The sequence below is a fragment of the Schistocerca americana genome, chromosome 3 (assembly GCF_021461395.2).
Source record: "Schistocerca americana isolate TAMUIC-IGC-003095 chromosome 3, iqSchAmer2.1, whole genome shotgun sequence".
In the NCBI taxonomy this organism is placed as follows: Eukaryota; Metazoa; Arthropoda; class Insecta; order Orthoptera; family Acrididae; genus Schistocerca; species Schistocerca americana.
Window position 1 is genome coordinate 860,490,339 of NC_060121.1, and position 288,358 is coordinate 860,778,696.

Consider the following 288,358-nt stretch of genomic DNA (forward strand, 5'->3'; position numbering starts at 1 on the left):
TTTAGTTGCCATGTGACATTTATCGTTGACATCATACCTCAGTAACAGAGATTTGCATGGCCTACAGACAGAATCATGTGGGATACTGCACTGCATACTGTGATGTTAGTTGAGCCATGAGTCTTGCTTCTATTTGTAATAGTCAGATTGGTACCACCATCTTCATAGATGTCTGGTGACAGGTCACAAAGCAGCAATTCTTGAGATCCATCTCTCTCGAGCTGCTGACATCATGGTATGGGAAGGTGTTGGATATGTCAACTGAACTAATTTGTTAATTGTCGAAAGAAGGCTGTATGTTTGTCAGCTTGTGGCAAGAATGTTAAACCATGTTAATGGTAAACCATTCATGACCAGGTACCAAATACCACATTCCAGCAGGATAATGCAAGATCCCACACAGCAGTTCACACAGCAAATGCCTCTTGTGTGTCCCCATAGATTGTGGCTGGGATACAATGGTAAGAAGCATTCTTTGATGCTAGCCTCCAGCCAACAATCTTCATGAACTGTAAGAGGGTATTCGTGCCCACAGGTGTCAGACCTCATACTGATGTTGATGGTGGACATCAGTTCTAAATGGAATGAAAGTTTAATCATTTAATACTCATCTCCACTTATTCCATAACAATCCATCTTATTGCTGTAATGTTTTGCGATCACAAGAAACAGCTTAATTAAATTAAACAAGGTGCCTAATGTTCACAACTTTTGATTACTCTGTTCACTGCCTCACAGAGCAAGAGAATACAGCATTTTCATTTGTTAAACTACTTCTAAAACCAAACTGTATGCTTAACAGCAAATTATGTGAAATGAAATGATCAGTTACTGTTATATACCAGTGGCATAGAATTATCCCTTTACCGCTTCCTATAAAGCAGTTTCACTACTGAATATACTGAGCGAGGTGGCGCAGTGGTTAGCACACTGGACTTGCATTCGGGAGGACGACTGTTCAATCCCGTCTCCAGCCATCCTGATTTAGGTTTTCTGTGATTTCCCTAAATCGTTTCAGGCAAATGCCGGGATGGTTCCTTTCAAAGCGCACGGCTGATTTCCTTCCCAATCCTTCCCTAATCCAAGCTTGTGCTCCGTCTCTAATGACCTCGTTGTCGACGGGTTGTTAAACACTAACCACCACCACCACTACTGAGTATTTTAATCTTCCAGGAAACTGGCTGTTCCTAAAGGAAAAATCACAAATGTGGCTAAATATAGGGCTAACATATGCAGCACGGTACTTTAGTATCATGCTAGAAACTCCATCATATCCATGAGAGTCCTTAGCTATGTTTCAAAGAGCCTTGAAAACCCATTTTCTAAGAGACAAACAACAGAAAATCCAGGATAGAATATAACAAGATTGTGAAAGTATGGTCTCAGTTGCCAGAGACTGCAGTCATGTGTGTGAGTTGTGTTTGCGTTTGTGCGTGTGTGTGTGTGTGTGTGATCTAATTTTGACAAAGGCCTTACTGTCCAAAAGCTATATTTGTGACAGTCTTTTTGTTGTGCCTAACTGCGACTCAGCATTTCACAATATTGTTACATTTTCTAAGAGAGTTTTGTGATTCCTTGTAGCAAGTATGTTTGTATTTAACTCACCTGCTATATTCAAAAGGGATTGTTAATTAATGTGCATTTATCTGACTTATGAGTAACAAAAACATTTTTACTATGTATTGACCTTATATCCTTGACCCTGTGCTGTTGGCAAGACACTTACTTCGTGACTGACCACATTGTTTTAATTTTATTTTGAGAATTAACTATTCCTTTGCATACCACATGCTTTTAACCTTTCTAAAGACATTGTAAAGAGCTGACAGTGATGTTTGTAATGGGCTACTGCAGCTCAGTTGTGACTACTCCTGACATTTTGATGTAATGCTCACTTTTTTCTACATATCCTGAGCTCAAACATAATGAGGTATATATGTATGGTGTCTGCTCTTTTGGACATGTCCAAAAGAACAGACACCACGGTGGATCATGACAGCCGTGAAGAATGGAATTTCAATGAAGTACAAACATCAGCTGTGTACGGGACATTTATAACACTGGGGAGAGTTGAAAATGTGTGCCCTACCAGCACTTGAACCCACGATCTCCTGCTTACTGGGCAGGCACTCTAAACCCTAAGTCATTGAGGACACAGAAATTAGCGTGGATGCACGGACTTATCCCAAGCATGCCCCCCCAGCAGACTCACATTCTCAACTTACTCCACACAGTACGAAAGTAGTGCTCCCTGCCCATTAATCTCAATGCTCATGGCAAGGCTTATTCCTGTATGAGTTCGAGCGTATGTATACGTCTGCACAGAAATGATCCATAGCTTGTGGTCACCATAATTATATATGTATGGTGTCTGTTCTTTCGGACATGTCTGAAAGAATTACATGTATATGGTGTGTCTTCCTGCGGACATGTCCGAAAGAACAGACACCATACATATATAATTACAGTGATCACAAGCCAAGGATCATTTCTGTGCGGATGCATACATATGCTTGAACTCATGCGGGAATAGACCTTGCCATGAGCATTGAGATTAATGGACAGGTAACACTACTGCCGTAGTGTGTGGAGTAAGTTGAGAATGTGAGTCTGCTCGGAGGCGTGCTTGGGATAAGTCAGCGTAGCTGCGCCATTTCCTGTGTCCTTGGTGACTCATGGATTAGAGCACCTGCCTAGTAAGCAGGAGATCCCGGGTTCGAATCCCAGTCAGGCACATTTTCAACTCTTCCCCTTGTTATCTATGTCCTGTACACAGCTGATGTTTGTAATGAATTGAAATTTCATAATGAGGTATCTTGAACAGAATGAGCTCCTCCGTGCCAGCCAGCAAACTTGCATTTTTCTCACGTGACATATTGAAAGCTTTGGATCAAGGCAGGCAGGTGGAATAATTATTTCTTGATTTGTGGAAAGCATGTGACTCAATACCACACGCCGGCCGCGGTGGTCTCGCGGTTCTAGGCGCGCAGTCCGGAACCGTGCGACTGCTATGGTCGCAGGTTCGAATCCTGCCTCGGGCATGGATGTGTGTGATGTCCTTAGGTTAGTTAGGTTTAAATAGTTCTAAGTTCTAGGGGACTGATGACCACAGCTGTTAAGTCCCATAGTGCTCAATACCACACCTACACTTATTATTGAAACTATGGTCATATCAGGTACCAAGTGAAATTCGTGACTGGATTCAGGACATTTTGGTGGGGAGGATGTAGCATGTTGTCTTTGATGGAGATTCATTGTCAGGCGTAGAAGCAATTTTGGGTGTACCCCAGCAAAATGTGTTGGGACCCTTGCTGTTCACGTTATATATTATTGATGTTGCAGGCAATATTAATAGTAACAGACTTTTTACAGATGATGCAGTTATCTGTAGTGATATACTGTCTGAAAGAAGCTGCATAAATATTCAGTAAGATACTGATAAGCTTTCAAAGTGGTGCAAAGATTGGAAACTTCCTATAAATTCTCAAAAATGTAAACTTGTGCAGTTCACAAAACGAAAAAACAGTATCCTATGACTGTAATATCAATGAGTCACTGTTGGAATCAGCCACCTCATACAAATACCTGGGTGTAACACTTTGTGGAGATATGAAATGGAATGATCACATACTCTCAGTCATGGGTAAAGCAGGTGGTAGACTTCAGTTTTTGGTTGAATACTGGGGAAGAGCAACCAGTGTACAAAGGAGATTGCTTACCAATCACTTTTGCAATCCATTCTAGAATATTGCTCAGGTTTGTGGGACCCATACCAAATAGGACTAACGGGGGATATTGAACATATACAGAGAAGGGCAGCATGAATAGTCACAAGTTTGTTTGATCCAATGGAGGCTGTCCCAGAGATAGTGAAGATACCAAACTGGCCGACTCTTGAAGGTAGACATAAATTATCCCGAGAAAGTCTACTAACAAAATTTCAAGAATTGACTTTAAATTATGACTCTAGAAATATACTACAACCCCCCACGTATTGCTCACATAGGGATCTTGAGAGAAAGATTAGATTAATTACAGCATGGACAGAGACATTCAGACAATTGTTCTTCCCACACTCCGTAAACCCCCCCCCCCATGAACCATGGACCTTGCCGTTGGTGGGGAGGCTTGGGTGCCTCAGCGATACAGATAGCCGTACCGTAGGTGCAACCACAACGGAGGGGTATCTGTTGAGAGGCCAGACAAACGTGTGGTTCCTGAAGAGGGGCAGCAGCCTTTTCAGTAGTTGCAAGGGCAACAGTCTGGATGATTGACTGATCTGGCCTTGCTGTGCTGGTACTGCGAACGGCTGAAAGCAAGGGGAAACTACAGCCGTAATTTTTCCCGAGGGCATGCAGCTTTACTGTATGATTACATGATGATGGCGTCCTCTTGGGTAAAATATTCCGGAGGTAAAATAGTCCCCCATTCAGATCTCCGGGCGGGGACTACTCAAGAGGATGTCGTTATCAGGAGAAAGAAAACTGGCGTTCTACGGATCGCAGCGTGGAATGTCAGATCCCTTAATCGGGCAGGTAGGTTAGAAAATTTAAAAAAGGAAATGGATAGGTTGAAGTTAGATATAGTGGGAATTAGTGAAGTTCGGTGGCGGGAGGAACAAGACTTCTGGTCAGGTGACTACAGGGTTATAAACACAAAATCAAATAGGGGTAATGCAGGAGTAGGTTTAATAATGAATAGGAAAATAGGAATGCGGGTAAGCTACTACAAACAGCATAGTGAACGCATTATTGTGGCCAAGATAGATACGAAGCCCACACCTACTACAGTAGTACAAGTTTATATGCCAACTAGCTCTGCAGATGACGAAGAAATTGAAGAAATGTATGATGAAATAAAAGAAATTATTCAGATTGTGAAGGGAGACGAAAATTTAATAGTCATGGGTGACTGGAATTCGAGTGTAGGAAAAGGGAGAGAAGGAAACATAGTAGGTGAATATGGATTGGGGGACAGAAATGAAAGAGGAAGCCGCCTGGTAGAATTTTGCACAGAGCACAACATAATCATAACTAACACTTGGTTTAAGAATCATGAAAGAAGGTTGTATACATGGAAAAACCCTGGAGATACTAAAAGGTATCAGATAGATTATATAATGGTAAGACAGAGATTTAGGAACCAGGTTTTAAATTGTAAGACATTTCCAGGGGCAGATGTGCACTCTGACCACAATCTATTGGTTATGACCTGTAGATTAAAACTGAAGAAACTGCAAAAAGGTGGGAATTTAAGGAGATGGGACCTGGATAAACTAAAAGAACCAGAGGTTGTACAGAGATTCAGGGAGAGCATAAGGGAGCAATTGACAGGAATGGGGGAAATAAATACAGTAGAAGAAGAATGGGTAGCTTTGAGGGATGAAGTAGTGAAGGCAGCAGAGGATCAAGTAGGTAAAAAGACGAGGGCTAGTAGAAATCCTTGGGTAACAGAAGAAATATTAAATTTAATTGATGAAAGGAGAAAATATAAAAATGCAGTAAGTGAAACAGGCAAAAAGGAATACAAACGTCTCAAAAATGAGATCGACAGGAAGTGCAAAATGGCTAAGCAGGGATGGCTAGAGGACAAATGTAAGGATGTAGAGGCCTATCTCACTAGGGGTAAGATAGATACCGCCTACAGGAAAATTAAAGAGACCTTTGGAGATAAGAGAACGACTTGTATGAATATCAAGAGTTCAGATGGAAACCCAGTTCTAAGCAAAGAAGGGAAAGCAGAAAGGTGGAAGGAGTATATAGAGGGTCTATACAAGGGCGATGTACTTGAGGACAATATTATGGAAATGGAAGAGGATGTAGATGAAGATGAAATGGGAGATACGATACTGCGTGAAGAGTTTGACAGAGCACTGAAAGACCTGAGTCGAAACAAGGCCCCCGGAGTAGACAATATTCCATTGGAACTACTGACGGCCGTGGGAGAGCCAGTCCTGACAAAACTCTACCATCTGGTGAGCAAGATGTATGAAACAGGCGAAATACCCTCAGACTTCAAGAAGAATATAATAATTCCAATCCCAAAGAAAGCAGGTGTTGACAGATGTGAAAATTACCGAGCTATCAGCTTAATAAGTCACAGCTGCAAAATACTAACACGAATTCTTTACAGACGAATGGAAAAACTAGTAGAAGCCAACCTCGGGGAAGATCAGTTTGGATTCCGTAGAAACACTGGAACACGTGAGGCAATACTTACCTTACGACTTATCTTAGAAGAAAGATTAAGGAAAGGCAAACCTACGTTTCTAGCATTTGTAGACTTAGAGAAAGCTTTTGACAATGTTGACTGGAATACTCTCTTTCAAATTCTGAAGGTGGCAGGGGTAAAATACAGGGAGCGAAAGGCTATTTACAATTTGTACAGAAACCAGATGGCAGTTATAAGAGTCGAGGGACATGAAAGGGAAGCAGTGGTTGGGAAGGGAGTAAGACAGGGTTGTAGCCTCTCCCCGATGTTGTTCAATCTGTATATTGAGCAAGCAGTAAAGGAAACAAAAGAAAAATTCGGGGTAGGTATTAAAATTCATGGAGAAGAAATAAAAACTTTGAGGTTCGCCGATGACATTGTAATTCTGTCAGAGACAGCAAAGGACTTGGAAGAGCAGTTGAATGGAATGGACAGTGTCTTGAAAGGAGGATATAAGATGAACATCAACAAAAGCAAAACAAGGATAATGGAATGTAGTCAAATTAAGTCGGGTGATGTTGAGGGAATTAGATTAGGAAATGAGGCACTTAAAGTAGTAAAGGAGTTTTGCTATTTGGGGAGCAAAATAACTGATGATGGTCGAAGTAGAGAGGATATAAAATGTAGGCTGGCAATGGCAAGGAAAGCGTTTCTGAAGAAGAGAAATTTGTTAACATCCAGTATTGATTTAAGTGTCAGAAAGTCATTTCTGAAAGTATTCGTATGGAGTGTAGCCATGTATGGAAGTGAAACATGGACGATAAATAGTTTGGACAAGAAGAGAATAGAAGCTTTCAAAATGTGGTGCTACAGAAGAATGCTGAAGATTAGATGGGTAGATCACATAACTAATGAGGAAGTATTGAATAGGATTGGGGAGAAGAGAAGTTTGTGGCACAACTTGACCAGAAGAAGGGATCGGTTGGTAGGACATGTTCGGAGGCATCAAGGGATCACCAATTTAGTATTGGAGGGCAGCGTGGAGGGTAAAAATTGTAGAGGGAGACCAAGAGATGAATACGCTAAGCAGATTCAGAAGGATGTAGGTTGCAGTAGGTACTGGGAGATGAAAAAGCTTGCACAGGATAGAGTAGCATGGAGAGCTGCATCAAACCAGTCTCAGGACTGAAGACCACAACAACAAACAACAACACTCCGTACATGAGTGGAACAGGAAGAAACCCAATAACTGGTACAATGGGACATGCCCTCTGCAATCCACTTCACTACGGTGTGCGGAGTATAGATGTAGATGTCATTTTCTTATCCCATTAGTTATTAGCCACCCACGTTGCCTGTTAGTGCTAGTACCATGTTTTAGGCCTTTTAATGGAAAGCTGCTTTCTAAGTGCATGAGAAATGTAATGAGGTAAGCATTAACTTTATCCTCTATGTTATCAGCTCTATAAAAGTCACGACACTCTGGTTCTTTAATGATGTTCAGAAATATCTTTGTTATACTGGAATAACATTTCTAAATAGTTTAATGATATTTAATGGAAACCTCATGTTGTAATATGAACAGTAGAAGGAAAAGGATAATTTCCTACTCACCTTAAAGATGACATGCCGAGTTGCAGACAGGCACAATGAAAAGACTCTTTATGATACAGATTTAGCTTTCAGCCAAAGCCTCCTTGTGAAAAGAAAACATACACACATTCATCCACACAAGCAAGCACACCTCACCTCCAGTCCGTGCTGCCAGAGATGGTGGTCATATGTGCGTGGGGTGTGCTTGCTTCTATGAAGGAATGTGTGTATGTTTTCAAACAGTGGAAACTCCAGGTGTTTTCAAACAATGGAAACTCCAGGTTGAAATATCAATAGTATTAGGAAAAGGATGGATTGCTGCTCACCAACTGAAGCTGCTGGTTGTAACAGTCAGGTGTGCTTGAGATTTGCTTGCTTGTGTGAATTTGTGCATGGTGTCTATGCTAAAGAAGGCTTTGGCCAAAAGCTATATGTGTAACAATCCTTTCACTGCACCTGTCAGCAACTCTACGTGTCTTCTTTAGGATGAGTAGCAATCTATCCTTTTCCTTATACTGTTAATTATATTTAACGTGTGTGTGTGTGTGTGTATGTGAGCGCGCGCGCACACATGTGTGCGTGTGCACGCACTTAAATTTCTTTTAGTGTTAAAATTTGTGCATCATGGTCTGAAAGGCCATGTACCCTTTTACTAACATGATACCTCTTCTGATAGTGAAAAATAAACAGAAATGTCTATAGTTGTGCTACTGATCCCCTGCACTCAGTCTGGAAAATCTGCATCAGATGATATGAACTTAGGTCTTCCAGCACGTTTTTTCTTGTACAATCACTTACACAATTGATATTAAATGTCACCATACCACTAATTTTTGATATTTTCTACAAAGTGATCCAAAAACACTAGCTTGAGCAAAAACGTCCTGAAATCACAGCTAGGAGACTTATAGATAACTATAATTAAAAGTTCAGTTTCAATAACTTTAGCTGCCCCTGCACAACAATCAATGATTTGTTTACTACAGCGCTTTGATACATCAACAGATTCAAATGGAACCGTTTTTCGCATACATGGCCACTCCCACCCTCCAAAAGCAGCTGCATGAAAAATAGCCAGCAAATATGTATTCCAGTATAAGCAGCCTCTGAATAGCCACAGTAAGTGGCGCTCTGGTATGTCAGCTAACAGCTGTATTAAGAAGAGTCTTATCATGATGCTGAAACAGCTGCATTAGGTGAACATTTGTTCCACCAGTTTGAGTAGCTATCTTTTCCAGGTCACCTCATATGTCATACTATGTGGCACTATCAAGACTATTCCCAGCTCCACCCACAATTTCATTAGATAAGTTGAAAACCATCAGAGTCACAAAATGTTTTAAAACCACATACAACAGGCCATGATTTTGATACTATCGCAAAATTGACTTCACTATGATTAAACAGAACAATCATTAAGGTAGTAGTCTCTGTAAATATTGCACTATCCCACTACATCTACAAACTAGTGGTAATTTTCAAGAGGACAATTACAGCAGCAGATATTATATGGATTACACTTATGGTTTGCAGACCGGGATTGTGTAATGATGACACACCAATGACATCAGCTAAGTGATTGTTTATTGAACTTTATAAACGATAGAAGCTTTTCTCTTGTAGACAAGTGACAGAAGGGATTTTTTAATAAACAATTAATTTGGGCTGAAGTTATTTGTACATCTTATTGTTGTTACCTTTTCATGTGACTGAAACACCAATCAATTCTGAATAATACTTTCTCTAATTTTTAAAAGCTTAAAAACAAAACTAATTTCATAGTTCTGTGACCATTTTGTTATAGTAAGCAAGCAAGCACCATCTGGATCACAACTTATTGTTTACTTACAACTGACTTTGGTCTGCACTGCAGCTCATCTTCACGTCTGATGCTGCAAGGTCCAGTTCACACAACATTGACAAACTGCACTTTGTGGTGCCAGACCTAAAGGTGATCTGCTGTGCAAATTGAAACCAGTTGTCAGTAAATAAAAGGTTGTGATCCAGATGGTGTTAATTTATCGAAACTAATTTCTTTTATTAAATGAATTTCCATAACAAATACTACATTTTTTAGTGAATACTTTATCTTTTGACACTGCTTCCATTCCTACAGCATTTACATGCACCTCATATCTGTTTGCTGTAGTACAGAATTTTTTAGTCTGTGTTTTCTTCCTCTTTTGCTACATATAAATATGTGGGGCGTCGATAGGTCATATCAACCACAATTAACACCATCTTTGGACTCTTATTGCTCTACTGAACCTCCATGTTAGTTTCAGGCTGTGTACACATTTATGACTAACTACAAAATATCTCTCTATGTGGAATTTAATGGAGATAGTTACTGCATTCGACCGATAATCATATCTCGTTCCCATACTGGGGCCCCCAACGTTTCTACGTCTTCCGCGACTTCCGAACCAGGTGTTGTAAATCAACAGGTTATGCACACGATGCCATGGCTACCTCACCCAACACTTTGTTCGAAGATTTGGAGGCCCAACTACGACAACCTGGCCACTCCAATCCTTTGCCAACGGCCGACTCTCCACTAATCGACAGTGATTTGCGATCTCCAACAAAGTTACCCTCAAACTTTGTTGTTCTACAATGGTTGAGTGCTACACCGTTAACTCAAATAATGGACTCAGGTTTCGTGTCACCAGACTGTGCTCGCCAACGTGTGAAATGTGATGTGGATAATTTTCAGAACTATGTACCTCCCGACTGATCGTGTAATGTTCAAAGTGATCTACAATCGCACAAGTACTTTGACTCTCAACGGGCTGCAATGTCAGTTACAGTCGTGCCGTATGCAATGCCACCATTTGTGCAAAAGCACACGCTATCAACTGCTATCAACGTATTCCAGTTTTGCCTCACTCACAAACTAAAAATGGGCATTTTCATGCACCATATTCCCCTTGCTCACCCACCAGACCTGTTGCTCAGTTTTTTGACCACTTGGGGTCAAGTACACTGATGTGTCGACAGAAGTGCCGACACAGTGTTATTTTGAGGGGGCCGATAGATAACGCAGACAGGCGTGAATTCTGGAACAGGATAAGTAGTGAATTCTCATAAGAAAAGTATGCAGCTCCTCAAATACTTATCTTTTATTCTTTGATGAATACAGTGTTCTTCTTGAGACATTTATACTATAACTCTCAAAGTAGGTAAGGCTAATGGCGCCTTGCTAGGTCGTAGCCATGGACTTAGCAGAAGGCTATTCTAACTGTCTCTCGGCAAATGAGAGGAAGGCTTCGTCCGTATGGTCGCTAGCAATGTCGTCCGTACAACTGGGGCGAGTGCTCTATCGTACCTCGAGACCTGCCTTGTGGTGGCGCTAGGTCTGCGATCACACAGTGGCGACACGCGGGTCCAACATGTACTAATTGGACCGTGGCCGATTTAAGCTACCACCTAGCAAGCATGGCGTCCGGCGGTGACACCACATTCCTCCCCCGCAAATCGGCGAACGGTCGTGTTATAAGGCTTCCGCCCGCCGTGGGGAGGGCCCCATGTTGATGTATGCGATGAGGTGGGGAGCCGAACAACAGGCGAGGCTGTGCCACCCGCACCCGGCCATTTGGTCCGAGGGGAGCTAGGAAACGCCTGAAAACCTAGTCCAGGGTGCACGTCAACATGCGGTGTATGCGCCCGTAAAGAAACAGGAGGGGCCGAAGGGTCGACCTCCATTGCGTCGGGGTACCCGACGCGCGATGACGTCATGTGGTCCGGAGCGGGCAAGTGTTCCATGGCAGAGGACAGCTGGGCACGGGAAGCGATCGGCGGCGCGTGACCCAGGGAGGCGCTTGGCGGCTGCAGCGAAGCGTCGAATGTGGGCGGCGCCGGCTGCGGCGGCGCGTCGCCATGGGGCAAAATGGAAGGCATCGTCGGTAACACCTGGGGATGAGGCGAGCCAGTAGATGGGTCCCCAGGGCGCTGACCGGACGGCACCGTCGCTGAAAGCATACGGGGAGCGGCAGAACCCGTGCGACGACAGAGGCGCAGCTGATTGAGATGCCGACGCACCTCACCAGAGGCCCCCAAAACCAAATACATCGCGCGGCCGAGGCAGCGAAGAATGCGCCCTGTGAGCCAACGCCGTGAACCTCGATAGTTGCGATAAAATACAACGTCGCCTGGAGCAAAAGCAGGAGTCTGCCGCTGCACAGGAACCTGATGCTGCGGATGCAGCAAAGACATCAAGGTGCGATGAGGATGACCGTGGAGCAACTCAGCCGGCGAGCGACCATCTCGGGGCTGAGAGCGATACGATGACAAAAAGAGCAACAACACGTCCTCCCGAGAATGCGACTCTTTCAACTTCAACATCTGTGACTTGAAAGTCCGGACCAATCGTTCAGCGGCACCGTTTGACTGAGGCGAAAACAGCGCGGATGTCAGATGTTGAATACCATTGGCCTGGCAGAATGACTGAAATTCTGCGGACATGAATTGTGGGCCATTGTCGGAAACAATAGTCTGCGGAAGACCTTCAATGCAAAAGATAGCAGACAACGCTTGGATGGTGGCGGAGGACGTCGTGGAAGACATCCGAACAACAAAAGGAAAATTACTGAAGGCATCGACCAGAACCAACCATCGAGCATTCCAGAATGGACCAGCAAAATCAATGTGCAAGCATTGCCAAGGGGAAGTGGCTTTTGGCCATGCAAAGACTTTCCACGGCGGTGCGGATTGTTGTTCGGCACACGCCATGCAAGAAGAACACATATTCGTAATCGCAGCATCGATTCCGAACCAAGTACAGTGCTGACGAGCAAGTTGTTTCGTTCGCACTATACCCCAATGTCCTTGGTGAAGAAGCCGTAAAACAGAGGACTGTAACGAACGTGGGACCACGACTCTGGACTGATCATTATCAGAACGCAACAACAAAACACCACGTCGAACAAAAAGTCTCTCCTTGTGAGCAAAAAATCGGCGAACCAACGGATCCTCGATCCGAGACTTTGACAAAGGCCATTGCGTAGCAACAAAATGCAAAACGGTAGCAAGGAAAGGGTCAGCAGCTGTGGCTGTAGCTACACGACGAAAATCAATCGGAAACGATTCGACCACTTCATCAGATTCCGAATCAATGAACATGCAAGCAAGTTCGGAAGAATCGAATGCTTGATCCTCAGCAACAGGCAAACGGGACAACGCATCGGCGTTTCCGTGCTTAGCAGTGGACCGATACAAGATATCGTAGCGGTACTGCAAGAGGAAAATAGACCAGCGAATGAATTTCTGCGCAGTACGTGGAGGTACAGGCTTGGTCAGATGAAAAAGCGATGTCAAAGGTTTGTGGTCTGTGATGATGGTGAAGTGACGACCATACAAGAAATCATGGGACTTAGTAACACCAAACACGAGAGCCAAAGCTTCTTTCTCTATCTGGGAATAATTTCTTTGCGCAGACGAGAGCAATTTGGACGCAAAGGCAATAGGGCGATCATGCGATCCAACTTTGTGCGCAAGCACAGCACCGATCCCGAAATCCGATGCATCTACCATCAACAAAAGGGGTTTCCGGGGATCGAAAGGCGTGAGGCAAGTATTAGAAAGCAACGCCGATTTCAACTGGCGAAAGGCGCGTTCGCATTCCGTCGGCCAGACGAACGGAACACCTTTACGGCGTAAGCGATGAAGCGGAGCTGAAAGAGAATAGGCATTGCGCACAGTCACTCACACCTTGTGATGCGAAATCGTTTAAAGTTCTTGCGACCTCATCACGCAATGCGCGGGGAACATTGCGCGCTCTGAAAAATTTCGGTTGCGCGTTGACTTTCAGTTCCAATTGTGCTTCATAGTTCTTAGCGCAACCAAGGCCCGGCGCAAAAATGTCTGCAAATTCTTCACAAACGCTAGAAACACTGTCTGGAGGCACAGTCTGATTTACTAATAGGACCTGATTTACAATAGACATGTTAAACAACTGAAATAAATCTAAACCAAACAAGTTCACTGCAGTAGAAGAACGAAGAACGTAAAATGACACAAGTTTTGTTTGTCCCTTGTATGTTGCAAGAAGAGTGCACTGTCCTAACACAGGGATCGGCTGTCCGGAATAACTATGTAACTTAACATTTGCGGCACGCAACGGAGGTGCGCCCAGTTGTTTGTACGTGTCGTGATTGAGCAATGAAACTGCAGCTCCGGTATCGAGCTGGAATGGTATGACCTTGCCATTAAAGTCCAAATCTACAAAAAGTTTACTGTCCCGCTGACGACAAGAGCGACTGTTTTGTGCAATTTGAACAGACACTGGTACAGAATCACTTGCTAATTGACGTGATTTCCGGCAACGTCGACGCACAGTTTTTGTGAGACGAACACAGTCACTGTTAGAGAAAGTGGCACTGGACGGGGTGGAAGTAACTACATGAATGTCCATGGGCGAAGGTCCACGATCCTGAGTGTCCTTGGTTCTATTCCGGCGTGAAGCAAAGGGCCTGGAATGGTTGTGATTGTCTGATCTGAGCTTTTTCTGGCAAACACTTTGAACATGTCCTTTCCTATTGCAGAAAAAGCAAATAGCTTGGCGTGACGGGCAATGTTCACGCGAATGTCTAGTAGCACACCGCGGGCATGATTTCACTGCATTTGTGTGCTGGCGCGGCACACCTGGTTTAAAGCGCGGCGGCAGTTGCGTCGACGTGCGCGAGGGCAATTTACCAGGCCGCGCAGCTCGCCCGGCGGGCTGGTTAATGTTACACACGGCTGGCGAAGTTTCAAAAGATTCCTGAGCACAGTCAAGTGTGTCTTGTCTATCCAATATGTCTATCACTTGTTGAAGAGAGGGATTAACGAGTTTCAAAATTTGCTCCCGTATGCGAACATCAGAAACGTTCTGTGCAATTGCATCACGCACCATTGTATCTGAATAAGAAAGGCCACAGTCACATTCAAAGGCACAGTCCCTAGTAAGTCCTTGCAATGTTGCTACCCACTCCCTATTAGTTTGACCGGCCGTACGTTTTGTACGAAAAAACGTATACCGTTTGGCAACCACATTAACTGTTTCTTTAAAATAGGCATCTAAAGCAGACAAAATTTCCTCGTAGGACAGAGTTGCTATGTCGCGTCGGGGAAACAATTTCACTATCACACGGTAGGTGGACACCCCGACACAAGAAAGCAAAAACGGCTGCCGCTCATTACCTTGAATTCTGTAGGCGGCTAGGTGAAAGCCGAACTGTCGGGACCATTCTGGCCACGATTCGTGCACCGCATTAAAACTGCGAAACGGCGGTGCAACTGCATGTTGTGGCTGCGGTAGCGATGAAGCGGCGGCTGCCGCATCGGTGTGAATGGCACGTTGACCCTGGACGAGCTGTCCAAGGGTATCCAATAACGCCTGCGTCTGCTGATTCTGCAAGCGATAAAATTCGGACAGTACATCTGGAGATTGTGGCGAAGCCATGACACAAATAAATGTAAGCAATCAGAAAGAACACTTTTTCTTGAAGCCTCGTCGCCAAATGATGTGTCGACAGAAGTGCCGACACAGTGTTATTTTGAGGGGGCCGATAGGCACGCTATCTAACGCAGACGGGCGTGAATTCTGGAACAGGATAAGTAGTGAATTCTCGTAAGAAAAGTATGCAGCTCCTCAAATACTTATCTTTTATTCTTTGATGAATACAGCGTTCTTCTTGAGACATTTATACTATAACTCTCAAAGTAGGTAAGGCTAATGGCGCCTTGCTAGGTCGTAGCCATGGACTTAGCAGAAGGCTATTCTAACTGTCTCTTGGCAAATGAGAGGAAGGCTTCGTCCGTATGGTCGCTAGCAATGTCGTCCGTACAACTGGGGCGAGTGCTCTATCGTACCTCGAGACCTGCCTTGTGATGGCGCTAGGTCTGCGATCACACAGTGGCGACACGCGGGTCCGACATGTACTAATTGGACCGCGGCCGATTTAAGCTACCACCTAGCAAGCGTGGCGTCCGGCGGTGACACGCAACTATGTGATCTTCAACAAGTTTCACCAGTAATTTAAAGTCCGACCACACGGGGTGTGTTCCCAGTGTGCACAGAAAACGCACACTGTTGTCGCACAAAGTACTAACCCGTCCCTCTATCCCCCCCCCCACCCCCCCACCCACCCGCATGGGGGGGCCCCGATTCCGACCGTTCAGCCGCTCGCCTCTCCCACAGTTCCACCTGTGTCTGTTGTGCTGGCCTTCCGTGTCATTTCCGAGGTGGACAGTTTCAAATCTGTAACTCTAACCTCCCCTCCGGGACCGCCACACGTGTTACGCAACTGCTCGTTCCCACAGTACCATCCATGCATGCCGCGGCATGTTTTCATGACACATCAAGGACAATGCAAGCCGCCATTGCTTCGGACGTGCTTGTCAATGGCACATCTATGCCTGTGGTGCCGGGCTGCAATACGGCCCCTCCTACCATGGGCCAGCAGGCCTTTCAAGATACACTGAAGCTGCCTTCATCACCCCCCCCCCCCTCCGTCCCCTGGCCATCTGCTGAAGCTGCCCCCTTTTATATGCTTGTGGAGCATCTGTTCAAGTTACATCATGTGTCCGACGACAACTTTAAATTCCTATGTCTCGTCACGCACCTCTGTGATCACTCGGACTTAATTTGTGATCTACTCCTCTTGCCACCACCTCCACCGAAGTACGAGTTTGCAAAGAAAACAATATTAGACCGACTTGCCTGCTCACCACAAGAATTAATCATCAAGATCTTGTACGAGGAGCACCTTGAGGACCGAACTCCATCACAACTCTGGCACCGCCTTCGATTACTTGTGAGTGAACATACGGTGCCAGATGTTAATCTGTGGGGGGTATGGTCTGCCAACTGACCTACAGAATCACCTGCTACTGTTCTCCTTCAAATCAATCGGCTCTCTTCTTCACATTGCAGACCAGCTGTATGCACTGCTACGACAACACCAACCAGCACACCACTCACCACTGGTTGGCACAACTGCTCCTGCTTACCAGCTGTCTGTGGGCAGAGGCAGAGCTCGCTCCACCTCCGTGCCATCTACACCTCCTTCTCCATGTTTTCCGTGGACTTTCTACATTGCCGACATTGATGAACCAATTCTCGGTATGGATTTTTTTGTCACATTACAAACTCTCTCCTAACATGGTTCAGGGCTCAGTGCTACATCATCCCACTAACACTCAGATACTGTGCTCCCACACTTATGTTCCGCGTTCTGTTTCTCTTGCGACATGTGAGTTAGTACGTGAATGCTCCGCCCTCGCGGGCAATAATGTGACCTGCGTCACTAACCTACTGTCAGAATACAACTTGGTGGCACAACTCTGCCAGGAAAACAATGAGCTGAAACAACGAATAGCACACACTTACAACGAGCTTGTCGCGGCTCGTACCTCGCTGCTGAAACTGCAGTCCACAGTGCCGCCACCTAATTATGTTTCTCCAGCAGACAGCAGCTCAGACACTCAGTAGGTTAGTCCAAAAACATTAATTGCGTGTGACAATTCACGTCCGGTAGACACTGCACCCCTGATGCGCTTGCCACGTTCACTGCCATGTGTTTCAAACAGTGGTTCTAATGACAGTTGCACACGCGATACGACCACACCCACAGCGCAGGTAGCCGCCCCGCGTGTTGATAAACATTCCCTCTCTCGCGCACCAGCCATGTGACTCGGCAGACATCGCTGTTCCCCACGCAATGCCAATGCCTCCTTCGCCCGCGCTGGTTACCCACTGCAAGGCTGACAACAGACAGTTTCTGCACATCCCAACCCACTCCACACTTCGCGCACAGCCGACCTCGCCAAACAAGCGCACCCCGCACTCATGTAATAGACATGTGACTTTTGTGCTGCCTTTTCCCACTCGCACTAACAGTTACACCTCGGTGCGCCCCACTCGTCCAAAAAACTTCACGTCAGGACATTGCGCAGTCTCATGTGCAGTTCTCAGTTTCTTCCGTCACTGACACACACAAGATAGTTACTACTGTCAGCCCTCCTATTAGGCACAAGGTTAGACACCTCAACCCCATTAAGTTGCATGCAGCCCGGCAGCAAATTAACAAACTTTTGGAGGCAGATATCCTGCAACTGTTGGACAGCAACTGGTCTTCACCGATTCACCTCATCACCAAACATGACGGTTCTTTCTGAATGTGTGGTGACTACAGACCCTTAAATGCTCGTACCATCATGGACAATTACCCAGTGCTGAACATGAACGATTTCACTCATGTGTTATCGGGTGCCACAATCATCAGTGGTATTGCCTGTAAACGTGCCTATCACCAGATTCCCGTTGCATCAGAAGACATTCCAAAGACAGCTATTATCACGCCACTCGGTTTGTTCAAATACAACTTCATGCCAATCGGCCTGAAAAACACAGCACAAACATGGCAACATTTCATCGACTGAATCTTACGACAGTTCAAGTTTTGCTTTGCATATCTGGATGACATACTCATTTTCAGCAAATCGGCTGAGGAACACGAAAATCATTTATCCAAGGTCCTCCTGACCATGAGCTCCAGGGGCGTCAAGGTCAACAAGGACAAATTCCAACTGTGCCAGTCTTCTGTCACATTTTTGGGTTACACCATCTCCATAGACGGAATACAGCCTCCCAAATCCTGTGTGCAGGCCATCACGTCACTTCCGCCTCCGGCTACCTAAAAAGAGCTCCGACGTTTCTTGGATACAATAAATTACTACTATCAGCATCTGCCTTCTGCTGCCGCCCTGCAGGCCCCGCTGACAGACTAGGTGTTGGGCAAACAGACTTCAGGCCTTAAACCAGTTCGCTGGACTGAACCTATGCTGGAGGCTTTCAAGGCTCTAAAAACTTCCTTAGCTCACGCTGTGACACTCACCCATCCCAACCCGTTGGCCGAGTTGTTCATCACTACGGATGCCAGCAACATCACAGTGGGGGCAGTACTACAGCAACACAAAGGTGACATGGTTTCTCCTCTTCATTTCTTCTCTAAACAGCTGTCTACAGCTCAGAAGAAATATTCCGCTTTTGATAGGGAACTTCTGGTGGTCTATGAAGCCGCCAAACACTTTCGCCCTGACGTCGAGGGCCATTCTTCCTTCATCCTTACTGATCACAAATCACTAGCGGACGCTTTCTGCAACCCTCCTGAGGACCCACCCCCTCGGCATTTCCGCCACTCTGATTTAGTCTCTCAATTCACAACAGACGTCTACTACATCAAAGGCACAGAAAACATCCCCGCTGATTTTTTCTCTTGGATCAATACTGTCTCACACATCATCAACTTATCCAACCTGGCCACTCTCCAGGCCTCTGACGAGGGATCTCAAGCTCTCCTCGTACATCCTCAAACATCTCTTGTGTTTACCAAAGCTAAGTTCCCCGGCATTTTGGATTATGTGTGGTGTGATTCTTCTACCGGCACCATGTGGCCATTGCACCCGCCCACATTGCGCCAGCAAGCCTTTGACGCCTTGCATAACCTCGCCCACCCTGGCGTCCGTGCCACCACACGGCTCGTATTCGAGCATTTCATTTGGAAAAATATTAAGCGGGACTGTCAGACCTGGCCACGCAGCTGTGTCTACTGTCGACGCAACAAAATCGGCCGCCACACCTCCCCTCCACTAGGCAAGTTCCACATTCCGCAAGGAAGACTTTGTCATGTACATATCGACCTTATCGGACCCCTACCACCATCGGAGGGTCATAGATATATTCTCTCCACAATCGACCACGTGTCTCACTGGGTGGAAGCTGCTCCTTTACCCAACATCACCGCTGAAACCGTGGCCAGGGGTTTTGTCTCCTCATGGATTGCCAGGTTCGGTTGCCCAACCACCATCACCACTGACCAAGGTCGGCAGTTTGAGTCTGCCCTGTTCACCATTTTATGTAACATCTGCAGCATTAAAAAAATTCATACAACAGCCTACCACCCACAAAGTAACGGGTTAGTTGAATGGTGGCACTGCACCCTCAAAACTGCCATCAGGTACCACGATTGCCTCTGGTCTGAGGCGCTTCCATGGGTGTTACTCGGTCTCCGTTCGACCTTTAAACCAGTCTCTGAATTCATTTTCGGAGAGAACCCAGTCCTACCAGGGGAACTTATCCTTCCTCAAGCATCCAGGGATTTTCCCCCCTCCCCAGATTTCATTAGTTGCATGTGCACTCACTTCAAACATGAACAGCTACACCTGCCTATCAGCCATTCCCTGCCAGACACTTGCTCCCACATTATGCTCAGGGATGATTCTATTAGACAACCCCTGTAATCACCCTACCCCAGCCCCTTTAAAGTACTCCAGCAGGGTGACACAACATTCGGCATTATGGTTAAAGATTGTCCTCAAACTGTTTCATTTCACAGGTTCAAACCTGCTTTCGTGGACTCCGACACCCCTCTGCCTTCTCAGTCGGACCCTCCTGATGACTTTTCCGCTGCGGAGACTGAAAATACTTTGTCTCATCTCACGGTGCTGTTTTCTCCAACCCATGATTCGTCGTCACCATTCGCAGGTTTTCCAGGCACGTCGCCATCCACCCCATTTGCGGGTTTCACTGCCACTTACCGACTGCGGGGGCTCGCTCTCCCACATTCAACCTGTGTTGCAATGTGCCACCACACCATGTGGACGATGTGTCGATCGTCACCTTCGATGGCCGTGTGCTCGTGCTCCTAATAGACACAGCGGCCTCGCCCACCAACGGGCAGTTAAATGTCAGTGTAGTGCATAGCCTGTCCCTCCCTCGTGAGTGTGACCCGTCAGAAATTCGCGTGTTCAGCTCCTCGGATTGCTCAATCTGAATTCGGGGTGGGCACTCCTTTACCACACCGCAGGCCGTTGCACACACCTGCTCTCAGGGCAGCCGACGCATCGTACAGCCCTGCTGGTTGACTGATTAAGAGGTGGACCTGCCGCCAATCACTCCGCCTCCGCACTCCGCCTTGACCAAGACGGAAATCCCGGTTCGGCACCTGCTGCCTCGCATGACTACTACCGACACCGACACCCACATGACCTCCACTCAAGCCTCACAGGTGGTACTCCATACTGCGGGTCGGGGGACTGCTGTGTGGTGTTGATAGGTTGTAACGACCAAGATTAACACCATCTTTGGACTCTTATTGCCCTGCCAAGCCTCCATGTTAGTTTTTAGTTCTGTTCTGTGTCTCAAGCTGTGTACACATTTATGACTAACTACGAAATATATCTCTATGTGGAATTTAATGGTGATAGTTATTGCATTTGACAGATAATCATATCTCGTTCCCTTATACGTAATTGCAGTGTTTGTGAAAAGTTACTCCTGCATACTGCATGTTCATCCAATTTGTGTGTTGAAATTTGTGCTATTTATTGCAGTGTGTTAGTGAAGTGCCTATCTTTTATAATGTCCTCCATTAAGTCAGTTGCCTGTTGCCAGTCAAAAAAGATTAGGTGTGTTTTCATTGGTTAAGTATTTAGCTCACTGGAAAACTTTGATTCTGATAGATGCGTGTTAATGGTGTTAGTTTATATATCATTATTCGTCATACTATGGAATTAAAAATCTATTGTGGGGCTTGCATACATGTATGGTGACTATTAGTAACTGATTCATTCTGTGTGGATATAAAATTTTAGTTAATTTACAGAATACTTACAATTTTATGATTTTAGTTACTTAAAAATTTACATGAGAAATTGTGTATTACGTTAAAAACTATCAGCTTTCTTAATCTTTTAATAGGGCACAGTAATTTCTGGTAGGAGTAATATTGGGGGACTTCATGTTCTGTTGCAAGATATATGAACATAAAAGTTTCTTACCAGTTTTTCTAATGAGATGATATTAAAAAAACAGCAGTTAGCTGTTTGTGTTCCAACAAGAAGTTGATGCAGTGTCAGAGTTAATTAAGCAAAAACTAATTGAAACAGTTAACTCTATTGTTTCAAATTGTCTTGCTCACAGTTCTTTGTAGTCAGAAGGTACACTTACTTGCAATGTCTTCATAACACTGAGTTCAGTGAGATGATGCCAGGCCGATACATATCTGCTCTCGTATGTTTCTCCACTAAATTCTCTGGAAGAAAATTTACAATCGGGACAGAGTCAGTAATTTATACTACTACTACTACTACTAATAATAATAGTAATAATAATCTTAAGACAGCCACCAGAACAAGCACAAATAGAACACGAAGTGACACACATGTTAGATATAGAAGAAAAATTTCAACTGACAAATATAGAATACAAAGACACAAATACAGACAGTAGACCATTCTTGCATAGACCCCCAAATAACCCACAAGTCGAAACAACAATAACGACTATCAACACAATCATACACAACAAAATAAATGAAAATACAACTATGGAAGAATTACAACTACTGGTTTATATAGGAGCACTCACTACACTAAATATACACACTAGGCAGAGATCAGAACCAACCAACACACAGAAGAAACCCACAAAACCAGCATGGCAACACAGGCTACAGATCAGAATAGAAAAACCACATTGTCTGACCCCCAGGTGCACTGAATGCCAGTGGGATATTGCGAACCATGTCCATATGGTGGAGTCTCCTCAGAGGCAGGTCCTGTGCTGGGTTGCAAGTAGAATCAGCAAGCGGCTTATGGTCAGTAAAAGTCGTAATTGCGTACCCTTCAACGTCCTCATGCAAGTATCTCATGACTTTATAAACTTTCCACTTACACTGGGAAGCCGTAAATTTTTTGAGAAAACCAGAGTAGTTGGGTTGTATTGCCAACATGCAACTGAAGGACAGTGCCCATCCAAGTGTCACTCATGTCAGCTGTGACAGAGATACATGAGTCTGGGACAGGGTATGCAAGTGTGACAGTGTTCAAAAATGCAGTCTTAAGAGTGTTGAAAGCTTGAATCGTTTTGTCCAACCACTGCACCCTACATTGCCCAGAGGTGTTTATTCCAGCCAAAGCATCTATGAGTGGTCCTTGAATAGAAGAGGCATGGGGTAAATATTTGCAGCAGAAATTTTTCATACTGAGAAAACAGTATAAATTGTGGTAAGTCATGGCTAGTGGAAGATCACAGATGAATTTGACGCAATCAGTAGTCAGGTGGACGCAGTCAGCGGTGACAGTGTGTCCAAGAAAGGTTGCAATTGTGCTGCCCAGTTGTGATTTGTCATAGTTAATTTCTGTGCCATTGTCATGTAGGGCAGCCCGAACCTGGTCCAGGTGGTGTTCACGGTCCTCAACAGCTGAGGAGAAACGAGGATGTTGTTGAGGTAGGTGTAGCAATATGGGAGATTGAACAAGATGAAGGAGAAGTCAATGAATCTATGGCATGTCTGGACCACATTTTTCAGGCTGTAAGGCATAAAGTGGCAAGGCATAGAACAAATGGCATAATGCTTGCTGTTTTAGCAGGTCATCTTTGAACATAGGGACCTGCAGGTACACTCACAGCAATGAAGAATACTAAATACTCATGCCCCTTTAAGCAGTTGGGAAAAGTACGAGATGTGGGAGATAGTGCATTTGTTGATAATGGTGCAAGCATTTCTAATAGCCACCACATAACTGGAATTAACTGTCTTTCTTAGGTACAAGGTGAACAGTTGATGACCACTTCCTGTTTAAGGGATGTACAATACTCGTGTTTAAAAGGTCATTAACAGCCGATTTCTCATGGCGTCATATTTTTTGTTGTAGGTGGTGAGCCTTGTGGCACACAGGAGGGCCTTCTGTCATCATTATCCCAGGGCAGGTGCTATTAGTGATTGCACCTAATTGTACGTCTTGTGCATGAGAATAAGGAACACAGGTGTCCTCGTGTGGGATGGGGGCACAATCAGACACTATACTGGGGACGTGAATGTCACTAACCTTAGGGTGTCGATGCTGAGGCACCAATAGGTGCGTGTCGACTGCAGGAGTTGTGTCAGTAGCGTTTGCTGATCACAAACAGGATAGGTGACAGATTGTGTAGTGAGTGTCCATCAGCTGTTTCAGCTCGACATTGTGAGTGCGTGGGGCATCAGTCTTGAAGCTCTGAATCTTGACCTCAACCAGTGAGGAAGTAAAGTGAGCAGTCAGTGTAGAGCACTCAGAAAGGGCAAGCCGAAGTAGATCACTTTTTTGTGAAGGGATGGGGGTCAAAGCACCAAGTGAACCTTGGATGTGCGTGCCAGTAGCATGGTGCAGTAAGGCTGCCATTTGTAGATTTGGTGGTAGCCTGAAATGCTTGAGAGTACTGGTTCGTCAGTGTCACCTATGTGGAATGTCCAAGTAAACTCCACCCCAGTGTAAGTTGGACCAGAAGTTCGGCTGCACCGTTAACATTGAAGTGGGATCTGTTGGCTATGCATAAGGAGGGTTTTGCCAGAATGGTGGGTGGGAGCATGCAAATGGTGGTGATGATGCTGGCATCTGCCCCTGTGTCACCAAGAAAGTGAAGACTCATGAGATCATAAGATCCAAGGTGTAGAGTCTGGTGGCAGTGTTGCTGACTGCTGCTCACGACAGCACCGTGCACACTCGTCGCGAGCTGTGCTATCTAGACTGGCTAGCATGTAGAGTTTGCATAGTGCAGGCCAGCCAGCAGTTTCTCGTTGTGTCATTAAATGCTACCAGAGCAGGTAGGTAGGGTGGAGAGTGAGGCATTCATCACCCATGCCATCTGTTGTGGAATGCTGTTAAGTTAAGTTGGTTGCATGTTTAGGCGGAGTGTCAGTGTTCAGGAATCCAATGCAAGTAGTGCCCATTGTCAGCAGCTGCCAGGTGGCTGCAGATTGTTCTGATGTATCAAGTCTGTTCTGGTACATCCCCTGCCATCCAAGCATATCAGAGGAGGTGGGGTGGCATGTACAGTATTACCAACCTTGTCTACTGCCAGTGTACTTGCGACTGGAAGTAACCATCTAAGGCAAATAATTCTGTGAGCCTGGTCTGTAAGTCAAGTTTACTTTCCAACAGGCAGCGCATGCTTCCACATAAAAGAACAACTTACCTCACTAAAATCTCAGTGCCTAAATGAATCCAGTTTCTCTTCACCATTTACACTGACTGAATTGTATGAGGCCCTGAAACAAAGTAAACATGGTAAAGCACCTGGTCTGTATAATATACACCTGGAATTTCTGATAAACATGGGTAAGGGTGGAAAAAAGGGCTGGTCTGCTTCTTCTCCAACATCCTACATAATGAGTCACTACCCAATGAGCTAAAGAGAACAAAAATAGTGGCAATTTTGAAACTGGGTAAACCAGCTAACCGCCCTCAAAGTTTCAGACCAGTTTCCTTTTTGAGCTGTTCTTATAAACTTTTGGAGAGACTCATTTATGATAGAATTAGCGGCTTCAATCGAGAACATATCCCTGCTGAGCAAGCTGGTTTCAGGCTACAGAGAAGTTGCTGCGACCAGATACAAGTTTCCAAAACAGTGTGAAGGTATCTGTCATGTTTGCAAACCTAAGCACAGCATATGACACAGTCTGGAGTGAAGAGATGATATACAAATTATTAAAAACAATCCTATGCTGAAACACTGTAACTCTCATCAACACTGCAATAAACAATAGATATTTCTGCATTTACTTGGGAGAAAATGTGAGCAAGAAGAGGAAATTAAGTATTTAGGGGCACCGTCTTAGCTACCCTATTACTCAACCTACATATCTCCGATCTCCCCAATACCAGGTCTACAAAATTCTGCTACAGAGACAATATTGCTCTTGCTTGTAGAATCAAAGATCTTGGACAAGCGGAGACAATTCTCACAGAAGATCTAGCCGTTATGAGCTCCTATCTTATAAAGTGTCGACTCAAACCCAGTATAAGTAAACTGAAGTATGTACATTCCATCTGAACAATAAACAAGCTAACACAGAGCTCAGAGTGAAACTTAATGAAAACACTCTTTGTCATAACAAATACCCTAAATACCTTGGTGTCGCCCTTGACTGCGCCCTTTCATATAAAAAGCAGCTAGAAAATATCACTTCCAAGACAAAAACTCAGAACAATATTATTCAAAAATTGTGTGGAATGACATCGGAAGCTGCAGCAGATACTTTGTGCACATCATCCATTGTCCTGTTCTTCTCAGCAGCCAAGCATTGTGCCCCAGTGTAACTGAACAGTTGCCATACACCAATCTCGTTGACGTCCAGTTGAATCACACTATGTGGTTAATAACTGGGATGACCCAGCAAACACCAATTTATTGACTTCCTCCGCTGAGTAACATCCATCCACCTGCATTCCACAGAAGTGAGGCCTTGCTTAGGGAATACCGCAAGCTACAGGAGTATCTGGAATCATCCATACAAGAAGACATACAAAGTCTATGACAAAACAGACTCAATTCGAGAAACTCACCATAATGGCAAGCAGAACAGCTAGATGCCAGTAATATCGAGGTGAGAGACATACAGAATCAGAACTGTCCACTTATTAAAAATCCTGAAGAGCATGAGTCATTCTGAAAGTATAACTGTGATACTGCTGGCACAGCAATTGACAGGAAGCCCTGGGTCAAATTAAACAGAGCTTGCACTGGGCATGGTCGATGCATAGACGCACTTTACAAATGGGGTGCCACAGAGTCTCCAGTTTGTGACTGTGGGGCTCCAAACCAGACACTCAAGCACATTAGAGAGGAATGCCCCTTGCGTTCCTGGCAGGGGTGTTGGAGCAACCTCATGAAAGCTGATGACACAGCTCTTATATGGATTAGGAACTAAGATATAGATATTTAGTCAGTTTTTATATGTAGTTTTGTCTTGCAGTATTCTTGTTATATACATAAACTAATGTTATATACCTATATTTTTACAGTACATGAATAACTAAATAATCTTTCCAACAGGTCTGATGACTGCAAGAGAGGCTAGAGTTGTAGTTCATGCAGAAGTTTCACTAACCACAGTGCCCAGAAAAGTTACATCAGGCATGACCTCTGGATCCACTGGTGCACATTGGTGGCACCAAAGCTGCAAGGACGATCTTGAACCGAGATGCTCTTGTGAATAATATGATGAATTGCTTCAAATGGCAGATGCAACAGTCACTAATGAGGCCTGTGGAATTGTGGATATGGCATATGCATCAGATGTTGTCAACGAGAATGCCGTGTATGTCAAGTAGATTGTCCAACAGCACAAACCACATTTTGGGGCTGTCCTTCTGTAGCTGAGGTAGCTTTGGGAACCTGCACATTCGGACGTGTTGTATCATTGGAGTTTGGGTCAACACGTGGAGAGACGTGGTCAGCAATGTAGAAGTATGCAGTGATTTATCCACAATGGCAGAAGCAAAATTTGGGTTGAGTGTGCAATGTGGAGAAAGAGTCTGATCTGCTGTGTCACCCGAGGTCGACTTGGGGAGGGAGAGGGAGTAAGCAATGGCCACAGGTGATGCATGACGCGGCAGGCACAGGTGCAAAGTCATCTGATGCGGGTGAGGTGACTGGTCATCAGGCAGTGAGTCAATAGATATGCAAAAAACGAATTTGATAGCATAACTGAGCACTGTGACCCATTCAGAGAATAATTTCCTGCCATCTGCTGAGGGAAAATATCTGACATTGCAGTTAGGCAGTGCGAGGTAATATCTGGTTTTGGAGAGAGTAAACCAGTCTGATGCAACCGGTGAAACTGCTGTTTATCTGAAAGACGCTTGTTCAATGTTCCGATTACGAACATAGCTGAACTGAAGGCACACATCGTGCAACGCATTCTGAATGTGACCCTTGTGGCACTCCAATCTGTTGTGGAACATGCTGTTTCTCGATTTCATCTTGTGAAAGGAAATGGTGAGCAGTATTTTGAACCTGTCTTGTGCTAGTCTCACTACAATGAAAAAACCGATTTCATTGTTGCTTTTTATGTAGTTTTTGGCTTCGGGATGGTTAAAAGCCGATTTTATTGTTGTTATTACGCCGTTAATGCCCTCAGAACAATTGAAAACAGATTTCATTGTTACTTTTTATTCGGTTTTTGCTCAGGACAATTGAAACCCCGATGTCTTTTACGCGGTTTTTGCCTCAGCACAATTAAAAACCGATTTTTCCCATTCGATGTGCTGTAACATTGCCGTGGTGGGTGGTTTTACAAACGTAACAGTGCCACGACTTCTAAATGCTAAACCTGTGCGGTCATGTACACATTACGGTAGGTTCAATATGCAACTCACATCATAACCGTCGTATAGCGATTCATCCGTCATTTTTAGCTGAATCCTTTTACGTTATGACACTTACAGCAGAATTTAGTAGGAAAATTTTGGTGAAAATTATTTTGTTTCCGTAACGGTCCTCCCTTCTTCGGTAATATACCGTTGAAATTTGACATCATTCTGAGTAGCGGTTCTTTTTATGTAGCGTTTTGGAACGGAACATTAATCAATCACCATGTGTTGTAAAGTGGTTTAGGCCTAGTATGTTAGGTTATTATTAAGCACAGTTTTTCAATAGGACAGACTTGTATTTTGAAAGCAACTGTGCTTCGTTTCCTTCAACCATCCGCTTTTCAAGAAACTACTACGAGTTGCCTCCCTCTTCAGATCCAGAGTACGCTCTTGTTGACGCCTTCTGTAGATCGTTATGTAACTTGTGCCCATCTACACTTACAGCTATACTCGGCAAACCACTGCTTAGTGCACGACATAGGGTACCTCCCATTGTACGAATTGTTGGGGCGTTTTCCCGTTCAATTCACGTATGGAGAGTGGGAAGAATTACTGTTTCGCATCTCTGGGCGCTGTAATCAATTTAATCTTATCACGATACTTACGGGAGTGATATCGGTACGTACGGGGCTGTAGTATACCACATTTCTAGGGTCATCATTGAAAGCTGACTCCGAAACTTCGTAAATAGTCTTTCCCGGGATAGTTTACGTGTATTTTCAAGAGCCTGCCAGTTCAGTTCTTACGACATCTCCGCAACACTCTCCCACTGGTCAGGCGAACCTGTGACCTCACGTGCAGCCCTTGGAACATAAAACGTTTTGCTTGTAGTAGCCTAATAGGCCTTTGATACTGGTACTTCGTGAATTATATTCTGTTGTGTTATTTACGTAAATGAGGTAGATAAAAATGACCGTTTGTGCCAAAACGCAAAACGTTTGACGAACTTTGATGAGGTTAATAGATTCTTTCGTAGAAAGGAAAGCTCGCCGTGTAAAGCTGTAGCAAAGTTAGAGAGAAAAAAATGCTGGGACATAATGACTGAAAAAATGTGTACTGTCTTACTTGTCTCTTGTCTTTACTGCTTTTATAATCCCTGTATTTAATTAGCTAATAGGTAATAAAGAGTGCGAATTTTCTTGAGAGTTCCTTTTCTCCCGGTCACAATTAATCCCACGCAATATTAATTGGGAGTTTTTTTCTTTAAAAAAAAAAAGGGGGGGGGGTGAGGGGTGGGGTTGAAATGGCTCTGAGGCCTATGGGACTTAACATTGGAGGTCATCAGTCCCCTAGAACTTAGAACTACTTAAACCTAACTAACCTAAGGACATCACACACATCCATGTCCGAGGCAGGATTCGAACCTGCGACCGTAACAGTCGCGCGGTTCCGGACTGAGGCGCCTAGAGCCGCTCGGCCGCCACGGCCCGCAAAAAAAAGGGGGAAGGGGTTGTCAAACCGGCCGACTGGGGACAGGAGAGGCAGCACAGGACATATTAATTTCCACTGTCCTGAACATAGGTTTGATGGTTTTCATTACAAAATATACACTTTTGGATTCCACAGAGCGAAATACAATGAGGTGCGATAGTATGAAGAGCCGTGGCACTGCACTTTGACGCACGCTAAGACCAAATAACATGTCTTACATTTCCTCGAACATATATGTTTTATATATCAAACTCTTCTTGAAAGATGTGCGCTACAAAATTAACATATTTTTGAAAAACCTTTTTTTTCATTTTTGGCGTCCTACATCAAATTCTCTTGTGGAAGGGGGGGGGGGGGGTGGGGAGGGGGGATTGTCAAGTTTTTGCCCCTGTTCAATTCGGAATATCGCAGATCCATGAGTGACTGTATATGTTGCGAAGTGCTGCCATAGATTTGAGTCCTAATCTATAATTTACGAAAATCTGCACTGTCATCAATGTTTACACCTTAGCAATAACTTATTCTTTTGCTTGCTGCTGCTTAAAAAAGAATGATACACATTTATTCAGTCAGATTCAAAATGCTGGGGAAAGACATTATTACAACACATCACACTCTACAGTTAACGCAAGAGCGACATAGGATACTTGTTATAACAGCAAGAATTCCGCGCTTTTCGTATTGACGAATTAGATAGCGTGTTGTTCCACTCGTTTCTGTTGCTATAGTTACCCAATGGAAACAATCCATGAGCTGAAACGCATGAATCTGCTGTACTACGATTGTCGCTGTTCCGTCCGTGCAAACTGTAACGTACCGGTATCCTGAGAGAATTCGCTTTAGTGAGAAGAATAACACGAAGTTTAACGTGTTAAAAAATGTAACGGTTCGCTTAAGGGGCGTATAAAGAAAAACGGGTCTACCTATGAGACCGGTTTGCTTGAAACAGAAAAACAATGTACGAAAAAGATACTGAAGTTATGCTTGTAACGTCAGCTTCCTTAATTTACGGGAACTTGAAAGTGCATTATTCAATAGAGGACGAAACACTACGAACATTTGCCGTTATTCATGGCGGATACATTAATATCCTGATAGCTCATGGACCGAACGTAAGGCCAAAATATTTGCCATGTATAGAAATGGGCACAAAACCAAAGCATATCACCGCTTATGTAACAGAAGTAAGTACGGACAATCATTACAGTGTACACCAGTTATTGCTATAGAATTTCTTATTGTCTTACGTGAATGAATAACTACTCTTTGGCGTTTTTTAATAATATATAAAAACTGATGATGAAATAGCAAACAATTTACCCTTACTTGTGGACTTAACTAAGGCACAAAAGTATAGCACTTTTGCGTTACGTATTTTTGTTTGGATTCTGGTTAGCAGTCACACGTTACAGGAAAATTACATGATTCCCTCATATGGACTGCAGTTAGGTTTCTTCCATTAAAAAGAACGGTAAATGCCGCGTAATACAACAATAGCAGTATGTTGGGGCCTATACTTCTCCATGTTGAACAATACTGTCACACGTTAAGTCAAACGTATCCAGTAACACAACGGATATAATCAGACACAAAATATTGCTGATGACATAATTTCTTTCCTTTACCCGTACCCTATGTATTAAAACTACAATGGCACTGGCCCTGTTTGATGGTCTTGCATATGAATATAATTCATTAGCATACAATTGGGAATTGGAATTGTGCGTAAATATGTGTGTGTGTGTGTGTGTGTGTGTGTAAAAATAAGTATATATGGCAGTATTTGTGTAACAGGTGAAATGGGCATTCTTTGGCAACCGGTACCATCTGTTGGTAACATCGAACTTAGGAATCAACGTTTATGACCAAGAAGGTCAGATCTTCAAATTTACTCATCCATGCTGTGATGGCCCGAGGTCTCCAGGAACTTTTGCAAGGGGCATTGCATTGATAGGTGACCAGTTGCTCTGTGTTGGTAAGTACAAGCCCAGAAGATATAAACATTGATTAACTCATGAGTTGTGTCTCTTGAAGTTTGATAGATGTATGCATTGTGAAAGAGTGAATAATTATAGGTACATTACCACTAAGATCTGTCTTCAGATAGTATATTTCAGCCATGCTTTTAAACATGCCATTATAGTTGTATCTAGTTGTGAACCATCATACAGAGTGACAGTATGTAGCCCTATCCTTTTGCATTACAAATGATATTTAGGAGTCTTCATCGATCACTCTTAATTTTGAGTCAAGTTCTAAAAAAAATACTGCAGTCGATAAATAAAAGAGCACATACCGAGCCAAATAGGAGAGGCACTGGTAATTCATATTAAATACTTGTATCATCAGATGAAAGTCCCCACAAATGAGAAATATCTGATGGATCGTAATTTTACATATCGTATGCAGTAATGCATTCTATGAGCTTTTTCTGTAGTATTTATGGCAGGGAGTATATCTAGAGATAATGTTACTAAAAGTATAATTTCACGAAACTGTCGTGCATTCACACTCATTCATCATGTTCCATAGAACCCTTATAGAAAGAGAAGCCTTAGACATGAGGAATGAGTCAAAATATGCATTAACAAAAGACGAATGACATGCAGGAATGTATCTATATACAGTTTTAGCCACAAACTATCACTATAGACCCTACAGCTTACTTAGACTCAGTGGGTAGGTGACACACTACCAACCAAATGTCTGAAAGTTCAGTCCCCAATTAGAGAAGGTCTTGTATGACATCTATGACTTACTTCACCTCTGGCATCTATTTGTTAAAAATTATTTGTGAAAACTGCTGAGTTGCGTTATGGTTTAGAATCCATTTAAACTAGAGCTTTGCACCAGAGTTCATAATCCTACTCTGAGCACTGGACAAGTAAAGAACCACATAAAGAATGGAACACATCCCAGGAATCCCCAGTTTTGTGTTATCCCTGGTAGTATTGCAGGTGGTCAGTAGTAGTATCATAGACCATTTCAAGCCTGAAAAGATATCTATTTAGCTTTGTTTTGATAGGAAAGCCATGTGCATAGGTATTTCTGGCAGCGACAGGTTAACTATTTTATCTCCTACAACCTAAAAGAAAGTGACTATCATTCCATCTGTGTTTGAGAAGCCACGTAATGAATTGCTGTGAGGTCTTCCCTACATGTATTGTGGAGTATTACCCGTATGAAATATGACAATGATTGTTAGCTAGTTTGAGTACTATTAATTAAAATGTCTTTTTCCTTAAGTTGAGATGTCCCATCACCTAAATTAAATTGCATAGACCCCCCCCCCCCCCCAATTTGAGTTTTTACAAAAACAATGAATGGAGAATTTTTTTGGTACAAATTCTTTTTTTTCTCATAATGTTTGCCTTTAAGTTTTATTCAATTTTGCAATTGTTCAAAATAAATTTGCAAGCATTTTTTCCACTCTGATGTCAGTTCCTCAAAAACACGGTTTTGTAAGGATTCAGCAGCTTCTCTCTGTAACACTAATGTGTTGACTGAACCTACTCGTATCAAATCTAGCAGTACTACAGAACGAGTTGCACTAGTTCTGTTTACACAGTACTCTTTATTGAGAATTCTTGAACATATTCGCAGTTAAATATAATAAATTTGCTTGCAATGGAAACACTTCTGTCCACAAATCAGCACAGATTTAGGAAGCATCACTCATGCAAAACTCAGCTTGCTGTTTTCTCATGATATACTGCAAACCGTGGAAGAAGGGTAACAGGCAAATCCCATATTCCTAGATTTCTCAGAAGCATTTAACACAGTGACTAGGTTCCCAGATATGAGAGTATCTTGAAGACTTCTTAAGTAATAGAACCCAGTTCATTGCCCTTCACAGCAAGTGTCCATCAGAGACCAGGGTATTATCAGGTGTGCCCCAGGGAACCATGATCGGACCGCTCTTATTTTCTATATACGTAATTGATATCCCAGACAGAGTGCTGCTGTTGAATGACTGCAGGAGGATAAAAGATGATATGGACAAAATTTCTAGTTGATGTGGTGAATGGCAGCTAGCTTCAAATGTAGAAAAATATAAGTTAATATAGAGGAGTAGTAAAACAATCCAATATTCTTTGAATACAGCTCAGTAGTGTGCTTATTGCACAGTCATGTCAATTGAATATCTAGGCACAATCTTGCAGAATGATGTGAAATGGAATGAACACATAATGACAATAGTACAGTAGTAGGGAAGGCAAATGGTCAACTTTACTTTACGGACGAATTTTAGGGAAGTGTGGGTTGTCTGTAAAGAAGACAGCATGTAGAACACTGGTGCGGCCCATTCTTGAGTACTCTCGAGTGTTTGGAACCTGCATCAGGTCAGATTAAAAGACTACATTGAAGCAGTTCAGAAGACAATGCTTAATTTGTTTCCAGTAGATTGAATGACCCCCTCCCCCCCTCCATGAACCATGGACCTTGCCGTTGGTGGGGAGGCTTGCATGCCTCAGCGATACAGGTAGCCGTACCGTAGGTGCAACCACAATGGAAGGGTATCTATAGAGAGGCCAGACAAACATGTGGTTCCTGAAAAGGGGCAGCAGCCTTTTCAGTAGTTGCAAGGGCAACAGTCTGGATGACTGACTGATCTGGCCTTGTAACACTAACCAAAACGGCCTTGCTGTGCTGGTACTGCAAATGGCTGAAAGCAAGGGGAAACTATGGCCGTAATTTTTCCCAAGGGCATGCAGCTTTACTGTATGGTTAAATGATGATGGCATCCTCTTGGGTAAAATATTCCGGAGGTAAAATATTCCCCTATTCGCATCTCCGGGCGGGGACTACTCAAGAGGATGTCGTTATCAGGAGAAAGAAAACTGGTGTTCTATGGATCGGAGCGTGGAATGTCAGATCCTTTAATCGGGCAGGTAGGTTAGAAAACTTAAAAAAGGAATGGGTAGGTTAAAGTTAGATATAGTGGGAATTAGTGGCAGGAGGAACAAGACTTTTGGTCAGGTGACTACAGGGTTATAAACACAAAATCAAATAGGGGTAATGCAGGAGTAGGTTTAATAATGAATAGGAAAATAGGAGTGCGGGTAAGCTACTGCAAACAGCATAGTGAACGCATTATTGTGGCCAAGATAGATACGAAGCCCACGCCTACTACAGTAGTACAAGTTTATATGCCAACTAGCTCTGCAGATGACGAAGACATTGAAGAAATGTATGATGAAATAAAAGAAATTATTCAGATAGTGAAGGAGACCAAAATTTAATAGTCATGAGTGCCTGGAATTCGAGTGTAGGAAAAGGGAGAGAAGGAAACATAGTAGGTGAATATGAATTGGTGCTAAGAAATGAAAGAGGAAGCCGTCTGGTAGAATTTTGCACAGAGCATAACTTAATCATAGCTAACACTTGGTTCAAGAATCATAAAAGAAGGTTGTATGCATGGAAGAATCCCAGAGATACTAAAAGGTATCAGGTAGATTATATAATGGTAAGACAGAGATTTAGGAACCAGGTTTTAAATTGTAAGACATTTCCAGGGGCAGATGTGGACTCTGACCATAATCTATTGGTTATGACCTGTAGATTAAAACTGAAGAAACTGAAAAATGGCAGGAATTTGAGGAGATGGGACCTGGATAAACTAAAAGAACCAGAGGTTGTACAGAGTTTCAGGGAGAGCATAAGGGAACAATTGACAGGAATGGGGGAAAGAAATACAGTAGAAGAAGAATGGGTAGCTTTGAGGGATGAAGTAGTGAAGGCAGCAGAGGATCAAGTAGGTAAAAAGACAAGGGCTAGTAGAAATCCTTGGGTTACAGAAGAAATATTGAATTTAATTGATGAAAGGAGAAAATATAAAAATGCAGTAAATGAAACAGGCAAAAAGGAATACAAACGTCTCAAAAATGAGATCGACAGGAAGTGCAAAATGGCTAAGCAGGGATGGCTATAGGACATATGTAAGGATGTAGAGGCTTATCTCACTAGGGGTAGGATAGATACTGCCTACAGGAAGATTAAAGAGACCTTTGGAGATAAGAGAATCACTTGCATGAACATCAAGAGCTCAGATGGAAACCCAGTTCTAAGCAAAGAAGGGGAAGCAGAAAGGTGGAAGGAGTATATAGAGGGTCTATACAAGGGTGATGTACTTGAGGACAATATTATGGAAATGTAAGAGAATGTAGATGAAGATGAAATGGGAGATACGATACTGCGTGAAGAGTTTGACAGAGCACTGAAAGACCTTAGTCGAAACAAGGCCCCGGGAGTAGACAACATTCCATTAGAACTACTGACGGCCTTGGGAGAGCCAGTCTTGACAAAACTCTACCATCTGGTGAGCAAGATGTATGAGACAGGCGAAATACCCTCAGACTTCAAGAAGAATATAATAATTCCAATCCCAAAGAAAGCAGGTGTTGACAGATGTGAAAATTACCGAACGATCAGTTTAATAAGTCACAGCTGCAAAATACTGACACGAATTCTTTACAGATGAATGGAAAAACTGGTAGAAGCTGACCTTGGGGAAGGTCAGTTTGGATTCCGTAGAAATGTTGGAACACGAGAGGCAATACTGACCCTACAACTCATCTTAGAAGCTAGATTAAGGAAGGGCAAACCTACGTTTCTAGTATTTGTAGACTTAGAGAAAGCTTTTGACAATGTTGAGTGGAATACTCTCTTTCAAATTCTGAAGGTGGCAGGGGTAAAATACAGGGAGCGAAAGGCTATTTACAATTTGTACAGAAACCAGATGGCAGTTATAAGAATCGAGAGGCATGAAAGGGAAGCAGTGGTTGGGAAGGGAGTGAGACAGGGCTGTAGCCTATCCCCAATGTTATTCAATATGTATATTGAGCAAGCAGTGAAGCAATTCGGAGTAGGTATTAAAATCCATGGAGAAGAAATAAAAACTTTGAGGATCGCTGATGACATTGTAATTCTGTCAGAGATGGCAAAGGACTTGGAAGAGCAGTTGAACGGAATGGATAGTGTCTTGAAAGGAGGATATAAGATGAACACCAACAAAAGCAAAACAAGGGTAATGGAATGTAGTCAAATTAAGTCTGGTGTTGCTGAGGGAATTAGTTTAGGAAATGAGACACTTAAAGTAGTAAAGGAGTTTTGCTATTTGGGGAGCAAAATAACTGATGATGGTCGAAGTAGAGAGGATAAATATGTAGACTGGCAATGGCAAGGAAAGCGTTTCTGAAGAAAAGAAATTTGTTAACATCGAGTATAGATTTAAGTGTCAGGAAGTCATTTCTAAAAGTATTTGTATGGAGTTTAGCCATGTATGGATGTGAAACATGGACAATAAATAGTACGGACAAGAAGAGAATAGAAGCTTTCGAAATGTGGTGCTACAGAAGAATGCTAAAGATTAGATGGGTAGATCACATAACTAATGATGAAGTATTGAATAGAATTGGGGAGAAGAGGAGTTTGTGGCACAACTTGACAAAAAGAAGGGACCGGTTAGTAGGACATGTTCTGAGGCATCAAGGGATCACAAATTTAGCATTGGAGGGCAGCGTGGAGGGTAAAAATCGTAGAGGGAGACCAAGAGATGAATACACTAAGCAGATTCAGAAGGATGTAGGTTGCGGTAGGTACTGGGAGATGAAGAGGCTTGCACAGGATAGAGTAGCATGGAGAGCTGCATCAAACCAGTCTCAGGACTGAAGACCACAACAACAACAGATTGGATGATCACGTGAGTGTTACAGAGATGCTTTGTGAGCTCAAATGAGAATCCCTAGAGAGAAGGCGATGTTCATTTCATGGAACACTACTGAGAAAATTTAGAGAACTAATATTTGAAGCTGGCTGCAGAATGATTCTACTGCCGTCAACGTACTTTTCGCATAAGGACCACAAATATAAGATATGAGAAATTATGACTCTTATACAGACATATAGATAGTTGCTTTTCTCTCACTTTCTTTGAAAGTCGAACAGAAAAGGAAATGACTACCAGTGGTGCAAGGTACCCTCACTGCCGTGCACCCTGTTGTGGGATGTGAAGTGTGTATGTAGATGTAGATCTAGGGATATGAAATCTCGTGGTTGCCCCCCCTCCACAGTCTGCAGGATATCACATGATAAAAGGGCAAGATGAATTTTGCTTGAGTGCTGATTTCTAAATCTGTGCTGATTTATTCATATTAGCTTTTCTGTATCAAGGAAATTTATTACATTAGGGCTTATAATATGCTCAAGAATTCTCCAGCTAGCTATTGTTAAGGATATTTTTAATTTTGCAGGTCTGTTCTTTTAGCCCTCTTATGTACAGGAGTCACCTGCACTTTTGTGTATCATTCAGCATTAACTGTTCTTCACCAGTGTAAAGCAGTGGTTGTGATGTCTCATCTTACAAAAGAAACAAGTAATCATTTTATTGAATGTTATTTTGATTCAGATTCTTTGAATGACCAGACAGTTGATTCCTACTTGGTTACCAGCTCATATAAATATATTCAAGTTTCATTTCCTCGTAAAATGTTGTATAGGGATTTTGCATAACTTTAGTCAAATTTTTTTGAGCATATGCCTAAATGAGTTGACACTTACCTATTTTTAAGCTTTGGTCAAATTTTATGAAATCTATCATGCCTCTCATTTCACGGTAAGTCCCATGATGATTCTCTTCAATCATGTTTCACACGACATCATTGTTGTTTTTGAAATAACAACAAATTCTGACAGGAGACTAACTGTGATGAAATTCTGCAAACCAGTTCTAAACAGTCTTTTCTGAAGTTGATTGATTGCCGTAAGTTGAATTTAGTGATTCAAGGCATTGTTGTCGAGCTAGGCCTTCACCAAAACCGTGGAAAAGCACTCAGTGAAAAACCTAACATGAAATTTCCACTTTTTCATAACACAATTTCCACTTTTTCATAACACATTTGCTTAAACAGTAACTGCAAAGAAGCTACTGGATGCATTCCTGAGCTGCCATTATTTTAAACAATAAAAAGTGACACATTCAAAAACAACAGTAATGTCATATCCCAGTATCACACTCTACATCTACATCTGTATTGTGCAAACCGCCATGAGGTGCATGGCAGAGGGTATATCCCATTGTACCAGTTACAGTTTATAAGTGTTTCTTCCTGTTCCATTCATGTATGGACTGCAGGATGTATGATTTTTTGAATGCCTCTGTGTGTGCTCCTATCTTCACAATCCCTATGTGAGTGATGCATAGGGGGTTATAGTATATTCCTATAGTAAACATTTAGAGCCGGTTTCTAAAACTTTGTTAATAGACTATCTCAGGATAGTGTACCTCTGTCTTAAAGAGCCTTCCAATTCAGTTCCTTCAGTATATCTGTGACACTCTCCCACAAATGAAGCAAGCCAGTGACCATTCGTGCTGCCCTTCTCCATATACATTCAATATCCCCTGTTAGTCCTATTTGGTATGGGTCCTACACACCTGAGATGTATTCTAGAACTGGTCGTACAAGTGATTTGTAAGCAATTGAAGTTGTATATTGATTGCAGTTCCTCAGTATTCTTCCTATAAACCAAAGCCTACCTATGACTGAACCTATGTGATCATTCCATTTCATATCCCTACAAAGTGTTACACCCAGGTATTTGTGTTAGTAGGCCAATTCCAACAGTGACTCATTGATATTATATCCATAGGATACTATGTTTCTTTTCATGAAGTGCAAAATTTTACATTTCTGAGCATTTAGAGCAAGTTGCTAATCTCTGCACCATGTTGAAATCTTATCACGATCTGATTGAATATTTATGCAGCTTCTTTCAGATAGCACTTCATTATAGATAACTATATCATCTGCAAAAAGCCTAATTTACTATTAATATTGTCTGCAAGGCCGTTAATGTACAGTATGTACAACAAGGGTCCCAGCACACTTCCTTGGGGCACACACAAAGTTACTTCTACATCTGATGATGACTCTCCATCCGAGGTAACATGTTGTGTCCTCCCTGTCAGAAAGTCCTCAATCGAGTCAGAAATTTTACTTGATACCCCTTATGATAGTACTTTTGGCAATAGGCATAGGTGTGGTACTGAGTCAGATGCATTTTGGAAATCAAGAAAGACTACAACATGATTGCCTCGATCCAAAGCTTTCAGTATGTCATGAGAAAAGTGCAAGTTGGGTTTCACACAGTTGATATTTTCAAAATCCTTGCTGGTTGCCATTGAGGAGGGTATTCCATTCAAGACATATCACTATGTTTGAGCTCAGAATATGTTCTAAGATTCTACAACAAATCAGTGTCAAGGATATTGATTGGTAATTTTGTGGATTACTTCTACTATTTGTCTTGTAGAGAGGTGTGACCTGCACCTTTTTCCAAGAACTGGGCATGGTTTTTTGTTCGAGAGATCTATGGTCGATTATAGTTAGAAGAGGGGCTAACTCAACCACAAATTCAGTATAGAATCTGACAGGGATTCCACTGGGGGCTGGAGCCTTGTTCAGTTTTTATGATTTCAGCTGTTTCTCAACACCACTGACACTAATACTTATTTCTTTCATCTTTTCAGTGGAATGAGGATTAAATTGGGGCAATTCTCCTGTGTTTTCTTTTGTAAAGGAACATTTGAAAACACAGTTAAGCTTTTCAGCTTTTGCTTTACTACCCTGAATTTCAATTCCTGTTTCATTTGCTAGGGACTAGACACTGTTCATTCAATATCTCTTTCTCATTAGTCCCATACTTTGTTTTGCACCTATTATGCAGAAATCTTTGTTTCTTTAGCAATTTCTTTACAGTGACTGTATACTATGGGGGTTCCCTCCCATTATGAACTGTTCTAGTGAGCACATATCTATCCAGTGCATGGTAAGTTAGTCTTTTAGAGTTGTGCCAGAGTTGCTGTACATGCTCCTGCCCTGTGCTGAAAGCTTCAAGTTCCTGATTGAAATGTGACACTACTGATTTTCTGTCTAGCTTGCTGAACATATAGATCTTTCTGCTTGGTTTAGTTGTACTTTGGTTATCATTGTTGCTGCTACTGCACCTGGTCACTAATACCAGTTTTGATGTGGACATCCTCAAAGAGGTCAAGTCTGTTCGTTGCCATTGGATCTAATATATTTCCATCATGAGTGGGGTTCCTAACTACCTGTTCTAGGTAGTTTTCAGAGAAGGCATTTAGTAAAATTTCACAGGATGTCTTATCATGCCCATTATAATGAAACTGTAATTTTCCCAATTAATTGTTAGATGATTAAAGTCTCCACTGAGGATTACATTATGATTATGATTGGGGAACTTACATACAAGTGAACTGAGGTTTTCTCTGAAGGTTTTGGTTACACCAGGAGATGAGTCTAGGGAGGGGGGGTGGGGGGGTCAATGGCCAATAGAAAGATCCAATGATCCCTGGCATTGAGTCTTGTCCAAACAATCTCACGTGCAGCTTCAATTTCTATCTTGGCGGATCTGAGCTTCTTCTGTACTATGATAAATACACCATCTCCATTTACCATTTGCCTATTCTTTCGATGTACGCTTAAATTTACCCCAAAAATTTCACTGCTATCAATTTCAGTGTTGAACCAGCTTTCTAGTGATCATACCTAAAAACTAAAAACTTAATGGTGACCCTTGCAAAAAGGACAAAGAAGACCTTTCTCTAGTTCTCTCTGTGAATTAATTCAATGTGTTGTAATGAATTTCATCTCAGCCAATTGAAACAAGGAAAAGCAGTATCAGCTCACTAATGAAAGAAGTACCTTTGTGGCACAGAAGTCTTTATATACCACTTGGTGGCAGCCTCCTTGATTCTGACTGGCAGTGGTGGTGATTTTGATGGAATATTTTTGCATCACATAGAGTATGTATCTCATATTCATAAATGCTAACAGTAGTAACAAGGTAGCTTGTACTTTACCTTAAAATCTTCCTTAATATTGTTTTTTATCTGTTTCATATGTTCTTGTTGTAAATAATTTGCTTTATATGTTACATGAAAAATTCTTTTACATAACTTTCTTTATATGTAAAATGATAAATAATGTAATTTTGGTGTTGTTTGTCCAGTCACAACACAGATCTTTTAATATAATCTCACATTAACTTTATAGGCGGCACATAGACACTAGAATAGATGTGGCAATGACAAGTGGATTTAGTTGACCATCTGATCACACATTTGTACTTATCTTTCTTGATGATTCAGCCAGCGCACTTTCATAAGCATCCGTTTCATTGACTTCCTTCTGGCTCTGCTGCGCCTGACTGTTGTAACCAGTTGACAAGTGGCCATTATGCCTGGTGTTCAGAAAACAATTCTTCTCTTAAAATAAGGCTCCAAACAGCTGAGGCCCTGTGGTACTTAGTAGCAAACCCTGTTTGCTTAACATGTACTTTAAAGTCTCCATGAAAGAGAAGATCTATGTCATGAGTTTATTGAGAGGTTTATTGTCAAGGGCTTTGTGTGGTAGTAGGTAAGGGACGTCTTCTTCTTCTTCTTCTTCTTCTTTCACTGGTGCATTGTCCCACCATTTCGAAGGGTCGGCATGGTTAGAATAGGATTTGGCAAGATTACGGTAAGTTTAAGAGGTGGCCAGATGCCCTTCCTGCCACCACCCCGTACCCCCGGGGGTGGAATGAGTGTACCCCAGCTGTCTGCATCTAATGTAATCCATGGAACAGTGCGAACATGTTCAGATGTGTATGAGTCGTGTAACAGAGGTGGAACATGAAGACCTGTCCAGTATTCACCTAGCAAAACGTGGAAAACTGCTTAAAAACCCTCATCCAAGCTGGCCGGCACACCAGACGATGTCGATAATCTGCCGGGTGGATACGATCCAGGGCTGGTGCACCTACCCAAGTCCAGAAAGCATCACATTAGTGCTCTTGGCTAACCTGGAGGGTCAGGCAAGGGACAGTCCACATAAAATCAAAAGAGTGCAAAAACTACAGAATTTCAAACCCTTTTGATCCAGTGATCATTTGTTTTTAAAATTTCAAGAACCAAAACTGCTCATTTTTCTGATAGGGCCATGAAATCAAAATTATTAATGCTAAAAAAGCTGGAACTGATGCTATTGTAAAGTTTTTGGTGTACTTTAGTTTAATATGTAAGTAGATAATGCTGTAACATTTGCTTATTTTTGCGTAAGTATGGCAAAATGTGCTTTGGAAAATGTGAAACACATCCCTTTTGTTTTTTATAAAAAGAAGAAAAAAAATGTTTTGTCATGTGTGTCTTTTCAAACAGTTGTTTCAGTTTCAAGATGGAGAAAGAGTGGTTTATTCAGATATAAAATAAAGAATGTTAAGTTACATAAAAGAACAACGAGGTAGCTGTAGCAAACTATATTCAGTCTTTTCCTTGAAAAACGAAATCGAGGTATTTGTTTTACTAAAATTTGAATTACATATTTATTAATCCTAAGTATAAACCTATAGGATTAATAATACTATAAACTTCCCCTCATGAACCATGGACCTTGCCATTGGTGGAGAGGCTTGTGTGCCTCAGCGACACAGATAGCCGTACAGTAGGTGCAACCATAATGGAGGGGTATCTGTTGAGAGGCCAGACAAACGTGTGGTTCCTGAAGAGCTTCAGCAGCCTTTTCAGCAGTTGTAGGTGCAACAGTCTGGATGTTTGACTGATCTGGCCTTGTAACATTAACCAAAACAGCCTTGCTGTGCTGGTACTGCGAACGGCTGAAAGCAAGGGGAAACTGCAGCCATAATTTTTCCTGATTGCGTGCAGCTTTACTGCATGGTTAAATGATGATGGTGTCCTCTTGGGTAAAATATTCTGAAGGTAAAATAGTCCCCCATTTGGATCTCCAGGCAGGGACTACTCAATAGGATGTCGCTATCAGGAGAAAGAAAACTGGCATTCTACAGATCAGAGCGTGGAATGTCAGATCCCTTAATTGGGCAGGTAGGTAAGAACATTTTAAAAGGGAAATGGAAAGTTTAAAGTTAGATATAGTGGGAATTAGTGGAGTTTGGTGGCAGGACATACAAGATTTCTGGTCAAGTGAATACCTAGTTTTAAATACAAACTCAAATAGGGGTAATGCAGGTGTTGGTGTAATGACAAATAAAAGAAATAAAAAAAAATAGGAGTGCGGATAAGCCACTAGCAATGCATTATTGTAGCCAAGATAGATACAAAGCCCACATCTACCACGGTAGTACAAGTTTTTATGCAAACTAGTTCCACAGATGATGAAAGAGACTGAAGAAATGTATGAGGCGATGAAAGGAAGAAGTCAGATAGTTAAAGGAAACAAAAATTTAATAGTCATGGGGGACTGGAATTCGATAGTAGGAAAAGGAAGAGAAGGAAAAGTAGTAGGTGAATATGGACTGGGAGTAAGGAATGAAACAGGAAGCCGGCTGGTAGAATTTTGCACAGAGCGTAACTTAATCATAGCTAACACTTGGTTAAAGAATCATGAAAGAAGTTTGTATACATGGAAGAGGCTTTGAGACACTGGAAGATTTCAGATAGCTTATATAATGGTAAGACAGAGATTTAGAAACCAGGTTTTAAATTGTGAGACATTTCCAGAGGCAGATGTGGACACTGACCACAACTTATTAGTTATGAACTATAGAATAAAACTGAAGAAACTGTAAAAATGGGAATTTAAGGAAATGGGACCTGCATAACCTGAAAGAACCAGAGATTGTAGAGACTTTCAGAGAGAACATTAGGGAACAATTGTCAAATACAGGGGAAAGAAATACAGTAGAGGAAGAATGGGTAGCTTTGAGAGATGAAATAAAGGCACCAGAGGATTAAGTAGGTAAAAAGATGAGGGCTAGTAGAAATTCTTGAGTAACAGATGAGATATTGAATTTGATTGATCAAAGGAAAAAATATAAAAATGCAATACATGAAACAGGCGAAAAGGAATACAAAAGTCTCAAAAATGAGATCGACAGAAAGTGCAAAATCGCCAAGCAAGGATGGCTGGAGGATAAATGTAAGGATGTAGAGGCATATATCACTAGGGGTGAGGCATCAAGGGATCACAAATTTAGCATTGGAGGGCAGCGTGGAGGGTAAAAATCATAGAGGGAGATCAAGAGATGAATACACTAAGGAGATTCAGAAGGATGTAGGTTGCAGTAAGTACTGGGAGATGAAGAAGCTTGCACAGGATAGGGTAGAATGGAGAGCTGCATCAAACCAGTCTCAGGACTGAAGACCACAACAACAACAACAACAACAACAAGATATATACTGCGTACAGGAAAATCAGAGAGACCTTTGGAGAAAATAGAACCACTGGTATGAATATCAAGAGAAAAGATGAAAAACCAGTCCTCAGCAAAGAAGGGAAAGCAGAAAGTTGAAGGAGTATATAGAAGGTCTATATAAGGACGATGTACTTAAGGTCAATATTATGGAAATGGAAGAGGATGTAATGAAGATGAAATGGGAGATATGATACTGTGTGAAGAATTTGACAGAACACTGAAAGATCAAAGTCGAAACAAGGCCTTGGGAGTAGACTTCATTCCATTAGAACTACTGGGGAGTAGACAACATTCCATTAGAACTACTGGTAGCCTTGGCAGAGCCATCCTTTACAAAACACTACCATCTGATGAGCAAGATGTATGAGACAGGCGAAATACCCCCAGACTCAAGAAGACTATAATAATTCCAATCCCAAAGAAAGCAGGTGATGACACGTGTGAAAATTACTGAACTATCAGTTCAATAACTCATGGCTGCAAAATACTAACACAAATTCTGTATGGACGAATGGAAAAACTGGTAGAAGGTGATCTCAGGGAAAATCAGTTTGGATTCCATAGAAATGTTGGAACAGGCGAGGCAGTATTGACCCTGTGACTTATCTTAGAAGATAGAGTAAGGAAAGGCAAATCTACATTTATAGCACATGTAGACTTAGAGAAGGCTTTTGGCAATGTTGACTGGAAAACTCTCTTTTAAATTCTGAAGGTGGCAGGGGTAAAATACAGGGAGCGAAAGGCTATTTACAGTTTGTACAGAAAACAAATAGTAGTTATAAGAGTAGAGAAACACAAAAGGGAAGCAGTGATTGAAAAGGGAGTGAGACAGGGTTGTAGCCTATCCCTAACGTTATTCAATCTGTATACTGAGCAATGAGTAGAAGAAACAAAAGAAATATTTGGAGTAGGAATTAAAATCCATGGGGAAGAAATAAAAACTTTGTGGTTTGCTGATGACATTGTAGTTCTGTCAGGGACAGCAGAGAACCTGGAAGAGCAGTTGAACAGAATGGACAGTGTCTTGAAAGAAGGATATAAGATGAACATCAACAAAAGCAAAACGAGAATCGTGGAATTTGATCGAATTAAATCAGATCATGCTTAGGGGAATTAGATTAGGAAATGAGAAACTTAAAGTAGTAGATGAGTTTTGCTATTTGGGGAGCAAAATAACTGATGATGGTCAAAGTAGAGAGGATATAAAATGTAGACTAGCTATGGAAAGGAAAGTGTTTCTGAAGAAGAGAAATTTGTTGACATCGAGTGTAGATTTAAGTGTTAGGAAGTCTTTTCTGAAAGAATTTGTATGGAGTGTAGCCATGTATGGAAGTGAAACATGGACAATAAATAATTTAAACAAGAAGAGAATAGAAGCTATTGAAATATGGTGCTACAGAGGAATGCTGGAGATTAGATGGATAGATCACGTAGCTAATGAGGAGGTACTGAAGAGAAATGGGGAGAAGAGAAATTTGTGGCACAACTTGACTAGAAGAAAGGATCGATTGGTAGGACATGTTCTGATGCATCAAGAGATCACCAATTTAGTATTGGAGGGCAGCATGCAGGTTAATAATCATAGCGGGAGGCCAGGAGATGAATACACTAAGCAGATTCAGAAGGATGTAGGTTGCAGTAGGTACTTTGAGATGAAGAAGATTGCATAGCACAGGGTAGTATGGAGAGCTGCATCAAACCAGTCTCTGGACTGAAGACCAAAACAACAGTATAAACCTGATAATATATTTCAGTAATAAAGGTAGCCTGACATAAAAATACTGTAAAGAGCTTCTACTAACACACATATTTTGTACAGTTGTTACATTCCAATATGTTATTGAAAATAACAGTGATAAAAATACTCAGAACTTGATTAAAAGTTTTCATAATAATAATAATAATAATAATAATAACAACAACACACACAACTTTATATAAAATATTTATTGTTTTAATATCCATATAAGGTAAATTTGAATGAACAGTCAGTTTTCAGTAAGACATTCGTCACAGAAAGCATTAGATTATTTTCCATTTCTTTCTTTCTTGCTTGCTTCTTTTCTTTTTTTACATTCCTAATTGTAGTTTGGAGACAAATAGTTACATAATTATCAATAAAATTATAAATATGAAACAACAGTTTTCAGTGCAGGCAATTGCTTTTGAAATCATTAACATTTGTTTTCTGACTTTAGTTCTTACGCGTTGTTGTTTAGACACAAGTAGGTGACACAACTTTGTTACATTTTCCATACAATTTGTTTGTTTTATAGTCATTGCTTGCTGGACTGAACATAGAGTACAAACATTTAGTCTGTTTTATTGTTGTTACTGTTTTTGATGCACTTTGCCACACATTCGGAGTATTGAATGTGCCTTACCATGTTCACCCAGATCTGGCACAGAAACAGCAGGCCTTGTACATATCAATAGTGTGAGGTTTATAACTTTCAAGCTCCAATAGGAGTGGAGATACAGATAAAAATGTTTTTTCCAGCCCCTGGCATATAAGCTGCCTGCCTGACAGGCATGTGGTGTGGGAACAGTATTGACTTGCCAAATCAACCTGTGCTGCAGGGCAGCCTGCATGTCAGGGGAAAGAAATAGTTTTCCAGGCCCCAACACATAGACTTCCCTGCATGATAGGCATGTTGTGTTGGAGTGGGAGTGGCCTGCTTTATCCACTGTTTTGCATGGTGGCTTGTGCATCAGGGGCAAATAAATGATTTTCAACCCCCTGGCGTGGCTCCTGCTCTGCATAACAGGTGTGTTGTTGGAGTAATATTGGTCTGCTTTAATGAGCTGGGGAAAGGTTGAGATGAACAGAGCGGGGGAGGGGCGGACAGAACAAGGGGGACAAGGATATGGACAGAGAGAGAAGAGGAGGGGGAGAAGCATGAGGCAGGCGAAAGGTATAGGGGGATAGTGGGCTAGCGGAAGGTGAAGAGTGGGAGACGGCAATGGAAAGAGAGGAGGAGGAGAATATGGTCAGAAGGAGGGAGGATGAAGATAAGGTGAGAGAGAGAGGGAGGAGGATATGGTCAGAGGGAGGGGGTGGGGTGAAGATATGGTTAGAGAGATGGAGTTAAGGAAAAGGAGAGACAGACAGAGATGGGATGACAAGGTGGACACAAAGGGGGAACAGAGGTGATGTGTTCAGTATATGTGTCGAACACATACACAGAGGAAGCCCTGGGGAAAAAGCTAGTATGCAGTACAAATGGAAACTTCTGGAATATTGTGGAAAACTTTCATGACTCACCTGTTGGTTTTTTATTTGCATATGTTGTGTGCCTGTTAGCTGAGAAAGACTGTATGAAACGCCTTGCATTGAACTATAATCCAAAATCATTTGTGGCCTCTTATCAGCCCTGTCACTGATTTCATCATCATGGTGCAGTATGCTCATTAGTACAATATTATTGTAATAGAAATTATGATAGAAATATAATTGTTCACAGAAGTGACATTTGTGGAGTAAAATGAAGATCTATGAACCTCCTTGTTGATCATATTTTGTGCAATCTCTGGCTTATATTTCCTTATAGTTTCCAAGTTTGTTAATTTCTGTTTCAGAAGTTGTCCCAAACTGTATGAGATAAAAAAAGTTGTCACATATGGTATTCCGACCTTGCAACTCAGAAGTGAGATCAGCAATTACCCTCATTACCTGATTTTTTCCCTAGTGCCATTCTGCTCTCCTTTCCTTTATAAATTTGGTCTTTCAGTACATGTGAAAACTGCTGTCACAGCGTCCATATTTTGAGACCATATTTTGCAAGTTTACTTGAGATATACTGTTTGAATGAACAGCAACCTCTGAATGCTCCTCACTGCTTGTTGATAGTAACATTTTCTTAAAGATTGTAGAATTTATGATGTGCTTCTATCCTCTTCTCCTAAACACTGCAAAATGCAGCAAGTTTATTAGTTTGTACATTTTTCTCACAGTGGATTTCTTAGCAAATCACGGGACACACAATATCTTACAGGACATTTCATTTGACATAATTGCTTGAAATATTTTGTGCCCAGTATCCTTGTCCCACAAAGGTTTTGTAGAGTGCCATGTAATTGATATGCACCCCACAAGGAATGCGAGTCCTAGTACGCAAGAAAAACAGAATAATCAAGTTTTGCAAAACAGAAGCATCAATTTTTGTCCATTGTTGACTATAAACTTCCTGCCCTGGCATCACTAATATATAATTTTGAAACACTGTACAAAATCCTTGTTCCACAAAGGTTTTGTAGAGTGCCATGTAATTGATATGCACCCCACAAGGAATACGAGTCCTAGTACGCAAGAAAAACAGAATAATCAAGTTTTGCAAAACAGAAGCATCAGTTTTTGTCCATTGTTGATTATAAACTTCCTGCCCTGGCATCTCCAATATATAATTTTGAAACACTGTACAAAATTCTACTTCAAATGAACTTTTTACATAATTTATTCTGCTGGCTTCGTACCTGTTAACTCCTGCTATACTCTTGGTGGCATTCAAAGCTGATAGGCAGCCATGTGCTAGTGGGTCTAACTGCCATTCTGTATTCCCATTATTAGAAAGAAAAGACTGTACAGTATTTTGTACAAGTTGTGGACTGCCATCGGAATACTTACTGTCAGTGGCATTACTAACATGATCTTTAAATTTGGAAAGTGATCCTTAAGCTGCTGAGGAATTTATTAATTCTGCCACTCAACATCAGTCAGTGATGTAGTTACCGTACTGTCACAATTCAGATTGATTAGCAACAATAAAGATTCAAATAATTGAGGAGTATTAAACATTCCTTGGGAAGGAGTAAAAAAGTAATCCCATTGTTGTAAACACAGAGGCTTTGTTGATTTGGCTATGAAGTTTTCTCGACACAGTCCTTGTGTAAAGTAAACTGAAAGTTTTTTATGCTTTGTTCATTGTTCAAAGTAAGTTGGAACATTAAAAATCATTATTACCGTAAAGTGGAGATGCTGAGTCACAGTTAGGCACAACAATGATACTGTCACAAAATGAGCTTTCAGCCGATAAGGCCTCCGCTATATGGTAAGTAGCAACTGTCAGTTTGATAATATTGTTTCAGAAAACAAACAAAAACCAACGTTAGAGGAACAGTAATCATATTTATGTTGGGAAATTGTTGCATGTGTCTCCAATAAGGTTTGTGACCAAGCTATTAAAATATTGCCAAGCCTTTTTATATGTGTGTTGTTCATACATTCTCAGACAAAGTAACTGAAAATTTTGTAAAGTTATCTTGGTATTTACATAATGAGAAATGAAATTAATAACCATTTTTGGTCATATATACCTGAATAGAACAGGGTTAATGAACTTTAACTGCATTTTGGTTAGAGGAGTTTTAAGCAGTATTTTTTGTGACATGTAGAATAAAAATAAATAAAATGAAAAAGCTGCACAAGCAGTCACTTAAGCCATGTCACTTGCAGTTCCGTTTGGATGAAGAACTCTAATTTCTAAGATCGAGAGTCCTCTTCAAGAATGCAAGCTTTGAGCCACCAATTTTTGAGAACTGGCTCTACTAGTTAAGACAAATGTAACGAATCCAGCATCAGTAATGCTTAAATCTTCTGTGAAAGAATGCTGTTTAGAATTTACCATCAAGGAGTATGGTTTAATTATAGCCAGAAGTATAAACACTGAAACTCAAGGAGTATGGTATTAGTCTCTTGGCTGATATTTGAATTACTAAACTGGAACAATAACACTCCCCTTGCTAGTATCCTATGTTGTGCATAATTCAAAGTGGAAGCCAAGAATGGTTCCTTGAACAAAATCATACAGTTGCTTGAGTAACATATAATTTTCTAGTGCCTTTTTAAACTGGCTTCAGCAGCAAGCCTTTTGACAGAACTCTCTAATCTATTGCAAGCACTTTCACCCTGTGCCGTGACATAATAGTGCCATTCTGCATCAATATTCTAATTAGTCTTATAAAGGCACGTGTTGAGGAGTTTTTTCCTGTTTTATATTTTGCAGCACAGTTGCCATAAAGGTAGAACATATAAAATATGTTAAGACAGTTTTTGCTTCAGCTCCAACTGAATGTTCCACCCCTATCAAACTACACTGTAAGTATGTAAATGTCTTTATATATGAATTATTTTTGTTGTTCTTAAATGGTAATGCAATGGTATGTCCAGTATCTTTGTAAAAGTGATCTATGGATTACAACTACTACTACTATTACTATTACTGAGATCAAGTTTGACTTCCAGATATTAAACTCAAGTGTATCATTTGTAAGTAATCATAAATGAAATATTACTTCAGATTTTTGAGTTCATTGTTATCCCTCGTAATACAGAACAAGAAGGTACAGTAGTCTTGACTGATGGTCCAGTGGTAGGACTGGATTTCATCTTAAATCACAAATGAGTAACTTTTAGCAAAATTATAGGTTATGAGTACTTCTGCATCTTGTAAGTTATTTTGTATAACCACAAATCTGGTTTGCCTCACTTTGTACACTGAAAATGAACTAACAATGAAAGCTGAGGACTGTTTTTTTTTTTTTTTTTTTTAAAGTCACTTCAGTGATGAGTCAACAAATATCTCCCTCCAGATGTTGTGGTACCCCTGAATGTATTGGCTGCACTCATTGATTGACTCCCTAACCTTTCCTACTTTTGAGAGATTTTAATGCCCTTAACTCCTTGTGAGGTAGCACCATGCTTACTGGCCGTGGCAGAGATGTCGAAAATTTACTGTTCCAACTCGATGTGTGCCTCTTAGATACTGGGGCCACCACGCATTTCAGTGTGGCTCATGGCAGTTACTTGGCCATTGATTTATCAATTTGCCGCCCAGGACTTCTCCCATCATCTATCCACTGGAGAGCACATGACGACCTGTGTGGTAGTGACCACTTCCCCATCTTCGTGTCACTCCCCTGGTGTCATGCCCATGGATGCCTACCCAGATGGGCTTTAAAAAAGGCAGACTTGGTAGCCTTCACCTCTGCTGTCACCTTTGAATCTTGCCCATGTGGTGCCATCGATGTTGTGACTAAGCAGGTCACTACAACGATCATATCTGCAGCGGAAAATGCAATCTCTCTTTCTCTAGGGTGCCCCCAGTCAAAGACAGTCCTTTGGTGGGCACCGGAAGTCACTGAGGCAGTTAAAGAGCGCCGGCGAGCTCTACTGCGACATAAGCGGCACCCTTCCGTAGAACACCTAATAGCCTTTAAGCGGCTATGTGCCCGCATTAACCTGCTTATAAAATGACGGAGACAGGAGTGTTGGGAGAGGTACGTGTCGACCATTGGGTGCCATACGTCACCTTCCCAAGTCTGGACGAAGATCACACATCTTTTTTGGTACCAGACCCCAACAGGTGTCCCTACTGTTAACATCAATGGCGTGCTCTCTACCAATGCAAATGTGTTTGCCGAGCACTTTGCTCGAGCCTCTGCGATGGAGAACTACCCCCCAGCCTTTCACACCCTCAAATGGCAGATGGAAAGGAAAGTCCTCTCGTTCACTACACGCCACAGTGAACCCTATAACGCCCCATTTACAGAGTGGAAGCTCCTCAGCACTCTTGCACATTGCCTCAACACAACTCCTGGGCCTGATCGGAGCCACAGCAGATGATTAAACATCTGTCATCTGACTACAAGTGATATATCCTTGTCATCTTCAACCGGATCTCATGCAATGGCGTCTTTCCATCGTAATGGTGGGAGAGCACCATCATTCAGGTGCTAAATCCCGGTAAAAAGCCGCTTGATGGGGATAGCTATCAGCCCCACCAACGTTCGCTGTAAGCTGCTGGCTTGTATGGTGTGTCGACGGTTGGGTTGGGTCCTGGAGTCACGTGGCCTACTGGGTCCGTGTCAGGGCGGCTTCCGCTGGGATCACTCTACCACTGATAATCTTGTGTCCCTCGAGTCTGCCATCCAAACAGCCTTTTCCGGAAGCCAGCATCTGCGCTCCGTACTTTCCGTGTCCAAGTTGGTGCCTCCCATAGTTCCTCCCGTATTCAGGAGAATGGCATTCTGCAGGGTTCCATATTGAGTGTATCTCTATTTTTAGTGGTCATCAATGGCCTGGCAGCAGCTGTAGTGTCGTCGGTCTCTGCTTCTCTATATGCACATGACTTCTGCATTTCGCACTGCTCCTCCAGTACTGGTGCTGCTGAGTGGCACCTACAGGGAGTCATTCACAAGGCACAGTCAAGTCATGTGTCGTGCACTTCTGTCAGCATTGTACTGTTCACTCCGAACCCAAACTTTATCTTAATTAGGATCCACTCACTGTAGTGGAGTCGTATTGATTCTTAGGACTGGTTTTCGATGTCCGATTGACTTGGCTACCTCACCTACATCAGCTTAAGTGGGATTACTGGCAGCACCTCAATGCTCTCCACTGCCTGAGTAACACCAACTGGAGTGCAGATTGCTCTACACTGCTGCAGCTCTACAGAGCCCTTGTTGAATCCTGCATTGACTATGGGAGTCTGGTTTACAGTTCCGTGGCACCCTCAGTGTTGCATTTACTGAACCAGAGCAGCACTGTGGTGTTCGCCTAGCGACGGGAGCTTTTAGAACAAGTCCAGTGACCAGTGTCCTGGTGGAGGCCGGAGTCCCTTCATTGCAGAAGCGACGTGCACAACTCCTCGCCAGTTATGTTGCACACACTTGTAATTCTCCTGAGCATCCAAATTATCATCTCCTTTTCCCACCCGCAGCAGTTCATCTCCCTCATCGGCGGCCCAGGTCAGGGCTCACAATTGTGATTCACGTGTGATCCCTTCTCTCTGAACTGGAGTCCTTCCCTTTACCACCTCTACTTGAGATCCATTCACGTACATCTCCATGGTGTACACCTCAGCTGAAGCTTTGTCTGGACCTTTCGCGTGGCCCTAAGGACTCCGTTAACCCCACTGCTCTCCACTGTCACTTCCTCTTGATTCTTGACGTGTTCCGGGCCTCTGAAGTTGTTTACACTGATGGCTCAATGGCTGATGGTAATGTTGGCCTCGCCTATGTCCACAGAGGCCATATTGAACAGCATTCCTTGCCCGCTGGCTACAGTGTATTCACTGCAGAGCTTTCGGCTGTATCTTGTGCCCTTCTGTACATCCGTTCATGTTCTGGTGAGTTGTTTCTTCTGTGTTCTGACTCCCTGAGCAGCTTACAAGCCATCGACCAGTATTACCCTCATCATCGTTTGGTAGCGAACATCCAGCAGTCCATCTCTGCCCTAGAACGGTCCAGTTGTTCAGTGGTGTATGTGTGGACCCCAGGACACGTTGGAATCCCAGGCAATGAACTTGCTGACAGACTAGCCAGACAGGCTACACGGAATCTGCTCCTGGAGATGGGCATTTCTGAAACTGACCTGTGTTCTGTCTTATGCCACAAGGTTTTTCGGCTGTGGGAGACACAGTGGCATAACAGTATGCACAACAAACTGTGTGTCATTAAGGAGACTGTGAATGTGTGGAAATCTTCCCTGTGGGCTTCTCGCAGGGAATCTGTTGTCCTTTGTTGCCTCCCCATTGGCCATGCATGGCTCACACATGGTTACCTCCTCCATCGTGAGGACCCACTTCAGTGTCACTGTGGCTCCCAAATGACAGTCGTTCACCTCTTGCTGGACTGCCCACTTTTAGCTGCTCTGTGGTGGACCTAACTTCGGTGTTGGGCAACAACTTTAGTTTTACGTTTTATTCGTGAGGTTGAGTTTTATCATTTGATCTGAGTTTTAGCCCATGTCCTTTGTCCCTCTGTGTCCTCCACCCTAGGGCTTTTAGGGTGGAGGTTTTAATGTGTTGCAGAGTGGCTGGGTTCTCCTTTTATTATTCTCATGGTCAGCCAGCCATGGTAATCTGCTTTCTTGTTTTTAATCTCCTCTCCCTGTTTCTTGTGTGTCTCTGTGGTTTTCTTGTCCTCTTTTGTCCATTGTAGTGTTTGTTGTCCTTCCGTCATTCTTCTGGTTCTTCCTTTCTTCTGTTATTGTGCCGTACATCTTCTTTGTTTTCTTCTTTCCCTTGGGTAATTGTTCTACTGGAAAGAGTCCCTTTCCCCCCATTTTAAACCAACCAACCAACCACAACTGGTCCCACTTTTGCACATCCTTGTCTGATTCAAACCAATGTCCACACGTGTCTTTCTTCAGGTCACCAAAGATGTGAAAACTACACAGTGAAAGATCTGGGGTATATGGAGGCTGCTGCAGTGTTTCCTAACCAAATCAACGAGGCATAGCCCTTGTCATAGTGCTGCACATTGATTCTGATCCCATTGTTGAGGAACTCAATTAGCAGAGTTGCACAACAATGCCTGGCCCCACAATGTCAATCAGCAAATCCATTATCTTGCAACTCTGCTTGTTGAGTTCCTCAAACGTGGAACCACAATGAATGTGCAGGCGCCGTGAGTACACTTTGTAGAAACTGTGATGTGCCATAACGTCGAAATGCCCAAGAATGCTGTCAGATGAAGTCATCATGTTGCACAATAATGCCCGCTCCACCCTGCCAATCAGACAAAAGCTACACTTTAGTGATTTGGTTGGGAAACACTACAACATCCTCCCTACAGCCCAGATATTTCATGATGTGGTTTTCACATCTTTGGTGACTTGAAGAAAGACATGCATGGTGTCAGTTTCAGTTGGACGAGGAAGTGCAAGAGTGAGTAGGGCTGTGGATCCATCAGTACGGACCACATTCTATGAAACAAGAATTGGCCATCTCGTCTCCCAGTGCGATAAATGTCGTAATGATAATTACTTTTGAATGGAACCATTCCATGGTCTCGTTGTGGCACGTGTTCGGTTTTCATTTGACTGCTCCTTACACATGGTTCAGCAATAACATCAGTATCCAGTTGCAAATGACGCACCCCTCCTCCCACCCTCTCAAACTGCCAGTTACCAGTTTGCCATCATACACTGAAATAAAGAACATGCTTCTAGTGATCTATCCCCTCCCCTTCCAAAATAGTATTCCTGTGCACATCTTATCTACACAATATCCTACTATGTCCTTACATTACAACTATCCCCAAGAGTTACCACATAAGTCATATGGAAGATACAGTGTAAGACCTGCCCACTGCACCCACGTGCACATGCTGCTACAGTCCAAGCTTATCTTATCCTGTCAGGGGCTGGACCACATTTGAAAGCAGTCATGTAATATACTAGCTCTACCATGATTTTTGTGAAGCCCCTCCCACTCTCTGTGTCATTGTGCACTGAACATAACTCCCTCCGCCTGAGGCCAGAACAAGCTCACTGTAGACACATTGCTATTGCATGCACCTGCTGCCTCTCCCTCCCAGCTGTCGGTCACCTTTCCGCATCACTATCTCCCACTCCCCACTTTGTTTCTCCCCTCGCCCACTCCACGTGCCACAACCTGTCAGCCCAGTTGAGCTTACATTATTTACGTTCCTCCAAGGACTTTCCATTAGCATAGGTAATATAGACAAAATGTAGATTTCCTTCTAAAATTCATCTTTACTAATGAAAACCATTTTTAAAAATGTAGTCAAGTAAAATACATGGAAATTGCAGTACTTATTTGTGTTCAACACAGGGAACAGTTCGGGCTATATCTACATATTTTGCTATCCAGATGAGGAGAGTTGTCAGGTACTGGAAGTGGTAAGGCTCTTTAAGGCACATGATCAGGCAGTGATCTCATTAGAGAGTGGCAGAAAAACGATGATTTCCACTGATAACTCTGGTGTTATTACAATATGGGCAATTGACGACAGCATGAGCCATCTTGCTACTATTCCCAGCTTCAGGTAGGTTTAATTGTAGCTTGAACCATGTTAAAAATAGGCCAGCAGTAATTTTGCAAAAAATACATAACAAAAACAGTCAAAAATGTATGAATTTTAACACAACACCTGTGTTGTGACAAATTCAATAGCACTCAGGTGCAAATGACATTGATACGGATTGAATTGCAGTCTCTTTACAGCATTTTGTAATCTTCCTCTAGTTTCAAAATAAGGTGCCATATTTTGACCATTTTGGGCAGCAGTCAGTACATGCCACAGTCTATCTGCAATAATATTACATTTAAGTTCTTGTATTGTTGTAATTTGGTAGTTGAAACTGTATGGCACAAGGGGCTCACTAGGGCAGGCTGCTCCAGCTCAAGTGCGCACTCGTGGGCAGTAGGGCACTCTGGTGGGCAGGGGTGGCAAACTGCTGCCATGCAGACAGTCAGGGAGCCTGGCTATGTCCTGTATGACAGCACTGCCATAACTGAGCACCTGTAAGCAGGGGTGTCCAATGACTCGCACATGCACAGAAAGTGTACAGTAGAGCTGCCTGACAGGTAGCCAGTACTAACTGTGCCTGCCTGCATGCCACATGAGGAACAGCCTGTCCTAGATATCAGCTGACTTACAAATTGAATACCTGTATTTATAAAAATGCCTGCATCATTATTGTTCCATGTCCCAGTTTTTACTTCTTTTCCCAGCATTCAAACACTGTTCTGTCAAATTTTATGCCCAAGAAAAGCACAACATTGAAATGGAAATGCTTCAAAAGAAATTTAAAGCAATAACACCTCCTAATAATGGCGAGGAACAACATTGCTTAAAGTGTATCATCTCAAAGTGTGGGTGAGTGGACAACAAAACAGAAATAAATGATAAACTCATGGAGTATTCATGGTGATAAAAAGAGTATGAAGCAGTCAACTTATCCGAGGGCAGAGATATGTGAGGTGACGCAGCATCTGTTGCAACATCTGTTCTGTTTTTGTAAAGTCTTTCAAGATTTGTTGGGGAAAGAGTGTTATACACTAGATCATCTGTTTAGAGATGAATGAAAACTATAAAATGTTACCCACAGTAATATTAGCATTGCAAAATAACATGGGTGATCATGAAATAACTTGCTAAACTGTGAAGAACATTGCAGAACTGAGGACCTCACTGTAGTGAATAACTGCCTTTCAAATTTGGCAAATGCATCCCAACCATGAAGACATTACTAAAAAGTTTTGTTGCTCAGATTCAGGCAGATGGTAGAATTTGTCCTTAACAGTGGTGATCTGGTAGAGATGACTAACAAAGCTGTTAACAGGTGAACACTGCTTGATGACAAGTGTGATGGTAATGTACATAGGTGCTGCACAGGAGCTTCACTCATCAGCACTTGAAACTGCGTTAACATATTTGGAGCAGCAACCTGCAGCCTCTGTAATTACATCTGCATACTTAAAAGAAAGTGGGGACTACACAGCTTTCAAGAGACCTAAGCAGACAAAAAGGAAAAAACTTACAGAGATTTTAAAGTCTCAACAGTTTTGTTTTTTAATTACAGTGTCAAAAGCTTGTTTGTAAGGTTGTGTGTATGTAGGTACCAATTGCTTATTACATTTTTGTAGTTGTTTATTGTTATTATTACATTCATATATACATAATTTTTTCACAGAATTAAGGGTTTTCTGTTACAAATAACTATGTATCTAATATATGTAGTACTAGTTTTGCTTCTTTTTTAATTTTTTTCTTATTATTATTATTATTATTATTTCATTGCAGTTATCTGAGGTTGTTCCGGCCATGACTGTCTTGGAATACTAGGATTCCGTTGTAGTAATATTACAGCATTTTGATTCCTCCGTTCTTACACTCTTTTGCATAATAAGCAAAAAATTAAAAAAGAAACAAAACTGGTACTACATATATTAGGTACATAGTTATTTGCAACAGAAAACCCTTAATTCTGTGAAAAAATTATGTATATATGAATGTAATAATAACAATAAACAACTACAAAAATGTAATAAGCAATTGGTACCTACATACACACAACCTTACAAACAAGCTTTTGACACTGTAATTAAAAAACAAAACTGTTGAGACTTTAAAATCTCTGTAAGTTTTTTCCTTTTTGTCTGCTTAGGGTCTCTTGAAAGCTGTGTAGTCCCCATGCTTTTAAATTGCTGTTCAGCCCCTTACAAATGTATTACACTGAAGTGCCAAAGAAACTGGTATAGGCATGCATTTTGAAATAGAGAGACATGTAAACAGGCAGAATAGGGCACTGGAGTCAGAAAAGTCTATGTAAGACAATAGGTGTCTGGCACAGTTGTTATATCAGTTACTGCTGCTACAATGGCAGGTTGTCAATATTTGAGTGAGGCTGAACGTGGTGTTATAGTCAGTGCACGAATGATGGGACACTGCATCTCCAAGGTAGTGTGGATGTGGGGATTTTCCTGTTATGACCATTTCACAAGTGTACCGTGAATATCAGGAATCCAGTAAAATATAAAATCTCTGACATTGCTGTGGCCAGAAAAGGATCCTGCAAGAACAGGGCCAATGACAAATGAGGAGAAATCCTTCAATGTGACAGAAGTGCAACCCTTCCGCAATTGCAGATTTCAATGCTAGGCCATCAACAAGAGTCAGCATGCGAACTGCTCAATGAAACATCATCGATATGGCCTTTCAGAGCTGAAGGCTCACTTATGTACCCTTGATGACTGCACGACACAAAGCTTTATGCCTCGCTTGGGCCCATCAACATCGACATTGGCCTGTTGATGACTGGAAACATGTTGCCTGGTTGGACAAGTCTCATTTCAAATTGTATAGATCAGATGGCCGTTTCTGGGTATGGAGGCAATCTCATGAATCCATGGATCTGCTTACGCTGGTGGAGGCTTTGTATGTGGTGGGCCATGTGCAGTTGGAGTGATATGGGACCCCTGATAAGTCCAGATATGACTCTGACAGGTGACATGTATGTAAACATCCTGTCTGATCACCTGCATCCATTCTTTTCCATTGTGCATTCAGACAGACTTAGGCAATTCCAGCAGGACAATGCAACACCCTACATATCCAGAATTGCTACAGAGTGACTCCAGGAACACTTTTTTGAGTTTAAACACTTCTGCTGACCACCAAACTCCCTAGACATGAACATTATTGAGCATATTTGGGATGCCTTGAAACATGCTGTTCAGAAGAGATCTTATGGATTTATGGACGGCCCTGCAGAATTTATGGTGGCAGTTCACTCCAGCACTACTTCAGACATTAGTCGAGTCCATGCCACGTCGTGTTGCGGCACTTTTGCATGCTCCCGGGGGAATTACACAATATTAGGCAGGTGTACCAGTTTCTTTGGCTCTTCAGTGTATAATATAGATCTGTTCCTCTTACCTGATGGATCTGGCTGAAAGCTCAGGAAATTCTGTATTCAAATCATCCTTTTTTATGGTCTGATAAATTCATTTTTTTAAAAATTGTTAGCTAGTAACAATCTATCTCTTTTTGAAAGATTATCTATTGCTAACTGTTAAGTACATGCTTTCAGTTCAGTTTGCACGTCTTTGGTGAACTGTGACAGTGTGGTAATTGCGGGGTATCTCTCTGGCCACCTCCGCCTATTTGAGAGCCCATCTGGTCAGCTTCTTTATGATGTGACAGCTCATGCACGTCCTGTCACAGCTCTCGACTTTACACCTGAAGCTGGATTATTGTTATCTGTATCGGAAGATTCTTTTATTAGAATCTGGCAGTTGGAACCTGGTGATAAATTGGTAAGTATTGCAAGTATCAGATTGCTAAAATGTTGCTTAGGTCAGTAAGACTTGTATCTATGGGTACTTCATCAAAAAATCTGTATAGCATTGTCTCATCTTTAATGTGCAGACTCTCCACCCTATGAGATTAAAAAGTAACAACTTCAACAAAATGACATGCTAATGAATAACACATTCATAGTATATACTGGGCTTGTTAAAACCGATGTCTTAAGCATAAGTAATCAAATGTCTGTCCATTTTATAAGGAACTACAAAAGCTTATGGACATGATAAATAAAATTGGCTTTATTTGTAAAAACAGTAATTAAAATGCAATGGTTTGACATAAATCTTTCCATAAGTTGTAGGGACAGAAGGAGAATCTTGCCTTGGCAATATGGGTACCATCTAAGGGCATTTTGTACATTCAGTAAATGCAAAATTATGAGATGAGTTTTTTGGGAAGAAACATATTTATAAATTCACCTAACAAGGGTAGTGACATAGGTTAATAATTGATTCTGTGGTAACTAATGAGGAACTTTGTCCCACAGCTACCAGTACTGAAGTGGGAAAGAAGATGTACCATAATGTTAGGCAATTATTTAATAATCTCAGAGATATTTAAGTTACCTACATAGAAGAAAATGAAAGCAAAGATAGAGCACAAACATCAGAGTGTTACTAAACATATATTTTACAAACTGACAGCAATTTACACCAAAGCAGACTAACAGAAAAATTCTTCAGCAGATAACATAGAACAGGAATGGCTTAACACTGAAAAAGATAGTGAAGTAGTTAGTTCCATAGATTATATTCAGAATAAACTACATTATGTCCTGCCTAATACTACTTAAGTCTCACTACCTGCCTAACAACATCATAAATCCTCGTTTTTCTCCATATCTCTTTGAACCTGATCCTGTTTCTCAGACTCACTCCAAGCATTGCTCTCTCTGTATTGCCATTCGACAGACCCGGAACCAAATTGCACTTGCTTTTTGTAAGTTTCATTGTTTTGAGCCCATATGTTGTTACTGGCAGAATGCATGTGTCAGACTTCCCTTTTTGAATTTATAGGGATAGGCAGTTTACGGATGATATCTGCAAAGCAAAGGTGGATGAAATGTTTTCCATCTATGTTGATACCTTTCTGTCCCCAGGACAGACACTTGAACACATCCTTCAGAGCCATGGTGAATAATTTAGGTGATAAGTGTGTCTGCTTGTCTGACACCTCTCCTCAAAAGAACTTCTACACTGGTCTAGTCTTCCTTTATTTTCACATGTAGAATGGCATTCTCATAAATGTAGCAAATTAAGTGGATATATCTGTAGTCAATGTGAGCTCTGTCCATTGCCCTCAACATTGTGTAGGTCTTGACCATGTACAGAATTCCTCTATGGTGTAGAAGGATTTGTTAACGAGAAACATCTGAAATCTACATGTGAAAACACTTCTGCTATCTATGTCATTTTATTTCCATGTGTCAGGTTTATAACTGCATATTTCACCCATTTCCGTGCCAAAGTTAGATTCATTAAAAGGGCAATGCAGATTATTTTTCCTTCAAGTATTCTATTTGTGAATGTGTCTGTTGCTCTCAAACCCATATAAATTGTTGGTAACAAATTTCTTAAATGGATAAATGTACTGTGTGGTAATGGTTAATATTCCCAGCTTTTTTAAAGAGATGCCTGCAAGATATGTGTGTATGAACTCCACGTGTAATTCTATTTACTTTCTTTTGTGCAGGTCCTAAAAACCACTAACAAGGGGAGGCCGCCAATTGTGAAATTCAGATTTGATTCATACTGCGCATAATAAACGCTCATGGCCAGAGGTGTAATGTGGCAAAGCACCAAGATGCACTTCTCAGCCGTTGTCGAGAAAATAGACAGTTGAAAGAAACCGTTGCCGTGAAATACTCTCTACCATTAATAATTTTCTACAGCGTCGTGGCGCAGCGGTAAGCGCTCGGGTTCGTAATCCGAAGGTCGCCGGATCGAATCTCGCGCCCTGCGACCTTTTATTTATTTGTATTTTGTAATTCAAATGTGTGTGTGTCTATATATATATATATATATATATATATATATATATATATATATATATATATAGTTATAATAGAGGGAAACATTCCACGTAGGAAATATATATCTAAAAACAAAGATGATGTGACTTACCAAATGAAAGTGCTGGCAGGTCGACAGACACACAAACAAACACAAACATACACACAAAATTCAAGCTTTCGCAACAAACTGTTGCCTCATCAGGAAAGAGGGAAGGAGAGGGAAAGACGAAAGGATGTGGGTTTTAAGGGAGAGGGTAAGGAGTCATTCCAATCCCGGGAGCGGAAAGACTTACCTTAGGGGGAAAAAAGGACGGGTATACACTCGCACACACACATATCCATCCACACATATACATACACAAGCAGACATATTTAAAGACCAGAGATGGGAACTTTAAGTGTGAGGCCTTTGGGGGTTATGCCAAATGTCAGACAAGCCTGAGAAAATAAAATATGTGAGCGTAATCTGGCTAGGGTGAAGGCATGTTTGCGGAGGGAATGTAAATAAAACTTAATGGGGTCGTTGTGGGGGTGTTGTGAGGGTGACATGGTATTAGAAGGTGGAAAGTGTAACATGAGGTTGAAATGAAAATGAAAGATAAAAATATATGGGGAGAGATAAGGGTGAACTAGAAAATAACTGGAGATCTGGTATGAAAAAATGCGAAAAAGTGTTGGTTAAGTTGATCCTGTGGTGAACTTGGGTTGGTAGACAGCGATGTGCATGAAGGTTAGGTGGTTGTGTTGCCGCTAAAACACGTTAAAGGACGGAGAAATTCGGGAAAATTTCGAAAAAACGTGTAAATGTATTAAAAGGCGTGGTGTTGTGGTGAAAGATTACGAAAATGGGGCTAACAATTGTAAATAATGACGTTAAAACCGGTGGAGAGCGGCTAAAAATGATCAGTGAAGTACGAAAAACGGAAGTGGAAATAAAGTAAAAGTTATTAGAACTAGCCGAAATGGTTGTTTAATACGTGAAGGCAGCTGTCATTGAACTAGAAACGGTTAGCGGTATTGTTGAAAGCGCAAAATAAAAATTTTTTGGTTATGGTTTGGAAGTGGGTTACGTATTATAGAGTATATATAGGCGGGATAAAATTGTATTACGGTAAAAAGGGAAGGTGAATAGAAAGTGAGACTACTGGTAAACGCAGAAAGAGAAAATAAGACGACAGGAAAGATTTCGAGATGCAACAGCGACAATAACAAACGTAATTGTTGGGTTCAAATAAATGATATGGTTATAACAGAGGGAAACATTCCACGTAGGAAATATATATCTAAAAACAAAGATGATGTGACTTACCAAATGAAAGTGCTGGCAGGTCGACAGACACACAAACAAACACAAACATACACACAAAATTCAAGCTTTCGCAACAAACTGTTGCCTCATCAGGAAAGAGGGAAGGAGAGGGAAAGACGAAAGGATGTGGGTTTTAAGGGAGAGGGTAAGGAGTCATTCCAATCCCGGGAGCGGAAAGACTTACCTTAGGGGGAAAAAAGGACGGGTATACACTCGCACACACACATATCCATCCACACATATACATACACAAGCAGACATATTTAAAGACCAGAGATGGGAACTTTAAGTGTGAGGCCTTTGGGGGTTATGCCAAATGTCAGACAAGCCTGAGAAAATAAAATATGTGAGCGTAATCTGGCTAGGGTGAAGGCATGTTTGCGGAGGGAATGTAAATAAAACTTAATGGGGTCGTTGTGGGGGTGTTGTGAGGGTGACATGGTATTAGAAGGTGGAAAGTGTAACATGAGGTTGAAATGAAAATGAAAGATAAAAATATATGGGGAGAGATAAGGGTGAACTAGAAAATAACTGGAGATCTGGTATGAAAAAATGCGAAAAAGTGTTGGTTAAGTTGATCCTGTGGTGAACTTGGGTTGGTAGACAGCGATGTGCATGAAGGTTAGGTGGTTGTGTTGCCGCTAAAACACGTTAAAGGACGGAGAAATTCGGGAAAATTTCGAAAAAACGTGTAAATGTATTAAAAGGCGTGGTGTTGTGGTGAAAGATTACGAAAATGGGGCTAACAATTGTAAATAATGACGTTAAAACCGGTGGAGAGCGGCTAAAAATGATCAGTGAAGTACGAAAAACGGAAGTGGAAATAAAGTAAAAGTTATTAGAACTAGCCGAAATGGTTGTTTAATACGTGAAGGCAGCTGTCATTGAACTAGAAACGGTTAGCGGTATTGTTGAAAGCGCAAAATAAAAATTTTTTGGTTATGGTTTGGAAGTGGGTTACGTATTATAGAGTATATATAGGCGGGATAAAATTGTATTACGGTAAAAAGGGAAGGTGAATAGAAAGTGAGACTACTGGTAAACGCAGAAAGAGAAAATAAGACGACAGGAAAGATTTCGAGATGCAACAGCGACAATAACAAACGTAATTGTTGGGTTCAAATAAATGATATGGTTATAACAGAGGGAAACATTCCACGTAGGAAATATATATCTAAAAACAAAGATGATGTGACTTACCAAATGAAAGTGCTGGCAGGTCGACAGACACACAAACAAACACAAACATACACACAAAATTCAAGCTTTCGCAACAAACTGTTGCCTCATCAGGAAAGAGGGAAGGAGAGGGAAAGACGAAAGGATGTGGGTTTTAAGGGAGAGGGTAAGGAGTCATTCCAATCCCGGGAGCGGAAAGACTTACCTTAGGGGGAAAAAAGGACGGGTATACACTCGCACACACACATATCCATCCACACATATACATACACAAGCAGACATATTTACCGTAATACAATTTTATCCCGCCTATATATACTCTATAATACGTAACCCACTTCCAAACCATAACCAAAAAATTTTTATTTTGCGCTTTCAACAATACCGCTAACCGTTTCTAGTTCAATGACAGCTGCCTTCACGTATTAAACAACCATTTCGGCTAGTTCTAATAACTTTTACTTTATTTCCACTTCCGTTTTTCGTACATCACTGATCATTTTTAGCCGTTCTCCACCGGTTTTAACGTCATTATTTACAATTGTTAGCCCCATTTTCGTAATCTTTCACCACAACATCACGCCTTTTAATACATTTACACGTTTTTTCGAAATTTTCCCGAATTTCTCCGTCCTTTAACGTGTTTTAGCGGCAACACAACCACCTAACCTTCATGCACATCGCTGTCTACCAACCCAAGTTCACCACAGGATCAACTTAACCAACACTTTTTCGCATTTTTTCATACCAGATCTCCAGTTATTTTCTAGTTCACCCTTATCTCTCCCCATATATTTTTATCTTTCATTTTCATTTCAACCTCATGTTACACTTTCCACCTTCTAATACCATGTCACCCTCACAACACCCCCACAACGACCCCATTAAGTTTTATTTACATTCCCTCCGCAAACATGCCTTCACCCTAGCCAGATTACGCTCACATATTTTATTTTCTCAGGCTTGTCTGACATTTGGCATAACCCCCAAAGGCCTCACACTTAAAGTTCCCATCTCTGGTCTTTAAATATGTCTGCTTGTGTATGTATATGTGTGGATGGATATGTGTGTGTGCGAGTGTATACCCGTCCTTTTTTCCCCCTAAGGTAAGTCTTTCCGCTCCCGGGATTGGAATGACTCCTTACCCTCTCCCTTAAAACCCACATCCTTTCGTCTTTCCCTCTCCTTCCCTCTTTCCTGATGAGGCAACAGTTTGTTGCGAATGCTTGAATTTTGTGTGTATGTTTGTGTTTGTTTGTGTGTCTGTCGACCTGCCAGCACTTTCATTTGGTAAGTCACATCATCTTTGTTTTTAGATATATATATATATATATATATATATATATATATATATGCATGGCGCGAGAGTCGATCCGGCGACCTTCGGATTACGAACCCGAGCGCTTACCGCTGCGCCACGCCGCTGTAGAAAATTATTAATCGTAGAGAGTATTTCACCGCAACGGTTTCTTTTAACTGTCGATTTGCTCGACAACGGCTGAGAAGTGCATCTTGGTGCTTTGCCACATTACACCTCTGGCCATGAGCGTTTATTATGCGCAGTGTGAATCGAATCTGAATTTCACAATTGGCAGCCTCCCCTTGTAAAAGTAAAATAAGTCCTATATTGGAAGATATCACTTTTGAACTTGATATGGAGGCAAACTCTGTTTCTTCCATCTTTTAAACATGTGTTAGGGAGAGAAAACAATGTCAAGAACCTGGCGCAAATAGAGAAGAGTGTTAACACTACAGTGAATACAAATATGAGTTGTAATAATATAAATGCAAGAAAACAGTGTAGACAGATTCTACATAAATCTTCGCACACTGTTCTAGACTGCCATTGGGGAAATTGATTCTTAGTGGTTCTCTGCAGCAGTTGTAGCATTCTTCCATTTTCAGTTTATGGACAGACTGTATCGTCTCAGAGTGACCTGCCAAGTCCTCTTCTGTAAGTAGAAAAAATAACTTCACTGAGTACATGTGTAGATAGTCTAATTATATGCTATTAAGCTGTTTCAAAAACACTGAGAAGTCTCTGGTATGTTGAGATGGTGTCACCTTTGAAGACACCACCACAAGTGAATGGACAAAGTATTGCACAGCTGGCAAAACTGTCAGTTCATGAACACTGATTAGTGATAAACTGGTTAGGCTGGTCTGCTGTTGCAATATAAAACAAGGTAGAAAGTAAAGTGATATGTTAAGGATTTTGCACCATCCTTCTTATTCTTTCCCTTCAATGTTTTTGGCTTTTTAATCATTTTTGCTTCAACTGTGCTATCTTTTGTACTGATCTTTCCAGTTGACATCATTGGTATTCATACACTAACTTCAAGATCTTGTGGTCTTTCATGTATTTTACACGTCATACTGCTTATTCGCATACTCCTCTATACCAACACAGTGCAAAAGTTGATACACTTTCAGCACTAGTACTGGAAGTTCCTCACGGCTGAGCAATGACCGCTATCTGTATTATGATGACTTTGCAGCAGTCCAACAAATAGGGTGCACACATGACACCTCCATTGCCAACAGCAAAACTAGTAGTCACTGAGGCACGCTATTTATATGTGCCCATCCACGTACCAAGGTAGGCATCATCCAGTTGAGCCATTTGGCCTGATCAGCTGTCAACATCCGCTGGGCAACTGTCCTTTGTTCTTCAACTGCCACTCAAACATCAATGCCAGTCGCGTGTCAAGGTCAAGAGTGTGGTGCAGTCCCGATTCCCCACTGCCAACCGAGCTAGGTTAATAATTGGCTCCTTTTACCGACCTCCCAACTCAGCAGCATTAGTGGCAGAACAACTGAGAGAAAATTTGGAATACATTTCACATAAATTTTCTCAGCATGTTATAGTCTTAGGTGGAGATTTCAATTTACCAGATATAGACTGGGACACTCAGATGTTTAGGACGTGTGGTAGGGACAGAGCATTGAGTGACATTATACTGAGTGCACTATCCGAAAATTACCTCGAGCAATTAAACAGAGAACCGACTTGTGGAGATAACATCTTGGACCTACTGATAACAAACAGACCCGAACTTTTCGACTCTTTAAGTGCAGAACAGGGAATCAGTGATCATAAGGCCGTTGCAGCATCCCTGAATATGGAAGTTAATAGGAATATAAAAAAAGGGAGGAAGGTTTATCTGTTTAGCAAGAGTAATAGAAGGCAGATTTCAGACTACCTAACAGATCAAAACGAAAATTTCTGTTCCGACACTGACAATGTTGAGTGTTTATGGAAAAAGTTCAAGGCAATCGTAAAATGCATTTTAGACAGGTACGTGCCGAGTAAAACAGTGAGGGACGGGAAAAACCCACTGTGGTACAACAACAAAGTTAGGAAACTACTGCGAAAGCAAAGAGAGCTTCACTCCAAGTTTAAACACAGCCAAAACCTCTCAGACAAACAGAAGCTAAACGATGTCAAAGTTAGTGTAAGGAGGGCTATGCGTGAAGCGTTCAGTGAATTCGAAAGTAAAATTCTATGTACTGACTTGAAAATCCTAGGAAGTTCTGGTCTTACGTTAAATCAGTAAGTGGCTCGAAACAGCATATCCAGACACTCCGGGATGATGATGGCATTGAAACAGAGGATGACACGCGTAAAGCTGAAATACTAAACACCTTTTTCCAAAGCTGTTTCACGGAGGAAGACCGCACTGCAGTTCCTTCTCTAAATCCTCGCACAAATGAAAAAATGGCTGACATCGAAATAAGTGTCCAAGGAATAGAAAAGCAACTGGAATCACTCAATAGAGGAAAGTCCACTGGACCTGATGGGATACCAATTCGATTCTACACAGAGTACGCGAAAGAACTTGCCCCCCTTCTAACAGCCGTGTACCGCAAGTCTCTAGAGGAACGGAGGGTTCCAAATGATTGGAAAAGAGCACAGGTAGTCCCAGTCTTCAAGAAGGGTCGTCGAGCAGATGCGCAAGACTATAGACCTATATCTCTGACGTCGATCTGTTGTAGAATTTTAGAACATGTTTTTTGCTCGAGTATCATGTCGTTTTTGGAAACCCAGAATCTACTATTTAGGAATCAACATAGATTCCGGAAACAGCGATCGTGTGAGACCCAACTCGCTTTATTTGTTCATGAGACCCAGAAAATACACTCCTGGAAATGGAAAAAAGAACACATTGACACCGGTGTGTCAGACCCACCATACTTGCTCCGGACACTGCGAGAGGGCTGTACAAGCAATGATCACACGCACGGCACAGCGGACACACCAGGAACCGCGGTGTTGGCCGTCGAATGGCGCTAGCTGCGCAGCATTTGTGCACCGCCGCCGTCAGTGTCAGCCAGTTTGCCGTGGCATACGGAGCTCCATCGCAGTCTTTAACACTGGTAGCATGCCGTGACAGCGTGGACGTGAACCGTATGTGCAGTTGACGGACTTTGAGCGAGGGCGTATAGTGGGCATGCGGGAGGCCGGGTGGACGTACCGCCGAATTGCTCAACACGTGGGGCGTGAGGTCTCCACAGTACATCGATGTTGTCGCCAGTGGTCGGCGGAAGGTGCACGTGCCCGTCGACCTGGGACCGGACCGCAGCGACGCACGGATGCACGCCAAGACCGTAGGATCCTACGCAGTGCCGTAGGGGACCGCACCGCCACTTCCCAGCAAATTAGGGACACTGTTGCTCCTGGGGTATCAGCGAGGACCATTCGCAACCGTCTCCATGAAGCTGGGCTACGGTCCCGCACACCGTTAGGCCGTCTTCCGCTCACGCCCCAACATCGTGCAGCCCGCCTCCAGTGGTGTCGCGACAGGCGTGAATGGAGGGACGAATGGAGACGTGTCGTCTTCAGCGATGAGAGTCGCTTCTGCCTTGGTGCCAATGATGGTCATATGCGTGTTTGGCGCCGTGCAGGTGAGCGCCACAATCAGGACTGCATACGACCGAGGCACACAGGGCCAACACCCGGCATCATGGTGTGGGGAGCGATCTCCTACACTGGCCGTACACCACTGGTGATCGTCGAGGGGACACTGAATAGTGCACGGTACATCCAAACCGTCATCGAACCCATCGTTCTACCATTCCTAGACCGGCAAGGGAACTTGCTGTTCCAACAGGACAATGCACGTCCGCATGTATCCCGTGCCACCCAACGTGCTCTAGAAGGTGTAAGTCAACTACCCTGGCCAGCAAGATCTCCGGATCTGTCCCCCATTGAGCATGTTTGGGACTGGATGAAGCGTCGTCTCACGCGGTCTGCACGTCCAGCACGAACGCTGGTCCAACTGAGGCGCCAGGTGGAAATAGCATGGCAAGCTGTTCCACAGGACTACATCCAGCATCTCTACGATCGTCTCCATGGGAGAATAGCAGCCTGCATTGCTGCGAAAGGTGGATATACACTGTACTAGTGCCGACATTGTACATGCTCTGTTGCCTGTGTCTATGTGCCTGTGGTTCTGTCAGTGTGATCATGTGATGTATCTGACCCCAGGAATGTGTCAATAAAGTTTCCCCTTCCTGGGACAATGAATTCACGGTGTTCTTATTTCAATTTCCAGGAGTGTATTAGCTACAGGCTCCCAGGTAGATGCTATTTTTCTTGACTTCCGGAAGGCGTTCGATACAGTTCCGCACTGTCGCCTGATAAACAAAGTAAGAGCCTACGGAATATCAGACCAGCTGTGTGGCTGGATTGAAGAGTTTTTAGCAAACAGAACACAGCATGTTGTTATCAATGGAGAGACGTCTACAGACGTTAAAGTAACCTCTGGCGTGCCACAGGGGAGTGTTATGGGACCATTGCTTTTCACAATATATATAAATGACCTAGTAGATAGTGTCGGAAGTTCCATGCGGCTTTTCGCGGATGATGCTGTAGTATACAGAGAAGTTGCAGCATTAGAAAATTGTAGCGAAATGCAGGAAGATCTGCAGCGGATAGGCACTTGGTGCAGGGAGTGGCAACTGTCCCTTAACATAGACAAATGTAATGTATTGCGAATACATAGAAAGAAGGATCCTTTATTGTATGATTATATTACAGCGGAACAAACACTGGTAGCAATTACTTCTGTAAAATATCTGGGAGTATGCGTGCGGAACGATTTGAAGTGGAATGATCATATAAAATTAATTGTTGGTAAGGCGGGTACCAGGTTGAGATTCATTGGGAGAGTGCTTAGAAAATGTAGTCCATCAACAAAGGAGGTGGCTTACAAAACACTCGTTCTACCTATACTTGAGTATTGCTCATCAGTGTGGGATCCATACCAGATCGGTTTGACGGAGGAGATAGAGAAGATCCAAAGAAGAGCGGCGCGTTTCGTCACAGGGTTATTTGGTAACCGTGATAGCATTATGGAGATGTTTAATAAACTCAAGTGGCAGACTCTGCAAGAGAGGCGCTCTGCATCGCGGTGTAGCTTGCTCGCCAGGTTTCGAGAGGGTGCGTTTCTGGATGAGGTATCGAATATATTGCTTCCCCCTACTTATACCTCCAGAGGAGATCATGAATGTAAAATTAGAGAGATTAGAGCGCGCACGGAGGCTTTCAGACAGTCGTTATCCCGCGAACCATATGCGACTGGAACAGGAAAGGGAGGTAATGACAGTGGCACGTAAAGTGCCCTCCGCCACACACCATTGGGTGGCTTGCGGAGTATAAATGTAGATGTAGATGTAGAAACTCCTCTTCTCCCCAATTCTATTCAATACTTCATCACTAGTTATGTGATCTACCCATCTAATCTTCAGCATTCTTCTGTAGCACCACATTTCGAAAGCTTCTATTCTCTTCTTGTCCGTACTATTTATTGTCCATGTTTCACTTCCATACATGGCTAAACTCCATACAAATACTTTTAGAAATGACTTCCTGACACTTAAATCTATACTCGATGTTAACAAATTTCTCTTCTTCAGAAACGCTTTCCTTGCCATTGGCAGTCTACATTTTATATCTTCTCTATTTTGACCATCATCAGTTATTTTGCTCCCCAAATAGCAAAACTCCTTTACTACTTTAAGTGTCTCATTTCCTAATCTAATTCCCTCAGCATCACCCCACTTAATTCAACTACATTCCATTATCCTCGTTTTGCTTTTGTTGATGTTCATCTTATATCCTCCTTTCAAGACACTGCCCATTCCGTTCAACTGCTCTTCCAAGTCCTTTGCTGTCTCTGATAGAATTACAATGTCATCGACGAACCTCAAAGTTTTTATTTCTTCTCCATGGATTTTAATATCTACTCTGAATTTTTCTTTTGTTTCTTTTACTGCTTGCTCAATATACAGATTGAAGAATAACATCGGGGAGAGGCTACAACCCTGTCTCACTCCCTTCCCAACCACTGCTTCCCTTTCATGCCCCACGACTCTTATAACTGCCATCTGGTTTCTGCACAAATTGTAAATAGCCTTTCGCTCCCTGTATTTTACCCCTGCCACCTTTAGAATTTGAAAGAGAGTATTCCAGTCAAAATTGTCAAAAGCTTTCTCTAAGTCTACAAATGCTAGAAATGTAGGTTTGCCTTTCCTTAATCTTTCTTCTAAGATAAGTCGTAAGGTCAGTATTGCCTCACGTGTTCCAACATTTCTACGGAATCCAAACTGACCTTCCCTGAGGTCAGCTTCTACCAGTTTTTCCATTCATCTGTAAAGAATTCGTGTTAGTATTTTGCAGCTGTGACTTATTAAACTGATAGTTCGGTAATTTTCACATCTGTCAGCACCTGCTTTCTTTGGGATTGGAATTGTTATATTCTTCTTGAAGTCTGAGGATATTTCGCCTGTCTCATACATCTTGCTCACCAGATGGTAGAGTTTTGTCAGGACTGGCTCTCCCAAGGCCGTCAGTAGTTCTAATGGAATGTTGTCTACTCCCGGGGCCTTGTTTCGACTCCGGTCTTTCAGTGCTCTGTCAAATTCTTCACGCAGTATCGTATCTCCCATTTCATCTTCATCTACATTCTCTTCCATTTCCATAATATTGTCCTCAAGTACATCGCCCTTGTATAGACCTTCTATTTACTCCTTCCACCTTTCTGCTTTTCCTTCTTTGCTTAGAACTGGGTTTCCATCTGAGCTCTTGATATTCATACAAGTGGTTCTCTTTTTTCAAAGGTCTCTTTAATTTTCCTGTAGGCAGTATCTGTCTTACCCCTAGTGAGATAAGCCTCTACACCCTTACATTTGTTAGTTGGTTGGTTGTTTTGCGGAAGAAGACCAGACAGCGAGGTCATTGGTCTCATCGGATTAGGGAAGGCCGCGCCCTTTGAAAGGAACCATCCCGGCATTTGCCTGGAGCGATTTAGGGAAATCACGGAAAACTTAAATCAGGATGGCCGGACGCGGGATTGAACCGTCGTCCTCCCGAATGCGAGTCCAGTGTCTAACCACTGCGCCACCTCGCTCGGTTACATTTTTCCTCTAGCCATCCCTGCTTAGCCGTTTTGCACTTCCTGTTTTGAGATGTTTGTATTCCTTTTTGCCTGCTTCATTTACTGCATTTTTATATTTTCTCCTTTCATCAATTAAATTCAATATTTCTTCTGTTACCCAAGGATTTCTACTATCCCTTGTCTTTTTACGTACTTGATCCTCCGCTGCCTTCCATACTTCATCCCTCAGAGCTACCCATTCTTCTTCTACTGTACTTCTTTCCCCCATTCCTGTCAATTGTTCCCTTATGCTCTCCCTGAAACTCTGTACAACCTCTGGTTTAGTCAGTTTATGCAGGTCCCATCTCCTTAAATTCCCACCTTTTTGCAGTTTCTTCAGTTATATTCTACAGTTCATAACCAATAGATTGTGGTCAGAGTCCACATCTGCCCCTGGAACTGTCTTACAGTTTAAAATCTGGTTCCTAAATCTCTGTCTTACCAGTATATAATCTATCTGATACATTCTAGTATCTCCAGGATTCTTCCATGTATACAACCTTCTTTCATGATTCTTGAAACCAAGTGTTAGCTATGATTAAGTTATGCTCTGTGCAAAACTCTACCAGGCGGCTTCCTCTTTCATTTCTTAGCCCCAATCCATATTCAGCTACTTTGTTTCCTTCTCTCCCTTTTCCTACTCTCGAATTCAAGTCACCCATGACTATTAAATTTTCGTCTCCCTTCACTACCTGAATAATTTCTTATATCTCATCATACATTCCATCAATTTCTTCATCATCTGCAGAGCTAGTTGGCATATAAACTTGTACTACTGTAGTAGGCGTGGGCTTCGTGTCTATCTTGGCCACAATAATGCGTTCACTATGCTGTTTGTAGTAGCTTACCCGCACTCTTATTTTTTTATTCATTATTAAACCTACTCCTGCATTATCCCTATTTGATTGTGTATTTATAACCCTGTATTCACCTGACCAAAAGTCTTGTTCCTCCTGCCACCAAACTTTACTAATTCCCACAATATCTAACTTAAACCTATCCATTTCCTTTTTTAAATTTTCTAACCTACCTGCCCAATTAAGGGATCTGACATTCCACGCTCCGATCCATAGAACGCCAGTTTTCTTTTTCCTGATAATGACGACCTCTTGAGTAGTCCCTGCCCGGAGATATGAATGGGGGACTATTTTACCTCCGGAATATTTTACCCAAGAGGACGCCATCATCATTTAACCATACAGTAAAGCTGCATGCCCTCGGGAAAAATTACGGCTGTAGTTTTCCCTTGCTTTCAGCTGTTCGCAGTACCAGTGCCAGCAAGGCCATTTTGGTTAGTGTTACAAGGCCAAATCAGTCAATCATTCAGACTGTTGCCCCTGCAACTACTGAAGAGGCTGCTGCCCCTCTTCAGGAACCACATGTTTGTCTGGCTTCTCAACAGATACCCCTCCGTTGTGGTTGCACCTACGGTACGGCCATCTGTATCGCTGAGGCACGCAAGCCTCCCCACCAACGGCAAGGTCCATGGTTCATGGGGGGATCAGTATCATAACAAGCATTTGTTCCTCAAGAAGGTAGTATACATTAAGTACTCTGTTCATTGCTAGGTATGTACAACTATCAAAATCTTATCATTGGTGGACTTTCAAAATCCTTTATCTGAAATCTGCAGGAATGAATCATTAAGGCAGCAATAGAAATGATTGAAGAATGGTTGGAATCAGTTGCCATAGCTGATTAAAACTGGCACTGTATAAATTCTTTAATATCTGTTGAATAACTACCCTTGATTGAATCTTCTTCACCAGCATATGAACAATAAACTGCCCCCTTAATCAGTGCCAGAATTGAACAGAATAATGGCTGCCATATAGACTGAGATTGACCTCCCAGCTGCTAGTGAAAGAACGGTTTTTTAAAAAAAATCTGTGCCCCACTGTTTAATGATTTTGCACTCAACGAGAAAAAGAAAGAAAGAAGCTTTGAATGACTTGTGCAAGCTCTCTCTGAAGATTATTTCTTATTTACATCTAGCACCAAAAAAATCTAAGTGAGGTTTCAGACTTTATTTGTAATTAAATGTCCCTCATATGTTAAAGTATTTATTAAAATCCTAGTAGTTAACTTTCAAACCATTCACAACAGATTACCAGAGTTTGGAGTGCTCCTAAAAAGCAGTGAAGCTCACATGATACAGAAAGCTGGAAACACCTAAGGATGACAGCAGTGAGGTTTTTTGGGAAAATTTAAGTATATATTGAAAGAATATGCTTACGGGAAACGGAGGTGGTGTATTTGTTGCATTAGACAAGAAAAATAAAATGCATCAGGGTAGAAATGGAAGCATTATTCAAGATGTTTGGGCAGGACTCAGTATCAGTGGGCAGGCATAAAATAGCAACTGGATCCTTCTATCGACCAGCAGACTCACCTCTTCATGTTACTAAAAACTTGTTGGCTTGTACATCAGTTCCCCAGTTATATTTTAATCATTGGAGACTTTAATCACCCAGCAATCAATTGGGAAAATTACAATTTTATTAGTGGTGGGCATGGCAAGACATCTTGTGAAAATTTACTAAATGTCTTCTCAGAAAGCCACCTAGAACAATATTATGAAAAGGATAGTTGCTACTCACTGTGTAGTGGAGATACTGAGTCACAGATAGTAACAACAAGAAGACTATCAGAAAATGAGCTTTCGGCCAACAAGACCTTTGTTGAAAATAGACAAAACACACACACACACACACAAGTGCGCGTGCGCACGTGCAAACACAACTCACACACAAATGACCATAGCCAGAGTCTGTCTTCAGTGGCCGGAGTCTGTGGTCAAGTGTGTGTGAGTTGCATTTGCATGAGTGTTTGTGTGTATGTTGTCTATTTTTAACAAAGGCCTTAGTAGCCGAAAGCTCACTTTCTGACAGCCTTAAAGGTTGTGCCTATCTGCAGCTCAGCAGATCCATTTTTCCATTGTTTAACCATCTACAACAGATAGTTTAGAACCCCACTCATGATGGGAATCTATTAGATCTGATGGCAACAAACAGACCTGAACTTTTTGAGAATGTCCACATTGAAACTGGTATCAATGACCATGAGGTACTTGTAGCAACACTGATTAACACAGACAAAGGACAACTAAAACAAGTAGGAGGATTATGTTCTGTAAACTAGATAAAGAGGCAGTAGTAACATATCTCCATGAGCAACTTGAAACTTTCAGAACAGGGTATGAGAGTGTACAGGAACTATGGCTCACATTTAAAACAATAGTTGACCAGTCTCTGGATAGGGATGTACCCAGTAGAATAGGTCATGATGGGGGAGGCCTCCTTGGTATACAGTCGCCATAAAGAAACTTCTAAAAAAACAGAAACTACTTTATAATGGGTGTAAAACAAAGCATAGGGCTATTTACAGAGAGATGCTGAATGACACACATTTGGCTGTGAAAAGACCAATGCATGAAGCTTTCAGTGATTACTGTAGCAGAATACTGTCGAACAACCTTTACAAAACCCAAAGGAATCCTAATCGTGTGTCAAGGCTGTAAGTGGCACCAAAATTAGTGCCTAATCACTCATATACAAGACAGGTATTAAAACTGGAGACAGCAAAGCAAAAGCAGAAATGCTGAATTCCATTTTCAAATGTTCCTTTACAAAGGAAAACCCAGGAGTATTGCCCTAGTTTAATTCTCTTACCACTGAAAGATAATGAAACAGATGTAAGTGCTAGGAGCTTTGACAAACAGCTGAAATCAGTAAAAATCAAACAAAGCCCCCAAAGATTGATGGAATCCCTAAGTTCTATACCCAATTTCCAGCCAAATTATTGGAAGAAAGCACAGGTCAAAACTGTCTGCAAGAAGGGTAGCAGAAGTGGTTCACAAAACTATCGTCCAATATCCTTGAAATAAATTTTTGGTAGAATCTTAAAACATAGCCTGAGGTCGAACATAATGATGTATATCTAACAGAATGACCTCCTCCAGGCGAACCAGCATGTATTTTGAAAACATCGATCGTGTAAACCCAACTCACATGCCAAACTGAAAGCCGTGGATCAAGGCAGTCCGGGATATGCAGTTTTTCTCAATTTGCAAAAAGCATTTGACTCAATACCACACCTACATTTACTATCAAAAGTACAATTGTATAGACTGTCAAGTGAAATTTGACTGGATTGACAATTTCTCTGTGGGTAGGACACAGAGCATATTGTATTGGATGGAGATTTATTGACAGGTGTAAAAGTAACTCCAGATGTGCCCCAGGGACATGTATTGTGACCTTTGCCATTCATGCTGTATATTAATGACCTTGCGGACAATATTAATAGTAACATCAGACTTTTTTGCAGATTATGCAGTTATCTATAATGAAGTACTGTCTGAAAGCAGCAGCAGAAATAGATATGATAAGATTTCAAAGTGGTGCAATAACGGGTAACTTGCTTTAAATGTTCAGAAATGTGAAACTGTGAACTTCACAAAATGAAAAAAAACATAGCATCCTATGACTATAACATCAGTGAGTCACAATTGGAATTGGCCAACTCACAAATACCTGAGTGTAACACTTTGTAGGGAAACAAATAGGATTGCCCACATAGGCTCAGTCATAGGTAAAGCAGGTAGCAGTCTTCAGTTTATTGCATACAGATCACTTGTGCAATGCATCGTAGAATGCTGCTCAAGTGTGTGGGACTATACAGGGAAGGGTAGAATGAACAGTCATGGTTTGTTTGACAGTGCGAGACTGTCATGAAGATGCTGAAAGAGCTGAATTGGCAGACTTTTGAAGACAATCCTGAGAAAGCCTACTTACAAAACTTCAAGAACTGGCTTGAAGTGAAGCCTCTAGGAATATAATATAACCTTCTACTAACCACTCCTCTGGGGATTCTGAGGACATCATCAGATTAATTACAACACACACAGAGGCATTTACACAGTCATTTTTCCCACACTCCACAGGTGAATGGAAACCACTTCACGGTGGTTTGCAAAATGTAGAAAATTAGCATTTATGGGAATTGATTGTCTTCCCCTCAGGTTTTTATCAACTTGAAATTATAATACTTTTATAACATTATCAGCTAAGTGAATGATGAACATTTCAGAATCAGTCTAACAAAGAATAATGAAACATTTATTTTGTTAGTGTATTTCAAATTTTCTAAGCTTTCAAAAACATAGCATGTTCACTCTGAAATCAATGTGGTACTGCTATTTGAAATTGAAATAACTAGTTCTCTAGACTGTTGATGCTTTCAATTCTGTTAACAATGTATGTGGGCGCCTGCAACAAAGTTGTTAATAAGTAGTCCACCTTCTTCTTCCCTAACAGTGTTTCCATCATAACAATGTGATATGAGGTGTCTGAATGAATTGCGCAGAGATGCCAACTTTCAATAACAGCTACACATTGAAATCATACTCAACTTTCATTGCAAAAGTAATCAAAAAATGTCTTAGATTACTTGTATTGGCACCTTATGTTATGTGAAAACTGATAGTAAGTTCAGCTTTTGTTTCACGATAGCTCGGTGATCATTTAATATGTTATGTCACTCATTTCCTCCATTTCTTTTCAAATTTGTTTAGTAGTGTCCTAAGTCTTATGAATTATATTATTCATAGTAATATATTACTTATATTGATCATTTACAACATTATAGCCATCCATCCATCCATCATTAGAAGGAGCACACATAAGCCATGCGGAGAGTACAGCATGTTACAAAATGGAGAACAATGTTGTAGTGTATTACAGTGTCCCAACAGGGCTGGCCGCGGTGGTCTAGCGGTTCTAGGCGCGCAGTCCGGAACCGCGCGACTGCTACGGTCGCAGGTTCGAATCCTGCCTCGGGCATGGATGTGTGTGATGTCCTTAGGTTAGTTAGGTTTAAGTAGTTCTAAGTTCTAGGGGACTGATGACCACAGTAGTTAAGTCCCATAGTGCTCAGAGCCATTTGAACCATTTGTCCCAACAGGGAAATGTTCTGGCTAAATATTTTCTCCATTAAATAATTAAGACTTGCTTAGTAGCTGACATGTTGACTTCATAATCTTAAAAAAAATTTAAAATTCGGGCATTATAGAGTCACATGTGCATTTCTCCCTTCCAAAAGTAGGAGACATACAGCTCACTAATCTAATTATTGTCAGGTTCAGAGCACATGTACAGTGAGCACAAGCTTTTTATTAGAAGCTACAGAGTTAGCTTATTCTCAGTCCTTTTGTGAAAGAATAATTCGTACTAATATTATATGACATCTGCAAGGAAAAATTATTTATGAATATTGTCAGTGATCTTGCAAGATCTGACAAACATATCAATTTTCCACCAATGAAGTTGGACCAATTGCTACAGGAAAAAAGAAACGCAGAACAGTCGGAAATAATGGATGTTCTACTTTCAGAAGCACAGGAGGAGATGTTCAACAGAATCCAAAAATATGAAATGATCAAAAGATATTTCTCGGAAAAAAAGGCATATAACAGAGGCAACTTTCTTACATTTCCCTCTACACATTTCATCTTTACATAAACTTTACATTTTCCAGTAAACTCTTAGGAGAAGACTATGATTGAAGTAGTTCTGAGTTACTTTTTTTAAAACTACTATTGGCTTTAGTGATTCAAGCTTTGCTTGCTGATGGACATTATTATCAACAATAACATAATCCCAAAGCACACACTATGGTTAGTTACGTTGCTGGAATCATCTTCATTAGTGTTCTGCCCAAAGTTAACTGTCCACATTTTCTTGTCTTCTACCATCCTCTTCAAGTTTATATAATTTGCACTTCCCTTTAAGTCATTTATCATCTTGTATCTCCTCCTTCCTCTCAAGCTCCTCCCACAAACTAATCCCCCCGAAGTGTCAGTTGGCAAGCATTTCCATCTCAACGAATGCCCCATCCAGTTGTTCTTTCTTTCTTATAACTTGCAGCAGTCTTCTCCTCTCACCAGCCTTTTCAAACACACTTTCCATCTAGCCTATCTGCTCCATTCTCCTCCACGTCCACATATCCAAAACTTCTAGCCTTTTTTCACCCTCTCACTTCAGTGTCCAAGTTTCTGCCCCCATAGAGTGCCACACACTAGGCAGACACACATGGAAGCCTTTTCCTCACACCTTTATCAAGTTTGCCACATAATAATTTTCTCTTTCTAATGAATGCCTCCTTCACTATAGCAATGCAAGTTTTCCCCTCCTGATTGCATCTCAAGTCTTGAGTGATGGTACTTCCATGGTACTTTTACTTGGGTATTAATAACTTGTCGTATCTAAATATTTGCCAGTCTCCTTCCTCTGCTGATCACTATACTCTTTGTTTTTGCTTCATTCAGATATTTTAGCATTTTATTTACAGTTTTTTCACTTTCTACCATTAATATCATATTATCGGCAAATTTTATACATTCTTGTTCTCCTCCTGCCCTCTTCTTCCATCTAAGTCTTTCAAAATTGCTAGGATATACTGATGTACTTCTCTTAATTCTTTATTTCATTGCAGCTTTTAAAAAAATGTAATATGTACTAAGTATGTCAAGTATTTTTCCAGTTATTTTTCATGCAAGTGTCTCAACTGGAGGAAAAGTGATTAGTCATGGTAAATTTAATAAATGTGCTTTCTTTCTTCACAGGTTCAGCACAAGTCTACTGTACATGTAAAGGACAGACTCATAGTTGGCTGCCAGTTCTTGAACAGCAAGGGCACAGAGTTTTGCGTTTCATGTTATGATTCAGCAGAAATCCTTTGCTACAAAACATAACAATGATGATGATAATAATAATAATGTCCACACTACAGCTACGAGATTTTTACTTATACAAAGGTCAGCAGGATAACATGAGAAACATCTTGCACCAAGTCTGAGAATAAATCATTCAATGAACATTTAGCCTTTCATCAGGGGAAAAAAGGCTGAGTCAGTAATGAAAATCACAGTTTCAGTATATTCGTTGCAGTGATAATTAAGGTCTTTCAAAGGTATATGTTATTTCATAGAGTTTACAGAACTAAAAAGTTTTATTTCAGCTGCAAAGCAGTGAACAGATTCAATGTTTTTGTATCTGCAAGAAAGGAAGAAACAGGGTTACAAGCTTAATTGGGAAAAGGAATTGGCTATGCCTTTTCAAAGAAACCATCCCTGAATTTGTCATAAGCAATTTTAGAGAAACCTTGGAAAACTTAAGCCCTTGTGTCCTGGATATAAGCTCAATATCTTACCCCTGTGAAGCCTCACTTGGTTTGTGTGTGTGGAAGCTAAGAACATCTTAAGATATTGCCTAACATGTGCTTTTGGGAGACTGAATACTTTATTAATCACCAGATCATATAATTTGTCACTCAAAGGAGTAGGAGGAGACCAAAGAAATACGGAATACTGTACTGTGCTCTCTCCCAAGAATATTGAGCATATAATGAAATCATGAGAGGAAAAGTTAATTTAGTGTGCAACTTACAAGGGAACCTCCCCATTGCACCCCCCCCTCAGATTTAGTTATAAGTTGGCACAGTGGATAGATCTTGAAAAACTGAACACAGATCAATCGAGAAAACAGGAAGAAGTTGTGTGGAGCTATGAAAAAAATAAGCAAAATATACAAACTGAGTAGTCCATTTGGAAGATAGGCAACATCAAGGCTAACGTGAACTTAGGAGCGCCGTGGTTAGTGTGATCAGCTGCGGAATGAGAGGTCCTTGGTTCAAGTCTTCCCTCGAGTGAAAATTTTACTTTTTTTATTTTCACAAAGCTATGATCTGTCCGTTCATTCATTGACGTCTCTGTTCACTGTAATAAGTTTAGTGTCTGTGTTTTGCGACCGCACCGCAAAACCGTGCGATTAGTAGACGAAAGGACATACCTCTCCAATGGTAACCGAATACATCTGATCGCAAGGTCATAGGTCAACCGATTCCTCCATAGGAAAACACGTCTGATGTATTCTATTCGACACTGGTGACGGCATGTGCGTCACATGACATGAATATATCTAAAAACAAAGATGATGTGACTTACCAAATGAAAGTGCTGGCAGGTCGTCAGACACACAAACAAACACAAACATACACACAAAATTCAAGCTTTCGCAACAAACTGTTGCCTCATCAGGAAAGAGGGAAGGAGAGGGAAAGACGAAAGGAAGTGGGTTTTAAGGGAGAGGGTAAGGAGTCATTCCAATCCCGGGAGCGGAAAGACTTACCTTAGGGGGAAAAAAGGACGGGTATACACTCGCACACACACACATATCCATCCACACATATACAGACACAAGTCTTTCCGCTCCCGGGATTGGAATGACTCCTTACCCTCTCCCTTAAAACCCACTTCCTTTCGTCTTTCCCTCTCCTTCCCTCTTTCCTGATGAGGCAACAGTTTGTTGCGAAAGCTTGAATTTTGTGTGTATGTTTGTGTTTGTTTGTGTGTCTGTCGACCTGCCAGCACTTTCATTAGGTAAGTCACATCATCTTTGTTTTTAGATATATATTTCCTACGTGGAGTGTTTCCCTCTATTATAAACATGACATGAATATGTTGTCGACCCACCTAACTTGTACACTTGGCGAATGGGTAGAAAGATTCTTCTACCTTGCCTGATTAGGTTTTCTTGTGGATGTGATAACCACTCCCAAAAAAAGTGATCGCATCGGACGGACAGATAACAATTGTCTGAAAATAAAAAATTAAACTTTTCACTTGAGGGTAGACTTGAACCAAGGACCTCTCGTTCGGCAGCTGCTCACGCTAACCACAGGACCACGGCGCTTCTGACCTCACATTATCCTTGATGTTGCCTGTCCTGTGCATGGACTACTCAGAGTGTATATTTTGCTTTTTTTTCATAGTTCCACACAACTTCTTCCTGTTTTCTCGATTGATCTGTGTTTAGTTTTTCAAGGCCTGTCCACTGTACCAATTTGTAACTAAATCTGAGGGGGGTGCGATGGGGATGCTCCCTTGTTAGTAGCAGAAATGTTCCATCTTTCATGCAAGTTATGAGTGATTGAGACTGCTGTGAGTTTATATTAGTCTGTGCATCATGAATGTTCAGTGGGCACTGACAAACTTGAGCCTTGATTTAAAGTGCCCTTGTTCATCCTGGAACCACTGTATTGTGCAATGCAATTACACAAGGTTAAACTGAATTCCATTGACAAAATTAACTTTGTATCCGTATTGCACTGAATATATCTGCACAACAGTGCAAAAGTCGACAGTATGTATTACGTGCATTGTTTGGAAACAAACATGTTTCGTTCACTTACAGTACTTGCTGTTAATACTAGAAATATCCATTTTTCTGTTTGCTCTCAAGTTTGCATTCAGTACTGCTCGGTTCTATCTCCCTTTGTTTTTTCAGCAGTGTTAGTTGTACATTGACAGTTACACACAACAGTATGGACAGGTTTACTGATGAAGACTTGGCCAATATGCAAATTGTGTAGATGGGTTGAACGAATGCAATGAAGAAACGGTACAGCAGTGTTATTCTGTGCTGTTCCAGCAGCCACTGCAACCATATCACAGTACTGTTCATCTGAGGGCTGCTGCATTACTCTGTATTTTGGATTGTACACTGCATTAAAGGCATCTCTCAAAAACAAAGATAACTGAGGTAACAAATCAACTAAATCATCATCATATCATTATTACTCTGGAAATGGAAACCACAAGTCCTTTACTAAAATATTTAGAAAATATCACTCAGCAATCTACAAAATTTTGTTGGAGAAGTTCAAGTTCAGTTTTACACATTCATATCACCACCAAGTACAAATATGAACAAGAAAGTGTCTTCTTACACCCGACTGATGATTTTATGTGATTCATTTTGCTGGATGAAACTTGTTCTTGGTTGTGTTTTACTTTGTACGTGCAATGCTTTACATAGTTTATACAGTGCTGATATGTGATGAGCAAATATGGTATCAAACAAATGATTTTCACTGTATTAATAGATGCCCTGCAGAGTACAAATGATTCTGGAACAACCAAATCAACTTCATATCACTAACTTAATAGGAACATACGGATTAAATTGAACAGAATTACTTTTAGACAAAAACAATGTGAGTAGTCTCTTCATAAATGGGTTAGGAAGTATGGTCCAGAAGTGGCTGCATAGTACCTAACAAAACTACTAATCATCAGCAACAATTGATTTTGTAATCACAACAACTGATACAATGCATGAAAGCAGAACCATTAGTACTGTGAAGTATTCACACTTTGGATATGTTTTTGTTCTCCCTTCCCCCTAATTATTTTTGATACTTGGGTGTTTAACATACTTCAACCATGTACTGTGCAAGTGTGCCGTAGAAAGATTTTAGTTCAAGATTTGAAAGGCAATAACTAGAGAATATCTGCAAAAATGTGTCTTACTGCTCAAGCGACCAGTGCTTGGATCATAAACACACAGATCAGAAAAATTGTTATGCATTTGGTGCTGTATATTAGTGTGTGTCTGTTGAAATAATAGTGCTTATGGTTATACAGAATTTGTCTATGTTTATGCATAACAACTTGACTGTAAATTTATTTTCATTTGTTTTTGCTTATGTCTGTGTTGTGGCACACATTTGATTCTTAGTGCTTATCTGGGTAAAAACAGTGATTCTTAATTGTGAAAATATTGTCTACTTTGTGTTCCTTTTTGTGCTTTATCTGTAAAACTACGTATTTATTTAAATCGGTATTACAAAGGCATTTCTGTACGGTTGTAAAATATGAGCCAAGAACAAATAAAACTCATACTACTAGTACTTGTAAGACATGTAGCGTGATCTCCGTAATTGTAGCACACCACAGGAAAGCATTTTCATTTATGCTGACAATGTAAGTAGTAACTTCTCTGATTAACAATGGAGGAATGTACATTTCGGAAATAGCACTGTGTACTAGCATCAGTTCTGTTCCGACTGCTCTCTTGGTCTTATACGTTTCCAGTTTAATATTTGAATTTCTCCCTGTAGCGTATCTAGTATAATGTTTGTTGTAGAAAAGGTGCTTTGCTCTTAAACAATTCTTTCGCAGCACATAAATATGAAACTGTGCGAAGAAAACTGTTAATTTAAATTGGAAGTCTAATTGTATCACAGTGCCTCTGTTGTTAATCAACTGATGAGTCCTCAACATCATCATGATGATAAATACTCCAGATCACCTTGGTACGGCACCCTCTGAAAGTGTTACACACTTCTACTAAGAAGTATAATTGGTCAAGTGTAGTTCCCAATGCTGACCAATTTCTTCTTCTAATACACAATAACTGCTTCTTTTTGGCAAAAAAAGGTGCAACGCTGCTGAAATATCCTGTAAGTTTGTGAGACATAATGCAGCACCTGGCATATTCACTTTCATACTCCTGAAAGGAAAGTAGCCCCACAACATTTTGAAGATAGCTGTGTGTAGTGACTGTACACAGATCGTCAGATGGTACCTGTAAGGAACGTATAACCTCACATTAATTGAAGTATGTGTAATTGGCATACATATGTATTAGTGATCACAGACCCTGAGAACATTGTGTGCTGACTTTGCATTGTCCCTTCATAGATGACGATATTGTGCCATTTTGGATCCAGTTTTATGGACACCGAGCTGCAGTTCATCCTCCCATTGCTTCCTTGGTCTTCCACTTGAACAAGTGTCTGGCTTCCTGGCAGTGTGCCCTGCCAGGCTTATTCTCTGCACTCTCATTTTCTGTACAGTGTTTGGTTGTTTCATTAGGTCATGCAGTTCCTGGTTCTATCTACACCTCCTGATGTTTTCTTCGCATATTGGTCAGGAGATCTTTCTCTATGTGGCAAAGATGCAATGGATAAAAAAAATTCAAAATACACTTTCACCATGAGAAACACACAGAGGGCAGTTAATTAAATCAGATTGAGAACCAAATGTGACAAACTTTTCTTCCTGATGGCCCAGAACCTTTTGCCATTATATCATTTAAGGAATTACACTTGTCCCTCTAGACTTAAAATAAGGCTTGGGAGTGTAATATATTGAAAGAAAAATAAAGTAGAAAGGTATGAGAAAAAATTGAATGTAAGGTAGGTTTCAAAAACTGTAATGGTAAATTCGTATTAGAGCAATGGTAGATATAGTCAAGGAATGACAAATATTGCTAATAGCAAAACATCCCTGACATTGTATTTTGGTACTATATAGCCTGTTACTATAATAAACAACTGTCCTTGTATTATTTGAAATTATTTTCTTTATTGATCCTTATAAAAATTGGTGCCAAAGCCCAAAAGTAAATCGAGGAAATTAGAGCAGAAGGACACTAAAGAGTATCAGACATTGATGAAGAACTCTGAAAAACTTAAATCTCACAGTACAACGACACTGAACTTGCATGTGGTAAGCTGTTGCAAAGCTCTGTTTGTAGGTTGCTTATGGAGAAAGTGACACTTTTTTGTTTATTTATTCATAACATGCTCCATTACGAATTTGCAATGTTATATGTATGATGTCTTGTCTGTGTGTGTGCGGAGTGGAGTGGAGTGGAGTGGAGTGTAATGTTATATGATGATGATGATGATGATGATGATGATGATGAGAGGGGGGAGAGGGTGAAACCCCATGCTGGCACATAGCACCAAGGTGGCGCCAAGCTTGACATCCCCGTCTGACAGATGGATTACCATCAACACGTAGGCCCTCACTTCATGAGACACTGCAGGAGCTTTGGTATTTAAACTATGACATTAGCACATGAAACTTTACGCCATCACCTCTCCTCTATTTGCTCGTCAGATACTGACAGTGAATACTTCCTCTACCACCAGGATTCAAACTGGTTTACCCCAAGGTTGAGCACCACCGCACAAGTGTGCATTAGCAACCTTGGCCATGGGGGTGGGTGACAGTGCACAAGAATTAACGGCTTATACATTGCTGGCCATTAAACCTGCAACCTTGAGATGGGCAGAAAATAATGAAAGTTTATTTATTTTGCATATGCAGTATAGTAGGAACAATACATTATTAAATTTAAAGGTGATTTGGGGGTAAACAAAGTGTGAAATTTAGTACGCCAAGTTGCCACCTATGGCAGCAAAAATGGCAATAAACTGGCTATGCACTGAATTGAAATGAACGTGGCTGATATGTTTGGGTACGTCATTGCATGCTGTTACAGCTCAGTGCCTGATCTCATTGCTGTTTGTGGGTAGTGAGTCAGTCTTTCTACAACACATCACCAGATGTTTTTAACAGATGGGAGATCTGGAGAAAGTTGACTGGCTAGAGCAATATTGAACACCCACTGTATAGCCTGGACAGAACAAGGAACATATGATCCTGTGTTACATTTTTGAAAGATAATGTCACAAAGATAGAGCACAGCCACTGGCCGTTACACATCAGAAATATAATGACTGATGGCCAAATTACCAGCTACGTAAACCAGGGATGATTGTGTCCATGTATCCAATGGTACCCAGTAGCATCAAGTTTGGTGCTGGGCTTGTACATGATATTGAATGCAATCTGGCAACATTCATTCTCCTAGAAGCCTCCACAGACAGATACATCCTTGATGATCTGTACATAGAATTGGGACTCATCTGAAAAAATGACATAGTGTCAATCCTGTATTCATTGTTGTCTTTGGGCACAGTTTGCTGTGGGACCATGTCAAGAGAAATATATTTGGTCTCCAAGCTGACAGCCTGTGGTGTTCCAATTGTCTTGCTGCAAACAAGAATTTTCTGACTCTTGTAAATGATGCAGCTGTAAGATTCTGCGTGGTCAAGCAAATAACATGTGTGTCTTCTTGGACACTATTCACTCTGGCAGGTGAGATCCTGGATGACTATGGCCCCATGAATCTATCAGTTGCATACTTGAATAACAGTCATGGGATCCCATTGTGGAACTATACATCAGTCTTGATAAGCCATGATCCTCCTGCTGTTGAATTCTGATGTGTGCCAGTAGATAGTGTATCTGCAAAGTCATTCCACAGAGGTGAGCTCTGCATGTCTTGCCTTGCTGGACGTGTTAAGGTTGGCAGTACATTCATGTCACTATACAGGGTGTTACAAAAAGGTGCAGCCAAACTTTCAGGAAACATTCCTCACACACGAAGAAAGAATATATGTTATGTGGACATGTGTCTGGAAACGCTTACTTTCCATGTTAGAGCTCATTTTATTACTTCTCTTCAAATCACATTAATCATGGAATGGAAACACACAGCAACAGAACGTACCAGTGTGACTTCAAACACTTTGCTACAGGAAATGCTCAAAATGTCCTCCGTTAGTGAGGATACATGCATCCACCCTCCATCACATGGAATCCCTGATGCACTGATGCAGCCCTGGAGAATGGCGTATTGTATCACAGCCGTCCACAGTACGAGCACGAAGAGTCTCTACATTTGGTACCGGGGTTGCGTAGACAAGAGCTTTCAAATGCCCCCATAGTCAAGAGGGTTGAGGTCAGGAGAGCGTGGAGGCCATGGAATTGGTCCGCTTCTATCAATCCGTCGGTCACAGAATCTGTTGTTGAGAAGCGTACGAACACTTCGACTGAAATGTGCAGGAGCTCCATTGTGCATGAACCACATGTTGTGTAGTACTTGAAAAGGCACATGTTCTAGCAGCACAGGTAGAGTATCCCGTATGAAATCATGATAACGTGCTCCATTGAGCGTAGGTGGAAGAACATACTGACGAAACTAAAATGAGCTCCAACATGGAAATTAAGTGTTTCCGGACACATGTCCTCATAACATCTTTTCTTTATTTGTGTGTGAGGAATGTTTCCTGAAAGTTTGGCTGTACCTTTTTGTAACACCCTGTATAAACTAGGGGCCAGGTTTCACTGCTAGTGGCTGCAGTTATGTTGGGAGATGGGAGTGAAAATTATTACAATTAAAGCAATGAAATTAATTATTTTAATGACAAATACTCTGTCTCACCAATATCACAGTAGGTGCTGAATATGTTTTCCTCTTTCTTAAGGCTTAGTTCAGCACGTTACATTTATTTGTGAACACCTTTACCAGTGTTTAACATGCACTTGAATACAGCAGATAATCAGTTATTGCTTTCTTTAGTTCATCTATTTATTGTCTTTGGTTGGTTATGATGCACAAATCTGGTGAGCATGGGGGCCAGAGTTCCTTCATAATTAGTGTGTCTCCAAAGATTCAATCTAAAAGTCATAGGGACTGGTGTGCCATAAGAACAGTAGTGTTGTCTTGTAAAAATGAATGATCTATCTCATTTTTATTCAACAGCATAATAAATGGATAAATTATCTGGGAACACTTTAACATTAGAAGTGACAGTAGTGCTGAAAGAAATTGGCCTTATAATTCACACTCTCAATCTGTATATTGAGCAAGCAGTGAAGGAAACAAAAGAAAAAATTGGAGTAGGTATTAAAATCCATGGAGAAGAAATAAAACTTTGAGGTTCGCCGATGACATTGTAATTCTGTCAGAGACAGCAAAGGACTTGGAAGAGCAGTTGAACGGAATGGATAGTGTCTTGAAAGGAGGATATAAGATGAACATCAACAAAAGCAAAACGAGGATAATGGAATGTAGTTGAATTAAGTCGGGTGATGCTGAGGGAATTAGATTAGGAAATGAGACACTTAAAGTAGTAAAGGAGTTTTGCTATTTGGGGAGCAAGATAAGTGATGATGGTCTAAATAGAGAAGATACAAAATGTAGACTGGCAATGGCAAGGAAAGCGTTTCTGAAGAAGAGAAATTTGTTAACATCGAGTATAGATTTAAGTGTCTGGAAGTCATTTCTGAAAGTATTTGCATGGAGCGTAGCCATGTATGGAAGTGAAACATGGACGATAACTAGTTTGGACAAGAAGAGAATAGAAGCTTTCGAAATGTGGTGCTACAGAAGAATGCTGAAGATTAGATGGGTAGATCATATAACTAATGAGGAGGTATTGAATAGGATTGGGGAGAAGAGAAGTTTGTGGCACAACTTGACTAGAAGAAGGGATCGGTTGGTAGGACATGTTCTGAGGCATCAAGGGATCACCAATATAGTATTGGAGGGAAGTGTGGAGGGTAAAAATCGTAGAGGGAGACCAAGAGATGAATACACTAGACAGATTCAGAAGGATGTAGGTTGCAGTAGGTACTGGGAGATGAAGGAGCTTGCACAGGATAGAGTAGCATGGAGAGCTGCATCAAACCAGTCTCAGGACTGAAGACCACAACAACAACAGTTCGCACTCATGTTATGGCAACCCACATTCCAATTTTCTCTGCATGCAATGATGTTTCCCTTAAGGCATATTGATTTTCTGGTGACCAAATCCGTGAATTTTGGGCGTTGATGTAACCAGATAGGTGAAACCAAGCCTCAAGTGTAAAAGGCTCAATCTAAAATAGCAACTCCATGTAGGTTAACAAATTGCTGAAACCTTTCAAAATACCTGTATGCCATTCATTCTCCATTGTCCATACAATGTAATTATTGTACAGCAGTAATTTTATATGGATACATCCCTAGTTCTATGGTTATGGTCTTATGTGCTGTCATAGAAGAGACTTAGCCTCTTGCGATAATCTCCTCTCTGATTTCGTTGGACCCTGTGATGTCAAAAATGTCAAGCTTCCCCTCTGTTAAAATTGTGGGTCTACCAGTTCGTGGTGCATCATGAACTGAACCTGTTGTCTGAAATCTGTGGATTAAACCATGTACAGTGTCACGATGTGGACACCTCAAAGCAGGAAAACGCAAATGTAAATTGTCGTCTCAAATGCTCTTTAAAGTTTCCTTCTGGACAGGAAACTTCGCCCATTATAAATGCTCTCTCTGCAATAGTAAGCATTCTCGCTGAACTGAGCTTGCAGAAGAACTAGACAAAAGCTGCAATGCACACTCATCACTACTACGCCCACCCTACCACTGCAGGTCCATGGAACATGTACAGTTGAGAGTTGTGTGTGTTGTCACCTTTATGTGGCCCACAAGGTGAGACATTGGAGGGTCTTGCCACTGCGGAGAGACTTTGCAGACACACGGTATTTCTTCTATTTTACATGACATATAACACGATTTTCTCGCAAACAAATAACATTTATACACAATTTCTGAATGAGAAATTCACTACATAATCATTCCTTATTTATAGATGTGTTTGTAAATCACGTTACTCATACTTATTTGTGTAGATGCACAGAAACGTTAATCCTGAGCATATCTAAGAAAGCCAGTTTGGCTTTTTTGCATGCCACTGCAATGGAACTGATGGCCAGCTGTGTAGTTTTGTAATGAACATTAGAGTTCTGTAATTGCTGAACAGTGCAACATATTTCCAATTAGTAATTTCAAACACAGTAAAACTCAATATTCTTGGGTCCAGAATGAATTGTCCTTTTGTGGTTTTAAACTTGTCAGTGTAAGACACACAGAAGTCAGATTTCTGAATTATGAGTATTACCTGAGACAGGAAGGTAAATCTATCATCATCTTTCATTCTCATGGAATACATGCAGAAACAAGCCATTGTTGGTAACTGTGGTAGAGACACATCTCAACTATGGGATACATAGATACTGAAAACATACTGCCAAATAATAATTGTTTTGTATCTTATCAGCTTATCCTTTTTTTTTAGTCAAGTTGTGTCCTGAAGTTCTATTCTCTCCAATTTGATTCAGTGCCCCTTCATTAGACAAGGCAAACTTGTGATGAAGCAAGCTGGGATCTTCTTACTTCCTCTCTTGTTTTGCCATCTGCCTCCTGAAATTCATTTTATTTTCATTTTTCTCTAATTACCACTGACATACCTAAGTATAATCTGCATTTTCTTAAAAGAGAAAGGTTGGCCATCAGTCTTAAGGACCTAAAGACCAGGTCTAATTTTGTGCATGTCATCAATTTCCTAATTTATTTTGACTATTCCTAGTTAACATCTTTTGTTATACGGTGAAATCAGTAATTGTTTAGTGACTTAGATTTTATTGTTGACTAACAAACAAATATAAATTATGTACTAATTATAAACATTTTGGAGAAGAAGTACTATGATTCTTAAAGTATTTATTTGTCTCCATTTGAAAACTTATTAACAAAGCCAGCCATTAATTATTTCCAAAATAATTACCAGGTTTGTCAAAAGTCTTGTTTGTATAACTATAGCTGTTAATTTTATCATTTAAACAAGTAATTTGGCCTAACCCTTGTAGTAGAAGAAACTGTTAAAAAGAAGGAATTTTTCTATATATTCAGTTAATTGAATGAATTATGTTTTAATGGTAATTTCTATAAGTTAAACATTGAACAGTGTATAGTTTCAGTACCTATTATAATGTGGATGTATAAAGGTCCGATTTTTTATCCCGACAGTCAGTCCATGGCCGATTTTCAGACAAGAAATTGTATTGGTTACGTCAACAACAATGCATGAATTTAACCGTGAAATAAGTGTAACACAAATAGGCCATGTGTTAAAATAATGACAATGTGTTCAGTAGTGCCACACGTACCCTATTATTCTGCAAGAACTGTGTGGTTACGTTTTTACTGCTCATAGATGTTCAACGGTAAACTACTGTAGCAGTATGCTGATGTTTGCCTGCAAACTATTAATGAGGCTTATCAAAAGTTAACCAGTAGTGAACTGGCCATATTAACTGTGTAATATTGGGGGGTTGTGAACTGTGAAAGTAAATAACTATGAAACACAACTGTGCAACTGTCGGCTACGTCATTTACAATAGTCAGTGTTGAACTTCCACCCCCATTCCCCATTTTTCAGCCAGTATAAAAATGCAGTATGTTGACACCAAGGACTATCAACAAATAAAGCAGGTAAACGTCACAAACTGAGTAATATTCAGCATTTTTCTGTTTCAAGAACTTCTACATTCTTCTTGTCTGTTCTGTTTATTGTCCATGTTCAACTTGACTGTAAAGCTAAACTCCATACAATTATTTTCAGAGAATATTACATAACACTTACAACTTATATTTGATACTAGCTTCACTTGGTATTTTCCATTTGTTTCCTGAAAAGTGCACCTACCATATCAGTTGCATCCCATCTAACTTATTCAGAGTATACTGTTATAAACTACAATTGGCGTTTTGATTTGGGCTATACAGTATACAGTTGTCTGTATGAGAAATTCTGTTCTTTTAAATTTACTCTGCAACAATGGAATGTTTGCCCTTTTGTTTTATTGGTAGTTGTACACTAATCTTACCAAAAAGTTGAGCCTTTCAAAGTTGAATGTGAAGTTAATTGATATGAGTGAAATTTGTGGTACGAGTATGAACTTGCCGCCTTTTTCTTTTCCAGTTAGTATTTCCACTTAAGAACTTTTTTGGGTGGGTGTATCAGGAACCATGAGCAAATTTTGCATCCTTTTGGAAAGAAACTTCCTGGCACATTGCAATTGTGTGCCGGACTGGTCGCAGTTTGCGCCCCCCCCCCCCCCCCCTCCCCCCCACACACACACCTTATGCACACAAGACTTGTCTCCAGCTGCTCTAGTCTATAACACAAAAAATATCGTTAGGACAATTTTGAATAAAAAGCAGACTCGTGCAGAACTGCCTTGTGTGATCTAAAAATACTGACTTTTCCCCTCCATTTACAAGGTCTGTTCAAAAAATTCTGGAACATGCATAATTTCACACCAATGGTGTATTGCAGCGAAATGCGGTTCACATCCCTGCACACGTCTGTGTTTAATATGTAACTGCTAGAAATTTCATTGTCATATGCCTGTTAGTTATTGTTCAGTGCTGTATTGAATAGAACATTGTGTCACACAGTTTGCAAATTTCGAGATAGCTGTGGTAGAGGAAAACATGTCTACAGTAAATTTTGTGGAAACTCATGGAAACCTTTACAGAGAGATGCCAGACAATGAAGTAAGCCTATGGTAATGACTGCTTCAGCCATACTCAGTGCTGCGAATGGTTTACACAGTTTAAAAATGACCAGATGGGAGCTAAAGATAACCCTCGTTCAGGATGCCCTTGGACATCTGCCAACAAAATTGTGTTTGCCAGTCAAACACTGACTGTCTGAGAGAGTGCAGAAGAATTTAACATCTCTGTTGGATCATGTCATGAAATTCTGCCACAGTATCTTGGAATGCATCAAGTTGATGCCAAGTTGGTCCCACAGCTCATTACTCACGACCAGAAAGTCTGTGAAGAGCTTTTGGATTGTGCAAATGAGAACGAGACATTCCTTATGAGAATCATAACTGGTGATGAGATGTGGGCCTACGGTTATGATGTTGACTAGGTTCAATCTTCACAATGATTTAGGAAAAGTTCTCCAAGACTAAAAAAGAGCTCATCAGGTCAGGTCAAATGTCAAATCTACGCTGATAGTTTTCTTTGACTTCGAAGGATTAGATAATACGAAATTTGTGCCACAGGGGTAAACTGTTAATAGCGAGATGTGTTTGCGACACCTGCGAGAAGGAAACGTCCTATAATGTGGTGAGACAATTCATGGCTCTTGCATCATAACAACACACCTGCACATTCATCCCTGTTGTAACTCTCATTGATTTCATTTTCTGTAGCTACTTGAATTTCTTCCTAGAATCTTCTATCAAATATGATGATATCTGTTTTGAGCTGCTCATCTAATGCACTGAAACCTATATTGCACAAGAAAAATGCTGTGACTATAATAGCTGCCACACAATTTAGTGTCACTCTGAGTACTAAATGTAAACAACTTGGCATTTTGTGCATTAGCAATCAATGAAAGAGGTGAAGGAAGTGGCAAATTGGAAAATAAAAATTCAGAGAACCGACATGGATCGAACCTGAGAGATCCTCTGTACTATGCTTCAGGATGCAACAACTGAGCCACCGCGACAATTTTCTTCACTTGTTCATGAATATCACTTTAATTGATTTAATTATGTTTACTAATATTATGTTTGTCAACATATGTGCATTTGTCACAGCAGCATAAGTACATATTCAGTACTTAAAAATGTAATACAAATTGTGTAGTTACTGTTATTGAGTCATTTCTGTAAGAGGTTTTCATTATTGGTAGCGGAAACAAAAAATGTGTTTTGTAATGTCAATAGGGCATGAATTCACAATTGCAGTTGAACTTGACTTGAGCCATAAATTTTGGCAGTGAAAGATGATCTTAACTTTCGATGATTTAGTCTGAGATTAACATTTATGCAAGACAGATTTCAGAGTTCAGCTTGATTCAAGTTCATTTTCTGTGCTAATCTACAATCAACTGCTTTAAACAGCTAGCCTTTCGTGTGCAGCTTTGTTTATCACACCTTCAACAATGGGAATCAACAATATAAGGAAAAGACAGATTGCTTCTCACCGTAAATATGACACATTGATTTGCAGACAGGCACAGTATAAAAAAACACACATTGTCTTTCGGCCAAAACCTTCTTTGGAAGAGGAAGCACACACACTGACACAGACAGGACAGATACATTCATCCAAAGAAGCAAGCACACCTCAGACACATATGACCCCCATCTCCAGCAGCTCGGGCTGGGATGAAACTGTCACGTAATTCTATGTGAAAGTTGCCTTCCAGTTCAGGTGCATGAGGTGTGCTTGTTTGTGTGAATAAATGTTTGTGTTTCCTTTTCTGAAGAAGGCTTTGGCAGAAAGCTAATGTGAAAGTGTCTTTTTGTTGTGCCTTTCTGCAACTCAGCATTTCAAGTTTATGATGAATAGCAATCTATCTTTTCCTCATGTTGTCTTACATTTTCTTCTATCCCTTTCCCATTTGCAGCGTTAGTAGATACTTATCCTTGTATTACTATTGTGGGTCTTAACTTTGTGTCTTGTCTTGACTATGATAAGCTACTCACTATACTGTCTGTAGTACTTCAATGGCATTCCTAGTTTGTTGTTGATTATTAGTCCTAGTCCTACACTGTCCATATTAATTGCATGTTGATAACCATGTACTCAACAGCTCAAAAATCCTCTTAAGCCTGCCATAGCAATTGACTCCTTCCCACTATATGTAGCTTCAACCTGTCCACTGCCCTTTTAGTTCTCCAACATTCAGGGTGCAGCGGCATTCGTAGTAGGATATTAAAAACAAACCATCAGACAGTAACTGTAATTTATTTATTAGCTCTTATGTCAATTAATAGTTAAAGGTATGCCATTTACTAATGTGTATGTCATTATCCATTGCATGGAATACTTTTTGAATATGACTCCTGTCAAATGATGCCCCCTCTGCACAACGGCAAGTTACAGCCACACCGCTGTCATCCTCAAAGAAGTAAGGGCCGATAATCCCAAAGGAAGCAACTCCACATTACACTGTGACATGAAAACTGTGCAAGGGCTTGATGTGCATTTCATGCAGGTTTACATCGCTCCATAACACATATTCTGTTTATTCACTGAACCACATAACTCGAAATGAGCTTCATCTGACGTCAGGCTGGTGTGCAACATTTGTGGATTTTGGCGAAGGAGATCATGCATGGTTAAGCAGAATGTTTCACGTGAAACCCAATTGCAAGGCCTAATTTCCAGATCTGCATGCAATATTCTTCTGAATGACAGCTCAGACATATTCACAGTTTGTGTATGACAACGAGCAGATCATTTTGGGCTACGCAATAGTGCAGCACGAACATTTTCCATGACTTTTGGTGTCCGCACAGTTCTTTCACTTCTCCCCCGTTTGCCATTGCAAACAGAACCTGTTGTAAGAAAGGCATGTACCCGCCTCACAATGGTCCATCCATCTGGAACTTTCCCATGACGTCCCAGGTTGAAATGTTGCCGAAATAGACACTGGGTTGCAATAACAGAGTCAGTATTCTTTAAATAACTTTCAACAGCAAAGGCACGATGCTGTGCACTCGACCACTCCATATCACTGTCACTCTCGAAATGGCAGCTCAGTAGTACACGAATGCAGCTCGAGCTGGCATGCAGGCCTACAGTACATCATTGTACTACGCAAGTCAAATCATGCTATGAATGCAGCCGCACCCTGTACTTACATGATTAAGGCATCTAACATTTCACACTGAGGCTTATAAAATGTCAGTTTCTTTTCTTTTTTTTCTAATGACATCCTCCTGAGTAGTCCCCACTCAAGACGTCAGAATACCAGGTGTACCTGTATGAAATGAGCGTTTTTTTGTGAAGATGAAACACTAATTTTGAATTGAAAAGTAAAAACATTTTATTCAAAGTACTGGCCATTGCTTTCTATACATTTTGACCACCTTTCTGGCAATTTGTGGACACCACACCAATAGAAATGTTCGTCTTTTGAAGCAAACCAATCAGACACCCAATTTTCGACTTCTTCGTAGGAATGGAAGTGTTCCTCAGCCAATGCGTGTTCCATTGATGAAAACAAATGGTAGTAAGAAGGGGCCAAGTCTTGTGAATACAGCGGGTGGGGTAGCAGCTGCCGGCCAAGTGTTTTGATTGTATCCTGAACCAGTTTTGCTTTGTGTGCAGGTGCATTGTCGTGTAGAAAAATTACTTTGCCATGTCCTCTGGCCTATTATGGTCTTTTTTTTGGTCAATGCATAGTTCAAATTGATCATTTGTTGTCTGTAGCAATTAGTATTCACAGTTTCACCGGGTTTTAGAAGCTCATGATACAACACACATTTCTGATCCCACCAAACACAGAGTATTGTCTTCTTGCCAAATCGATCTGGTTTTGCAGTCGATGTTGATGGTTGTCCCAGATTAACCCATGATTTTTCCCATAGGATTCTTAAAATAAATCCATTATCATCGCTAGTAACAATTCGATGCAAAATTGATTTTCTTTCATGTCTTTGATGCAAAATTTGACAAACGGTTTTTTGGTTTTCCATCTGTTTTTCATGCAATTCATGTGGCACCCATTTTCCACACTTTTGGATCTTCCCATAGCTTTCAAACGGTCAGATAATGTTTGTTGTGCAACATTTAGCATTGATGCCATTTGCTTCTGACTTAAAGTATCATCTTCATCCAATATTGCTTGCAATTCGGCATCTTCGAACTTTTTTGGTGGTCTTCTATGTTCTTCATTTCTTACATCAAAATCATTATTTCTGAACCGTTGAAACCATCTTTTGCATGTTGCTTCTGATAGAGCATGATCACCATATGCCTCGACAGCACTTTTTTTCAAATGAAAACAAAAAATTAATGCTTTCCGTAAATCATCACGTTCTGATACACAATTCAACATTGTTAACATGATGAAAACATATGTTGTTTGTTACATGACTTGATGTATAGTGAATATCTTTGACAGATGTCATACCAACCAAACAAAAAAAAAAAATTAAGGCTCATTCACAACAAATGTTCCCTATTGACACATTTGTATCTTAACGCTCATTTCATATGGTACACCTGGTAGATGACAATTTTACCTTTGGAATATTTTACACAGGAGGATGCTGTCATCATTAGACCATACAGCAGAGCTCCATATACTCAGGAAATACAACATTTATAGTTTTCACTTGCTTTTAACTGCACCACAGCAATATTTATTTACATGGTCATTAACATTGTTCTTAATTCAAAATTGCAAAGAATGAACTCAAAATGAGCAGATATGTGAATGACATACAATAGGAAATTCATGCAAATATCAAGGAAAAGTATCATATTACCTGGATCTGCACCCACTGGAAGTTTCATTTGGCCACAGCATAGTGAAAGAAACTGTATGCCAATGGAGTTTGGGCATAATGATAGGGAAGTATGAGAGTGTCTCTCTCTCTCTCTCTCTCTCTCTCTCTCTCTCTCTCTCTCTCTCTCCACATCCCCCGTATTTCCTGGGATGCAACAAAGTCTCATAATTTTGCATATATTACTGGCATCGAACCCTTGAAGTGTTTTGTCTTGTTTCCAATACAGCAATAACACTTCAAAGCACTCATTGCAGGGAAACGTGAGGGAACCTAATTCACGGACTGGATTTCACTGAGCTACTACAATCACACACTAAGACTTGGGACTTTCTTGAGAGTGGAGGAATCTGTGGAAGCTGGATGACTTCAGACCAATACAGATCATTCCGAAACAATGCAGTGCACTACAGCAGTGTAACAGGCATTGTGTATGCAATATTGGATCCAGTGTGTTGCTTATCCTGTGATGAAGAGGCAGGTCCTGTTTCTCCCTCATCTCTCCTCCTCTGCAGCAGCCCATGAGGTAGGAAACAATCACCTGGTTACACTACCGACATTTCTCATGAAAACTTTTCTTGAGTGTGCTTTATATTTCTGTTGTGATAAAAAAAAATAACAAATATGGACTCAGGATTTAAACTTGCTCATAATTGGTTCTACCCATTCTCTCAAAACTGTCTGTTCTCTGTCTTTTTTCAATGAATGCAGTATTCCAAATGAAAAGTCCTCAAAATGAAAAAGCTTAGTTCTCCCTTCAAAAATAAATTTAAAATTATTAGCTGCACAAGCTACAAAAAATAAATACATCTCAAATTTTAATAAAAAATGAATTCAACATACTTCCATAAACACTATTTCCATCCAAAACAATCTCCACTTAGCAGAGGGTCCCTTTGTTGTTTTGTATGCGGATCAAGTCTCAAATTTAATTGCAAAAGTCCACATACTATTTATACAAACACATACACAAAAAATCATAAGACTATGAACCATGTCCTAGGAACTTTCATATAATGCACAATTTATTTCACACTCAATCACAGTCAAAGTTCATCTTTAGTTCCAGTTTTGATTCCAACTTCAATACTAAGTTGATCAAAAAGCTCAAAAAGACCAGAGAAGTACTGTCCATCTGGCTGTGTCTCTCGTGATGCTAGTTCACTGTACCACACACGGAGTTCATTAATTACTGAAATTAGCCGACTGTTTCCGCGATATTCTTTGTGACATGGTCCTCGTGCCAATGCAAGCACTGCGCCTGCGGCCTTCTCTACAGCATCATGGTGTGTTAAAACAGGCACTCCCTGGGATACTGCAGAACTGAAGTCATCCCGTCGAACCTGCACAGATAATACTGCAGTTGAAAACACTGAAAAAAAAAATTGTGAAAGAAATATACTACGTTGAGTAGGCTTCATTGCGTAAATAATAACTGACTGACTGGGGAGATAAACAGGACCAGCCTCCATTTTTTTTTTTTATCAAATAAGAAAATTACTAGTCTGAATTTCTTTATAAATTACAAAGAAAGCCATATACTTCATCAAGTCCCATTACAGAAATATGTCATCATCTCTAATGAGGAGAGCAACCCATTTCTATTGCAATTGCTAGTGACTGCAAGTGTGGGAGGTTCGCTGTTTAATCATGTTGTCTCCAGGGCTTCTATTACTTACCATTATGGCTGGAAACAAAAAATATCCTATCTACAGTTCTTCTCACTCCTCCCATAGTGTTATTCTACTGCCCACCAAATCTATGAAATATCCTAGTCCACACTCCCATCATACTACCCTCTGGAAGACCAAGGTGCAATTAGTGTTGGGAGCAATCGAAAGAAAATAATCGATTCAGTCGGTTGTCGGAAAACAACTGACTCATTCGGTTGTAGCTTTACGTATCAGTTGAATTATTCATTCGTTCTTTTGAGTGAAACAAGTCCACTGGAGCTACTGAATGAAAACAGTCGACACAATCCTGCGGTGTTTTGCGCACTGACTGAGTTATTCATTCTTTCTTTTCCAGTGAAACCAATCAGTCGTTTTAGTTGTATCTGAGCGTCCTGCACCCTCCACATCAGCATCCTACTGCTGCTGGCACGGGTCCTAGTAGTGCTACGCTTGCACCAGCCACTGCGCTACCAGGTCCTGGCAGCAGCAGGAGGCGGCCATGGCAGCGGCACCATGTGCCAACCCCCCGAAAGACCCCCCCCCCCCTCCCCCCACCACCCTGGGAAATGGTGAGAAAGTATGGGAGTGAATTACTGAAACCCAGAGACTGAGTGAAAACATGTATATAACTGATGTAACTGACAGATACTTATCTCAGTCAGTTGTCTCGCTTTGAATGAAACCACTCAAACCAGGCGCGTGAGTGAAAACATTCATGTAACAGCCACAGCTGATGGAGTCTTGTTTCAGTCGACTGTCTCACATTGAGTGAAACCACTTGACCCAAGTGAGTGAGTGAAAACATTCATATAGCTGACATGGCCACAGAGACTAGTTTCATTTAGTTTTTTTTTTTTTTTTATTTGGGGAAAAAAAAAAAAAAAAAAAAACTGGGTGGAGGAAACGACGATCGACTGACCAGTTGGTTGTTGAAAACAGTTGGTTGTCCCACCACTAGGCACAAAGCCTGTCTGATGCACCCATTCAGCAAATCATATTTCAGTTCATCACAGACCCATCATATTCTATTAAAGGCAGAACAATCTGCAAAAACACTCATATCATATACCAGCTCTGCTGTTAACTTCTGCACAGCGCATTTTATGCTGACAATTACCAATCAGGAATAGACCAAAATGAATTACCATTGCCAAGTTGTGGCCAAGAGTGGAGTTGACCACACAGTCACAGAAACAACTAGCACAATTTCAATGGCTGCTCCACAAGTGTGTAACTCCTCCTGCCTCATTCCTATTCTGTGAGTCTTCTGTGCCTCGCTCCCAGCCATCAGCCACGCTTCCCCAACCTTCCCTCCTAGTTTCTTTGTCCCCTTGCCCACTCTGCTGATACAACACATCACCACAGACCAACTACAGTGCAAGCACAATGTAGTCAGCCAGGACAACATAGTCATGCAGCTGTATGAATATCTGTATGTGCATTCTATTATCTCTGAAGAAGGATTTTCCAGAAAACTTGTAACACTCTTGGTCTTTTTTATGTGCATATTGATCACCCAGTGTTTCATCTATGCAACAATGTTTTACATTTAATCCCATTATTCAAATTATCAATCACAATGGGCAGCAATTGGACCATGTTGTCTTGGTCGAATGTCTGATACTCGACATGCCTCCTCTTTTTCTTGTAGGAGATAAAAAAAAATTAAAAAAAATAAAAATGTTTCAATGGAGAAAAAACAGATTTCCAGTACAACACATTATTAATATCAATGATATTTTTACAAACTGTTATTTACAAGGGTTATTCAATAATCAAACAGACAAATTGGTCTGGAGAAAAAAGCGTTTATTTTTCCAAAACAAAACTTTTTCTACTTTGCAACATAATCCCCTTGAACATTTATACATTTGTTCGAATGGGCTACAAGCTTTTTTATTCCAGCTGCAAAGAACTCTTTATCTTGATGTTTGAACCAATTTCCCACAAACTTTTTCACGTCCTCATCCTGGAACCTCTTCCCACGTAATGCCTCCTTCAGTGCACCAAACAAGTGGAAAACACTAGGTGCTAGATCAGGACATTAAGGGGGATAAGGCAGTACTCCAGAGCCTAGTTTGTCAAAGGGTTCACGGGTTTGTTGAGCAATATGAGGATGTACATTGTCTTATTAGAGAATCACAGCTCTCCTGTGAGATGTACGACGTCTCTCTTACATGGCTGACTTCACCTTGTTTAAAAGCACATCCGGTAGTATTGGCTGTTCAGTGTACGCAGCTCTTTGAGATAACCACAAAAAATTCGACCTTCAGCATCCCAAAACACAGTCGACATGACTCTTCTGCTGATGCTTGGGTCTTGAATTTTTTCTTGACAGGTGAGTTGGTGTGCTTCCACTCCATGCTTTGACTTTTTGATTCTGGCTCATAATAGTGAATCCAAGTTTCATCACAAACTAAAATTTTGTTGAGGAAGTGCTCACCTTCTCTTTCATAATGTTCCTTTAACTCTGTGCACATTCTCAGCCTTGTTTCCCTGTGTAGCCAAGTCAACTCCTTTGGGACCCATATTGCATGTTTTGTGGTACTTCAGCTTCTTACAGATAATGTTATGAACCATACCAGTACTAACTTGAACCTAATCAACTATCATTTCCACAGTCGCATGGAGGTTGGCACAAATAATGTCATCAATTCAACTTTCAAGTGAGGGAGTTGAAACTGCAACTGGTCGGCCAGAACAGTATTCATCAGTCACTGAGCTGTGACCATTTTTGAACTGCTCTACCCACTTGTACCCCCCCCATGAACCATGGACCTTGCCATTGGTGGGGAGTCTTGCGTGCCTCAGTGATACAGATAGCCGTACCATAGGTGCAACCACAACAGAGGGGTATCTGTTGAGAGGCCAGACAAATGTGTGGTTCCTGAAGAGGGGCAGCAGCCTTGTCTTTAGTTGCAGGGGCAACAGTCTGGATGATTGACTGATCTGGCCTTGTAACACTAACCAAAAAAGCATTGCTGTACTGGTACTGCAAACGGCTGAAATCAAGGGGAAACTACAGCCGTAATTTTTCCCGAGGGCATGCAGCTTTTCTGTATGGTTAAATGATGATGGCGTCCTCTTGGGTAAAATATTCCGGAGGTAAAATAGTCCCCCATTCAGATCTCCGGGCGGGGACTATTCAGGAGGACATTGTTATCAGGAGAAAGAAAACTTGCGTTCTACGGATCGGAGCATGGAATGTCAGATCCCTTATTCGGGCAGGTAGGTTAGAAAATTTAAAAAGGGAAATGGATAGGTTAAAGTTCGATATAGTGGGAATTAGTGAAGTTCAGTGGCAGGAGGAACAAGACTTTTAGTCAGGTGAATACAGGGTTATAAATACAAAATCAAATAGGGGTAATGCAGGAGTAGGTTTAATAATGAATAAAAAAAATAGGAGTGCGGGTAAGCTACTACAAACAGCATAGTCAACACATTATTGTGGCCAAGATAGACACGAAGCCCACGCCTACTACAGTAGTACAAGTTTATATGCCAACTAGCTCTGCAGATGACGAAGAAATTGATGAAATGTATGATGAGATAAAAGAAATTATTCAGGTAGTGAAGGGAGACGAAAATTTTATGGTCATGGGTGACTGGAATTCGAGAGTAGGAAAAGGGAGAGAAGGAAACATAGTAGGTGAATATGGATTGGGGCTAAGAAATGAAAGAGGAAGCCGCCTGGTAGAATTATGCACAGAACATAACTTAATCTCAGCTAACATTTGGTTCAAGAATCATGAAAGAAGGTTGTATACATGGAAGAACCCTGGAGATACTAGAAGATATCAGATAGATTATATAAGGGTAAGACAGAGATTTAGGAACCATGATTTAAATTGTAAGACATTCCCAGGGGCAGATGTGGACTCTGACCACAATCTATTGATTATGAACTTTAGATTAAAACTGAAGAAACTGCAAGAAGATGGGAATTTAAGGAGATGGGACCTGGATAAACTGAAAGAACCAGAGGTTGTACAGGGTTTCAGGGAGAGCATAAGGGAACAATTGACAGGAATGGGGGAAAGAAATACAGTAGAAGAAGAATGGGCAGCTTTGAGGGATGAAGTAGCGAAGGCAGCAGAGGATCAAGTAGGTAAAAAGATGAGGGCTAGTAGAAATCCTTGGGTAACAGAAGAAATATTGAATTTAATTGATGAAAGGAGAAAATATAAAAATGCAATAAATGAAGCAGGCAAAAAGCAATACAAACGACTCAAAAATGAGATCGACAGGAAGTGCAAAATGGCTAAGCAGGAATGGCTAGAGGACAAATGTATGGGTGTAGAGGCTTATCTCACTAGGGGTAAGATAGATACTGACTACAGGAAAATTGAAGAGACCTTTGGAGAAAGGAGAACCACTTGCATGAATATCAAGAGCTTTGATGGAAACCCAGTTCTAAGCAAAGAAGGGAAAGCAGAAAGGTGGAAGGAATATATAGAGGGTCTATACAAGGGCGATGTACTTGAAGACAATATTATGGAAATGGAAGAGGATGTAGATGAAGATGAAATGGGATATACGATACTGCGTGAAGAGTTTGACAGAGCACTGAAAGACCTAAGTCGAAACAAGGCCCCAGGAGTAGACGACATTCCATTAGAACTACTGACAGCCTTGGGAGAGCCATTCCTGACAAAACTCTACCATCTGGTGAGCAAAATGTATGAGACAGGCGAAATACCCTCAGACTTCAAGAAAAATATAATAATTCCAATCCCAAAGAAAGCAGGTGTTGACAGATGTGAAAATTACCGAACTATCAGTTTAATAAGTCACAGCTGCAAAATACTAACACGAATTCTTTACAGACGAATGGAAAAACTGGTAGAGGCCGACCTCGGGGAAGATCAGTTTGGATTCCGTAGAAATGTTGGAACACGTGAGGCAATACTACCTTACGACTTATCTTAGAAGAAAGATTAAGGAAAGGCAAACCTACGTTTCTAGCATTTGTAGACTTAGAGAAAGCTTTTGACAATGTTGATTGGAATACTCTCTTTCAAATTCTGAAGGTGGCAGGGGTAAAATACAGGGAGCGAAAGGCTATTTACAATTTGTACAGAAACCAGATGGCAGTTATAAGAGTCGAGGGACATGAAAGGGAAGCAGTGGTTGGGAAGGGAGTGAGACAGGGTTGTAGCCTATCCCCGATGTTATTAAATTTGTATATTGAGCAAGCAGTAAAGGAAACAAAAGAAAAGTTTGGAGTAGGTATTAAAATCCATGGAGAAGAAATAAAAACTTTGAGGTTCGCCAATGACATTAGCAAAGGACTTGGAAGAGCAGCTGAACGGAATGGACAGTATCTTGAAAGGAGGGTATAAGATGAACATCAACAAAAGCAAAACTAGGATAATGGAATGTAGTCGAATTGAGTCGGGTGATGCTGAGGGAATTAGATTAGGAAATGAGACACTTAAAGTAGTAAAGGAGTTTTGCTATTTGGGGAGCAAAATAACTGATGATGGTCGAAGTAGAGAGGATATAAAATGTAGACTGGCAATGGCAAGGAAAGCGTTTCTGAAGAAGAAAAATTTGCTAACATCGAGTATAGATTTAAATGTCAGGAAGTCATTTCTGAAAGTATTTGTATGGAGTGTAGCCAAGTATGGAAGTGAAACGTGAACGATAAATAGTTTAGACAAGAAGAGAATAGAAGCTTTCGAAATGTGGTGCTACAGAAGAATGCTGAAGATTAGATGGGTAGATCGCATAACTAATCAGGAGGTATTGAATAGAATTTGGGAGAAGAGGAGCTTGTGGCACAACTTGACTAGAAGAAGGGATCGGTTGGTAGGACACATTCTGAGACATCTAGGGATCACCAATTTAGTATTGGAGGGCAGTGTGGAGGGTAAAAATCGAAGAGGGAGACCAAGAGATGAATACACTAAGCAGATTCAGAAGGATGTAGGCTGCAGTAGGTACTGGGAGATGAAGAAGCTTGCACAGGATAGAGTAGCATGGAGAGCTGCATCAAACCAGTCTCAGGACTGAAGACCACAACAACCTGTCTTAACATTCCTTGTGATACCTGTGGCCACACCTGCTCTCTCAGCCTTGTGCTAAGGTGTAAGGAGTCAGTAGCCCATTCCCTCTTTCATTTTCTGCTCAGTGGCACACAAACCCATCCTGTCTGTCACTCCCTTCTGAGTGAAGACAGACCAATCAGACACAGTGACAACCAGGTCACCAGGGGATTCCAATGGCATAAAGGTGTTGCAGCCTCATCACTGATGCCCCAATGTCACCACAGCTTTGAGCAGGAACCAGAAGCCTGTCAACGGTGCCCAACACACCATCCAACTGTTTACAGGCAGCAGCCAATTCTCTTCATGAATGCTCACAACAAGCATAGTCCATATCCGTATATAAATACAAAGCAGTCAGGTGTAACAGAGAAAGTACAAACACAGCCCCACGAGGGTGAAAATTATCTGGCTGTGGCACTACTGAGGTGAATGTATACAAAATATAAACAAGGAGGATAAACAGACACTAAAATCTGCTCTGCAGAATTTTCACTATTGCCTAAAGTGAATACTAGTCCACTGAACACAAGTGAACAGCACACAGGCAGACAACAAACTCAGACTACCAACAAAACGAGTTCAGTGTTTTTTAGATGGCATTGAAGGCGATACTAATAATCACTGTTACAAAATGAAATGCACAAACTGCTACATAGATTACTAGCTCACTGATTACAAGTGGACAGCTCACAGGCATACACTCCGCATATGGTTTTAAAAAGGATTTTTAATGTCATTTTATCGAAGTATTGTCAGCACATGGCAGTTTTTACTGATGGTTCAAAGCAACTGGACAATGCAGTGTTCTGTTATCTTCCCAGCTTTAATCATTAAAATCCCCCTACTAACTCACTTCTCAGTGTACTACGCAGAGCTCTGGGTGATCAAGAAGGCACTGGAGCATACGAGACTTCTCACTGTGGAAGGTTTCTTGTCTATGCAGACCTTCTTAGTGCTCTGCAAGCTATTCAGCAAATGTTCCCAGCAGATAGGATAGTTCAGATGGTCAAAGGCATTAGTCACCTGCTACACAGGCAAAATAAAGAGGTGGCCTCCTGCTGAGTGCCTGGGTACACGTGGGTCGAGGGGAATGAGAAAACTGACAGAACAGCAAAAGCAGCCTGCCAGGACAATACAACAATTCCTGTAACATCCCATATGTGCCACGGGTGACAGAGTGTTGGGAGAGTGGGAAAGACAATTGCTGGAAGTGGCCAAGAAAAAACTGCATCAATCAAACCAATTACTCACTCATGGTACACTTCCTTTCGATATCTGAGAAGGGATGAAGTGTTCCTCACTCACCTTCATATTGGACACAGCCCAATGATGCATCCTTACCTCCTGTGCATGGAGATCCACTGGAATGCACTGTTTTTGGCACCCCACTCATGGTGCATTAATGTCCTGTGTTTCGTCTACTAATAGGAAGTGGTGTTTGGTCTACTGAGGAACCTGCTCTCAATTTTAGGTATAAGTAAATCGTTCGCATTTTGCGTGGTGTCGGACTGCAGTGCAATTTAAATGTGGCTTGCTCATCCTATTAGTTTTGTGATCAACCTGCCATCTGCTGTTTTATTAATGTGTGACAACAGTTTGAACAGATACACTGGTGATTGCATGTGAAATTTTTTACTACTGTGGCTGTAGTTATAATACCTTTGCTTTTTATTTTAACTACTACTCATAAACCAGTACCACAATCTTGAGAAAGGGCACTACTGACCATGTTGTTTAGTGTCCAACAGTTTTGAATCAATCCATCAATGCATTCAAGGATAAAGCTCCTGACTAGCTGCTTTGTTAAGCAACAAACAAATAAAAACAACGAGGCAGGCAAAATTGATTTAGTAGAAACTTGTTAACACAGGAACGATGACACTGAAATCAGTAGCCCACCAAGTGTGATTATTTTCTTCTGGTAGTAACTAGCACATTATTAGTATCTGCTGTTACTTTGGCTCTGTCACTGTAATCAGATAGTGCTCAAGTGGTATTTCCTGACTGACAAATGTGCAGTAGTGATTTTTAACCATAAAAACTGGGATAAGCAAATCACTTCTTATAACATGTCAGTTTTAATTTTCTAAGTAAGTGGACTACAACAAACCATTTAATGATTTTTTCACAGTATAATTTGTTAATTTCCTCTCAGTTTGGCTTTCACAAATAATTATCTATACATAAAGCCATATATGATCCACAACTCCTGGCAGAGCTAAAAAAGAAATACTATCGGTATACTCTGTGTCCTTGTTGAGGCCTCTGACTGTGTTCATCACAAAGAAAATTTACTTGGAAAACTTAAAGTGTTATGGCATTTACAGCACCCATGTCATATGGATGGAATATTACCTTCAGCCGGCCGCGGTGGCCTAGCGGTTCTAGGCACTTCAGTCCGGAACCACACGACTACTACGGTCGCAGGTTCGAATCCTGCCTCGGGCATGGATGTGTGTGATGTCCTTAGGTTAGTTAGGTTTAAGTAGTTCTAAGTTCTAGGGGACTGACGACCTGAGATGTTGAGTCCCATAGTGCTCAGAGCCATTTGAACCACTTGTTACCTTCATAACAGGAAGCATAGTGTCACACTGATTACCCTAACCACATTAACAAAACTGAACTCTGAATTAGGGACAGGTTGAATAAGATAGGGAGGCACACAAATATCGGTATTTGGTCTAATGTACATAAATTACCTTAGAATGTCTTTACAGGACTGCTAAACAAAATCTTTTCCTGGTGGCAAAAGCATACCAACCTCAATCAAATTCAGACAAAGCCCAGACGACAACTCAACAAGCTTGTAAATGTTTCACAGCAAACAGTCAAATTTTAATCTCACAAATACTCATTTTGTGCTGCTTTGAAGGAATAAAAGTCACTTCTACCAGTAATAGACATCAATGAGAATTCATGAAATGAAATAGGATGTGTAAAATTCTTCAATGTTCAACTGTATCACAAGCTAAAACAGAGTCAATACTTTGCTGAATTGATGTGGAAAAGTATCTGAGTTACAAAAAACTAGAATTTACACCAGAAGCAAAAAATGTTTGCTGGATTGTGAAAAAAGAATTTTATTTGTGTAAACTGGTAACGAGACAGGCATGCAACGGAAGTCAAGTAATATAAATTAAATGAGTGTATCATGTTAAGAATAAAATATTAAAGGAAAGGAAATAGCATTAACAAGTTCTTGATAACTTACTTGCTCAAAAGTTTTAATCCAAAAATTCCAGTGTGTCCAATAAATCTTCATTTTTAGGTTCACTAATCAAAGTCCTGCTCTCGAGCAACAGAAACAGTTCTGTGCCAATGACAGTGTCCAAGAAATGTCCTCTCATTCAGCTTAATAAATGCAAAGGATAGCTGTACGAAGGTAACATTTTTTTTTTTTTTTTTTTTTTTTTTTTTTAGATTTTCACAGTGGCTGTACTCAGGTGTTGCTTACCTGCCCTTGTCACATCTTTAGAAATTTCAGGTTTCATGGGGACATCACTGAATGACTGTGGCAAAGGTGTCATACTTGCTGCTAATTTCATCTTTGCAGAGCTGCAGTTATCTGCTAACTTCATGGTTTCATATCCAGCTTTATGCATTACTATGTCATCTATCAAGAAATCAGTTTTGTTATTCTGTTGCAAATTAAGCTTTCCCACAGGCAGATTTAGCTACATCAGGGCCTAAGTACTCAAGACTCATGAATCCCCTTTAAAAAATTACGAAGAAAGAAGAAAAATGTGGAGGTTAGCCATTTTTCAAAAAATGAAAACATATTAAGTAGTAGTAGTAGTAGTAGTAGTAGTAGTAGTATTCAATAAAATTTTAAAGTGATATGTGTATACTTGCTTTACTTCTTAGCATCTATCTCACTTCAGCAGGGTCAACTCATTTGCAAATGAGCTTACATCTTGCGCAATATTTGGTATTTTTAATGGTAACTCCCACTGTGGGTTTATCATTCTGTAATTGAAGTTTTCTGTCTTGGCTGTTTTTGTCAAGTATTCACTTTATTGTATCTTGCAGAATTGGCCAATTTCGGCCTTACAGTACATTTTCAAGTGCTGTCGACAAGGAAACAGCTCAAAGATACAACAGGTATAAACTGACAAACTTATACTTGTTATAAACCTCTGATCCATTTCTTTGTAGACTGCACTTGAAAATGATAACTGGTTAGGTTAGTACTATATTTTTTGCTGTATGGCTGAACATATGTAAAGTGTGCCAGTTGAGTACGTGTGCCGAGAGAATTGATCAGTAGCAGGAAACAGTTGTGTATTTCAAACTGCTTCCCTGGGTTGTAAAGTCATCAAAGCATCTATCGTGAGAGTTGCGGTGCCTCCAGAGCTTTTAGCATTGCTTGGGATCCTTGACACAGCAGTGCCTTCTGATAAGCCTGTCTTACATGGTTCCCATTCACCTTAGGGTGAATGATGAACAGTGAAGCGTCATGATTTTCTGGGCATAAGTCAAAAGTGCGTACTGGCCATGTGGCTGACCCCTCATGCCTTAAAAACAGGTTTGATGTAGAGCCCATTGCTGAAAGAACATCTGTCTGTTAGTGCTGTGGCTAATTTCCCTGAATGACCTGGTCAAGTGCAGAGGGTGGGTTCGCTAACTGAGAGCTCTAATGTTAAGTGAGTAATGAAGCTCCTTGGGGAAATAAGCACAGGCAGCTCATGAATGAGGGCCAGTGTCCACACTCCATACGGTATGTCCATCAGAGGGTGAAGGGGTTTCTGCAGGCAACCCTGTATGACCTGGTCAAGTGCAGAGGATGGTTTCACTAGTCGAGAGCTCCACATTAAGTAAGTAAAAGAGAGCTTCTCAGGGAAATCGCAGACAGCTCGAGAATGTGAAGGCCAGTGTCCACACTCCACATGGGATGTCTGTCAAAGGGTGAAGCAGGTTCTGCAGGCAATTAGTGGGTGGAATGAGTATAGCTGGCTGCAAGCTGTGGCTCATATTGGCACAAATGATGCCAGCTGCTTGTGTTTTGAGGCCGCCCTCAGTTCTTACATGCAGCTGGCAGAATTAATGAAGAAAGCTTGTGATATAGTTTTGTTGAATTTTCTGCTCTTTTTGTCAATCCAATCAATTTGCAAGCACTAGATCTGTGTCTAACTACCTACTTCAGTAAAATGTCCTTTGCTCGTCACAAACTTAATTTAGACAGTAAAAGTTGGTTCCGCAGAGTTTTTTTTTTTTTTTTTTTTTTTTTTTTTTTTTTTTTTTTTTTTTTTTTTTTTGGAATTCAGCAATGGTGGTGCTCTTGGGCCTGTGTTTATTTCTGTGTTCTGCAATACATGGCAAGTGGAAATACTCATGTAGGCTTATAACTTATAGATCCAAAGTGAGCAGATGGTTTTTGGATAAAATAGTTACTCACATATAATAGTTCTTCAACATGGAATTGGCAATTATTCTACTTGACGGTTTCTGACATTTCAACTCTTACAGTGTGAGCTAGCTACGAGTGATCCTGTATTATTCTTGATGACAGCCTGTAGAAAGCTTACTGTCTACACAGTTTTGCAGATTGGATGCCTTACATGCTTGGGATCAAATAGCTGTTATCAAATATGCTGAGATATTGTGTCTTGTCCCTCTCATGTGTGATCATCGCTAATGTGGTTAGCAGAACGAGTCTGTTGATACCCTGAAGATGCAGTCACTGTTTCAGTAACACTGCCTCTCCATCAGAGAGAGTGAGAGAGAGAGAGAGAGAGAGAGAGAGAGAGAGAGAGAGAGAGAAAGTGTGTGTGTGTGTGTGTGTGTGTGTGTGTGTGTGGGCGCGCGCGTTCATGCGTGCTTTGTCAAATTCAGAAGGAGGCCTTTTGGCCAAAAGCTTACTTGTTTAACAGTCCTTTTGTTTGGCTTATCTGTGACTCAACATCTCTGCTGTATGGTGAGTAGCAATCTATCCTTTTCATAATATTGTCATTATTCCATCCTGGATTTTCCATAGTGACTGGACTACATTGTTTTAGGAATTTCAAAATGAGTTCTTTTTTTCCCCAGTTTAAATTCTGATCAACATGGACGCCTAAAAATTGTGAAGTTTCCACTCTAGTTATTATATCCTCGTCATTGGTGTGGTACCTCCAGATGTGCAGAGCACTAGTGTCATCCACAAAAAGAACTAATCCTGTATTACATGGAAGATTGTTTAAATATATGAGATACTAGGTACTGGGAGATGAAAAAGCTTGCACAGGATAGAGTAGCATGGAGGGCTGCATCGGGCCAGTCTCGGGACTGAGGACCACAACAACAACAACATAGTGCACCTAAGAGAGCACCTTGTGGAACCCTGTAATCGATTTCTCCCTGGTTAGAAGAATCTCCCCTGCTTACACTGTTTGAATTATCAAGTACCACTTTCTGCATTATTTTGGTCAGATATGACATTATCCTTTTTTGCCTATACCATCAACGCCATGAAATCTTTGTTTATCTAGGAGAGTATTGTGATTCACACAGTTATATGCCTTGATAGGTCACCAAAAATAAATTTTGTTATTTAATGCCCACTCCTGTGCAAATGAATTCCACGTCACCCCCCACAGCACCTTTGTGGAAAGTTATTATGGAGCCATCGTTGGTCCTGTAACACAATACTTTGATTCATATGTTACCAGCCGAGCCCGATTTTAGGATAAACTAGTTTTGCTTAGGTCAAACTCGTTCATCCTCTTACTCATAGGATAAAACAGTTTAGCCTAGGTTGAATTGGTTTATCGTAGTTAGAATTTACATGCTTTAGGATAAACTAGTATGTCCTAGTCTGAACTAATTTTGCCTAGTCAGACCGCATGTCGCTGCCTGTATGAACAGGAATCCCCGAATCATCTCTGGCTCGCCCCTCTCACTTCTCAACCACTCTCCACTTGCACTGTTCTTTGTTTTGAACGGTATTTTGCATTGACGAGTGCCAATCAAAAGCTGTGGAGAGAAAAGTTTCTGGAGGAAATTTTGCAGAGTGAAAACAAAAAGTCTTCTCATTATAATGTGTTATCAGTAGATGAATATGCATATTTGGTTAAACAAGCAGAAGAAGCAGAAAAGTTGGAAAAAAGATCATTATTACAAGAAAGAAGACAAACAATTTGCTGTTTTGAAAATTAATGAAGTGAAAAAACTCACTGCATGGTGTGAAGCGAATATAAAATACTTTGTTCCGGCTGACGAACTTAATGATGTGATTGACACAGCTCATGTAGCTGTGGCTCATGGTGGTCGCGATAAGATGTTAGCCGAGGCAGCAAAAATATTTGCCAATATCACAAAGGAAATGCCTCTATTTATCAATGTGTGATGTTTGTCAACAAAAGAAGACAAAAAAGGAAAGAGGGCTAGTTTCAAAGCCAATTCTCCATTCGGAAATGAATAGCAGATGCCAAGTCAATTTGATTGATTTCCCAACACAACCAGATGGGAATTTAAAATTCATTCCAATATACCAAGGCCATCTCACAAAATATGTTCTCCTTCATGCGTTAATATCAAAGAGGACTGAAGAAGTGGCTTATCATTTGAATGACATATTCCTAACTGTTGGGGCGCCATGCCTTCTTCCATCTGATAATGGCAGAGAATTTGTCAATAATGTTATACGTGAACTCGAAAAGCTTTTGTCAGAACTGAAAATTGTGCATGGAAAACCAAGGCACAACCAAAGTCAGGGTTCTGTTGAACATGCCAACCAAGACATTGAAAATATGATAAGGACAACAATTCGACGAAGTGGTCGGAAGGATTAAGGTATGTCCGATTCATGAAAAATTGACTAACCACACTGGCATAAAAAAATCACCTTACAAAGCATTATTCAGAGTCAAACCTAGAGCAGGATTTTCCACTTCCTTGTCGTTGCCTCAACAAATCATAAATGATATTTAGGATGAAGATGACCTAAAGAAGGCAATCAAAGATGACAGCAATACTGAACAGTGCGAAGACAGTGATGATGATAACATTGTGAAAATTGACACAAAAGGCATTCAAAATGCTAGAAAAATTAAAAAAACAAGTTAAAAGCATGAAAGCTTCTTATGACAAATCCCATCCACCAGCTGCATTGGAGACAACGTAACCATACCTATCCCAGATGTAGATAAAGGCAGAGGTGACCTTCGAAACATAATTGGAGTAATACTTCAAAAGACTGATGAGGGCCTCTACAAAGTTGGCACCAAACATGACGTACTTCAAAAACATTATTGTTGTTGTTGTTGTTGTTGTTGTTGTGGTCTTCAGTCCTGAGACTGGTTTGATGCAGCTCTCCATGCTACTCCATCCTGTGCAAGCTTCTTCATCTCCCAGTACCTACTGCAGCCTACATCCTTCTGGATCTGCTTAGTGTATTCATCTCTTGGTCTCCCTCTACGATTTTTACCCTCCACGCTGCCCTCCAATGCTAAATTTGTGATCCCTTGATGCCTCAGAACATGTCCTACCAACCGGTCCCTTCTTCATGTCAAGTTGTGCCATAAACTCCTCTTTTCCCCAATTCTATTCAACACCTCCTCATTAGTTATGTGATCTACCCATCTAATCTTCAGGATTCTTCTGTAGAACCACATTTCGATAGCTTCTATTCTCTTCTTATCCAAACTATTTATCGTCCATGTTTCACTTCCATACATGGCTACACTCCATACAAATACTTTCAGAAACGACTTCCTGACATTTAAATCTATACTCGATGTTAACAAATTTCTCTTCTTCAGAAATGCTTTCCTTGCCACTGCCAGTCTACATTTTATATCTTCTCTACTTCGACCATCATCAGTTATTTTGCTCCCCAAATAGCAAAACTCCTTTACTGCTTTAAGTGTCTCCTTTCCTAATCTAATTCCATCAGCATCACCCCACTTAATTCGACAACATTCTATTACCCTTGTTTTGTTTTTGTTGATGTTCATCTTATATCCTCCTTTCAAGACACAATCCATTCCGTTCAGCTGCTCTTCCAAGTCCTTTGCTGTCTCTGACAGAATTACAATGTCATCGGCGAACCTCAAAGTTTTTATTTCTTCTCCATGGATTTTAAACCACTGCTTCCCTTTCATGTCCCTCGACTCTTATAACTGCCATCTGGTTTCTGTACAAATTGTAAATAGCCTTTCGCTCCCTGTATTTTACCCCTGCCACCTTTAGAATTTGAAAGAGGGTATTCCAGTCAACATTGTCAAAAGCTTTCTCTAAGTCTTCAAATGCTAGAAACGTAGGTTTGCCTTTCCTTAATCTTTCTTCTAAGATAAGTCGTAAGGTCAGTATTGCCTCACGTGTTCCAGGGTTTCTACGGAATCCAAACCGATCTTCGCCGAGGTTGGCTTCTACTAGTTTTTCCATTCGTCTGTAAAGAATTCGTGTTAGTATTTTGCAGCTGTGACTTATTAAACTGATAGTTCGGTAATTTTCACATCTGTCAACACCTGCTTTCTTTGGGATTGGAATTATTATATTCTTCTTGAAGTCTGAGGGTATTTCGCCTGTTTCATACATCTTGCTCACCAGATGGTAGAGTTTTGTCAGGACTGGCTCTCCCAACATTATTGCAGGTATAATTTTATTAAAATTTTTCATAATTTTTTGTAATAAAATATAAAAAAAATATTATTATTTTTTTTTTGATTTTGATGTCTGCATTAAGAAGTTTTTAGATGTGGGAGATATTAACCAGGATATTGAAATATCTTTAAGGATTGCAACCACAAAACATTCCGTTGGATCAGGGCAAGGCTTTGTGAAATGCAGTTGCATGAAAAACTGTACAACAAACAAATGCAATTGTAAGAAAAAATACGCTGCAATTCCAAGTGCCAAAAATAAGTAAATAACCAATTTGCAGATAAGTCGATCTAGTGATAAATGTGAAATTACTGATCAATTAATAAATAACTTTAATGAATAATACTGACTATTTTATTTCTATTCCTTTATTCAGTTTACTTTGAAAAGCTTATAGAAGATACAAACTAGGTGAAATTAGTTCAGACTAGGACAGACCAGTTTATCCTAAAGCATGTAAATTCTAACTATGATAAACCATTCGACCTAGGCTAAACTGTTTTAGCCTCTCAGTAAGAGGATGAACGAGTCTGACGTAGGTGAAACTAGTTCATCCTGAAATTGGGTTTGGCCGGTAACACATACACATAAATGAAATCTGTAATTAAATTCATGTGATTTAATGATTTCTCCTGAGGTAAAAGAAATAACAAAAATATTCTCACTAATAATTATTCACCTTCATAAACAAATATGGAAATAAATCTAAATTTCCTTTGTCATCCTCATTAAACTCTTCCTATACCAGGAAACTTACCTTATTGAAGCCTTCTGCAGGAACTTGAGCCTGGCTTGCTAGCAACTGGACAACCCTCCGGCACCAGCCTTGTTCAGAGAGATGAGCCTCCAAACCAGCTTGTTCATACTGCCTTATTCGTTCTTCTCTCTGTTTATCTTCAGCCATAAGAGCATCGGTACGTTCTTGCAGTAGATCTTGCAGCAGAGTTGCAACTTTCAGCTTAAGAAGAGCAGAAACAAAAAACAATTACAGTCAACATTAAGTTTGATATTAGCAAGCATCTACTGCAATCGTACCTTCAATATACCTGCAAAAACTATGAAGCTTTTATGTTTTTCATTAGTATGTATCAACAGCATTTTCAAATACTAATGGTATTCTTTGAGGATACGAGCAAGCATTTCAAGAATCCAGTGAATTGCATAGGGACAGTGCTAAATGAATCCCTTACCCATCACGCTTACTTGTAACCATAAATTTATATCTCAAATCACTTAGCAGTTTGTAGCTGCTTTTAAATCACAACAGGGATAAATTAAAAAACAATCTTTTTAAAACATTGAAGTTTTAACGGTTTTGGTACTTTTAACACATTAGCTCGCAAAGTGATTCCGTAATGTGCATCAATTATTAATAGAAACTGCCACAAAAGAATACAAAATTGTGTGATTGCTATTATAACTGTGTGCCAAAACTTGATTTGGATTACATAATTCATGTTTTTCAAAAATTCAAGCCTGCATAGCCAGTCATTAATTAATGAGTGCTTCAAATCTTCAGAAGAAGTCTGTGGTTCACTGAACTACAGCCTTAGTAGCAAATAACATTGGTATTATTTATATTACATATTTCCCAGTGGAGCACTGTTGGATTCTATTATTGTCATCAGATGTCAACATGAAGGAGAACATGGCAAGGAGACAGAATGACCAGCCAGGGGATGAAATGGTAATAATGCTGCTATTCGAAGCAGAAAAAACAATTTCTTATTTTCGGAACTGTTAGTTTCTTCTTCAGTGAGCCAAGAGGATTAGGAGGGGCAGGTCACTCAACACAGAGGATGAGGGGAGACAAAGATTTTATAGTTTTTACAAGTGAATTCTGCATATGAACGAACATTCTTGTAAGTAAATGTGTGTATAAAACTTCCCGGCAGATTAAAACTGTGTGCCGGACCAAGCCTCAAACTTAGGACCTTTGCCTTACATGAGCATGACTCATGACCTGTCCTCACAGCTCTGATTCTGTCAGTACTTCGTCTCCTACCTTCCAAACTTCACAGAAGCTCTCCTGCAAACCTTGTAAACCTAAAACTCCTGGAAGAAAGGACATTGTGGAGACAGCTTAGCCACAGCCTGGGGGATGTTTCCACAATGAAATTTTCACTCTGCAGTGGAGTGTGCAACGATATGGAACTTCCTGGCAGATTAAAACTGTGTGCCGGCCCTAGGCACAAACTTGGAACGTTTGCCTTTTGCGGGTAAGTGCTCTACCATTAGAGATTATTCATATTATTACCAATTTTAAGCTTTCTTTAACAGAAAGCTCCAAACCAACACCAACAACTATAGCTCAGGTGTACATGCTGATGTCACATGCAGAAGATGAAAATGAAATAATCATGGGGGACTCAAACTTTCAGTTACTAAGCAGAGAATTACTGGAGAGAGGTTATGGTTTCAGAAATAAGAATGAAAGAGAAGAAAGAGTACTTGTGTTCTGCAATAACAGCAGATAATCACGTTCAAAAATCACTATACGACGAGGTACCTGAAAATGGCCAAAATACACAGGAATGTAACAGGAATATTAGGCAGTCTGCGGTCTGTGTCTGATGCTATTAGAACCTGTGGTTTGTTTTATGCTAGAGTGTCAAATGGATTGTAAATACTTGTTGGATGCTGAAAAAAGAAAACATAGGTGTGACATCCTAAAAGAGCAGTTCTGGCAAAAGCATTCATAAAATAAATTTTTAAACTCAATTGACAGTGTTTCAGTGAATGCACAGCATGACATTAAAGAATGTAGTGCTACTAAAGCTTCATCAGTAGATAATTCTGAAGAACTGTATGTTTTGTGCAATAACTAGTGGCAGATGAAACTGTCCCGCTAGTGGAAATAGCTAATAATACTCTTACTGCAGAGGAAACTGCAGCATGCCAAGATGAAAGAAAATCATCAAAGGAAGGTAACAGCCTTAAGTTGATGATCTTAGCAAGCCGGGAATCTGGCTATATATTGCCAAAGACAATTTTAGGATAAGAGCAATTAAGGAAGATTCACAAGACATAAGTGAAAAGAGTCACATTTCCTGTGGGTAATGAGACAAGAAGGTTTTTTTACTGTTTTTCATTGCTTCCATCATCTTTCAAATGATGAAAAAGGTAAGCGAACATGGATTGTATATTCCCAGACAAAAGATACTGTGTATTGCTTTTGTTGAAAGTTGTTCAATTCAAGTGCTGGTGCTACCACAAGAAATGGTTTAAGAGACTTGCAAGGACTTATGAAAGTTCTCTCTAACTATGAACCGTCCCACAATCATATTACTGAATTGTGCATGTGGAAAGTGCTTTTGCAGAAAAGTAAAATATAAAAATTAATTGATCATGCAACTGAAGATCAAAGAAAACAGATCAAGATCGATTTTGTTAAGGTTATTTTCCAAAGTATGTTTTCTTGCCAAAATAAATCTTCCATTACGAGGTGACCATGAAATGTTGGGAAATCAAGGTAATGAAAATTTTTTAGGACAAGTAGAATTAATTGCAAAGTTCGATCCTGTATTAAATAATCATATTAATCATGTGGTTAAACCTGATGATAGAGATTTGGTGAGAAGATTCCTCCGCAGCGAAAAACGCCTTTGTTTTAGTGATGTCTGTCTCAAATCCTGTATCATTTCAATGACACTCTCTACCCTATTTTGTGATAATACAAAACGTGCTGCCCTCCTTTAAACTTTATCGATGTACTCCTGCGTTTGCTGCGTGGCAATTTTACGATGGATCCGCGAACAGGACAGTGCATGTGCATCAAATTCTGTGTGAATCTTGGGAAAAGTGCTACAGAGACCCATGCAATGATTCAACAAGTGTTTGGGGGACAGAGCATGAGCTGTACGCATGTGTTTGAGTGGCTTGCTCAGTTCAGGGCCGGCCGTACAGACACCGAAGATGATGCTCACACTGGAAGGCCCGTTAGCCGCACAACACCAGACATTGTTGCCAAACTTCAACAACTGGTTCATGCGGATCGACATCGAAGCATTATAGACCTTGCGGATGAAATGGGTATTGGTTATGGGACATGTCAACGAATGTTGACTGATGAATTGGACATGCATCGTGTTGCCACAAAATTTATGCCAAGGATCTTGACTGCCGATCAGTAGGCACAGCGTGTTGAAGTGTGCATGGACCTTCGCCAGAGCACATCTGATGATCCAACCTTCTTGTCACTAGTTATCACTGGTGACAAGAGCTGGGTTTACGGTTATGACCCAGAGACAAAGCAACAATCATCCCAGTGGAAGAGCCCCGAGACAGGTGTAGACCAAAGTGAAGAGCATGATCATTGTTTTCTTTGATACCAAGGGAATTTTGCACAAAGAATTCATCCCACCCAATCAAACAGTGAATTTCGTGTACTACTATGACATTTTGCGATGGCTCCGTGAAAACGTGTGGCAATGACAGCCCGAACTTTGGCGTCAAGGAAACTGGCTGCTGCATCACGACAACGCGCCCTATCACACGTCCTTGCTCACCAGGACCTTCTTGGCAAAAAACAACGTGGCAGTTGTACCCCACCCACCGTACTCGCCAGATTTGGCACCTTGGCGACTTCGCGCTACTCCCAAAACTGAAACTCAAGTTGAAAAGCCATCGGTTCGACTCTCTAGAGATGATTCAAAAAGCATAGCTGGCGGTGATAAACACCCTCAAAGAACAGGATTTCCAGAAAGCATTTGACCAGTGGCAGAAGCCCTCGGATCGGTGTGCACATGTGGATGGGAACTACTTCGCGGGTGATGGTGACCATTAGTCCAAAGATAAGGTTTTCAACAGATGGCAGCAGCAGTCCCAAAAATTTTGGATAGCACCTCTTATTCCGAAAGATGTAGGCAGTCTCCTTAGTAGACCTGTTACATTTTCTAAGTGTCCTGTCAATAAAACACAGTCTTTGGTTGGCCTTCCCCACAACACTTTCTACGTGTTCATTCCAATTTAAGTTGTTCATAATTGTAATTCCTAAGTATTTAGTTGAATTTACAGCCTTTAGATTTGACTGATTAATAGTGTAACCGAAGTTTAACAAATTCCTTTTAGCACTCATGGATGACTTCACACTTTTCGTTATTTAGGGTCAATTGCCAATTTTCGCACCATTTGGATATCTTTTCTATATAGTTTTGCAATTTGTTTTGATATTCTGATGAATTTATTAGTCAAAAAATGACAGCATCATCTGCAAACAACCTAAGACGGCTGCTCAGATTGTCTCCCAAACCGTTTATATAGATAAGGAACAGCAAAGAGCCTATAACACTACCTTGGGGAATGCCAGAAATCACTTCTGTTTTACTCAATGACTTTCCATCAATTACGCACTGTGACCTCTCTGACAGGAAGTTACAAATCCAGTCACATAACTGAGACAATATTCCTTAAGCATGCAATTTCACTACAAGCTGCTTGTGTGGTACAGTGTCACAAGCCTTCTGGAAATCCAGAAATACGGAATCAATCTGAAATCCCTAGTCAATAGCACTCAACACTTCATGCGAATAAAGAGCTAGTTGTGTTTCACAAGAACGATGTTTCCTAAAGCCATGTTGACTGTGTGTCAATAGACCATTTTCTTCAAGGTAATTCATAATGTTTGAACACAATATATATTCCAGAATTCTGGACCAGAAGACTTTCTTTTATTAAGTGATTTATGTTGTTTCACTACTCTGAGGATATTTACTTCCATGTTACCCATGTTGGTAGCTGTTCTTGATTCGAATTCTGGCATATTTACTTCATGTTCTTTTGTGAAGGCATTTCGGAACGCTGTGTTTAGTAACTCTGCTTTGGCAGCACTGTCTTCGATAGTATCTACATTGCTATCGTGCAGAGAATGCATAGATTGTTTCTTGCAGCTAACACACTTCACACATGACCAGAATCGCTTTGGATTTTCTACCACATTTTGAGACAAAGTTTCGTTGTGGAAACTGTTAAAAGCATCTCGCATTGAAGTCTGCATTAAATTTCGAGCTCCTGTAAAAGATCGCCAATCTTGGGGATTTTGTGTCTGTTTAAATTTGGCATGTTTGTTTTGTTGTTTCTGCTACAGTGTTCTGACCCGTTTTGTGTACCAAGGAGGATCAGCTCTGTCATTTGTTAATTTATTTGGTATAAATCTCTCAATTGCTACCGATACTATTTATTTGAATTCAAGCCGCATCTGGTCTACGCTTATATTATTAATTCAGAAGGAATGGTGATTGTCTCTCAGGAAGGCATCAAGTGAATTTTTATCTCCTTTTTTGAATAGGTATATTTTTCGTTTATTTTTGGAGGATTTGGGGGTTACAATATTCAGTCTCGCTGCAACAACTCTGTGTTCACTAATGCCTGTATCCATTTTGATGCTCGTTATTAACTCAAGATTATTTGTTGCTAAGAGGTCAAGTGTATTTTCACAACAATTTACTATTTGTCTGGGTTCATGAACTGTTGTTGTTTTTGTCTTCAGTCCTGAGACTGGTTTGATGCAGCTCTCCATGCCACTCTATCCTGTGCAAGCTTTTTCATCTCCCAGTACCTACTGCAACCTACATCCTTCTGAATCTGCTTAGTGTATTCGTCTCTTGGTCTCCCTCTACGATTTTTACCCTCCACGCTGCCCTCCAATACTAAATTGGTGATCCCTTGATGCCTCAGAACATGTCCTACCAACCGATCCCTTCTTCTGGTCAAGTTGTGCCACAAACTTCTCTTCTCCCCAATCCTATTCAATACTTCCTCGTTAGTTATGTGATCTACCCATCTAATCTTCAGCATTCTTCTGTAGCACCACATTTTGAAAGCTTCTATTCTCTTCTTGTCCAAACTATTTATCGTCCATGTTTCACTTCCATACATGGCTACACTCCATACAAATACTTTCAGAAATGACTTCCTGACACTTAAATCAATACAGGATGTTAACAAATTTCTCTTCTTCAGAAACGCTTTCCTTGCCATTGCCAGCCTACATTTTATATCCTCTCTACTTCGACCATCATCAGTTATTTTGCTCCCTAAATAGCAAAACTCCTTTACTACTTTAAGTGCCTCATTTCCTAATCTAATTCCCTCAGCATCACCCGACTTAATTAGACTACATTCCATTATCCTTGTTTTGCTTTTGTTGATGTTCATCTTATATCCTCCTTTCAAGACACTGTCCATTCCATTCAACTGCTCTTCCAAGTCCTTTGCTGTTTCTGACAGAATTGCAATGTCATCAGCAAACCTTAAAGTTTTTATTTCTTCTCCATGAATTTTAATACCTACTCCGAATTTTTCTTTTGTTTCCTTTACTGCTTGCTCAATATACAGATTGAACAACATCGGGGAGAGGCTACAACCCTGTCTTACTCCCTTCCCAACCACTGCTTCCCTTTCATGCCCCTCAACTCTTATAACTGCCATCTGGTTTCTGTACAAATTGTAAATAGCCTTTCGCTCCCTGTATTTTACCCCTGCCACCTTTAGAATTTGAAAGAGAGTATTCCAGTTAACATTGTCAAAAGCTTTCTCTAAGTCTACAAATGCTAGAAACGTAGGTTTGCCTTTCCTTAATCTTTCTTCTAAGATAAGTCGTAAGGTCAGTATTGCCTCACGTGTTCCAGTGTTTCTACGGAATCCAAACTGATCTTCCCCGAGGTTGGCTTCTACTAGTTTTTCCATTCGTCTGTAAAGAATTCGTGTTAGTATTTTGCAGCTGTGACTTATTAAGCTGATAGTTCGGTAATTTTCACATCTGTCAACACCTGCTTTCTTTGGGATTGGAATTATTATATTCTTCTTGAAGTCCGAGGGTATTTCGCCTGTTTCATACATCTTGCTCACCAGATGGTAGAGTTTTGTCAGGACTGGCTCTCCCACGGCCGTCAGTAGTTCTAATGGAATATTGTCTACTCCGGGGGCCTTGTTTCGACTCAGGTCTTTCAGTGCTCTGTCAAACTCTTCACGCAGTATCATATCTCCCATTTCATCTTCATCTACATCCTCTTCCATTTCCATAATATTGTCCTCAAGTACATCGCCCTTGTATAGACCCTCTATATACTCCTTCCACCTTTCTGCTTTCCCTTCTTTGCTTAGAACTGGGTTTCCATCTGAGCTCTTGATATTCATACAAGTCGTTCTCTTATCTCCAAAGGTCTCTTTAATTTTCCTGTAGGCGATATCTATCTTACCCCTAGTGAGATAGGCCTCTACATCCTTACATTTGTCCTCTAGCCATCCCTGCTTAGCCATTTTGCACTTCCTGTCGATCTCATTTTTGAGACGTTTGTATTCCTTTTTGTCTGTTTCACTTACTGCATTTTTATATTTTCTCCTTTCATCAATTAAATGGACAAGAAGAGAATAGAAGCTTTCGAAATGTGGTGCTACAGAAGAATGCTGAAGATTAGATGGGTAGATCACATAACTAATGAGGAAGTATTGAATAGGATTGGGGAGAAGAGAAGTTTGTGGCACAACTTGACCAGAAGAAGGGATCGGTTGGTAGGACATGTTCTGAGGCATCAAGGGATCACCAATTTAGTATTGGAGGGCAGCATGGAGGGTAAAAATCGTAGGGGGAGACCAAGAGATGAATACACTAAGCAGTTCATGAACTAACTGCTCAAAATAATTTTCAGAGAATGCGTTTAACACAATTTCAGATGATGTTTTATGCATACCTCAGGAATTAAACATGTATTTTCACCAACATATCAAGGGTAAATTAATGTCACCACCAACTTTAATCATATGAGTTGTGTACGTGTTTGAAATCAAACGTCCATGCCACACAGCCCCTGCTATGCATGTAGCCGCCTCCTGCGTATAGTGGACACCTGACATATTCAGCGGAACCTGAAACCCAACCACCCTTTGGTGCAAGTAGAGGAATCTGCAGCCTATACAGTCGCAGAACCGTCTGAGCTTCTGATTCGGACCCTCCAATCAGCTCTGTACCAGAGGTCCACAATTGGTCCTGTCGACTATGGTGCAAATGGTCAGCTCTGCTTTCATCTTGTAAGCAAGACTGGCAGCCTTTACCATTTCTGTTAGCCGCTCAAAATCAGAGAGACACTCTTCTGATCCAAAGTAACACACATCATTGGTACCAATGTGAGCAACAACCTGCAGTTGGCTGCACCCTGTGCTCTTCGTGGCATCTGGGAGCACCCGTTCCACATCTGGAATGATTCCACCCGGTGTGCACTGCACATTGGTTTTCTTTCCCTTCTTTGCAGCTATGTTCCTAAGGGGCCCCATAACGTGCCTAACATTGGAGCTCCCAACTATCAATAATCCCACCCTATGTGACTGTCCAGATCTTGCAGGCTGAGAGGTTTCCTCTGAAACAGGACAGGCGACAGCGTCTGCCTCAGCGACAGTGTCAGCCACAGACAGCACCTGGAACCTGTTTGTCAGACAAACCGGGGAGGCTTTATGTGTGGCTGCCTGGGAAGTCTTTCGCCGCCTACTACGCCCAGGTGACCTCCCACTCAACCACAGGTGAGGGGTCAACCTCAGTGCAAGCAGTAACTGGGCTGGCCACCGGTGAGGACCGATCAGAGGACTCAGATGTGCTAGATGTCCGTTGGATCCCCACGGCTGGCCCACAACAGCGGCGCCCGTCCACTGCAGCCTCAAGCTGTGTAACTGAAACCATCACAGCCTGAAGCTGAGAGCGAAGTGTCACCAACTTGGCTCACATCCACACACAACAATTGCAGTCCCATAAGACCTTCATAACACATGCAAAAATGATCCAATGTGTTTCAGTGAAGTACCTAGCCTCTTGGAAGAAACCTCAAAATTTTAAGTTTTCTTTGTGTGCTGTGATATGGCATAATGTCTTTTGCCATGTCAACAGAGTAAATACAGTAGTTCAGCAAGAAGGTGTGCAATTACACACTACAGTAAAATTAATAAAATCAACACTTAGTTTAAATGAAACAATACCTGGGAAGGAAAGTTGCTAATTACCATATAGCGGAGATGCTGAGTCACGATAGACACAACAAAAGGATTCACACAATTATAGCTTTCAGCCATTAAGGCCTTTGTCAACAGTAGACACACACCCACACCCGCACCCGCACGCCCACGCCCACGCGCACGCACACCCGCACGCGCATGCACACCCGCACACGCACACGCACACACCTGCAGTCCAGAAAACTGAAACCACACTGCAAGCAGCAGCACCACTGCATGATGGGAGTGGCAACTGGGTGGGAGTAAGGAGGAGGCTGGGGCGGGGAGGGGGAGGGATAGAATGGTGGGAGTGGAAGACAGTGAAGTGTTAGTGCCAACAGTTTTGAAAAGGCCAAGAAAGAAGCAGAGCAATTGTTTGCATCTTTAGGAAATGTTGCCGAGTTAACAGAATCCAGATCTGCAACTACTAACGGGCAATTTTCTCACAAAAGTTAGGAAAGAGAACTGCTGAAGGGTAAACTACTACTATGTTGTGACAGACACCACTATTATGTCTTTGAAGGGAAGCTTTCAGCAGCTCAGTAACTGCTGTGACGTGTTCCTAGAAAGCCTGCAGAAGCTTTGAGAGACCCTAAAATGCATTTCGAAAGCATAAATTTGCAGGATCTTACAAACGGATTGGAACTGTTGCCCCCTGTGCTTTCACAAACTACAGACACAAGTATTCAGTATGTCTGTGAAATGAACTTGCAGGACGTTTTTCCAAATGCAACAATCGCATTAGGAATATTCCTGCACATGCCAATGTCTGAAGCTTCTGCAGAATGTAGCTTTTCCAAGTTAAAGATCTAAACTATATCAGATCTTCAATGAGAATGAGCAGCTAAGAGGTTTTGCAATAATAGCAGTGGAAAGACAGATTGTGCATTCACTCGGCATGGAGAAACTGGTGAAGGTCTTTGTTGCTCAAAACACGAGAAAAATGAAGATTTAGGTCGGTAATTTTTTAAAATAATGTTTTCATGATTTAGTAGGTTTTTCCCTGTTTTATTTATCATTAGACAGAGTCTATTAACTTATATGCCTAAGTTTGCATGGTTGTAGTGGTGCATGTAATAATTATTACTACCAAGGCAGCCAGGCTTAGCTTGAAACTACTGTAAATTACTACTAAAGTGTAGTCATCAATGATAAAATATGACAAAAACAAAATTTAAGAATGCTTGTAAATATAGTGTATTTCTACAACAGCTCTCATTAGCTGCTTGTTTTGACTGTAAAAACAGATCAATGTTTCATGCACTCTGAAAACTGAGTGTTGAACCAGGTTCTATTGCTTCTTAAAAAGTAAAAATTACATGTCACACGCAGTTGTTATAGCTTCTGTAATATCTGTAGTAATCTGGCATTCCCTCAATGCATATGAAATACTGTAAGTAGGTTTTTAGTTCATTTCAAAATCACCATATACTTATTTGCTGTTAAATCTGTGAGTTAAAGAAAAACATTAAGTCTGGCATGATGATTCCGAACATTCTTTTCAAGAATTATTTTGCAAGGGACTTTGCAACAATGAAGTTCTTTTCCATACCATAATGTGGCACAAAGGAGATTTTTCCAAATGTGAAACTATTGTGGCAGATGTCAGGATGGCCTTTCTGAAAGATTAGGAAAATATTTAGTACAGTAGAGCATCGATTATCCGAAGTAACTGGGGGACATGGGTGTTCGGAAAACTGGTTTGTTCGGATAATCAAACTGTACATGTTTATTTGCCAGAAAGAAGTACTCTACAGTAAATTTATTCATAAAAACAGGAATCTCTTTTAGTATTACAAAGTAACATACAAAGGCAACTTCAGTAGGAATATATAGTATGTGGCACAGTTTATTAAACAAAAATATATAAATATTACATACGCATTTTGCATGAACAATACACACAGTATACAAAATTAAAATTGGATAAGTGGTTGCAGATTCACCTTCTTCTAACCTTTTAATGATCTCGTACTTGTCCCTCATAGAAAGGACAACACGTTTATGTTTAAGCATTTTGTATCGTCAAGTTCACTTCTTCACGCAGCAGCACACAAGTGGTCCTAACAGAGAACAGAAGGTGACTGCACCGTGAGAAGCTCTTCTTGGGGGCCCGCAATCTTTCAAACTGCGCAGAGCGGCACGCCTCAACTCTAAGCTGGTGCAGCTGTTGCTGTGAACAGTTTTGATACTGCTGCTACTTCTACTGCCAGTGCCAAGCTGACAGAAGTGTGCTGATTGTTGAAACACAGCGACTGGTGGCTTGGCCAGTCAGCAGCGCCTTGTGAAGGCCCCATTATAAGCAATGTTCTGCCAGCGGTGGCCCAGTGCGGCGACTACTGTGGGAAACTTGGTTTGGGAGTGAGGGGGATGATGGACGGTAGGATGGGAGAGTAACAGGTGTGAGCGAGTACACAGTTCGGTTAAGCGGTCATTCGGTTGACCGACGTTCGGATAATCGACGCTCTACTGTAATTTACTACAACAGACACAATGAAGATCAGTTCAGAATTGGTTCAGTATTATCATACTGTGAGAAATGCCTATTATGTTTTAATTCCAGTTGGCATTGGTTTTTACATGCAGGTTAGTTTATTTTAAGTGCAAGTTAGTATGTTTTTGGTGCATATTTTCCTTGTTTTAGTGTATATTTCAGTTTTTTTGTGCATATTTTAATGCCTAAGTGCTCACATTTAACATGGCAGGACCAGCAGGTGACCGAGCTGGAGCAGCAGCACAGTATGTTTACATTAAAAAAAGATGAACAGAGATATTGTGAAAGTTACACTATCTGGTATTCTTACAACTCGAGGTTAACATTCTACTCTCCATATAAAAAAATAACTAAATTTGTTTTTAGCAATAAGTACTGGCTTACCATGCAAAGTCGCAAGTAAACGACTACTTAATAAACTCCCGGTCTGTTTCATACCCAACACACATTCATAACAGTCATATATAATCACAAAAATCACACAAGTTGTAAACAAAATTACTTTGCAGAAAAAGAGTGGATGTCCCAAACTTACACTTCGCAGGAGGGGAGGGGGGGGGGGGGGGGGGGAATTCCTTAAACTGGCCCTGCTGATGCTGTATGCAGTCGGACTGTGATAATGAGTACTACAGTTGATGAGGAATGGACATGCTTGAAAAGGGTGTCCATAGAAGTTGGACAGACAAATGTAGGTACAAAGAAAGCAAATGTGAGCAATCTTTGGGTAACAGAGGAAATACTTCGTTTTGACGATGAAAGAAAGAAATGTAAAAATGTTCTTGAAAAGAGAGAATTTCATCAATATAAGCCACATAGGACATGATAAGTGGGGAGTGCAAGGAACTTTAAATGAAATGCACATCAAGTGTAGCATGCATAGAAGAGACAGTGGATGCACCTGTGTCAGGTACTTCATTGACATCAGTAGCAGAATTTCTTTGTTTTCAGATGAAATTTTTTAATTCCCACTTTCTACCAGAATGAAAATCAAAAGCGGGGGAGGGGGGGACTTACGACTAGTGTGTAAATAGTCAGTATGTTTGACACATCTTTCACTTAGAAAGTTTACTATAATTGTAAAACAGTCTCATTTCACAGCAAATGAGAGGTCAAAACAATGATCCATTAAACATGCAAGCAAGTAAGTAAGTAACACACACACACACACACACACACACACACACACTACATATGTATGCAACTGTGTGCCACAAGTAAATAACAATAGACTACGCTCGTTACTGTATAACAACCTATAAAAGAAAGAGTCTATAAATGAGTATTATATTTAATACTCATTTAGACTCTTTCTTCAGTGGAATAGTATCTTACAGCTTGTTATTTGAAAACAACATATGGAAAAAGAAGTTCTGTTCAACAAAGAGACACCATAAGAGGCGTTTCCCAGATGGCTCTTCTGCATTGATGACATGATAGCATGTTCAAAAATACCTGAAAAGGATCCACTTAACAATGAAATGTAAAGGGCACTTCAAAAAACACAATGATTTTGAACTGTGAAAGATCACACAAGAAGAAACATTTAGTATTTACTGGAGATCTCAATGTAGACTTCTTGAAAGATACGGACAGCAATAGTTCATTAAAATCATATTTTGGTTGCTTTAATCCAATTTCAGTAGTCAGTTTTCCAACTCGTGCAGAAAGATTGTAAGACTCAGGTTGACAACATTTTTATAGATAGATGTGAGGCTGAAACAATGTGTACCCAACTGTTTTGGACTATCTTATGATTCACAAAATTGTGTGTGTGTGTGTGTGTGTGTGTGTGTGTGTGTGTGTGTGTGTGTGTGTGCGCGCGTGCATGCGTGCGCGCGCACATGCCCAAAATCTTATGGAAGAGAATAAATCAAGGTCAGACATTACCTGCACACTACAAAAAATACTGTAATATTTCAAGGATAGTCATTAAAATGTCAAAAAATAGTACATCCTCACAAATTAATAATGCAGATAAGATTAAAACTACTGGGATATTGCCAAACAGGAGATTTGACAACCAGACTGTGTACGAAGTACCATAACAAACTAAATGACTTGTGTGACCGATAATTCACAAGCCGCAGGTACTTTCAACAATCACTTTCTAAATGTAGCAGCAAAAATATAATTAAATGGTTTAGTTGAAGTAGCAAGAGAATATATTAAAAAATGTCATTCCACAAAACTTTCAGCAACTAGAAGGTGTTCAAGGAATTTCAGACAGAATTGTTTTAACTTAATAAAGTAATGTCCTTACTTAAGATATGTACAGTGCATTACTGGAACAGGGAATATTTCCAGACACATTAAAATATGGAATTGTTAAACCTCTTCACAATCAAACAATAGAAACTCCAGATTGGAGTATCAACAATATTAGCGAAGGGGTAGATTGCTCAGTGTTACCGAAAAGTGGCTCTGATGGTGAGTTGCAATCAATTCTTTTCCTAAACCTCTTTGTAAGAAAGATGACAAGACTTAAATAATTATCATCAAATTTTGGTATTGAGGCTTTTTTTTTTAGGAGTATTTGAAAATGTAGTGTATTCAAAAGTAGCCTCAAATATAAGTAGAAACAATGATTTACGTAGTAGATCACAGATTGGATTCCAGAAGGATTTCTTGACTAAGAATGCTATTTATACATTCATTCATCAAATATTACAAGCCTTAAATGAAAGTATCACCATTAGGAATTTTTTGTGATCATTCCATGGTGTTTGATTATGGAGATCACTTTACTCTCTCAGAAAAACTCAAGTTTTATGGAATCAATAGTCATACACACTACTGGTTTGAATCATTCTTAACAAACAGAACATTAAAAGTTGAGGTGAATAATTCAAACAATGGAAGGATGGGATATTTTAGTGACCATGGGGAAACCACAAAGGATGTACCACAGGGTTCAATTTTGGGTACATTCCTATTCATTGCATACTGGAATGAATTGCACTTAGCATTTAACAATGAGAAGTGGTACTTTTTTGCAGACATACTAGTGTTATAATAAATCCCATTAGAGAGAAGGCAATAGAAGATACTGTTAATGATGTTTTTCAAATAATTATTAAGAGGCTGTCTGAAAATGGACTCTCCCTACATTTTATGAAAACAAATTATATTCAGTTCTGTACGACGAACAAACTAAACCAACAACTGAAGTGGAACATCAACAGCAGTTAGTAAGTAGAGTAGAATGCTTCAAATTTTTGGGCATATATACCAATGAAAATTTGAATGGGAAGAAGCATATTACTGAGGTGCTTAAACAACTGGGTTCGCGTACTTTTCGTCTTCGTATAATTGCTAGTCTTGGAAACAAATGAATCAATCCCCTGGCATATTTTGCATATTTCCACTCAATGATGTATTATGGAATGATTTTCAGGGGTAACTCACCACTTAGGAAGTACTGATTGCACAGAAGTGAGCAGTAAGAATAATGTGGTGTTCACCCGCAGTCATCATGTAGGTATCTCTTCAAGGGCTTAAGTATTTTAACTCCACAACCACAATACACATATTTGATAATGAAACTCATCATAAATAATCCATGACAATTTGAGAAGAACGTGATAGCCATGCCTACATTTGAGGAAAAAAGATGACTTTCATTATCTGATGAATCAGTTGGTGGGGAGGCTTGTGGGCCTCAGCAATACACGCAGCCGAACCACAGGTGCAACGCAGCCGAACCACAGGTGCAACCACAACAGAGAGGTATCTGTCAAAAAGCCAGACAAATGTAGGGTTCCTGAAGACTACTCAGGAGGATGTTTATCAAGAGAAACAAAACTGGCTTGTATGGATCGGAGCGTGGAATGTCAGATCTCTTAATTGGGCAGGTAGTTTAAAAAATTTAAAAAGGGAAACAGGTAGATTAAAGCTAGATATAGTGGGTATTAGTGAAGTTCAGAGGCAGGAGGAACAGAATTTCTGGTCACATGAACACAGGGCTATAAATACAAAATCAAACAGGGCTATGTAGGAGTAAGTGTAATAATGAATAACAAAATAGGAACATGGGTAAGCTACTACGAAGAGCACAGTGAATGCATTATTTTAGACAAGATAGACATGAAGCCTACACCCAGAGTAGTACAAGTATATATGCCAATTAACTCCACAGATGAGGAGCAGATTGAGGAAATGTATGATGAGATAAAAAAAAATTACTCAGATACTTAAGGGTGATGAAAATTTAATAGTCATAGGGAACTGAAATTCAATAGTAGAAAAAGGAAAAAGAGGGAAAAGTAGTAGGTGGATATGGACTGGGGGAAAGGAACGAAAGAGGAAGCTGACTGGTAGAATTTTGCACAGAGCATAATTTAACTATAGCTAACACTTCGTTTAAGAATCAAGAAAGAAGGTTGTACAAGTGGAAGAGACCTGGAGACACCAGAAGATTTCAGATTGATTATATAATGGTAAGACAGGTATTTAGGAACCAGGTATTAAATTGTAAGACATTTCCAGGGGCAGATGTGGACTCTGACCACAACTTATTGGTTATGAATTGCAGATTAAAACTGAAGAAACTGCAAAAAGGTAGGAATTTAATTAAGGAGGTGCAACTTAAATAAACTGAAAGAACGAAAGGTTGTAGAGAGTTTCAGAGGGAGCATTAGGAAATGACTGACAAGAACAGGGGAAAGGAATTCAGTAAAAGAAAAAAGATTAGCTTTGAGAGACAAAATAGAGAAGGCAGATGAGGACCAAGTAGCTAAAAAGACGATGGAAAACCAGTCCTAAGCAAAGAATGGAAATCAGAAAGGTGGAAGAAGTGTATAGAAGGTGTACACAAGGAAGATGTACTTCAGGGCAACATTATGGAAATGTAAGAGGACATAGATGCAGATGAGAAGGGAGATATGATATAGCGCGACGAATTTGACAAAGCACTGCAAGACTTAAGTCAAAACAAGCCCCTGTTCCATTGGAGCTACTGATAGCCTTTGCAGAAAGAGCCACGACAAAACTCTTCCATCTTGTGAGCAAGATGTATGAGACAAGTGAAATACTCGCAGCTTCAATAAGAATATAGTAATTCCAATTCCCAGGAAAGCAGGTGCTGACAGGTGTGTAAATTACCGAACTGTCAGTTTAATAAGTCATGGCTGCAAAATACTAGCACGAGAAAACTGGTAGAAGCTGACCTTGGGGAAGATCAGTTTGGATTCTGAGAAACATAGAAATATGCGAGGTAATACTGACCCTATGACTTCTCATAGAAGATAGGTTACGGAATGGCAAGCCTATGTTTATAGCATGTGTAGACTTGGAGAAAGGTAATGTTGACTGGAATATTCTCTTACAAATTCTAAAGGTGGCAGGGGTAAAACACGGAACAAAAGGCTATTTACGATTTATACAGAAACCAGATGACAGTTATTAGAGTAGAGGGGCACAATAGGGAAGCAGTGGTTGAGAAGGGAGTGAGACAGGTTTGTAGCATATCCCAGATGTTATTCAATCTGTATATTGAGCAAGCAATAAAGGAAACAAGAGAAAAATCTGGAGTAGGAATTAAAGTCCAGGTAGGGTTGCCATAATCTCGGAATCCAAAACCAGGACAAAACTTATGGTCACCGTAGCCGATCGAAGGAAATAAGTGGAATAAGGAGTCCTCATACCCATAAGCTAAGGAAAATGTGCATTTAATTAATGATCCAGAGTTTAGGAAGGACTGCTTCATTAAGAAAGCATATATTACAAAAAATAAGAATATGCATTACATTATTCAGTACACGAAGTTCTATTGTCATCATTAGAGCTTTTCTTATACCAATCGTATTTCTCAGAACCTTGAATAGATGAAAGGAACTTAATCTGGTTCTCAATCAGTTTATGAAATTCACTGCAACTTACATTTTTCATGTTGTACTGTATTTGCATCTTTGCATTAACTGATTTTACTGTTAACCTATTCCTTTCTTCTGTCCACTGAGAATTCATGAGGGAAAAAGACTCTCTCTACATTGGTGTTATGACTGGGAATGGAGAAATAAAATTCCACAATTTTCAGCAACTCTGAATACTGCTCACTAGAAATACAATTATGAATGAAGAACACCCATTTCTTATGTGACATCATATTCTCAAAACTTTCATCTTTGACCTCCCCCAAAACACACTTTAATTTCAGTACTTGGAAACTGTTCAGTATATTCCTCCCTGTACTTAACCTTCTGTCTAGCTGACATTATTAAACCACCAGGCAAATAATAACAACTATTTAATACAATATAACACAACGAAATCGCAAGCACAACAAACCATGCGAACATTCAACAAGCTAATCAAAGAGGATAATACTCTTCATTGCCAGAGATGACTGACCGCCCACTGTATCAACAACTCGCAATCTCGCAAATCGAAGAGGATGTACCGTATGCCTGAGCCTGACAGCCCATTGTTTCCATATCTCGAAAGCTGTTCTATTCTGTTCTGTTTGGATTTTATATACTGTGAAGGCAAAGAGATAACATATTGATGCTTCTTTGACAGCAATTTTTGAAATTACTGGAAGTAGACTTCAAATCCAGCAAATATCGCGGACATTTGCCTTTTCGGCTCGGACGTTTTCATTTACCCTAAAATCATGGACTGTCCATGAAATCCGAGGCGTATGGCAACCCTAAGTCCAGGCAGAATAAATAAGAACTTTGTGGTTTGTCAATGACATTGTAATTCTGTCAGAGACAGCAAAGGACTTGGAAGAACAGTTGAATGGAAGGGACAGTGACTTGATAGGAGGATATACACTGAAGAGCCAAAGAAACTGTTACATCTGCCTAATATAGTGTAGGGGTCCCGCGAACACGCGGAAGTGCCCCAACACGACGTGGCATGGACTTGACTAATGTCTGAAGTAGAACTGGAGGGAACTGACACCATGAATCGTGCAGGGCTGTCCATAAATCTGTAAGAGTATGAGGGGTGGAGATCTCTTCTGAACAGCATGTTGCAAGGCATCCAAGACATACTCAATAAGGTTCGTGTCTGGGATGTTTGGTGGTCAGCGGAAGCGTTTGAACTCAGAACAGTGTTCCTGGAGCCATTCTGTAACAAATGTGAACATGTGGGGTGCCACATTTCCCTGCTGGAATTGCACAAATCCGTCAGAATGCACAACGGACATGAATGGATGCAGGTGATCAGACAAGATGCTTAGGTACGTGTCACCTGTCAGAGTTGTATCTTTGTATCTATACATATCAGGGGTGCCATATCACTCCAACTGCACATGCTCCACACTATTACAGACCCTCTACCACCTTGAACAGTCCCCTGCTGGCATGCAGGGTCTATGAATTCATGAGGTTGTCTCCATACCTGTACACGTCCATCCGCTCAATACAATTTGAAACAAGACTTGTCTGACCAGGGAACATGTTTCCAGTCATCAACAGTCCAATGTCGATGTTGACGGGCCCAGGCAAGGCATAAAGCTCTGTGTTGTGGGGTTATAAAGGGTACACGAGTGGGCCTTCGGTTCTGAAAGCTCACACTGAAATCTGCAGCAATCTCTGGAATAGTTGCATTTCTGTCATGTTCTTGCAGGATCTTTTTCCGATCACAGCGATGTCAGACATTTGATGTTTTACCAGATTCCTGATATTCACAGTACACTCATGAAATGGTCATACTGGAAAACCCCCACTTCACTGCTACCTTGGAGATGCTGTGTCAAATCGCTTGTGCGCCTACTATAGCACCATGTCCAAACTCACTTAAATCTTGATAACCTGCCATTTTAGCAGCAGTAACCGATCTAACAACTGCAGCAGACACTTGTTGTCTTGTATAGGCACTGCCGATCGCAGCACCATATTCTGCCTGTTAACGTGTCTCTGTATTTGAATCTGCATGCCTATCCTAGTTTCTTTGGCACTTCAGTGTAAGATGAACATCAACAAACGTAGAACAAGGATAATGAAATGTAGTCAAATTAAATAAGATGATGCTGAGGGAATTACTTACAGTAGTAGGTGAGTTTTGCTATTCAGGAAGCCAGATAACTGATGATGGTCGAAGTGGGGAGGATATAAAATGTAGACTGGCAATGGCAAGAAAAGCATTTCTGAAGAAGAGAAACTTGTTAACATCGAGTTTAGATTTAAGTACCTAGATGTCCTTTCTGAAAGTATTTGTAAGGAGTGTAGCCATGTATGAAAGTGAAACTTGGATGATAAACAGTTTAGACAAAAAGACAATAAAAGCTTTTGAGATGTGCTACAGAAGAATGCTGAAGATTAGATGGATAGATCATGTAACTAATGAGGAGGTACTAAATAGAACTGGGGAGACGAGAAATCTGTGGTAAAACCTAATAGGGGGGGATCAGTTGGTAGGACATATTCTGAGGCATCAAGGGATCACCAATTTAGTACTGGAGGGAAGCGTTGGGGGTAAAAATTTTAGAGGGAGACCAAGATATGAATACAGTATGCGGATTCAGAAAGATGTAGTTCGCAGTAGTTACTCAGAGATGGAGAGGCTTGTACAGACTAGAGTAGCATGTAGAGCTGTAGCAAACCAGACTTTTGGCTGAAGACCACAACAGCAACACCCATTATTAAAACTATCAGTGTCTCAGAAACGAGTTCAATATGCAACAATAAAAATCATTTGCCAAATAACACAGAATGTCTGACAGTAGTAAAGCATGTTTTAAAACTAACTTAAAATCATGTCTTCTTGACGACTCATACTCCATGGACAAATTTCTATTTAAAAACTGGTAACCCAAAAAAAGCCTTGCTTTTAAGTGCAGAGATTTCCAGAATGCTTGTAACACCAGTCCTCACTAGGGACTGCTAATCTAATTGCAAGCACTTTGATTGTGCGACTGGATTCATGATTTGCTATCATAAAGATCATGGTATGTAGTAATCAATGGAAAGTCATAGGCTCTCTGCTGTTCCTAATCTATATAAACTATTTTAGAGAGAATCTGAGCAGCCCTCTTAGGTTGTTTGCAACTTATGCCATCATTTACCATCTAGTAAAATCATCAAAAGATCACAAACAATTGCAAAATGACTTAGACACGATATCCATATGGTGAGAAAAGTGACAATTGTCTCAGAATAAAACAAACTGTGATGTCACCCACAAGGGTACAAAGAGTAATCGGCTAAATTTTGGTTACACAATAAAGCAAGCAAATGTAAATGTCGTCAATTCCACTAAACACCTAGGAATTACAATTACAAACAACTTGAACTGGAATGATCACACAGATAATGTTGTCAGGAAGGCAAATCAGAGACTGTGTTTTATTGGCAGAACTCTTAGAAGATGCAACAGTTCTACTAAAGAGACTGATTACACTACACTTGTCCGTCCTCTGCAATAGTATTGTTGTGCGATATGGGATTCCTACCAGATGGGATTGACAGAGAACATGAGATAAGTCCATAGAGGGGTAGCTTGTTTTGTATTATTGTGAAATAGGGAAGAGTGTGTCATGAATATGATAGGCAAGTTGGGGTGGAAATTATTAAAATAAATGTGTTCTTCTTTGTGTTGAAATGTTTTCATGAAATTACAATACCAACTTTTTCCTCTGGATGCAAAAATATTTTACTGTTGCCAACCTACACAGGGAGCAATGACAATCATAATAAAGTAGGAGCTCATTTAGAAACATTTAAGAATCCATTCCCCCTACCTGCCATTAGAGAGGGAAATGGTGGAGAAATAGTCTAATGGTGGATCGAAGAACACTCTGCCAGGCACTTGGTGTGAACTGTGAGGTACATATGTTGTTGCATGAGTACGACTAGAAATTATAATGTTTTCATTAATTTTAACACTAAACATGTATACATACCTCGTGAACTGACTCGTTCCACAACATACCAATAACAGAATCCTTCAAATGATCAATGGAACATGAAATATAAATAAATAAAACAAGCAGCTTTTCAGTTGACATCACAAGTGAATAGACCCCCTTACAGACCTTTCCACCAGAGAAAAATCTGTAATGGCACCAAGGATCAACTTGAGACACTGGCATTGCTAGCCACAAATGCTAACAACGTGGCCACTTATCTACTGCTACTGTGACATGAGCTTTTACTACTGTGATGTTAGAAGACTTGGTATGCTGTGTATCACACCAAAATAAGTATGTGATGATGACAGGAAGAAAGATACTTTGATAGGCAAGGAAAATGAACATGTAACAAAATCAGTTGGCACAGATTCAAACAAGAAGTCAGCATTATATCTGTGAGAAAGACAGTGATATAATTGGGTGAGGTAGTTTTATGGATACTGCCAGCAACGTATCATGAGCAGCCAATGTGAGATACACTGTATGCTGTGTTTCTGCTCTTTTTAGTAATGGGCACTTTAATCAGTGGTATTTACATACGTGTAGTGTGGTGAAAACACTCTGTACCACTCTGGCCAGGCAACCAGTTCACTTTGTTGGGTGACACACCACTACTTTTCATACAGTTTTACAACAAACGCCGCTACTTGGCATGAAGCTAATAGAACTTTTCCGTCCAGGAATGTAAATATTGAGATAATTTTTAAGAAAGAGTGGCTAATAAGCTATGTTTCTAATTTTCTTTTGAAGCAGTAGGGATTCTAATTTCTTGCTTTATATTAGATAGCAGATAGTTGCATCACACCAGTGCAAGTTTATATGCCAACTAGCTCTACAGAGGATGAAGAGATCTGAAGAATGTACAATGAGATAATCAAAATTATTCAGACAGTTAATGGAGATGTAAATTTAACTGTGATATGGAACTCCCGGTTGTAGGAAAAGAAAGAAAAGGAAAAAAGTAGGAGACTATGGACTGAGGAAAAAAAATGAAAGGAGCAGCCATCTGGTAGTATTTTGCACAGAGCATAATTTAATCATGAAGAAAGCTTGTATGTTTGGAAGAGACCAGGAGTCACCAGAAGGTGTTAAGACTGATTATATAATAGTAAGACGGATTCCAAAACCAAATTTTAAACTGCAAAACAATTCCAGGCACAGATGTGGACTCTGGCTGTAATTTATTGGTTATGAACTGAAAATTAAAACTCAAGAAAGTGCAGAAATGTAGGAAATTAAGAAAATGGAACCTGTATGAAACTGGATGGTTTTGAGAGATGAAATAGGGGAAGCAGCAGAGGGTCAAAAATATAAAAAGGGCCCAGCAGGAATTCTTGGATATCACAATAGATATTGAATTTAACTTATAAAAGGAGAAAATATGAAAATGAAAGAGGAAACGTAAAAAATGAGATTGACAGAAAGTGCACAATGGCTAAGCAAGAATGGCTAGACAGCAAATGCACAGCTGTAGAAGCCAACATTACTAAAAGAAAGATAGATGCCGCCTATAACAAAATTAGAGAGACCTTTGGACAAAAGAGAAGCACGTGTATGAATATAAAGAGTTCAGAGTCACAGAAATATACAGAAGCCCTATGCGAGGAAAACAAATTTGATGCGTTATTATAGAAAGGGAAGAGGAAGTAGATGAAGATGAGGTGCAAGATGCTACACTATGAGAAGAATTTGACATCATCTACATCTAAATCCACATGACTACACAGTAATTCACAACTGCCTGACAAATGCTTCATCATACCTTCTTTAGACTATGCATATCTTATTTCTTTACCACTCCACAACATTTAAATCTTTCTGTGCAAGCTCTGATTTCTATTATTTTATTACTAAGATAATTTCTCCCTAGTTTCTCCCTATGTAAGTGACCGCCAACAAAATATTTTCGCATTACAGAAAAAAGCTGACGATAGAAATTTAATGAAAAGATCTCACCACAATGAAAAATAGTTTGTCTTAATGATTGCCACCCCAACCCGTGTACCATACCCATGACACTTTCCCCCATTTCACAGTAATACAAAACATACCACCCTTCTTTGAACTTTTTCGATGTCCTCTGTCAATCCTATCTGATACGGATCCCATACGACACAGCAGCACTACACAAGAAGCAGACAAGTGTAGTGCATGCAGTCTCTTTAGTAGGCCTCTTGCACCTTCTAAGTGTTCCATCAATAAAACACAGTCTTTGATTTGCATTCCCCATAACATTATCTATCTAGTTGAACTTGAGAGCCTTCAGATTTGGGTGATTTATCACGTAACTGAAATTTAACAGATTCCTTTTAGTACTCAAGTGGACGCAGCACTATCCTGCCCCACCACATCCATGCATGTTCCCACAAGCAGCACAACACCTTCCCTCACCCTTCCCTGCTATCCCTCTCCATTCCTACTCACCATCCTCCTGACCCCTCCCATTCTCCCATCAGGGACAGTTGCTGTATGCAGTCAGGCCTCAATGGCCAAACACAGTGGTTATGTCTCTGCGAGTTGTGCTTGTGTGAATGTGTGTGTATTTTCTACATCAGAAGGAGGCCTTTTGGCTGAAAGATAAAATGAACAGCAATCTTTTTATTGTGCCTGTCTGCGACTCAGTGTCTCCTCTATATAGTGAGCAGCAATCTATTCTTTTCATAATTTTGGATTTTTCTTTGTTTAAACTTTAAATTATGATATCATTTCTGTGATATAATTTTTAGGAAATAAAGCCTTTACGTTGTACAAAGTTATGCTCAAGTTACTGGTGAAAACGCCATGAAAATTTGTCAAGCAGTTTTGGAGATTAGTGTGTTCAGACACACACATGGCTTTACACATTTATTATTAGTACAGATATCTCTCAATTGCTGTCAATACTATTTCTTTGTATTTAAGCCACATTTATTCCACACTTACATAATTAGTTTGTATAGCATGGAGACTGTCTCTCAGGAAAATGTCAACTGAATTTCTAACTGAAATAAACAGACCAACATCAACTTTATTTAATCTATCTTTTCTGAACAATATTATTCCCTTTGTAAAATTTCAGCACCTATAATGATCTGAGCTTCAACACTTTCTATTAGCACTTCAAGCTCTGGTTCTTTAGCACAACTATGACAATTTACAGCTACAATACCACTTGTTCAAAGGTCTAATGCTCATCCTCTGTTTGCTTTGTACCCTTTGAGACTGGAGCCCTTTCTGTACTTCCTTGAGACCTTCTAACCTGAAGAACCATCCAGTCCACTCCACAAAAACCCCACTATCTGTATAGCTGTCTCCTGAGTATAATGGACTCCTGTCCTATTAAGTGCAACCCAAAACACCACTATCCTACGGCAAAAGTTAAGGAATCTCCAGCCTACACAGTTACAGAACCATCTGATCCTCTGATTCAGACCCTCAACTCAGCTCTGTAGAAAAGGTCTGCAATTAGTCCTGCCGATGATGCTACAGATGGTGACCTCTGCCTTCATCTCACAAGCAACACTGGCAGTCTTTACCACTCCACATAGCTGCCCAAAACCAGAGAGAATCTCTTCCGACCCAAGTGACACACTGCAGTTGGATGCACATTGATTGCTTAATGGCATCTGGAGGCACCCATTGCACATTTCAGATGACTCTCCATGGTATGCCCACAGAGTGCATACCAGACTTCTTCCCCTCCTTGGTAGGGCAGCCGTATTCCTATGGGCCTCATTAGGCATGAACATCGTAGCTCCAACTAGCAACAATCCCACCCTCTGTGAATGCCCAGATGTTGCAGGCTGAGAGGCTTCCACTGAAACTGGGGAAGATACTGCATCTGATTGATAATTATGCGTTTAAAGGACTAAACAATGGGGTCATCAGTCCCTCCTCAACATGAAAGAAACATGTGAAAAGGTAAAAACCGAAAACAATGGGGACTAGGCTGCTCAAACTATATAAGCAAGTTGAAGAGTTTAAAAGGGTGTGACGGTAGTTGTACCACAATAGGTAAAAGAAATGGGATAAATGAGGCACCATCTTGCACGGGAGGCTAAGAGTATAACAAGGTGAGAGGGTAAGAAATGAATCTGCAGTTGCTCGGTGGGTACCCACCACAGGGGGAGGCTCTCACCCCCATAACCACCCCTAACACTGGAAGTGGAAGATCACTATAGGTTACAGTGAAATCTTGCTTTCCCTCTTGAAATGCATCACTTTGGTAGTGTCTGTCATGTTATCCACAAGTGAGATGGGCAAGCTGAGTGTGGGCAGCAGATCAGCCAGCAATCCGCACTCAAAAGAACATATGCTATCATTAGTAGACTACCACAGCTGCAGTGAGGAGGATCCTTCCTATGCAAAACGAGCTCATGCTGAGTCTCACGTGGCCAATGTGTAGTCAGCACAATACAGTGGCATCTTCCGGAGAGGCCTGGAAAGATGTATGTCACACCTTAGTGGATCTTTTAATCACTCTCAACTTCTTTTGGGTTGTAGTAGCCAACCATTCCAATTACCAGAGCATAAAAATATTGCATCGGAGTTGTAATCGTAAGGCTGAGCCAGGTGTCCTGATGTGAAGTTGATCTCCTGTAGTTGCTAGGTGGTCAGAGAGTTCATTTCATGATATGCCTACGTGGCTCATTGTCCAGATGAAACTCACCATCTTTCCAGAGCTATAGAGGTCAGCCAGTATGTCCTGAATGTTGGCGACCAAAACATCTTTGGGATAGCACAGGGTTATGCCTTTTAAGCAACTCATAGAATCACTACAGATCAGAAAGTTCATTGTGGCCTGGGATTTGACATACTGCAAAGCCTGAGAGATGGCAATCAACTCTGCAATGTATGCACTGCAAGCACTCAGCAGAGAGTGCATCTTGTGTCCCCTTGCATGTGCAAAAGCATAACTGACTCTGCCATTGACTTTCAATCCATCTATGTAGATGCATACCGAATAATTGTAGAGGATTGAAAGAAAGAGGTGTTGGAGAAGGGTAGGATCAGTATCCTTCTTGGGGCCACAAAAGAGGTCCATTAATATCATAGGACATGGTAAGCCCATATGGGATGTTGAGAGGGAGCTCTAGGAGGTTCTCCAGTAGAAAACTGAGTCGGCTCCCAGATGGTCTCCCCAGTTTTGAGCAATGCGCAAAGAGTCTGAACTGCTGGTTGTGGAACAGTGTTGAGTGACATGGATGGGTAGGCATCTGACAGACTGTGACTGCGTAACTTGCCACAAGCTGCTGTCAACTAAGCCATAGTGGTGGCACACCAGCTACCGCTAGGGGGCTGTCAACAGGGCTCGTATGGAAGGTTCCCGTTGCCAAACGCATGCCAATGTTGTGAACACAGTCCAGCAGTCTCAGTATGGACAGTGCTGCCAACCCTTAGGGAACACAGCCATAGTCCAAGTGGAATAAAATCAGTGCTTTGTAAAATATCAGGAGAACTGTGCGGTCCGTGCCCCACAAGGAGTGACTAAGAAAATTGAGAGCATTCAGCTTCTTCATACAAGTTGCCTTGAGCTGGTGGACATGTGGCAGCCAAGTTAGCTTGTGGTCAAATAAAACACCTAAGAATTGGAAAGTGTCAATGACTTTGAGTAACTGGTGACCAAGATAAATTTCTAGGTGTGGGTGCACAGTCCTGAGTCGACAAAAATGCATAACTCATGATCCTCCAGGAGAAAATTGATAGGCGTGGTTCAGGGTCCAATTATGGACTCTCCAGACAGCCTCCCAAAGCTATCGCTCAGTGGTGCACAGTGAACAGTGATGCAGAGGCACAGTACAGGCAAAGATCAACCACGTACAGTGACAGTGGGGCCCACTGCATTTACGCTACCACTGATGGCGATAGCAAACTGCATTATGCTCTGAACTGATCCCTGAGGGACTCCAGCTTCCTGTACATAGTGGTTGTTGAGAGCTGAACCTATCCGGACCTAAAAAAATTTGAGAGCTAGGAAATTCTGGATAAAAATGGGTAAACTGCCCTCGAAACCCCACTCATGTAGTGTAGAGAGGATGTGATGTCACCAGGTGGTATCGTATGCCTACTGTAGGTCAAAGAACGCAGCAATCAGATGTTGGCAATGTGCAAAAGCATTGCGCACTGCAGATACCAAACAAACCAGGTGATCTGTGGTGGACCGGAAAGCCCAAAAACCCACTTCAGAATCATGCTTTATAAAGCTACTACTATGCAAGTTTTCAAGGAAAAATACAATAGGGCCAAGCAAACTTATAAAACTGAAATTGTCAATCCAAGGAAGCAGATTAACAGCAAAACAATTGAACAGTCTGACAACATAAGCAAAGCATCTTGGAACTGATTGACAAATACCGAAAAAAAATGAACATGGAACCACTCAGCATAAGACATCATGGTAACATTATAAAAAAAACCAGATACTATATGTAATATTTTTAATAACTACTACATTTCTGGTGAACAATCAAGCCATATTACAGATTCACAGATAGAGATCCGGTGCCATCTCACCCAGTGTACCGAATTTGAATTTGTGGAAGTGAATGAGCAGAAGGTTCGCAGGGCAATATACATGCTAAAGAAAAAATTTTCATCTGGATGGGATGGTGTATCCAGTGCTATTACTAAAGCATGCTTAAAAGAAATTTCTAAACCTCTTACTCACCTGATTAATTGCAGCATTAGAGAAAACATTTATCCAACGGTTCTATAAATGAGTGTAGTGAAGCCAGTGTATAAAAAGGGAAGTAAGGAAGAAGTCTCCAACTATAGACCAATATCATTAATTCCCACTTTTAGTAAGATATTCGAAAGCATTATCCTTTCTCAGCTAAGTGCCTTTTTCACAAAACATAAACTGCTTGTAGATTCGCAGCATGGCTTCAGAAAAGAGCTAAGTACAACCACAGCAGTTACACAGTTCATCCATGAAGTTTACTGTCTGTTGGACCAGAAGATGCAGACTGCAGGTATATTTTTCGACTTGACAAGAGCATTTGATACGGTAAACCATAGGGTACTTCTTAAAAAGCTAAAATCTTATTGTATTGGGGATCAAGCCACGAATCTTCTATCCACGTACCTGTTGAATCGTAAGCAAAGCACTAAATTGTCATACAAACTAGATAATAAAATCATGAACTCCCAGACCACCAGTGAACCTGTATTACAAGGTGTACCACAGGGCTCAATCCTTGGACCCTTTCTCTTCCTTATATATATCAACGACATTGCACAACCCATTAACTCCCATATTTTAAGCTATGCAGATGACACGTCAATCTTATTCTATGGGAGCGAATCTAAAGAGCTAGAATCTCTTGCTACTAGTGGTGTAACAGAAGTAACAAAATACTTCAATGATCAGGGACTCAAGGTGAATGTCACCAAATCTCAACTACTGACATTTAAAACAGGCAGTTCTCATCACAACAATATGAATAGTGTGTGTAATATCTCTGCAACAGAAAATGGTAACTGCAAATTCCTGGGTGTATATGTTGACCACATTAATTTCGTATGCGGAAAAGTCAGTAGTGCCATATATCTCCTCAGCCAGCTCGCAAAGATAGTTCCTAGCCAAGCACTGAAATTAGTATATTATGGAACACTTTACCCCTTTCTCAATTATGGAATTGAACTATGGGGCTGTGCAGCTGATGCACATTTAAAAAGAATACTACTACTACAGAAAAGAGCAATAAGACTTATACATGGGATGGGATATAGAGATTCATGTCGTGAAGTGTTTGTGCAGCATGAATATCTGACAATATATTCTCTGTACATCTTCAAAATAGTTGTATTTTTTATAAGTCAACCAACGGAAGCTATCAAGGGCAGTGATGTACGCGATCACAACACTAGAACAAAGTGTAACTATTTCCGTAACAGAACAACGTTAAAAATGACTGATAGAAGTCCATACATCAGTGGTTTTATTTGGTATAACAAGCTACCAAACTCTCTATAAATGTACACGGGAAATGTTTTTAAAACAAAATTAAAATCTTTTCTAATAGAAAAATGTTTATATTCTTTCACTGAATTTTATGGTAGTGATTGTAACATGAGGCATTAGCATATCAGTTGTAATGTGATAAATGTAAAAAAATAAACATAAGAAGCAACAGCTACAGAATATAGTGTATTTTATAAGTATAAATATAACCATAGAATTAAGTCTGACATTTGCAAAATCCATCATTATGATGGCTCCATGCAAAGAAAATGTAAATAAATAAAAAAAATAAATAAATAAAAATGGTATGTGGCTTCTGGCTTCAAGGCACCAACAAAGACAGTGATTGACCATTTGTTCGAATAGCTTACACAGCCCATTCGTTAGAGAGATTGGCAGGTAATTTGTTAAAATATATGGTTCCTTTCCCGATTTCAGGACAGGAATAATAATAGCTTCCCACCATTGAGAGAGAAATACTTCCTCTTGCCAAATGCAATTAAAAAGCCAGAGGATATGTTTCTTGCTGTCAGCACAAAAGTGTTTGAGCATTTGTATGAGATAGAGCCATGTGCATGGAAAGATAACAAGTCACACTCAGTAAGATGTTTTCAGGCCAAGAAATGAGGATGGCAATTACTGCAAGTGGACACTTCAGTGATGTGCGCCGCATAACATTCAGCAAGTACCACAGGATCAGAGCAGATATTGCCATTTACAAGAATGCCAGGAGCTGCCATGGATGATGGAAGGCCGCAAATGTGGCGGAGTTTAGTCTGTACTTGGGACGATGGGGTGTAGAATCACATAGTTGAGACATGTTCTCCCAACACCCCTGCTTCCTTTTCTTTATTAAAAACCGCACTTTCGCCCAGATTCTCTTGAATTCTATTAAATTATCCATAGAGGGATGGAGCTTGGGCTGTTTAAGTGCCCTGTGGCATTACCTGATAGCTGCGGCTATATCTTCAGACCACCATGGCACATGCAGTCATCTGAATGAGCCGGAGGAGTATGGTATTGTACCAATTTGTCAATATCCATCACACAACTAGCTGAAAAAGCTGCAGAGGAGAAAGCCTGCCAATCAGCTTTCCAAAGCTACCCAAATGGAGCATGTTCTAGATGTCCGAGCAGAGAAGGAGAGAACAATAAGAAAATGGTCACTGTCAAAAAGATCACTCTGGGCTCACCACTGAATCAGGGGTAAAATACTCAGGCTGCAAACTGTGAGATCAAAAGCTGAAAATGTTCTGGGGGCTATACTGAAATGGGCTGCAGATCCAGTGTTGAGTAGGCAGACGTCTAATTATGAAAGGATGTGTTCTAGTACTTGGCCTCTGTGAGACATAGTGTCGCCGCCCCACAGAAGATTATGGGCATTAAAGTCCCCCAATAAGAGGAATGGGGCAGGGTGCTGTTCTCCTAACTCTTAACAGCTCGTGATAATGGAAAGGTCCATCTGGGGAAATAAACATTACATATTGTCATCCCAACTGACAGGTAGACCCTGAAGGCTACGGCTTTTAGTGCAGTGGTAAGGGGCACCTGCTCGCTGAAAATATCGGAGCATATGAAGATACAGATATGACTGGACGCTCTCTCGACATTAATGTAATTAGTCCAGTAGGGGTGGTAGTTTATCAGAGCAGGGAGCTGCGTTCCCTAAACCATGTTTCCTGAAGCACTATGCCAATTGCAGAATAAGTAGCCATTAGATGACAGAGTTCAGGCAAATGGAAATAGTAGTCATTATGGTTCCATTGCAGGAGTGTTCGTGTGTCAGCTCTGAGAAAGTGGTAAATGGAAAATATGAGTGTGATTGCTTTGCCAGCTGACTGCATGATCTGTTGTCGTCCATGTGCAGAGGCTCAACTACAGCAAGGCTGGGAAGCAGAAGGTCCGAAGCCTCAGAAAGTAGTTTGCCTTTCTGCTTATTCTTCTGGGACAGATTTCTGAGAAGATTTCCTCATTTTATCTTCTGGGAGCAAAGAGAACCATACTTTTCTTCAGCTGCAGGCTGTGGCTGTTAGTCCTTGTCTTGAGAGGAGGGTATCTTGACAGGTGTCATCATCCCTAATGCCAGAGGATGACTAGGCACCTCTGGCTGCACCAATGGTGTGGAAACCACCAGTGGTATAGATGTAGGGAATGAAGAAACTGACACTCCCTCCCCCAACTGGAGGACAGCCCCTGGAATACAACCAGGGCCTGGACGTGCTGTGCGAGACACTCTCAATGCGTGAGGTGTGGATTGTAACACGACAGTCACAAAATTGGAGACTATGTGAATAAGGAGGTATAGGTCCGGACAGTCTACACGCTGCTCCCCTCCACCCCCCTAAAAGTCTTTTGCTGTCTACCACACTGTGAAACAATCTCCCAGTTGACCACGAGTGAGAAGTCAACCTCAATGTGGACTCTGAAAGTTCAAAGGTGAAACAATGCACTGGAGTAGACAAAATTACTTCAGGATTACTGACAGAGTCAGCCATGACAAAACTATTCCACCTGATGTGCAAGATATGTGAGACAGGCAAACTACACTCGGGATTCAAAAAGAATGTAATTATTCCAATTCCAAAGAAGGCAGGTGTGAATATTTTGGAACTCTCAGTTAAGTAATCATGGTTGTGAACTACTGCCACAAATTACAGAAGAATGGAAAAAACTGACAAAGAAGCTGACCTTGGGGAGATCAGTTTGGGTTTCAGACAAATATACGAACCTGGGAGGCAATACTGACCCTACAACTTAACTTAGAACATAGGCTGAAGAAAGGCAAACTTAAGTTTGTAACATTTCTAGATTTAAAGTAAGCTTTTGACAATGCTGACTGGAATACACTCTCTGGAATTCTAAAGGTAGCAAGGACAAAATACAGGGAGCAAACAGTCATTTACAACTTGTACAAAAAACAGACTGCAATTATACTATTCAAAGGAATTGAAAGGGAAGTATTAGTTGGGAAGGGAGTGAAAATGCATTGTAACCCACCCCAAAGTTATAACGTTATTCCACATGTAGACTGAGCAAGCTGTAAAGAAAAGTACAGAGAGATTTGGAAAGCAAAGTTCCAAGAGGTCTGCCGATGGCATTAAAATTCTCTCAGAAACAGCAAAGGATTCAGAAGAGCAGTTTGCAGGAATATATAGTGTCTTGAAAGGATATAACAACATAAAAATCAACAAAAGTAAAGTGTCCTTCAAAAAGTGTGTCATTTTGAATTGTGCAGTACATTTTTATTTGTTAGTTGATCACTCTGAGGTGTATCATTTTGGTTTCCATAAACATTCAGATTTCTGCTTCAGTTTGGATTTCTCACATTTCTTCACAGTATGCCTGATCGTGTAGCAGTTTACTACTGTGCAGCACGTGCCAATAGTGAAAACATTTTATCAAAACATAGAAAACTATACAACAACTGTGCGAAATCTTTGGGAGATTCTACTGTGCAATGTAAAAAAAAACTCACCAATTTGCAGACTTATTGCAAAGTTCAATTAAATTGATTCAGCAGAGAACATTAAGTGTTCTGGGTATCCTTATTCTGGCCAATCTGTGCAAAATATTGTGGTGGTTTGTGACAGTGTGGCTGTTAGTCTAGTGACATCAGTTTTTCACTATTCCCAAGAACTGGGCATAGTACAGCAAATTCTCCAGTACGATCTCTATTACCACTCTTACAGTATTCAGTTAGTGCAGTAGCTGAAAGAATCTGATCATGAGAAGAGGCAATATTCTGTTCAAGGGTTTTTGAGAAGACAACAGTTTTGCAAGTATCATCATCTTTAGTGACAAGGTTCACTTCCACTTAAATGGATTTATGAATCAACAGAACTGCCATATTTGGGGTGTAGGAAATTTTTGCATGGTTCATGAGAGGGAAATGTATTCACAGGAAGTGGAAGCATGGTGTGGCTTTCAGTGGGTAGCATCACCAGCACTTATTTTTCTGAAGATGAGACAGGACAAGCTGCGATAGTTAAATGGAAACTTATCCATGTGATGATTAGAGATTTTTATGGCCTCATTTCAATGTAATGGACAGTCAAGAGTTGTGATTTCAGCAGTATGGTGCCACTTGTCATTCTTCCCATGAAATGATTGAATTGCTCCAGGAGCAGTTACCAATGCCACATCTTGTGTAATGGCAACCAACCAGGTCATGTGACTTAACCCCTTGCAATTTCTTCTTTGGGGTTACCTTAAGGGGACCACACCCTGCCTATCTAACCCATGTTAATTTAGGCAGTATTTGACCCATTTCAGAAAAAACATTTGATGCACGACCGTAATATTTTTACTGTATGTTACATGGTGCTAATAGAGTCAGCTGTACTAAAATCTACTTTATCCATTTTATAGTTTTAAAAAAATACTTTTTTAAATTTATTAACAAAAAATATTAAGTTTTTTCCTTCAGAAAATATTTTTTTGTGAACTTCCTAATGGGGGACTATTCATGAATGTAGTACCAGAGTCTCTGAAAATTTCATTCATTTATCGATGATAGTTTCTGATATAATGGGGCATATGTACTGAAAATTTTAGTTTGCGGGAAATTGACTTTAAAGAAAAAACTTTTGAAATTTGTTACTTACAGTTAATTAAAACTCTCCTGTTGCATATGATGGCCCTTCTTTGGCCTTTAGCAGGTCTTCCAGTTTCTTTTTCACCTTCCTGGATGTTTGTCTTGCTTTCTTGGCCATATTAGATGCAGACCTGTCTGCATTGGCTATCCTCATTTTATTGCAATGTTGCAGCCCAGTGATCATACTTTCACCAGGATTAGCTTTTTCAGTACACAACACTTTTCAATATGTAATATCAGCATCATGAACTCCTAGTTTCATTGTGTGCATGCCTACAAATGCAGTTTTAGGAAGGCGGTTCCAAATTATGCTGTTGAAACATTCATTTGGGTTCTGTGTCTGCCCATGCAACCAAGTGTCTGAAAATAGGTTTAATTGCTGTAATAACAGCAGCAGGAAGAGAATGCTGGTGAGAATAAGACTCTCCAGTTGCCTGAGCCCTATTGTATTTGCACCACAAATTTTCTCCTGATGGACACAATCCATGACATGTCTTATCATCAGTTGAGGACTTATGGAAGAATATGGCCCAAACATCTCTCATTATTGCCTCCAGATTTTCTTTATTCCTCCTAACTGCCTGCTCACAGTATACCTGCAAGTTTTCTATTTAAGTTTTAGTTAACCGACCCTGTCCGGTCAACAATTTTCCATCTTCTAATATTTATCCTCTCATATCAACCGTTAGTTTTCTCAACCTTGTTCCCAAACACTTTTGAACATGGCCTGCACATTCTATTTTGCGAATAATGGCATCTCCACATGGCTTAGAGTTGACAGTGTGTTGGTTGACAGTGGGTGACAGAAAAGTGGGCATGGCACAAACACATGCTGTAGGAAAATGCTCTTTAAATACTCGAAAAAAAAATTTTTCAGCAAAATCCTTTTCAGAGTACTTAAATATAACCTAAATCTATTGAAATATGATGAAAACCGAAAATCGATTTTTTTCGACCAGAACCAGTGGAGTGGAGCGTTGCACAGAAGTGAAATGCAGATGATAAATAGTTCAGACACGAAGAAAATAGAAGTACTGAAATGTGGTGGTTCAGAAGAATGCTGAAGATTAAAAGGGTTAATAGAATAACTTATGAGGAACTGGAGAGAAAAGAAATTTTATGGCACAACTTGACTAAGAGAAAGGATCAGTTGATAGAAGAAGTCTTGACACATCAAGTCTATGGAGAAAAGCAAAAGGGAGCAGGATTGTAGAGGGACAGAATATTTGAACAAAATAATCAGGTTCAAATGGATGTAGACTGCACTAGTTATTTGCAGAAATGAAGAGGTTGGCATGTAACAGAGCAATGTGGAGAACTGCATTGAACCAGTCTTTGTACAGAAGACCACAACAACAATATACTGATGAGCATAAAAGTAAGTGAGTAGTTGTATCTTTAAATGTTTTGGGAATTTGCTTGAATAAAAAAATCTTAATACTGATGCAAACTGCAACAAGAAATAAAAACTGTGGTCTTAATTGTGTACATTTGAGCAAATGTCAGTTATGCTTCTTCTCTAATCAGATCACAAAAGATAAAGATTCAGTACCAAAATACATGGAATCATTTCTGAAGCAGAATGGTTTATTCCTTATCTTTTTTTAATCTTAAACTAACATATTCAGTGAAGCTCTATGCAGATTGTGATGGCAGTTCAGAATTGTCAATGTGCTCTTCTATGAAAATGCCTCACCACAAGTGAAATTGCAATTTCTCCCAACAGTTTCAACTCTGAAATTTTTGGTCACCAACACTATAACTTTGATTTGGCTTCTTGCTCATCACAGTTTCATAAAATTGTAAGATTTTCCCAATGAACAATATTTCACAGTGATGAAGAGCTGAAATAAGTGGTCACTGCCTTTCTCAATCATCTGGCAATGGAGAAGGCATGAATATAAAGCAGGGATAAAAAGAGACCCTTACTACACAATACAGCTAGTGTTTGAATTTACTGAGGATTATCTAGAGAAGCAATACAAGTTATATAGTTGTGATATAAAATATTTTTACTAGTTATATTGTGATTGTAAAAGGTGTATTACTTTCTGGAGACCAACTACGATTACATGGTCCAGGATAAAATAATTCTGTAACAATGACTTTTCTATTTTTAACATTTACAAAACATACCTGGAGTTTTAGTTTGTCATGGCTATCACCACCAGCAAACAATTCTGCAAGGCCTGACAAACCTCCTTCAGTTACAAACTGTGCCTGAGCAATTGGAAAATTGCGAATAAGGCAAGATAAGGCAAACAGTGCACGAGAACGAACTGTGGGATCTGTGTCTAGTGCAACAGCACGAACGAGTGCTGGAAGTGCACCTGCCTCTAGCAGAGCAATCTGCACTCTAGGATTGCTCTGCGCTGCTGAGCCCAATAAGTGTGCTGCGACTGAACGTAGTCGCGGAGAGGTGGCATTCAGCAATGGCAGTATCTCCAAAATCCTAAAAACAAAGGGAAGGTTTTGCCATGTGATCATTTCTGTGGAATAATAAAACACACACACACACACACACACACACACACACACACACACACACACACACACACACACACACACAAAAACAAACAAAAAAATAATCACACTTCTTTGCTCATTATGATATGCTCGATTTATTATTTATTTCAGATGGTTATTCTTCTGCTCTACCAGATCTGTGACTAAAATAAATGAAATGTAATTAGTTTATTATTATTATTATTATTATTATTATTCATGGAATCACTTTTTACTATGCATATTCATATGTAAATATGCATCTTTATAAACATCTGATGTTTACGGTTTACTGCAGCAGAACTACATTAGATAAAAGTCAACAATAATGACAGGTGCTAACCATAAGAAATCAAAACCAACAGATTTTATTCCCACACAAATGCACTCCACTACTCCTTATTCCAAGAATACTGCGAATAATCAATGTCTATACATAAAACCTTTACAGTTTGCTAATAGAGAGACAGAGGTACAGTTATAGAAAAAACCGTAACACATATAGCATTACTAGCCTGTCAATAGACATGGAACAATGGCGTTGATGATAATCTTAGAATTAACTCTTATGCTGAAGCAAGAGGTCTTACAATGGAGTATCCAAGCTCAAGAAGCTAAAATGAAATAAAAATGATTTCAAAATACAGATATGTATGTGTGTTCTACTACCCATCAAAGTTATTTACCTGCAAAAATAGGGCATTCATGTCCGATGTTAGAACGTTAATTTTTTTAAAACCTACAGAAGCACAAGTAATTTTCAAATTGACAAACCACAGGTCATGCCACATGATCAGTATTTCATCATATGCCTTCATTTTAGTATCAACAACTAACTCTCTGTACTGAGATAATGAGCAGCTTAACATGTATGTGGCACAGATTTGATTATGAAGATGATATTCCTTTTGGACCATTTGATAATGTGATTGCTGTGGTTTCTGATACTGGATTACTGCAGTCTGGATACAATGAAAAAGATGCAGCCTTTTTGAAATCTGTGCTTTTTACCTGTGTTTTAATCGCTTCACTGAAACACCACATTTGCACACCAGTGACAAGGGAAGACAACACATCAACTTCTATTTTGGGAAATATTACTCTTTAAATAATTTGTTCATGAACATCTAATGTTTCAAGCAAATGTTAAGCTTTTTGCGAAATAACACCTTATTCATGATTCACATGAATATCCTGGTCACAGCTGTACATCACACAGCACTGCTTCATCAGTGACTTGTGCTTCCGGAGTCCTTAGATTCGTTAACCTTCAAACATTGATTGTACACACATGTAGAATTTTGCTGATAAATAAACTTCGTGGGTGACAGAACACTCATCTTCATACTTTAAAATAATTTTTATTCAGTTTCAGCCATTTAAGCAGAAGTTACAACAAGGATATCACTTCTTGGGACCATGTGTAACAAAGGAAAAAAGGAAAACAGTCTGCAGAAAGTTAAATCAAGAGTAAATGAACAAATCAATTTCAGTGAACTGCTTTGATCTCCATTTTTTAAAGATCCTTTTTCAATATCCATTTGTGCAGACAGCACATCATCGTTGCTGCCTCTGCCATCTTTATAAAAATTTATTGCATACTATAATTTATTTACTGCAATAATGTGCTCATACTTTTTACCAGGTAGAAGTGTCACACTGAAAGCACAGAGATTGATAGAGATAATCTAACCAAAAACTAATTCTTATTGTTATGTAACAATATTTCTTAAACTATTTAATTTAAATTATAGATTTCTATCAATTCATTAAAAAATTCAGTGAAATTTTATCCAATTTAGAGTAAGTACTCACCCTCCTGCTTGAACAAACTCCTTTGCATTGTCCACTTGGTGCACCATATATTCTAGATCAGTCAAAATAGCTATTAATTCATCTTCACCCTCATCCTCTTTCAGTTCACTTGCTCTGAACTTTGCAAGCAACTCATTCAATAATTCTAGATCAGTTTTTATATTCAAGTTTAATTCTTCAAATTTCTTTTTCAATTCATCATAGGATCTAAATCTCTTCCGCACTCGTTCAATGTCCTGCAAATAAATGTTATCCACTAAATGTTTTGTCAGAATGTTGCTATCACACTGATATCTACTTCATAAAATAAAATTTACCCCTAAATTTCTTGCCAAAAAGTGCTGTTTAAAAATTCTGCACAGGAGCATGGAACAAAAATTACAGAATCTAATTTTTTGTCAGTTATTTGTAAACAGTCAACAGCAATGAAACCTTCTTGTTAGTACTGTTCTGATAAAAGCAAGTGAATAAGCAACCTGAATAGTTTGATACCCACACCTGATCTCAGATTGGAGAACACCGTGCATGACGGAAGATTAAAAAAGCTGTAAAAATGTACAAGCGAATAAGCAATATGAACAGTCTGATAGCTATGCCCAGTTTCAGTGCAGAGAACAATGTGCACAACAGAAAAACTGTAGGAGTACTAGTAGGGTGGTGATGTGAACACAAAACCCATTGCCCAGAATCCATGTGACCAACTATCAGTGTACTCTGCTTAGCGAACAGGGCTCTGGAGAATTATTATTGCTTTACTATCAATATTTGGTAGTCAGAGGAAATGCTCTACCTCTGTTAAGAGTATGAATTGTATCCGGAATTTGAGGTTTGTAAATCGTCCAGGGACATTAAAACTACTTACAATACTCTGTCTTGCAATATCAGAAGGATCTCGCAGAAGATAAATAAACCATGAAGAATCACTGGTGATTCTGGATTTCTAACTAATATTGAAGCCAACTAATGTAGTAACAATTTCCATAACAAGAAGAAAAGCCAAGGGGACAAATATTTAGGGGAATATTTCTTGACAGTATAACACGAAGAGTAAGTAACACGGTAATGAAGCATATATACATGAAGTGGGAAAATAAAATAAAAGGCTGTACCAGTTTACACTACCACTGACATGAAAAGAGCATGGAAGGAGCCTAATAATGATTATGTTTTGTGCAGCTGAAAAAAATAAAACAGAAGAATCCAAAGTTGTCTATAATGTACTTCAACAAATGCTAAGTAAATAAAATAATAGTCATAGGTAATTTCATTCTGAGATAAGAGTGCACTAATTGGAAAGTTATCAATTCAACACATAGCAGAAGAATGGGAGGACATACTATTAATGAGAATGGAAAAGTATCAAGAAAGTTTTTGACTTTCAATGGATTGAAAATAACTAACTCATTTTTTCAGAAATGCAATATCCCACAGTATATGTCCCTTATGGACTATATTATCAGCAGGAAAATGGATGGAGAAGCAAGAGACACATAAGTATCTTGATGATGTGTTACAGCATCTGATCACTACTTTGTAATATTGGAGATATTCAATATGCAAAAGGAGGAGTGATACGAAAAGGAAAACCACGAAAAGAGGCTTATAAAGTATTTTTGCTCAGTGAAGACATGTGACACAGGCATGTTCCAAAAGAGATTGGACAACAAACTTGCACAGTTAAAATAAAAAATAAAAAAGGCAATGATGGTGAAGAACGGTGAAATGAAGATTAGGCTTTAATGTACTACTGAAGACAAGGTCATTATACACTACATGGATTAGAATAACAAAGTGACTGACAGTTAATTGTTTACACAAGATGTTAAACCTATAATATCCATCTGCTCCAAACTGAAGTGGCTTAAGACATGTTTCATCTTGCACATGTCATTGCAGCTCACCTAACTTGCAGCAATTTAAGCTGTACTCTTAGATTCCTGCCTAACTACACACTCAGAAATCACCATGTATTCTGAAATAAACAGCAAAATATTTGTGACAATGAAGAATAAGCTGCTTGCTTCACCCATGGTTATTTAAGTTGTTCTTAAGTCCCCACCTAACCACACACTCAGAAGTTACCACATATTCAGAAATAAACAGCCAAATATTTATTTCAGTCACTTTCTAATCAGACAGAAATATAAATAACTTTGAATATTGCAAAACATACTTGTATAGCATTCTTAAGAAAGTTCCAGGATGCATTAACAATGGTAAGATGTAGAAAGTCTCTCATGAAGGCTTATATTGTTGATGCATCATTAAATGACATTTACTGATAAGGATGAGTTTTGTGATAAATCTTCACTGTGCCATTACCTTGAAATGGCATACTGCAGGTTATAATACAAAACAGATAGATATGCCAAAATAAATATGGGGTCTGCCACAACAAGTGACTTTCATTTTGCAGCAGATGCATGTTACAGGTTTAACATCTTCAGTTGTTTACAGGACAGCTACCATAGCAACAATCAATTTGTGATCAGAGCACAAGTTTGGTCCCATCTTCTGTTCTGTCCACAGTTGACATATCACTCTACTACCTAAGCTGCTGTTTATCAGTCAGCTCTGAATAACAATGAGGTCTTAAACATAATTGTTGTGTTTTGTTCTTATGTGCTTTGTTTGCCTGTGAGGTACGTTTCTTTGATGGAATGTGCAACGGTAACTGTAAAATTGCGTAAAGAAGTGATAAAAGACTATTAGGGTCTTGTAAATCAAACTCAATACTGTAATGCGAAGTTCTCTGTGAAATGTGTAAACGGGGCATGAAAGCAACTGACACTCTTGACATGGAAGTGCTAACAGAAGTCACAAAAGCCTTAAAAAACAGGAACATGTGAATCGTTATTGTTGTAAATGCGACCATTCCAGTTGTGGGGTGGCCGTGAATGAAAGTGCAGCGGGACCGAACGGGAGCGGCCCGCGAACAAACAAGATGGGCGAACGGAAAAGGGTGGACACACACAATGACAGATGACTGAGCAAGGCACCAAGAACAGCAACACACAAGAAGCAATGGGGTCACAAGAGAAAACCTCATGAAATCAACAACATCCACTCGGACACGGAAATAAACAAAGTAAACACGATGTCTGTAAGCAAGATATCGAGAGACTCACGCGAATATCGGACTGCCTGGCTAAGTGATAGGCAGGATAGGGTACATCGCTACTGGCTGCTGGGACCACGTGCTCCACAGTGGTGCCCTCACATTATACACGGGCCAGAAGCGTGCACAGCCATGGCTTATGGTGCGATGGCTGCAGAGACCTCTAGTGGTAATCGTGGTCCACGCCGTCTGGCGCAGATTCAAAACCCGCAGCACTCAGTACCCGAGTTATATTTATTTAGCATACAGTCAAGTGGCTGCTTCTTAAATAAATAAATAAATACTGATTTAAAAACTGCTTCCTCTTCTGCATATGATGGCTAATATTAAAAACGAATATGTTATTATAAATGGCATAAATAAGGAACTTTTAACCTGCTATGGTTTGATCTCTCATCTCAGAGTGTTGCAATTATGTTACCATGTGCTGGAAAACTAACAGTGCCGAAGTATGGCAACAATCCATAGTAATTGTGATAAGAACTGTGAAAATTATGGGTGGATAATTCTGCTGAATACTGCATGCAAATTACATGCCACAAATTTGAATAATGTACTGTAAATTATATCCAAATGTCTGCTATGTGATGAAGAAATGGGCTTTAGTTAGAGAAAGTCTGCAGTAGCAACTGCAGTATTTGTGGTAACAAAAAAATTAAATATGATGAGAACTTAACAGAAGAAAATCATCTAGCTTCATAATCTACATAAAAGCTGTAGATAATTTTAATAGAAGAAAAAACTGTTAAATATAATGGAAATAAGAGGTTGTCGTTTACATCTTACAGATGCCCTGAGAAGCCTGTATGAAGATTTAAAGATTTAAATGGTAAATTAATTCAGCTTAAGTTGGAAAAAACAAAAATGATAAATTAATTCAGCTTATATTGAAAAAAACAAAAGGTGGTCATGCAAGGGTGCAGTGTATGACCAACAGTCTTAAAACGTACCTGGATTATGCATTAAAAGAATGGAAAGCCCAATTTGGCACAGGTGTTTTGAAAGACTGGCACACTTTTAAACATGCCCCTTATAGAGAAACAATCTGACATTTTTGGCATAAAGAGATGACAATTTACAAAAAAGAATTTACTCATGGGGCAGAATATGTAAAAAAATATCATTTGCAGGTACCAAAATGAAAAAATTAAACTATGATTTTTAAGGTAAAAACACCCCATGAGCATGAAAATTGCATGATGAAGTATTTAAACTAGTTAAATAACCCAGTTGTGGCATTAAAAATGGTAAAGATGTATAGGTATTGCTCACAGCACAATCTACAAAACAGACACTCACAGGACACCATGCAGTAACCATTTATTTTACTGAATACAACAGCAAATTATCACTTGACAACTGATAAACTGAAAACTAACTGACTGACAGATTGTGAATGCTATACTGGCTTTCGCACTACATCTACACATCTTTGCCATATCTAGCCAGCATTTTTCAGTCGATATGGCACGTAGATGTGTTCAAATAGTCCAAAAGGCACTCATAAAATCTTGCAAGTTAAGTATGGGATAGCGGTTCAGTAGTGTTCATACATTCAACGTCCAATAATCCCCACTGGGCCTCCATTTGTCGTCTCTCTTCCTAACAAGGTGCAGGGGTGATGCCCATCAATCAGGTAACATCAATCTGACTTTCTGTCCGTCACTTACAAGCGATGGGACAACATGAGTGGGGGAGCTTGCTCAGGTGTCTGCATGTGGATGGATGTATTGCCTTTACCAACATACTCTGCCTCTTGTCCCTACAGCCTTTGCTTGTTTTAACCAGGTGAATGTCTCCCTACTTTACCACTCTGCATGCTGTCTCGTCTGTCCGATTCCAGCACTGATAATTGTTTCTGCATTGCGCCCAACAGTAGCTTTAGAATGTGGAGCTGCTCATTGACAGACTTTCTTGGCTCCTGTCATATAACCATGGCTTCTGCTGGGTTGCGGCTGTCAGCTACCTGTGTTATTGCTAAGGCAACTGTCTGCCCCACTTCTAGTGTACTTTGTCAGCGATTGGCACAACAGAACTAATGTCATCCTGCCCACAAGTGACTAAAGCCATTTTCACTGACGGCGGCAGCTGCATGAGCCACAAATGCAGCAGCATCTCATCTGACATTGCTGCCTCCTTCACAGTATGCCGGAGGTGCCACCAGAATTCGGAAAGCATCGTCGCTAATTTATTCTCACTGTAGAACCTGCTGCATCCATTGGTCTAAAGATTTCCCCACATGCTGGATCAACAGGTCTCAAATGCTGATACTGATTGTGTGTAGGAGACTTCAAAATGACATCCAATACTGTCTCCACTGCTCGAGCCTCTACGCTATTAACTGCCACTGCTAACTTTGTATAGTCATTTGTGACACTGTTCTGCATAAATACTAGCTCTAACATTGCAAACTAAAGTATGGGCTTCTCCAGCAGGAACTTTGGCATTTAAGTTTTCATCATCAGTTTGGCGGACATGCTGGACTTCGCAGTTCCTTTGTCTTTGTCTAGCTCCTCCAGCAAGCATGTTGTTGTTGTGGTCTTCAGTCCTGAGACTGGTTTGATGCAGCTCTCAATGCTACTCTATCCTGTGCAAGCTTTTTCATCTCCCAGTACCTACTGCAATCTACATCCTTCTGAATCTGCTTAGTGTATTCATCTCTTGGTCTCCCTCTACGATTTTTACCCTCCACGCTGCCCTCCAATACTAAATTGGTGATCCCTTGATGCCTCAGAACATGTCCTACCAACCGATCCCTTCTTCTGGTCAAGTTGTGCCACAAACTTCTCTTCTCCCCAATCCTATTCAATACTTCCTCATTAGTTATGTGATCTACCCATCTAATCATCAGCATTCTTGTGTAGCACCACATTTCGAAAGCTTCTACTCTCTTCTTGTCCAAACTATTTATCGTCCATGTTTCACTTCCATACATGGCAACACTCCATACAAATACTTTCAGAAATGACTTCCTGACACTTAAATCTATACTCGATGTTAACAAATTTCTCTTCTTGAGAAACGCTTCCTTGCCATTGCCAGTCTACATTTTATATCCTCTCTACTTCGACCATCATCAGTTATTTTGCTCCCCAAATAGCAAATCTCCTTTACTACTTTAAGTGTCTCATTTCCTAATCTAATTCCCTCAGCATCACCCGACTTAATTAGACTACATTCCATTACCCTTGTTTTGCTTTTGTTGATGTTCATCTTATATCCTCCTTTCAAGACACTGACCATTCCATTCAACTGCTCTTCCAAGTCCTTTGCTGTCTCTGACAGAATTACAATGTCATCGGCGAACCTCAAAGTTTTTATTTCTTCTCCATGAATTTTAATACCTACTCCGAATTTTTCTTTTGTTTCCTTTACTGCTTGCTCAATATACAGATTGAACAACATCGGGGAGAGGCTACAACCCTGTCTTACTCCCTTCCCAACCACTGCTTCCCTTTCATGTCCCTCGACTCTTATAACTGCCATCTGGTTTCTGTACAAATTGTAAATAGCCTTTCGCTCCCTGTATTTTACCCCTGTCACCTTTAGAATTTGAAAGAGAGTATTCCAGTCAACATTGTCAAAAGCTTTCTCTAAGTCTACAAATGCTAGAAACGTAGGTTTGCCTTTCCTTAATCTTTCTTCTAAGATAAGTCGTAAGGTCAGTATTGCCTCACGTGTTCCAGGGTTTCTACGGAATCCAAACCGATCTTCGCCGAGGTTGGCTTCTACTAGTTTTTCCATTCGTCTGTAAAGAATTCGTGTTAGTATTTTGCAGCTGTGACTTATTAAACTGATAGTTCGGTAATTTTCACATCTGTCAACACCTGCTTTCTTTGGGATTGGAATTATTATATTCTTCTTGAAGTCTGAGGGTATTTCGCCTGTTTCATACATCTTGCTCACCAGATGGTAGAGTTTTGTCAGGACTGGCTCTCCCAAGGTCGTCAGTAGTTCCAATGGAATGTTGTCTACTCCGGGGGCCTTGTTTCGACTCAGGTCTTTCAGTGCCCTGTCAAACTCTTCACGCAGTATCATATCTCCCATTGCATCTTCATCTACATCCTCTTCCATTTCCATAATATTGTCCTCAAGTACATCGCCCTTGTATAGACCCTCTATATACTCCTTCCACCTTTCTGCTTTCCCTTCTTTGCTTAGAACTGGGTTTCCATCTGAGCTCTTGATATTCATACAAGTCGTTCTCTTATCTCCAAAGGTCTCTTTAATTTTCCTGTAGGCAGTATCTATCTTACCCCTAGTGAGATAGGCCTCTACATCCTTACATTTGTCCTCTAGCCATCCCTGCTTAGCCATTTTGCACTTCCTGTCGATCTCATTTTTGAGACGTTTGTATTCCTTTTTGCCTGCTTCATTTACTGCATTTTTATATTTTCTCCTTTCATCAATTAAATTCAATATTTCTTCTGTTACCCAAGGATTTCTACTAGCCCTCGTCTTTTTACCTACTTGATCCTCTGCTGCCTTCCCTACTTCATCCCTCAAAGCTGCCCATTCTTCTTCTACTGTATTTCTTTCCCCCATTCCTGTCAATTGTTCCCTTATGCTCTCCCTGAAACTCTGTACAACCTCTGGTTCTTTCAGTTTATCCAGGTCCCATCTCCTTAAATTCCCACCTTTTTGCAGTTTCTTCAGTTTTAATCTACAGGTCATAACCAATAGATTGTGGTCAGACTGCACATCTGCCCCTGGAAATGTCTTACAATTTAAAACCTGGTTCCTAAATCTCTGTCTTACCATTATATAATCTATCTGATACCTTTTAGTATCTCCAGGGTTCTTCCATGTATACAACCTTCTTTACAACCTGTAAGGATAAAAGTTGTTTTTCCATCCGGTCTCAACCATCACCATCACATGAAGTCACCATCTCACTTTGCGCTATGCTTCAATTTGCTGTTTTCTTTTTTGCTTTTGGGGTCACCATTTTACAGGTATTGCTCATAGCATAGTCTAAAAAACACACACTTATAGAATACAGTGTAATAACAGTGTATTTTTTTTACTGGTTACAACAGAATATTATCACTTGACAAACAGACAAATAAAGAACTAACTGAAGAAACTCACAAAGAATAAACCAGTAAACACTATTCTGCTGGTCGACCAAAGAAATATTATGTCTCTTCACTAGTTGTCTGTAACTGGTGCTTCCCACATATGTAAAGAAGAAACTATCAGAATTCAGAAATTGAGGTAGGACAGTGAAGTCACTTTCAAGAATATATATATAATATCAATGAATATGTAGCAAAATGAAAACACAATAACAAAAATCATCAAAGATTAGGCCTACCTCGAGGTACTCTCTCAGTACTTCAATTACAGAATAACAGTTGTGTGATGATTCGGGAAAGTATACGTAGTTGACCAAGGCTGAAATGCTCTTCTGAAATTACTACACTACTAAATTGTATTCATAATTAATGTTCCAGTTACTAAATGCTGCAAAAAGAGAACTACTGTTCTGAATGACATCAAATTATAAAAAAGCATATTATTGATGAAAGGAGAAACACCATGGACCAAAAAAAATGTAATGAAAATTTCACCAACTGATGACACTTTAAGTGTCAGAATATGTGCACCAACAGACATACAGCACACAGATGTTGCTCAGTTTGAATCCGAGATGCCCAATCTGACTGTCTCCATGAAGGATTGCATGATGCTGGTAACACTCCTTACAAGGACAGTGGCTGTGTGCGAGTAGTCCTGCAGAAGTTCTGGACACTCAAGGGCATGAAAATAGGCATTGGTCTGACATCTGCTGGGGTCTGGAGAAAATGATTACAAAATTCGAAATGATAGGTTCTTCTGAAGTACAGTGTGGGAGAATGAGGAAAGCAGTTGATCCAATGACTCTGAAATACGTGGCCACAGCACTGCAGGAGGGGTCAAGTGGTGGTGCACAAACATGTAGTCCACAGGAAACTGCCTGAACATTGGACATGCTCGCGAGCTTGGTGCATAAAATCCTGCGAAAAATTCTGCATTGCTATCCATACATAATAAACCAAGGAGCTGCTTCCTGCTGACCTGCCAGCAAGACAAATGTTCACTCTGGAATTTCTTGCTCACATGGGGAGATGAGTCCTGCAGTCTCGGTCACTGGTAAATGCTACGAATGTTGTTTGCACAGCAATGTCATTCCAACCCTTCAACAGCATGGATCTCTGCATTTTTATGCAAGATGGCTCTCCTCTGCACATTGCATAGCCAATGAAGTGGCTGCTGCAGAGGCATTTTGGAAATGCTAGATTTAACAGCCATCATTTCCTTGCAGCCTGGCCACCCAGATCATGTTCAGTGCTCCAACTAAATGTAGCTGAATTGAAGCACGCCTTGTACAACACGTTCTGAATGTGACCCCCGAGACCCTGCGATCTGTTGTGGAACATGCTGTTTCTTGATTTCCAGTTGTGACAGGAAACAATGGACAGCTTAATGTACATGTGTTGCATCAGTCTCACAACAATTAGAAACCGATATATTTTTGCTTTTTCTCTAGTTTTTGGTCACAGTACCATTAACAATCAATGTTGTTTTGCCTTTTATGCAGTTTTTGGTCCCGGGGCAATTAAAAACTGATCTCATTTTGCTTTTTATGCAGTTTTCAGTCTCATGACAGTTGAAAACCATTTTTTCCCATCTGCTGTGGTACAATCTTGCCTTAGTGGATGGGGCTAACCTAACTAACAAATGTTGACTGCCGAACTTGTGCAGTCATGCACACTGAACAGTTGGAGCGGGGTAAAGTGCAACTCAGACCACAGCTGTTATACTGTGATTCATCCCCGATTTGTAGCCATCCCTATTTACATTAAGACACTTACAGTTCCATTATTGGTAAAATTTTGTTCAATTATGTTTCTGTTCCATGATGTTTCCTCCTGTGCCAAAAACATGTTGTTCAACTTTGACATCATTCTGAGCAGTGGTTCTCTTTCTACTGACTAACACAAAGTCCACAGTAAAATTTCAAGGATGTTTCTGTAAACTCCTTGAAGTCATAACAGGAGGTTGCCCAAGAGATGGAGACTTGCCATTCTTTTTCAATTATGTGTTGAAAAAATAATACGAAAACGGCGCAAGGAATTAAAACTTCAGAACTTGTGTATACCTTTCGGGCATTTGGACTGAGAAGAATGGTGTGGGAATAGGCTGTTTAGTTTATGTGGATGATGCAGCCATAATGACAGAAGATTTTGAAATGGCAAACGAACAAATTCATGTACTGAAAGATGTAGCATAATAACGGGTTTACAACTACACTCCTGGAAATTGAAATAAGAACACCGTGAATTCATTGTCCCAGGAAGGGGAAACTATATTGACACATTCCTGGGGTCAGATACATCACATGATCACACTGACAGAACCACAGGCACATAGACACAGGCAACAGAGCATGCACAATGTCGGCACTAGTACAGTGTATATCCACCTTTCACAGCAATGCAGGCTGCTATTCTCCCATGGAGACGATCGTAGAGATGCTGGATGTAGTCCTGTGGAACGGCTTGCCATGCCATTTCCACCTGGCGCCTCAGTTGGACCTGCGTTCGTGCTGGACGTGCAGACCGCGTGAGACGACGCTTCATCCAGTTCCAAACATGCTCAATGGGGGACAGATCCGGAGATCTTGCTGGCCAGGGTAGTTGACTTACACCTTCTAGAGCACGTTGGGTGGCACGGGATACATGCGGACGTGCATTGTCCTGTTGGAACAGCAAGTTCCCTTGCCGGTCTAGGAATGGTAGAACGATGGGTTCGATGACGGTTTGGATGTACCGTGCACTATTCAGTGTCCCCTCGACGATCACCAGTGGTGTACGGCCAGTGTAGGAGATCGATCCCCACACCATGATGCTGGGTGTTGGCCCTGTGTGCCTCGGTCATATGCAGTCCTGATTGTGGCGCTCACCTGCACGGCGCCAAACACGCATACGACCATCATTGGCACCAAGGCAGAAGCGACTCTCATCGCTGAAGACGACACGTCTCCATTCGTCCCCCCATTCACGCCTGTCGCGACACCACTGGAGGCGGGCTGCACGATGTTGGGGCGTGAGCGGAAGACGGCCTAACGGTGTGCGGGACCGTAGCCCAGCTTCATGGAGACAGTTGCGAATGGTCCTCGCCGATACCCCAGGAGCAACAGTGTCCCTAATTTGCTGGGAAGTGGCGGTGCGGTCCCCTACGGCACTGCGTAGGATCCTACGGTCTTGGCGTGCATCCGTGCGTCGCTGCGGTCCAGTCCCAGGTCGACGGGCACGTGCACCTTCCGCCGACCACTGGCGACAACATCGATGTACTGTGGAGACCTTACGCCCCACGTGTTGAGCAATTCGGCGGTACGTCCACCCGGCCTCCCGCATGCCCACTATACGCCCTCGCTCAAAGTCCGTCAACTGCACATACGGTTCACGTCCACGCTGTCGCGGCATGCTACCAGTGTTAAAGACTGCGATGGAGCTCCGTATGCCACGGCAAACTGGCTGACACTGACGGCGGTGGTGCACAAATGCTGCGCAGCTAGCGCCATTCGACAGCCAACACCGCGGTTCCTGGTGTGTCCGCTGTGCCGTGCGTGTGATCATTGCTTGTACAGCCCTCTCGCAGTGTCCAGAGCAAGTATGGTGGGTCTGACACACCGGTGTCAATGTGTTCTTTTTTCCATTTCCAGGAGTGTATGTTTTGGAAAAGCAGAAATAATGTCAGATATCAAGGTCAATACACGCTAATTGAACACCAGATACAGAAAATGTGGGTCTATCTGTCAATATCTGGACAATGGATTACAGCTAATGGGCTAGATAAAAATGCCTTCAAAGCAGTAGCCAGAAAAAAGAAAACAGCTCTACACACTGTATGTACCATTTACAATAAAAAGTGCTTTTCAATGAAAACTGAAATGCATCGTAACAACTCTGTCATAAAACAAATGTGTATATATATGAGGGCTGTTTGAAAAGTAATGTGACTTTTCAAATTGCGTGGGCAATATACATTCGATTACCTATTTTTCTTTTCTTTTCTTTGTTATGTTAGCACACATATCCCGAACATATGTACACAGTTTTAAGAGTACAGCATACTTCGTTTGTTTTTGACAGATAGAAAGGTTAGAAGTATTTTAGTGTGCTCGGTGATTTTTGATTTTTTTTTTTTTTTTTTAAATGAAGGAGCAAAGAATTTGCATCAAGTTTTGTGTGAAAAATGGAATAAAGTGCTCTGAAACACTTGAAATGTTGACAGTGGCATACAGTGAGTCTGCTCTAAGTAAAAAAAGGGTATACAAGTGGTACAAGCTCTTCCAAGATGGCCGTGAAGATGCCAACGACAAACCTCGCTCTGGATGCCCCATCATATCAACAACAGATGATAACATCGAAGCTGTAAAGAAAATTGTCTTCGAAAATCATTGAATTACCATAAGAGAAGTTGCTGAGGATGTTGGCATATTGGTCAGCTAGTGTCATGCAATTTTTTCAGATGTTTTGAGCGTGAGACGTGCCAGTGAAGTTTGTTCCAAAACTTCTCAATTTTTAGCAGAAGAACCGTCACATGAGCACCGCTCAGGAGCTCTTTGAATGACGTCAATGTTGGTAGTGCACTTGTCCGCGAAAGGCAAAGGTCCTGAGTTCAAGTCTCAGTCTGGCACACAGTTTTAATCTGCTAGAATGTTTCATATCAGCGCACACTCCGCTGCAGAGTGAAAATTTCATTCTGGAAACATCATCAGGCTATGGCAAAGCCATGCCTCCGCAATATCCTTTCTTCCAGGAGTTCTAGTTCTGCAAGGTTTGCAGAAGGGCTTCTGTGAAGTTTGGAAGGTAGGAGACAAGGTACTAGCAGAATTGAAGCTGTGAGGACAGGTCATGAGTCATGCTTGGGTAGCTCAGTTGGTAGAGCACTTGCCTGCGAAAGGCATAGGTCCCGAATTCGAGTCTTGGTCCGGCACACAGCTTTAATCTGCCAGGAAATTTCAATGCCAATGATGATCCTGCTTTGCTAAAAATGGTCATAACTGGTGACAAAAGATGGGTTTATGGTTACGATGCTGAAACCAAAGCCCAATTGTCCCAACAGAAGCATCCTGGAGAGTCAAGACCAAAAAAAGCAAGTTCGATCAAATGTCAAAGTTTTGCTCACTGTTTTTTTTTTCAATTACCATGGTGTAGTGCATCATGAATTTTTGCCTCAAGGTTGTACGGCCAATAAAGAGTATTACCTTGACGTTATGCCCCACTTGCAAGAAGCAATACGTAAAAAAGTCCAGAATTGTGGGAAACATCAAGACAATGCACTTGCTCATTCATCATTGCTTGTATGAGATTTTTTGGCCAAAAACAACACGACAATCATGCCTCAGCCACCATATTCACTGGATTTGGTCCCCTGTGACTTTTTCCTGTTCCCAAAACTGAAGAGACCAATGAACAGATGAAGATTTTCAATGTTTGAGGAGATAAAAACTGCATTGCTGGAAGTTTTCAAGGCTGTAGCAAAAAGTGCTTATGAGAAGTGCTTCAAGGATCAGAAGAAGCGTTGGCACAAGCGTATTGTACCTGACAGGGATTACTTTGAAGGGGACAACATGAATACTGATGAATATACAAATTTTTTTTTTTTTTCATACAAATAGAAAGTCTCCTTATATTTTGAATGTATCTTGTATTTGTTGTGTCTGTTCTTGCAGATGTATCCAAAGAAACAGACACAATTTTGATCCAGCAGCCACTATGAATTAAGACACAAAGAAATTACAGACATTGTCTACGAATGGGTACTGTTTTAAATCAATAAAGAAAGTTGAAAATTTGTGCTGGGCCGGGATTCAAACACAGGTCCCCTGCTTACTAGGCAGATGTGCCATTCGGACACAGTGGTCACCACTACCCAAGCACGTTTCCCATCAGACCCTAATTCTCCAATTATCCGCAAACTACTAATGTAATGCCCCTTGCCAATTATCCTCATTCCTTATGGCATTTCGCAAGAGACCCAGGCTCGAATCCCGGTCTGGCATAAATTTAAATTACAGACACAATGGGCCACCACAGAGTTTGTTTGTATGGCCGTATCCAAAGAATAAATGATACTGAATGAAAGAAAAACAGAACATAACAACAACACTATGGTACATGAATATCACAACAATGATTATACAACTGGAAGAGGTGCAAAACCATGATATCTTTAGAATAGCTGTAGTGATGTTTGGGACTTTCTGATATGAGAAACAAATAACTGGTGCAAATGGTCAGAGGAGCACACTGATGGACAGCATGGCTTTAAATGAAAAATCAAAAATTGAGAACAACTTTTAGAATGGACAATAACCTCTTCTGTTGTTATAGAATCTTCAACACTTTCTATATTCAAAATAGACTCCCTAATTCGTTCTTTATTTTCGGTAATATCGGAGTTTTCATCCTTGGCTGCTTCATCATATACAGGTGCAACAGCAGTAGCCCCTGGTCTCTCACTTGGATCAAGAAGTTTCGCTTCTGTCTCTCCTGTCTCCAGATTTAGTCTCACATGAAGCCCACTTGGTACAGACTGGCCTGGAATGAAAGAAAATAAAATACTAAAGAGTTACCTGGTGGCATATGTATTGTGCATATGGATAAATGGTGTATTCTGAAACATGACAAGTATTTACAAGAACAGTCCTCCTTTCGGGCGAGAGAGAGAGAGAGAGAGAGAGAGAGAGAGAGAGAGAGAGAGAGAGAGGAGAAGAAGAAGAAGAAGAAGAAGAAGAAATAATGTCATGTACGACAAAACATTGTGCTAGGAATAAAAACCCAACATTATAAGTTTCCACCTTTATTTAGTATTGACAGCTGAAGTGAAACAATTGTAGTGTTTCAGCTGCTTAACAATTCCCTGCCATATAGTGAGCACTTTAATGTTGGAGCACTTTAATGTTGAAGATGTTTGCTTAAAGGTTCTCAGCAATCTGGATGTGTGACTTTGTAATTAAAAACTTAACGATACTTCAACTATTGTTGTAAATTTAAAATTTAGATTCACATTCTTTCACTCATTCATAGTATTCTATAGATCCCATTACGAAGAACATTCTGTGGTGTGGAATGAATTAAGATATACACTAACAAAGGCAGGCAGATCATAGAAAAGAAACTCAACATATACACCGCTTACTATTTGTGCTTACGCCAGCTAATTAGAAGGATAGCTTGCTATTTTGAAAACGGACTGCTGCTTCTTCATCACATGGAGTAGCTGGTGTGCATCTCCTACCAGAATGAAGGCAGCTCAAAACCTCTGCATAATCAACACCAGATGTCAGCACTAGTGCGACAAGCTTCCTGTGTAACAATAGGTCATCCTTAGCAGTAAACATATGATGCATCAATGCTCCGTGTAAATATATTTGGTGTGAACATCTTTTGTTGTTGTTTCCATGTAGTGATTTGTGAAGATTGGGGGGGGGGGGGGGGGGGGGGAGAACAGAGATTTGAGCAGTGATTAAGTACTCTGTAAAGGAAGGGATGAAAACAAAGGAAATTCATGCCAATTTTCAGAACACACTGGGGTACTTTGCTCCTTCGATTGAACTCTTGCCTTGTAGACAAATGAGTTTAAATTTGGTTGGGACAGCTTAGATGATGATTCATATAGTGGTTGGCCTAGATAGACCGCAACCCCAGAAATTATTGCAATATTCCATAAAATAGTCGTGGAGGACCGCCGACAAAGCGTGAGACATTGCTGAAGCTGTAGGGATATCATTTGGATGACCATATAACATTTTGACAGTGGAGTTGAATATAAGAAAATTATCTGCTATATGGGCACCACAACTCTTAATGAAGGATAAGAAATATATTACAATGGAAATGTCAAAACAGTATTTGACCCATTTTCAGAGCAACCACCAAGATTTTTTGTGTCAGTTTCTGACTGCTATTACACTCCATAGACAAAACAACTGTCAAAATAGTGGGTACATGCTGATTCACCACCAAAAAAGAAAGCTAAGGCAATACAGTCGGCTGGAAAGGTCACGGCATCAGTTTACTGAGATGCAAGGGATCCTGGTGACAGATTGCCTTCCCACTGATCAAGCAATTATGAGACAATTATACGCTAACCACCTGGACCAACTACAGCAAAAGATACATGAAAAAAGCCTAATTTTGGCAAGAAAGGAAACAATTGTTCATCAAGACAATGCCTGCTCACACATAAGTGTCATTGCCATAGCAAATAAACACAAACTAAGATACGAATTGTTGCCACGACCACCTTATTCACCTAATTTGGCTCCATCAGACTTCCATCTACTCTCCAAGTGAAAAATTTTCCTCAGTGGATGGAGATTCTGTTTAGACAAAGAACTGATAACCGAAGTTGCAGGCCTGGAGGAATCTAATTTTTGAGATAGGATCAAGGCATCTGAATACTACTGGGCCAAGTGCACTAGTGTACAGGAAGACTACATTGAAAAATAAATAAGTTTCACTGAGGGAAGTAGTTTCTTTCTATTCCATTCTGAGAACTTTTCAAATTCCTCCCAGTTTATACTTACTTGGTTAAATTGGTATTTTTTCCAAGTAAATAGTTATCTATATCTATAATACAGAGACCCTTCCACAACACACTGGTACTTGACATGCAGCACTACACTGAACACTTCAACTTGTCACGTTGTTAACAGAAAACGCAGGTTACCTGGAAAGTTTTCCGATAGTTTCGAAAATTGGTATTATTATAGATTTTGATGTGCAGTTTTTGATTTTTCACTTTGCCACCTTGCATTTTTGCCACTCATACCACAACACTGCAAATATGGTGCGCCAAAACAGTTTTTTGACAATATTTCTGACGCACTTTATGATGAAACAGTCATGTAATAAATTAAACTATTGAAAATTTCCTGTAATTTATGCAACAACCTTTCTTGCCACAAGTTTAGAGGGACAAGCTGCATGCGTCAAGGAACATGTAGCTTAGTGTTGCTGTGCATCCTTCTACGAAATTCTGCCAACAGAGCTGAAATACTCTGTGCCTGAATCATCAGTATGAGTTTATCATTCTACTGTGTCTTTTGCATTTCAGGGCCATGGTTTCTAAGGAAATGAACTGCTTTAAAATAAATTTCACTGCCAGGAAGTAAGGTGACTGAAGAGAATCAAAAAGAACTGGAGACATTTCGTAAGTCAAGTGTTCAAAGAAAAGACAACTGGGGCAAACTCTTGGAGTGACTGAGTCCGATACTGGTTCACGATGTGTGTAAAAAATGCTGTAATAATGAGAAATTAATCTCTGCATCTTTGCAAAGGAGAAATGGTGTCTCATTTTCCCATCCACAACCGCAATCCACTACCACAGTATTCTTATTGGGAGATCAAATATAGGGTATACCGTGTATAAATTGTCAATGAAAAACAGCATTTCAGAACTCACTAGAATTCATAATGAAGACTGGGGTCAAGCAGTTGTGGAACATCCCAAACATGTCAATGGTTGCACAATGTAATAAACAACAAAAAGGAAGTTCAAATAAAAAGATAGGGAAGCACAGGAGGAAGCATTAAATTTTGTAATATTGCATTACATGTGGATTATGCCTGATGGGGATACCACAAAAAAACTGCACCACTGTACCTCATTGATGGTACAGAAATGAGTTTTTTTGCCCAGAATACATGTTGGCATAGACTTTGTGATGCTCTTACGCTTAAGTATTCATTTCTTGCAAAAAAGGTTACCGCATAATTTATAGGAAATTTTCTGTAGTTTCATTTATTACATATCGATTTTCATCATAAAAGATTGAGAAAGTAGATACTGTCAAAAACATGTTTTTGGGCACCATTTTTTTCCATATGATGGCATGAAGAAAAGATACAAAGTGACAAAGGAAAAATTCAAAATTACAACACTGAAATCTATGAAAACACCAATTTTTAAAACTCCTGGAAAACTTTCTTCTAGTGAAAACTTTCCTCATAAACTACCAAATGACTGGACTAACACAGGAAATTAGAAACAACCTTTGGTGAAATCAAATGCAAAAGCTTCTACATTAAAGGTGCAGTGGAAATTCCACTGTTAAACGTGGTAGAGTGAACAGATGGGTGAACAGAGTACAATGACGGCCTCTACTAGGGGGAGGAACTGGCTGATGGTGTGACGAGAAGAAGATATTGAAGTCATATTGAAAACACAGGGGCTCCTGTGTTAGAGTCAGAATTTAACAGAGCCTTGGACAACTTGTCATGATATAAGGTAGGGTACATACAAAACATTCCTCTGAAATTTCTAAAATCACTTGGGAAGTGGTAACCAAATGACTATTCAAGCTGGTTGGTAGAATCTATGAATTTGGACTTCATACTTTTGGAAGACTATCATCCATACAATACTGACCATAGTAAGGACACACAAGTGCACAAACTACTGCACAAGCAGCTTAAGAGCCCATGCATCCAAGTTGCTTACAAGAATAATGAAGATCTTTTAGATGACAATCAACTTGGAGTCAGGAAAGGTAAAGGCACTAGAGAGGCAGTTCTCATGTTACATTTGATAATGGATGCAAGACTTAAGGAAAAATCAAGATACTTTCCAAGGACTTGATGACCTAGAAAAAGCATTCAAAAATTTAAAATGCTGCCAGATATTTGGAATTCTCAGGAAAATTGGTGTAAGCTGAACGGAAAAATAGGTAATATACGCTTTAACTTGCATGGTTATCCAAACAGGTAACTAGATCAAGAATGAAGTAATCAGATTAAAAAGGGCGAGAGACAGTGATGAGGTATTTCTCCTCTACTGCTCAGTCTGTACATCAAAGAAGCAATCATAGAAATAAAATACAGATTTAGAAACACAATTAAAATGAAAAGATATCAACGATAAGGTTTACTGATGACACTGCTATCCTCAGTGAAAGTGAGGAAGAGTTGCAGGGCCTGCTGAGTGGAATTAACAGTCCAATGAGCATAGAATATGGCCAACAGTAAACTGGAGAAAGACAAAAGCAATGAAGAATAGCAGAAATGAGATTAGTGATTATATAACTTAATATCAAAATGGGAAGCCAGGACATAGATGAAATGAAGGAATTCTGCTACCTTGGAAGCAAAATTACACACGATGGATGATACACAAAGGGCATAAAAAAAAGACTATCACAAGCAAAGAGGGCATTCTTGACCAAAAGGAGTCTATGGTATCAAACATTGGCCTTAATGTACAGAAGACATTTCTGAGAATGTATGTTTGGAGCACTGAATTCTACGCAAGTCCTTCATAGATTGTGGGAAAACCAAAAAAGAAGTGAAGAGATGCGTTTGAGATGATGCGGTACAGAAGGGTGTTGAAAATTTGGTGGACTGATATGATAAGAGATTATAGGGTTGTCTGCAGCGTCAGTGAGGAGAGAGAGATGTGGGAAACATTGACAAGTAGATGGAACAGGTTGACAGGACATTTGTTAAAGACGACAAGGAATAACTTTCATTGGTACTTGAGGGAGCTGTAGAGGGTAAAAACTGTAGAAGAAGACAATGATTGAAATATATTCAACAAATAGTTAAAGACTTTAGGCCCAAGTGTTACTCTGAGATGAAGTTGTTAACACAGAAAATAATTAGAGGAAGGCTACATGCAACCAGTCAGAAGATTGATAAGCCCCACCCCCCTAAAGCATGGAGGAGGGATTCTGATTTCTTTCTTTGTGTTTGATGGAAGTTTGTTGAATACCTCTACAACAGACCTCAAAACTTCACTTTTAATCTAGATAAATGAGTGAAGTCTACTGGAAAATTATTTTTGCGCCTTGTATATTGATAGCACAAGTCACAGTTCAACTGAAACTGATTTTCAAAGTCAGCTACAAAAAGTATTAAGGAGAAAATGTACTTAAAAAGTGAGTGTAAGAAATACGTGTCAGAGATCTCTGCACGCTGTATGGCTATCTACTTTTTATGATATTCTTCAAACTTCCCTCCACTGAATAAATACTTAATTGATATTGCTAGTCATAAAAGTGCAACACCATGAAGGCAGCATGCAACGTATGTCAAACTGGTATTAAGCATACTACACACTTGGATATGCAAATGGTTAGTGTTTCAGCAGAACTGCACAAAGTAATTAGGAGTAAGTCCATCTACTGCATATAATAAAAGGTTACGAGGTAGTTTCCAGTCAGAAATCACATCTGAAATTTGGTTATTTATGGGAAGACCATGTTTATGTCTCAAACAAGAAGGAAAAATGTCTACCGTCACGTGCCGCAATTCAATAGCAACAGGGTCGCCCCGTGTCAAGATTGCAGTTTATCTTTTGGTGACACTGCTGCTCACAATGGTCTGTATCCCATGATAGTGATGCAAATATGGAATCGGTGGGTTAAGGAGGGCCACAGTCAGTGCAATGCAGTATGTCAATAGTCCTACATGACTAGCATCCAAAGAGGACATACTTATTGGTCACTTGGCCATGCAGGATCTGATGTTCAAGTCAAGTACCTCCAGTCAGGAAATGTGGTAGTCTTTAGTAAGACAGGTATCCACATGGACAGTGCGACTGGAGCACCGTGGTTTATCAGCAAAGTGGCCATTGTTGCAGCTTCTCTTACTGCAGCAGCAGAGAAAGGTGGGCTAGTGGTGGTGCACCCAATGAGAAAACCGGACACAAAAGTGGCACAATGTTCCCCCCACACCCCCATACCCCTCAGATGAGTCCCAGTTGTGCGTGTGGCATCACAATAGACAAAGAGTGTGTGGAGGCTCAGAGGAGAATGACCATCGCCAGATAGCATTCTTCATCATCATCATACCATGCTCAGCACTTTGCATGACCTTATGGGAAGCCATTAGGTACACGACATGATCACCTCTGGTTCCCACAGCCAATAACTTGGACAGCAACCATTACATTTCTGATGTTTTACAGCCAAAGATTGCACCCTAACTCTGAGGTCTCAGGGAAGTTATACTTCAACAAGATAATGCAAGATTATATGATGCCCCTGTCATGATGTACCTTCATGCAGTGAGTGTTGGACTGTTGCCTTGGCCAGTACGTCCTCCAGATATCTCACCTTTTGAAAACATCTGGTCATGGGCTGTCAAAAAACTGGGATGCCACCATCACAATTCACGACAATTGACAAACTCTGGCACGAGTTGAAGCAGCATGGTATGACACACCCATATCTGTCACCCAAGCTCGGTCCAGCTTAATTCTCAGCTGGGTTAGTGCCATTGTTTACTAAGTTTCACACCCTGTATGCAAACAACAAGTAAAATTTCATTATTTTCTGTCTTTTCTGGTGTTACAATTTGAAATACACATGCAAGTGCTGACTATATTTTAAATTGCTTTCAAGTTGGAGCCTAATGAGTTTCACACAGCATGTTTCAGTTAATGTATGAACATTAATGTTAACTTCTAGCTCAAGCAAGACTTCCTTGGTTCTTCGAAACTGTATATCATGAATCGAATGCCTGTTCAGCTCTCACCTGAGCAGCTTCTGGCAAGTTTGATTTCGGTCCTTGATTACTGTGCTTGTGTCATCAGCAAACGTTACAGTTTTCGAACTACTTTTTAAAGTCTTGAAAGATTATCTTCATAGGTCAAAATCATACTGAAGGGACTGCTGATGGAAAGCACATTGTTCAGGAATGGATTCCTGATCACTGTGGTGCAACTAGCAATTAGGTTAACAAAATAGCAAAATTAGTTTGAAATATGCACCAGAGGTCAAGCTGTGGTTATTATTTACCATCTTTGTGCAAATATAAAGTGATCAGTGTTTACAAACATGGAGATTCTTGGAGTGAAAGGTATGACCAATCAAAAACAATTACATGCTCAAAAAAGAACTTTGATACGTTTAGCAACTGTACCTGTCATTTTCAAGCAAGAACAAGTCACTTCGTCGTATTAAAACAGTTCAAGATATTCAGCTTAGCTGAGTCAGTATTTCCTTGTCGTTCAGTGTTCAGTGATAGGGTCAGTGCTTTCTAGTAGCTGGCACTTGTAATTTTAAGACATCTGGTAGTGCATATTTGCATCTAAAAGACAACAGGGTTAATGTTTATTTATTTACTGTTTTCTTTCAAATTTTAGTATTAGCACGGAGCATGCTTTTATGCGATTGCAGGAAGAACAGCCCACAGTTAGCAAGCAGGCTGAAGCTGCTGTTGGCTACAGTTAACTACCTGAAGGCTGCTGCCTCTAGATGTAACAACAGTGCAGAAACTGGTACATTGCATGGGACACTCTTGTGTCACTTGTTTTGCCAATGACCTCTGCAGGTTGTAACCAGTTTGCATCATTTGAGACAGATGATGAATGTCGGAACTTACTGTCTGACATTCCATTCACCTTAACAATGGAGAAAAGCCATCTCCTTCAAGATGGAGAAATAGGAGCATGGGGGAAATGGTTTTTTCATTATTGAGAGCTTCAATGTAGAACACATTACAGAGCACTTTAGGGAAATAGTGTTTAGTACTGAAAATAAGTCCAATGTGTGCTCAGTATGTCTGCTCGAGTGCTGCATCCGAAATGTGGAGCGAGGATGGAGGTTGCAGTCTTCAGCAAATTGTGGCTCATGTTGGCACCAGTCACTCTTGTCACTTGGGTTCTGAGGTCACCCTCAGTTCCTACATGCAGCTAGCAGAAGTGCTGGTCTGGGTCTCAACCAGAGACTACTTGGCTGCAGATTTCTGAACCTGCATTACGGGTTAGAGAACTGTGGGGTTCTCCTAAATAGATCAGGGATGCACTACACAGAGGAAGAAGTTACTTAGCTAGCACAGTACATGAGGAAAGCATTTTTTTTTAGGCTAGTCTATAGTTTAAGGTCCTCCGATGAATGCTCACACTTGGAACAAAATCCCTGAATTTACCATCTTACAAGAAAGTTGTCAAACTTAAATCATACTCAAAACCACAAACTGGATAAAACCTGGAGTATAAAACTCTGAAATACATTGCTCTGCAAAACTCAAGGATGACCTCAGTAAAGTAACTTAACATTTAAATGAAACTTCTGATACCATTTAACTACTTGGTGGAAGCCAATTAAACTGTGGGAGCATGTTGTCAGCGTTCTTCCAGTCATACAAAGAGCTGGACATCAGGTGGTGTGAAGTCAACGTAGCACCACAACATGTGGCAGTTGAAGAAACAGGAAAAGACAGTGTGTGTCAATGAGTGAACATTTACAGCATGCTGTGGTGGTGGTCTTCAGTACAACTTGGCCTGGAAACACATCTGGATGATTTCACACGAGGAAGAATCATTGAGAAACTGGTAGAAGGACAAAGGTGACTAGTGTTTCCAGAAGTTTGGCATTTCTCACAACAGAGTTTCACATGCATGGCGAGCATTCCAAACGACAGGCACTGCTGCCCAAAGGAGAGGAGGTGGTTGACCACAGTCAACTATAGTAGCAGCTGACTGATATATGTATTGTGCAACAGCCAAGAAGGGATCCAAGTCAAACATTGGGTGCAATTGCAACCACCTTTAACAGGATTGCAAGGCACGCAATCTCAGGCTTCACAGCTGCATGTGGACTGCACAGACGTGGTTCAGGGAACTATCGTAAATTGTAGTGACTTCAGTATAATTATTGTCTTTGAATGAAAGTGTCATTTCTGTTTGTCTCATTGCATATTTGTTTCAGTTCCCTTCTGTAATATACTGTAGTAGTTCTTTCTATGTATAGTCCAAGTTTCATCGAACTATATTACTTGGCAGTGACACATGTGAAAGTTAATTTTGTGCTTAAGGTTTGCACACCAGAGTACTTAGAGAGACATGGAACACACAATGGGGAAGACAGATTATAAATCAGAGGAGAGAGTATTCATTGCAATTGTCAAAAACCTTACATCTATTGAGGTTGAAACTGAGTCTGCCAGTGAAGTTATCTGAACCCAGCTAACTTGTCTAGGTGAACTCAAATTGATCATCGAATGTTTTTACCAGGCTCCTCATTCCACCATAACAGTTGTAGGATCAGATGCAGCTGATTAAGGGTTTGAAGAGACTAAACTTCTACAGTCAATAGTCTATTATTTGCCCCTGCCAGTCAGTGTCTAGAGTTAACCCAATGTACAAATGTGAGAATGTTTTCCAAATGTTTGCTTAGCATGTGTCCAAGATGGAACTTCGGTATCAGGCCGATATTCACCTAGAGGGACGTGGAAAACTGCCTAAAAACTACATCCAGGCTGACCAACTCATCCCCCTCATTAATCCACGAAGCAGGCTCAATGTGAACCAAGCTCGCTTTCCCAAGTTCCAGAAGTGGTGCATTATTGCACTCTGAGTTGTAGAATTGTTCAAACAATGTCTATGATCAGTAGTGCAGAAATACCCCAATCATACAAAAATTGGTTGGAGGCAACTTTAATCTATGGAGTATACACTGGCACATCTGCAGATTCGTTGCAAGTGATATTGATAGACTGTCCTGTAAAGTAGTTCTGAACACTTCCTCCAAAAACTGTCTTGACCCAGTAGTTTAACAATTCACACATAATGGAAATATTGTAGACACTGCAGCTACAAACAAGTCTGACCTTATCAACAGCATCAGTAGCCTACAGAGAAAGGGATTGTTATTGTTGTTGTGGTCTTCAGTCCAGAGACTGGTTTGATGCAATTCTCCGTGCTACCCTATCCTGCGCAAGCTTCTTCATCTTGAAGTTTAGTTTAGTTTGGTCTTTGTCATGTTCCGTAGGTAATTTTCATGATTATTTTATCAATATGATGTGGAACAAGTCAAATTACAAGATATATATACACACACACACATGAATAGTGCAAACATTACTATTACTGAAATTTTTAGTTCTACACAAGCAACTACATGAGAGGTATAAACCTTCCCTCCCCCCCCCCCCCCTCCCAGTTCTGAAACAAACTCATCCATGGAATAGAAGGAGTTGTCCAAATGAAATGATTTTAAGCTAGATTTAAAACTTGATCTGCTACCTGCCAGACACTTTATGTTGTTGGGCAAATGATCAAAGATTTTTGTTGCTGAATAATGTACTCCTTTTTGAGCAACTGACAGCTTCAATAACAGATAGTAAAGGTCATTTTTCCCTCTAGTGTTGTAAGTATGAACATAACTGTTCTTCGCGAATTGAGATGGATTATTTATTATGAATTTCTTTAGTGAATATATGTACTCTGATGGTGCAGTTAAAATACCTAACTTCTTGAATAGGTGCCTACATGGCATCCTTAGGTGAACACCACTAATAATTCTCACTGCTCTCTTTTGTGCAATCAATACTTTATGTCTAAGTGGTGAGTTACCCCAGAAAACTATTCCATAAGACATTATTGAGAGGAAATATGCAAAGTACATTGTGAAGCTGATCTGTTTATTACTAAGACTAGTGATTATATGAAGAGCGAAAGAAGCTGAACTTAATTGTTTGAGAAACTCTGTAATATATGCTTCTTCCAGTTTAAGTTGTCATCAATGCGAACACCCAAAAATTTGGAGAATTCTACCCTGATAACTGAGCCCTGTTCATATGCTACAATATTGTCGGTATGACACTATTCGTTGTACAGAACGGGATATAGTGAGTTTCTTCAAAATTAAGGGAGAGTCCATTATCTGAGAACCACTTAATAATTCTTTGAAAGACATCCTTAACAATATCTTCAGCTGCTTTTACTGGAATGGGATTTATTGTAACACTCATGTCATCTGCAAAAAGTACTAGTTCTGCTTGCTGAACGTTAAGTGAGAGGTCACTCACATGAATAAGGAACCGCAGAGGACCCAAAATTGAGCCCTGTAGGAATCCCTTTTTGATGACTCCCCATTCACTAGAATTTACCACCCGCCCAACATTATTTGTGTTATTCAGCACAACTTTTTGCTTTCTGTTCGTTAAGTATGATTCAAACCAGCTGTGGGTATAGCCTTCTATTCCATAAAACCTAAGTTTTTCTAAGAGTGTGACATGATCCACACAGTCAAATGCCTTGGAAAGATCACAAAAAATACCAACTGGCCATAATTTGTTATTTAGGGTTTGTACTATTTGATGGGTAACTGTGTAGATAGCATTCTCAGTCAAGTAACCCTTCCGGAATCCGAACTGAGGCATGCTGAGTAAATTATTTTCACTTAAATGTGAGACTACTCTTGAATACCTAACTTAATCGAATATTTCAGAAAATGAAGTCAGCAATGAGATTGGTCTATAATTATTTAAGTCACTCTTGTCCCCTTTCTTATGAAGAGGTTTGACAATTGCATATTTCAATCTGTCTGGAAAAAGTCCCTGTGCTAGCAAAGCATTACATATATCACTAACGACTCCACTTATTAAACTAGAACAACACTTCAAAATTCTGTTAGAGACTCCATCAATACCACATGAGCTCTTGTTTTTCAGTATATTTATAATTCCCTTAATTTCATTGGGGGATGTTGGTGCTATTTCTAAAGGCCTAAAGTCCTGGCAAATTATTTTTAACATATTTTTTTTGCTTCTTCAGCTGAACTCTTTAACCCTATTTTTGCTGCTACATTGAGAAAGTGATTGTTAAAAATACTTGCAACTTGTGAATTATCACTCACAACATTGTCATTTAGCCTTATTGCTATGGTATGCTGTGCACTGTCAGGCTGCCCCGTCTCCCGTTTGACAATATTCCATATAATTTTAATCTTATTATCCGCATTATCAATTTCTGTCAGAACACACAGCTTCTTGACTTCTTAATGACTTTTAAATCTTTTGTAGTAAGCAAGTAAAGTCGGATCCTGACTTATTCTGGCCTGTACATATATTTCCCTCTTCCTCTTACACTCCTCTCTGAGTAATCCATGGCTTACATGACTTTGTAATGGCTTTTTTGGATAACGTTTCAGGAAAGCAACTCTCAAATACTGAGACAAATTTACAGTGGAATAAATTGAATTTGGCATCAGCATCATTTTCTGTGTATACTTCATCCCATTCCACCTCTTCTAGGCTGCTCTTAAAACCACCTCTTCTCCATCCCTCAAAACTCTGTACCCTGTTCGCATTAAATAAGCCTCCCTGCCTTGTATGAACCTGCCTGAAGTCTGTAAGGTGCTACATGTGTTATTTCCATTAACTGTGCATCATGATCAGATAGCCCATTAACAACTGGGTACACATTAATTGTTTCTGCCTGAGCACTGTCTATGAAAATGTTATCGATAAGTGACCTACTGTCCTGCTGCACACGAGCTGGAAAATTTACAACAGATACTAGATTGAAACAACCAAACAAAAATTCTAGCTAATTTTTCCTATCCGTATCTTTTAAGAAATCTACATTAAAATCATCACAAACCACTTTTTGTCTGACAGGTAGCTCAATAATGCCTCTAGATTTTTCATGAGTAGCTGAAAGTTACTTGAGTGGATCTGTAGATTGTTGCAATTACTATAGATGTATACTGCAGTAGCAACTCACAAGCACATGCTTCAAGGATCTGATCTACACAAAAACTACTTATTTCAATATTTTTGACTTTGTGTCCAGTTTTTATATAAGTAGCAACTCCTCCTTTATCCATGTTGACTCTACATGAATAAGATGCTAATCTGTAATCCCTTAAATTCAATTTCTCCATCCCTGCGGTTACATGGTGTTCAGAGAGACACAAAACATCTATACCTTCAGAATTTACCCCCATTTTATAGGCATACAAGAAGCTCATCTATATTTTTCAATCCTCTAATGTTTTGATGAAACACACAAATTTTATTTCTTTGAATACTGCTACAGACATTATGGCACTGTTCTGTTTTGATCTCTTTCAATACTCTCTGTCTGTAACCTGATTCTAACCTAAAAAATGTATCCCTCTGACACCAGCAATCACAGGTATTTTGACTTGTGTGCATGTGGCCCCCCTTACAGTTTCTGCAAGAACATCAACTAATCTATCCTTCCCCCTCCTATTCAGGTGTAGGCCATGACTAGTGTAACCCCACCTCCCAATTGCATCAACAGGCACAGCACAGATATGAGATTCAGTTTCTGCCAACAGTAACCCCCGCCCCCCAAGCTCTCTGTTAACACGGCTGAAAGCCGGGATAACCCAGGGCTGGTCATGGGACTGCAAAACATCCACAAACCCCACACGAGTGTGAGCTGTTGCTGCTCCTATTACATCCAGGTCACATGTAATACTATAGTCTGAATTGCTAGCTAGGCTGTTTCCTACTCCTCCTACTATAAGAACATGGTCCTCACCGTCACAATCTTTGCACAAGGCCCCTAGGTTTCCTGCAACCTGGCTACGCTTAGCACTACGTTTCACAATACTTGTGACCTGGTACTTGACTCCTAGCCTATCCTGTAGCAACTGGCCTACACCTCTCCCATGACAGCTACCTAACAGCAGGACTCTTTTCTTTCTGCTTGACTTTACTCCTGACCTAGCATTACAATTGTTATTACGAGTCTGCTGCACCCTACTTTGCTCAAAAGCTGTATGAGGCTCTTCTACTTCAGGTAACAAATCAAACTGATTGCTCACTGGAATCTGAAAAGTGATTTCTGGGGTTTTCTCCTTCTGACTACGACTTGTTAGCTGTTCCCAGCTCCCATTGTCTCTTTCCCCCTTCAACCTGTCTCATTCAAAGTACCCCATTTCTAGTTCAGCCTGAAGGGCACAAATCTTTTTACCCTGTTCCAAGATTTTCTTGTCACGGCTACATAATCTACAACTCTATTGGTGAGCCTCATCTGGCACTATAACAGCTTCCTCGCTACAATCATCCCAGTGAAACACCAAACCCACAATCCTGACATTTCACTCCCGTGCTCACTAATCAATGACAACATCCACATTTGTCGCATATGATGGCAGATTAAACAATACAAATTACACTACAAACAATTCCGCTACGCCAATTAATAATTAGTAGAAAGTAACTTAGCTTCAAGTGAGATGAGCAGAGAACTTCTGGACATAAGGCGAATGTAGCAGCAAGCGAATGTAAACAGCGCGAAGTTAACTGCTGGCGGAGGCTATAGTGGCGGAAATCACAAAACGAGTAAGAAACAAGAGGCTTGATATTTTCAAATGACAAATTTGAACAGGCGTTATCACTGCAACCTACATCCTTCTGAATCTGCTTAGTATATTCATCTCTTGGTCTCCTTCTACAATTTTTACCCTCCTCGTTGCCCTCCATTACTAAATTGGTGATCCCTTGAAGCCTCAGAACATGTCCTACCAACCGAACCCTTCTTCTAGTCAAGTTAGGCCACAAATTCCTCTTCTCCCCAATTCTATTCAGTACCCTGTCATTAGTTACGTGATCTATCCACCTAATCTTCAGCATTCTTTTGTAGCACCACATTTTGAAAGCCTCTATTCTCTTCTTGTGAAAACTATTTATCATCCATGTTTCACTTCCAGACATGGCTACACTCCATACAAATACTTTCAGAAAAGACTTCCTGACATTTAAATCTACACTCAGTGTCAACAAATTTCTCTTCTTCAGAAATGCTTTCCTTGCCATAGCCAGTCTACATTTTGTATCCTCTCTACTTCGACCATCAGTTATTTTGCTCCCCAAATAGCAAAACTCAAATACTACTTTAAGTGTACCATTTCTTAATCTAATTCCCTCAGCATCACCTGATTTAATTCGACTACATTCCATTATCCTCATTTTGCTTTTGTTGACGTTCATCTTATATCCTCCTCTCAAGACTCTGTCCATTCCGTTCAACTGCTCTTCCACGTCCTTTGCTGTCTCCGACAGAATTACAATGTACTCGGAAAACCTCAAAGTTTTTGTTTCTTCTCCATGGATTTTAATTCCTACTCCAAATTTTTCTTTTAATTCCTTTATTGCTTGTTCAGTATACAGATTGAATAACATCGGGGATAGGCTACAACCCTGTCTCACCCCCTTCACAACCACTGCTTCCCTTTCAAGCCCCTCAACTCAAAACTGCCATCTGGTTTCTGTACAAACTGTAAATAGCCTTTCGTCCCTTATATTTGACACCTGCCACCTTCAGACTTTGAAAGAGATTATTCCAGTCAACACTGTCAAAAGCTTTTTCTAAGTCTACAAATGCTAGAAAGTAGGTTTGCCTTTCCTTAATTTATCTTCCAAGATAGTCGTAGGGTCAGTATTGCCTCACGTGTTCCAACATTTCTATGGAATCCAAATTGAGCTTCCCTCCAGGTTGTCTTCTACCAGTTTTTCTGTCCATCTGTAAAGAATCTGTGTTAGTATTTCACAGCTGTGACTTATTAAACTAATAGTTCGGTGATTTTCACACCTGTCAACACCTGCTTTCTTTGGGATTGTAATTATTACATTCTTCTTGAAGTCTGATGGTATTTCACCTGTCTCCAACATCTTGCTCACCAGATGGTAGAGTTTTGTCACAGCTGACTCTTGTAGTTCTAGTGGAATGTTGTCTACTCCCGGGGCCTTGTTTTGACTCAGGTCTTTCAGTGCTTTGTCAAACTTGTCACGCAGTATCATATTTCCCATTTTACCTTCATCTACATTCTCTTCCATTTCCATAATATTGCACTCCAGTACATCGCCCCTGTATAGACCCTCTATCTACTGTACTCCTTCCACTTTTCTGATTTCCCTTCTTTGCTTAGAACTAGTTTTCCATCTGAGCTCTTGATATTCATACAAGTGGTTCCCTTTTCTCCAAAGGTCTCTTTACTTGTATTGTAGGTTGGTTGGTTGGTTTAAAAGAGGGAAAGGGGGGGGGGGGGGGGAGAGAGAGGGACCAAACTGCTAGGTCATCAGTCCCACAGTTCAATCAAAATAATTCCACAAGGGTGGGAGTAAAATAATCGAGACATACAAAACACAGCTGGAAGAAAGGAGAAAACCACAAGAACGACAGAAGGGCAACAAACACTAAAATGGACAAAATTGGACAAGAAAACCACAGGAAATGCAAGAAACAAGTAGAAGAGATCAAAACAAGAGAGCAGATTACCATGGCTGGCTGACCACAAGAATAAAAACGAGAAGCCAACCACTCTGCAACACATTAAAACCTCCACCATTAAAGCACTAGGGTGGAGGACACAGAGGGACAAAGGATGTGTGCTAAAACTTAGATCAAATGATAAAACCCACCCTCACAAATAAAATGTAAAACTAAAACGGCTGTTGAGGCATTGTCGCCCAACACCGAAGATAGGCTGCTGGGACAGTTAAAATTCCACCGTAGAGTGGCTAAAAGAGGGCAGTCCAGCAAGAGGTGGACGACCATCATTAATGAGCCACAGCGACATCAAGGTGGGTCCTCGTGATGTAGGAGGTAACCATGCGTTAGCAACATATGGCAATGCAGAGCCGGCAGAGGACAACTGATTCCCTGCGAGAGGACCACATGGAAACTTCCACACATTTGTAGTCTACTTAATGACATGCAGTTTGTGGTGCATACTGTCTCCCAAAGCTGAAAAACCCTGCGGTGTAAGACAGAACGCAGGTCAGTTTTAGAGATGCACTTCTCCAGGAGCAAATTCCGCGTAGCCTGTCTGGCCAGCGAGTTCGTTGCCCAGGATTCCGACATGTCTTGGGGTCCACACAAACATCACTGAATGACTGGACCGTTCCAGGGCAGAGAAGGACTCATGAATGGATGCTACCAAAGGATGGCAAGAGTAGCTCTGGTCGACAGCTTGTAGGCTGCTCAAGGAGTCAGTACACTGGAGAAATGACTTGCCAGGGCATGAGCGGGTGTACTCAAGAGCACAAGATATGGCCGCCAGCTCTGCAGTAAAAACACTGCAGCCACCTGGCAAGGGGTGCTGTTCAATACGTGCTCCATGAACATACGCAAAGCTTATGTGACCATCAGCCATCAAGCCATCAGTGTAAACCACTTCATGGCCCCAGTACATGTCGAGAATCGAGAGGAAATGATAGCGGAAATCTGCAGAGTTAACTAAGTCCTTAGGGCCATGCCAAAGGTCCAGAAGAATCTGCAGCCTAGGTGAACACCATGGAGGTGTACGTGAATGTACCTTGAGGAGAGGTGGTAACAGGAAGGACTCCAGTTCAGACAGAAGGAACCAGACGCAAACCGCAATTGTAAGCCCTGACCTGGGCCACTGATGTGGAAGATGAACCGCGTGGTTGGGAAAAGGAGACAGTAATTCGGACGCACAGGAGAACTATGAATGTGTGCAACGTAACTGGCAAGCAGTTGTGCATGCCTAACCTTCAATGGAGGGACTCAGGCCTCCACCAGGACACTGGTCACCAGACTCGTTCTAAAAGCTCCTGTCACTAGGCGAACGCCACAGGTGCACTGGGTCGAGTAAACGCAATGCTGAGGGTGCTGCTGCACCATACACCAGACTCCCATAGTAAAGATGGGATTGGACAAGGGCTCTGTAGAGCTGCAGCAGTGTTGAGCGATCTGCACCCCAGTTGGTGTTGCTCAGGCAGCAGAAGGCATTGAGGTGCTGCCAGCACTTCTGCTTAAGCTGACGAGGGTGAGGTAGCAAAGAGAATCAGGTGTCGAAAACCAGTCCAAAGAATCGATATGTCTTCACTACAGTGAGTGGATCGTCATTAAGGTAAAGTTCTGATTCTGGATGAACAGTCCGACACCGGGCTAGACTTGTGGATGGCTCCCTGTAGGCACCACTCAGTAACACTAGTACTGGAAGAGCAGTACGAAATTCAGAAGTCATCTGCATATAGAGCAGGTGAGACCAACGGCCCTACAGCTGCTGCTAGACCGTTAATAGCTACTAAAAATAGACACACCTGCGGAATGCCATTCTCCTGAATATGGGGGTAAGTCAAAATGGACAGCGATCTATTTGATGTTGACATCTGGAAAAGGCTGTTCGGATGGCAGACTCGAGGGACACAAGATTATGAATGGTAAAGTGACCCTGGCGGAAGCCACCCTGATATTGAGCCAGTAGGTCACATGACTCCAGGACCCAACCCAACCGCTGACACACCATACATTCCAGTAGCTTGCAAAGAAAGTCGCTGAGGCTGATGGGCCGGTAGCTATCAACATCAAGTGAGTTTGGACCGAGTTTGAGCACCGGAATGATGGTGCCCTCCCGCCATTCCGATGGAAAGACGCCATCACACCAGATCCTGTTGAAGATGACGAGGAGATGTCGTTTGTAGTCAGACGAGAGATGTTTAATCATTAACTGTGGATCTGATCAGGCCCAGGAGCTGTGTCGGGGAAATGTGCAAGGGCTCTGAGGAGCTCCCACTCTGTAAATGGGGCGTTACATGGTTCACTGTGGTGTGTAGTGAACAAGAGGACTTTCCTTTCCATCTGCTGTTTGTGGGTGCAAAAGGTTGGGGGGTAGTTCTACAACACAGAGGTTCCAGCATAGTGGTCAGCAACGTGCTTAGCAATCACGTTTGTGCTGGTAGATAACACACCATTGTTGTTAATGCCAGGGACACCTATTGGGGTCTGGTACCCAAAAAGACATCTGATCTTCGTCCAGACTTGGGAAGGCGACGTATGGCACCCAATGGTCAACACGTACCTCTCTGAACACTCCTGTTCCAGTCTTTTATAAGCTGGTGAACATGGGCATGGAGCCACTTAAAGGCTATTAGGTGCTCTAGGGAAGGGTGCCGCTTATGTCACTGTAGAGATTGCTGATGCTCTTTAATTGTCTCAGCGACTTCGCCGAGGGGACCCTAGAGAATGAGGGATCGCGTTTTCTGCCGTAGAAACGATTGTTCTAGTTACCTGCTCAATGACAACATCGATGGCACCATGTGGGGGAGGTTCAGTGGTGACAGCAGAGGTGAAGGCTTCCCAGTCTGCCTTGTTTAAATCACACTTGGATAGGCGTCCGTGGGCACGACACCAGGGGAATGGCAGGAAGATGGGGAAGTGTTCACTACCACACAGGTCATCATGTGCTCTCCAGTGGATAGATGGGAGAAGGCCAGGACTGCAAACAGAGAGATCAATGGCCGAATACGTGCCATGTGCCACACAGACATGTGTTGGGGCACCTATATTTAAGAGGCAGAGGTCAAGTTGTGACAGTAAATTTTAGACCTCCCTACCTCAGCCAGTATGCATGGTGCCACCCAACAAGGGGTTATGCACATTAAAAATCTCCCAAGAGTAGGTCAGGTTTAGGGAGTTGATCAATCAGTGCAGCCAATACGTTCAGGGGTACTGCACCACCTGGAGGAAGACAGTTATTTCCTGCGTCACCCATATCCTGATAGCCACAGCTTCAAGAGGGGTTTGAAGGGACACTAGTTCACTAGATATCAAGTTCAGAACATAGACGCAGCTCCATCTGACACTATCATAGTCGCTAGGGTTCCTGTAATATCCCTTATAGCCACGGAGGGCAGGGGTCCGCATTGCTGGGAACCAGGTTTCCTGGAGGGCAATGCAGAAAGCAGGCGTAAAGCTTAAAAGTTGTCGTAGCTCAGTCAGGTGGTGGAAAAAACCGCTGCAATTCCACTGGAGGATTACGTAATCGTGAGACTGGAAGGCATGAAACACTCAATGAGGCAGTCTACGCCTCAGGGTCACCTGCTGCCACCAGATGAGTACCTGTGCGATTGACATCCATTGTCTCTGAGGGCCCAGTGAGATCTACGTCCTCAGCAGACGCCAGAATAACCACCTCATCCTCAGACACAGAGCTTATAGGTAGTGGTGGTGTGGGTGCCACCACAGTGCTTTGGTTCTAGGAGGTCATTTCACTTTTAAGTTTCTTTTGCTGCTCCTTAGGTTTGTCTGATTGGGAGGGCTTCACTGATTCAGTCTCAGGGACTAAGGAGAACTGTGAAGCCCTACAACCAGCTACCTGTGGCTGCTTCAGCCAGTGGCGGATGTTAGCTTTGCCACTGGTAGGAACCTGGGACAGGAGTGAACCAAGGGATTCCCTCCTGGCGAGAGGAGCCGAAGAAGAATTACGCTTCTCTGGCTGAGAAATGGGGACTGATGTCCCCGATAGTTCGGGGGCGGGTGTTGCTCCTGAAGCAGGTTGTGCAGGAGCAACAGGGAGGGAAGTGCCCCCCATCATCAAGGGGGCAGGTGGAGTCTGACAGCTCTGAGAGCCAACTGTACGCAGCAGAATGGAAGATGGTAAAATCGTTGTTGTAGAGGCAACGTAGGTTGACGTCATATGCACAGGATGTGGCCTCTCATATTTTCTCTTAACCTCAGTGTAGGTCAGTCAGTCCAGGGTCTTGTATTCCATTATTTTTCTTTCTTTCTGAAGAATCCTGCAGTCTGGCGAGCAAGGTGAATGTTGCTTTCCGCAGTTGACACAGATGGGAGGCGGGGCACAGGGAATATTGGGATGTGAAGGACGTCCACAATCCCAACAAATGACACTGGAAGTATAGCGGGAAGACATATGGCCGAACTTCCAGCACTTAGAGCACTGCATCGGGGGAGGGATATATGGCTTTACGTCACTGCGGTAGACCATCACCTTGACCTTCTCGGGTAATGTGTCACCCTCGAAGGCCAAGAGGAAGGCACTGGCGGCAACCTGATTATGGCTTGGACCCCGTTGGACGTGCTGGATGAAGTGGACACATTGCTGCTCTAAATTGGCACACAGCTCATTGTCAGACTGCAAAAGAAGGTCCCTGTGAATATGATACCCTGGACCATATTTAAGCTGTTATGAGGCATGTTGGAAACAGAAACATCCCCCAGCTTGTCAAAGGCGAGTAGTGCTCGTAACTGAGCAGAGGATGCTGTTTTGATCACGACCGAGCCTGAACAAATTTTGGGCAAGCCCTCCATCTCCCCAAACTTGTCCTCTAAATGCTCCACAAAAAACTGAGGTCTGATTGAGAAGAAAGATTCCCCATCAACTCTCATACATACAAGGTACCGGGATGAATAAGCTTCGCTGCCATCCTTAACCTGGCGTACCTCCCATGGTGTGGCCGGGAGGGGGGGGGGGAAGGATTTGTAGTCATATTTCTTAGCATTGAAGTTAGACCTTGACTGCTGGTGTTTGACCTGCAGCAAGAGATGACGTACTATGCTTCATGGCGTGTCATCCACCCTGATGCCCTGATGCCACCCACTCCGACCAGGCGCCCTCCCCATGGGTGCCACCCCGCCGCAGCAAAGGCCAACTGGCAGGATGGCCTTGCCAAGAGTCCCGATGCCCCAGGGTGACAGGCATCTACTCCTTGGCATATGTGGGGAGTTAACAGCGCAGGCATCAGCAGAGCACTCCCTATGTGGTTAGGGGGCTACAACCAACAGGGTACATGGCAGCCCCACCATAATGGGCTGGCTACTGTGCTGGATATTGGGCGCAAATGAGCTAAGAAGTCCATTTTTTTTTTTTTTTTTTTTTTTTTTTTTTTTTTTTTTTTTTTTTTTTTTTTGTGGTTTTAGGGCGCAAAACTTCTATGGTCATTAGCGCCCAGCCCGTGACGTAGAAAACAGGAAAAAAAACGAAATTTAAAATCAGCAGCAATGGAAACAAAGTCATAAAATTTGAGAAACTAAAGGCAGAAGGAATGCTTAAAAGTCCACTATAGAAAGGGGTTGGTTGTCCCCAAAAAAAAGCTTCAAATGACTGACGTCATTTCACTGTCACTAATAAACTGTAGAACGCGGTCAGCTGAGCGCGTGTCATCTGCTAAAATCGACGATAGATCAGGCGAGAGCTGTAGACGGGAGCGTAACGGATTAAAATAGGGGCATTCAATTAAAAGGTGTCTGACCGTCCACAGCTGAGAGCAGTGGGGACAGAGTGGGGGAGGATCACCGCTTAAAAGATGTCGATGACTAAAAAGACAGTGCCCTATCCGGAGTCGAGCTAAAATTACCTCCTCCCGACGACGCGTTCGGGAGGAAGAGGTCCAAGCGCAAGGAAGGGCTTTCACTTCCCGCAATTTATTGTGGGGAAGTGTTGACCAATGCGCATGCCATAAATGAGTAACTTGGCGACATAAACCGCTCCTTAGATCGGTAAACGGAAGAGACTGAAGAGCTGGCCGAGGAAGAGAGACTGCAGCCTTGGCCGCTATATCGGCCGCCTCATTTCCACAGATACCAGCATGTCCCGGGAGCCAGAGGAACGCCACTGAGACGCCCCCCAGGTGGAGCAAGCGCAGACAGTCCTGAATCCGGTGGACCAGAGGGTGCACAGGGTAAAGAGCTTGGAGACTTAGGAGAGAGCTGAGAGAATCTGAGCAGATTACGTACTGTATCCGCTGATGGCGGCGGATGTAGTGGACAGCCTGGAGAACAGCGTAAAGCTCCGCAGTATAAACCGAACACTGGTCGGGAAGCCGAAAGTGACTTGGGGTGTCGCCAACAATATAGGCACTCCCTACACCTAACGATGTTTTCGAGCCATCGGTGTAAATAAATGTGGCTTCCGTCATTTGTGCACAGAGAGCAGCAAATGCCCGACGGTAAACAAGTGTAGGGGTACCATCCTTGGGAAATTGACATAGGTCTCTGAGCAAGTCGATCCGGGGACGGAGCCAAGGCGGTGCTGTACCCCAAGTTGTCAAGAAGGTTTTAGGAAAGCGGAAGGAAAGAGAATGGAGCAGTTGACGGAAGCAGACTCCCGGGGGTAGTAGGGAGGAGGAGCGGCCTGCATACCAGACATCAAAGGAGGCGTCGAAAAAAAGGTTATGGGCTGGATTAGCAGGCATGGAAGACAGATGGCTAGCATAACGACTCAGAAGGACTGCCCGCCGATTGGACAGCGGAGGTTCAGCAGTCTCAGCATAAAGGCTTTCCACAGGGCTGGTGTAAAAAGCTCCAGACACTAAACGTAATCCACGGTGGTGGATAGAGTCGAGACGCCGAAGAATAGACGGCCGAGCAGAGGAGTAGACTATGCTTCCATAATCCAATTTCGAGCGCACTAAGGCGCGATAGAGGTGGAGAAGGACCACTCGGTCCGCTCCCCAAGAGGTACCATTCAGGACACGGAGGGTGTTAAGGGAACGCAGACAGCGAGCCGAAAGATAGGAAACGTGGGAGGACCAGCACAGTTTTCTGTCAAACATAAGACCCAAGAATTTAGCGACGTCGGAAAACGGAAGGTTGACAGGACCTAGATGTAAGGAGGGCGGAAGAAACTCCTTACGTCGCCAAAAATTAACACAAACGGTCTTACTGGGTGAGAAACGGAAGCCGGTTTCGATGCTCCACGAGTGGAGGCGATCGAGACATCCTTGAAGACGTCTTTCAAGAAGGCTGGTCCGTTGAGAGCTGTAGTAGATCGCAAAATCGTCCACAAAGAGGGAGCCCGAGACATCAGGAAGGAGACAATCCATAATTGGATTTATGGCGATGGCAAACAGTACAACACTCAGCACGGAGCCCTGGGGTACCCCGTTTTCTTGGGAGAAAGTACGGGAGAGAGTAGTGTTCACCCGCACCCTAAATGTGCGCTCTGCCATAAATTCGCGAAGAAAAAGGGGCAGCCGGCCTCTAAAGCCCCAAGAGAACAGTGTGCGGAGGATGCCTGTTCTCCAACAGGTATCGTACGCTCTCTCCAGATCAAAAAATATTGCTACCGTTTGGCGTTTCCGGAGAAAATTGTTCATGATATAAGTGGAGAGAGCAACAAGATGGTCAACAGCAGAACGATGCTTTCGGAATCCGCATTGGGCTGGTGTTAAAAGACTGCGGGACTCCAGCCACCAAGCTAAACGGTAATTCACCATACGCTCCAAAACCTTACAGACACTACTCGTGAGAGAAATGGGGCGATAGCTAGAGGGGAGATGTTTGTCCTTTCCAGGTTTCGGAACGGGAACGACAATAGCTTCCCGCCATCGCCTGGGAAAGGTACTGTCGGTCCAAATTCGATTATAAAGGCGAAGGAGGTAACGCAGGCTATGGGTTGATAAATGCAGCAACATTTGGACATGGATACCATCCGGTCCTGGGGCGGAGGAGCGAGAAGAAGAGAGTGCATGTTGGAGTTCGCGCATGGAGAAAACAGTATTGTAGCTTTCGCGATTTTGAGAGGAGAAAGCAAGATGTCGCACTTCCGCTGCACGTTTCTTCGGGAGAAACGCTGGCGGGTAATTTGAAGAGCTCGAAATCTCAGCAAAGTGCTGACCCAATGAGTTAGAAATTGCGACGGGGTCCACTAAGGTATCATGCGCGACAGTGAGCCCAGAGACCGGGGAGAAACTAGGCGCGCCTGAGAACCGTCGAAGCCGACTCCAAACTTCCGAGGAGGGAGTGAAGGTGTTAAATGAGCTAATAAAGAATTTCCAGCTTGCCTTCTTGCTATCGCGGATGACGCGACGGCATCGCGCACGGAGCTGCTTATATCGGATACAGTTGGCCAAAGTTGGATGGTGACGGAAAATGCGAAGAGCACGTCGCCGCTCACGTATTGCGTCACGGCATGCCTCGTTCCACCAAGGAACTGGAGGGCGCCGGGGCAATTCGGAGGTGCGTGGTATTGAACGTTCCGCAGCTGTGAGAATAACGTCGGTAAAATGTGTGACCTCATCGTCGACGCTGGGAAAGCGACGGTCATCGAATGTCGCTAGATACGAAAAAAGTGTCCAATCGGCTTGGGCAAACTTCCAGCGTCGCGAGCGCATATATGGCAGTTGAGGCTGCAGTCGAAGAACACATGGAAAGTGGTCACTCGAGTGTGTATCATCAATGGCGAACCATTCGAAGCGCCGAGCTAGCGGAACAGTACCAACCGCAAGGTCCAAATGGGATAAATTTGCCGTGGAGGCAGATAAAAATGTGGGGACCCCAGTGTTGAGGCAGACTAGATCTGCTTGGTGGAAGACGTCTAGCAATAGTGAGCCACGTGGACAAGGATGTGGAGATCCCCAAAGCGGGTGGTGGGCATTGAAGTCCCCAACCAACAAATAGGGGGGTGGAAGCTGATCAAGAAGATGAAGGAGATCAGCTCGTGCCATTGGTGTAGACGATGGAATGTATACCGTACAAAGAGAGAACGTGTACCCAGAAAGGGAAAGACAGACGGCGACAGCTTGGAAGGAAGTGTTTAAGGGGATTGGGTGATAATGGAGAGTATCATGGAGCAGAATCATGAGTCCTCCATGGGCTGGAGTGCCTTCAACAGAGGGGAGGTCATATCGGACGGACTGAAAATGAGGGAGAACAAAGCGGTCATGGGGACGCAGCTTTGTTTCCTGAAGACAGAAGATGACCGGCGAGTAGGATCGTAAGAGGATCGACAATTCCTCCCGATTGGCGCGAATGCCGCGGATATTCCAGTGGACAATGGACATTGGGTGAACAGAAAAGGGAGGAACGTGACCAAGGGTGCTGTCAACTCAACGACTGCTCAGAGCTTGCGACCGACAGCATGGAATGGCATTCAGTCGAAGGCAGAAGATCCTGATCCATAGGTTGGTCAGGAGCAGCTCCTGCCACCAACGATCGGCCAGTTGACCGGCCACCAACAGTGCGCCTCGGCGACACAGAAGATGGCCGAGGGCGATTTCCGCCAGGTGGTGCTGTAGATGGGACACGCCTTGGCGGAGAAGGAGAGGAACTGTGTTTCTTCGTAGCCTTCTTGGAGGTATGTTTAGATGAAGGAGGAACCGATGGTTGTGAAGTTGTAGTACGTAAAAACTCTTCACGAGAATGCTCTTTTTTTGAAGACTTGGCGTCTGACTTTTGGGCTCGAGATTTAGCAGAACCTGACGAAGGGTGAGCCATAGAGTGGGCAGGCGAAAGAGGTGAGGTTGAACGGGCGATCTTTGCGCTGGCCGATCTGACGACCGTGGTACTAAATGTGAGGTCGCAAGTCTGCGTGGCCGCCTCCTTTGTTGACCGAGGAGAAGCAAGGACAGCGCTGTATTTTCCTTTCTGAGGCACGGTGGGCTGTCGACTGGCGAGTAACTTTCGAGCAGCAAAGGTCGACACCTTTTCCTTCACTCTTATTTCCTGGATCAGCTTTTCGTCCTTAAAAACGGGGCAATCTCGAGAGGAAGCAGCGTGGTCACCCAAACAGTTGATGCAGTGAGGGGATGGAGGTGGACAAGCACCCTCATGGGCATCCTTGCCACACGTAACACATTTGGCCGGATTGGAACAGGACTGGCTGGTGTGATTGAACCGCTGACATCGATAGCAACGCGTAGGGTTTGGGACATAAGGGCGAACGGAAATTATCTCATAGCCTGCTTTGATTTTTGATGGGAGTTGAACTTTGTCAAATGTCAAGAAGACAGTGCGGGTCGGAATGATGTTCGAGTCAACCCTTTTCATAACCCGATGAACAGCGGTGACGCCCTGGTCAGACAGGTAGTGCTGAATTTCTTCGTCAGACAATCCATCGAGGGAGCGTGTATAAACGACTCCACGCGAGGAATTTAAGGTACGGTGCGGTTCCACCCGGACAGGGAAGGTGTGGAGCAGAGAAGTACGCAGCAATTTTTGAGCCTGGAGGGCACTGTGTGTTTCTAACAACAGGGTACCATTCCGTAATCTGGAACAAGACTTTACGGGACCCGCAATTGCGTCGACACCTTTCTGAATAATGAAAGGGTTGACCGTGGAAAAGTCGTGACCTTCGTCAGACCGAGAAACAACAAGGAACTGTGGTAACGATGGAAGAACCGTCTGTTGCTGAGACTCAGTGAACTTACGTTTGTGAGCAGACATAGTGGAAGGTGAGGAAACCATTGCGGAAGAATCCCCCATGATTACCGGCGTCTCCGATGGCGCGCTCCTCCCTTGTGGGGGCCCTCACCGAGGGCACACCCGCCTTAGGTGATTGTTCACACCTCAGGTCACACCTCCCGACAACCGGACGGAGGGACCAATCGGCACTTTCGGAAGGTATCAGCTCGGGTAATCACCCCTCCCTGGGCCTGGCCGTTACCAGGGGGTACGTACGTGTCCTACCTGTCTACCCGGGGCGGGGAATTACGCGTTACCCCGTCACCGGCTACGCATGGAAGTGCGTGGGTCGGCCTTCAGACACGCACAGGGAGGAAAAAAGAGAAAGGGAAAGGAAAGAAGAGGGGGTCTCAAACGCCGCAGCGGAGAAAAGGGCAAGGAGAAGAGGGAAGGAAAAGAGAAGGACAGAGGAAGGACGAGGACTTGTAAGTGTAGAAGGCAAGTAAGTTGGAAAAGTTTCGAGCGTCCGTCTCCGGACGTAGGCACAAACCATACTCCCAGAGGGGGAGAAAGGGAAGGAAATAGCCAGAGGTGGGGGGGGGGGCGAAGATGGGGGACGGGGAGGGATGCGGAAAGGGAAGGGAAGGTATGCAGCCCGGAAAGGAAGGAGGGCCACATTAGCTCGGGGTCCCGTGCTCGCTACGCACGTGTCCACAAAAGAGTTGTGGACCCCCTGGGGGGGAAGTCCATTATTGTCGACAGTGCAGAAAGCGATACTGCACAGAGGATGGACAAAAATGCACCTTGGAGGGTGACCTCGTTCAACAGCTAGAGAACGAGCAGAAGTGCAGATCCACGTTGATGAAGGACGCGAGACGTCTCAGCACATAATGGACACTATGCACCATGTAAGATGTCCTTCCCCAAATGGCTCACTCTTCAGGAAAATTTTGAAAAATTGAGGTCAAACCCTACAGGGGACCATCACATAAAGGCCAAAATGTGAGAGACTCCTTTTAGTCGCCTCTTACGACAGGCAGGAATACCTCAGGCCTATTCTAAGGCCCGGACCCACAGAGGGATTTACTGTAGGAGTATCTGATTTACCCCTAGTCATATATGCCTCTATATCCTTAGATTTGTCCTCTAGCCCTCCCTGCTTACCCATTCTGCACTTCCTGACGATCTCTTTTTTTGAGACGTTTGTATTCTGTTTTGCCTGCTTCATTTACTGCATTTTTATATTTTCTCCTTTCATCAATTAAATTCAATATCTCTTCTGTTACCTAAGGATTTCTACTAGCCCTCGTCTTTTTACCTACTTGATCCTCTGCTGCCTTCACTATTTCACCTCTCAAAGCTACCCATCCTTCTTCTACTGTATTTCTTTCCCCCATTCTTGTCAATTGTTTCCTAATGCTATCTCTGAAACTCTGTACAACTTCTGGTTCTTTCAGTTTATCCAGGTCCCATCTCCTTAAATTCCTACCTTTTTGCAGTTTCTTCAGTTTTAGTCTACAGTTCATAACCAATAAATTGTGGTCAGAGTCCACATCTACCCCTGGAAATGTCTCACAATTTAAAACCTGGTTCATAAATCTCTGTCTTACCATTATATAAGCTATCTGAAATCTTCCAGTGTCTCCAGGCCTCTTCCACATATACAACCTTCTTTCATGATTCTTGAACCAAGTGTTAGCTATGATTAAGTTATGCTCTGTGCAAAATTCTACCAGGTGGCTTCCTCTTTCATTCCTTACCCCCATTCCACATTCACCTACTACTTTTCCTTCTCTCCCATTTCCTATTATCGAATTCCAGACCCCCCATGACTATTAAATTTTCATCTCCCCACACTATCTGAATGATTTCTTTTATCTTACGATACATTTCTTCAATCTCTTCGTCATCTGCGGAGCTAGTTGGCACATAAACTTGTACTACTGCGGTATGCTTGGGCTTCGTGTCTATCTTGGCAACAATAATGTGTTCACTACGCTGTTCATAGTAGCTTACTTGCACTCCTATTTTTTATACAATATTAAACCTACTCCTGCATTACCCCTATTTGATTTTGTGTTTATAACCTTGTATTCACCTGACCAAAAGTCAGCTTCTTCCTGCCACCGAGCTTCACTAATTTCCACTGTATCTAACTTTAACATATCCATTTCCCTTTTTAAATTTTCTAACCTACCTGCCCGATTAAGGGATCTGAGATTCCATGCTCCGATCCATAGAACGCCAGGGATTAGCAAACACAATGCCATCATGACCATGACGGTTAAGAAAGTTGATATATCTGTCATGAAAGCAAGGAGAGTTTTTATGCTGGAAAGAGCAAGTAAACAGTTGTTAGCATCCTACTTAGGCAATGAAAGAACATCACTTAGTTTCAACATGATGGATGTAGAGGAATTATGGGCAAAGTTTAAAGTTACCATTAATCGCACTCTAAAGAAAATCAATTCACAATGCACGCAATTTCCACCATCACATGTTAGATCTTGCCACAGGCTAGAAAATGGACAATCACTAAGAGGGTTAAAAAAATAAATAAGTTGTCAGGTCCCAGATAGGATCTCAATTTGGTTTAACAGGAAGTACTTTTTACTTAGCTCACGTTTACAATAAATACCTCACCCAGCAAAGTCTTAAATGACTGGAAAAAAGTACAGAGGACTCCCATAAGAAGGGTAAAAGATTAACATTGGTTTGCTGCAGAATTCTTGAGAATGTCCTAAGTTTGAATCTAATAATAATAATAATAATAATAATAATAATAATAATAATCTGTGCCTTCTTTGACACAGAAAAATTTCTATTCACAAATTTAATTCTGAAAGCATTGTTTGTGTAAAACTCAACTTGCATTTTTCTCGAATGATATCTCGTGAACTATATACGAATGGGAACAGGTATAGAGTCCATATTAACAAATTTCCAGAAAGTGGTTGTCAGTGTCACACTCAAGACTGTCAATTAAGGTCTCAGCATACAGAATATGTTCTCAGATAAGTGAGTGGCTCGAAAAGTTGTTAAGTAATAGAGCACGTTGTCCTGGACAGCAAGTGTTCCTCAGAGAGAGAGGTATTGTCAGGAGGGCCCCAGGGAAGTGTAATAGGACCATTCTCTCTTTATATAAACTGCCTGACAGTTAGAGTGAGCAGCAATTTGCAACTCTTTGCCAATGACATTGTAGAGTATGAGAAACTGCTGTCGTCAGGGGACTGTAGGAGAAAACAGGATGACTTGGATAGAATTTCTACTTGGTGCAATGAGTGGCAGCTTGCTCTCAATGTTGAAAAATGTAAGTTAGTGCATTTGGGTAAGAAAAACATTCTTGTAATGTTTGAATAGTGTTAGTGGTCTGCTGCTGCTTGCAGGGCTCTTATGGAAATGTACTGACAATTGCTTCTCACTGCTCCATTTGTAAATAGAACAGGAAAGGGAATGACTAACAGTGGTACAAGTACCCGCTGCCACACACACCCTATGATGGCTTGTGGAGTAAGCACAAAAATTTAGATGTATGTCACAGAAGAAGAATGGAATTCTACTATTTCCTGTCTCTAATCAAGCAAAATCATTGAAATATTCAATGTTCCATATTGTAAATAATAAGGCTGAGTGAAATTTGAGTAGGACACTTTACTGCAATTGGGTTGTTATGATGAAGGGCATTAATTTAAAAAAAATAATGTAAGTGTGCATAAATATATATAAATAAAGTGGAGAAAATTTTGTGGGCCCATACTTATACTCCAGGTCTCTTCTCCTGTAGTTTTCATAGTATTCAACAGTTTTACCTCTTGCAAGGTGAAGATAAATAAGAAATCACTTATAGAACCCAGACAATACTGATCTAAAGCATTCCAGGAAATTAATTCAACTTGATGTGTTTTGGCTCAGATTCACCCACTTCCACCACTGCTATGATTGCTGTTTGACTTACAGCATGAAATAATTGGCTCAAGTGTCATCCTCAGTGACAAAACTATGCATAGAATGTATTGCAGTCTTTCTAAAAGTAATCAGTTAGAATCAAAGCTGCAGACTAGAAATGGTTGACAGTGTGGAGACTATGTGGTTTTTCATGTTGCCACAGGCAGAATTAAATATTTTGGAAAGGATGACATTTCTGTTGAGCCAAAGAACACAGTGAGTGACTGTTTTGAAAATGACTTACCATCCAGCACAATCACAGTTACAATGAAATGACCAATTTTGGCAATCGCCAGATCACAAAATACAGACCATGGCTCAATCATAACATATATAAATGATGCTTTCAAACAAAAAATGTGGTTTATACATGGTATGATTGAACCACAGCATGTATTTTATGATCTGAGAATGGACAATGCCTTCTCACTAGAAATACAAATATAAATGTGCCAGGTAGTGAGTTATTTTCAGAATTAGAGCATTTAACAGCTGTAATTGGCAGCACCAAGGTTAGGAATGTGGTAGGTGACTGGACTGCACACAAACCTGCCAAATTCGGCAAGAGGTTTAAAGAAAAATTTGGAAATTTGTGGTAAGGACTATGGGACAAAACTGCCGATGTCATCAGTCTCCAGGCTTACACACTACTTAATCTAACCTAAAATAACTTACACTAAGGACAACACACACACACCCATGCCCGAGGGAGGACTCAAACCTCCGACTGGGGGGTAGCCGCACCAACCGTGACAAGGCGCCTCAGACCATGCGGCTACCCCATGCAGCAGGTTCAAAGAGAAACAACTGCAAGTCTGCTAGCTTTAGCCACGACATTCCCACAACTTTGCTGCTCTGGACACTGATAAAAAGCATGTAGTCAACTCACAGAATTCAGGAAACACTGGAACGTAAAGGGATGATGGAATTCAAGAAATGTGATGTGTGAGTGAATGAATGCCTATAATTGTTGACTGTCCAAATCATATTATGCATAGGATAGTTCCCACTACAAGGCCATGGCAGATGACTGGCCTATCCTCGTCAAACTAGATCTGGAAGGATGTGCCTATAAAATATGAATTTTTAACACAATACCCCTTGTCCAATTATCTCGTAAAAGTAAGTCAAGGATGAAAACAACTGTTGCTGTTGTTTTTGCTGCTGCTGCTACTCATATAGAGTTCCACTTTTGGGACCTACTACTGCCAATCATCCTTCAAAAAAAGTATGGCTATGTTTGAATTACATGCAATATTATGTGAAGGAAAGTTGCTACACACCATATAGCAGAGATGCTGAGTCGCAGATAGGTACAACAAAAAGACTCTCACAATTAAAGCTTTCGGCCATGGGCCTTCGTCAACAATAGCCACACACACACACACACACACACACACACACACACACACACACACACACAGAGAGAGAGAGAGAGAGAGAGAGAGAGAGAGAGAGAGAGAGAGAGAGATGCAACTCTCACACACAACTGCAGTCTCAGGCAACTGAAACCACACTGTTGTTCTTATTGCTATGTTCTATCCCGGATTTTTCCATTGTTTGAATTAGTTGCCCATTTCCCAACTGTTGAAAATGAAAGAAAGGGCAGGCTCCTTATTTTGGATGATGATGGTGATTAAGCAAACAAAATAAAACATTTTGTGACAGCACAGTATAAGAATTTACCCATCTTAAAAAAAAAAAAACACCAATTGTCTGAAAAATAAAAAAAATGATTACTTTAGAAAAATGGAAAATCCAGGGTGGAATAATGATAATATTATATTATGAAAAGGATAGACTGCTATTCAACATATGCCCAACACAACATTCTTCTTTTTAATGACTGCTTCACTGTCTGTGCCCTCTGGATCCATCCTACCAATACCAGATTTTTTGAATTGCTGGTGGGAACTCTCCCTGCAATACATCCTACATTCCCGTAACCCTCCTGGCCTCAATCTTCATAGTCATTGTCCTTCACCCACCTACCTTTCCCCACCCCAGCACTACACAACCCTCTATTCCACCAACACCCCCACAGTCTTTATTTCTTTCCTTTTCTACTGCCCCCCACCCCCTCTCCCACTTGCCCTCTGTCTAGCCTCCTGACTGCACTTAGCTGCCCTACCTTCTCTCCTCTCTCCATCTTGATCCTGTATGCTCCTACAAACTGCACTTTAATGTCCCCCACCTTTACCCCACTATCCCTCTCCCTCCCCACCCCAGCCAGCCTCCTCCTCACCCCCACCACCCAGACTGCTTCTCCCATCAAGCACAGCTAATCACAGTCTGGCCTTGGCAGCCACAGGCAGAGGTCGTGTGTGTGTGTGTGTGTGTGTGTGTGGGGGGGGGGGGGGGGGGGGGGGGGGAGCTGTGAACACTTGTGTATGTGTATGTCTTATCTAATTCAGAAGAAGGCCTTTCTGGCCAAAAGCTTACTTGTTTGAAAGTCTTTTTGTTGTACCTATCTGCAACTCAATATCCTCACTATATGGCAACTATATCTATCCTTTTCATAATATTGCGATTATGTTAAAAAGCTTTACACATAAAAAACTATTCCACATACCAAGTTAACACTTTACCTACGTCCTACTGCTGTATGAGTGATTCTAATAGGATACAAATTTCATTGAAATCATCATCATCATCATCATCATCTCTGTAACAAGCTGATAAACTCTGATTTCTCTGATAGTAGTTATTTGTTCACAAATGTCTGATATGAAGGCCACAATTCTTGTTTAGCACTATGTCTGTACTCTACAAGTCACATTACTATGTGTGAGGAGGGTGCTTTGAAAGCAGCTATAGTTTTCCTTTTCTTTTTGTTCCAGTCACAAATGGCATGAGGGACTGTCTGCAAGCCTCTGGACAATCTATCTACTATTTCCATTGTTGTCATTTAATGAGTTGTATGTGGAAGGAAATAATACACCGCCTGACTTCTTTAAACGAATGCTCTCAGAATTTTAACAGGAGACTTCATGATGCACAGCACCCCTTTTAATGAAACTACACAGTCTCATGACGATCTCCATGAAGTTTTCACTATAACAAAATTAATCTATGTTGAAACATACTCCTCTTCTTTGGATTTTCTCTCTCCTCACTAAATGCAAACAGCAGAACAAGCTTTTTGTAAACATCCATGAAGGTAAGTGTCAAAAACTGCAGAAGATGCACATCAATCACACCTGCAAAAATCTTACATATAATGTCAAAATCAGGTAGCTAAAACTGAAACTTCAAGTTCACAAACTGTAAAAAAAATAAAGAAGGGTCAATCCAAATGAAGTGGTCCAATAAAAATTAAGTTGGTTGCTTGACCATTTTTAAATATTTGAATTTTTTTATATGTGGTTACCCTATAATAGAGAAGTTCAAAACAGTTTTTAAAAAAATTTATCTTTCACCTTTACTGAATAGTGACCATTTTTGTTTTTAAACGTGCGACTGTTTCAATTTAGAGACATTAGCAAAAATATGAATATCTCCGCACTGGGTTAAGTTACAACATTGCAATTGACATGATCGCTTTTAGAAAAGTGTCCTCTACAACACTGTCTATTACACAAACTACCCTAAATTAAAAAATAACCAGTCAAAATGACCTCCAAAGTTTGGTATCCAAATTTTCCAAAATCCACTTTTTAGGTCCAAAAATAACAAACAAGGAGTGATTTATGAGACACTATCTTTTTTCCTATAGTTATATATCATACACTACTAGCCTCATACAGAACTTACAAATGTTTCCTTAATTTTTTATGAATTTTTGAAATTTGAAAATTTTCATTTTTTTGGAAGTTTGGGATTAGCTATCTACACCTATATGATAGCAATGTACTGTAAAAATTTCAACATTGATATCTTGACTGTGAACAAAGATATGAATTTTTGAAAATGAGGAGATAATTCACATTAGTCTACAACTGATCTGGGCTGTTGCCTATTCATGTATGATATTGGCGGGATATAATTAGTTATTATTGAAGTAAGGTACTGAATTATTTAAAAAAAGTGGAAACATCGCTGAAATTAACATTTATATTCTTTTCACATACTTAAAATAAATATTTTCAATTAACATCCTTCGAGATGCGACTGTCCCTAAGCCTGGTGGTGAATGTTAAGACAGCTTCTGTGGTACAGAATACGACCTCCGAGTTGCTGTGGTAAGTTCAAGCACTGAAAGTTTCCTTAAAACATTTTTCATTGGTATCCAAACTTTGTCACTAGTAGATTTCTTGAATGATGTTTTTGGGCCAGCAGGGTGGTAAAAATGCACAAAACATCATTGTTTTCCAAACTCATTCTTTCAACCTCTGCAAGCCACCACTGTCCATCATACACACATGCCACTGAGTCATTCAACGTTAAAGACAGAGATGTAATTTTACTGACACAATGATCCTCGTAAATTTCAGTTTCTGATGTTACACAGCATCAAACTAAGTTTTCTGGAATGATAAAGAATTTGTGGAAATGCCTTGTCGTTTTTATTGCTATACAGTTTACAAATCTGGTTTGAAGTGTTAATTTCATATGCAGAACTACTTCTTCTTTCTTGATAGGAAAATAGGTAATGCCTTAAATATTCTACTTGAAAAAGACATACATGTCCTGTACTTTGAGAATTTGGTCTGTGGTTGGTCTTTGTAGGCTGGCTTTAGTTACGGTACTTCACATTTTGTTGTACCTCCTACTCCACCACATGCATTTTTACCATGGCAAGATGCAAAAAAGTGCTATTCAGCCTCCAACCCAAAGTCTACTTTGTGGTTACACAGATTTGAAGAATTATTATTGTTCTTATACTGACTACCACTTCCATTTGAAAAGTGTATCCGCTTCTCAACCTTGGGAAAATTTTCTTTTATGTAATTTATTACACACTTTTGAAACATACGTACAGCCAAAGTGTTGTGCTCCAAGTAGTCGCTTAGAATGCAAACTGAAGAACTTCATCTTTCTCATTTTTAAAGTAGAGAATACACGGATGCACTGTTGCCTGGTCATTGACCCAGTGCTACCCTTGTATTGCATCCTGAATCACAAATGCAAAATCAGCTACCTCTATGCATTCAGTTTCATGTCCTTTAAAAACTTACTTTGGATTTTAGAAACATAGTGGTGACTTCTGAGTTTATGTAAGTTATCAAATAAAGGTTCTAAGTACTCTTCCAGAGATTTAACCAGCGTTATCATTTCTGCCCTGTCAGTTGTGACCCACTGTTTGAAGGTAATACTGTCTGGCATTACCTCGTCATATTTGTGAAACAATTCAAAAAATACTAACAAAGAGATAGAGGGGTTGGCCAGTACTTACCTCAGCTCAGTACAGCCGATAGATACACAAAACAGAACAGAAAATTTATGTTCCTAGCTTTCGGAACTTTGTTCCTTCATCAGGGAGGAGAGAGGGGAAAGAAAGGGAAGAAGGGAAAGTGGATTCAGTTACTCACAACCCAGGTTATGAAGCAACAGGGAAATGAAAACAGGGAGGGTAGCAAGGATGGAGGCATGGTTGTCAGAGGGAAGCCAAAGATATTCTACTGTAAGTACTGTGCCAGCTTCAAACCAAAAAGGATGCACACAGAAGTAAAGAGGTATATAGTATAAAGATAAACACAACTATGTAGGATGAAAAGATGCGTGAATGGCTAAAGAGGAAAGGGAAAGAGGAGAAGACTGAAGAGTAAATGGGAGTGAGATTGTTAAACGTAGGTTCAGTCCAGGGGGATGGCGGGATGAAAGGATGTGTTGGAGTGCAAGTTCCCATCTCCGCAGTTCCGAGGGACTGGTGTTGGGTGGGAGAAACCAAATGGCACATATGGTGTAGCAGGTTCCTAGGTCCCTAGAATTATGCTGGAGAGCATGCTCTGCTACTGGGTAATGGACATCTCCTAGGCGGAAAGTTCGTCTGTGTCCGTTCATGCGCTCAGCCAGTTTAGTTGTTGTCATACCGATGTAAAAGGCTGTGCAGTGCAGGCATGTCAGCTGATAAATGACATGTGTTGTTTCACATGTGGCCCTGCCTTGAATTGTGTATGTTTTACCAGTAGCGGGGCTGGAGTAGGTGGTTGTGGGGGGGATGCATGGGGCAGGTTTTGCAACGGTGTCGGTTACAGGGGTAGGAACCGCTGGGTAGAGAAGGTAGTCTGGGAATATTGTAGGGTTTGACAAGGATGTTACGGAGGTTTGGGGGGCGATGAAAGGCAACTCTGGGTGGTGTGGGGAGAATTTTGTCAAGGGATGATCTCATTTCAGGGGTTGACTTGAGAAAGTCATATCCCTGGTGGAGTAATTTGTTGATGTATTCGAGGCCAGGATAATATTGGGTGACAAGGGGGATGCTTCTGTGTGGTCTGGGGATAGTAACATTGTTGTTGGACGGGGAGGAATATATTGCTCAGGAGATCTGTTTGTGGACAAGGTCTGCAGGATAGTTGTGAGAGAGGAAAGCACTGGTCAGGTTATTGGTGTAATTGTTGAGGGATTCATCACTGGAGCAGATACGTTTGCCACGAATACCTAGGCTGTAGGGAAGGGAGCGTTTGATTCCACATCAGGGACACGTACAGCACAAAAGAGTACAGGCCGACCTCATCTGGTGACAGACAGAGACTGCCGACAATTAAAGAGCGCCGTAATGTGTAATAGGCAGACATATATCCGTACCAACACACAGGAATTCCAAACAGCATCAGGATCCACTGTAAGTACATGACAGTTAGGCAGGAGGTGAGAAAACTTGGATTTCATGGTCGAGCGGCTGCTCATAAGCCGCACATCACGCCAGTAAATGCAAAACGACACCTCATTTGGTGTAAGGAGTGTAAACATTGGATGATTGAGCAGTGGAAAAACATTGTGTGGAGTAACGAATCACGGTACACAATGTGGCGATCCGATGGCAGGGTGTGGGTATGGTGAATACCCGGTGAAAGTTATCTGCCAGCGTGTGTAGTGCTAGCAGTAAAATTCGGAGGCAATGATGTTATGGTGTGGTCGTGTTTTTCATGGAGGGGGCTTGCACCCCTTGTTGTTTTGCATGGCACTATCACAGAACAGGCTACACTGATGCATTAAGCACCTTCTTGCTTCCCACTATTGAAGAGCAATTCGGGAATGCGAGTGCATCTTCCAACATGATCGAGCACCTATTCATGATGCATGGCTTGCGGCAGAATGGTTACATGACAATGACACCCCTGTAATGGACTGGCCTGCACAGACTCCTGAATCCTACAAAACAACTTTGGGATGTTTTGAAACGGCAACTTCGTGCCGGGTCTCACCGACTGACATTGACACCTTTCCTAAGTGTAGCACTCCGTGAAGAATGGGTTGCCATTCCTCAAGAAACCTTCCAGTATCTGATTGAATGTATGCTTGTGAGAGTGGAAGCTGTCATCAAGGCTAGGGTGAGCCAACACCACATTTAATTTCAGCATTACTGATGGAGAGCACCACAAACTTGTGAGTCATTTTCAGCTAGGTGTCCGGATACTTTCGATCACATAGCGTAGTTTCTTAGCACAACGGATTTGCTTAATCATTTCAAAGGGGCATGTTAAATGTAATTTGTCTTTGCTGAACATCCCATATCCAGTAGCCAACAACAACTCACCCTTAGAAACCTAATGGTTTTACATCATGTTCCCAAAGGGAAGAGACCCAATGGTCTCGAAGAGACTGAAATTGTTAAATATTCATAAAGTCTTCCATGATTGTATTTTACCATTTTTAAGAGTTAATGACTTTTTAATTCAACTTGTTATTTAAGACCAAGGCCTCTGTTTTCCACCATACGTATTTTATTGTACTTCATTTAAATTTTTTTATTTCATTTTAGCTTTATATTTACTGTCAATTTTTTTCTTTTATTAGTGCTTTTCTGAATTTTAGTTTTATTGTACTGCACTTGTGACTACGAGCCTTTCTGTTTATAACTCCACTCACAGTTTTTGATCTTATACATCCTGAACTATGTATACTTGCATTTTTATTGTAATGTGGTTTGCATTTGTTTGTTAATTTGTTCATTATTATTTTATGATTTTTTGCTGTTACTGCACTGCAGCCCCACCCTCCACCCATTTCCCCACTTCCAGCGATGCTTAGTGCCTGTCATTACTACTTGCCCAATACATTGCTGATGCTCTTAACATGCATATGGATGCTCTGTGCAGATGGGACTCCAGCAACGTTTTAGTCTGGGGGCACATTTTCAGTTTGTGCGCATGTCCTTTTCTGTGCTGCTATGACTGTTCTCACAAACACTCATGATGTAACTCTCTTATTATTATTATTATTATTATTATTATTATTATTATTATTATTATTATTACTACTACATACATGATCATAGATCAAATTTGGTGAGGTAGTGTGTAACTGGCATGCTTAGTTGAGCAACTCTTCTGCAATCCAAACTATGGTTTACTGGGGATATTATCGTTGCACAGGTGGCAAAAATACATGACCATCACAAAGTTTTGGCTAATGATGTCAGTAGTGAAACCGGTTGGTAGTTAATGATGATCTCTCCTATCACCTTTTTTTGTAGACTGCTTTAACATTAGCACATTTCAACATCTCTGGAAAAATGCCCTAAGATAATGATGCATTACATATTTTAGAAAAAAACATTGTTTATTATGTGGGGCCAAGTCTTTAGTACTTTGTTGGAAAACCCATCAAATCTAGATGAGCTTTTATTTTTGAGAGAATATATAATTTTCTTACTTTCAGAAGGAGAATTGGGTGAGATGGCCATATGTAAGATATGTTTGTTCAGTATACTCTTTTGATTTTTCTTCTTGAAGTGTCTGTCCCTATATTTCCTACTACATTTAAGAAATGATTATTAAACAAGTCTGCTACCTGGGACTGATCGTTTACAGTCCTCCCATTTACATTACCAGTGGTGTTATCCTGCAGCAGTCCTTGGATCAATGTTGTGTTTAATGTCAATCAGAAATCTTTTGAGTCAAATTTTAAATGGAGAAGTTGTGAGGCTATTTTCTTTTCTGACAACTGCCACAGCAGAGAACTTAATTTATTCCAGTATGCGTAATGCAACAGATACCGAAGAGGCAAAACAAGCCTTGCCAATGTTATTTGCAGATACGATGCAACTATGGCCATGATTAGTCTTATTTCTAATCTCTGAGCTCATCCTCAGATAATTTTGAAAACTTTTATTCCATTTGTCCATATTACACATAAAAATTGCCCCAATGAAGATGATACTCTTGTACACAATCCCATTTTTTTCCAATTGCAGCTAATGAAAAAAATGAAGGAAGATTAAGGTGTTACATACCGTTGACAAAAAGGCCATTCGACACAGAGCACTAGCTCAGATTTAGGAAAGATGGTGAAAGAAATCTACCATGCTCTCACGAAGAAATCATCCTGGCATTCACCTTTGCTCTAGAACACTACAGAGGGGAAAATATTACATTGTTCCAAAATCATCGTCAATTTTACTACTCGATACATTATTCAAATAAAGTCCTAATTTATAGTTCATGTACTAGCTAATTACAATTGTAAGGCCTGTAGTGGTGTTTCACACACAAAATATGTACAAAATGTTCTGTTTTATACTCTATACTGACAATACCAGATTGCTGAGAACTGCGAATTGGTACTAACTGTATTCGTAAATCTTACGTGGGTTTAAATCAAACAATGGAAAGTCCAGGATGGAATGTAACAATAACAGAGAAGAAAAGTTGCTACTCACTATATAGCGGAGATGCTGAGTCGCGATAGGCACAATAAAAAGATTCATACACTCATAGCTTTCGGCCATTAAGGCCTTTGTCAGCAGTAGACACACATACCACTCACACACACACTCACGCAAATGCAACTTGCACACATGTCTGCAGTCTCAGAGAGCTGAAACTATTTGTGCCTACTGCGACTCAGTATCTCCGGTATATGGTGAGTAGCAACTTTCCTTCTCTGGTATTGTTACATGGGTTTAGTAATAGAGGGTTAGTACATTTACAGAAATCACTGAAATCCTTCCACAATGTGCACTCGAGTGTTACAAAGTACCTCACGTTCAATTTAGAGACCCACAGAGTTATAACAGTATGATTTCTGCTAAAGCTTGATTTTAAAACAACCATATTTAAGAATAGCTGATCATTTATATATAAAGATTTTACTGCTTGTTGACAAAATCTATCCAACAGTATAGGACAGTATAGGCCCTGTCATATAAATCTCTTTACAAGGCTTAAAAAACTGTCTGCACAACGCATAGGACATTATTTTGGCATAAAAATAATAGGTTGCAAGTATTTTGCACTGATAACTTCTGCTACAATAGGTTTGACCGTTTAAAATACACCCATAAATAGGATACGATTGTGACCTATTTGTCACCTCATTATGCAAAACTGATCTGTACAGATACGGTATAATGGAATTAAAATTACAAGTGAAACAGGTACTCACAATACAGAGTGAATTCATTTAGCAACTAATATATTTAGAAGAAATCGATACACTGAATTTCATAGCTCCCTCCGTGAATCGGTGGGAGGAAAAATATCTGGCTTCAATATGCTATAGGCCTGAAACTGTAATATTATACAGCTGTGTGTGAAGATATTAAAAATTTTAATATACAAAGGCTACAATGAGGAAGCAAAAAAAATGTCATTTGTTACGCATATCAGACAATCCATCAAAAGTTATTACAAGGAAAATTATTATCAGCATTCATTTTTCATTCACTCACAAACGTGTTTCGTAAATCCCATCATGCAGGACAGCCTTCAGAGACTGGGAAGCTTTATTTGCACATAGTAGTACTCAAATACGAACTTCAGCACTTGTCATGAGAGCAGTAAGCGGTCTAATTGAAATGCATTATCGTGGATCTTTCTGTTTGTATTGCTTATATTGTTTGTTGCCTAGTCGCGTGAATTCTTACAAGACAACATCTTAGCATAACGGTGTGATTCGTATTTTGAACGGAATATTTTCTGCAAGTTGTGGCTGATATCAAATACAGTCACTTTAATAATTCTTACGAGAGAGAAATAAAAGTTTGATACCTTTTTTCACTGTTTGCCATTCTTCAGTAGCTACAAAATCATCGTCTTCTTCGTCATCTTTCACAACAACACTCTTCATTCGCACGGTTGCAAATTGTCCGATGACGGCTTCGACGAAAAACAGCACAGCAAACACGACACATAACCTCATAATGGAATACTGATTACGAACAAGTTACAAACAGAAATTTTCACATTGGTTCAACAGCAAAACCTGAGGCGTGTGTATTCGTCACTCGTGTTGGTTATATTTACTCAGGAAAGACAGCGTAAACATCGAATCAGATTTTTCCACGTGTATCAAGGGGAAAATTATGTACGATTGTGATTACTTACGAAACCATACGCAACCAAAATTTAATTCAAAACTAAAAATTGTTTCTCAGCACGGAATAATCTCTGAACCGAGACAAGATAATTCGCATGCTTATATTCCTTTTAGGGAAAAATGTGATATTATTTCGCACTGTCCTGGCAATTTTATCTATTTCATATATACGATTTCGAATTTGAAAAATCTATGCACTACAAATACTTTATTGGAAACTCTTGCTCTCATTATACCGTAAACGAGTAGAGAAACTGAAAGGTGTGCTCGTCTCAAGTTATCTACATGAACATTTTTGATAATTAAAGTTAAAAGGGGAAATATCATACAAGGGGTATAAAACTCATAACATAAGTACGCAGCAACAAGTTTAACTCGATGTGTTACACCTGCAATAATGTCTTTCGTTCTTATTAGTGAAGCACACAACTGTATATGTACATTGTTTGAGTCTAGAAATAACGTTGTTTGAGCAGAGGTAATAATTAACAGTAATCATATGAGCTCGTTATTGGCAGTTTTATTTTAAGTCTTATTCCAATCTTCGCTCGCCAAAACTTGCATTTATATTTTGTGATGTACAAACATGAACAAGTGTAGCCAACCTGATCCGGGCGATGTGCATCCAAACGATGCCTTTTGAGTCTAATCTTTGTTTCCGATTTTTAGTCAGGTCGACTAATACTTAACGGGAAGGAACGCCGAAACATCCCACAAAATGTTTCAAATGGCGTCATTCGAACAAGCTATCAACGGAGTGAAGGACAGTCAAGGTTTCTCTACATGAAAGTTTTGATGTTGACGGCGGAGACGGTGTCGTCGTCTGTTAACATCGGAAGTCAAATCGATTTTGCAACGCTCACTCAATATATAAAAGTGGAATTTGTGCTTTCTTGTCATCTTAGTCTTTATTTTATTATTTTGCTTCGTTTTTGTGACACATAACGACTTGAATATTTCTTCCATTAAGGATGATTCATACTTGACGCAACAGAATGTCACGTCAAAACATTCCACTTTGTATTTCAAATGGCGGCATTCACACACGCTATCAACGCCACAGAACGCAAAGGAACGTCACTGTCAAGGTTTCTCGGGAAGGAAGTTTTGACCTTGACGTTGATGAGGGAAATGGGTTATCGAAAGTTAACCTATTTTCGCCATTCTCACTCATATTACAGTACTGGATTTTCTGCTGTTGGGCCTTCTTAGCCTTTATTTTATTATTTTGATTTGTTTTCGTAGTGAATTGCAAACGCACCGTGATGACATGAGTATTTTGTTCACTGAGTGTTCCGCCACAACAGAGGTCAGGTATCTAAAAGCGAAAATTTGTTTTACAAACTGTGTTGATGCCAACACTACATGTAAAACTGAGAATATAAATTGTTGAAGCAATTATTAAATAATCTTTTGTTAAGTGTAAAAGTCAGCTGTACTGAAGGAGAAAAATACAGTTGTTTTTATAGCATATGCTACACACGAAAAAAACATAATGGATAAGATAAACATAACTTGTGTATTCCTCTATAGATATTGTTTGACATGTTTGTATGTATTGTGTTATCGCTGGTGAGTAAACTTCGATGCTTTCAAATGTTGTTTCATCACTCACCATTTTATAGTACAAAACAGATGGAGAACATCCATTATGAAGTTTTCTTTGGCCATTAATTAACTTGGCACTTAATTCCAGTACTATGCTTCGACATTTTGTAATACAGACGGTATCTCTTAACTCCACTTTTTCTGTTTGATACTGATCTAAGTGAGCTACAGGATGCGCTGCAGAAATGGTGAGTATCGGAAGGGTGGTGTCAAAATAAAAGAGCCGATTGAAGGAAACTTTGGATATATTCTCAGTGATGGAATATATAGAGAGTTCACCCTGGGTGTGAAGGCAGAGTTCAACTGCCAATCTAGGAAGAAATTTATAAAATAAGACACAGGAGAAGTGCCGGTTCATGTTTGTTGCCTGGCAACAGATCCCAGTGAGCAGGGCCAGGGATGGACAGTGTCTGTCCTGGTTAAAATGTGGGGTACAAGAGAACATCTGCTCTCTCTCAAACATGGAAAGCAAGTCAGAGAAGCAACCGCATCCCATCCTCCAAGACTCTCGAGTGACCACACATGTCACTCACCTCCCAAATTCCCCATTGGTCAACTCGCTGGTGTTGGCATGCCAGTGCTTTCAGCAGAGGCTGAAAGTACACCCTGTCAGTTGCTTTTAACTGCTTCTGTCCTGAAGGACAGTCTTGGATGTCACCTAGGCAGTGCAAAGAATTCATGCTGGTTGCTTCGCTGAAAGGTAAATGAGAAAAGTTTTAGAATGAAATTTTGTTATGAGGTCTAAGATGTTCTTGGTTCAAATGGCTCTGAGCACTATGGGACTTAACATGTATGGTCATCAGTCCCCTAGAACATAGAACTACTTAAACCAAACTAACCTAAGGACATCACACAACACCCAGCCATCACGAGGCAGAGAAAATCCCTGACCCCGCCGGGAATCGAACCCGGGAACCCGGGCGTGGGAAGCGAGAACGCTACCGCACGACCACGAGATGCGGGCTAAGATGTTCTTGAACTGGCCAGCCACCCTATATATCTTTCCTCCTTTCGTAAGAAGTGATGGCATACATTGTTTAGAAATGGCACCAGACGCTCCCTCAGGACATGGGTTACCCAGACAGGAGACCTACAGACTGTGGGAGGTCTTTGTTAAAATTGTTGTGTAGTGTTATCAAGGAGAAAATTTACATGTAGTCATAATATTCCCAAAATTTATCAAAAAATTGTTATAAGAACTTTCCTTTTAAGTGAGGTATTTCAAAAATGGAATAATTTTCACAACTCATATGGACAGTAGCAATGTACGAATTAGATATTAATCTGGTAGGTGCTCACACAGAAAATAAACACAAACTGGAAATAATCTCAGAGCTATTTGTGCAAACAAAGTCTAAATTCAGTGAAACTTCTTTGATCACAAGTAACATTTGTTCTCATTATTATCAATAGTGCTAAAGGTGAACTGCTACAAATTTTCACAGTGACTGTAATTGCATCGATGGAATCCATGGTTTTAGTAATCAATTAATTTCAATTCTTATATGTGCCAACATGAAACAAGGCTTTTTTCTGCTTTTCTTATTTCAGACAGACCATATCAAGACGTACTATCATTGCTTCTTGATGAAATAATGACAAAAGTAGGTAAAACAAAGCCTCATTGTGTATGTGCCTGGCCTTGACAAATGGATGAATCAGTGAAAAGACCGTATTTTTCATGACACAGTGACAAGGTACAGAGAAAAAATAATTGTGTAAGAAAACTAAATCAGAGGAAAATGAAGCTAAAGTGTGTATGATAATGAGAAGTCTCTTGTAAGAGTGAAAAGGTTATTGCTTCAGAAGAACTTGAATTAATGCTTTCCTCCCTGTAGAAAAGTACTGTGTTTCTTTCTCTTTCTTAAAAGTTGTGTTTCTTCTATTCTCATAATTAAAACAGTTGAATGATCTTAAATGACTTGAGTGCCATTGCGTACATAATATTATGCGTGTAATAAAACGCCTTCCTTTTGCAAATATGTTTTACTCCAGTGTCTTTAAATAGTCTTTCAATCATAATACAGTGAAATTAACTAGACTACCATACAAAGATAGGTCGGTTAACGATCTTACCGATGACCTCAAAAAGCTCTTGACCTTAATAAACGTTGGGACAGACGAATGGCTTTTGGCAAAAATCTCTAAAAGTTATTGACTGATTTACTTCAAAGTTTTACACGATACTCTAATAAACATTCAGATAGACAAGGCTACATATAATGTTAATACAGATGGAATATAAAGTTGTATCTAGAATCAGTACTTCTAATGGAAGACAAGACAAAATTTAGTGTTGTTAACAGAAATCTCGAAAAGTTCTTGACCAATTTACTTCAGATTTTTACCTGATACTCTAATAAACGCTCAGACAGGCACTAGCTACACCTTTTTAAACATATATTGTATACAAGTGTACATATATACTGTAAAAGTGGATATGGTTGTTCGTAAAAGTCTCAAAATGTTTTCACAAATGTTCTTCAGATTTTTACACGATGCTGTAGCAAAATTTCAGACCAATATGTGCTAATATTTTTAATGAATATACTATCTACATTTATAAAAACTATATAAAAGAGAAACATTGTTGCAAAAATCTCAGAAATAGTTTGTTACCGACTTTCTTTAATTTTTTAGATATAGTCTAAAAACTTTTGGACACAGACTATATATTTTTAATATAAGTGATGTATAAATATCTATATATTATACAAAGGGGATAAGTTGTTGGCAAAAATCTCCAAAAGTTCCAGACAGAAGCACTTCAAATTTTTACACTATACTAAACATTTGAATATACATATCTCGAAAGTCCTTGACTGATTTAGGCTACTACAGATTTTTGCACAGTACTTTAATAAACATTTGTAGATATATGTAACTACTTTAGCAAGAATAATAGCAGCAAATAAAAGAAACAGATAAGTAGTCTTTTTGTACTTTATTCATGTAACCAACCAACAAACAACAAAGATTAATCAAAGAATAACAAGTTTAAATGTTTTGTCATAGTAATAATAATTCTGTGCTGCAACCAGCGATCATCTTCTACTACTTGCCATTTACACTCCTCTGTTGCTACGCCACCCCCTTCCCTCCTTTTTCTTAAACCTGGTGCCCCAGGTTTGTTGGGGTACTGGTACTTAAAACGACAACCTGTCCTGGTAACGAAAGCCTGCGATCTCTGCGCCAGGATGTCTTCCTGCTCAGAGGTTCTCTACTGAATGTCCCTCTCTCTTCCATTTGACACTGGTGACGAGTCATTGGCGGTAGGTGTGTTTACTTGCTTGTGTCATAGTGTTCCCTCCTTCTACTCGTAATGCTATTTCAACTATTCAGTTGTTACTGTTTTTCTCGATACTTTATATGGACCTACATAACGTGGTTGTAGCAGCAGTTGCATGACGCAGCTATGTAGGTAGACGAAGCGGCATATTTATAAGGCCTTATGTCGGAATGTCCTTCTATCCCCATGCCTGATGGGTGGCACAGTTTGTAACTGTCTCATGTGCTTGCTGACCTACCTAACGAATTCAGTTCTCAGCTCTTGCACACCTGAGGATGTCGTTGGATTTATTAGTTCTCCTGGAACTCTCAACCCTTCTCCATACATCAACTGTGCCAGTGAACTTAGTATATTTTCCTTCACAATTGTGTGCAAGACTAATAACACAAGAGGAAACGTCTCAGTTCACACTGTCTTGTGGCACATTAGTGCTGCCTTTAATGTCTGTTGAAACTTTTCCACCATACCTTTACTTGCTGGATGGTAACTGGTTGTACGTAGATAGTTTCAGCTGCAGGTACACTGATGAACCAAAGCAATGTGACCACCTGCTTAATAGACTGTTTGTGCATCTTTGTAACGAAATACATCACTGATTCTATGTATCAGGGATCTGACAGTTCGTTAGTAGCTTTGTGGAGGTATGTGGCATTGGACGTCTTCCCACAGGGTAAATAACAGACTGCTGATTTGAGTCCGTGGTGATGGCACCCGATAGCGACCCAGATGGATTGCAGAGAATTTACATCAGGAGAATTTGGTCGCCGAGATGTCACAATGAGTTCACTATAATGCTCCTCAGATCACCATAGCATGGTTCTGGCTCTGAGAGATGGACAATTTCACTGCTGAAAGATGACATTGCCATCAAGCAGAAAGGGATGCATGTGGTTTGCAGCTATGAGCGTGTCTTTGAGTACTACCATAGGTCCCATGCAAGCGCAGCAGAATGGCTTTCACAGCATAATACTGCTCCCAGCAGCCTACATTCGTGGCATGCTGCACATTTCGAGCCGCTGTTCATCTCGATGATGCCATTTGTGGAGACGACTGTCGACCTAGTGTAGCGAAAGTGTGATTCACCCAATGGCCCCATGCCCACGACAGTCGTATTTGACGATGCTATTGGGTCAACATGTGAACACGTAAGAGTGGTCTGCTGTGGAGCTCCATGTTTAACAATGTACGATGAACGGTGTGCTCCAAAACACTCGTGCATGCACCAGCATTGTGCTCTTTCAGCAGGCGCCACAGATCACCATCTATCCAACTTTACAGACCAGACAAGCCTCCGAATCCAAAGTTCCGTGAAAAGTCATGAATGTCCAACCATTTAGGGCCTAGTGGTGGTTTCTGATAGTAGCACATGAACATTCGACCACCTTCGCCATTTGCGGAATACTCGTTCACAGGCTCTGCATAATAGTAATCTCCCCTTGTAAAAGTCACTTATCTCAATGGATTTCCCCATTTACAGCTCATATTTTCGCTACTGTGATTCCCCGTCCGTGTCTGCTTACATAGTTTTGGTACTGTGTCATGTGCCCATAACGACACCAAGCGGCAACCAACGTCGCGGTGGGCGGTGATCTTAACACCTCGGCTGATCAGTGTATTCGTTACTTTCATGAACAGTTGTGATTCTAATCGATGATCTCTGTCTGTCGTGGTCATGTGTGGAATTTCGATACGTGCCAACCACTCACCCACTAAAACTTTCGCCAGTTTCGACCAAGATATTTGCTACCAGTGTTGCTTCCGGCCATTTTGTGAAACGATCCACGATTGTCACCACGTACCATTGCCCACTAGATGAAGGGAACAGCCCTACTAAATCCACATGAATGACTGCGAGTCTCCTAGAAGGTGTTGGAAACTGTAAAATTGGTGGAAGAGCATGTCAGCTGATTTCGTTACACTGACATTCTAAGCATGCTCGTGACAAGTACATCTTTTTGTGTGCCTGGCCATATGACATCGTTTGCGATTACTGCATGGTTCGAACTATGCAAGTTATGAAAAATACTTGGTCTAAATTCCTTTGGAATAAATGGTCAGTATGATCTCTTGACATATCACACCTGATTCTGATACCACTGTAAGCCTCCAGTATGCATTGTGACCACAATGCCATGTGTTTACTTTTTCTCAGATCTTGCACCTTCCTATCATCCTTCTGTTCATCAGCTATTTCTTCCCACGAAATTGTACTTAAGGTAGCACAGTTTCATGGTAGAGGATATGGCGCTATGTTCTGTGCCCCAGAAATGTGACATGCTTTGATTATAAATTGAGCAATGAATTCCGCTTGTCTACATTGTCTCTGAGACCTGTGCTTCATTATGAGTTGAAAAAACATCTGTGGCTTATGATCGGAGGAAACTATAAAGTGCCTGTCTTTCACTGTCAAATGGGAATGTTTGATCGCACCAAAAATTGTCCATAGTTTGCGATCGACTGCACTCTATTTTGTCTGATGACATGAGAGGTTTCGAAAAAAAATTCCGACAGCTTACCATGTCCGTTTATCTTTTGTTACAGCGCCACGCCAATTGATGTGTTGCTCATGTATATCACGAGAGCCATTTGAGCATCGCTACGAGGGTGTGCTAGGTCTAGTGATGACCTCACCCCATAGGAAAAATAATTATCAAAATCTGAACTGTGAAGTCACACAAAATTCTAACTGGAAAACCAAACTATTTGTTAGACTTCTCAATTGGTCACAATCCCACTTTATTTATGAACTTAAAAGCTGAATGTTTACGAGAAACTGCTTTGAAAATAACCTGAGTCAATAAAATTGTGTATATACTCTCGGAAACTTCAAAAATGTCAAAGACAACATTTGACAGAATTTATAAAAGTTGACAAAATTACGCGAATCTCATACAACACTGTTAATAATTACACGAACACTGGGTGTATTCACCATACTTCTACCCACTTCTGAGTATTTCCAGCATATCTCAATAGTTCGACTAGTAGCAATATAATATCAAAGCTTTTAATACTGTGTAAACGTTCCCCCGTGTCTTTGCAACTGACATATATGATTCGCATGCACGGCAGGAAATGCACCAATAGTGAAATAGTAGCTTTTATGTCATTGGTCGGATCTCAGGCAATTATGATGGTCGTCGTAATTTACTAGTGTAGCCGTTTTTCGCGACAATATACTCTTATTAATCACTATCACATTTCTGTATCCATGACAATACATAAAATCACCTAAAATAATACGGCTGCAATAATTTTGGCATGCAAGGAGAAAGAGTACTAATGAAAGGATGAAGTTTATATTTACCAGTGTTTCAACAGTGACTATTGTTCACTAATTGTACTATTATTTTCGATGGCAGAAAGCAAACATAAACAAGCAAAGAATTGATTTGAATAGAGTCCATAATTCTGCTACTTTTAATAGAGAAAGAAAGTTTTTAGACCAGGGGATAGCGTTTGGCGAAATACCTTAACTCTTCGTTGCAAGTGTTGCGCTGCACGATGTTGGCGGGTTTACGATGTTGTGAGCAGGATACAGGCAGTTTCGCTTGTTAATCTTCTCCGCCGAAAGGCGAGCAAAGACTATGTGCAGCTGTATCAGTAACCCAGTGGCGATTAACAAACCACAAGACGCTGGTATGCGACCACTGTTGACACGTCCTTCTTCCAAAGCACATTACGCAGACAGCGTTCGTTTATACACTTTGTGCACTGTCCGTGAGGCTTTCGTCCACAGCGACACAGTTCGTCACATTCATATAGCCGTACCTGTAGCCACAGTTCATAGAATCGTTCTTTTACGTGATGCACATCGTAAACAATGTCCACTCTGTTCTCGCAATTCAAACTTCTGTAACGCCATTGAAAGCCAAATCTACTTCACAGTTCATTAGTCTCCACTTTCACGGCTTGACAGAATGCGAAAGACAGTAGATAAACCACCCGAATATCAATGCCAGGAAAGTTCATTCGCATAAAGGCATTGTTTGTGTCGGTCACAAGAAAGTCTTGTTAGCAGCACTTCCACAGTTCGATTTATTTGGTCCTAAAGTTCGCTGGCGATGGCATTACGGACCGCAGTAGTAAAGCGAACTCACATTCTCATAGTTCGTTAGCACTGTCCATACAATTCCGGGTGCTTATCATAAAAACATACTATCATTTTCCCGCGCACACTTCACAGATGCATCGTCCACCATATCTTCTCCTACACATCCTCTGTCCGACTATCGCTGTCTCTTGTCTACAGATGCTACATCATTAAGGTAAATTCCACAAATCTTTATAAATGCTCTTGACTACATTTATCGTAATTAATAATACAGCAAAAAATAAATTTACAAACTTTTTCACAGTTACAAAGCAAGAAACAAATTTATTCATTGGCAAACGAAATAATCACAATTACATCTTTACATTTAAAAGCAACAGTAGAACGTTACATCCTCATAATTTTATATGCTGGTATGAACAAAAGAAAAAAGTAGAAAATGAAAGAAAATCATAGCAAAAAATAATATATGTAATTATCAGTGCCTTCACAAACTGCACCCTGCGGTAAACGCGATTTGATCATGTTAAAAGCCTCTTCGCCTGCTGGCTTCCACATAATTTTACGGTTTTCTGAAGACTGCTTGCCAGTGAGTGGTGCATTAAGCTGTTCTTGTTGTTATGCTAGATGTGGAAGATATCGTCGATGATAATTGACCATCGAAGAAATCTACGTAATTCTTTGAAAGGGCTTTGCCAGTAGCCACATGCTTGGTATTACTTCTACTCGGCTTGGAAGTGGCAAAAATCCTTCCCTAGATACTGTGTATCCGAGAAATTGCACTTTGGTTGATTGGTTGATTTGGGAGCAAGGGACCAAACAGCGAGGTCATCGGTTAGGGGAGAATGGGGAAAGAAGTCGGCTGTGACATTTCAAAGGAATCATCCCGAAATTTGCCCGAAGCGATTTAGGGAAATCACGGAAAATCTAAATCAGGATAGCCGGATGCGGGTTTGAACCGTCATCTGCACGAGTGCGAGTCCAGTGTGCTAACCACTGCGCCACCTCACTCACTTTACTCCTGCCTAGTATACATTTGGTGACATTGGCCACTGTTCTGTACTGCGACCATTGAAACAGTAGGTTCAAATGACCTGTATTCTTCTCTGAAGCCGGGATAGTGAGTATGTCATCCATGTAGCTGAAGAGAAACGAAAATTCGCGCAATACCTCGTGCATGAATCTTTGCCGTATTTGTGCTGCATTTCTTAACATAAACGGCATGAAACTACACTGGGACAGCTGAAGGGTGTAATTACTGCAGTTTTGTGTGCACCCTCTTTGGCTTCCAGTATCTGTAAATATGATTTCGCACAGTCTACTGCGCTGAATACTTTTGTCTGTGCAATAGAACAATTAAAATATGTGCCATTAAGTACCGGGTATCTGTCGGGAATCGGAAGTGCCCTGTAATCACCACATAAACGCCATGTCTTGTCCTTTTTACATACCGTATTGAATGATGAAGCCCAAGTGGTGTTAGAACGGGTTGTATTGTCTTGTATTGTATTGTATAGAACTGGGGACCTAGAAACGACAGAGAAGCTTCGTCCCTGCCATAGTCCTCAGTGGTCCACAACCCACAACAGGCTACAGCGGTCCACTCACCCCACTTTGTGCGGCAGTCGCCGACATACTGTAACTGAGGTGGAATAAGGGGAACCAGCCCGCATACGCCGAAGCAGATGGAAAGCCGCCTTAAAAGCCATCCACAGACTTGCGGCACACCGGGCCTCGACACTAATCCGGCAGGCGGATTTGTGCTGGGGACCGGTATGCCTTCCCACCTGGAAAGCAGTGCGTTAGACGGCATGGCTAACCGGGCAGGCAAGAACGGGTTAGGATACTTGTTGTGATTAGTTCTTCAAAACACGCTTGTGCTACTCGTAGGATGTCCAGTGGCAGTCTTCTCGATCTGGCTGCTATTGGCTGCCCAGGGGTCATGTTGATGTGATGCACCATCACGTGTCTGAATCTTCTTTTGGCACTACATGGCTGCGTGATCTCCCATTGTTTGTGCTAGAGATTGTTGAATGCGTTGTCGTTTTGATCTGTATATCCGTTTGTTGAACATTTCGCACTGACAGGCCCACCACTGTGTTACTTTGCTGGAATGTTGTAACAATTGCGAGCAGTCTTCTATCGATGTGACACAAAATCAGCCCTGATTACTGGAGCTGACACAGATCTCTGATTTCAGCATGGAATTATTGTAATGGCAGAACTTTTGTCCTTGTAGTTCTTTGATTTATCTTTGTAATTTGTTGGTTTTCTATGCGAATTAAGGAGTAAATGATTACTTACTTGTTTCTTTTTTTCGCTGTTATTATTCTCGCTAAGGCGTGGCAAGTTGTTACAGCCCATATTATTTATAGGATGTCTTTCTGCTTGAATCATCTCAATAGTGGTTTGATGCAGTGATGTTCAAGGCATGGGTAGCCTTTACATTGGCTTCTGCCTCTGGCAAGTCTCATTTTGCCGTCGCCTCAGAGGCAAAAGGTATGTTATCTTATAAATTTGCTTGCTTCATTGGGGACACAACTTTAGCAGCATAATAGTAACGAATTAAAGAAACATGCAAGTAACATTTTCGTATTTTATTCATGTAACTAGCCAACAAACAACAAAGATAAACCAAAGAATAAAAAGGACAAAACTTACATAACAATAATAATAATAATAATAATAATAATAATAATTCCATGCTGCAACCAGTGAATATCTTCTGATGCATCATTTACATGGAGGTAAAAAAAAACATGGAGATAAAAAAAAAGAAGGGAGATGTCACTACGTCATGGACTTGAAGCCGACGTCCACCATCTTAAGTAGCTTAAAACATTAGCTTCACCACTGTGATACTTTCCTGTGGCGTCACTCTGACGTGACTGTACTCATTTCCGACCGTGTTGGATGCTTTGAATATGTGGAGACGTAGTTGTTTCATCAAAAATGCCAACTTGCGTTGTTTTTGGGTGCACTAATTGATGCGATCGCAGTCTTAAGTTTAAAGAAATTACATTTCATTTGTAAGTAAAGCTGCTCAAGCAATATTTTCATTTGTATACGCGAATTACGGTTGCACTGTTTACTTTTATTGTAGTGGTTTTATTTCTGTCATTTGACTTTAGATTTGCCTTACTTTAGGCCGGTATTACACTATCAAATTTCTTTGTCAAATATCTTTGTCCAATATCTTTGTCAAAGATATTTGATGGTGTAATAGGGAACTTTGATAAATGTCGTCCAATATTTTATCAAATCTAGGGCCTCGCTGTAGATTTGATCAAAGAAGTCGCTTGTCTTCTGTTCAGTGCAATGTGATATGTTACCACATGGAGCGCTAGCATCACTGCATTCTGTCATCTGTAGTGTTTTTATAAACATTGCGGGTAAATATAATTGGTGTGTGCCGACAACTACAAAATTAATAGAGATGTATGAAGCTGATGAGGCACTTTACAACGTGAGGCACGCTGAATACAAAAATAGATTACGAAGATTGGGGACCTGACCTAGCCTAATCTAACCCTCTCCTGTAGCAAAGAATCGGAGTGTTACAGTGAGCCTGTCTTCTGCAGATGTAGCAGTTCTTAAGTGAATATTGTGCTTTGTGATATGAGGATACACTTCATTGAGCACATACAGAAATGTGTGCTCATCCATTCTTAAGTAATTGATGTACGACTTGACGTCCTCCACTATAAGCTTACATAACAAGTTTTGTTCAATGCTTTTATCGTGTCGTCGTAAAACCCATGGCTTCACCCAGGTATGTTTCCTTTTTTTCCCCCACTTCCTTTTCGCATATGCACACAGTGCAATTGTGGTACATACAACTGCTGCGGTTAATAACAAGTTGTTGTCAGCCATCTTGAACTTTGGCGAAAAATATGATGACAGTGTAATACCCCTTCTAGTGCTACGTCAAAGATCTTTGTCAAATAATATTTGATGGAATATTTGACCACATCTCTGATCAAATCTTTGACAAAGAAATTTGATAGTGTAATACCGACCTTACTCAGTGTCTGTTTTCTTTTCTTCCCCGTGTTTTTCATTGCCTTCTAAGTCCCAATGCTCCCACTTACTAGCCACAATGTATCAATGGTCTCGTCCTCGTACAACACACGGCCACGTAACAGCGCTGATCGTTGGGGCAGCATCTCATGCCCTAAATCCCTCCTGCTGATAATCATTTGTTGTTCTCATTTCCTCATACTTTAAAAATGATTCTGGCTAGAACAGCGGGAGACAGCGGTCATGTGTGTGTGAGTTTTTTGTTTATGACTGTGTGAATGTGTGTGCGTGCTTTGCTTCCTTTCTGAAGAAAGCTTTTGCTGAAAACTTATGTGAACACTCCTTTCATTGTGGGTGCCTGCTGCTCGCCATGTGAGTAACAGTCCATGCATTTCGCAGCATAGTTATTCTCTCATAAAGTTTGTTGCAAATGATCCACTATATATCACCATGAACAGTGATGAACATAATTATGGTACCAAAAGAAAAAAATCACATTCATTACGCCACATTAAGATTGTTTCTAACACAAACAGGTGTTCACAATGCTGCAAAGAAAAGCTTTGGTCATTTATAAAACGCATGACAGACAGAAAAGTAAAATTTAGAACTAAACTGAAAAAAATCTTTGAAAACTCCTCCTGTTCCGCAGATGGTTATGTATTACTGTGATGTGTAAATGGCGATGGGTAGGAATTACTGACTACCACCTGTCTGTCTTTAATTAGAAACGAAAAAACTAATAAATGATCAGCAAGAAGGCATGTTTGAAAAAAATTGATGTCAGTATATAATGAGTTGTTCTATTTTATTAAATTTATCGTGTAATTGACACATGGAACACGAAACTAACGAACTAACTAAGTAATCAACTAACTATTTGTATACCAAAATCATGGTATAGGAGTATGTACTTTGAAAACCTCAAAATGAAATTCAAAAGTAAAATCAATCATATGATCAAACTAGACATACATCCCAATTGTGCTATGTCTGGTTATTCCTGAAAAAATGTTACTAGCGAGAAATATTCCAAGAAAATAGGCAAATAGGGCACTGTTGGAAAGGTAGACCTACATCTTCCACAGATTAGGCTATCATTACTAAAATGAAATACTTGCATACATGTTGAAGCAAAATATCCATTTTACAGTGTCTTGAACGTTTAAATCCATTCCCTTAATGATATTTATAGCATTCCAGAATGCTGGAAGATGTTTAAAAAATTACATCTTTTTTTACCTTGTAAATTGCTATTATAGGTCACATATTGAATGATGCATCATAGGTAGATTTCAGAGCGAGAAGATGTGTAAACTGCAGTGAGACTAAAGAACTGACAATCTAATAAAATAAAAACTCTATTCTGCATGGAGGTATATCTCTATATTACGTGTGTGTCCTACAAAAGGACATGTAGATAAATTTTTTTGCACTCGTGAATTATTACAAATGTTGTGCTTACGAGCTGCAAGCTGAAAATGTGACGAATAAGAAGCAGTACCAGTAAGCAAACAACCATTGGTTTCAGGATTACAGCTTTATTTGCTGTCGACATTAGAAACCATCCTTTTCACATCACATCCTTCTCTTCTTGGTTATTTGAAACATATGAAGAGAAATATAGTACATTAACAAGCCAAATGTGTCACATTACTAGAGCAAATGAGCACTCAAGAACAAAAGAAGCTTTCGAAACTGCCTTCCTTACTCTAAGTTATTTATATAAGCACTGTAATTTTTAGTATTTAAAACAGCTTTTGCTTGCACACTACAGAAATAATGAACAGGAAGCAATCGTAAACAATAGTCTGCTAATGTTTTGGGCTATTTACAATGGCGATAGGCCCTGCCTGCTCTGGTTTCAAAACAATGTACAGTGTAAGTATCCAGTGCAACCTCCATTCTTTTTTTTTTTTGCCTTCATAATTTACACCTGCAATTTACACTCATCCACTGCTACGCTATTATATAAAGACAAAGCGTTGTTTAACGTTGTGGAAGGTTATCCTCATCTGTGGCATCTAGTAGTCAGGCCTACTAGATGAGTGGCCTGCCAGGCAAGTGCTTTTATTATTTGTACATCAGAAATATATTCATAATTTCTCATACCAACTGCAATGCTTGAAATTAGAGTCCTAGTACCTAACAGTTAAACTATAATTCATTTTCGTCTTTACTTCTTAACGCAGCACAATGGATAACCCATCTGTCCAATAGCTTGTGCACATTTCTGATTGACTCACTCCACCCTGGCAAGACCATATTTCCTTTCTGTGGCATATATTTCAATCAAAGCTTGGGCATACTAGCAAAAACTGGGGCTTATGTTATAGTGCCTCAACAAAAATGGCTACCCACAACTCAATAATCAAGACCACCATTTGTTTCATATATCTCCTCTTTTTTTATAACAAATTCTTTCACACTAATGTTGCATAATTTCTTGCATTGCACTTAAACACAATAGTTAAACAAGGGATTCTCCACCCAATGGGCATGACATTACATAAGCATTTTATTATTCTATGGTCTCGTAATGTTTCTGTATATTGCTACTGCGCACTTTCTGGATTGGTAAGGAATCTTTCACTACTTCATCCTCTCCCATTATCTCATAATATCATTCATTGGCTACATAACGAATTTACTGACTATCGGGCTGGACTAAGGAAAATCATGGTTGACCCACCGTATTTGAAATTAATTTGCCACTGTCTCATGCAAATCACACTGATTAAATATACAAAACAAATCGCATTGGCAGTATAAAACACATTTTAAAAAATGTTTGGTTATCTACTTGTTCTGGTTTCCCACATCAATCAATAGTCATCCCACATTCACATGTCACTGACCCACGTAATAAATTTCCCTACCACAAACTCTGGTGGATTTCTGCACATCTGCCTGTGCAATGCAACCCACATGGCATTGCAAGGTAGATGGCTGTCTCACCTTAATTCTCTCCCAGAGTATCAGAATATCAAGCTAGTGTCACACAAATGTATCTCATAATGGAAATTTTTGGTATCTTAATTATCTCATACATGGATCCTCAACTGAATGCTTGGACAAGCACTTCTATTTTTTTATTGTCTCATAGTCACGTTGAGACGCACACTGTAGTTACCACATGGAAGTGTTTGTCTCTCATTCAAGTTCTGCACACACAGTTCTGAAATATTTCCAGCTTTGATTTACACACGCAAGTATTTCATCTTAATATTACCACATGTAAGTATATCATCTTATAATTACAACAAGCACTTTCATTGTGATTGTTGGTCACTTCCAAAGAATCCTATGTTCCCCATGAATTTTATCTGGGTATCTTTTTGCGAATAATTCACATGAGCCTCCCACCAAAAGTTTCTAAAAAAGGAAATCATTATTTTTATCTACTCTTAAATATTCCACATTCATACCATTTTCATTTAAATTTGTTTTTATGGAGCACACATAAAACACATCTTCACACCTCAGGAACCAGCGACAGAGTGCTGAAACATGGCCGTTCATCAGGTCATCCCGCACTTCCACTGGCTTCGGTGTATTAAATAAAATGGTGTTATTATACAAAAATTGCGGTTCTGACATGAACAACGAAGTATGGTTCAAATGGCTCTGAGCACTATGGGACTTAACTGCTGTGGTCATCAGTCCCCTAGAACTTAGAACCACTTAAACCTAACTAACCTAAGGACATCACACACATCCATGTCCGAGGCAGGATTCGAACCTGCGACCGTAGCGGTCACGCGGTTCCAGACTGTAGCACCTAGAACTGCATGGCCACTCCAGCCGACCTACAAAAACGAAGTATGTTGTTGTATATATTTTCTATGCCGGACAGTACTGTACTCTTTAAGTTGTTACCAATAAAATCTCGAAAAGTTTCTGGGCGAATTACTTTAAAACTTTAGACCATACTGTACTAAAGTTTGGACAGACAGAGGCTACATATCTTTAAATATGTATTGCATATAAATATATATTGTATATAAATATGCATGTAATATACAACAAAAATCTCGAAAAGTTCTTGGTCGATTTATTTCAGACTTTTTTTGCACAGTACTCTAATAAACATTCAGATGGACACAACCTATAGTTTTTGAACAACAATGTACAGGTTTTCTGTTAGGAAAAAATGTTGTACAGTGAAAATGTGTGGTTTATTTGTTTTTCTCACAATATATTTTAACTACAGTATCAGAGCACTTAAACCATTAGACAAACCATTAGTTAAAGTAACTACCCCAGAATCTGAATAGTACCAAACTTCGTAACCATACCCATTTGCAGAATATTCAGAGTACTGTCACTGAAACTACTATCCTCACAGATTCTGCAGTTGGAGAGATCTCTCTCATACCCTATGTACCAATTATCCCAACCAATTTACTCATTCATTTCAAGTGACTTCAGTTTTCTATCGAGGTTTTCTTTCGAACACGAATAAACAAGACTCAGACCCAGGGAGAGGGGAAGATAAGGTGAACAAAGGGGGTGGGGGTGGGGAATGAACGGAGAGAAAGGAAGTAGGAGATGGCCAGAGGGAGGGAGGAGAGGTGAATGACAGAGAGAGGGAGGAGGAGGTGATGGACAGAGAAATGGGAAGCAGGAGAAGATGGACAAAGAGAGGGCAGATGAGGAGACGACCAGAGAGAGGGGGAGAGTAAACTGAGATTAGGACTATGTTCAATTCCATTACATGTTGGAGTTGGTGACACTTTGCTCTCGGCTTCAGGCTGTGATGGCTTCAGTTACATAGCTTGAGGCTACAGTGGATGGACACCACTATTGATGGCTGGCCGTGCGGATCCAATGGACATCCAGCACGTCTGAGTCCTTTTATCAGTCCTCACTGGTGGCCAGCCCAGTTACTGCTCGCACTGAGGTTGACCCCTCACCTGTGATCGAGTGGGAGGTTTCCCTGGGGCGTAGCAGGCGGCGAAAAACTTCCCAGGTGGCCACACGTAAGCCACCCCCCCCCCCCCCCAAGTTTGTCTGACAAACAGGTTCCAGGTGCTGTCTGTGGCTGACACTGTCACTGAGCCAGATGCTGTCACCTGTCCTGTTTCAGAGAAAACCTCTCAACCTGCAAGATCCGGACAATCACAGAGGGAGGGATTATTGATAGTTCTGAGCTCCAACATTAGAAGCGTTATGGGGCCACTTAGGGACATAGCTGCCACGAAGGGAAAGAAAAACAGTGTGCATTCTGTGTGCATACTGGGTGGAGCCTTTCCAAATGTGGAACGGGTCTTCCTGGATGCCATGAAGAGCACAGGGTGCAGCTAACTACAGGTGGTTGCTTACGTCAGTACCAGTGATGTGTGTCACTTTGGATCAGAAGAGATTTTCTCTGGTTTCGAGCAGCTAACAGAAGTGGTAAAGGCTGGAAGTCTTGCTTGCAAGATGAAAGCAGAGCTGACCATTTGCAGCATAGTCGGCAGGACCAATTGCGGACCTCTGGTACAGAGCTGAGTGGAGGGTCTGAATCAGAGGCTCAGACGGTTCTGCGACCATGTAGACTGCACATTCCTCGACTTGCGCCAAAGGGGGGTTGAGTTTCGGGTTCCGCTGAATAGATGAGGTGTCCACTACACTCAGAAGGCGACGACACGGGTAGCAGGGGCTGTGTTGTGTGGACTGGGCGGTTTTTTAGATTAGAGGGTTTCGGGAAAACACAAGAAGTGCTTCAGTCACAAAAGAAGCAGGTTGAACACAGGAAGAACTTAGATACAGGAACCATCGGTATAACAGTTGTAAATTGTCGTAGCTGTGTTGGGAAAGTACAAGAGCTCCAAGCGCTAATAGAAAGCACTGATGCTCAAATCGTTATAGGCACTGAAAGGTGATTGAAGCCGAATATAAGCTCAGCCGTAATTTTTGCGAAGAACCGATGTTGCGAAAGGATAGGCTAAGCACGTTTGACGGTGGCGTGTTAGTTGCTGATAGCAGTAGTTTATCTCGTTGCGAAATTGAAGTAGATACTTCCTGTGACTTAGTATGGGCAGCGGTCATTGTTGGCAACCGGCAGAAAATATTTATTGGATCCTTTTACCGAAATCCTAATTCAGATGATACAGTTTCTGAAAGTTTCAAAGAAAACTTGAGTTTGATTTCAGACATGTACCCGCTCATACAATTATAGTTGGTGGTGCCTTCAATGTATCCTCGATATGTTGGCGAAAATACATCTTTAATTCCTGAGGTACGCACAAAAACATCATCCGAAATTGTGCTAAACGCATTCTCCGAAAATTATTTCGAGCAGTCAGTTCATGAGCACAGGCGAATAGTAAACGGTTGTGAAAACACACTTGACCTCTTAGCAACAAATAATCCTGAGTTAATAACAAGCATCAAAACGGATACAGGTATTAATGAACACAGGGTTGTCGTGGCGAGATTGTTTATTGTAACCCCTAAATTCTCCAAAAATAAACCAAAAATATACCTATTCGAAAAAGCAGATAAAAATTCACTTGACGCCTTCCTGAGAGACAATCTCCACTCCTTCCAAATTAATAGTATATGTGTAGACCAGATGTGGCTTGAATTCAGAGAAATAGTATTGGCAGCAATTGAAGGATTTTTATACAAAATAAATTAACAAACGACGGAGCTGATCCTACTTGGTACACAAAACAGGTCAGAACACTGATGCAGAAACAACGAAACAAACATGCCAAATTTAAAAAGACGCAAAATCCCCAAGATTGGCGATCTTTTACAGAAGCTCGAAATATAATGCGGGCTTAAATGCGAGATGCTTATAACAGTTTCCACAACGAAACTTTGTCTCCAAACCTGGCAGAAAATCCAAAGAGACTCTGGTCATGCAAGGTTACTAATGGTCATATGTGAAGTATGTTAGTGGCAAGAAACAATCTATGCCTTCTCTGCGCGATAGCAATGGAGATATTATCGAAGACAGTGCTGCCAAAACAGAGTTACTAAACACAGTCTTCCGAAATACCTTCACAAAAGAAGACAAAGTAAATATTCCACAATTTGAATCAAGAACAGCTACCAACATGAGTGACGTAGAAGTAAATATCGGAGTAGTGAAGCAACTTAAAGCACTTAATAAAAGCAAATCTTCTGGTCCTGACGTAGAAGTAAATATAGAAGTAGTGAAGCAACTTAAAGCACTTGATAAAAGCAAATCTTCTGGTCCAGACTGTATACCAATTAGGTTCCTTTCAGAGTATGCTGATGCGTTAGCTCCATACTTAACAATCATATACAACCGTTTGCTCAACGAAAGATCCGTACCCAAAGACTGGAAAATTGCACAGGTCACATCAATATTCAAGAAAGGTACTAGTAGGAGTAATTCACTTAATTATAGGCCCATATCGTTAAAGTCCATATGCAGCAGGATTTTGGAACATATGTTGTGTTCTAAAATTATGAATTACCTCTAAGAAAACGGTCTATCGACACACAGTCACATGTGCTTAGAAAACATCGGTCTTGTGAAACACAACTAGCTCTTCATTCGCATGAAATGTTGAGTGCTATTGACTAGAGATTTCAGATCGATTCCGTATTTCTGGATTTCTGGAAGGCTATTGACACTGTACCACGCAAGCGGCTTGTATTTAAATTGCGTGCTTATGGAATATCGTCTTAGTTATTTGACTGGATTTGTGATTTCCTGTCAGAGATATTACAGTTCGTAGTAACTGATGGAAAGTTATCGACTGGAACAGAAGTGGTTTGTGGCGTTCCCCAGGTAGTGTTACAGGCCTTTTGCTGTGCCTTATCTATATAAAGGATTTGGGAGACAATCTTAGCAGCCGTCTTAGGTTGTTTGCAGATGACGCTGCCGTTTATCGCCTAATAAAGTCATCACAAGAAATTGCATAACGATTTAGAAAAGATATTTGAATGGTGCGAAAATTGGCAGTTGATCCTAAATAACGAAAAATGTGAGGCCATCTACATGAGTGCTAAAAGGAATTCGTTAAATGTCGGTTACACGATAAATCAGTAAAATCTTAAGGCTGTAAACTCAACTAAATACCTAGGAATTACAATTATGAACCACTTACATTGGTAGCAACACGTAGAAAATGTTGTGGGGAAGGTTAACCAAAGACTGCGTTTTATTGGCAGGACACAGAAAATGCACCAGATCTACTAAGGAGACTGCGTACACTACCCTTGTCTGCCCTCTTTTAGAATACTGCTGCATGGTGTGGGATCCTTACCAGATAGGTCTGATGGAGTATATTTAAGAATTTCTAAGAAGGGCAGCACGTTTCGTATTATCGCGAAATATGGGAGAGAGTGTCACTGAAATGATACAGGATGATACAGGATTTGGGCTCGACATCATTAAAAGAAAGGCTTTTTTGTTGCCACGGAATCTTCTCACAAATTCCAATCACCAACTTTCTTTTCCGAATGCGAAAATATTTTGTTGACACCGACCTACATAGGGAGAAACGATCACCACGATAAAATAACGGAAATCCGAGCTCATACGGAAAGATATGGGTGTTTTTTCTTTCCCCGTGCTATACGAGTTTGGAATAACAGAGAATTGTGAATGTGGTTCGATGAATCCTCTGCCAGGCACTTAAATGTGATTTGCAGAGTATCCATATAGATGTAGATGTGTTTAGCAATCGCGAAGCATTGCTGTTTTCGCTAAACACTTGTAAAGATCAATCGAAATTGGTGTTATGCATCACACAAAGATTACACCAGCCAACAAAACTTTACTTTTTTTCTGTAACTGGCATGAAAACAGCCAATCTGTGTGTTTTTAGGTGTTCTGATAACGCAAATCCTAATGGAAATGGAAGATTACCTCTCGTTCTGAAGTTATGATAACTTTACATTATTGTCTATGTAAGCTTGTGTATGTATTTACCTTACTATTATGCCTTGGAGGAAGGTCACTGAAGGCCCTTTTTTTGGCGTTTGCAGTTTTCTGCTAGTGATTCTGTCATTAGCGTCAAGCAGTAATCGGCTGACTCTGATGCACTCCACTTTCCTTGGTATCTCATTTCCATATCCGAAATTTGCTGGCGGAAGCGTTATCCGTGCTCGTCGGTTACACCATCACAACTGTCAGGAAAAGAAGTCCTTATGGGAATCTAGGCAGTGTAACTTTAAGGACATGTTGTAGCCCAGTATATTGTAGCAGTGCAGAAGATTTGTCACATGATCCTTATAGTTTTCTGCCCACCTATTTCCTATAAATTTTGTTGACACTTGAACAAAGGTATCTCAAGCTAACTTTTCATCACCTGTCAGGACAGTGTTGTAATGCTCATCTTTTTACAGTTTACGTATCTGGGGATCCAAGAATATTCCCTCTTTAATTTTTTTTACTAAGGCTTGGATATTTCTCATGGAAATACAGAAATGCTTCCCTAGTTTTGTCCATGGCCTTAACGAAGTTTTACATTAGGCCCAATTTTATATGAAGAGCTGAGAGAATTATTATCTTGGATTTGACAAGTCCTTAATGGATGTTGTGAGATCCTGATTCAGGTGATTGGCGTTTATGCCAATCTCTTTCTTATAGTGAAGAGCTTTGGCACAGTTGTCCCAGAGTCACAGAAAGCAACAGAATTTGGTGTAGGCATGTTGTAGTCCACGTAATATGCCTTCCTTTCAGATCCCCAGAAATCTATTGAAACTTGTTAAAGTTCAGTCGTAATAACAATTGTTCTCTATATCATATGAAGGGGTGAGAATGATGTAGTACAAAGACACGTTTTTTGTGTTAGTTCAACTTATATTCAACAGGGGAAGCTATTGCAACAATATCTTATCTTTCACTCACTAGATGGCAGAGCCATTTACACTTGTTGTTCACATACATTGAGGAACTAGTCTTTTCTGTGTGTGAAATAACCCAAAGCTGCAGTAAAAGGCCATTGGAAAGAAAAGGCTATTTGCATACATAATATAAAAAGAAGATCATGAGAAAGAAATGGCTACTTCTGATGAAGATTATTCATTTAGTGGAAGTAGTTATTGTCCTCTGATGACTATTCATCAGAAAATGACATGGTAAGTCGAAAACACCATTTTACAATGTTATTATGTAATTCTAACTATTATTTGCACACCAATTAAAATGTGTATATGCATATAATAAATCATACTTCTTCCATTAATTACTGCATTATTGGTAATACTTTTAATATTATAAGACTATTGGCATAATATATTAATACATGTTCTATATGTTAAAGTGCCTTTGGTCTTTATCATCCTGAATATTTTGTTTGGCTTAGAATGCTGACAACTTTAAAGATCTCCAGAGATACCACCTGCTAAATCACCTAAAGGTGGAAAAAGAAGAAATATGAACAATTGGGAAGAGGTAAAATGTAAACATTGGAGAAATGCTGGTGGAGAGTACATATCTAATAAAACAGGACAAACTGTAAGTGCTAAAATTATTGGTTTAGATGCAAATGTAAAAACAAGTGTAGGAGCAAAATTTATGAATGAATAGAACAGGTAATCCATTCTTTCTGACATATGCGTGATTTTAGTTGTTAGAATATTTACCTTCTGAGTAATATTAAAATGGAACAAGTGTAAAGGAGGTAACTATGACTAATCAAAATCAGAAATTGGATTTTTATATTAGACACTTTTTATAGATAAATTTATTGTTTTGGTTGGTTAACAGATTTTATTTTTTCAGGTACCAAAAGAAAGGGAAAAACATAATTTTGGAGGGAATGGTTACTTTTCTGTACCAGATTAAGGTTAATAGCTGTGTTATTTTGGTATGCAGAGAGCCATGGATCCAGAACAATGAAGGACATCTTAAGAACTTACTTCTGAATATGGTCACTGTGCTTTTCCAAAAGACTGAGGAGGTACCTAAAGATTAGATTAATATTGCTTCACAGCAAATCCTCAATTATATTGTATTCTGTTTATTTGTGTTGTTTTTTCTTTAAGTATCATATTCTAACACAAATTCCTAAATTTCTATGACCTATTCTTAAATTTAAAATGATTTTTTTTATTTCCAGCCATAAAGCGTAACTCATCAAGGAAAGCTCCACCAGAAGCAGTTCAGACAGTTCAAAACTTCATAAATAATATATCTAAGCATGCCAGTCATTACAGCCACTCACGGAACTCTGATAAAGTGTAATGTTACCTTGACACGTTGATCTCTTCATTACATCAAGAACATTATTTGAAATATTGCGAAGAAAATAATGCACCACAGTTAAAAGTTTCAACATTTGCAGATGTTTTCAACCATGATTTTAATATGGGTTTTAAATTATCTCATTTGGACACATGTCATGCATGTGATGAATTTCAAATTCAAATTGAATATGCACGAATGACCTATTCTGAAGGTATAATTAGAAGATTAAAAACTGAAAGGGATCTAAATCACACCAGAGCATCTGCAGGACAAAATATCGTTATGCAGCTTTCCAAGATAGCTAGAGAAAATCCTGAGGGACAGCTCACAATAACCTTTGATCTACAATAAATCTTACCATCATCGCAACTGACGTCCAGTATTGCATTCTATAAGAGGAAAGTATGGATGTATAATTAGGTATTCATGGTTGTGGGTCTGTAAAGGGACTGTTTGTATGGAGCGAATGTGATGCATGGTGTGGATCTGATGAGAGAGGAAGTTGTCTGACAAAGTTCTTAGAAATAGTAAATAGTGATAACTGCAGATGTCAATGTAAAAATTGGGAAATTGTGGGAATAAAGAGATCAATAGTGCAGTCACGAAAATTTAAGACCGTTGAACATTGATTTCCACAAATTGGGCACACATGATTGCTCTGTGACCGAGATTTCGGTCGAATTGAGAAGCGTATTAAGAGCAGAAACCCCACAGTGTATACCCTTGATGATTCGGTTACAGTCATAAAAGATTCCTGCAAAAAGAAGCCAATTTCAGTTGTTAAAACGGAGCAAGCAGACTTTATAGAACTGACACTTTCGCTGAGAATACTGCAAAGATGGGCAAACATAATGATGGACCTCAGTACTGATTTTCAGAAACGACAGTTTTTCGTTTTGTCGCCACATTTAAAACTGAAGTATCACTACACTTATTTCAGAGCTGCAAATATCACTAGATAAAAGGTGAGCACATTATGAGCTTAATCCATTACAGCTACCAAGGGAACATTTAAACCTCATTCCAATTTGAGAGAAAAAACTGAGGATGTTATGTCATTAATGCCAGATATACCAGATGTTTTGAAGGGGTGCTTGAGAGTGAGTGAAACAAATAAGAAAATGATGCAGAGGTGATAGATATTGGTTATATGGTTTGAAATAATGCAGTCACTATCGTTCTAAGTTATGTTATACGTTGATGTTCCCAATTTTGTAAACCTTCTTTTAGGATGAGGCAGACCAAAGCCCAATGAAATGTCACCCATGATAAAAATTTTTTTATTAATAACATAACTTTTTTCAAAAGATAACTGTACATACATACATATGAAGACACTAGAGAAATAAATTACGTGTGTTGGATACACACAACAATTGATATTTGATTTATGGATTATTCTAACTTTTAAAACGCTATCCTGACAAATTTAGTTTTTGTGGCTTTGGATTATATCACTCTTGCCACTTCACATGTTTCTTTCATGTAAGGTGCATACCCAACCAGAATCGATCGTAACATGTTGCCATTACGCAGTAACACACACTTGAGACTTACTTACAAAATATCCATTGCTTTTCACTTTCGAAAAAGGGAAGGAATGACATGCCAATTATGGAACAGTCACATTTACCATCATATCAAGACAATTCTTCTGTTGTGGTCTTGACCCTAACAGTTCAGCTTCACCTTTCAGCTGTTGCCGGCCTCTCACTACGTCATAAAATTCACATAATGTTATTTTGTGAGTCTCTGTATACTCATTGTTACACATAAAATTAGAATATTTCGAAGAACGGGGTTTTGAAGGTGACAATGCAGCACTTGCTTCACTACTGCCCTCGTCACTATCACATTTAGGTGGGACAGAAACGAGCAGCTATGTAAGTGAGGCACAGGTTGTATGTTAGGATATGTCAAGGAAGACTTTTTATTCTTAGGAATACTATGTTTTAATTCAGTTACCATACAAAAGTTACTGTCATTCACATGGACTAATGTTCTCGCCAGATCATAGGTATAGCAAACCACATGGAAGATATTTACAATTGAACCATGAATGAAGACCTGAGACATAAGATATGCAACACACTGAGGAACTGAGGGACTTCACAGCCAAAACAGTCTGTACCCCTTCCCAATATATGGCGTTATTGGACTCCTTTGCGATTTCACTGTAGCCTATCCGCAAATGTAGCAAAAATTGTCAGCACTATTTACACATTTGTGAGCCACATTGCATCATATGTATTACAATGACCAAATGCACTATTATATTTCGGTAAAACGTTCTTATAGCACAAAAACAGAATGCAGCTTGTGAGAGACTGAAACTGCACTGAAATGAAACACGCTCTGCTCCTCACTTCCTCTTCCCTTTCCCTTTCCCTTTCCCTTTGTTGCTATAAACCCAGGCTAAAAAAGCGACGAAGTACACACAGTTATTGCTGGCTGTAATTTTATCATTCTGTCTATCATCAGCGGGATTTCGAATCCTACATGAGAAGGGATTGACAATGATTACTAATAGAATTAATTACGATTAAACACAACCACCCATTTTAATTCAGAAAGGAGAGCTAATTCTAGTTTTTACTGTCATTTTTGTTATCAATGTGTTTGATATAGTTAACAAACATTTATTTCATCCTAGTTACATTTTAACTGTTGGCTTGTGTTACTGAAAATCGTGTTTCCCACATAAGATTTGGTTGCTGTGTAAGTCATAGTTGCACATTTGGGGCTAGGCGCAAGTTGAATACCCCATCATTTGATATTGACATCACCTGCCATTCCACTCTGTTCCTTTCTGTTTCTGTGTAGTGTGAATTGACGTTAATGCTCCATATCAAATAGTTTATTAGTTAAGGAAGCTAATTGAATCTATTCACCCAAAATCTAAATATTATGGTATGTTTCTACTTTGAACGCCATTCATTAACTTCAACTGTATGAAGCTGTGACAAATTTTTAAACTGACAATTGTTTTCGTAAATAAATACAGGGTGTATCAAAAAGAATCATCCGATTTGGCACGCCTATACGTCTGGAACTGATAAACATACACAATGAATTTTGTTTTTTGATGAATGGGAAACTTAAAAATTTTGGTCATACCTTCTCATAGCTGCTCAATATAATCCCTCCCCCCCCCACCCCTGAGATATATGGCATATGTCAATGTGGTATTCAAATTGTTCCGACACTGCATGTCTTGATGTCTTGAGTTACAGCTTCGACAGCTGCTGTTATGCGATGCTTCAGTTCATTCATTGTTATTGATAGCAGCGGCACATAAAGAGAGTCTTTTATAAACTCCCACAAGAAATAATCATATGCAGTCAGGTCTGCTGACCTTGCAGAGCAGTAATGTAAGGCTGAATCATTTGGTCCAGTGTGACCAATCAATCGTTCAGTAAGCTTTTGATTTAAAAATTTCTGCACTTCCAGATGCCAGATGCCCATCCTGTTGGTAAATGAATTCGTTCGAATCACCTCCAGCTGTGGGAAAAAAGTTCTCAAGCATATCAAGATATGTGCTTCTTGTAACAGTGTTGTTGGCAAAAGAAAACGGACCATACACCTTTTCCTGTGAAACTGGACAAAATACATTAAATTTTGGAGAGTCCCCCTCATATTGTACAGCTTCATGTGGTTGTTCTGTATACCATATTCTCACATTATGATGGTTCACCTTTCCATTTAAATGGAATGTTGCCTCATCACTAAACACTAAGTGTGGAAGAAAACTGTCATCCTCCATCATGCCAAGAACGAAATTACAGTGCTCCACACGTTTTTATTTGTCACCTTCAATTTTTCATGCCATTGTCTAATGCTCTGTGCTGTAGGAATGTCCACATCATAACTAGTACGAAAGTCACGCTGAACAGTTATTACTGACCCACACTGCCCAAAAAGTAGAACACAAAACACTTTCAGTTGTCCTTCGACCATTTTTACTAGAACTGAAGTGGGCACACACCGCTGTTACCTAGTGGGAACCATGTAACAGTCGAGAGTTTGCTCTTTCCAACAGTATGTTGTTCATGCATGTGTCTCAAATGACAATGATTATGAATGTTTTTAAATCTAATGATTCATTTTGATACACTCACTGTAGTTATACTAATAATGGAGACTTTTTTTAGAATTTTCCAGTAAGCATCAACATCTACAAATATAGATTTATGCTATCGTCCAATGATTTTTTCTTTGCTTCCTGTGATAAGATCTATGACAGACTGATTTGAAAAGTGAACAATATCACAAACATTTTTGTAATTTGCGAGTTTGCTTTTCATGGCAGCTTAAACACAAGAATAAACTTATATATCAAAATATTTGTTCATTTACTTACATAGTAGCCATTTTGTGTATAACAGTTGATACATATTGCATCTTTACACATCTTGTCATAGTGGATGTACAAATTCATTTGCATGACAAACTTTAAAATGTACTTAACATGTGCGCAACTTTAAACTGTCACAAGTCAACATAAGTAAAACATTTATTTTATTCATAAAAATGCGGTGGTAAATCGTTTTATTAAACAACATATGAGGCCCATTTTTCAATAACAACAGAAGAATTACACAAAAAAATTTCTAAATCGCTAATTCGCATGTTTCAAAAGTTGTTAATCCAAAATAACATTGTTTACAGAACACCATAATGTTTATATCTGTTGCAGACGTTATCCCAACAAGATCTTTCATTACCTACAACACCACAAATAGTAACCCTTTTGTAAGAATATTGCCTCCCTCTCTGTTGGTTAGTTTAAGGCTAACTCACTCTGGTCTCCTTTTTATTTTCTTGTTGAATATAATGATATTCTATCTCCATGTGTTTAGAACCCTAATAAATTTTTTTTCCTTTAATAAGATGTATGATAGCACTTAGGTCCTCTAGTTCAACAATAGAAACTGAGGAGTCATTGTCAGCTATAATTTGCTTCAAAAGTCGATTTAACCAAACAATTGATTGGGAAGTCTCATTCATAACACATATTCACCCTCCAGTGAACAAATGGTGCTGAATTACCGCTGATTTGATTTAGTTTTCCACATAACTGCACCCCATTGAACGCAGAACAGAATGGCAATAATTGCTGATTTTTTTCTGATTTGAGCAGCATCTCTCGATTTGTAATCGTAAATAATAATCGATATCATCTACAGTAATCTGAAAACGATTATCCAGCTGTTAAATAAATTCAGTGGTTCAGTCAGTAGAAGCTATATGCAACTGATAATTTATATGAGAAAGGAGTGTCATGTTTTCGCTGTAGAATCAACATTGACCAGTAAATCTCCCCATGCATTTACTTATAAATTTAACTAGATATCTGTACTAGTATTTTGAGGCTTGCTGTACGATTACCATAGCACTACCCTTTGAAATACCAATGACAAATATAATCTTTACTTCAAACTATTTTATATATCACATTGAAATAAAACACCTTGGAAAGCCTGAAATTATATCAGAGTTAATTATTATTATTAGTTCTGGTGAAACACTCACAGAAACATGTGACATTGCATCTGTGACAGTAATAGAATTCTGATTGAGAACATAAAAGATGGAGAAAGAGGAACAGAAAATTAATTACTCCTTCGAAGAACAATAAAAACATCAATACTCAACTATCAGACTGTGATTTTAAAAGACTCTCTGATGTCTCCTAACAATTGCTCTGCAATGGTCCTGTACGCAGTAGACTGCTCACTTCATCTTGCCACTGCAACTGCGTGGTCATCAACATGCTAAAACATTTCAAAAGCAATACTGCAGTCCATGCAAAGTGCAATTCATGGGCTAATAGAAACTATTATTACCACCCGCATTTTTATATATAGAAATTGAATGATCACAAGGGGTTTGGTCAACTAGCCTTAAATGATGTAAACAAAAATGAAAGAAACCAATAAATTCTACAGTCTATTATATTTGCAATATATTATTTAAACACTGTGAAACTTTACACAGATTTTTAATTATTTCGCAATGTCTATACTCGAAATCGCATTTCTGGTCACAACAAAGATAAGAATATTACGTTCAATGTATGCATTCACAAATCTGAGAAGATCCATCCAGTGTGCAAGCAACCAACAACTACATGCATCGAAAAACCAAATTACCAAAAATCCTCAATTAATACCAAAGTCTCCTCTGGTGCTACTAGTACGATCACAGCCACCTGCGACCTCTCATGTCGCATGGCTTCTCTCCACTGCACACTGCGATGGACCATTTACGACTCCCCTCGACAACTACTCACAATACTCAGACTCTGAGTTTGTATATGCACACAGCAGAATCATAGACATCCAACTTTCAAGTCTTCATGTCTCGAAACCTGCTCTGTGAATAAGTCATAGTGTATACTGTTGTCACTAATCGAGCATTATCAAGCAACCTCATTACTGTTGAAAGGTGGCTACACTGAGCCACTGCGCCAGAGATTGCGCCAAAGAATATTACTAAGCCGCCTACACAGTGCTTGGGGAGAGCTCGTGGTAGTCAGTGCCTGTCGAGGACTCGGGGCAGTCTGTGCTGAGATGTCGTAGTGAGGAGTGTTTGTTGAGATGTGCTAGCAGGCAGTGCTTGCTGAGATGTGATATTGGAGAGTTCTGGTTGAGATGTGGTAGTAGCGAGTCGGTGTGGAGAGATTGTAATCTTTAGAGTGCTTTTCATCAATATAAATTAAGGTAACAGACTACTTTTCTTTCTTTTCTCATTATTTCAATGTCCTGAATAATGCATCATTACAGGTTCAGTCAACAAAGCATCTGGCTTGTGTTCTTGTATTAGAGTGTAATTCTGCTTTCCTTACGCAATTATAGTATTTCTATTTTTTAGTTACTTCAGTATAAATGGTATTTAAAATTTCTTGTCTTGTTGAAGAAGAACCGTGCTAGATGTGTACGTTGAGTCACACTCCCACACACAGAACAATTACACTTGTGCTTTGGTTTAGTAGGTTTTATAGTTGCTGGGGACTTAATTAATTAACTGTGTTAACGAAAATTTTCTTTCATTGTTTGTTGTTATTCTATGCAGTCAGATTGCGTACAAATACTAGTCAGGGCCAACCGTTTACGAGACTTGCGTAATCGGACAGACAGCTACGAAAAATAAAAAGTATTTTCATTTTATTTAATTAAGCCCCCATGCACGGGGCGACCGCTGCTTCGGATCGTCCCTTGGAATTCTTCTGATTGTAAAAATAGTAGACCGTAGTATTGTTGTAGTAATTTGAGTTTAGTAATTGTAGTCTGTATTGCATGTGTAGATTTGGTAATTGTCATTCTTCTAATGGTATTTTTCAAAATTTAAATTTGTTGTCTTGTCTATGGGTTTGACAATTTAGTGCAATTATTTCAATTGTTCGATTAATCGTGTTTGAGGGAAACTTTTCATGTAAATGGTATTGTTGGAGATAAAGAGTCATTGTGTGTAATTTTCGTACAGTGACGAGTTTTGTATATTTTGTAAATGATTACGCGATCAATGAAAAAGGCAAAAATGATGAATAGTGAGAATAACGAAATTGTTGACATGGCGAACTCGCCAACACAGGACAACAGTATGATGAATAATGGAGTTGAAAACAATTTAATAAGTCGGGAAGACAGTCCGGAACCATTTCAAAATTTTTCTCAATTAGAAAATTCACAGAATACGAGATTAACAATAGAAGATTCTGAAATAGTATCGAACACAGATAGCTTTACAGCTATGACGAAGGAAACTGGTTTTGCGGGAAATGTTAGGGGCGAAAAGAATTTTGAACCATTTAATATGGAGCAGTTGATGGGTGCAATATTAAATTTGGGATCTGAATTAAAAACAGTGGCAACACGTTTAGAAATAGAGATGGGAACTTTACGATCTGAATTAAAAACTGATATGGGAACTTTGGAAACACGGTTAGATTCACGAATAGGGACATGTTTCAAAAATATGAAAGATGAATTAAAGAAAGAAATCAGAGAAGAAGTACAACCGATTTTGAATGCTCACAATAATAGATTAATTGCAATAGAGATTAGACAAAGGGAACAGGATAGAGAACAGGAAGAAAGAGATCGCGTGATAGTACAGAAATTTTCAGAGTTAAATTTACAATGTGCAAAAGATAAGGAAGAAATATTTGAGAGAATCGAGGAATCCGTACCAAATGACAGATTAAATAATCTAACACAACAATATGAACAGTTAACTACCAAGTGTGTCAATACTGAAACCCGAGTCACGACACTTACGGAAGACGTAAATAAACAGAAAGAACAAATAGGTGACTTAACGGAAAGAGTTGAGGAGATTTCAGATAAATTGACAAATCTTAGTTTACATGGGGACAGAGATTCGGATGATACAGCTCCATTACCATTTGCAGAAACCGAAGAGTATCAGAACATAAATAAGCATGTTGAAAATCAGGGAAAATTTAATGAACGCGTGGAAAGGAAATTTGAGGCATTAAAAAAGCAAGTCAAACAAATTGAAGGCGAAATCGTAGGAAAAGACAGCAGAAGAAATCTAGAATCACAGATACCAGAGGGCTTTGAAGAAAATAATTTGTTTCATTTACGGGATGCAACAAGAGAGCGCCAGGCGCGTGAATTTAACAATAATCGTCATTGGGACAGGGACAGGCGCGGCAGGTCTTTGTCGCCACGAGGCGAAAACTTTGACTATAAACACTTTTTGACTGTTCGGAAATTTAAGATCTTCCGCAACTCTAAGAATGACATACATCCATGTGCATGGTTAGATCAATTTATGTACGCACTTCCACCAAATTGGCCACTAAGTCACAAACTGGAATTTATGTGTGGATATTTAGAAAACGAACCAGCGACGCGGATGCGCGCACTCATTAGAGATTGTAATAACCTGAATGATTTTTATCATGCATTTCTATCGGCATATTGGTCCGAAAACACGCAAGACAGAGTCAAGCATAGTCTGATTATGCAGCGTAATTTTAAACAGTCTGAGTTCCGCACGCCAGCAGAATATTTTGAAGACATGATTCGAAAGAATCAGTTCCTTTCCAACCCTTATAGCCCGACTGAATTAATTCGCATTTGTTTAAATAAGCTGCCTCAATCCATAAGACAAATTGCTTTAGCTGGAAGATGTAAAGACGACATTGAGACTTTTAAAACTTTGTTGCAAGAACTCGAGTATGACAACGACGATGGGACATCCTGTAATTTTTTCAGTAAAAGTAATTACAATAGATTGTCAGAGAAAAGGGATAGTGATCGGAACGGGCGTTACATGGGTAACTTTGAGAATGACAGACGTAACAGACAGGACAATAGATACCAACCTTATGACAATAACAGACGTTCTAACAGAAATTACACAGACAATTATAATAACGGTAATTCGTACCGGAATGATCATTCATACGGAAACAGTAATCGGTATCATCAAGACAGAAATTATTCATCCAGTAATAGAAATTCTTACTACAGAAATAACCAGGGTAGTAGATACAACAATAATTTCAGAAGTGACAGTCGAAATCATACAAGAAGTAGTTATGCAGACAGACAGGAAAACAGAAATTTTAATAACAGACACAACCAAGAATTTGCATCTAACAGACAGGAGGGACCTAATTGGCATCCTCCACGTGACAGAATTTCAGAGAGACAAGTGCAAATAGTAGAAATTGATCCGCGAAATGACGGGAATAATCAAAGACGTGACGCAAACAATCGACAATGACTTGCAGCTTCGGCTTCTGGCAGCAATATAGACGGTTCAGAAAGTAATGACACTACGACTTTACACTACGTACTACTGGAAGACATGAGAGACATTTTGTTAGACGAAAGGGAAAATAATGTAGACGCATTTTTACATCCTGTTATTGAAGTATGTGTGGATAAGAATAAGTTCACTGCAGTTTTAGATTCTGGGAGCCCATTGAATGTCATTAGTGAATCAGTTTTTCGTATATGTGTAAGAACTATTGTTTGTCCTGTGTTACCTGTTTCTAAAACTACAATTCGAGGCGCTATTTCTGGAAAAAGTGTGGAAGTTAAACACAGACCAACTTAAATTTCATTTGTCAAGGACACGAATTTTCTGCTAATTTTATTATTGTTCCATTACTCAGTACACAAATTATATTAGGTATGGAGTTTCTTAACGCACATAAGGCAATTTTGAACTGTAAAGAAGGAAGTGTGAATTTGACTGTTGCCGGAATGCCGAAAAGTTTGAAATTTTTCGAGTGTTTAACAAGATCTGAGTCAGATACAAAATGTTTAAGGTTTCTTACTTCTGATGTTTTCGTTGAGCATTATGACGACAGTGTGTTTATTCATGACAATGACAATAGATACAGAGACGCGATGGATGATATAATTAATAGCGAAGAATTAATTAATGAAAAGGTTAAGAAAGCTGAAGTGCCAGATAACGTTGCAAGAGAAGAGCTGCACCACATTTTGACTTCATATGCTACAGTGTTTAGTCATCACACAGGAACTATACAAGGCTTACAATATTTATTTAAAGTAAAAGAACACACACCATTTCGCGGGAAAACGTACGCTATTCCTTTGGCTTACAGAGACAAGGTTATGAACGAACTTCAGTACATGTTAGATCAGGGCATTATTGAGCCTGCAGTCAGTCCTTATACTAGCCCATTACACGTTGTTCTTAAAAAGGATGGGTCAATTCGTTTGATTCTGGATTCCAGACAGATAAATAATATCATCATTCCTGAAACTGACCATCCACAAAATGTAGATGAACTTCTTCAACATTTTCATGGAATTAAAGTTTTATCCATGATTGATATGCGCGCAAGTTTTTGGCAAATAGAACTCCACCCTGATTGTAGAAAATACACGGCCTTTTTAGCCTTTGGTAACTGTTACCAGTTTCGGAAATTACCGTTTGGACTTACTGTATCTTCAGCAGCATTCATTCGTAGCTTAAATGAAATTTTACCTGTTTATCTTCGTGACAATATTACTTCATATGTTGACGACATTCTTATTGCTAAACATTCTTGGAGTGAACACAACAAAATTTTGGATTCATTATTACGTATTTTTGCAAGAGTTGGCATTACAGTGAACTTAGAAAAATCTGAATTTGGTCGTTCTCAGGTGAAATTTCTCGGTCACATTATTTCTACAGAAGGTATTCTTCCTGATCCAGAAAAATTAGACGCTATTCGTAATTATGCTGTTCCTACTACAAAACGTGAAGTTCGTAGTTTCCTTGGTGTCTGTAATTTTCTTAGACGCTTTGTTAGATTGGACAATTTGGCCACGCCTCGTTTATGTGAACTATCTGGAAAGAAATCTAATTGGTGTTGGGATGAGGAAGCTCAGTCAGAATTTGAACAGCTTCGTGATGCTTTAGTTGCTGCTCCACTTCTTTCACATCCGTATTTATCTAAAGATTTTTGTTTGGCGACGGACTCATCATACAAAGGCCTAGGTGCACATTTATTTCAAGAGATAGAAGAAAACGGCGTTGTAGTACAGATGACTATTGCATTTGGAATTCGTGTTCTCTCTAAATCAGAAAAGAATTATTCGATTACGGAACTTGAAGCTTTGGCTGTTGTTTGGGCTTTCACAAAATTTCGGACATTTTTGTTTGGCAGACATACTAAGGTTTACACCGATCATCGAGCTCTGGAATTTCTTATGTCGACAAAATTAACTCATGGCAGATTGTCACGATGGGCATTGTACCTACAGGAATTTGACTTTAGTATTGTTTACATACAGGGTTCTTCAAATATTGTTGCCGATGCTTTATCACGTGCACCTATGGGTTTGAAACAAAGTGCTGAAGAGGACTGCAAGGAAAACAATTATTGTTTGATGTATATTCAAGGTGTTGCGTTTGAGAACTTTATTTCGTCTTCGCTCCAGGACATCGCTAAGGAGCAAAATAAGGATCCAATCTGGAAGGACATTAAGGAGAAGTGGAGGAGAAAGGAAAGCGTGGCGATTAGACAGCATTATTTAGTTCGCAATGACATTCTTTTTAAACGAAAATCGGTCGACAACTCTGTTTGGTTAGTTTGTATTCCTGATGAGTGGGTTAATAAGCTGATTTGGTATACGCATTTCAGTTATGCGCACTTTGGTCCCAGAAAATGTTTTCATAAATTACGAGAAAATTGCTACTTCAGTAATATGGAAAAACGTATTCGATCTGTTCTGGCCAAATGCAAATTATGTCAAAAGGCTAAGCCGCCAACAATTTCTCACAGAGCACCGTTGTTTCCTATCATTCCAGCGAAATTAAAGGACATGGCTGCAGTTGATTTGTTCGGTCCAGTGGTTCGTTCTACTAATGGTTTTGCGTACATTTTCGTAGCAGTGGAGTTGACATCAAAATATGTGTGTTTTACACCTTTACGCAAAGCAACAGCTCGTTCAGTATCTAACGCTTTTATCAAACATTTTCTTAAAGAAGTTGGTCATGTTGATAAGGTTATATCAGATAATGGATCACAGTTTCGTTCTAAAATTTGGCTTCGTACTCTACGGCGTCGTAAAATTAAATCAATTTTCATTTCACTTTTTCACCCTCAATCTAACGCTTCAGATAGATGGATGAAGGAAGTCAATAAATTGTGTCGACTTTATTGTCATCAGAATCACAGAAGGTGGGATCAGTATCTTCATATTTTCAAAAACATTCTGAATGAACTCCCTAATGATTCAACTTCTTTACCGCCTATACTGATATTAAAAAACAAAACACCGACAAATCGCATATCTGAAATCGTTCCTTTTCCGCCTTCACGGAAACTGCGGCATTCTGAAGTTGTGAACCTGGCTCTGCAAAATATTGCATCTGCGGCTGCTAGAAGAGAGAAATCAGCTAAGCGTCCTGGTCGTTTAAAAATCTTGTCAGTTGGTCAGAAGGTGTTAATTAAGTCTCATCGTTTGTCTCACAAAGGAAAGGGCTTGTGTCGCAAATTTTTTCTGCTTTATAACGGTCCATATAGAATTCGCAAAATTATACATGATAACACTGTCGAAGTAGAAACTCTTAAATCTCGGCGCTCTAAAGGAATACATCATATATCAAACGTCAAAATTTTTGTGGAATGACATACTTGTGAGAAACTAACAGCTACATGTAAACACGCAGAGAGTACAAGGAAACCGCGCTGTGTTTTGGCGGCGGCACATACTCAAAGCAACAGTCAAGTCTGCGCGCCGCACAAGGCAGTCGTTGACCGCAAACAATTGCTTCCTACGTCACGCGCCTACAGCTGATCGAGCCGTAAACAAATACACAGTTTAATTTCTCTGATTAAATTCAGTATAAAGCTATAGTGACTTGATGAATTATGTTATTAACATTCAGTACTTTTCAGGATACGGTTCTATAAAATATTTAAGAATTTCAGGTAAATTCTGTGTGTCTCCGACGTTAAGAGGTCTTGCTATCGAGAGAATTTCAGAAAGAATGTAATTTCCAAGAAGAAACTAATAAACTAAAAAAGGTAACTATTAATTGAGTTCATTTTTCAGGTAACATTTCCACTTAGGTACGTACTTTAGACGAATTTGCTGCTCGCAGTCACGTGATTCATACTTTGTGCTAATTTCATGTTCTATGAAATTACTTGTGAAGCGACGTGCTTGCGTACGTTAACTGATTTTGACAATGATTATTAATGAACTGGGTTGTAACTTGTATATATTATGCATCGCTTGGCTGCACTGCTTTTTCACTGATGTCATATTTTTTAATTATGTGCCTGCTGTGCTTATTTATTTAAATTATAATTGTCACCTGATTTATTGTGCTGATGTGGTTAGGTATGTAAGTTATACTTTGTCATTTATCTGCTTGCGCCTTCATGTTTACTTATTAAGATTACATACGAACATTTATTTGCTTATGCTGATATGATGCTAATGACCTGTTTATTACGTAAGATATGTGTTTACTGCTATGCGTATGGATTGCATATTTATACATTTCTGTTTGTCGTCACAACTACTCTTTAATTTGGTGTATAGAAATGCTGATATACTGTGTACAAACAGAGAGTTTAGGTCACACTATTGGATTAATTATAGATTGTTCGCTTGGCAGAGCCTCGTTGTAAGGATTGTGCTGCATCCACTTGTTGACATTCTGTTCTCTACTGGTATATTTACTCGCTATTGCTTGTTTTGCTTACGGTCAGTGCCTTATATTTTAAGATAAGAAAATGAACTGCTATAATTCGACGAACGAAATTAGTACAAGAAACTTCATAGAAGTCACATGAGCTGAGGTTTTATGGAAGCTGTATATATTTATGCTAATAGGAAGGAAACTAACGACATGACATACCAAAACTAGGTTTAGACCATTGACAGTTATTACACTGCATTTTTCGTGAGCAATTGAAATAGGAAGTGACACTTGACACAAGAAATACTCCACATGTTTGCTTCTGTTTGCCATAATTCTTTAGTGGTGTACACACTGTGAAATATTATGATCATTCACACTCCGTAATCGTACTTAATTACTGAGAGTTATTCGAACTAAGTCTGTTAGAGGTTATGTATGCATTTCTTTTGTTTATAACTCATAATGAGTAGAAGATTTGGGTCAGATGGATTACACAGAGGTTGTGTGTTGACAGTGTGTCTTCGGATTGTATGGGATGATGAGGTTTGCATTAGGATTTTATCTGTACTTGTTCGAGGAGACTGACTAGAGGAAAGAGTTGTTATGGAAGTGAAATGATATTGGCAATAAGGTTTATATGTATCGACGTATTGAAGAGGTATTATTGAGGTATTATTGAGATTGTGTGAAGTTGATGATTATTGGAGTTTTTGTGGACAAGAGGTAAGGTAAATGATATTGATGATAAGATTTATATGTATCGACGTAAGAGGTATTATTGAAGTATTGAGATTATGTGATGCTGATGATTATTGGAGTTTTGGTGGATAAGAGGTAAAGTAAGTGAGGTGCATATTTTTTTTTGTTGGTCTATATGGAACAAGGAGGATGAAGATAGCAGACTAGAACACTAAAGTGGAAGGAAGATTGTCTACACACATTTTGTTAAATCACTAAGCAGTATACACTTTTTTTTGACGAGAGGAAGTATTTGCATATCTTGGCACACTGACAGTTGTTCAGCAAGAGTACATTCGATTTGGCTTGGCAAACATTGGTCTTGACATGATGACTATGACATTGACTAACTATTATTGACTGTTATACATTGCTGCCACTACTACTTGATACACAAGATGAACATCAAATTTTGACAGAATTGCATTTACACAGTTAACACTATTCAATTACACAGTAGTACTTAATGTGGATGAAAGATGTGTGAGTGTGTTTCGTGTGTTTTCCTTTCCTAATCCTACCCACCTATCTCCTAAATATTATTTTATTTGTTTGTAGTGGCTTGCACTGACACACATAAATATTATAGGTTTACTGATATTTGAGTATTTGTAATAGTTAATATGACAATTATCTGATATCATTTGTGTGTTAATTAGAATTTGTATGTTTAGTGTAAGAGCATTGTAAAAGCATTTGTATGTGTATTCAAACTATTGTTCATGCTTGAACTGTCTGATTAGTGATGGTGAATATTATGAACTGTTACCTGCACTTTTCAACATAATGGGTGCCACTTAGGAATGATTAATTTCTGCTGATGAACTGTGTGATCAGTGATAGTAAATATTATGGACTGTTACTTGTACTTTTTCTACATGATTGGTGCCACTAAGACATGTTTAATTTCTGCTTATAAACTCTGATGAACAGTGTGATCAGTGATAGTGAATACTACAGACTGCTCTCTGGACCTGCTCATCACTGCTAGGTGCAACTGATGGACTGCTTCTGCTGAAATGATGTCACTTGTTGGTGTCTGCACCTGCTCAACATTACTGGGTGCACAGATGGACCTACTTCTATGGCAATGATGTCACTTGTCGGTGTCTGCACCTACTCAACATTGCTGGGTGCCACTGTTAGAACTGTTTCTACTGAAATGATGTTACTTCTTGCTGTCTGCACCTACTCAACATTGCTGGGTGCCACTGATGGATTGCTTCTACTGAAATAATGTCACTTGTTGGTGTCTGCACCTATTCAACATTACTGGGTGCCACTGATGGACTGTTTTTTTACTGAAATAATGTGACTTGTTGCTGTATGTACCTGCTCAACTTTACTGGGTGCCACTGACGAACTGCTTCTACTGAAATAATGTCACTTGTTGCTGTGTGTACCGGCTCAACACTACTGGGTGCCACTGATGAACTGCTTCTACTGAAATAATGTCACTTGTTGCTGTGTGTACCTGCTCAACTTTACTGGGTGCCACTGATGAACTGCTTCTACTGAAATAATGTCACTTGTTGCTGTGTGTACTTCTTCAACATTGCTGGGTGCCACAGATGGAACTGCTTCTACTGAAATAATGTCACTTGTTGCTGTCTGCACCTGCTCAACTTTGCTGGTTGCCACTGATGAACTGCTTCTACTGAAATAATGTCACTTGTTGCTGTCTGCACCTGCTCAACATTACTGGGTGCCACTGATGGACTGTTTTTTACTGAAATAATGTGACTTGTTGCTGTGTGTACCTGCTCAACATTACTGGGTGCCACAGATGGAACTGCTTTTACTAAAATGTTGTCACTTGTTGGTGTTTGCACCTGTTGACCATTGCTGGGCTGGAATTATCAACTATTTGTTTTTTTTAATAATTAAAAGTATTTTATGTGAATATTTGTATAAACTGATTTTTTGTGTATTGTGTAAACTATTATGTAAAGCCACATGTATGAAAAAATTTGTATTGCCTACTGTATTTTATATATTAGGTTATTGAAAGGTCAGTGCAAAGCCAAAATTTTAACTAATTATGTGATATTTAGGTATTAATATTATCTTTTATTTTTGTCTGTATTTTTGTGGACGAATTTGGTGGTATTTTCACCACTAATGCTGGCAAAAATACCATCAAATTCTGGCCTGTGGAGGAGGGGCATATGAAAGGTGGCTACACTGAGCCACTGCGCCAGAGATTGCGCCAAAGATTATTATTTAGCCGCCTACACAGTGCTTGGGGAGAGCTCATGGTAGTCAGTGCCTGTCGAGGACTCGGGGTAGTCTGTGCTGAGATGTCGTAGTGAGGAGTGTTTGTTGAGATGTGCTAGCAGGCAGTGCTTGCTGAGATGTGATATTGGAGAGTTCTGGTTGAGATGTGGTAGTAGCGAGTCGGTGTGGAGAGATTGTAATCTTTAGAGTGCTTTTCATCAATATAAATTAAGGTGACAGACTACTTTTCTTTCTTTTCTCATTATTTCAATGTCCTGAATAATGCGTCATTACAGGTTCAGTCAACAAAGCATCTGGCTTGTGTTCTTGTATTAGAGTGTAATTCTGCTTTCCTTACGCAATTATAGTATTTCTATTTTTTAGTTACTTCAGTATAAATGGTATTTAAAATTTCTTGTCTTGTTGAAGAAGAACCGTGCCAGATGTGTACATTGAGTCACACTCCCACACACAGAACAATTACACTTGTGCTTTGGTTTAGTAGGTTTTATAGTTGCTGGGGACTTAATTAATTAACTGTGTTAACGAAAATTTTCTTTCATTGTTTGTTGTTATTCTATGCAGTCAGATTGCGTACAAATACTAGTCAGGGCCAACCGTTTACGAGACTTGCGTAATCGGACAGACAGCTTCGAAAAATAAAAAGTATTTTCATTTTATTTAATTAAGCCCCCATGCACTGTATTTAATTTTATTGCAAAAAAACCGTTGGTTTCTGGTTGCCTTATTTAACTCAGCTACTCTTGAGAGAGTTCATTTCTTATCATCACATTCCTTCCACTGTCTGGTTTCACTGCTTTACTATAATTCCTTGGTATCTTATGGAGTGGTGCCATAATTGGTTGATGGGCTGAATCTACATAGTAACTTGACAGTTCCTTCAAGATTTGGCGATCACGTAAATTACGAGCTCCTTTGTCCTCATTCCTTGCTTCCAGAATTCTCTGTGCCTTTTCATTAGTGTCACACATATGACTCCAAACATTTTTGTTGGCATCTTGATTAACATTCTCTTCAGAATCATCAGTTTCACATCGTGTAATCCCATTCTTTTCCTCTCTTTGTTATATATCAACATTCCTCATAATCACAAGATTCAGTGGCTTACATCGTTGTTTTGCGTTAAAATTTTTACCTCTATATCATCAGACATATCGTTTTTCAGAAAAATGAACATGATGGGCCATATACCCTTTTGCAGATTTAGTAACAATCTTCTTCTGTTTCATCTTGTGAATCCAACTACCAGAGAGCAGTTTCAATATCAACAAATTATTAAAATAATCTTTCTTATTTAAGAATATTTCAATTGAAGTTCACCCTTCACTTTCGTGAGACCTTTTCGATTCCAAGAATATATACCAGTCAGAACTGCTATAGTGCCCAATGCTTTTGATAGACGTTTGGCAGAGCAGAACCAAAACTGTGCCTTCTCAGAATGGATTCAGTTTTTGTTCTGGGTAGTCCAATTCTGAAGAACAGTATATGACATGACAATTATAATTTTCAGTCCAATTAATTTAAAACTTTTGTGCATCTTTATTATTAAACAGCTTTCCACCATTTGTCAGTAATTCTTTTACAGTAATTTCACCTCGTATCTTTATCAGTTTCATAATATGTGGTGTGGGAAGTATGCCTACAGTCTATATCATATGAATGCCCCCTCCCACCCCTCTATGACTTACTTAATAATTTGGTTTAACTTAACTTCATAACAATAATAATTTTTTAAATAACAAAGTTCTGTAGCAGTTATGTTTTTTGTGCCTAGCATGACACATTTAGGAAATAATGCATTTCTCCAGTGCTCTTGAAGTTCATATTAGTGCTGTATGTTATGTCTGCACGTGTATTGTTCTGATTCTCTTGTGTTAAAATGATCTTTTAATGTCTTAAAATATTGTGCTGCCTTTATTACACAGAAATTCACACAGACTCAAATCATCATCAATCACATTGTCTTTTTCATTAAAATTTATGTATTTAGTGTATGTTATTTAAGTACATTTCAGTACTGGATTACGTTATTCTACATTTCATAATATTACATATATTCAAAGACAAACATAATGCCAAATATTTGCATATCAGTTCTACCCATGCCAAATACTTCAGTTTGTAAACCATTTTTAGCATTATCCATCCTCTTGGAGTTTCAGGTACCTGATAAGTAGTGTACTAAAAATGTCAATATTGCCTATGTTGTATTGCAACACTATGAATGTGACATTTGTCACAGTCCAGTGAGATTATAAGTAATGAAGACGTGTAGTTTTTCATTGTTAAAACCTACTTTCACTTTTAGATGTGTTTTGTTGCTTTAATTTCTTGAACTTCACTCATATGTACAACACACTCATGGCGTTCCATTGTGTCATCCACTCAATGCAGAGATATGTTCCAATGATAGAATGGGGGCATGAACATTAATATCAAACATCCATTTGAATTGACTGATTGTGAGACTCACTGGTGTACAATAGCTGATGAAACTAAGGCATTATCTTAAAACGTCAATATCTCTTAGAAGTCTTTTTCAACAAACAAATAAAATCATGGTATGACAAACATACATGTAACAGATTTAATTTTAAAGACTCTGCAAGCCAGTCAGAATAGTTTAAACAACCTTTTCATTTTCATAGCTTACATTGTAACAGGTGATAGATGTGACTTTTCTGCAGCTATATCATTAGGAATTGCTTTCCCATTACGACAAATTGAAGTATTTATGCTCTGCATCACTTGTATGAATCCAATTATTGTAGCTGAAGAAAATGGAATTGATAAACCTACCTAAGAATATTGCTTTGCGCAGTGTCATTGATGAGAAGTGTCAAATAGTTTTCTGTAGTTGGCAATGTTAAGGGAAAAAACTCTGTAATAGTTCGAATAAATAAATACATATAACAGAATTTCCGAATAGTGCTCTAGCGAGGAAACACTTTTTGGTAGCCCTCTGTGATCGCATACTCATGATAGAAATGCAGCATTAGATGTGCAACTGTTCACACATGCAAAAAATACACTCCCACAGCACACTGCACTCCATTAGTGGTTTGAAATACGATTTTACGATAGTTCTGACTTAAAATTTACATTGTATATTAGTGCCTTAAAACTTTTGCTTAATCTCCACATCATGGATGGGCAAAAAGACAGTTCAATTATAGAAGTTTGAGCATTCCGACTGGGAGAAGATCACTTGAAAATACAGATAAGTAAGCTGCTACAATACCAGATTCTCATAAAGTATTCTCTCCCAGAACACCTTCTACAGAAGTTAGTAACATTAAAGCAAATGCTGTCATGCAAGGAAAAGTAGCGAAAACTCAAAGTAAGTCAGTTCTCCACAGGGTTGACGATAAAGAATCTTTTTACTGTGCATGAACACTTCAAATAAATTCAGTATATGTAACAGAATTTCCGAGCAGAGTTCTAACGAAAAAACGCTTTTTGGCGATTCTCTGTGATCACATAAGTCATACAAGTGCAGCATTATATTTGCTCCCCCACCTATACAGTATATAAACAAGGTGCTACATGTTGTTATATGTACATTACATGCTGCTGCCAGCTAACTCTCCATCCAGCTCAGGAAATGTTACCTATAAGATACTTGGAGGTTCCGGTATAATATCCAGAGCAATGCACTCCACAGGCGAGATTGTTACAATTCTTGTGATTAACTGCCAAAGCATTCAAAATAAAATCCCAAGTGTTAAGGCAGTCACTAAAAGCAGTTCAGCTGACATCATACTAAGTATGGAAAGTTGATTAAAACCCATCATTGTTGGCAGTGAAATTTATTGGGGTAGTTTAAGAGTATATAGAAAGTGTGGGCTTGTGGTAAATAGAAGTTGTGTATTTGTCACGATAAAAAGGAACTCAAATCCACCAAGATAGAAATTGAAGCTAAATGTGAGATTGTTGCGCAAGACTCAGCATCATGGATGGGCAGAAACTGATAATTGGATCCTTCAGTCGACCACTTGGCTTTCCTCCAGCTGTAACTGAAAACTTTAGAGAAAACTTAAGTTCACTAGTACATGAGCACACAAATCAAATTTGCATAATTGCAGGTGATTTTACTCATCAAACAAAAAAATGTGAACATGGTCATTTTCTATTGCAAAACATTAATGACAGTTCTCTAAGAACTACCTAGAACAAATATTTTGAAAGTCCACTGATAATGGAAATATACGGGATGTAATGACAACAAATAGACATAATCTCTTTAAGTATGTCCACAATGTGAGTGATATCAGTGATCATGAGGCGCTTGGAACAGTAATGATTATATAAGTACAAAGGACAACTAAAAGAAGTGGAAGGGTTTATATCTTCAGCAACACTAGACAAAGAAGCAGTAGTGTCATGCCTCGATAGCGAACTCAAACCATTTAGTTCAGGAGAGTAGTATATAGCAGAACTGTGGTTCAAGTTTAAAAGAATAGTTCACCAATCACTTGATAGGCATGTACATAGTAGAGCTGCTCATGATGGAAAGGACCATTCAAGGTATACAGTCACTGTAAAGAAACTTCTATAATGGACAAATTCGCCTACCATTGTGGTGGTACTGGTGTTGGACAGGTCGAACCCATGATGTTGATGAACTGCCGCTCTAGGGTTTGGCCAGGCGATGTTGTGACGAGTAGATGCCTGCCAAAAGCCCAGAGAGGCACCAGTGTAACGGTCTTGACAAACCTTGTATTTATTATACAGGGTGACATTGCTCTAGACAGCCAGCACCTACAAAGTGTTGGTAGTGCACACCTGCTGAGGTAACTACTGACCAGCTCGTGGCTAGCAGCCACAGGTGGGCGGTGGTGAAGGAAGCAGCAGCATCATCACCAGCAACACTGTAAGGCCCATGACATTACAGAGCTGACTTCCTGTTACACCCACTCTGGCTGGTGGCTACTAGCAACTTCGGGATTAGACAATGAGGTAAAGCATGACCATGAGATAGACTGCTTGCAAAAGGAGCAGCTTATAGTGGCTGAGTGTCTGGTGCAGGCAGCAAGTAATTTGCCCAGACAATTGGGAGTGGACAGGCACCTCCACGCACCAAGTCCCTAGTGTCAGACAATCGACAGCTACAATGTCGTGACTAGCAGCATATAAGGCCATAGGAGAGAATGTGTAGACCCATGGAACCCTCAGATCAGTTGATGCAATGACTGCAAACCATCATAGTGCCCACTTCATAAATAGATTCCAGCGGCCTGAGATACCTCGAGCTTAAAATGTGATATATTTATATGGATGTGGCCCATGCTTGTTTTGTTACAGCACTATTGTCTTTCACTCGAGTCATAACAGAACCTCAGCCTGAGTATGGGGTGTTCATGCACGAACATATTCCAAGTCACCACTTACAAACTAATACAATTATGCTGTAATATCCTCCATACCTCCACAGATCCTTCACTAATACTTCACAATAACACTCTTGCTCACTTCTGATACTCTGCGCTCCTCCTCATTTACAAGATAGTTTCTACTTAAATCTTTCGTAACCAATCCTTAACTGCTACATCTTATCCATTCCACTGATATCCGATACACTGGCAGTTCTTGGGGGTAATTAAATTTTCGTTTGAGGTAGATGTAGGTTACATGAAACAGAATCAGAATTAATACAACACTAGAAACCATAACAGTTAGAATCATTACACTGTGGTGTAATGACCAAATCATAATGGTTACCAGACAAATAAAAAAGTCGTCTACATACGCATACCAGCAATAAACATTCTACCTTAGATGGAGACATACCATGCCAGTCGCTTTCACCAGTTCAGTATCTGGTCATACACATTAAGAAACTCTGATAGCGTTTGGACGCAAAAGGCGATAGTCATGCAACATCTGTAAGGAAAGACGCCCATTGCAGTTTACAGAGGCCACCAATTGACAAGAAGGGTAGAGTTTCAGCAAGCAGAGAAGCTGAACCCTGAAATTCATCAAAACTTGCACCTCCGATGGTGGAAGCAGGAACAATTAAACTTGTACATTAAAAAGGACCTGAAAAATGTGCCTGTACGAGTATGTACCTCTAGGCTGTGGTTAGTATTTTCTGTCGTATATTTGCCTACCTGTTCCTATATCTGTTTTCCACTTCCAGTGTGTCATGTAACAGAACCCAAAAGGTTCAGTTAGAGCAAGGGAAACCGGCACCTTTCAAGATTCTAGATCTGGAATGCCATCTTTCGACGCTGCTGAGTGTACCCTATTCGTAATAGGGTGTTAGGCTGGCGTGTTCATTTGTTCTGGTATTTGTTTGGAGCATCTAGAAGTAGTTTGAGGTTCCAAGCCTCATTTGTCTTTTATTCATATCTTAAGAAATAAGCCATTGTTTGTGCTCTTTGGCATGTTCATGTAAACATGTGAAGAAGAATTAAAAGCAGACCTAGAACCAATCCAGGGCCTCATTTCCTTATCACCACCATATGTTCGTCCTTAGCCTGATGTCTGAGTCCTTTTGTACTGACTCCAACCACTGGGACCCGAAAAATCTCAGCTTGGCTGCTGTTCCATCTCATCTTCACAAATAGGCACTTATGTGCTAGAGATGGATGGCCTCAAATCCAACATCATCTCCAGTTTGAGAGTGAGATTCAATGTAAGTGTGTTGCGAACCATGCTGGGTTACCACATATAAACTGGTGTAAAATTTTGGGTCCAGCCTTCGAGACTTAGCGGAGCACCTTAACTAAATAGTAAGTTGCCTTACAGTATAAGATACACTTTTCTCCGAAAAGATCTAGCAAGCCTAGTCTTAGAGCAATTCGTCTTGAGATTTTGAGGTAAAGCACAAGCAGATTGAATTTTCTGCTAATGAAGATTCTAAAGAAGACAGATGATTCAAAGAAGCGAAAGTGGAGGATAGTAGCACACTATCAAAAGTTAAATGACAACTAAATTAGCACTGTATTTCTGCTTTCCGCATTGATCAGATTTTAGATAGCTTAGGATAGGCCATATATGAGTACTTCACCACTTTAGGCTGTACAAGGGATTACCATTTGATACTGTTGGATAAGGATGGTAGAGGGAGAATGGCCTTCTCTACTCCAGAAGAACATTATAAGTACAAGTGATTATTGATGGGAATAAAAGATATTGGAGCCATTTTTAGAGGCTGATGAGCTTATTGCTAACCAGACTTCAAAGACAACAAATGTTTGCGTATTAAGATGAAGTGATCGGGTTCAGAGCTATATTAGAAGTGCATAACGCCAGATCTGTAGATACGTATGGGAGGTTCCAATTGTGTGACCTAAAACTGCAGATTGACTAGTGTGAGTTCCTACAGAAGGAAATAACTTATTTAGGGCACATAATTATGACAGAAGAATCAAAATCTGACCCACGGAAGACAAGAGCGATAGAAGAATATCTGAGACCCAGTACTAAGAATCAGTTGAAGAATTTTTCAGAAAGAGTGTCGTTTCACCAAAGATTTATCAAATGCTTCATCTGGGCAGCGAAGTTGTTACATGAATTGCTGAAAAATGGAGCAAACTACGAGTAGTTGACACAGCAGGAATCATCTTTCCATTAATTGAAGGAGAAAATAATTAGCCCCCCAACCTTATGGTATCCTGATTTTATGAAGCAATTCATCATCACAACAGACGCCACCAAGGAAGCGACTGGTGCACTACAGAACCAAGGACAATTGAATCGTATATTTTTAAAAGGGAATCAATCTGTAATTTGGTGATTCTAATTGCTATTGTTTCACACACTGCATTGTAACTGCAGAAATTGACATTAAAGGCTTATCAATTTATCAGTTAGTGTCTATTCTACAGGCTTATGAAAATGAATGTTATTCTGAAAGGGGCATCTCTCAGTGGTTCATGCCCTTTTAAAAGAAAAGAGGTATTAGTAGTAATACATGCTCCTCTGAAAATAAAGATTAGATTACAGCAGTGGATGATGCGGAATGGTTTTTAATACTTTCTATTCCCATTTCTAGAGGACATTACCAGTAGTGTTTACAAGAAAACAATATGCTCCAACCGTTTTGACTGTTGTACATTGTTGTCTTTGTTATCCACACAGATAAATATGCATTGCATTATGAGTTAACAGCAGTGTTTACCAATTATTTGTAATGCAACAAGTGCTTAGATGAATGAACCACAATAATACACCGAACTTTGTATATCCTCAGACAACTGCTCAGCTCAGAGTAGGAATCACACTCTCAGCAGATTTCTATTGTACTTCACTGATTATGGGAAAGTCAAGAAAATTCAACATTAATTTTCAGCGAGAGGACACAATTTTTTTACCCTGTGATAGGGATTCTGGCATTATAAAAACGAAACTAAAGAAACAGGATACATTGTTTACTGCAGCATCACAGAGGTGGTTCTTATTAGTTAGAAATCAGGTAAATTTTTCATTGGAAATATAACTGCCACTGAGATACTAGACTTCAAGTCATGGTGGCAGCCAGACTACAGGAAGACTAGAATTTCTGAAGAAACTCCAACTACTGGAAGATAAGAGAAGGTAGAATTCCCTATTAACACTTTTTCATATACTGATTTTGATAACAAAAGAAAGCATCGTATTACAGCTCCTGCAACAACAGTGGACTGATTAATCACATTTGCCATCTGGGTCTTCAGTGTGAACCTTTGATTGCTCTAGAAAAACTAACTTATCCATTAGGAATTGTTCCAGTTAAGTCTAATACAATCAAGGACTCGGAAAGACACTAACATTATCCATATGGCAAACACCTGCATTCCTATGAAGAAATTCTGAAACGACCTATAAAGAACTAGAGCCAAGATGACTATGGAGTGGACTTTCAAACACTGATCATTGTTGTAGAACGTTGCATTAGTATTGTCAAATGCAGAACTGCATATGTTATATTGTATGCAGTCATGATAATGTTAATGTGAATAGAAAGAAGTATGCAGTTTCAGTATCTTTTACATTTTCTTTAAAGGTATCAATTTCCTGATATTGATGATTAACTGCATTACCATAATATAACATTAGAAATTCAATCTCTTACTTGCCAATCACATTTGCATGATGTAATATGACAATGTTAATAATGATGCACATCTATAGTTCTACAAATTTAACAATTTTTCTCGATTTCCCATAAATGTGTGTCAGTTAACTTTAGCCCCTTTAAAAATATACAACTAAATTCGGATAGGATTTACCATTTGCCTTCATGGCGAGAGGTCTGAATCTCACTGGAAAAAAATACAGTATGACTAGGCTACAGCTCTTAGCCATAGTGTAGTCAGTGAAACACTACCGACCTTACATTATGGAAGAAAATTATCGTATGTACTGATCACAAACCGTTGACGTGATTGGTACATGTAAGTAATCTATAATCACGATTAATGAAATTCAGAATACGATTTTGAGATTATGTACAAAAGGGGATCACGAAACACTGTAGCAGATGGATTCTTGGACATACCAGAAGAAAAATGATACAGTATAACTGGGCAATGGGTCTTATCCATAGGGTGGGCAGTGAAACACTACTGACCTTACACTGTGGAAGAAAATTTATTATATGTACTGATCACAAACCCTTCAAGTGACTGGCGCATTAAATGATCGATCATCAGGATTAATGAAATTCAGAATACGATTTGGAGATTATATACAAAAGGGGATCGCAAAATACTGTAGCAGGTGGATTGTTGAACATACCAGAAAATCCAGCTGCAGTACCTAGGAGCGTGAAAGAGGCCAATGAGGAAGAACAAGACGACCAGCAACCAGAGATTAACAAAAACAGAAACAAGCTATTTTGAAGCAATTTAGTCATTCCCCCACAAGTGTACACCAAGGGATCAGCCGCAATTTTGACCGTCTTAAAATGTGTAGAAAATGGAGAAATGTGAATAAAGACAAAGGACTGTAAATCCAAAGTTGCGAGAATTCTCAGAAGAACAAGATTACACCGAATAAGTTCAAGCTGCTCTTAGTACTGACCGAAATATCTAACTGGTATTCATTCATTCATTCTGGTACTGAAGAGGCAGGTCTGCTTCAGGTAATAGAGAAAGGAAATAGATACTCGTACAATCTCACATTCAGGATGCCCTCACAAAATTCATTGTAGTAGAGCACAACAGGATGACAACACAATAGCTTGAGTCTTAGTGCAAAAATGATTTGGAATTATGGAACATCGTCAGTATTACTGAGTGATCAAAGGTCAAACTTCACAAGTGACACCCTTAAGAGAATTTATCGTTTACTGAAGATTGAGAAGATTCACTGTTGTGCATACAAAATGCAGATGAAGGGAGTACTCGAAACAAAACATCAACCACTAATAGACTATCAACGTCGTTCTTTGAGAATGAAGCAGGAAAACTGGAATGAATAGGTTTCCTTTGCCATTTTTGAATATAACAGCACACCACACTCATCGATTGGTTTCACATCGCTTCAGCTATTTTTCGAGAGATTGTGCAATATTCCTGTGATCCTACAGAAGGATTCAGCCAAAATACAATACAACTATGATTATTACATAACAGAATTTAAGGAGGGGATGCTCCAGCTGCATACGGTGCCAAGGAGTTTAGATAAGGAATGTAGTAAAAGAATAAGGGATACTATGGTCGCATGCAACATCTCAAAGAGTTTACAGTGGGAGACAGAGCATTATTACATGACAAAAGTGTGAGAAGAAGGTGGTGAAACATGTTAAAATGTCCATGGAGAGGGCATTTTCATGCTGAAAGAATCAAAGCACCAAATGTAGAACTCCAGTTAACGAATAAGAAGTTTATAACAGTACATGTGAACAGATTAAAGGAGTTCTTTTAGCTGTGACGAAATAAAATTTATGAGTTCCGAAATATAAGGAGAAAAAATAGACTAAATTCTATCTTAAAACTGTTTAGAGAGGGTCTTCTGTAATGGAATACCAAGGGTATAGGTGAGGGAGACATTGTGATCCGACCATGGAGACAGGTCGAAACACCCCCCCCCCTCCCTGCCAGTCACTGAGTCTCTTAGCCTAACCATGGCAGCAGTAGCAAACAAACTCAACTAAATACTTAGGGATTACATTTAAGAATAACCTAAATTGGAAATAACACATAGATTATGTTTGGGTTAAGCAAACCTAAGACTGAAATTTATTGACAGAACATTTAGAAAGTGCAAGTCTGCACTGCATGCACCACAATTCTCTGCCCTCTTTTGGAGTACTGTTGTGAAATTGTGGGATCTGGATCAGATAGGACTGACAGAGTTCATCGAAAAAGTTCAAAGAAAGGCAGCTAGTTTTGTATTATCGCAAAATAGGGGAGAGAATGCCATGGACATGATACGTGCTTGGCACTTAATTGTTAACTGCGGAGTAATCATGTAGACACAGATGTAGATAAGGGGTAGAACAATGTAGGAAGGCTTAGGAAATAATTTAGGGTTACATAAAAAGATAGTAGGCACAGATTGGAAAACACACATTTCCATCTATGCATTAATACCATTATTGTCTTCATAACGATAGAAAAGATTCTTAGTATTATCAAACGCACAAAGTTGTGTGTGAATTGTGATCCAGTCATGGAAAACTCTCACAAGACATGTAACATCTGAGTGAAATTCAATCTAACCCCAATTAGTTCGTCACTGGATATGCAGAATCCCAGATAAAGGGGAGATGGAGATGTGATTCCACATTGTACATATTGTGTTTCAAGAATGTATTAATTGTATTAACAGGAATATCTAGTATGTATATTCAAATAGAAGAAAAAACTATGTATTTGTGTATGTATATTTATATTGTGTATGTAAGTTGTATAATAAAGAAGTGTAAAATTGGTTATTAAAATTTGAGGGTAAACCTCCTTTAGGGATGGGAGGAGTTATGACTGAATCATGAAGGGTTACAAGCCGCATCTGTGTTTTATACATACATTAAGTGGGTCTCAGATTCAAGTGATAAAGCACTGTCTTTGCTCTTTGGCATGTTCATATAAACATGTGAAGAAGCATTAAAAGCATACCAAAAACTAACCCAGAGTCTCATATCCTTATTTCCACAATATTCACCTAGTTAGCTTTATCAGAGTCATATTGTACTGTCTCCAACTCCAGAGACCTCGAAAACGCAGATTGACCCCATCAGCATCTCATCCCCGCAAGTACTCGCTGATGTGCTGCAGATGGAGGATCTCGAATCCCACTCAACTCCATTCTGAGACGGAGATTAAAAGTAAGTATGTTGCGATCTACGTCAGGTTACAGCAGTAGGTGTTGCCTGTTGTGATACTGCTGTACATGCTGTAATATCTGATCTGGGATAATTTCCCCTTTTTGTGAAGCTATGAGCTCGTCTAAGGAGTGAAGCAAGTCCAGATTGAAGGCATTGTTTAAAAGGGTTCGATTCTGGGCCAGTGACACACCTATCAGCTTTTCCAGCCAATACGATGTTGGCTGTGTCAGTTTTAACGCTTTGGTCATACCTTGTTTGTCAATTTTCACTTTCTTCCTCTCCTTTTTAGATATAAAATGTACTATTTCCGTCTCTGGCCCTTGCAGTAAGGTTTGGGTAGCTCCCTTAAAAAGATTAATGCACTCTACATGCACAATTGAAGTTTTTGTTGGTAATTGCAGCTTTATATGCATGGGTCATGTCATTTCTGTGACCTGATATGGTCCTTGGTTCCCAGTTAGGCATTTCTTCATCTTACCCTTAGGTGTGTAGGTATCTGACAACAAAATCCATTGATCAGTTCTGTACTGAGGTGACATGCCAGTACATCATCTGACTTGCTGTTGCCGTCTGAGTGCCTTTGTACTCATTTTCTTTACCCTCTTCCACACAACCCCTAACATTTTGAAAACTTCTCTGCTGACTCTCAGTTCTTCCCACAATTAGGCTTAATCAGCTCAAAATGTGATGGCATCCTGTTGTGTATTACTTCATATGATGAGTGTCTGACACTGTTGTGTACCTTAGAATTATAAGCTGCCATTACTTAATGAAGGTCTATGTCCCAATCATTCTGATGGCTGTTCATATAACTAAAACATAAAGGAAGTACAGACATTGGCTGCGAGAGGGCATTGATTTAAATCAATGGGAAAAGTTGAAAACTTGTTCCAGGTCAGGAAACGAAACTGGGTCTCTTGCTTACCACACCGATGCTCTGACCACTAACACATCCAGAGAAAATGATAATCACAACTGCACATATTACCCTAGGGCGCCTCCTGTCAGACCCAAATTCTTAACTTATTCACACACTACTAATGTAATGCCTCTGCCTATTATTCTCATTTCTCGTGGCATTTTGTTGAATTCCATAAGAACATGTCCAAAAGAACAAACGCCATTTTGATCCAGCAGCCACAATGAATAAGACACAAAGGAACTACAGATCTTGGCTGCGAGTGGGCATTCATTTAAATCAATGGAGAAGGTTGAAAATTTTTGCCTGAACTTTTTCCATTGACTTAAATCAATGCCCACTTGCAACCAATGTCTGTAAATCCTTTACGTTTGAACTCATAGTGCCTGCTGAATCACAATGGTATCTGTTCATATAATAACTTAAGTTTTAGGCAACTGTACAATGAACATGTTTTGTTCTCCCATTTGACTGATGGTGGAAAGGCCTGGAGCTGACTTCTGAGTGTGTAATAAATGCCATAGATGTTTCATCAGATCAGAACAGAGCTGCTTTGCTCTCTTGCTTATGAGTTACGAGACAGTGCAGACATCTTCTCAGTGTCCAGACTTCAGAATGGACAGCCTACTCTCATCCACCTCTGTTGCTGCTTGCCAGAACTTGCCAACAGTCACACACAGGTGAACTGCTATTGCCCTCACTTCCTATTTCTGTGGTTAGGCCTGCACTGGCAGGCATCCTGTAACTTTCGTTCCTTAGGGCAAGACGTCAGTACCTCGTCAATGAGAATATAGACTCGAAGTTCAATGAATTTCTCTCTATCGTTTTAAACAGCTATACCTTCTGAAGACTTCTCTCACATCCTTGACACAGTGTTCCAGAGGTGCCTCTATACATCTGTAACTATAATTTTGGAAATGTCTAACTTCAATAATAAGTTGCTTACCATTGCCTGTCACCAGCACTTGGTTGCTGATACAGAATTGTAACCATTGCAACATAACATGAAAAATGGCCTGTGATGGTCAATATGTAATGGTTACACATCAGTGTTTCGATAAATACCCATAGAATGTTCATCCCTACGATTTCAAATGGTTTGGATGCTTCCAGTAATCTTTGCAATGGTACTATTTGATGACTTGATGTCAGTATGTTGTGCACATAGTATACAATTCCTGACATACTACTCAACTTCCTGTCTCCTAATCCTCCACCAAAAATTCTTGACTACTCAGTAATCATTTGTGTTTTGACCCACAAGTACATGGGTGTGTGCTTGCCTTGACAGTTCATCCCTCAGAGCTACAGGTATACTATGCATGGTCCATGCTTTGACGTTCTACATAGCAGCCACTTGTGCACTGTAAACTGCAGTTGAGTCTTAAATAATTAGCAGTCAGCATTAGCAGCCTTAACTTCCTGTCATTCAGGACGACTTTTGCCAAGAGCTTGCACATCCCCAATCTTCCTACTAGGTTGTTGGCACCGGCATATTTGTTACCTGGTTTGTGTACCATTTCATAAACAAAATCTCTCAATTTCAGAGACCAGTGCATCAACCTGCTCGAAGGATCCTTTAATCCTAGTAATCATTTCAATCCTTAATTTCTTCCTATACAATTAACAAACATAAATACGTAGTCCTATAAATAACAGCCAACATTTCTTTTTCTGTACCCAAGTAATTCTATTCTGCTTTATTCAGCTGTCTTGACATACATGCCACCAGGTGTTATTTGCTGTCCATATGTTAACTGAGAACACATCCAACTGCCAGACTGATTGTGTCACATGACAGAATAAATTCCTTTTCAAAATTGGGGACTACCAGTACTAGACTAATGTTAAACGCTTCCTTTACTTTTTCAGACGTGATCAGACACTCTGTTTACCACTGAACTTTAATAACCTATGTTGATGCGAAGTGGTAATTCTATACTCAGTATTAGTTGCACTGAACAAAGCCTTTTAAACATTTCGTCTAGTCACTGTCCGTGCTCATCCAAGTGTTTAGAAAATACAGTTATGTACTGAAGATAAACAATACGTGGTTTCAGTTTCAGTCCTCTAAGCATTCCACCCAGTAACCGCTAGGAAGTGGCTGGCACTCTTCCAGTTGGTGATACGCACTCTTTTAATCCATCACAAGAAGTATTTACACTGACTTAGGCTGTCTAAAGTTTCTGTTATGTTCGGTATAGGTTATGCATTCATTGTTGTCCTTGCATTCAGATATCAGTAATCGCAACAATATCTATATTTCTTTGTTTCATCTAATGATATCCTTGTTACGAATATGGCAGCTGCTCCCCAAGGACTACAATCTCCTCGATAATGCCGTCAGCCAAATCTTGACTGTTAAATTCTTCCATTATCAGACATACATGCCGACGGATTCTGGACAACTTCTTGCACATCAGAGCTTTATTACCACTGGTGTCCTATGTTGTACTGCTGGTAGTGGTCCACCAGGGTAGAGCACATCTGCAAATTGTGCTAGTGAAGCTTCCATATCCGACTTACAGGGGCTGGAAGCACCACAAGAAATACATACTTCAATGATGGAGATAACAGCCAAACCTGTATGTTGCACTGTTGTATTTAAAAATGAACAACGCCTGTGCAGTATCCTGAATACGTTGCAAGCGCCAGTTGTGGCCCGAACACTGTTCTATGTAGTTGTGAGCGCATTATGTCAGAGCTGAGTGAATTCGAACGTGGGTAAATTGTTGGTGCTCATATGGAGGGCGCCTCGGTAAGCAAGCCAGCTGAAGTACTAGTGCTTCAAGAGCCACCATAAAAATGGTTCAAATGGCTCTGAGCACTATGGGACTTAACATCTGTGCTCATCAGTCCCCTAGAACTTAGAACTACTTAAACCTAACTAACCTAAGGACATCACACACATCCATGCCCGAGGCAGGATTCGAACCTGCGACCGTAGCAGTCGCGCGGTTCCGGACTGAGCGCCTAGAACCGCTAGACCACCGCGGCCGGCGAGCCACCATATCTGACATTTATACTGTGTATAAGGAAAGTGAAAGAACATCATCTGCTAAGTCAAAAAGCAGACGATAGTATGTGTTGAGTGATTCTGGTGGACTGTCATTGGAGAACATAGTGAAATAAAAGGATGGCAGCTGCAAAATCACTCCAGAACTTAATGTTACACTTACAAACCCTGCCAGCGAGAAATCAACATGAAGGGGGCTCCATAAGCCATGAATAGAAGGGTAAGTTGGAACACCAAAGAAGATGCAAATGCCAATGACAGGAAAATGTGGTGCCAAAGCCATAAAACGTGGACTATGGAGGAATCAAAGAAAGTCATTTGGTTGGATGAGTCTTACTCTACACTGTTTTCAAATTCTGTCTGCATTTCTGTTGCAAGAAAGAAATATTGTGGGGATTCTGAGATGGTTTGGACAGCCTTATCACGGTATTCCATGGTATACTCGACCTCTCCAGATACCTTCATTCAGGGTGTCTACGTTGGCAATCAATAAACCCTTTTACAGACTTACCACATCAGACCCAAAATTATCCAAACTCACTAGAAACAGGCAATCTCTATCTATTTCTCTCATGTATACCACACTACTACGGACAAAACAAAGTAATACATCAAAATCGTCACTGCATTTCAGTGCTCTACAAGACATGACATTTCGCTCTGTAGGATAGTACCCACTCTTACCCAGAGATACGTAACTGTAACCCTTGGTACTTCATCAAGCGAACTGAGGGTTAACGCATTCGTCTTTAGTTGGTTTCGTACCACCTTCATGATTGGTGAAACTTGTGAAGAACTAACATTTGTGATGGTCATTCTCAACTGATTCAATATCCCACTCACTTGGATAGTATACAGTGAAAGATCAATTTTAGCACAATGCTTATCCAGAAAGTCTAGCGCATTAAAAAAATTTTACTCTCTCATTCCCGTAATATCTAGATGTGTAACACAACGTAGGCAACTTGTTGCATCAGCCACATGGCATGGTAGCCACTAACAGCTTTGGGGGTAGGTAACCAAGGCGATCATTAATATGGCGTAGACTGTGTGTATAGTGTGCCCAGCATAGGCAGCAAGTAGTTTGCCTCCACAAATCTCCCTCCGGGAATGGACGGGAGCTGCATACCCCCAGCCACAAAAAACTACAGGCCAGCAAGTTGTCTTCCAGTTGCAGAGTAGCAAGTCCTCAGCATTGGACTCTGCATGAGTACGTGTCGTGGCTATGAGGATCTGAATCCACAGGAGAAGACATGTAGACCCACTGAACTCATAGATCAATAGACAGAAAAACTGTGGACTCTCATAGGTCCCAACTCGTGGTTGGATGTGGGTGGACTGAGATACCTGTAGCTAAAACGAGAAATATTTACATGGGCGTGCTTCATGCTTGTTTTGTTACACCAGAGGCTTCTTCCACTCAAGTCATAACAGAACCTCAGCCTTAGTAAGAGGTAACTGGGCCCTCTGCACCTTGGGTGGACCATCGTTCTGCTATGTCAGTACTTTTGCACTTCTGGCCGTTCGACTTGCCAACAATGTGAAGTAATTGCCTTACGAACATAACAGCAGTTCTTACTGAATCAGAGCTCCATACTGCGTAACTTGATCAGCTAGGTTGATTCCTTCTCTGGATTGTTGCTGCACCTGGGGGAGATGCCTTAATTTTACTCAGCCGTGCCAAGTACATTATTTTGTGGTGCATCACTTCTATAGAAACAGAAAATACTGCATAATTGGTACAAAACAAAGCCTAGGGCTATATATAGATAGATGCTGAATGAAACATGTTTGGGGGTCAAGAGGGCAATGCTGTCGAATGTTAGGGAAAGATCTCTCACAAAATCGAAAGAAATTCTGAACTTGAGTGAGGGTTATTAATGGTACCAAGATTAGTGTGCAGACACTCACAGACGAGACAGGAACTGAAATTGCAGGCAGAAAAAAGAAAGCAGGAAAGCTGAACTCCATTTTCAAATGTTCTTTTACAAGGAAAAATCCAATGTTATTCCCCACTTTAATTATTGCACCACTGCAAAGATGAGTGATAAAGATATTGTGTTAGTGGTATTGAAAAACAGCTGAAACTGCTAAAATTGAACAAGCTTCAGTGCCTGACGTAATTCCTATAAGATTCAGTAGCGAATCTGTGGTGGAGGTAGCCTCTCTTTTAACTTGTAATGTACCTTCCATTCTTGGAACAAAAGACCATGTCCAGTAATTGGAAGAACGCACAGGTCATACACCAACGGGGGACAAGATGGGAAGCAGAAGTGATCCAAAAAACTGCCATCCATTATCCTTGATATCCATTTGTTGTAGAATCTTTGAACATATTATGGACTCAAATGTAATGAGTTGTCTCGAACATAATGAACTTCTCCATGCCAACCAGCATCGATTTTTGGAAAGATCGAGCATGGGAAACCCACCTCGCACTTTTCTCACATGACAGACTGAACGCTACGGATCAAATTACTCAGGTAGATGCAGTGTTTCTCGATTTCCGAGGAGTTGTTGAATCAATACACAACCTACCTTTATTATCACAAGCAGAAGCAACTGGGGCATCAAGAGAAATTTGATGCTGGATTGAGAATTGCTTGGTAGAGGGAGTGATGCATGTTATCTTGGATGGAGAGCCATCGAAAGACAGAAGTAACTTCAAATATGCCTCAGAGAAGGGTGTTCGAAACCTTGCTGTTCAAGGTGTATATTAATGACCTTGCAAGCAATGTTAATGTAACCTCATTCTTACTCCATACAATGCAGTTATCTATAATGAAGTACCGTCTGAAAAAGCCGCACAAATATTTAGTCAGATCTTGATAAGATTTCAAAGTGGCACGAAGACTGGCAGCTTGCTTTAAATGTTCAAAAATGTAAAACTGCGCACTTCACAAAACAAAAAAACGTAGTATGCTATGACTACAATGAAAAGTTATAATTGCAATCAGTCAACTCAGACAAATGCCTGTGTGTAACAATTTCGAGGGATATGAAATGGAATGGTGACACAGTCTTAGTCACAGGTAAAGTGAGGGACAGGCTTCGCTTCGTCTTTAGAATACTAGGAAAATGCAATCATTACAAAGGAGCTGGCTTACAAAACACTAGTACGATTCATAAGAGTAACAGGAAATATTGAGCGTATATAATGAAGGGAAGCACGAATTGTCACACATTAGTTTCATACATGGGAGAGTGTCACGGAGACCCTGAAGAAACTAAAATGGCTGACACTTTAAGACAGATGCAAACCATCAAAAGAAAACCTATCTACAAACTTTCAAGAACCATTTTTAAATGATGAATTTAGGAATGTACTAAAAACACCCATGTGTAACACCCGTAGGGATAACGAGGACATTGTTAGACCAATAATGCAGTGCTCGCGGAAGAGTTTAGTCACTCATTCATCCCGCTCTCCATACGCGACTGGAACTGAGAAGAAGCCTAATAACTGGTAGAATGTGATGTGCCCTCTGTCATGCACTTCACAGTGGTTTGTCGGGTATGGATGTAGATACAGATGTCGATGTATTCATACATCTGTCTGAAACAGAAACTATGGAGAAAGTGAGTCACTGGACAGAGTACTGGTAATGTAAGTTAAAAAAGTGTAGAGAAAGGTGAACCACAATTATTCAGAAGACATCATATAACTCCAGAAGTGTATATGAACATTCAGATCTCAGACTATATTATAATTTGTATAGGTCTTGGCTTTACTCGCAAATTCCCTCCCTTCATTCCAATTGCAAAATAGTATTTTAACTGCGTTAGGTACGAACACATGGGAAAACGCCATAATCAGTCAAACTCTGCAGTATGCGATATGTGGATGTGGTGCAGGGGGGACAACACTATTTACATGGACAACGTAAAAGGGAGAGTCGGTCGAAATAACTACTAAATTACGAGACCGAACTGCTGGTCAGCGCTCATATTCATTTCAGGAGGCGAAGCACTTGCAAATGCATTGTCTGTCCGTTTTGTGGTAAACACCACGAAAGTTCAGACATATCCTGCACGGAATGTAGCCTTTACTAAGTTTACGATAAGGAACAACACTTCATTCTATGGATCTATTAGAGATGTATACAACATATTCTTCGTGTTTTACAGATATCAAATCGTAATTGTGAGGACTTCACTGTTAATGGTGAAACAATAAGACTCTCTAGTAAGCAATTGAGATCCGGTGAGGAGATCGTCTTTGATAATGGGAGATCACTTTGCTCAATGTTCTAGTGCACACATATTCGAGTTGTACACTGTGTGATCAAAAGCATCTGGACACTCCCAAAACCATACGTTTTTCATATTAGTTGCATTGTGCTGCCACCTACTGCCAAGTACGCCATATCAGTGACCTCAGCAGTCATTAGACATCGTGAGAGAGCAGAATGGGGCCCTCCGCAGAACCCACAGACTTCGAACGTGGTCAGGTGATTGGGTGTCACTTGTGTCATACCTCTGTACGAGAGATTTCCACACTTCTAAACATCCCTAGGTCCACTGTTTCCTATGTGATAATGAAGTGGAAACGTGAAGGGACACTTACAGGACAAAAGTGTACAGGTCGATCTCGTCTGTTGACTGACAGAGACCGCCGACAGTTGAAATGGGTAGTAATGTGTAACAGGCAAACGTCTATCCAGACCATCATACAGGAATTCCAGACTGCATCAGTATCCACTGTATATACTATGACAGTTGAAAGGTGGCAACACTGAGTCACAGCGCCAGAGATTGCGCCAAAGAGTATTTTTCCGCCGACTCCACTGGCACAGTTGTTGTTCAGAGAATGTCGAGGGCAGTTGTAGTTTAGACGTTGTCATGAGTAGTGCTTGTTGAGTGGATGTCGAGAGCAGTACTAGTTGAGAGCATGTCGTGTGCAGTTATTGTTCTGCTGGACGAGAGAGTAGATGCTGTTCGGTTGGCGTAATGTATATATGGAAGATGTTGCAATGATCACAGTGTATTTTCGTCAATATATATGGAGGTAACAAAAAATTTTTTTTATTTCAAATCTCCTTAATAATAATGCCTCTTGGTCACAGGTTCAGTCAACAAAGCATCTGGCTCATGTTCATGTATTAGACTTGTAATTCTGGTTTCTATGTGCAATTATAGTATTTATGGTTTTTCATTAAGTTCATTGTAAATGGTGTTTAAAATATCTTGTCGTATTGAGGAAGAACCGTGCCAGATATGTGTACGTTGAATCACATGACCACACACAGAACAGTTACACTTGTGCTTTATTGTTTCGTAGCTTTTATAGTTGCAGGGGACGTAATTAATCAATTGTGTTAACGGAAATTTGCCTTCATTCTTTATTGTTATTTTATGCAGTCAGATTGCGTACTAATACTACTCAGGGCCAACCAGTTATGAGACTTCGTAACTGGACATACAGCTACTAAAAATAATTGCATTTTAATAAATGAGCCCCCATGCACGTGGCGACCGCTGCTTCGGATCATCCCTTGGAATTCTTTTGACAGTAAAAATAGCAGACAGTAGTATTGTGTAGTAATTTGTAGTTTAGTAATTGTAGTCTATATTGCATGTGTAGATTTGGTAATTGAACATTTGTAGTTGTCTTGTCATTCTTCTAGTGGTATTTTTGCAGAATTTAATTTTTGATGTCTCGTATACAGGTTTGACGATTTTGTGCAGTTGTGAAGGTTTTAATTGTTCGTTAATCTTGCTTGTCGGAAAGCATTTTGTGTGAATGGTATTGTTGGTGATAAAGTGTTATACTGTATGTAATTTTCGTATAATGACGAGTTTTGTATGTTTTGTAAATGATTATGTGATCGATGAAAAAGGCAAAAATGATAGATAGTCAGAATGGTGAAATTGTTAACATGGCGAACTCGCCAACACAGGAGAACAGTATGATGAATAATGAAGTAGAAAACAATTTAATAAGCAGGGAAAATAGTCCGGAACCAGTTCAAAATTTTTCACAATCGGAAAATTTTCAGAATATAAGATTAACGATAGAAGATTCTGAAATAGTATCGAACACAGATAGCTTTACGGCTATGCCAAAGGAAGTTACTTTTACGGGAAAGGTTAGGGGTGAAAAGAATTTCGAACCAGTTAATATGGAGCAGTTGACGAGTTAAATATTATATTTGGGATCACAGTTAGGATCTGAATTAAAAACCGAGATGGGAACATTGGCAACACGGTTAGACTCACAAATAGGAACAATTAAAACTGATATGGGAACAATGGAAACACAGTTAGACTCACGAATAGGGACATGTTTCAAAAACATGAAAGATAAATTAAAGAAAGAAATTAGAGAAGTACAGCCGATTTTGAATGCTCACAATAATAGATTAATTTCAATAGAAATTAGACAAAAGGAACAGGATAGAGAACAGGAAGAAAGAGATCGCTTGATAGTACAAAAATTTTCAGAGTTAAGTCTTCAATGTGCACACGATAAGGAAGAAATATTTGAAAGAATCGAGGAATCTGTACCAAATGACAGAATAAATAATCTAACACAACAATATGAACAGTTAACTACTAAATGTGTCAATACTGAAACCCGAGTCGCGACACTTACGGAAGACGTAAATAAACAGAAAGAACAAATAGGTGGCTTATCGGAAAGAGTTGAGGAGATTTCAGATAAATTGACAAATCTTAGTTTAAATGGGGACAGAGATTCAGATGATACAGCTCCATTGCCATTTGCAGAAACAGAAGAGTACCAGAATATAAATAAACATGTAGAAAATGAACGAAAATTTAATGAACACATTAAAAGGGAATTTGAGGCGTTACAAAAGCAAGTTAAACAAATTGAAAGCGAAATCGTAGGAAAAGACAGTAGAAGAAATTTGGAATCACTTATAGCAGCGGGTTTTGAAGAAAATAATTTATTTCATTTACGAGATGCAACAAGAGAGCGCCAGGCGCGCGGCCGTGACAATAATCGACATTCGGAATGGGACAGACGCGGTAGGTCTTTGTCGCCACAAGGCGAAAACTTTGACTATAAACTGTTTGAAAATTTAAGATCTTTCGCAATTCTAAGAATAACATACATCCATGTTCATGGTTAGATCAATTTATGTACGCACTTACACAAAATTGGCCACTAAGTCACAAATTGGAATTTATGTGTGGATATTTAGAAAACGAACCGGCGACGCGGATGCGCGCACTCATTAGAGATTGTAATAATTTAAATGATTTTTATCATGTATTTCTATTGGCATAGTGGTCCAAAAACACGCAAGACAGGGTCAAACATAGTATTATTATGCAGAGTAATTTTAAACAGTCTGAGTTCCGCACGCCGGCAGAATACTTTGAAGACATGATTCGAAAGAATCAATTCCTTTCCAACCCTTATAGCCCGACTGAATTAATTCGCATTTGTTTAACTAAGCTGCCACAATCGATAAGACACATTGCTTTAGCCGGAAGATGTAAAGACGAAATTGAAACTTTCAAGACTTTGCTACAAGAACTTGAGTATGACAACGACGACTGGACTTCCTGTAATTTTTTCAGTAACGATAATTACAACAGAATTTCAGAGAAAAGGGATAGTGATCAGAACGGACGTTATAGCGGTAATTTTGAAAATGACAGACAAAACAGACAGGACAATAGATACCAGCCTTATGACAATAAAAGCCGTTCTAACAGAAATTACACAGACAATTATAATATCGGAAACTCCTACCGGAATGATCAATCATACGGAAACAGTAATCGGTATCATCAAGACAGAAATTATTCATACAATAATAGAAATTCTTACTACAGAAATAACCAGGGTAGTAGATAGAACAAAAATTTCATAAGTGACAGTCGAAATTACACAAGAAGTACTCATACACTGCCTTTTTAGCCTTTGGTAACTGTTATCAATTTCGAAAATTACCATTTGGACTTACTATATCTTCAGCAGCATTCATTCGTAGTTTAAACGAAATTTTACCTCTTTATCTTCGTGACAATATTACTTCATATGTTGACGATATTCTTATTGCTAAACGTTCTTGGAGTGATCATAACAAAATTTTGGATTCATTATTACGTATTTTTGCAAGAGTTGGCATTACAGTGAACTTGGAAAAATCTGAATTTGGTCGTTCTCAGGTGAAATTTCTTGGTCATATTATTTCTACAGAAGGTACTCTTCCTGATCCAGAGAAACTAGACACTATTCGTAATTGTGCTGTTCCTACTACAAAACGTGATGTTCGTAGTTTCCTTGGTGTCTGTAATTTTCTTAGACGCTTTGTTAGATTGGACAATTTGGCCACACCTCGTTTATGTGAACTATCTGGAAGGAATTCTAATTGGTGTTGGGATGAGGAAGCTCAATCGGAATTTGAACAACTTTGTGATGCTTTAGTTGCTGCTCCACTTCTTTCACATCCGGAGTTATCTAAAGATTTTTGTTTGGCGACGGACTCATCATACAAAGGCCTAGGTGCACACTTATTTCAAGAGATAGAAGAAAACGGCGTTGTAGTACAGAAAACTATTGCATTTGGAAGTCGTGTTCTCTCTAAATCAGAAAAGAATTATTCGATTACGGAACTTGAAGCTTTGGCTGTTGTTTGGGCTTTCACAAAATTTCGCATATTTTTGTATGGCAGACATACTAAGGTTTACACCGATCATCGAGCTCTGGAATTTCTTATGTTAACAAAATTAACACATGGAAGATTGTCACGATGGGCGCTGTATCTACAGGAATTTGATTTTAGTAATGTTTACATACAGGGTTCTTCAAATATTATTGCTGATGCTTTATCACGTGACCTATGGGTCTGAAACAAAGTGCTGAGAAGGACTGCAAAGAAAACAATTATTGTTTGATGTATATTCAAGGTGTTGCGTTTGAAAATTTTATTTCGTCTTCGCTCCAGGACATCGCTAAGGAGCAAATCAAGGATCCAATCTGGAAGGACATTAAGGAGAAGTGGAGGAGAAAGGAATGCGTCGCGATTAGACAGTATTATTTAGTTCGCAATGATATTCTTTTTAAATGAAAATCGGTTGACAACTCTGTTTGGTTAGTTTGCATTCGTGATGAGTGGGTTAACAACATACCAGTCTTCTTTAATAAATTGATTTGGTATACACATTTCAGTTATGCACACTTTGGTCCCAGAAAATGCTTTCATAAATTACGAGAAAATTACTACTACAGTAATATGGAAAAACGTATTCGATCTGTTCTTGCCAAATGCAAATTATGTCAAAGGGCTAAGCCGCCAACTATTTCTCACAGAGCACCGTTGTTTCCTATCATTCCAGAGAAATTAAATGAGATGGCTGCAGTCGATTTGTTCGGTCCAGTGGTTCGTTCTACTAATGGTTTTGCATACATTTTGGTAGCAATGGAATCAACATCAAAATATGTGTGTTTTACACCTTTACGTAAAGCAACAGCTTGTTCAGTATCTAATGCTTTCATCAAACATTTTCTTAAAGAAGTGGGTCATGTCGATAAAGTTATATCAGATGGATCACAGTTTCGCTGTAAAATTTGGCTTCATACTCTACGGCGTCTTAAGATTAAACAAATTTTCATTTCATTTTTGCACCCTCAATCTAATGCTTCAGAGAGATGGATGAAGGAAATCAATAAATTGTGTCGACTTTATTGTCATCAGAATCACAGAAGGTGGGATCAGTATCTTCATATTTTTCAAAACATTCTGAATGAACTCCCTAATGATTCAACTTCTTTACCGCCTATATTGATACTAAAAAATACAGCGCATTTCTGAAATCGTTCCTTTTCCGTCTACACAGAAACTGCGGCATTCTGAAGTTGTCAACCTGGCTCTACAAAATATTGCATCTGCGGCTGCTAGAAGAGAGAAATCAGCTAAATGTCCTGGTTGTTTAAAAACCTTGTCAGTTGGTCAAAAGGTGTTGATTAAGTCTCTTCATTTGTCTCACAAAGGAAAAGCCCTGTGTCGCAAATTTTTTCTGCTTTATAACGGTCCATATAAAGTTCACAAAATTATTCATGATAACATTGTCGAAGTAGAAACTCTTAAATCTCGGCGCTCTAAGGGAATACATCATATATCGAACGTTAAAATGTTTGTGGAATGACATACTTTTGAGAAACTAATAGTTACATGTAAACACGCAGAGAATATAAGGATACAGCGCCGTGTTCTGGCGGCGGCACATACTCAAAGCAACAGTGAAGTTTGCGCCCCGCACAAGGCAGTCGTTGAACGCAAACAATTACTTCCTACGTCACACGTACCTACAGCTGATCGAGCGCTCAGTGCGAATGCACTGACAGCCGTAAACAAATACACAGTCTAATTTCTCCGATTAAATTCAGTATAAAGCTATAGTGACTTGATAAATTATGTTATTAACATTCTTTTTTTTCAGGATACAGTTGTATAAAATATTTAAGAACTTCAGGTAAATTCTGTGTGCGTCTGATGTTAAGAGCACTTGCCATCGAGAAAATTTCAGGAAGAATGTAATTTCGAAGATGAAAGTAATAAACTGAAAAGGTAACTATTAATTGAGTTTATTTTTCAGGTAACGTATTTCCACTTAGGTACATACTTTAGATGTAATTTGCTGCTCGCGATTACGTGATTTATACTTTGTGTTAACTGATTTTGACAATGATTGATTAATGAACAGGGTTGTTACTTATGTATAACATGCATCGCTTGGCTGCTCTGCTTTTTCACTGATGTCATATTTTTATTATGTGCCTACTGTGCTTATTTATTTAAATTATAATTGTCACCTGATTATTCATGCTGATATCGTTATGTATGTAAGTCATACTTTGTGATTTATCTGCTTGCGCCTTCATGTTTACTTATTAAGATTACATATGAACATTTATTTGTTTATGCTGATATGATGCTAATGACCTGTTTATTATGTAAGATATATATTTGCTACTTTGCATATGGATTGCATATTTACACATTTTTGTTTTGTTGTCATAACTACTCTTTAATTTGGTATATAGAAATGCTGATATACGGTGTACGAACATGGAGTTTTAGGTCACACTATGGTATTAATTATAGATTGTTTGCTTGGCAGAGCCTCGTTATACGGATTGTGCTACATCCACTTGTTGACATTCAGTTCTCTACTGGTATATTTACTCGCTGTTGCATGTTTGGTTACGCTCAGTGCTTTGTATTTTAAGATAAGACAATGAACTGCTATAATTCTATGAACGACATTGATACAAGAAACTTCATTGAAGTCACATGAGCTGGAGGTTTTATGGAAGCTGTATATATTTATGCTAATAGGAAGGAAGCCAACGATATGACATACCAACTCTAGGTTTAGACCATTGACAGTTATTACACTGCATTCTTCGTGAGCAATTGAAATAGCAAGTGACACTTGACACAAGAAATACTCCACATGTTTGCTTCTGTTTTGGCATGATTCTTGTAGTGGTGCACACACTGTGAAATATTACGATCATTCACACTCCGTACTCGTACTTACTTACTGAAAGTTATTCAAACTAAAGGCTGTTAGAGGTCATGTATGCATTTCTTTTATTTAATGATGGACAAGGTAACCAAAATGTATTTTATAATTCATAATGAGTAGAAGATTTGGGTCAGATGGATTACACAGATGTTGTGTGTGGACATTGTGTCTTCGGATTGTATGGGATGATGAATTGAAGTTTGCACTAGGATTTTATCTGTACTTGTTCGAGGAGACTGACTAGAGGAAAGGGTTGCTATGGAAGTGAAATGATATTGGTGATAAGGTTTATATGTATCGACGTATTGAAGAGGTATTATGGATGTATTGAGATTGTGTGAAGTTCATGATTTTTGGAGTTTTGGTTGACGAGAGGTAAGGTAAATGATATTGATGATAAGGTTTATATGTATCGATGTAAGAGGTATTATTGAAGTATTAAGATTATGTGATGCTGATGATTATTGGAGTTTTGGTGGATAAGAGGTAAAGTAAGTGAGGAGCATTTTTTTTTGTTGGTTTATATGGAACAAGGAGGATGAAGATGGCGGACTAGAACACTCAAGTGGAAGGAAGATTGTCTACACACACACTTTGTTAAATCAATAAGCAGTATACACTCTTTTTTTGGAGAGAGGAAGTAATTGCATATCTTGACACACTGACAGTTGTTCAGCAACCATACATTTTGATTTGGCATGGCAAACATTGGTCTTGACATGATGACTATGACGTTGACTAACTATTATTGACTGTTATACACTGTTGCCACTACTACTTGATACACATGTTGAACATCAAATTTTGACAGAATTGCATTTACACAGTTAACACTATTCAATTACACAGTAGTACTTCATATGTGGATGAAAGATGAGTGAGTGTGTTTTGTGTGTTTTCCTTTCCTAATCCCAAATAATTGGTAGCGACCTATCTCTTAAATATTATTTTACTTGTTTGTTGTCGCTTGCACTGACACCCATAAATATTATAGGTTTACTGATATTTGTGCGTTTGTAATAGTTAATATGACAATTACCTGATATCATTTGTGTGTTTATTATAATTTGTATGATTAGTGTAAGAGCATTGATAATAATTTTGTAAAAGCAATTGTGTGTACATTCAAACTATTGTTTGCGCTTGCACTGATTATCATTGATGGGTGCCACTTGGAAATGTTTAATTTCTGCTGATGAATTCTGATGAACTGTTTAATTAGTGATAGTGAATATTATGGACTGTTATCTGCACCTGCTCAACATTGCTGGGTGCCGCTGATGGGAACTGCTTCTACTGAAATGATGTCACTTGTTGCTGTCTGCACCTGTTCAACATTACTGGGTGCTACTGTTAGAACTGCTTCTACTGAAATGATGTTACTTGTTACTGTATGCACCTGTTCAACATTACTGGGTGTCACTGATGGGGCTGCTTCTACTGAGATGATGTCACTTGCTGCTGTCTGCACCTGTTCAACATTACTGGATGCCACTGATGGAACTGCTTCTACTGAGATGATGTCACTTGTTGGTGTCTGTGCCTGCTCGCCATTGCTGGGTGCGACTGTTGGAGCTGTCTAAATACTGCTGATGAAATGTTATGAGACTGCTATTTGCACCTGTTGACCATTGTTGGGTGCTACTGTTGGAACTGTCAACTACTCTGAGGAGTGCTACTTGTTTATTGAACTATTGAAAAGATTTAATGTGAATATTTGTATAAACTGATTTTTTGTGTATTTACTGTTTATGAAATGTTATGAGACTCTTACCTGCACCTATTCGTCATTGCTGGTGCCATAGATTGAATAATACTTCTGTAAACTATTATGTAAAATCACATGTATGCAAGCATTTTCACTGTATTTTATACATTAGGTTATTGAAGGGTCAGTGCAAAGCCAAAATTTATTTAGTTATGTGATATTTTCTTTCTCGTCGTTATTAGGAGAAAGAAAACTGGCATTCTACGGATCGGAGCGTGGAATGTCAGATCCCTTAGTCGGGCAGGTAGGTTAGAAAATTTAAAAAGGGAAATTGATAGATTAAAGTTAGATATAGTGGGAATTAGTGAAGTTCGGTGGCAGGAGGAACAAGACTTCTGGTCAGGTGAATACAGGGTTATAAATACAAAATCAAATAGGGGTAATGCAGGAATAGGTTTAATAACGAATAAAACAATGGGAGTGCAGGTAAGCTACTACAAACAGCATAGTGAACGTATTATAGTGGCCAAGATAGACATGAAGCCCATGCCTACTACAGTAGTACAAGTTTATATGCCAACTAGCTCTGCAGATGTCGAAGAAATTGAGGAAATGTATGATGAGATAAAAGAAATTATTCAGGTAGTGAAGGGAGACGAAAATTTAATAGTCATGGGTGACTGGAATTCGACAGTAGGAAAAGGGAGAGAAGGAAACATAGTAGGTGAATATGGATTGGGGGAGAGAAATGAAAGAGGAAGCCGTCTGTTAGAATTTTGCACAGAGCATAACTTAATCATAGTTAACACTTGGTTCAAGAATCATAAAAGAAGGTTGTATACATGGAGGAATCCTGGAGATACTAAAAGGTATCAGATAGACTATATAATGGTAAGACAGAGATTTAGGAACCGGGTTTTAAACTGTAGGGCATTTCCAGGGGCAGATGTGGACTCTGACCACAATCTATTGCTTATGAACTGTAGATTAAAACTGAAGAAATTGCAAAAAGGTGGGAATTTAAGCAGATGGGACCTGGATAAACTGACTAAACCAGAGGTTGTACAGAGTTTCAGGGAGAGCATAAGGGAACAATTGACAGGAATGGGGGAAAGAAATACAGTAGAAGACGAATGGGTAGCTCTGAGGGATGAAGTAGTGAAGGCAGCAGAGGATCAAGTAGGTAAAAAGACGAGGGCTAGTAGAAATCCTTGGGTAACAGAAGTAATATTGAATTTAATTGATGAAAGAAGAAAATATAAAAATGCAGTAAATGAAGCAGGCAAAAAGGAATACAAACGTCTCAAAAATGATATGGACAGGAAGTGCAAAATCGCTAAGCAGGACAAATGTAAGGACATGGAGGCTTATCTCACCAGGGGTAAGATAGATACAGCCAACAGGAAAATTAAAGAGACCTTTGGAGAAAAGAGAGCCACTTGTATGAATATCAAGAGCTCAGATGGAAACACAGTTCTAAGCAAAGATGGGAAAGCAGAAAGGTGGAAGGAGTATATAGAGGGTCTATACAAGGGCAATGCACTTGAGGACAATATTATGGAAATGGAAGAGGATGTAGCTGAAGATGAAATGGGAGATACGATACTAAGTGAAGAGTTTGACAGAGCACTGAAAGACCCGAGTCGAAACAAGGCCTCAGGAGTAGACAACATTCCATTAGAACTACTGACGGCCTTGGGAGAGCTAGTCCGGACAAAACTCTACCATCTGGTGAGCAAGATGTACGAGACAGGCGAAATACCCTCAGACTTCAAGAAGTATATAATAATTCCAGTCCCAAAGAAGACAGGTGTTGACAGATGTGAAAATTACCGAACTATCAGTTTAATAAGTCACAGCTGCAAAATACTAACACGAATTCTTTACAGACGAATGGAAAAACTGGTAGAGGCCGACCTCGGGGAAGATCAGTTTGGATTCCGTTGAAATGTTGGAACACGTGAGGCAATACTGACCTTACGACTTATCTTAGAAGAAAGATTAAGGAAAGGCAAACCTACGTTTCTAGCATTTGTAGACTTAGAGAAAGCTTTTGACAATGTTGACTGGAATACTCTCTTTCAAATTCTAAAGGTGGCAGGGGTAAAATACAGGGAGCGAAAGGCTATTTACAATTTGTACAGAAACCAGATGGCAGTTATAAGAGTCAAGGGACATGAAAGGGAAGCAGTGGTTGGGAAGGGAGTGAAACAGGGTTGTAGCCTGTCCCCGATGTTATTCAATCTGTATATTGAGCAAGCAGTAAAGGAAACAAAAGAAAAATTTGGAGTAGATATTAAAATCCAGGGAGAAGAAATAAAAACTTTGAGGTTCGCCGATGACATTGTAATTCTGTCAGAGACAGCAAAGGACTTGGAAGAGCAGTTGAATGGAATGGACAGTGTCTTGAAAGGAGGATATAAGATGAACATCAACAAAAGCAAAACAAGGATAATGGAATGTAGTCGAATTAAATCAGGTGATGCTGAGGGAATTAGATTAGGAAATAGGACACTTAAAGTAGTATATGAGTTTTGCTATTTGGGGAGCAAAATAACTGATGATGGTCGAAGTAGAGAGGATATAAAATGTAGACTGGCAATGGCAAGGAAAGCGTTTCTGAAGAAGAGAAATTTGTTAACATCGAGTATAGATTTAAGTGTCAGGAAGTCGTTTCTGAAAGTATTTGTATGGAGTTTGGACAAGAAGAGAATAGAAGCCTTTGTGCCTGTGGTGCTACAGAAGAATGTTGAAGATTAGGTGGGTAGATCACGTAACTAATGAGGAGGTATTGAATAGGATTTGGGAGAAGAGAAGTTTGTGGCACAACTTGACTAGAAGAATGGATCCGTTGGTAGGACATGTCCTGAGGCATCAAGGGATCACAAATTTAGCATTGGAGGGCAGCGTGGAGGGTAAAAATCGTAGAGGGAGACCAAGAGATGAATACACTAAGCAGATTCAGAAGGATGTAGGTTGCAGTAGGTACTGGCAGATGAAGGAGCTTGCACAGGATAGATTAGCATGGAGAGCTTCATCAAACCACTCTCAGGACTGAAGACCACAACTACAACAACATATTTACTTATTAATATCTTCTTTTATTTTTGTCTGTATTTTTTTTTGGTCGAATTTGGTGGAATTTTCACCACCAATGCTGGCAAAAATACCATAAATTTCTAGCCCGTGGAGGAGGGGCATATGAAAGGTGGCTACACTGAGTCACAGCGCCAGAGATTGCGCCAAAGACTATTATTCCTCCGCCTCCACTGGCGCAGTTGTTGTTCAGAGAATGTCGAGGGCAGTTGTAGTTCAGACGTTGTCGTGAGCAGTGCTTGTTGAGAGGATGTCGAGAGCAGTACTAGTTGAGAGTTTGTCGTGTGCAGTTATTGTTCTGCTGGGCGAGAGAGTAGATGCTGTTCGGTTGGTGTAATGTATATATGGAATATGTTGCAATGATCACAGTGTATTTTTCGTCAATATATATGGAGGTAACAAAAATTTTTTTTTTTAAATTTCGAATCTCCTTAATAATAATGCCTCTTGGTCACAGGTTCAGTCAACAAAGCATCTGGCTCGTGTTCATGTATTAGACTTGTAATTCTGGTTTCTATGTGCAATTATAGTATTTCTGGTTTTTCAATTGGTTCATTGTAAATGGTGTTTAAAATATCTTGTCGTATTGAGGAAGAACCGTGCCAGATATGTGTATGTTGAATCACACGACCACACACAGAACAGTTACACTTGTGCTTTATTGTTTCGTAGCTTTTATAGTTGCAGGGGACTTAATTAATCAATTGTGTTAACGGAAATTTGCCTTCATTCTTTATTGTTATTTTATGCAGTCAGATTGCGTACTAATACTAATCAGGGCCAACCGGTTACGAGACCTTGTAACCGGACATACAGCTACTAAAAATAATTGCATTTTAATAAATAAGCACCCATGCACAGTTGGGCGGGAGGTGAGAAAACTTGGATTTCATGGTCGAACGGCTGCCCAAAAGCCACACATCACACCAATAAATGCCAAATGATGCCTCGCTGGCTGTAAGGAGTGTAAACATAGGACGATTGAACAGTGGAAAAACTGTGTGTGGAGTGACGAATCATGGTACACAACGTGCCGATCCAATGACAGGGTGTGGGTATGGCGAATGCCCGGTGCATGTTATTTGCCAACGTGTGTAGTGCCAACAGTAAAATTTGGAGATGGTGGTGTTATGGCGTGGCCGTGTTTCTCATGGAGGGGGCTTTAACGCCTTGTTGTTTTCCATGGCACTATCACAGCACAGGTCTACACTGATGTTTTAAGCAGCTTCTTACTTCCCACTGTTGAAGAGCAATTCAGGGATGGCGACAGCGTCTTTCAACACGATCGAGCACTTGTTCAAATGCAAGGCCTGTGGCGCAGTCGTTACACGACAGTAACATCCCTATAATGGACTGACCTGCACAGAGTCCTGACCTGAATCCTATAGAACACCTTTGGGATGTTTTTGGAATGCCGGCTTCTTGCCTGGCCTCACCGACCGACATCGATACCTCTCCTCAGTGCTGCACTCCATGAAGAATGGGCTGCCATTCCTCACGAAATCTTCCTGCACTTGATTTTGTGTATGTACTACATACCCTACATACCAAACGCCAAATAAATAAATATACCAGTTTAATTACAGATAGTTGCGGTGCATGTTATCTGCCAACGTGTGTAGCGCCAACAGTAAAATTTGGAGATGGTGGTGTTATGGCGTGGCCGTGTTTCTCATGGAGGGGGCTTTAACGCCTTGTTGTTTTCCATGGCACTATCACAGCACAGGTCTACACTGATGTTTTAAGCAGCTTCTTACTTCCCACTGTTGAAGAGAAATTCAGGGATGGCGACAGCGTCTTTCAACACGATCGAGCACTTGTTCAAATGCAAGGCCTGTGGCGCAGTCGTTACACGACAGTAACATCCCTATAATGGACTGACCTGCACAGAGTCCTGACCTGAATCCTATAGAACACCTTTGGGATGTTTTTGGAATGCCGGCTTCTTGCCTGGCCTCACCGACCGACATCGATACCTCTCCTCAGTGCTGCACTCCATGAAGAATGGGCTGCCATTCCTCACGAAATCTTCCAGCACTTGATTTTGTGTATGTACTACATACCCTACATACCAAACGCCAAATAAATAAATATACCAGTTTAATTACAGATAGTTGCTGAGTTATAGAGGAACTGCTTCTACTGCACAGTGAATGTAAGGTTTGCTTGACTGGCAGCCACACATTAAAAGGGGCAACAC

The 288,358-nt window shown here is 40.3% G+C and overlaps 2 protein-coding genes across 3 annotated transcripts; one reads left to right on the forward strand and one right to left on the reverse strand.

The window, feature by feature from the left end:
* Nucleotides 1–30,142: 30,142 nt before the first annotated feature.
* On the forward strand, nt 30,143–81,597 carry LOC124607064 (WD repeat-containing protein 54-like). The gene is made up of 5 exons (XM_047139239.1): nt 30,143–30,533; nt 31,144–31,324; nt 56,154–56,367; nt 59,918–60,143; nt 80,760–81,597. Exons 1-5 carry the CDS (start codon nt 30,306–30,308, stop codon nt 80,886–80,888), a joined length of 978 nt encoding a protein of 325 aa, XP_046995195.1. The 5' UTR covers nt 30,143–30,305; the 3' UTR covers nt 80,889–81,597.
* Nucleotides 81,598–99,517: 17,920 nt separating this feature from the next.
* On the reverse strand, nt 99,518–212,973 carry LOC124605537 (nucleotide exchange factor SIL1). 2 transcript variants are annotated; one of them, XM_047137290.1, is made up of 6 exons: nt 212,060–212,973; nt 169,746–169,969; nt 155,258–155,493; nt 153,074–153,389; nt 116,831–117,031; nt 99,518–100,111 (listed from the first exon to the last, which is right to left on the reverse strand). In XM_047137290.1, exons 1-6 carry the CDS (start codon nt 212,208–212,210, stop codon nt 99,815–99,817), a joined length of 1,425 nt encoding a protein of 474 aa, XP_046993246.1. In that variant the 5' UTR covers nt 212,211–212,973; the 3' UTR covers nt 99,518–99,814. The 2 variants fall into 2 exon arrangements, with proteins under 2 accessions (XP_046993246.1, XP_046993247.1); XM_047137291.1 differs by lacking the exon at nt 212,060–212,973 and adding an exon at nt 176,488–176,629.
* Nucleotides 212,974–288,358: the final 75,385 nt, after the last annotated feature.

Coding starts and splice junctions, on each gene's coding strand:
- LOC124605537 (XM_047137290.1), bottom strand. CDS start 212,210: ATGAGGTTATGTGTCGTGTTTGCTGTGCTGTTTTTCGTCGAAGCCGTC. Junction 169,970..212,059: donor ATGGCAAACAGTGAAAAAAG/GTATCAAACTTT, acceptor CTTTCATTCCAG/GCCAGTCTGTACCAAGTGGG. Junction 100,112..116,830: donor CTGCAGAAGGCTTCAATAAG/GTAAGTTTCCTG, acceptor TTATCTGTGCAG/GTTCGACGGGATGACTTCAG.
- LOC124607064 (XM_047139239.1), top strand. CDS start 30,306: ATGTACGAAAAAGATACTGAAGTTATGCTTGTAACGTCAGCTTCCTTA. Junction 30,534..31,143: donor TCACCGCTTATGTAACAGAA/GTAAGTACGGAC, acceptor TTTGTGTAACAG/GTGAAATGGGCATTCTTTGG. Junction 31,325..56,153: donor TGACCAGTTGCTCTGTGTTG/GTAAGTACAAGC, acceptor TGTTCAACACAG/GGAACAGTTCGGGCTATATC.